The following is a 268793-nucleotide window of genomic DNA, read 5'->3' as shown; positions in this document are numbered from 1 at the left end:
TTTTAAGGGAATGGAATTTTTACATTGTAGGTTTTGCCTTAAAAGTAAAGGAATTAAATGTGCTAGCTTTTAAAAGTAATCCCTAAGTCACCTGTGTGATGACATCAGTTTAACTCAATATTAGATATTGAAGTCAGGAAAAATGCTTCATCAAAGGGTTAGGTGGTAGCAGTGCCACTTACCTCCTGCTTTTTCCCCACACCTGACCTCAGTCTGGGTGTTCTTGGTAGGGATAGGTATGCTTGGAATTGGCTCTATTGTTAATGACCCTTTCTGGGAGTCATTTAACTGACAGTATTTTCACTTAGCAGGGAAGTGGGGGGATTCACAGCACATCCACATCTCGGGCTTGGCTCCCTCTAGCATTCTCTCCACCTGAAGGGGACCATCTCCTCCAAGGATGTTAAAGGTTATAAATGGAGGTTTATGGTTGGCTGATTTTCTACTAAAATCCACTCAAGGTGTAGTGTTCAATTGCAATTTCATGTAGCAAAATTACTAATACTTAAAGTCATGCCCACAAAAATAGAAGAGGAGGGAATACTCCCAAACTCTGAAGCCAACATCACCCTAATACCAAAACCAAGAAAGAAAACGACAGACCAATATCCCTGATGAACATAGATGCAAAAATACTCAACAAAATATTAGCAAACCGAATTCAAAAATACATCAAAAGGATCATATACCATGACCAAGTGGGATTCATCCCATTGATGCAAGGATGGTACAACATTTGAAAATCCATCAACATCCACCACATCAACAAAAAGGACAAAAACCACATGATCATCTCCATAGATGCTGAAAAAGCATTTGACAAAATTCAACATCCATTCATGATAAAAACTGAACAAAATGGGCATAGAGGGCAAGTACCTCAACAAAATACAGGCCATATATGATAAACCCACAGCTAACATCATACTGAACAGCGAGAGGCTGAAAGCTTTTCATCTGAGTTGGGGAACAAGACAGGGATGCCCGCTCTCCACTGTTACTCAACATAGTACTGGAGGTCCTAGCCACAGCAATTAGATAAAGAAATACAAGGAATCCAGATTGGTAAAGAAGTCAAATTGTCCCTGTTTGCAGATGACATGATATTGTACATAAAAAACCCTAAAGAATCCACTCCAAAACTACTAGAACTGATACAGGAATACAGCAAAGTTGCAGGATACAAAATTAATACACACAAACCTGGCTTTCCTATACACTAACAATGAACCAATAGAGAAATCAGGAAAACAACTCCCATTTACAATTGCATCAAAAAGAATAAAATACCTAGGAATAAACCTAACCAAAGAAGTGAAAGACCTATACCCTGAAAACTACAAGACACTCTTAAGAGAAATTAAACAGGTCACTAACAAATGGAAATTCATCCCATGCTCTTGGGTAGGAATAATTAATACTGTCAAAATGGCCATCATGCCCAAAGCAATATACAGATTTGATGCAATCCCTATCAAATTACCAACAGCATTCTTCAATGAACTGGAACAAATAGTTCAAAAATTCATATGGAAACACCAAAGACCCCGAATAGCCAAAGCAATCCTGAAAAGGAAGAATAAAGTGGGGGGGATCTCGCTCCCCAACTTCAAGCTCTACTACAAAGCCACAGTAATCAAGACAATTTGGTACTGGCACAAGAAGAGAACCACAGACCAGTGGAACAGAATAGAGACTCCAGACATTAACCCAAACATATATGGCCAATTAATACATGATAAAGGAGCCGTGGACATACAATGGGGAAATGACAGTCTCTTCAACAGATGGTGTTGGCAAAACTGGACAGCTACATGTAAGAGAATGAAACTGGATCACTGTCTAACCCCATACACAAAAGTAAATTAGAAATGGATCAAAGACCTGAATGTAAGTCATGAATCCATAAAACTCTTAGAAAAAAACATAGGCAAAAATCTCATAGACATAAACATGAGTGACTTCTTCATGAACATATCTCCCCGGGCAAGGAAAACAAAAGCAAAAATGAACAAGTGGGACTATATCAAGCTAAAAAGCTTCTGTACAGCAAAGGACACCATCAATAGAACAAAAAAGATATCCTACAGTATGGGAGAATATATTCATAAATGACAGATCCAATAAAGGGTTGACATCCAAAATATATAAAGAGCTCACACACCTCAACAAACAGAAAGCAAATAATCCAATTAAAAAATGGGCAGAGGAGCTGAATAGACAGTTCTCTAAAGAAGAAATCCAGATGGCCAACAGACACATGAAAAGATTTCCACATCGCTTGTCATCAGAGAAATGCAAATTAAAACCACAATAAGATATCACCTCACACCAGTAAGGATCGCCATCAACGAAAACACAAACAACCACAAATGTTGGCGAGGTTATGGAGAAAGGGGAGCCCTCCTACACTGCTGGTGGGAATGTAAATTAGTTCAACCATTGTGGAAAGCAGTATGGAGGTTCCTCAAAATGCTCAAAATAGAAATACCATTTGACCCAGGAAGTCCACTTCTAGGAATTTACCCTAAGAATGCAGCAGCCCAGTTTGTAAAAGACAGATGCACCCCTCTGTTTATCGCTGCACCTTTTACAATAGCCAAGATATGGAAGCAACCTAAGTGTCCATCAGTAGATGAATGGATAAAGAAGATGTGGTGCATATACACAATGGAATATTACTCAGCCATAAGAAGAAAACAAATCCTACCATTTGTAACAACATGGATGGAGCTAGAGGGTATTATGCTCAGTGAAATAAGCCAGGCAGAGAAAGACAAGTACCAAATGATTTCACTCATATGTGGAGTGTAAGAACAAAGGAAAACGGAAGGAACAAAACAGCAGCAGAAGCACAGAACCCAAGAATGGACTAATAGTTACCAAAGGGAAAGGGATTGGGGAGGATGGGTGGGAAGGGAGGGGAAAAAGAAATGGGACATTACAATTAGCATGTATAGTGGGGGGGGAAAGGGGAGGGCTGTGCAACACAGAAGACAAGTAGTGATTTTACAGCATCTTACTATGCTGATGGACAGTGACTGTGAAGGGGTAACTGGGGGGGACTTAGTGAAGGGGGGAGCCTAGTAAACATAATGTCCTTCATGTAATTGTAGATTAATGATACAAAAAAAAAATCATGCCCAGTTCTTACTAACCAGTGAAAGGAATCTGACTCTTTCAAAACAAGATATTCTAAACCAGTGATTTGGGCATGACTATTTCTGGAGGTGTGAAAAACTCCCCATATACAGGTGAACACCCACTTTGTTGAGCATTGATCACGCTTAGAAGTTGAAGCCAGCTTCTGTCTGGGCCTACATTTTAGCAAGTTAGGAACAAAAGTGGATCCATGGAAGGCCATTTCTATAAAGTGGATCCATGCTGTGCATTTTTTATAAACAGTTGAAATCTTGGTTAGTGTAGCCCCTTTCATTCCTGGTATTCAAAACAAAGAAAAACAAAGACTGACTGGAAGCCATTTCAATTGACATTCTCTGCTATTACTCTGCATTTGATCATAAGTAATGATTAGATTATCAGTTTAATGGAACCTGAGTTTGGGCCCTCAGGTCCAATTTCCCTATTTTGTAGATTGGAGACACCTAGAGAAAACTGCCCCAGTTCACTTAGAAGCGGAGATGGCCTAACTCAGGTCTCCACTCAATTCCACGCTCTTTTCCACTCACCTGTAGTATTGAAGCTTATTTCATGGGAGGCTGCCCCAGTTGTAGTTTCCAAATAGAATTCTGTTCAATTACTAAATAAGCTGAGTTATTCAATGCAATATTTGTATCTGACTCCTTGGGGAAAGCTCTGAAGTGAGTTTTTGAAGTATTTTTAAGTCAGCCTAGGTGACAAGGAGTTAACAGCTAGAAATTGCTTTTGCTCTTCCTCCAAACTAAATGCTTCCTCAACTCGTTGCCTCTTGATAGTAAGCTTTGTGTTTGAAGCAGCAAATGTACTTTAGCCATGGTGTCTTTGGTTTCTGAGCTAATTTTATACCACAGGTGCAAGATTTACTTTAATTATCAAGACGAACAGCTGAGGGGGTCAGCCTATTACCCATCTGGTCCTAATCCAGCCAAGAAACCTCTGTTCCCCATGCCAATATTTCCAATTGTCAATGGCCCTGACTTTTCCTATTGCTCGAGTCTTAATCTCATCTGCCAATTATGGAGCTACTGAAGGATTCCCTGGCCCCCTGAACACCTCACTCTTTCCCTCTCTGATATTTACACAAACACACTCTTCATCAGGATCTCAAGATTTCAAAGCGTCATAGCAAAAGCACTGTTCAGCAGATCTCTAGGCTAGAGGCTGCAGCACCTTTCATAAGCATAAATGGCCATCCATGACCCTCGCTGGCAGTGCTCTGGTCTCGGGGGCTCTTAGCTGCCCTTCTGGGAGACTGAAGCTTGCCCTTGGTGACAGAAGGGAAAAGGTGACCAGATCACTATGCGTTTATTGTCCTGCAACCAGAGCAATTATCATGTCCTTTTCTGATGTGCAACAGATAAAGGGGTCTCTGTACAGCCATTAATTGAAATGATAAATGTTTTGAGACATCTGGAAAGGAAGATGATTGGTATGCAAAGTACTTAATGAGTAAGGAAACAAGTGGTGTTAATGTTGAATTTTAGATTATTTTGTTATAAATTGATATAGGTGACAAAGTTAAAACCAGGGAAGAATTGGGTTAATCAGCACTTCTCCTTTGCAGAAGTACAAATGTTATACATCCCATTTCATTTGCTTGTTTTCCAAAAGCTCTCAAAGCATTTGTCAAACTTTCATTCCTACCATTTGTGGATTTTATTAGGACTGGGAACAAGTCAGCCCTGTCTTCCACAAAAATGACAAAAGGTTTTAAATTAATGAAAGAATTGGGTCTAATGCTCTTAGAGGTGTTAGAGAAGCTAGTTTGTTCCATAATGTTCCAAAAGGCAGGTCTAAAAATTTACATGGGCTCCCAGATGAACATGTTAATCGTGTTGAATACTTCATTGAAGGGACTTAAGCAGATACTTGATTTGTTACATTTTTCTGGAATGACCTTACTGCCTCTGTGGTTTCTTCTAACTCTGTGACTGTGGGACACCAGAAAATTTAATGATGGATCTTAAACTTTCAACCCCTCTCACATTGCTATGGCTCAATAAATACCTGCTACACCACAACTTCTCTCACTGTTCTAATTTGTTAATATGAGGGGTGATCCTCTTCAGTACACAGTAGGGGCTTAGGTTTTGGCCTTGACACCACATTTTACATGTACATTTCAGTGACTTTGAATCTATCGTTTTCTTCTATCTGCATATTGGACATGGTGGATATTCAAGGTGGCTCTAAAAGGCATTTTAAGGGTAGCATGGACAAAATTGTAATAGGCTTGGGACTTCCTATGGAAAACTTCATAGCTCCAGTAAGTGACAGGATGGACCCCTGGTCTGCTGCTCCTCTGATTGGCCTGTGTCTGTTAGTAAACTGAAGGTTATGTTTAAAAAGGAAGGTTATGGAGTATAAGAACAAAGAAAAAAACTGAAGGAACAAAATGGCAACAGACTCACAGAACCCAAGAATGGACTAACAGTTACCAAAGGGAAAGGGACTTGGGAGGATGGGTGGGTAGGGAGGGAGAAGGGGAAAAAGAAAGTGGGGGGGCATTACAATTAGCAGACATAATGTGGCGGGGGGGACACAGGGAGGGCTGTTCAACACAGAGAAGACAAGTAGTGACTCTACAGCATCTTACTATGCTGATGGACAGTGACTGTAATGGGGTATGTGGGGGGTACTTGGTGATGGGGGGAGAGTCTAGTAAATGTTCCTCATGTAACTAGATTAATGATACCAAAATAAAAAAAAAAGGAAGGTTAAAAATGAATGACTCCATTTTACAGATGAGAACATTAAGGGGAAATGTTCATATATCACTAGAGAGGTGAAATAACTTGCCCAAGGTCACATTACTAATTAGTAGCAAAATGAAGACTGGTCTCAGGCCTCTTGCCACCTCCATGTTCTGATTTTCAAAATGGTTATAAGTTTCAAGTGACAGCATGTATTGGAAGTTCTTTGTAGGTTGGGAAGGAATAAAATAAGAGCTCATTCTTGTGGCGGTTATCAAAGAGATACCTTTGTTATACTACAGCCTAACTGCAACTCGTATCAGCAGCTGATCTGAGGTGGGCTCTAATAGAAAGCTAATATGTTAGTCCAGATGTCTGTATAGAGCAAAGCAGGCCATTCCTTCACTATGCAGACTGGAGGACAAGATACAAGAAGTGAGTAAGACGTGCTCTGCTCTGGTGCAATTAAGAGGTGAGTACAGAGCCTCAACAGGTCAGAGAGGAAGAAAGAGTAGGGCACAAATTAGAAAAAAAGACTTGGAAAAGGCTCTTGAAGGAAAAGTGAAAATCACATTGGTGGGGAGATAGTCCTGTGAAGGGCAGTATTGGCCACATGGAGTCAGTCCCAGTCCTATTCTTCTAAAAACTCCCAAGTTGTGGGCTTTTTGTTTTTTGTATTTTTAAGATATTTTATGCCTCTTTATTCCCTTTACCTATTTCATCCATGCACCCTTCCCTATGGTAACCACCAGTCACTTCTCAGTATCTGTGAGTCTATTGGTGTTTTGTTCATCTGTTCTGTTTTCCTTATAGATCCACATACAAGTGCAATCATATGGTACTTGTCTTTCTCTGCCTGGCTTATTTCACTTAGCATAATACCCTCAGGATACATCCATGTGTCACAAATAGCAGGATCCTTTTCTTTTTTTGTTTTTTTTTTCCTAATGCATATTTTTTATTAAATGCATTCTTTACTAAAAAAATGTAAACATCATAAAAATATCAAATATTGTACATATTCCAGACTCTTAACTCCTTTTTGGAGAAAGGCAAATAAAAACTTATAAAAATTCCATGTTACATTTTCTTTTGTAAGTTAAGCAAATTTTTATCACTTAAAAAAATAATTTTGGTATCATTAATCTACAATTACATGAAGAACATTATGTTTACTAGGCTCCCCCCTTCACCAAGTCCCCCCCCCCACATACCCCTTCACAGTCACTGTCCATCAGTGTAGTAAGATGCTGTAAAATCACTACTTGTCTTCTCTGTGTTGCACAGCCCTCCCCGTGCCCCCCATGCACTATACATGCTATACATTTCTTTATCCCCGCCCTTGTCCCTCCCTTCCCACCCATCCTCCCCAATCCCTTTCCCTTTGGTAACTGTTAGTCCATTCTTGGGGTCTGTGATTCTGCTGCTGTTCTGTTCCTTCCGTTTTCCTTTGTTCTTACACTCCACATATGAGTGAAATCATTTGGTACTTGTCTTTCTCCGCCTGGCTTATTTCACTGAGCATAATACCCTCTAGCTCCATCCATGTTGTTACAAATGGTAGGATTTGTTTTCTTCTTATGGCTGAATAATATTCCATTGTGTATATGCACCACATCTTCTTTATCCATTCATCTACTGATGGACATTTAGGTTGCTTCCATATCTTGGCTATTGTACATAGTGCAGCGATAAACATAGGGGTGCATCTGTCCCTTTCAAACTGGAGTGCTGCATTCTTAGGGTAAATTCCTAGAAGTGGAATTCCTGGGTCAAATGGTATGTCTATTTTGAGCATTCTGAGGAACCTCCATACTGCTTTCCACAATGGTTGAACTAATTTACATTCCCACCAGCAGTGTAGGAGGGCTCCCCTTTCTCCATAACCTCGCCAACATTTGTGGTTGTTTGTGTTTTCGTTGATGGCGATCCTTACTGGTGTGAGGTGATATCTTATTGTGGTTTTAATTTGCATTTCTCTGATGACAAGCGATGTGGAAATCTTTTCATATGTCTGTTGGCCATCTGGATTTCTTCTTTAGAGAACTGTCTATTCAGCTCCTCTGCCCATTTTAAAATTGGATTATTTGCTTTCTGTTTGTTGAGGTGCGTGAGCTCTTTATATATTTTGGATGTCAACCCTTTATCGGATCTGTCATTTATGAATATATTCTCCCATACTGTAGGATATCTTTTTGTTCTATTGATGGTGTCCTTTGCTGTACAGAAGCTTTTTAGCTTGATATAGTCCCACTTGTTCATTTTTGCTTTTGTTTCCCTTGCCCGGGGAGATATGTTCATGAAGAAGTCACTCATGTTTATGTCCATGAGATTTTTGCCTGTTTTTTTCTAAGAATTTTATGGTTTCATGACTTACATTCAGGTCTTTGAGGATCCGATCCCTTTCTTTTTTATGGCTGAATAATATTCCATTGTGTGGATGTACCATCTTTATCCATTCATGCATTTATTTTTTATTTTTATTTATTTTTTATTTTGGTATCATTAATGTACAATTACATGAGCAACATTATGGTTACTAGGACCCTCCGCATTATCAAGTTCCCATCACATACCCCATTACAGTCACTGTCCATCAGTGTAAGATGCTATAGAATCACTACTTACCTTCTCTGTGTTGTACTGCCTACCCTGTGCCCCTCCTGTACTTTATGTGTGCTAATCATAATGTCCCCTTTTCCCCCTTATCTCTCCCTTCCCACCCATCCTCTCCAGTCCCTTTCCCTTTGGTAACTGTTAGACCATTCTTGGATTCTGTGAGTCTGCTGCTGTTTTGTTCCTTCCATTTTTGCTTTGTTCTTACACTCCATAGATGAGTGAAATCATTTGACACTTGTTCCACCTGGCTTATTTCACTGAGCATAATACCCTCTAGCTCCATCCATGTTGTTGCAAATGGTAGGATTTGTTTTCTTCTTATGGCTGAATAATACTCCATTGTGTATATGAACTACATCTTCTTTATCCATTTATCTACTGATGGACACTTAGGTTGTTTCCATTTCTTGGCTATTGTAAATAGTGCTGTGGTAAACATAGGAGTGCATATGTCTTTTTCAAATTGGGCTGATACATTCTTAGGGTAAATTCCTAGGAGTGGAATTCCTGGGTCAAATGGTATTTTTATTTTGAGCTTTTTGAGGAACCTCCATACTGCTTTCCACAATGGTTGAACTAGTTTACATTCCCACCAGCAGTGTAGGAGGGTTCCCCTTTCTCCACATCCTTGCCAACATTTGTTGTTGTTTGTCTTTTCGATGATGACGATCCTTACTGGTGTGAGGTGATATCTCATTGTGGTTTTAATTTGCATTTTTCTGGTGATTAGCGATGTTGAGCATCTTTTCATACACCCATTGGCCATCTGAATTTTTACTTTGGAGAAGTATCTGTTCAGCTCCTCTGCCCATTTTTTAATTGGATTATTTGCTTTTTCTTTGTTGAGGTGCATGAGCTCTTTATATATTTAGATGTCAACCCTTTATCGGATCTGTCATTTATGAAAATATTCTCCCATACTGTAGGGTACCTTTTTCTATTGATGGTGTCCTTCCAGAAGCTTTTCAGCTTGATATAGTCCCACTTGCTCATTTTTACTTTTGTTTCCCTTGCCCTGGGAGACATTTTCATGAAGAAGTTGCTCATGTTTATGTCCAAGAGATTTTTGTCAATGTTTTTTTCTTAGAGTTTTATGGTTTCATGACTTACATTCAGGTCTTTGATCCCATTTGAAAGTAAATGAGGTTAGACAATGATCCAGTTTCATTCTCTTATATGTAGCTGTCTAGTTTTGCCAACAGCAGCTGTAGAAGAGGCTGTCACTTCCCTATTGTATATCCATGGCTCCTTTATCATATATTAATTGACCATATATGTTTGGGTTAATATCTGGACTCTCTATTTTGTTCCACTGGTCTGTGGGTCTGTTCTTGTGCCAGTACCAAATTGTCTTGATTACTGTGGCTTTGTAGTAAAGCTTGAAGTTGGGAAGTGAGATCCTCCCTGCTTTATTATTCCTTCTCAGGATTGCCTTGGCTATTTGGGGTCTTTTGTGGTTCCATATGAATTTTACAACTATTTGTTCCAGTTCATTGAAGAATGCTGTTCATATTTTGATAGGGGTTGCATTGAATCTGTAGATTGCTATAGGCAGGATGGCTATTTTGACAATATTAATTCTTCCTACCCAAGAGGATGGGATGAGATTCCATTTGTTAGTGTCCTCTTTAATTTCTCTTAAGAGTGTCTTGTAGTTTTCAGGGTAGAGATCTTTCACTTCCTTGGTTAGGTTTATTCCTAGGTATTTTATTTTTTTAGATGCAATTGTGAATGGAATTGTTTTCCTGATTTCTATTTCTGTTAGTTCATCATTAAAGTATAGGAAAGCAGCAATTTTCTGTGTATTAATTTTGTATTCTGCAGCTTTGCTGAATTCTGCTATTATAGTAGTTTTGGAGTGGAATCTTTTGGGTTTTTTATGTGCAATATCATGTCATCTGCAAATGGACAGTTTGACTTCTTCCTTACCAATCTGGATGCCTTTTATTTCTTTGTTTTGTCTGATTGCCATGGCTAGGACCTCCAATACTATGTTGAATAACAGTGGGGAGAGTGGGCATCCCTGTCTTGTTCGTGATCTTAAGTGAAAAGCTTTCAGCTTCTTGCTGTTAAAGTATGATGTTGGATGTGGGTTTGTCATATATGGCCTTTATTATGTTGAGGTACTTGCCCTCTGTACCCATTTTGTTGAGAGTTTTTATCATGAGTGGATGTTGAATTTTGTCGAATGCTTTTCAGTGTCTATGGAGATGATCATGTGGTTTTTGTCATTCTTCTTGTTGATGTGGTGGATGATGTTGATGGATTTTTGAATGTTGTAACATCCTTGCATCCCTGAGATGAATCCCACATGATCATGGTGTATGATGCTCTTGATGTAATTTTGAATTTGGTTTGCTAATATTTTGTTGAGTATTTTTGCATGTATGTTCATCAGGGATATTGGTCTGTAATTTTCTCTTTTGGTGGGGTCTTTGCCTGGTTTTGGTATTATAGTGATGCTGGCTTCTTAGAGTGAGTTTGGGAGTATTCCCTCTTCTATTTTTTGGAAAACTTTAAGGAGAAAGGGTATTATGTCTTCTCTAACTGTGTGATAAAATTCCACAGTGAATTCATCTGGGCCGGGAGTTTTGTTCTTGGGTAGTTTTTTTGATTACTAATTCAATTTCATTGCTGATAATTGGTCTGTTTAGATTTTCTGTTTCTTCCTTGGTCAGTCTTAGAAGATTGTATTTTTCTAGCAAGTTGTCCACTTCTTGGTTATCCAGTCTGTTAGCATATAGATTTTCATACTGTTCTCTAATACTTTGTATTTCTGTGTGGTCCATTGTGATTTTTCCTTTCTCATTTCTGATTCTGTTTATGTGTGTTGATTCTCTTTTTCTCTTAATAAGTCTGGCTAAGGGTTTATCTATTTTGTTTATTTTCTCAAAGGACCTGCTCTTGGTTTCATTGATTTTTTTCTATTGTTTTTTTCTTCTCAATTTTCTTTATTACCTCTCTGATCTTTATTATGTCCCTCCTTCTGCTGACTTTAGGCCTCATTTGTTCTTGTTCCAGTTTCAATAATTGTGACTTTAGACTATTCATTTGGGATTGTTCTTCCTTCTTTAAATAGGCCTTGATTGCTATATAGTTTCTTCTTAGAACTGTCTTTGCTGCGTCCCACAGAAGTTGGGGCATTGTGCTGTTATTGTCATTTGTCTCCATATATTGCTGGATAATTTGGTCATTGATCCATTGATTATTTAGGAGCATGTTGTTAAGCCTCCATGTGTTCATGGGCCTTTTTGTTTTCTTTGTTCAATTTATTTCTATTTTATACCTTTGTGGTCTGAGAAGTTGGTTGGTAGAATTTCAATCTTTTTGAATTTACTGAGGCTCTTTTTGTGGCCTAGTATGTGGTCTATTCTGGAAAATATTCCATGTGCACTTGAGAAGACCTTTTTCTTAAAATAAAAAATGTATTTATTGAACAACTAGATATTCTGAGTGTCATGTTTAACAATGGGTATGGTAATTCATTTGTAGGAATTTTTTCTTTTCAAATTCCTTTATAACCATCCATTTATTCATTTTTCAATCACTCCTGGGTACAGTGAGCTTCCCAGCATGAATCCTGCTAACAGACTGGGTTTCAGTCCTGGCCCTTCCACTTCCTATGTGACTTTGCACATGTTACTTAACCCTCTCCTAAATTTCAGCTTCCTTATTTGAAATATGAGAGTACTTACAGTGCTTATCGCTGGGTTGCTTGAAGAACCAGTATGACAATACAGAAGACCTTGTTTTTAAAAACGAAGGTTTTTAAAGGTCTTCACTCTCCACATGCAGCGTTGGATGATCTCATCTACTTTTGTGACTTCAGTTACCACCGAATGACCTGCACATCTCCAGCCCAATTCTCTTCCTACACGCTAGGCTTGGACTTCTCTAAACATGGCTAATTATGAAACATAATTACAGAGTGAATACATGTGCATTGTTTTAGTTTTAATTTACATAAGGTTTTATTAGTTAACTAAGCAAGAGGTAATTTCCAGTTCATAACAGTTGTGCACACACTTTAATACTCTTTTTTTTATAGGCCTCATTTCAAAGATCTCTAAAGGGGAGTGTCATTCTCAAATGACAACTTTTAAAAGATCATGATCAAATATTTCATTTTAGGGATAAGAATAACATAACAGCATTTTCATCTTAAAACAATGAACTAATTACCAAATACACATTTTATACTCAGGCATCAAATAAACAGCCATTCATACCAAAATAAGGGATGCCTGACAAACATCCCTCACTCCCCCAATGGACTAGAATTTTTCCAGGCCTGCCTTAAAGCTATTTTTTAAATTATCATAATATATCAAGCAGTATATGCTGACCATGTGCCATACAAAATGATTCGATTTCAGGTGACCTGACATTACCTCTATTTCAGTTCCACATTTAATTAATTCATTCAACAAACACTACATACTGCCTAATAGTATCTGGCATATTTTGGGTGCTGAGGATATAGCATTGAACAAGGCAAGTCCTCTGCTCTCCTTCTAAGTGGAGAAACAAATGCATAAATAAATGAGAAAAAAATCAGATCATTTAAGTACAAAGCAGAGAATTAAAATATCGTAGTAAGATAATATAATAACTGAATATGTAGTTACTTTCAAATAGGTGATAGGAAAAGAACTCTTTGAGGAGGAATGTTTTTAAAGTTTTTGTATGGAAACTTTCAAACACATTCAAAACAGAATATTATAATATGCTCTCCCAGCTCCCAGTGCATCCATTACCTAGTTTTGTCTATTAGTAACATTATGGAATTCTTGTTTTAGCGATTTTTTCTTACATATTCTAAATAAAATCCTAGAAATCCTATCATTACATCTATGAGTTCAGTATCTACTGATGGACAATTAAAAAAAAAACCACATAGCCACAAAATTATCATACCCAACTAAATTTCCATTGTGATATGCAGTCCATACTCATGTTTCCTCATTTGGTCGCAAAATTATCTATGTTTCTCTCACCCAGATTGGGATCAAATTGTTGCCAAGATCCATTATTTCCATAGGGGTTGCAAAAAGCCAATTATCTAATCCTGAAATTGTTTCTCCATTTATTAGCTATGACTCTTCCATATTAAAAAAAGAACTTTCTCCATACCTGCTATCTGGTTACTCTGAAATATAGTATGGTACAAGAAAGGCAGAATGGATGCTTGATTTTCTTTTTTTAAATAATTCTCAAGAGTAATGACTTGGAGCCTTACCAGTCTGAAGAGGTGACATTTAAGCTGAAATATGAATGTTAAAACTGTGCAAGAGTTAGGAGAAACAGAGTTTCAGGAACAGAGAACAGTTAGTGAAAAGGCCCAAAGGTAGGAAAGATTTTAGGATGCTTACAGACTAGAAAGGAAGTCATGTTGGCAGGAGAGTGTTAAGAGTACCAGTTAAACGAGGTGATACTGAGAGGCAGGTAGGACCACATTATGCCCTTTGAGTCAGGGTAAAGGGTTGATTTTTTTTAGTAGTGAAAGGGGAGAAATTAGTGGAGGGTTTGGACTTTTAAAAGATAACTCTGTTTGCTGTATGGGGGATTAGACTATAGGTGGACAAAGTGAAAGCTGGGAAAATAGTTTTTAAGAAGCCTATGGGAAAGATTAACAGCTCGAACTAGAGTGGTAGTAGAGATCGGAGTCAACACTCTGCCTTAACCATATTAAATTTCTGTCTCTAGGCCATCCATGTATAAATGTGGAGAGATCACATAAGCAATTGGATATATGTATCTAAATTTCCTGGAAGAGTTGGAACTGGAAATACAACTTGAGAGTTAGTGACATCTGAATTGTAGTCATCTTGAGGCTAGAAGAGTGTGTTGATAGAAAAGGAAAAGGGGCTTGTAACAGAGTCCTGGGGTACACCAGCATCTAGGAGCCAGCAGAATGTACAGTGCTTGTGGCAGAGAAAGAATACTGCACCCAATATCTGTCTTCCACTCCTTTGATAGTAATAGAACATACATATCTATTCACCAGATAAAAATTACCTGTGTGTCATTCTTGCAGCTAATTTTATGCCAATGGGATAAGCATGTAAGTAGTATAAGCAACTTCTGAGTCTTTCCAGTAAGGAAAAAGGGTGTGCTCCTGCCCCTTCACCCTCTCTCTACTGACTGGAATGCAAATATGCTGTGAGCCATTTGGACTGTGCAGACTAGGGCACCTAGAAATGGCAAAGCAACAAACTAAAAGGAGTCTGAGTCACGAGGATAGGATAGCCTAGTCTGAGTCACAAGAGCAGCCACACCACCTCTCCTTTATTCAAGCCATTGCTCTTTTGGGTCTATTACACATAACAGAACCTACATTCTAATTCAGAATCCAATCATTCTATGACTGGAAAGATCTCTGAGCCTACAAAGCTTGAGGACCACATGATGAATCTGATAACGTCAAAATACTCCAGTGCCCACAGCACCACATGGGGCTTTATTTTCTACCTGCCCCAATTAGACTATGACACAAACTCGAGGGAGTACTCAGGCAGTAGCAGCAATGTTTAAAGAAAAAGCAAGTACCAAGGAGGCATCAACAGTTCCTTGGAAATCAGATCGAAACTTAGTTACTTTATCCGAAAGAGTCTTGGACTTGATGAGTCCAGGTTGGCAGATGAGAAATAAAGCCACATTTCTGAGTGTTTAGATTGCTGGAAATTTCTGGAAGTCTACTAAAAGTGGTTTAGAAGCAGCTTAATGGTCAGAGAAGAATTAATGGGATTAATTTTTTTCATATAGCTCCACATTTGTAAAAGTTGTTAACATTTCCACAGAAACCCAATTCTTTTGTTAATAATTACATTCTTAAATATTTCATGCACACTATACAGAATGTTAGATAAGGCAATAAGTTATTTTCATGTTATTTGCATATTGTTTGGTTTTGGTTAGTTTGCATTTTTCATTATTTTTATTATGTGGCATTATATCCATATTTCACAAGAAATAAACCAATTACTCAAAGTAGTTTCACTGAAATGTGAAAGCATAAAGAGGCAAATACTGCAATTCATAATGCTGTAAATATCAAAAATACTGAACTGGGTTCCACTGAAAATCTAAAATGTGAAATCTGTATATTAGAGCAAGTTGTTAATAATGGTTTTGTATACATGGCTAAAAGGAAACAGAAATCAGAATCTATGACAACAATCACCTAAAACTGGACTTTTTTTTTTAGAACCATTGATCTATTCATTTGGTTTCCATTAATGCATGAAAGTAGTGGCATGGAAGCATTTAAGTTTTCATATAATTTAAAAATAAAATATATCAATCTCTTTGGTAAACTGATCAAGTTTTTCTAGAACAAAGTAAAAAATGTTACTTTCTAGTATGAAATTGAATCACCAAATACAGACTCTTGAAAGTGAGGATCTTTCATGGCAGAAGAGATGCAAATATGAAATGATCATAAACTGAGAAAGACTACTTAATGCCCCCCTTAACTTGAACCTGTGACTCTGACAGACCTATTTCCTAGCTCTGTCAACTGAGAACGTCTAGAAGTCATGACTTCACAACAGCTATCAGATTTTAGTTTCTAAATATCCTTTCTATTATTTAAGAAAGAAAAGAGAAAAAATGGCAAATGTCAGGTTTTCAGGGAACATACAAAATGGGCCTGAAACATCTTACAGGTGCAAGGAAGCAAGGACGTACTCAAAGACCAGTGGGGTCAGATCTCGGTACAATTTAAGCATCCAAAAAAAAAATTAACAGCAATGGATTATAATACAATGAAGAACAACAACAAATCTATGCATCCACAGTAATATTAGGAAAAAAAGGGGGCAAAGAGTACAGGAAGGAGAGAAAAGGGAAAGTAAAAAAAAAAAAAACCACCACCACCAAGAATGGCATCGAATGCATGGAGAACTACTAGAGCTGGAAAATAATTTTGTAACTCTCAGTGTAATCATTTCTACAGATAAGAATACTCAGTTGGTAGTAGAGAGAGAAATCAGGAAAACAATTCCATTCATTATTGCATCAAAAAGAATAAAATACCTAGGAATAAATCTAACCAAGGAAGTGAAAGACCTATACTCTGAAAACTACAAGACACTCATGAGAGAAATTAAAGAAGATACCAATAAATGGAAATACATCCCGTGCTCATGGATAGGAAGAATTAATATTGTCAAAGTGGCCACCTTGCCTAAAGCAATCTATAGATTCAATGCAATTCCTATCAAAATATGAACAGCATTCTTCAACGAACTGGAACAAATAGTTTTAAAATTCATATGGAACAACCAAAGACCCCAAATAGCCAAAGCAATTCTGAGAAGGAATAATAAAGCAGGGAGGATCTCACTTCCCAACTTCAAGCTTTACTACAAAGCCACAGTAATCAAGACAATTTGGTACTGGCACAGGAACAGACCCATAGACCAATGGAACAGGCTAGAGAGCCCTTATATAAACCCAACCATATATGGTCAATTAGTATGATAAAGGAACCATGGATATACAATGGGGAAATGACAGCCTCTTCAACAGCTGGTGTTGGCAAAACTGGACAGCTACATGAAAGAGAATGAAACTGGATTATTGTTTAGCCCCATACACAAAAGTAAACTCAAAATGGATTAAAGACCTGAATGTAAGTCATGAAACCATGATACTCTTAGAAGACAACATAGGCAAACATCTCCTGAATATAAACATGAGCAATTTCTTCCTGCACGCATCTCCTCGAGCAAGGGAAACAAAAGCAAAAATAAACTCATTGACTATATCAAACTAAAAAGTTTCTGTACGACAAAGGACACCATCAACAGAACAAAAAGGCATCCTACAGTATGGGAGAATATATTTGTAAATGACATATCCGACAAGGGGTTAACACCCAATATATATAAAGAACTTACATGCCTCAACACCCACAATGCAATAACCCAATTAACAAATGGGCAGAGGATATGAAGAGACAGTTCTCCAAAGAAGAAATGCAGATGACCAACAGACACATGAAAAGATGCTCCACATCACTAATCACCAGGGAAATGCAAATTCAAACCAGAATGAGGTATCACCTCACACCAGTAAGGATGGCCAGGATTGAAAAGACTAAGAACAACAAATGCTGGTGAGGATGTGGAGAAAGGGGACCCCTCCTACACTGCTGTTGGGAATGTAAGCTAGTTCAACCATTGTGGAAATCAAAATGGAGGTTCCTCAAAAAGCTAAAAATAGAAATATCATTTGACCCGGGAATCCCAATCCCTGGAATTTACCCAAAGAATACAACTTCTCAGAGTCAAAAAGATATATGCAACCCAATGTTTATTGCAGCACTTTTTACAGTAGCCAGGATATGGAAGCAACCTAAGTGTCCATCAGTAGATGAATGGATAAAGGAGATGTGGTACATATACACAATGGAATACTATTCAGCCATAAGAAAGAAACAAATCCTACCATTTGCAACAACATGGATGGAGCTGGAAGACATTATGCTCAGTGAAATAAGCCAGGCAGAGAAAGACAAATGCCAAATGATTTCCCTCATTTGTGTAGTATAACAATGGAGCAAAACTGAGGGAACAAAATAGCAGCAGACTCAGAGACTCCAAGAATGAACTAGTGGTTACCAAAGGGGAGGGATTTGGTAGGGTGGGTGGGGAGGGATGGTGAAGGGGATTGAGGGATATTATGTTTAGTACACATGGTGTGGGGGATTATGGGGAGAACAGTGTAGCACAGAGAAGGCACATAGTGGATCTGTGGCATCTTGCTGCACAGATGGACAGTGACTGCATTGGGATATGGGTGAGGACTTGAAAATATGGGTAAATGTAGTAACCACATTATTTTTTCACGTGAAACCTTCATAAGAGTGTATATCAATCATACCTTAATAAAAAAAAAAAGAATACTCAGTTGTGAAGATAAAACCATTGGGAGGATGTCGGGAAGAAGGTTCCCAGAAAAAAGTGCTGGGCAAGGAAGGGGTCATAGTTCTGGCTCTGCCACTTAACATTTAAATGATCTCAAGTACTATCTCAGATTGCCTATTAGTTACAAAGGTAAAAATACATTTTACAAAGAGAGATCTGGTGATCACAACATTAGCCAAGTGATCAGACTTAGGTAAATGACCATGGAGAAATTCGAGATTATGTGTCTCCTGATGTAATGCATAAGGAGCATGTAACCACAGATGTAGTATTCCTGGGTTTGTGGGGGAGGGCGGGGTTGATTTATTGATCTTCCTCTTACCTTGGGACAGGGAGAGGGGAGTTGACTATTGACTGGTCTAATTTAAAATCAACTTAAACAAAAGGTTTGTAGTGTAACAGAAAAGCACTGGGCAAGGAAGGGGTCATAGATCCGGCTCTGCCACTTAGCAGCTGTGTGAGCAGGGGCAACATACTCAGCCAAACCTCACAGGAGTAGTTTTGAGGAGTAAATGAAATCATATATGGGAGACTATTTAAACTATAAAATGTTACTATTGTACTTTTAAAAGGAGAAAAGTTTGTGAATATTCAGATAACATTTTTTATTCAAAAATATTTGCCTCGTAGTTACATGTTGTAAACTTTATTGAACTGTAGTTCCATCGTAGAATTTAGAATCTTTGCATTTAAATAAACTTTTAAGTGCCACTAGTCCTATCATCTGTACTTTTTAAAGTATGAATCCAGTTTATAGATTTCCTATTATGTGGTCATCCAGTTTTTGTGTTGAAGTTTTACTTCAAGTGAGTGAATTCTGTTTTTTCAACTATTTTAAAACACTTCGTCAAAAATCCTTAATTTTTTTCCTCTCACTTCGTTGGGTTCATCCATTCACAAGACACTCTGGATTGAACACAGGCATTGCTATAACAGTTTATGGCCTATTTCTATATTTCAAATCTCACTGCATTATAATTTTAATTATTAATTTTATAATGTAGCTTTAACATTTATGCATAATGAACAGTTCTAGTACTGAAATTTGATCATTTGCAAAAGTTGGATTAACCAAAGCTAATAAGAATAATAAATTCCAGAGCTATAAAAAAAAAAAAAAAAAAAAAAGGAGAAAAGTTTGGTGATACAAATGTCACAAGCAGACAAAGGTTTCAGGTCAGAGACCTGAATACAGGACGACAAGCCAAGTGAGTAAAATAGACTTGAGCAGACAGGGAAAAACAGGCAAGTTCTAAAAAATCAGTGAAAGTCAGAACACTTAAATTGCCCCAGAAAGTCTGCTGCCAAGGTGGTGATTTGATATATTGGGATTTCTAGCTTTCTGCTTACCTGTGTTAATGACTAGGAGATATACAATGCTGATTATTTGAAAGGAAGTTGGGTGTTTTACAAAATTACTCCACATAATTACATTACCTTGACAATAAGAAGCAGGTATTTAATTTACACAAATGCAACTGTGCCTACTTGGCATACACACGCATACACGAGAGAAATACATTTTTAAACTAATCTTGCCTCTTATCCTACCCTATTTCTTAATGAATTTGTCTTTCAGGGTGAGCGTGACAAGGGAGCTAAGTTTGCTTTTACTCAGCTGGTCTTGGTTTTGCATGCCTTTCATAGCATATATATCTCACTGTTGTGATTCTAGGATGTAAATCCTCCCATATATGATCTCATTTACTCCTCATTTACACACACAACTTTTTGGAGGATGGGACAGTATACAACATAGTCCCTAAATGCAAGCCCATCACTTTAACTTATATTCAACTTAAGAAATTGGCAATGTGTTACAATGCTGGAAAACAAACTGACTTCTTTGACACAGAGACAGTATTTCTGTCTCCCACAGGAAATAGGGCTATCACAAAATCAGCAATCAGTCAAAAAACTGGAATGTGAAGACTATCAAGCAAAAGATAAAAAGGCAACCAAATTGAAAAGGAAGAAGTAAAACTGTTGCTATTTGCAGATGATATGATTTTAGGTAAAGAAAATACTAAAGACTCAACCAAAAAACTGTTGGAATTATTCAATGAATTAATTAAAGTTGCAGGATATAAAATCAACACACAGAGAGAGAACCAAGATGGCGGCATGAGTAAAGCAGCAGAAATCTCCTCCCAAAACCATATATATTTTTGAAAATACAACAAATACAACTCTCCCTAAAAGAGAGACCAGAAAACACAGGACAACAGCCAGACCACATCCCCACCTGCAAGAACCCAGCACCTCGGGAAGGCGGTAAGATACAAGCTGCGGCCCGTTGGGACCCGAGCGCCCCTCCCCCCAGCTCCCGGCGGGAGGAGAGAAGTCGGAGTGAAGAGGGAGAGTGAGCCCAGGACTGCTGAACACCCAGCCCCAGCCATCCGGACCAGAGCGCAGACACACAGTGTGTGCATGGGATGCTGGAAACTAGGGAAACAGGATAGTAAGACCTGTGAGTGGATCCCCACAGCCGGCGCACCCGGGACAAAGAAAAGCGAGTGCTTTTTGAAAGTCTTAAAGGGACAGGGACCCCACAGCTGGACAGAAGTGCCTGGGGACACTTAGCCCAGCAGCTGGGAATCCCAGGGAACTCTGGGCCCCTGAACCCCCGAAGCACAACTCTGAGGCCCCTCACCACGATAAACAGCCTCCCGCCTGTTCCCCCTCTGACTCGGCTCTGCCATATTGGAGAAGCAGCCTAAGGCAGGCCACGCCCACAGCAACTGCAGTGCTAAATAAACTCCATAGCAGCTGGGCAAGATCAGAAGCCCCGTGTGCACGCAGCTGCCCAGCACAAGCCGCTGTTCTCCCAGGAGAGGAAGGCCACAAACTGGCAAGAAGGGACTTTCTCTTACCCAACACATGTGCAAGCTCCCCACAAATATATCTATATATCTATCGCCATGAAAAGGCAGAAGAAATTGATACAGACCAAGATCACAGAGGCAAACCCTGAGAAGGAGATAGACCTAACCAATCTTCCTGAAAAAGAATTAAAAATAAAGCTCGGGAAGGGGGTAAGATAAGCTGATGGAACTGCAGAGAAATATGCAAGAGCTAAGGGATAATGTCCAGAAGGACATTACAGAAATGAAACAATCTCTGGAAGGATTTATAAACAGAATGGATAAGATGCAAGAGGCCATTGATGGAATAGAAACCAGAGAACAGGAATGCATAGAAGCTGATGCAGAGAGAGATAAAAGGATCTCCAGGAATGAAACAATATTAAGAGAACTGTGTGACCAATCCAAAAGGAAAACCCATCAGGCTGTATGACCAATCCAAAAGGAAAACCATCAGGCTATCATCAACTTCTCAACAGAAACCTTACAGGCCAGAAGAGAATGGCATGATATATTTAATGCAATGAAAGAGAAGGGCCTTGAACCAAGAATACTGTATTCAGCATGACTGTCATTTAAATATGAAGGAGGGATTAAACAATTTCCAGACAAGGAAAAATTGAGGGAATTTGCCTCCACAAACCACCTCTACAGGGTATTTCCGAGCGACTGCTCTAGATGGAAGCACTCCTAAGGCTAAATAGATGTCACCAGAGAAAATAAAATCACAGCAAAGAAAGCAGACCAACCAAATACTAACTAAAGGCAAAAATAAAATCAACTACCCACAAAAGCAGTTAAAGGAAGCACAAAAGAGCACAGAATAAAACAACCAACATATAAAGAATGGAGGAGGAGGAATAAGAAGGGAGATAAATAAAGAATCACCAGACAGTGTTTAAAATTGCTCAATAAGTGAGTTAAGTTAGGCAGTAAGATACTAAAGAAGCTAACCTTGAACCTTTGGGAACCACGAATCTAAAGCCTGCAATGGCAATAAGTACATATCTTCCAATAATCACCCTAAATGTACATGGACTGAATGCACCAATCAAAAGACAGAGAATAATAGAATGGACAAAAAAGCAAGACCCATCTCTATGCTGCTTACAAGAGACTCACCTCAAACCCAAAGACTATAGGAACAAAGAAAGACTGAAGGAACAAAACCGCAGCAGAATCATAGAACCTAAGAATGGACTAAAAGTTACCAAAGGGAAAGGAACCAGGTAGGATGGGTGGGAAGTGATGGATAAGGGTGGGGAAAAAGAAAGGGGACATTACGATTAGCATGTATAATGTGGGGGGGGGGGCATGGGGAGGGCTGTGCAACACAGAGAAGACAAGTAGTGATTCTACAGCATCTTACTACACTGATGGACAGTGACTTTAGTGGGGTTTGTGGGGGGGGGACTTGGTGAAGGGACCCTAGTAAACATAATATTCTTCATGTAATTGTAGATTAATGACAACAAAATTAATGAATTAATTAATTTAAAAAAATCAACACACAGAAACACCAAAAACATCTGAAACAGTGAAATATTGCAGAAAATAAATAAAGAAAAATATCCCTTTCACAATAGCATCAAAAACAATAATACTTAGGAATAAATTTAACAAGGAAGTGAAAGAGTTGTACAATGAAAACCATAAGACTTTGATGAAAGAAATGGAAGAAGATGCAAATGGAAGCTAGCCTATGTTCATGGACTGCAAGAATTAATATTGTTAAAATGTCTATATTACCCAAAGCCATATATAGATTCAATGCAATCCACATAAAAATTCCAATAGCAGTTTTCAGAGAAATAGAAAAAAAATCCTATAATTTGTATAGAACCAAAAAAGACCCAAAGAAGCCAAAGCAATACTGAGAAAGAATAAAACTAGAGGCATTACACTCCTTAATCACACAAACCATACTACAAAACTATAGTAACTTACACAGATGGCACTCACATAAAAATAGACACATAGGCCAGTGGAACAGAATAGAGAGCCAGAAATATAGAACATTTATGGTCAACTAATAGTTGACAAGAGAGCCAAGAACATTTCAAAGAGGAAATGATACTTTCTCCAATGAATGGTGTTAGGAAAACTGGATAACCACATGCAGAAAAATGAAACTGGACCCCTATCTTACACCACTCACAAAAATTAACTCAAAATGGATTAAATAGTTAAACATAAGATTTGACATTGTAAAACTCCTAGAAGAAAATCTGGGGAAGAAGTTCCTTGGCATTGGTCTGGAAAATGATTTTTTTAGATATGATGCCATAAGCAAAAGCAACAAAAGCAAAAATCAGTAAGTGGGACTACAGAAAACTAAAAAGCTTCTGCACAGCAAAACATACAATTAGCAAAATGAAAAGGCAACCTACACAATGGAAGAAAATGTCTGCAAACCATATACTGGATAAGGGGTTAATATCCAAAATATATAGTCATATATCTCAATAACAAAAAATATCTAATTAAAAAATGGTCAGAAGAGCTAACTAGACATTTTTCCAAAGAAGCCATCCACATGGCTAAAAGGTACACGAAAAGATGCTCAACATCAGTAATCATCAAAAAAATACAAATAAAAACTACCATGTAATGTCACTTCACACTTGTTAGAATGGCTACTATCAAGAAGACAAGGGGTAAGTGTTGGCAAAGATATGGAGAAAAGAGAACATTTATGTACTGTTGGTGCAAATGTAAATTGGTTCAGCCCTGGAAAACAGTATGGAGGTTACTAAAAAACTGAAAATAGAGCTACCATATGATCCAGCAATTCTATTTCTGGGTCCCTAAACAATGAAAATGAAAACAGGATATTGAATATATATATATATATATATATATATACTCCCTTGTTTACTGCAGCATTACTCACAGTAGCTGATATGCAAACAACCTATGTGTCTGTCAGTGGATGAATGAATAAAGATGTGTGCAACCACACCCAAAGGAATATTACTTAGCTATGAGAAAGAAGGAAATCATGCTATTTGCAACAACACTGATGGACCTCAAGGGTATGCTAACTAAAATAAGCAGACAGAGACAAATAATGTGTATTACTTACATGTGGAATCTCAAAAACTGATCTCATAAAAACAGAGTAGAAAATGGGCAGAGGAGCTGAACAGACAGTTCTCCAAAGAAGAAATTCAGATGGCCAACAGACACATGAAAAGATGCTCCACATCGCTAGTCATCAGAGAAACGCAAATGAAAACCACAATGAGATATCACCTCACACCAGTAAGGATGGCCAACATCCAAAAGACAAACAACAACAAATGTTGGCGAGGTTGTGGAGAAAGGGGAACCCTCCTACACTGCTGGTGGGAATGTAAGTTAGTTCAACCACTGTGGAAAGCAGTGTGGGGGTTCCTCAAAATGCTCAAAATAGAAATACAATTTGACCCAGGAATCCCACTTCTAGGAATTTACCCTAAGAATGCAGCAGCCCAGTTTGAAAAAGACAGGTGCACCCTTATGTTTATCGCAGCACTATTTACAATAGCCAAGAAATGGAAGCAACCTAAGTGTCCATCAGTAGATGAATGGATAAAGAAACTGTGGTATGTATACACAATGGAATATTATTCAGCCATAAGAAGAAAACAAATCCTACCATTTGCAACAACATGGATGGAGCTAGAGGGTATTATGCTCAGTGAAATAAGCCAGGCAGAAAAAGACAAGTATCAAATGATTTCACTCATCTGTGGAGTATAAGAACAAAGAAAAACTGAAGGAACAAAACAGCAGCAGAATCACAGAACCCAAAAAAGGACTAACAGTGACCAAAGGGAAAGGGACTGGGGAGGATGGGTGGGAAGGGGGGGAAAGAAGAAAGAGGGCCTTACGATTAGCATGTATAATGTGGGGGGGCATGGGGAGGGCTGTGCAACACAGAGAAGACAAGTAGTGATTTAACAGCATGTTACTACGCTGATGGACAGTGACTAATGGGGTATTGGGGGGGACTTGGTGAAGGGGGGAGTCTAGTAACAATAATGTTCCTCATGTAACTGTAGATTAATGATACCAACCAACCAACCAACAAACAAACAAAAAACAGAGTAGAATGGTGGTTACCAGGGGCTGAGAGGTGGGGAGATCAGGGAGATGTTATTTAAGAGTACAAACTTGCAACCAGTAGATAAATAATTAATGGAAATCTAATGCACAGCATAGTGATATGTATGCAACAATACTGTATTATCAACTTCAAAGTTGTCAAGAGACTAGATCTTAATTGTTCTCACACAAAAAGAAATGATCATTATGTGACATGATAGAGGTATTCACTAATGCTACAGTGGTAATCATTGCAATATATAAGTGCATTAAATCAACACTGTACACATTAAACTTACACAATATTATATGTCGATAAAAATACATTTTAAGAAAGGAAAAACGTCAAGTCATGACATTAAATGTTTGTTACAAAACTTTATGAAGAGAAAATGTTAAACTTATGGTTTTAAGACAAACAGCAAATGTGCATCTATAGTTGGTGACACATTGTGAGAAAACAAGCTTTTCAAACTTCTGACATTCTCTTAAGAAGCCAAAGTTGGCTATACTTTTATAAGTTAAAGAATTTTCAAGGAAAATTATGATTATATGCCATTTTTTACTTAATTTTTAAATCGGTTTATAACTACAGTTATACGCAGATTCATATATTGTGAAATACTCCAAATGCTGCTGAATTAAGTGTTATTGCATATATTTTTTGGCACTGTTTCACAGAAGTGCCTTGAGAGTTTAGGTTTACATAAAAATATAGTACATTAGTCTAATTATTACTTTTATGACTTTAACTCTCTGGCTTTAGCATGAATAACATATCACTGATTATATTATTTTTCAAGCAGAAGACATATATTGGTGGATAATAAGGAAAGTCTCATCCATTTCCTGGACATTTCCTTACTATGTAAATAGCTTTGTGAAAAGTCCTTATGACTTTTAATAATTGGTATGTTGAAATCTACATTATTGTTATTTTTATTACTTCAGCGACAAGTCGGCTGCCTCCCTCAAGAGGACAATTTGTCCACAAAGGAAATGTTAAAATGTATTACAATTGTGAGAGTGACTGAATTTTAGATATTGATATCAAAGTGGTTTTTTACATTTTAATTTAAAAAAACCTACAGAGACATGTTTTATGACCAGACCAGAAGCATCAGTATTACCTGGAAACTTACTAAAAATGTAAATTATCAGGCCCAACTGCAGACCCACTGAATAAAAAACGGGGTGAGGACCATGTACAAATCCTTCAAGTGTTCTGACACCCAAGTTTGACAACCACTAGGCCACTAGAAATTTGGTATTTGCTCACTTTGTGGTAGTCTGGATGCAGACAGGCATTTAACAGAGGATGGGGCGAGTACAGGGCTGTGCACAGAGGAGAGGAGCAGGGAACTCAGTATGTATGTGAGAGTGACTATGATGAGTAGGGAATTTAAGCTGGAAAAGGAGAAAATGAGGAGGGCTATATTATTTGTTAATAATGTATTGAAGACTGAAGAAATCACCACCCAAACTGAGACCCAACATGTCACCAATAATTTCTACCAATGTACTCCACCATCATTCTCCTTTGCCTCCCCATCAGATAATCATTATCTAATTTTTGTCTAACATTTGCTTACTCAAAAAAGAAAATAAAAAAGGCCCATTTTATCACATTGGTTTGACTTAGTTTTTAAATTTCAAAAATTACATCAGCCTGTACAGTCTTCTCTGATACACATTCTGTTCTTTTGTTACCTGTAACTTCAGTTGATTTTCATTGTCCTATATTTCATGGTGTATACTTTTTCATTAAATAAAGGATTAAATTAATTTATTCTCCCTCACTGATGAGCATTTGGATTGCTTCTAGTTTTTGCTGTTACAAACAGTGCTGTATTTTTGTTCTTGACTCTTAGTGCTTATGTATTGAGTTTCTTTGGGGTACAGTAGTCAAGTGAAATTGCTAGGTACCAAAGTATGTAAATACCCAACTTCACAAGACATTACCACTTTGTTTTTCCAAACTGGCTGTATTTCTTTACACTCCCCATAGCAACAACTTATTTGAAATCTCATTGTGCCACTTGGGTCAGAACTTTAAATTTTTGCCTATTTAACCTCAGTATGGTCTTGATTTATAGCTTCAGTTTCTGGTTTATAGTTGAGATTGGGCACATTTATTGTCCATGTGAAATGTCTTTTCATATTTTCTTTTATCTTTCCATTTTTTTCTTTTTCTTATTGAGCTTCAGGAATTTTTATTTTTATTTTGCTATCATTAATATACAATCACATGAGCAACATTGTGGTTACTAATTCCCCCCACTATCAAGTCCCCACCACATATCCCATTAGTCACTGTCCATCAGCGTAGTAAGATGCTATAGAATCACTACTGGTCTTCTCTGTGCTATACTGCCTTCCCCGTGCCCCTCACCCACACCCCCTAGACTATGTGTGCTAATCGTAATGCCCCTAAGAGTTTCAGGAATTTTTAATATATGTTAGCTATTATTCTATTTCATGTGATGGAAACAAGTCTTCCAGTTTTACCTTTTTACTTTATTATGTCTTTTGCTAAATAGAAGTTCCTAATTTTATGATAGTTGAACTTATTAATTTTTCTTGCATTTTATTGTTTTTCCCTTATATACATATTTTCAATGTTTCATTTTGAATTCATTTGAAACTTTTATGTCTGGTATGACACAGAAATTCAATTTTTTTCTTTTCCATGTGTATAAACAATTTATGGAACATTTTCTTCTTTCTCCACTTATGTTGCTTCTTTCATTTATCAGTTTCAGATGTGTATGTGCCTGCTCCTTGGCTTCCTACTATTCCATTTGTATTACATACCCCTACTACAGTAATTGCTATGACCTTTATAATTCCTGTTATCTGGCAGGGCAAATTTCCTCTCTTCTTGGCTCTTTAGGAATTTCTCAGCTCTTCTTTGCCTTTTGTTCTTCTATATAAGTTTAGAATGAACTTGTAAATTGTTGGGAATCTGATTGGAGTTGCATTGAATCCATATAGCAGTTTGAGAACGGACATCACGTAAGATGGGGTACTTCTACATTTACTTAGACCTTCTTTAATGTCTCCCAGTAAATTTTTGACAGGTTTTGTACATCTTTTGTTCAATTTATTTCTAAATAACTTAAGTTTTTTGCTATTGTAAAAGTTTAAAAAATATTGCTTGATGATGCATAGACATGTCACTGACATTTCATCTTGTAATTAGCATTTTTGGCTAAACTATGATTGCTAAGAAATTGTAATTTCTGTGTTTTCTAGATAGACGTCCATATCACCTGTAAATAACCATTTTATTTCTGTTTAATCCTTATATTACCGAGAGTAGCAGTACAATGTTGAAAAGTAGTAATGACAAACATCCTAGTTTGATTCCCCAATTTTAAAGGGGATGCTTTCAACATTTCCTCATATGGAATGATGCTATTGACTTTTTAAAAATACAGATACCATTTATTAGTTAAAAGAAACACGCACCCCCTTTTTAAAAGCAGGAATGTGATCAGTTTTTCAAAATGCACTTTTTCTCCTTTAATCTGTTAATATGACAAATGACAATCATAGATTTTCTAAGCAATCCTTGCATTATTAGGATAAGCCCAATTTGCTAATGGAAGTGTCTTTTTCATGCATCATTAAATCTGATTTGGCGATATTTTCTTTAGCATTTTTGTTTAAATACTCATGAGTGAAATTTGCTAATAACATACTCTTGTATATTTCATTACCTAGATTATATTGACTCCATGGAATAAGTTAGGAAATGTAACTTCCCATTATTACAAAAACTTCTACATGGTTGAAATAATCTCTTCCTTGGAAGTTTAGAAAAACTCACTTGTAAAAAACACACCAGACCCATGTTTTCTTTGTGAAAAGACCTTCAATCTTTCATTTTTTTATTAGTTATTATTCAGTCTTTAAATTCTTTGTAGGCTATTATTATGTTTCTCAAAGATTATCTCCACTATTTTAGGTTTTCAAGTTTGTTTGCATAATCTTGATAGTATTTCCCTTTTACTTTATAAAATCTTTGGTATATCTCTATTTTCATTTATAATTGGTAGTATTTATGCCTTCTCTCATTTTTCATCTTTTCTGAGCTGTGTCTATTTTATTAGCATTTTCAATGAACAAGCTTTTGGCTTTTTTCTACTATGTTATTTTTACTGTCTGCTTTCAGTTTATTCTGTTTTCTAACTTAAGCTGAACAATTTGAATCATTTAAAAATGTCCTTTCTCTAATAAGCATTTAGTTTATGAAGTTACCTGAACCATTTTTGCCACATCCCCTTGTTTTGTATGTAATGTTTTTACTATTATTCAGTTATATTACTACTATTCTTTCTCCTTTTGATGCATTCTTTTCATATTTTCCATTTTCTTATGTTTTTGGGACTGATTTTTCAGATATATCTTCGTTTTCCAGTTCTCTTCAGGTGTCTAATCTGTTACTAACTCTTCCACTGAGTTTCAAATTTGATCAATTATATTTTTCATTTTTGGATTAAAAAATGTTAATTTCTTAAAAATTTCATTTTACATGTTTATCCTGGTGATTTTGGACATATATTTTATATATAGCTATTTTATTTCGTATCTGAGAATTCTAGTATTTGCAATCTTTTGGAGGGATGTCTAAACTTACTATTTTTTTTATTTTGGTATCATTAATCTACAATTACATGAGAAACATTGTTTACTAGACTCCCCCATCAAGTCCCCCCCACATACCCATTACAGTCACTGTCCCTCAGTGTAGTAAGATGCTATAGAATCACTTACTTGTCTTCTCTGTGTTGTAACTGCCTTCCTGCCCCCCGCCATTATGTCTGCTAATAGTAATGCCCCTTTTTTTCCCTTTATCCCTCCCTTCCCACCCATCCTCCCCAGTCCCTTTCCCTTTGGTAACTATTAGTCCATTCTTGGGTTCTGTGAGTCTGCTGCTGTTTTGTTCCTTCAGTTTTTGCTTTGTTCTTATACTCCACATATGAGTGAAATCATTTGATTCTTGTCTTTCATACTTATTTCACTGAGCATAAAAGCCTATAGCTCCATATATGATATTGCAAATGGTAGGATTTGTTTTCTTCTTATGGCTGAATAATATTCCATTGTGTATATGTACCACATCTTCTTTATCCATTCATCTACTGATGGACACTCAGGTTGCTTCCATTTCTTGGCTATTGTAAATAGTGCTGCAATGAACATAGGGGTGCGTATGTCTTTCTCAAACTGAGCTGCTGCATTCTTAGGGTAAATCTCTAGGAGTGGAATTTCTGGGTCAAATGGTATTTCTATTTTTAGTTTTTTGAGGAACCTCCATACTGCTTTCCATAATGGTTAAACTAATTTACATTCCCACCAGCAGTGTAGGAGGGTTCCCCTTTCTCCATATCCTCACCAACATTTGTTGTTGCTTGTCTTTTGGATGTTGGCCATCCTAACTGGTGTGAGGTGGTATCTCATGTGGTTTTAATTTGCATTTCACTGATGATTAGTGATGTGGAGCATCTTTTCATGTGTCTGTTGGCCATTAAACTTACTATTTTTGCCTGTTCTCATTCAAGGTAGCTTGTCATCTCTTATGTGTTTGGTGATCTTTGACAGTGTCTTACTTGATTTTAATCTGTGGAAGTCCTATGTTTCCATCTTGGAGCTTTCTTTCAGGAAGTACTTGATTCTACTGGTAGAAAGACAGTGACTTGCAAACTAGAACTTCAGTTGCTGTAGAGGGTTTTAGTGCATAACTTATGATCTACTCTACTGCAAGGTTTGTTATCCTCATAATGCTGTTGTTACAGGAATCCAACCTTGGCAACCCCACTTCTGAATACCCACATTTCCAAAGCCAGCTACGCTGCCAATCTGGCTCTTATGCTACCCAACTTCCTGCTTCTCTGCCTTCCTCTGTAGATGTAGCTTTCAGTTCCAACTTCTGAGTATTTTCACTCTTGTGCTTGGGTACTCCCTCTTAGGCTGCTGCAGCCTTACCTTTTCCAGGTTCATGTACAACTGTTTGCTTGTTTTGGGGTAAGTGGTTTTTGGGAGACCACTCATCTTTTATGAAAGCAGCAATGCCTCAAATTATTTGTCTTACTGGAGGTCTTAGAGCTTCACTTAGTCATGATAGCAGAAGTGGAAATTATTCAAGATTTCTGACACAGTAGTCACTCAAAAACCTCTATTTATGTGTGTGTATAGTTATATAAATATTTATAAATACATCTATTTATATCATATAAGGCTACTATCTGAGAGAAGCATTAGATCTCAAAAGATAACTAGAGGTAAATAAGGAATTCTAAATTAAGATTATGACCCATGGATTGGTATTTGCTCCTTTAGGTTTCTCATACTTATCCTCAGTTGCTTTGGGAAGATCAGCAGCACCTGTAAAAATTTTGTTAAATTTGCATTTATAATGCAGCTTTTACCTAGCTGCATATAATGGCAATCTTCATTCTGCCCTCAGTTTGTGTAACAGGAATCATGTGGATCATTTCATATTTCTAAAATATTCCATTTGCAATTTTTGAATAAGACTATAAAATGGCAAGTATTCTGTTTTCATTTACCTATTTTCTGAAAGGTCAGATCCTAAATTAAAATGAATTAACCTCGAAAGAAAATACATTAATACTGATGCCTGCATTTCAGCTTTAATGCATACTGTTCTTTTCATTTATGAAGACTTTGATGCTTTTTTTTTTCACCTTTCTATCCTCAGTGTCTAGTACATAAAAGCATCTCTTTAGCATCCAATGAATGAAAGATGCTACTGATCTTACAGGAGTAGAATACAAACTTTTCCCATTATTACCAGTGAAGTAGACAATCCACTCTAAATCTTCATGATTTTGCCCTTCCCCAGGACAAAGAGTACTTGTAATAAGACCAACACAAAGTTAGTCTTTGAGATCTTGAATATAGAAAAGCTAATACATATTTTGACCAATAAAAATTCCCCAAAAGGAAATAATACTTAAAACCAAAGTTACAAATTACAATCTATTTAAACTTTAATTTGTGCATTTGTGGTAATTTCTGACTGCAAAACACTTTTTTCTTAGAATGACATAGTTAAAAGGCACATTTCATTTGAATGCATAGTGTACCATTCTAAAATATCCTAATTTCCCTACAAAGTGCTGGAGCAGTCATTTACATATACAGTAATAGCAAAATATATTTACATTTTATAGTTAAAAAATTTTAAATCTAAAATATATATTTAAAGCTACAGAAAAATTAGTGCTTTCTTCAGCTTAATTGTGTGAATATACCCTGCCCTCTAATTTTTTAGTGATTGACTTTAATTAAAAAAAATTTCTGTACACTGTGTAGTTACAAAATGCTAATGTCAGTTTTTAATGCTAAAAGCCTATTTTAGACATTGCTTTCTATGTATATTTGAGAACCAGAAAAGGTGAGCAGACTGTACCTCAAAAGTACTTAGTGTTTTTTTAAATGTATTAACACTGTTTAATTTAAAGCCAGACAATTAAGCTAAGATCCTCCACTGTCCTTTACCAAGGAATTTAACTGGCATTTTAAAATAACTTTAAACAACATATTGCTCTCACTTTTTGTAAGATTTTCCCCCAAAGATCTTGGGTAATGATCAGTTTGTAAGGAAATGGGAATTATCTCTGAACAATTTTAATTGTTCTCAGAGTATGATAAAAACATGCCAATACATCCTGGCAACACTGAAATATTTATACATGTTTTTAGCTCAACTCTCTATAAATCAGTGTCCTTTTATGTTTCTTTCTCACAGGATTCAAACTTGAACAGTTTTTAAGACATGAGATCACTGTGATTAAACAGCTATTTCAGTATGGTTAGTTAACAACTTGCTATTCCTGAGGTATGATGACCCTAATATGCTAAGCACAGAATCAAAGATGTTATTATTGAAATAAGGAAAAACAATGAAATAGAGTAGGAGGAAAAAAACAAAGAAACAAACACAAGAGCCCAAAAAACTCCAGGCAGGTGGAAAAGTCATGGCTTGCAAAAGACTTTTCTGTAAGAGCATTAAAAAAGCCACAAATGGATCCTCTGAAGAGCTGTAAAAAGTATTTCATCAAATTGAGACTTTTGAGGTACAGCTTTAGTGTTATAATAATTTTTATAAAATATAGACTGTTTTATCAAAAATATTTATACATTCTGTTACAATATATTGCTTTTGCCCTCAGTAACTGCCAATATAAAATCTGGATCCAGTGGCCTAAAATGTACAAATGCACTTAACGTAAATGCTGGAGTCTGAGGTGTCTGCTTGGCCACTGTACAAAAGTGATGAAGTGGTGAAATTAAATAATAAACCTACGACATAGAATACATTACAGCTTGCACATATACATGTTCACAGCATGTATACAATGATAAATCCCCATGTTTTAACAAAGATACAGTTCCCTTCTACAGTAGACACAAGAACAAGATGAATGAAGTTGATGAATGTACAACGAATACTGAAAAAGGGGTCATCAGTTCATTGATTTTGGAAGAAAGTATGACTGAACATACTGAGTAGCTACAGACTTTGGGAATGCATACAGGTAACACAGTATCTTGGTTCAGGCTGATCAGAAGTCCTCATTAGTTTAAGTAAATGCTGATGTGTAGCTGTTCCTGTTTGTTTCAGCATGGAAAAAATTATTTGGCAAGTAGCTCTGTTGGAAAGCTATAAGGCTCTGTTACATGGTTGGTGAAGATAAGGCAATAAAAATTTTCTCCTAATAAATATAGAAAATTTAAATTTATAAAACAAGACATCAATTCATTTTGTTTAAAAAAAGCCCAAAAATGTGCACAAATTATCACTACCTTTTTTGACATTACAGTAATTTCTTCAAAAAATAAGAGCATTTGCCTTATTTAAACAGAATCATACTATGTATGAATAGCAATAGCATCCCAAGCCCTTCTTTTTTCTTTTCATAAAATACAGCTAAGTGAAGTTAACTGATTAATCTTCCCTCCACTTAAGGCAGCTAGAAGGCAAAGATAGGGACTGTAGAAGAATGTTTTGTTTTTGTTTTTTAAATAGACTCTTGATCCAAAAGTATTAATTTGTGGTAGACTTTCATGGCTGATGTTCATTCAGTTTCAACTCCATGGAACTGTTTCCAGTGCTCAGATTTATGTTGAAAATATACTGAGAAGCCACTTTTCAAGAAGGTATTAGAATAGTACTTTTAAACAAATCTTCATGTATTAAAAAAACAAAAAAACCCCCAGAAGCTTTTGGTGGCACAGGAAGCAAATGAAGGGTTGCTGTTTTTTAAGAGGTCTTCTTGTGAGTCAGTCTGCTTGGTTTCACAGTGTTTAGGAACTTAACACCAATCAGCAATGTAGTCAAAATATCTGAACATTTCTTGTTCCTCTTGTGAAAGTATCCTTGGTTCTCGAGGTGGAGTCAGAATAGGTGCTTCTGAGGTAAATTCATCATCAAAATTACTAACATCTTCCCGTCCTCTAATGGTAGGTACAAATGGTGGCTTTACTTTTTTGTCCATCAGAGCACTCCAATCGATTAGCTGAATTGCAAAATATAAAACGATCAGTTTAGTCTCCTAATCCTAATTGATGCAGTTTCATAAAAAATTTTAAACTTTCATACTTACCCGGAAAAATGGGTGCTTTTTCACATCCTCTGCATCTTTCTCACCAGCTCCAAGGCGCCGTTCAGGATTTCTTCTTAATAGCTAACACAACATAAAATAAAAAAGTTAAAACCAGTGATTTCGTTATAACGATTCTTCTAACTTGCAAAGATTTATATGTTTATTTGGTATGTGTTCACCTAGACCATGCAAAATCTACGAACTGAAAAACAACTTCTAAAGTTTCAACTGGGAAATGTCCTTTAATAAATAAAATTTAAGTAGTTTACAAATCATTAATGCTTACCCTTCTCATTATTGAAATGGCTTCTGTAGATAAGAACCGTGGATACCTTACTTCATCATTTACAATACTGTCAAAAACCTCCTCTTCATCATCACCAGGAAAGGGAGACTAGAAGAAATATTTTTGAGGAAGTAAAAATGAGTTTCAAATCAGTAAAATCTCACTTATCCAAAGTAACTAAGAACCAGGTAGGAGAAAAAATAAACCAATCCACTAAAACATCAAATAAGCAAGCACTACACGAATTCACAACAGATACACAATAGATATGTATCTATTACCCAGATTACACCAAATATTCTTACTAAAATCTCTAAATTTATTTCACAGACCATAATAACAAATTTGGTCATATCATGTAATACCACTTTCATTTAATTTCATTCCATTCCATTTTATTTTATTCATTTATTCATTTACCTGGCCAGATTTTGAGTGCCTACTAGATGGTGGGAAATATTCAGATAATAGACACAATCTTCAAGCAGCTCAATTTTGTGGAAAGACAGAAGGAAATGGGTAAAGTAATTATGGTAGTAAGTGTTACTATAGAGGGAAGCACAGAGTTCCTGGGAATACATCAGATATGGATGTGCTTTGAATTTCACAGTCAATAGCAAATTAATTAGCAAAAGACAATTAGAAGTTTGCAGGCATAATGACTGTACTAAGCAGTAGCTGCCAACATAATTAAACTGAAAGAAACTCAAAAAGCACACATTTCCAGGCATATTTAATACTTTATACACAATAGGTCTTGGGTCATTTCTGTAAGCAGTTTTAAAACTGTTGCTCATAATGACCCTGAGTCATAAACAGTAGTTAGATTAAATTCAGTCTAACAATTTGATGTACAAAGGGATAAACTCTCAACTGTGTTGAAAACGTGGCTATGACATATGACTTACTACCTCAGAATTTCAGATGGCTTAGGTTTGGCTGCTTGCTTTCTCTGAGGTATTAAAAAACAAGAGCCATGAAGCAGTATCAATGGGAAGGGAGGTATCTTTGACCTGAGGAATCTGAAAATAAGTTCAGAGCTCAGCTCCTGAAAGCTGAGCTGCCACCTTATTGCTCATATCTAAGAAAATTTCAAACTTTTCAGCTATCCAAATCTTAGTTTGTTCACAAATCAAATACCTACTGTGTGGGACAATGTCATTTCTTTCTGGGACTGAAAAAGCAAGTCAGGGGAAAATTCTACTTTACAAGGATTTTTAATTAGAATTTCAAGTGGTAATACTTGAAAAGCATTAAAAGACAAAAGCACTTTTGTCTCCAATTTGATTAATCAATTTTGTATTTGAAAACTGTCATTCTACAAATCTCTGAATGGTGAAAACATATCTATGTATTTGTTAAGATGTTAAAGCTCCTTGTTTCTACAGATTACAACAGAAGGTTAACAAACACGTTTTAAGCAACAAATGTGTTTAGAAAATAATCCCAACAGTTTATTCAGATGTCAAGCACCTAACTCTAATAATCTGCAGTTATTTTAAAATTCTGATACTTTTACTGTTTTTTGGCCAGGAAAAGGGAACCTGATCCATTAGTTTGTTCATTCCTAGAATCTGTCCAGTCTTCAAAACTCATACAAATATAAATTTCAAAAACAAATTTGGAAATGCGTATTTCTAGTGAGTTTTCAATTATTTTTAGTAAAAGAAATTAGACATAGACTAGCTAAACTTTACTTTCATTGCAGTTTAAAGTTATTGCTAAAATTTTACCAATTGTACAATTACAAAGTATACTAATGAAATTTAGTTTATTTTCCACACCAACCTGTTATAGAGAGGTTAAAGAGAAATGAACTTGAGAAAAGCAATTGTGAAGGAATAGCTGGATACAGTCTTTTATCTCCTACTAATTAAGAGTTAATCAATTAGAAGCTCTTAAAAAATGTGGAACAGGAGTTTCCTTACTTGTTCACTGCCAAATCCTCCAGTCACTTTAGAGTGCAAGGAAGTAGAATCAATTGGCTCTTAATTCTGTAATATTTTGCAATACACTCACATTTTTTGCATGTAATCTTTAATATGGAGAGTAAGTTTTAAACAAGCATGTAATTTTTGGTAATGCAATTAAACCTTACATGTAACAGTATTACATTTAAAAAGCAAAGCAACAAAAATGTTACTTTTTTTAAAAAAGAGAAAAAGAAAAAGATTGCAAGTATGCTAGAGCTACAGAAACAACTATTCTGAATACTTCTGATACTCTTTAGAAAATAAAGACCACTACGGATTAGGGATAAATCTTTTCATCCTAAAACACCATAGAGCAGCTTTTCTAAACACAGGTGAAAAATTCAAGATCTGGACCATTGGTCTTAAGAACAGTAATAAGGTTGGGTGGATTCAATACTCCATTCTGGAGGTATGAAAGCATAATGGTTCAGAGACAGACTCTGAAACCAGAAAGCCAGCACTAAAATCCTAGCTGACTACAGGAGAGCTATGCGACTTTAATCAAGGTATTAACCTTTTTGTGTCTCCACTTATGCATCTGAAAATGGGCATAAGACTAGAATTGAACTCATTAAAAGCTGCTTAAAAATTAAAGGAGCTAATATTTATAAAACACATGCAATAATGTCTAATATATGGTAACCATTTAATTAGTTACTTCTTTTCCTCCTTTTTCAGGTATCCACTCTGATTTGACATATCAAAAGGGGCTGTCCCTGGATGAACTAAAATCACTTATTTGTTTGAGATAAGTGCCATTAATTGACATCAGAGCAAAACTTAAGAAATTTCTGATATTTGATAAGTTGGTCATTTGTTCATTCAGCTACTAATTTATTCATGCCTAGAATACACTAGGAAGGTTGTTGGCACTAAGGAAACTGCAGAACAATGAAACAATCCCGTAAGATAACTGTTTTCTCTATCTCAAGATCATCAAGCCCCTTTGAGTAGTTTTCACTTAATACTCAATTAGCATTCAATCTAAATATTTACTCTTTTCCAATACCTTTATCATTTCCAACAATTTGTATCACAATAGGTTAGTTTCTTACTATAGCTTTATTTATTAGATATAATTCACTTTTTCCTAAGTGGTAATAATTTCTGGGTACAACTAAGTTATTTCCAGAAATCTTTTAAAAACAGTAGGGAAAAAAATGTTAATCTTTTCAACTCTGCTGTACAGTTTTGGAAAGTAACATTTATTTTTAACCAATGTATACTGAGTCTTATTTAAAAGAACAGTGTATATCCTTTTCATTAGTCTTCCTGATATTCTATTTCCTATAAAATGATCAGTTATAAACGATCTTGTCTCAAAATAAAAAAAAATAACCTTAGCAATACCAAAATACAGAGACTATTTTCAAAGAACTGGTAATGTATTACACAAATACAAAAATTTTAAAAACACAATGAATGTAATATAGAATCATAAGCAATTATTAGTATAATACAATTTATAATTTATTTTTAACTTTAGAAGACATCTTCGGTGGTATTATAAATGACATATTTTATTCTTTCAGTCACCTTTCCTCTTTTCTCTCACCTACTTTATACTGCTTACCTCACCAACAAGCATTTCATATATAAGTACACCAAGGCCCCACCAATCTACAGCTCTTGTATAGGATGTTTCTGTTAACACTTCGGGGGCAAGAAATTCAGGAGTGCCACAAAATGTGCTTGTTCTATCTCCATACCCCATTCCTGCAAAAGGTAAAATTTAAACATGTTAGAGAAAAAAATCTAACATAAATATTAGAAGATTAGGAAGGAAAATTTAAGTTGCACATCTCTGTATGGTGGCCAAACTCTACGTACCAGACTTAAATTGTTAAGGATTGGTATACAGAAAACTGTAACAGCACTTCTATTTCATAAACCAGTAAAACTAAATTTTCATACTTTATTATTTTCATTCTTGTCATTACTTCACAAGTGATACAAAGAAGTTAAAACAAAAGGAACTGATTCTGAGCTTCAATTTCTACCATCTTTTCAATTTAATCTTTTCAATAAGTTTGTTTCATTATAAAAATAACATTAAATATGGTTTTGAAAATATCAAAAAGCAAACCCTTGGGTAATCAAGAGTTGATCAAATGTGCACTATTAATATGCAGATATGGTATTTATATTTCAGTTATTTTTCAAATATATGTTCCTTATAACTTAGAATCAAATATATATTCTACATGTTGAAGATAATCTCTCAATGTATACTAAAGTGATGGAAGTTCACTGTAAGGTCATCTAATGAAAGAATTTGAAAGAAAAGCTCTCAATTCTGAATTTAAAAACATAGGTATTTAGTTATTTTTTTAAAAATTTTGATATCATTAATATACAATTACATGAGCAACATTATGGTTACTAGACTCTCCCCATTATCAAGTCCCCACCACATACGCCACTACAGTCACTGTCCCTCAGAGTAGTAAGATGCTATAGAGTCACTACTTACCTTCTCTGTGTTGTACTGCCTTCCCCCCTACATTCTGTGTGCTAATCGTAATGCCCCCTTTTCCCCCTTATCCCTCCCTTCCCACCCATCCTCCCCAGTCCCTTTCCCTTTGGTCACTGTTAGTCGATTCTTCGGTTCTGTGAGTCTGCTGCTGTTTTGTTCCTTCAGTTTTTGCTTTGTTCTTATACTCAAAAGATGAGTGAAATCATTTGATACTTGTCTTTTTCCACCTGGCTTATTTCACTGAGCATAAAAGCCTCTAGCTCCATCCATGTTGTTGCAAATGGTAGGATTTGTTTTCTTCTTATGGCTGAATAATATTCCATTGTGTACATGTACCACCTCTTCTTTATCCATTCATCTACTGATGGACACTTAAGTTGTTTCCATTTCTTGGCTACTGTAAATAGTGCTGTGATAAATATAGGGGTGTATATGTCTTTTTCAAACTGGGCTGCTGCATTCTTTGGGTAAATTCCTAGGAGTGGAATTCCTGGGTCAAATGGTATTTCTATTTTTAGTTTTTTGAGGAACCTCCATACTGCTTTCCACAATGGTTGAACTAATTTACATTCCCACCAGCAGTGTAGGAGGGTTCCCCTTTCTCCACATCCTTGCCAACATTTGTTGTTGTTTGTCTTTTGGATGTTAGCTATCCTAACTGGTGTGAGGTGATATCTAATTGTAGTTTTAATTTGCATTTCTCTGAAGATTAGTGATGTGGAGTACCTTTTCATGTGCCTGTTGGCTATCTGAATTTCTTCTTTGGAGAAGTATCTGTTCAGCTCCTCTGTCCATTTTTTAATACGATTATTTGCTTTTTGTTTGTTGAGGTGCGTGAGGTCTTTATATATTTTTGGATGTCAACCCCTTATCGGATCTGTCATTTATGAATATATCCTCCCATACTGTAGGATGTCTTTTTGTTCTACTGATGGTGTCCTTTGCTGAAAAGAAGCTTTTTAGTTTGACATAGTCCCACTTGTTCATTTTTGCTTTTGTTTCCCTTGCCCAGGGAGATACATTCATGAAGAACGTTTATGTCGAAGAGATTTTTGCCTATGTTTTTTTCTAAGAGTTTTATGGTTTCATGACTTACATTCAGGTCTTTGATCCATTTCGAGATTACTTTTGTATATGGGATTACACAACGATCCAGTTTCACTCTCTTACATGTAGCTGTCCAGTTTTGCCAACACCAGCTGTTGAAGAGGCTGTCATTTCCCCATTGTATATCCATGGTTCCTTTATCATATATTAATTGACCATATGTGTTTGGGTTAATATCTGGACTCTCTGTTCTGTTTCACTGGTCTGTGGGTCTGTTCCTGTGCCAGTACCAAATTGTCTTGATTACTGTGGCTGTGTACTAGAGCTTGAAGTTGGGAAGTGAGATCCCCCCTGCTTTATTATTCCTTCTCAGGATTGCTTTGGCTAATCGGGGTCTTAGGTGGTTCCATATGAATTTTAGAACTATTTGTTCTAGTTCGTTGAAGAATGCTGTTCGTATTTTGGTAGGGATTGCATTGAATCTGTAGACTGCTTTAGCCTGGATGGCCATTTTGACAATATTAATTCTTCCTACCCAAGAGCATGGATGAATTTCCATTTATTAGTGTCCTCTTTAATTTCTCTTAAGAGTGTCTTGTAGTTTTCAGGATATAGGTCTTTCACTTCCTTGGTTAGGTTTATTCCTAGGTATTTTATTCTTTTAGATGCAATTGTGAATGGAATTTTTTTCCTATTTTCTCTTTCTGCTTGTTCATCGTTAGAGTATAGGAATGCAACAGATTTCTGTGTATTAAGTTTGTATCCTGCAACTTTGCTGAACTGAGGTATTAGTTCTAGTAGTTTTGGAGTGGATTCTTTAGGGTTTTTTATGTGCAATATCATGTCATCTGCAAACAGTGACAGTTTGACTTCTTCCTCACCAATCTGGATGCCTTTTATTTCTTTGTGTTGTCTCATTGCCGTGGCTAGGACCTCCAGTACTATGTTGAATAAAAGCAGGGAGAGTGGGCATCCTTCTCTTGTTCCCCATCTTAGGGGAAAAGCTTTCAGCTTCTTGCTGTTAAGTATAATGTTGGCTGTGGGTTTGTCATATATGGCCTTTATTATGTAGAGGTACATGCCCTCTATACCCATTTTGTTGAGAGTTTTTATCATGAATGGATGTTGAATTTTGTCGAATGCTTTTCAGCATCTATGGATATGATCATGTGGTTTTTGTCCTTTTTGTTGATGTGGTGGATGATGTTGATGGATTTTCGAATGTTGTAACATCCTTGCATGTCTGAGATGAATCCCACTTGATCATGGTGTATGATGCTCTTGATGTATTTTTGAATTTGGTTTGTTAATATTTTAGTTATTTTTTTATTCAAGTATAGTTAATAGACAATCTTACATTGGTTTCAGGTTTAGAACACAGTGGCTCAACAGTTACCCTTATTATTAAATCGTCACCCCCATGCATGCAGTTATTATCTGTGATCATAGGAAGATGTTATAGATTCACTGGCTATATTCTCCAGGCTGTATTACCATCCATCTGAGCAACTTATATTATGATAGAGAATTCTGTGCCCTTTTATCCCCCTCACACTTCTCACTCACTGAACTCAACTCCTCCTCCATGGTTACCACCAGTCACTTCTCAGTGTTTATGAATTTACTGCTCTTTTGTTCATTTTGCTTTGTTTTTATATTCCACAAATAAGAGAAATGACGGTATTTTTTTTCTCCACCCAGCTTATTTCACTTAACATAATGTCCTCTAGATCCATTGTTACAAATGGCAGGATTTTGTTTTTTTAATGGCTGGATAATATTCCATTGTGTATGTGTACCACCACTTCTTTATCCTTTCATCTACTGATGGACACTTTGGTTGCTTCCATATCTTGGCTATTGTAAATAATGTGCCAATAAACATAGGGGTGAATATGCCGTTTTGAATCTGGGATTCTGTTTTCTTTGGGTAAATTAACAGAAGAGGAATTACTAGTTTGAATGGTATTTCTATTTTTAGCTTTTTGAGGAACCTTCATATTGCTTTCCTCAGTGGCTAAACCAATTGACATTCCTACCAGTGGTACAGGAGGGTTCCCATTTCTCCACATCCTCACCAGCACTTTTATTTCTCATCTTGGATGGTGGTGGCCATTCTAACTGGTGTTAGGTGATATCTCATTGTGGTTTTGATTTGCATTTTCCCTGATGATTAGTGATGTGCAGCATTTTTCATGTGCCTGTTGGTCATCTTTATTTCTTCTCTGGAGAAATGTCTCTGCAGGTCCTCTGCCCATTTTTTAACTGGGTGAATTTTTTTGGTGTTGAGTCATACAAGTTCTTTACATATTTTGGAGGTTAACCCCTTATAGGATAAATCATTTACAAATATATTCTCCCATACTGTAGGTGGCCTTTTTTGTTCTGTTTATGGCATCCTTTACTGTACAGAAGCTTTTTAGTTTAATATAGTCTATTTGTTTATTTTTTGTTTCTCTTGCCTGAGGAGATGTGTCCAGGAAAAAACTGCTCATGCTTATGTTTAAGAGATTTTTGTCTATGTTTTAAGAGTTGTATGATTTCATTTCTTACATTTAAGTCTTTAATCCATTTCCAGTTTACTTTTGTGTATGGAGTTAGACAGTAATCCAGTTTCATTCTCCTACATGTAGCTGTCCAGTTTTCCCAATACCAGTTATTGAAGAGACTGTCTTTTGCTTACTAATATATTCATGGCTCCTTTATTGCATATTAATTGACCATATATGGGTTTATTTCTGAGCTCTCTATTCTATTCCACTGATGTATAGGTCTGTTCTTGTCCCAGTACCATACTGTTTTGATTACTGTAGCTCTGTAGCATAACTTGAAGCCAGGGGGTATAATTCCCCCTGTTTTATTTAGCTATTTGGGGTCTTTTGTAGTTCCGTATGAATTTTAGGATTATTTGCTCTAGTTCACTGAAAAATGCCCTTGGCATTTTGATGGGGATTGCACTGAATCTGTAAATTTCTTTAGGCAGGATGGGAATTTTGACAATGTTGATTCTTCCAATCCATGAGCGTGGGATAGATTTCCATTTATTTGTGTCTTTAATTTCTCTCAACAGTGTCTTAGTTTTCAGAGTACAGGTCTTTCACCTCCTTGGTGAGGTTTATTCCTAGGTATTTTATTCTTTTTGATGCAACTGTAAATGGAATTGTTTTCCTATCTTTATGCTAGTTCACTGTTGGTAGATAGGAATGCAACAGACTTCTGTTTATTATTTTGTACCCTGCAACTTTGCTGAATCCAGTTCTAATAGTTTTTTGGTGGAGTCTTTAGAATTTTCTATGTATAGTATCCTGTCATCTGCAAATAATCAAGTTTTCTTCTTTCTTATCAATTTGGATGCCTTTTATCTCTGTATCTTATCTGATTGCTGTAGCTAGCTAGGACTTCCAGTACTATGTTGAATAGAATTGGTGAAAGTGGAAATCCTTGTCTTGTTCCTGATATTAGAGGGAAAGCTTTCAACTTTTCGCCATTGAGTATGATGTTAATTGTTGGTTTGTTGTATATGGCCTTTATTATGTTGCAGTTCATTCCCACTGTACCCATTTTGTTGAGAATTTTTATCATGAATTGATGAATTTTGTCAAATGCTTTTTCAGTATCTGTTGAGAGAGCACATAGTTTTTATTCTTCTTTTTGTTAATGCAGTATATCACACTGACTTATGAATACTATACCAACCTTGCATCCCTAAATCCCACTTGGTTGTGATGGATAATCTGATATACTTTTGAATTAGGTTAATAATATATTGTTGAGGATTTCTACATCTATGTTTATCAGGGATATTGGTCTATAATTTTCTTTTTTTGTAGTGTCTTTCTCTGGTTTTGGTATTAAGAGTGATGCAGGCCTCATAGAATGTGTTTGGAAGTATATCCTCCTCTTCTTTTTGGAATTGTTTAAGAAGGATGGGTGTTAGCTCTCTTTAAATGTGTGATAGAACTCAGCTGTGAAGCCATCGGGTCCTGGAATTTTGTTTGATGGAAGTTTTTGATAACCAATCCAATTCTGTTGCTGATAATTGGTGATTAAGATTTGCTGTTTTTTCCTGGGTCAGTCTCGGAAGGTTGTACTTTCTTAGGAATCTATCCATTTACTATAGGTTGTCCAATTTACTGGCATATAGTTTTTTATAGAATTCTCTAAATTCTTTGTATTTCTGTGGTGTGAGTTGTGACTATTCCTTATTCACTTATGATTTTGTGTGTACTCTCTTTTTTTTCTTTGTAAGTCTGTAAAGGGTTTGTCTATTTTGCTTATTTTCTCAAAGAATCAGCTTTTGGTTTTGATTTATTAGTACCACGCTCTAACCAACTGAGCTAACTGGCCACTTGGTTTTGATTCAAATTGCTTTAATCTTCTCTATTTCTGTTCTGATTTTTATTATGTCTCTCATTCTATTAAGTTTGGGTTCAATTTGTTCTTGTTTTTCTAGTATCTTTAGTTGTGAGTTTAGATTGTTTATTTGGGATTGTTCTTCTTTCTTGAGGTAGGCCTGTATTGCTATGTACTCCCCTCTTAGAACTGCTTTTGCAGTGTCCCAGATATTTTGAACTGTTTTATTTTTGTTTTAATTTGTATCCATGTATTGCTTTTCTTTGATTTGTTCGCAGATCCACTGATTATTTGGAGGTGTATTGTTTAGCTTCCTTATGTTTGTGGGATTTTTTGTTTTCTTTGTGCAATTTATTTGTAGTTTCATACTGCTGTGATCTGAAAAGATGCTTGACACCATCTGCACTTTTCCTGAATTTACTGAGGCCCTTTTTTGTGGTCTAGTATGTGATCTATTCTGGGGAATCTTCCATGTGCAAGTAAGAAAAGTATGTATCCTGCTGCTTTTGGGTAGAATGTTCTATATGTATCTATTAAGTCCATCTGGTCTAGTACGTTGTTCAGTGCCTCTGTTTCCTTATTTATTTTCTGTCTGGATGATCTGTCCATTGATATAAGTGTGGTGTTAAAGTCTCCTAATATGATTGAGTTGAAGTCTGTTTATTCCTTTAGTTCTGTTAGTATTTGTTTTACATATTTAGGTGTTCCTATGTTGGCTACATAGATATTTATAATTGTTATAACTTCTTGTTGCATGGATCCCTTTATCATTATGGAATGTCGTCCGTTGTCTCATTATTTTCTTTGTTTTTAAGTCTGTTTTGTCTGATATAAATACTCCTATTCCTGCTTTTTTCTTATTATGTTTTTCTTTTTCTATCCCTTCACTTTCAGTCTGTATACCCTGAAGTTCTGAAATACATCTCTTACAGGCAGCTTATAGATGGGTCTTAATTATGTATCCATTCCACCACCCTGTGTGTTTTGATTAGTCCATTCAGTCTGTTTACATTTAAGGTAGTTATTGATACATATGTACTTATTGCCATTTTATTAATTGTTTTCTGTTGTATTTTTACTTCCTCTCTTATACTTTTGCTATTTGATAGTTTTCTTTTAGTGCTGTGATTGGATTTCTTTAAAAAAATTTTTTTTCTGTATCTGTTATAGGCTTTAGATTTTTGGTTACCATAAGGTTCAAGGACAGCTTCCTAATATTAAATTGATTCACACTCTATTTCAAACACAATCTAAAAGTACTTCTTTCTTATTTTTCCTCAGCACATTTATGTTTTAGATGTCATAATATGCATATTTTGTGTATCCCTTGACTGATTTTGTGTATAGTTGGTTTTACTACTTTTATTTTGTTTTGTTGTAACTTCCTACTTGCTTGGCAAGTAAGTAGTCTACTTCCTTTACTATAAGTTTATTTTCACTGATGAAAAATATTTAAGCTTAAGAACATTTCCATCTATGAAAGTCCCTATAACATATCGTGTAAGGCCAGCTTAGTGGTGGTGAATTCCTTCAGTCTTTGTTTATCTGGTAATCTTTTTTTTTTTTTTTGAAGCAGAGCAAAAGTTTTAATTGAATAAAATTCCAAGGGAGAAGTGGGCCTTATCTGGTAATCTTTTAATCTCTCCTTCTATCTTGAATGATAACCTTTTTGGGAAGAGGATTCTTTTGTTTCAATACATTAAATATTGCATGTCTCTCCCTTCTGGCCTGAGTTTCTGCTGAGAAGTTGGCTGACAGCCTGATGGGGTTGCCCTTACAAGAAATTTTTTGACTCTCTAGCTGCTCTCAATACCCTCTCTCTTTATCCTCAATCTTTGTCAGTTTAGTTATTTATGTCTTGGTGTTGTCATCTTGGGTTTCCATTTGTCAGGAGCTCTCTGTGCTTCCAGAACCTGGGTGTCTATTTCCTTCCCCACATTGGAGAAGTTTTCAGCAATGAATTTCTTCAACAATACTTTTGACTCCTTTGTCTCTCTCTCTCTCCTCTCCTCTTTCTGGTACCCCAACTATGTGAATATATTTTTGTTTCAAGTTGTCACAGAGCTTTCTTAGCAACCTCTTATTTCTAGAGATTGTTTTTTCTTTGTTCCTCAGCTTTATTGTTTTTCTGTTCTCTAATTTCCATCTCACTGAATATCTCCTACTTGCAGCAATTTATTATTCATTCCCTCCACTGTATCTTTCATTTCAGTCACTGTATTCTTCAGCTCTGAGTGACTCCTCTTCAACTCTTCTTTGCTGAAGTCCTCCCTGAGATTATCAACACTCTCCTGCAGATCTGTGAGCACAGTTATTATTGTTACTTTGAAATCTCTATCAAGAAGACTGGTGCTCTTTGTTTCATTTAGGCCTCTTTCTGGTGCCTTATCCTGTAGTTTTGTTTGGACCATATTTCTCTGCCTCCTCATTTTGTTTGGGTTTCTGTTTTTCTTCCTGTTAGATCCTCTATGCCTCCTGGTCTAGAGAGTAATGGCTTTATGAAGGTGGCATCCTGTGGTGCCTAGAAGCTCAAGACTCTCTACTAACCAGCACCTGGTTTTCCTTTGCAGTGGAGCCCCAGTTGCTGTTGGTTGGTTATGCCAGGGCTGCTTTTCTGCCCGTGTGCCAGCAGTGGTTGATCTCGGTCAGCAGAGGGTGGTAGCCTGCCTCAGGTGGCTCTTTGTAAGCAGAGCAGTGGTGCTTGTGCTAGGATTGTTGTGAGTGGGGCCACCCTCTGCCTGCCCTTCAGTGATGACTTTGCTACTTGGGAGGGCAGTGCACAGGGGAGCATGTCATGGGGCTGGGCCACCAGTGACAAGGAAGGTGCGCTCAGAGCTGGCTCCCATGGGCATCTCCCAAGCTTGGCTGAAAAAGGGCCAAGAAAGCTGGGAAAACCTCCCTTTACCTGCCAGGCAGCAAAGCCTGAATGATGATGGGCAGAGTGGCCAGGTAGGTGCCTTGGTGCTGAGCCACCAGTGAGGGGGATGGAGCATTTGGGGCTGGCTCCCATGAGTGCCCAACCAGTTGGGCTGAAGGAAGGCTGCGGAAGTGTCCACTTACTCTTTTTCCTTGGAGAGAGCTCCATCCAACCCTCACCCCTCTTGCACCCTTCACACTGCTGGTAAATCTTTCAAACTGCTGCCTCTGTGGTGGGTCTCGGCAGGACCAATGGAATGTGTCTGTCCTCCACAAGCAGCAGGAGTCTCAGCCTCCCAGAGTGCTCCAGCTCTCCCTGATGTCCAGCCCTGTTAATCATCAAAGCCCAATGCAATGAGGACTCGTGTTCCCAGAGCAGATCTTCAGGGCCAGGTGTGTAGAGTTCCTAAGTGCTTATCCCTTCCCTGCTTTGTTTCTCTTCCTCCTGCTTGTGGGCTGGGGTGGGGGAAGGGCTTGGGTACAATCAATAAGGGCTCTGCCACTTTACCCTTCTCTTCTTCACCAGGTGTAGATGCTCTGTTCTGTAAAGTCAGTCAGGGTTAGCTGTATTTGCTGTAGTTGTTTCCTTGGTGTTTGTGTGCAAAGAGGTTTCTGCCTTGCCTTTGTCCTCTGCCATCTTTTTTCCCCCTCCTCCCATGGTATGCATTTATAGTAACTAAATATCTCAAACAAATCTGTAAGTCTATAAACCAAGACTTGAATGGCTTAATTAAATACACTAGCTCATTAGGGTGGAGAAATTTGTTTTTGCAGAATTTAACACTGACATATTCTTTTCTTCAATAAAAGATTATTTTTAAAAAAGGCTTGATATAATATTGATGTAAGTTTTACACAACCTTTTAAGTGACTTTGCCAAGACTGGGAAAAGTTAGTTAACAAAGAACTATTGTTTCTTGATTTTTATTATGTGCCTCTGATCACAATTAGATAGTATTACATATGCCATACTTTTAGGATAAAACTAATCTTTGTTTATAGTAATATAATAAATTCTGTGACATTTTAACATAACGCATATGTCAATTATAGTAATATAATTTTCCTATTTCATTCATTCTGATAAATCCTCCTGTCCTAATATTTTTAAAGGAAGTTGAAAGTAGGCCCAATTACCTAGGGCTTCAAATAGGTAAAAGTCCATGGAAATAGTTCAGCTCTGAAGTCATAAACGTATGGGTTTAAATTCCAGCTTTGCCACTTGTTAGCTTGAGAGCTTGGAAAAGTTGTCTAATCTCAAAGCCTGATTTCCAACTGCACTGAGCAAAATTCCCTGGCACACAGTAAGTGCTCAAAAATTGTTAGCTCTTATTTTTATAATTTACTATGTATACTTTCATGATAATAAAGAAAAACACATTTAACTAGAAAATCTGTAATCCAATACATATTTTCTGAGTACCTATTATGTTCTAGATATCCATGCCAAGTGGTAGAAACACAAAAATGGAAGTGGAGCACATGTCTTCTCTTTAAGGAGATTACAGAAAATTGGAGGAAAACAGATACATATTGATGATTTATGTAATTTTAGTAAGAGCAAGATATTTGGTAGATAATGAAGGACTTGCACAGCTGGGAGTTGGGAAAGGAGAAGAGGAGTGTCAGACAATTTACTGTGTAGGTGATACCTGAGATGATTTTGAAGCATGAGTAGACTTTCTACAGTAATCAGAATTAGGAAGGGTGATAGTGGTGGAGGAACATAGACTGTAAGAAGGTTCTTGCTGGAGAAGAAAGCACTATGCAGACAGCAGCAAGAGATCTGGCTGGAGAGGTAGGTAGGCAAACCAGGAAGAACATTGTTTCCCACTTATTAGTTACTGAAATTTTTAGCAGGGGTGTGCCACAGTCAGATCTGTACTCACATGGGCCACTTTACATTTTAGCAACTACATGGCAGAATGATTTGAGAAAGAAAAAGACTAGAGACTGTAAAGGTGAAGCAGCTTTTAAAGTAGCCTGGTCAAAACAAGATGGTGGTTGACAGTGGTAGAGGGGAATGAAATGAGAAAAATTTCAATATTAAAGAGGTAGACAGATGTCAGCACAGTTTGGTCATTGACTGGATGTGGAAGTAGAAGAGGACAGAGTCCAGGATAGTTCCACATTTTGAAACTGGGAGACAGAGGATCGTGGTACCATCAGTAGGAACTAGAGTACCTAAAGAAAAGAAACTATTTTTGTTTGTACAGCACTTGAAGTACCCACTGACTATCCAAGCTAGAGCTGCCTAGTAGACAGTTGAAAGGGAAGGTATGTTGGGAAAGCAAATAATAAGAGTTGGGAATAATTAGCATATAGTTGCTAGTTAAAAACTAGTAGTGAAGAGTAATGGGCTAAAGACAGACTCTGAGGAACAAAAGCATTTAAACCAACAGTGTCCAATATAGAGAAGTCCACAAAGAGAGAAAACTTTTACTGGATCCACTAATTAGGATGTCAGTGGGTAACTAAAGGTTATTTACTAATAAAATCCATTCATTCATTCACCCATCTACTTATTAATTGAACAGTCATTGAATGCTTTAGATGTGCCAACCACTATACTATATGCTATGGAAACAAAGCTGAATACAAAACAAGAAACTACCAGACTAGAGGTGGAGACACACAATGTTCGTTATTCTACAACCTACTAAATGTACAGATAAGAATACCTACGTACTACATGTTAGGCATTGTGCTACATTCTTATCTCCAATACTTGTAATTCTCCTGAACAAGAAGAATTATATTCATTTCATAGCCGAAGAAATAGAATCAGTGAGGTTAAAACTCATCAAAAGACACACAGCAAGTGACGGCAGAGCCAGAATTCAAACCTATGACTGTATGGTTCCTAAGCCTATGCTCTTTATACTTTCCTATGACTCAAATTTCCCAGTTTACTTATTTACTTTTGTATATACAGAAAGGATTCTTAAGTTGTATAAGTATATTTTTTCCTATTTAAAAGATTAAAAGTTTTAAGAAGCTGGAGACAAGTTATTGTGCCTATGTATTCACTCTATACAGTCCCAGTAGAGTGTAAAATTGGTACTTAATCTGTGCTTTCTTAGAGTAGTGAAAAAATTATTAATCATACAAAGAGAATCTTAGTGTTGTATTATGATTTCTGAAAACCTATCCTTACTCATATCCATAGAATAAATTTTTAATAATGTAATAATTAGGTTATGTGAATAATCTGTGATGTCTTAATAAAGAATAAATTAAAGATAAAAATACATTTTGCTTTCCATAGATAAACTTGAAAACTACTTAAGTACAGAGGAATAGTAATCTTTTAGAAAAGGAACTTTAAAATAGCTAATTACCTTCTTTGCAAAGACCAAAATCAGCGATTTTCACAAAGCCCTCTGTATCTAGCAATAAATTATCCAATTTCAAATCTCTGTTCAGGATAAAAAAAAAAAAAATCAATAAAATCAGTAGATAATGTAGTAAAAAAATCATTTCAATAGTTTCGCTTCACTAAAATTGAGTTTTTCCAGTTACAATTTGAGATTCAAAAACTATATTGCAAGTGTTCGTTTTTGTTCCTTTTGGCAAGTTTTTTTAAAGTACATAATAGAGTTTCTGAATGATTTTTCCTCTGTTATATAGAAAGGGAAGAATGTATTTAAAAAAGGAATAGTTTATATATTTATGCAGTTTAAAGCATGTAAGGAATTCAAGTATATTTAACACAGGTTTTATTAATTTGTTATTGAAGATAATCTGATTTGGACTAAGTTTCTGAAGTTTGCCTACACACCATCCATAGGGAAGATGTGTTAAATTAATGATAAAATAAGGCATCAGGTGGTAGGTTTAACCTTCTAAGAGAAAAATTCAAAGTAATAAGAAAGCTATTTATCCATACTAATTGGTTACAAATAAAGTTAAATTTTTTTTATCCTTGTAAACTTTACCTTGGAAATATTGTTAGAAGTTTGAATAAGCTGGTATTTATAGTCTCTTAATTCTGACTGACTCCCCCGTTTGTCTGGGCTAGAGCAGTGCTATTCGAAGTACCACTCAGACTAGCTACTGGGCTGTAACTATTTGTTACTGATCTGCAATTTGATAAGGAGCTCATGCCAGTACATAAATCAGCTATGTCACCAAGTACACTGTTTACCTGACTGTAAGTCTTAAATGAAGGAAGCAGGCTGATGATGTTTTATACTCTGACACAAATTAATAACCATGCATAAATTTTGAGTAGTACTGGTCTACAGGAGTTTTCTGTAGTGAGTCAGATGAATATAAAATATTCACCAAGATAAATATTGTTCATAAATTATCACATGCCAACTTATAATTTGACTGCTCTAATTAGGTAATGAGCAAAGGATCAGGAACAAAGAGGTTTATCATTTGATTATTGTGTTAACCATGTCTTTCAGAATAGGAGTTTAAACTTCTTTAGAAATCACTGATCATATGAAAATATGGTTAAACAAAAAATATCCCTTTTAATTATCTTTGATTCTAATACACACTAACGTAAGCCATTAGGAAGTATCAAAAGCTTACTTACCTATAAACAATTTTGTGTTCGTGTAAATACTGCAAACCAAGAACTACACATGCAGCGTAAAATCTAAAGAAATAAATAAAAATAAGTTTAATAAATTTCACCACTCTTGTATCCCAGTTTACAGTTTTCTTCTTCAAAAGCAGAATCCTATAGTTAACTAATTTCACAAATATTAAGACATGCTAAATATTGGGGTAACATTTAAAAAATAAGAGAAATACAGTGGAAGCCATTAACTTAGCCTGTTGGAGCCAATGAAGTCTTTAGAGCAGACATTTCATCTGGTTCTGTAGGTGTATTACAATATGCCATAAGGGCAAAAGGACAGCATGAAAGGTAAAACTTCTGTGGGGGTAATATAGGGCATTCCCCTTAGAGGGAAAGAATAGAAGTGTAAAAGGTGTAACATGTGTTTGTTGTGGCTGAAGTAAAGGATAGGGAGGAAGTAGTAGGAGATGAGGCTAAAAAGACAGCCTCATTCTTCACAATGGTCAAGTTGTAAAGAACCCTGAATATCATATTATGGATACTGAAATTTCCTCTCTTAGGGATAGAGAATCAAACCACTTAAATCAGGGCAGAATGATCAGATTCATGTTAGATTTTTCTGGTAGTAGTGTGAAAGCTGGAGTAGAAGTAGCTAAATATCCAGAGGAAAACGGACAGATAAAGATATTATGACAGTACAGACAGTACATATGAAAGATCATGGGAACCTCCAAAGCAGACAGAGGCAACAAAGAGAGTAAGAGATGGATTCAAGAGAAACTTCCAAACGATCATGACAGGATTTGGGGTCTCGTCAGCTGTAGAGGGTGGAGAGGGAAAAACTAAAGATGACTCTCAAGATCTCCTTCCGTAATGAATAGGTAAAGAAGTAGAGAAAGCCAGAGTTTTGTGGGGAAAACAAGGTTGGCTTTAGACATGCTGACTTTGAATTGCTTTGGGTAAGGTGATGAGGCCTATACATTGGATAGATGTGTTTGGATGTTAGGAAAACCTAAGCCCAGCTAGAATATTAACTTTTGAGGACAGAACCATGTTTGTTTTTTTCAGTGTTATTTTAAGTGCTTAGCATAATGCCTGATACAAGGTAGGCAATAAATGAATGAATTTAAAAATGCAGATCTGTCTTCAGCATGGAACAGCCTAAAAGGAGACACTCAGAAGAACCAGTTCTTAATTATTTAAGTAACACATAGATATTTTCTATATAAAGTACATATAATATCCCTGCCTCAAAGCATAGTCTTTCATTCATTCATCTATTCATCTCACCCTATGTCACTGTCATCCAGAGACAACTACTCTTGTCAGTTTGGTGATTGTTCTTCAAAATTTTAGAATGTGCTTATATACTTTAATTATGTAATTACATATAATTATATAATAGTATCTTATGCATGTAGATAATATAGCTATGTTTTGTATTTATTTATTTTTATGAAAACAGGACCATAGTTTGGGATAATTTTTAAATGCAACTACCTAGAAGTATTTGATTTGTATTTATTTGATTATATAGTAGATAATAGATAATTACTTATCAGAAGTTTAAAAGATTTAGCTGAAGTCCATTAAGACAAATGTAATTCAAAATTGCTTATGGTGTTTGTATTTATACTTAAGTTTTTAGCAAACTTATTTTGGTGGCAAAACAACTCTAATAATTATAAAAATATCTTATTTCTCTTTTGTTACATTCTTCATACAAGACTGCCCTAATGATACTCAACAAATAATGGGTAGGTATACTGTTTAAAATATTTCACTGAATGTTTACTATGTGTCAGGTACTGTGTTAGATATTTTTATCTGTTAGTTTATTTAATCTTCAACCTTTTAAGATAAATATTTTATAGAAGTAGAAAATGAAGTTCTCAGAAAGAGGAGCTAGTCTATCTAAAGTCACATAGCTAGAACACAGCAAAGACAGAAATCAAGTTAATTTTGATTCCATAGTCTTAGTCAATAAAAATTCACTGCCTGCCCAGTATGTGCCAGCCACCTTTCCAGGTGTTCCACTAGTACACAAAATAGACATGGTCCTCCTTCCTCTCTTTTAGTGAGGGAGACAGACAACAGAAATGTAAAAAATAAGTAAATAAGATGATTCCAGGTAGAAATAAAGTGCTATGGAGAAAATAAAATAGAAAATAGAATAGAGTGACCTAATTCAGACATTAGTGATGTAGTGGTATTAGATAAGGTTTCCAGGGAAGGACCAGCCAAGAAATGACAGTTGAGGTGAGACCTGAGTGAGTAGAATGAGGTACTACAGATCTTAAGTATTGCAAGGTAGCATTTTATTCTTGAATATCACTGGGCTTAGTTGTTTGTATGTGATTTGTATTCTCAGCAAAAATACAAGATCCTTAAGGCACACCTGGATTATATATTTCTTTAAAAAAAAAAGAGGGGGGTGGGGACAATAACAAAACAAAAAGAAATTCCCATGGTAGCACAGGGCTAGGTACAGTCTATATGCTTCGGTTTTTTTTTTCTTTTGGTATCACTAATATACAATTACATGAGCAACATAGTGGTTACTACATTCCCCCCATTATCAAGTACCCCCCACATACCCCATTACAGTCACTGCCCATCAGCATCGTAAGATGCTATAGAATCACTACTGGTCTTCTCTGTATATACTGGCTTCCCCATGCCCCCTCCCCTATATTATATGTGCTAATTGTAATGCCTCTCCCCCACCCCCCTTATCCCTCCCTTCCCACCCATCCTCCCCAGTCCCTTTCCCTTTGGTAACTGTTAGGCCATTCTTGGGTTCTGTGATTCTGCTGCTGCTGTGTTCCTTCAGTTTTTTCTTTGTTCTTATCCTCCACAGATGGGTGAAATCGTTTGATACTTGTCTTTTTCCATCTGGCTTATTTCACTAAGCATAAGACCCTCTAGCTTCATCCATGTTGTTGTAAATGGTAGGATTTGTTTTTTTCTTATGTATATGCCCTGTTTTTAATTTTTAAATACTAATTTTTTAAAATTTTGGGAATTAATTATTAGCAGCTTTCAACTACTTTTTGGCTTCTGTCTCCTTTTCTCCTTTCTGAAATCTTCATTATCCATAAAAACTAAACTTCTATTTCTTCATATGAAACTTGAAGGTATGACAGTACTGCAACATCTGTTCTGCATATCTCTAATGGTTATGAGGAAAAAAAAAATTAAGGAGTGAAAATGAAAATGCTACACGAGTATCAGTTGTTAGAACACAGACAAGTGATGAAAATTCAAGAATAAACTCAATAAAGGTTTATTATTGGTTTATGACTTTTATGATTTGGGATATGTTTTGGAAGTAGAATTGATCAGGTTGCTAATAATTTGGATGTTATATGTGAGGGAAAAGGAGGATGAAGAATGACTCTCTGTGTTTTAGCTTGAACAATCAGTAGATGGTGCTGCCATTTAATAAGATGGAGAAGACTGCCAGGCCTGCGGAGTGGTGAGTGATGCTGAGGGAAAAACTAGACAAATCAGAAGTTCATTTTGAAAAGTTACTAGTCATACAAAGGCAAAAGTCAAGTTGGTGGCTGACTGATTAGAGTTAGAAGTTCAGGGAAGTGGTCAGGGCTAGAGATAAAAATTTAGTGCATACTAGCATGTATAGTAGTATAGCTGTTAGGAGCACTTTCCTAGGTTTAAATCCTGGTTTTACCACCTAACTGCTATAAAACTGGGACAGCAATAGGGGGAAAAAAACAAACAAAAAATATATATATACATATACACATGTATATTTGATTTCAACTGTTTTCTATTATTTATTTTTAGGCATCTGAATAAGCAAAATGTTCATATAATACTGAATTTGAAAACTACAAAAAAGTTTCTAGTGAAAAGTTGGCTCTCTACTCCTTTCACTGCAAGCAATATGTATACCAGTTTCTTCTATATTATTTCAGAGATAGTAAAAGTACAGGCAAGAAAATACCTAATATTCTTCTAAATTATCCTTTAAAATGTAAATATATCATGCAAACATATTAGACTTTTCTACACTTTCTTTTTTCATTTAATAATGTAGTTTGAGCATCAGTATTCAAGGCCACAGTCCCAGATAGCATTCCCTAGGAAGAAAATATAATAGATAAAAAGAAGATATTTTACTAAAATGAATATGTGTATCTACACTATCAAGTATGATTTAGAACAATTCATGAAATTTTCAATATGGATGACAGAGTAAACTAGATATATTTATATATGACAAAAGGTGAGAACAGAGTTCTAATACTCTTTGCAGAGATCTATTTTTCCATTTAGAAAATAAAAATCTAAAATTCAAGAGTTTTTTCCCTTTCCAAAAAGAAATCAGTCATGGAAAAAACTTGGAGAAATGTCAAACCACTCACACGGCTCTTGGTTCAGAAAAGACATCAGTATGAATGTGCATCATCAGGTCTCCACCAGCAGCATATTCCATTACAAAGCAAACATGCTCTCTGGTCTGGAAACATGCAAAGAGGTTCACCAAAAAAGGATGTCTGACACTATTCACAGTTTCAAAAATTCTTTTTTCACACATCAGGCTGTAAGAGAAAACAAACAGAAATAGGCTTTTTTTTTAAAAAAAGGTCTAATTGGAAATAACATTCTTTAAAAATTTATAAACTCTAAAATAAGCATTCTTAAATATTTTAATTTTTAAACCATAAAATGTGTTTTAGATTTGCTAAAATTCTTTGAAAAATTTGGTCTACTAGATATGTATAACTTTAATTACAACATATTAGTGAAAACTAAAATATAATTAGCATGATATAAAGATTATGGAGGTCACTTTGACAGTATCATAGTAGCAAACACATATAACTAGTTAATAAAAAAGGTTTGGTTAGGAGTGAACCATGAAAATTTATCAGCAATTGGTTAGAGAATTTAGCAACCTAAAGCATAATTTAAAAAATATAAAGTTTATGATGTAAGTAATTTCAAGGGCAGTATTAATAATTCATAAGCTATAGTATTCAAATAATTTTTCATAAAACATACTAAGTTATGCTGTATAAAATTTTAATTTAGAGGCTGACTGGATAATGAGGGTATTTGGAGAATTCTGTAACATGCTTCAAGGAAGCTCCTTGAGAATGATAAAATTTCTCTGTAAAATCTAGAACAATCACAGGTTTTCTCTGTAGGAACTCTTAAAAGCTGCTAAAAAGAACACTCAAACTTTCTGACTCTAGAGCATTAATTTTTCCTAAATAGCAAAAAAATACTTAATAATTCAACCTGACTTAAAAGTCATAGTAGAAGAAAGCCAGGTCAAGTATTATTCAAATACAATTTGGAATTAACTTATTTTAAGCACCTGATCAAAATAAAGATACCAATAGACATATTAATAATTAGATATTTATGTTTCTAATACAAAATAGACACATGTTGTTTTTGTAACTGAACCAAAAATTGATGTTATTTAAATGCATTTATAATGATGTGTTTATTTTTAAATTAAAAAAATTGCTTAGATTTTTATTGTTATTGTTGTTGATTTCAAAATGCCAAACTAAAATCCTGATGTTAGATGGAGGAAGACTCATTCTCCTTTCTTTGGAATCTCTTAAGAAAGAGTTAATTTTAAAAGGATAATTTTAAAGCTAAAGTATTTATTTGGGTATCCAGATTACATTGCTATAATTTGAAAAAAAAAATTGAATTTTGAAAGCATCTAAATATACCTGTTGTGCAGAAGGAGCATAGAATTTTTAATGCTATGTTAATAGAACTGTTTTCTGGATTATAAACTAAAACACCTGTTCACAACACTAAACTATGTTTTCTACCTTTATCTTGTATCTACCTACCACTTCAGCATTTTATTAAAAATAATAATAATAAAGAGAGAAATGTGGTATCCACATATAAATCAAGTATAAAAACCAAATGAGTATTCATATTTGAACTGACTGTTTATAGTTCATAATGCATGAGCAAAACCGAAAGTTTCTGTGATGACTGCCCTTGTACTGTTCACTATGTAACTTATTCATTATGTAAGAATTTGTTCTACATGTAAAAACTTGTTTGTTATGCCTCAGAAGATTGGAGACTGACAAAAATTAGGCTTGGGGTGGAATAATGATTGTGCATTGAGCATTGACTCCCCTATACAGAATTTTATTGTCGTTAACAACCATTTGATCAATAAATATGAGAGATGCCCTCACAAAAAAAAAAAAAAAGGACAGACTTCCAATGGTAAAATAAATTAGTAACCGGGATGTAAGGTATAGCATAAGGAATATAGTCAGGATATTGTAACAGCCTGGTAGGGTGATAGCTGGAACCTAGAATTATGTATATAAATGTTCTACCACTGTGTTGTACACTTGAAACTCATGTAATGTAATACTGTGTGTCAACTACCCTTCAATAAAAAATAATTATTAAAAAAAAAAACAAAAAAACAAAAAAAACACCTGTTCAGTTTTAAATACTGACATTAAATCCAACTATTATGAAATAGTGTATAAACTCCATTTAGTATGTTCACATTCTAGATGAATTCTTTCCCTCTGATTTCACAATGTGTATAATTTTATTCATATTAAGAAACAGAAACTCCTACTGTAATTGATTGTAAAGCTTTAGGCTTATGTTTACATACATTTGGCAAATTTCTAAATGTTACTACAAATTAAGTCATTATTAGAAATAAATTAACAGAAGATTAAAAAGAAAGTTAATAGCTTTGATTTTCATCACCATTTAAATTTATTGGAAAATAAGGCCCAATTGGGCAAGATCTGTAAAATGGATTCTAAAACAACTCATTTATAGGTCAATCTAAATTTTGGGTAATGTAGAGAAAACATTCAGATGAAATTTAAGAAAATGATAAAATGTTTTGGGCTTAAATAGATGACAAATACAGTCTCTTCATTGTCTATGGTTTATATTTATGGGTTAATTCCTAATTTACTATCGGGGAACTCTCAAATGGGTATGAGGTTAGGCCAGTGTTGCACACATAAGTGGTGTACAAGATTGAGAATTACTAGTCAGAAAGCCTCTTAACATTTTCCTCTAAATTGTCATTCCCCATATTCCCAAGTATCTTCCATGTGCTAAAGAATAGCACAAATCCAATCTCCTTTACAAGGCCTGACCTGAATCCATCAGTACACCATGATGTTCTTCCTATGAGCTGCTTTGGTCTGTATTGTTTATTTTAAACTCAAACATATCTAAACTTTTTCATTTACATAACTAATGTATATATGTCTTACCTCCCTAACTGACTAGTTTTATCCTTTTTTTTTTTGCATTTCCTTCAGAATCGGTACATTATTAGAAATGCCAGAGACTTAAAAAACTTGTATAAGTAGTTATTTTGGTCAGTGGAAAACAACATCATTAATAAGGCTAAGATCTTAGGATTGGTTAGCTGTGCTTCTGTTATGCAACTGCAAAAATATACTTCCAACCATATTCTGTTGTCTCAAACTATGAATTGGCAAGAAAAGGATGCTGAATAAGGAGGCATTACAGTAGCATAAGTTTAACATTCTTACTTGGGAGTGGGGGTAGGATGGGACTTAGAATGTTCTAATGGTAGGTGGAGAATGTGGTCCTTGTACATGAATGATATTACTTTGGGGTTAGTCCATTATTTGTGCTCGTTTAAAAAAGAGGTTGATTTGATATACAAATATGAAACACCAAAGAAACCTGGTCCAGAGTAAAATTATTAATACTCCCGAGAAAGATTTAAATGATATGGACCTCGTGACTCTTCCTGAAAAAGAGGTTGATTTGAAATTTTCTATGATCTATTAAAGGGGAAGTTCTCTAAGTAAAATAATAAAATCCAGACTAGAGAAAGAAAATTTGGAGGGGAAAACTCATTAAGAACTACCAAGTATTTTAGAAACATCTATTTTAAAAAATCACTAATATGCACTAATGCCAAATTCTAAGGGTCTATTAAAAGGAAGAGGTACGCAGTGAATATAAAGGATCTGCCTGGTTATAATTAGTTTAACCTGAGTTTCTACTATTCAGACTTGCAAGCAATAAACATATGTAATATTTTTAAATGTTGATTTTTTTATTTTTCAAATTAACTTTTTCTTGCCTTCCTCTAATTGTTCTTTTTTTGCTGCCTTCCTTGAATTTCTCTAAGAATGAGTTTTATACCTCACTCTGAATTTTTCATTCCTTTGTTGTTTTTGTGCCAGTTCTACCAGAGATTATTTTATTTCCATGTTACTGATTATTGATTTATAACTGATGTCAAATAAGGATCACTCATCAATTTTTCACCTAGATTAACTTTCAGCAGGGGTGATGGTCTAGGTTCTGCCTAAAGCTTCATTCTTAGATCTGGACATTCTTCTTTACTAGTAATATTAATATTATTCTGCCTAGATTTGATTAAAAAGTGCCTTTCCACAGAGTCTTGGCTCAAAGTAGTACAATGTAGCAGAAATCTATTTAAACTATCAAGATTAACAGAGGTAGTACCAATTTCCTATTATTTTAGGAAACAAATGTATTTACCATTCATGAATCTGGAATAAGCAAACACTATTCCAGGAGAGAAAAACATCTGACCTTATTATTATTGCAATTATAAACAGACTGACAGTGCAACTAAAGCCAACTACTTCTGTAATATAAAAATTTAATTCAAAGCAGATGATATCATTTCAGAATATTCCGTAAGTTTTCAGCAATACCCTCTCTGAGTAGGTATAGGTAACAAGAAGTTTATTTTGATGTAATTGAGGACTATAAGAAATAGGTAAAAAAATAAATAGCAAATCCAAAAGGAAAAGGATTTATTTTTCCTTTTCTTACACAAAAGAAATCTTCATCTTTTGAGATCTATCTTAATTCCAAAAATTTCTCATAAGATGGAAAAAATATTAAAAGTAGCAATTTGGTATAGCTATATGGCACTTAACACAATTTAGTAGGCAAGTATTATCAAAAAATATATTTTTAAATATGTGGGTTAACGAAGCTCAAAGATGTTCAGTGAATTTGCCTTGGGGTCAAGTCATTACTTAAGACAGAATAATCAGGACTAGAGAAGTCAGTCTTCTCACTTATAGTCCCAGGCTCTTTTCATTATACAGAGCTGTATTTCACAAATATCAATTGATGCTTCCTAGTAGTTTAAGAGAAACACTACTTCTGGATTATTGTATGAAAGTCTCTTTCTGTAATAAATATGCCATTTGTTATGCAATAATTTCTGTATATATTCACTCAAGTTAAAACAGCATATTTAAAGCACATTCTCTAACCCAATCACAGTATTATCCCCAAAGTCCTTACATTTTAATAATTGTATATAAAGGTGTCTTACCTTTTACATTTATTAAAGTGTATTTACATTTATTAAACCCAGAAAGGTAAGACGCAATGGTTAAAAAATTACATTTAAGAAAAACGGAGGAAAAAAAACAGAGGTGCGTTTTTTTTAAAAAGCAGAATATATTAACCATTCAGTTAATTGCAGATGATCTGTAAATGATGATGATTTACTTCCTAAGATGAATGGGAAACAGCCTCCCCAACTAGTAATAGCTCTTACTCCATATAAACAATTTTAACATCTCTAAGTACAAAAAGCCTAGTAGAATTAGTTTAAACATTTCATCATCTTTCCTTGGTATCCACTAACCAGTAAATTATCATAAGAGGAAGGAGTTGGCTAGGAAAAAACCCAATATTTAATTAATGCTTACCTTATGTCAAGTATAGATATATTTAGTTTCTTCACATATTATGAAAATAGGAAGTTTTGCTGTTGCAAAATATACATCAATTTTTATGACATTAAGTTCAACTACAGAAAAATAAACAATTTCATTTTTAAAAAACTAACCTGTCTACTTCATCTCGGGCCACAATGTCTCCTTTCTTTAATGCTTTTATAGCAAACATCTCATTTGTGTGTTTATATTCAGCCAAAAGCACCTGAAATAAGATTAAAATGATTATTTCCCATTTGTTATTACTTTTGTAGATATTCCAAAAAAAATTTTAAAGATTACCTTTCCAAAATGACCTCTGCCCAAGACAGCACAGCACCTGAAGTCTTGTAGATTAAACTGAAACATTTGTTGAGATCTGAAAACAGTGATGCCAATTAAAAATTACACAAAACTATGGGAACAAATACGTAGTAACAAATACATATGTGTTCTTTACCTGCTATCCTCAAGTTCTCGAATACCACTATATTCTAGGCTTGACTGAGGAATATCAGGTTCATACTCAGATTGAGATTTTGGAAGTATACTATTTCTGTCATTCTCAATATCAAAAACAATTTCTGAATCCTATAAAATATTAAATAATCATTAAATCATAAAAACAGTCAGAAAACTATTTGGTAAGGATAAAGTCAAAGAAAGGATAAAGTTAAAAGTCAATATATATTAGTGAGAAAAGTAAAATTCAGATGCTGAATATTCATTCTCATGGTTATTAATTTTGTATAACACATCTAAAAAATGTGAAGAACTTAACATATTATTGTCATCTTCAATGCATACTCAGAAATCATACTAAACACATTAGAAGATAAGAGTGTTTCAAGCAATATGTCATCTAGTTATTAAGTGTGCTCCTATGCTTCTTCTAACTTAAGCATCCTAGTCTGTAATGGCCTGTGTGCCCAGAGACTTTTGTTTTACTCATTAGAAACATAAAAACAGTTCACACAGGCAGTTTTTAATTAACTGAAATGTACACCTCATTCATTATGATTCTTTTTATTGGTGATTCATTTGGTGAAAAGGAATCATACAAGGTTTAAAATTCCTTGCCTGCCCTGGTGTATCCAAATCTCTGAATTCAGCAGATTCATCTATTTCTCCAAGGGAAGAATCACGTGGTGGGGCTGGAGGAGGTTCAGGTTCAAGATCGAAGTCCAATTTGGTTACTGTAGAATCACTTATAGAGAAGATATAGTAATTCACCAAAAACACTAATCAAAAGTATGTATTTTAAATGGCTTTAAAAATAAAAGCAAACAATTTCACTTTTTTAAAAGTAAGCAGAACACCAATTTCAAAATAGTATTTGGAGAAAATGAGACTTTTAATAATAGAACCACTGTGATCAGTATGCACAAATGTCACAATAATTATTTTATAAAGGTGATGCTTACAAATCTTAAGACACATACCTAGCTGGAGATGCTAGTTCAGGGATGCGTACATCAACCACTGGCACTGTAGCAGGCACAGGAGCTTGAGGGCTGAAGGTACCAGAATGATTTACTGTAGGAATAGCTCTTCTCACCAGCCTTCCCCAAGTGGCAATGTTAATATTCATTTGAGGAGCTCTGAGAAATGTTTTGCCTGTGGATATTGTGAATAAAGAAAATAGATCAAGTAATTTTTTAATACATTACCAAAAGCTGTAATTTAAAAATTCATATTCATCAGTTTATAATTTATGAAAACAAATAAAATTTGTCACTTAAAAAAATAGTTCTTAACTATTTGTTATTAAAGGCTAGTGCAAAATAGCAAAAATAGTTTAAAAATAAATAGGTAGAAATTGTTCTTTAAGTCTAATAGTGTTATGTGGTTAAGGTTTAAAAATGAATTATTATCTTGTAGAGATGCTAACTACACTATATGGATCAATCAATACAATATCTTGGTTTGCTTCAAACAATCTGAGGCAGTAGTGAGAGTATGGCATTAGATGAAACAAAACTGGCTATGAGTTGACTATTGTTGAAGCTGAGTGATGGTGCACTGCACTAGTCCCCCTACTTATGGATATGTTTCAAATGTTCTTTAATAAAAAGTTAAGAATAAATGAACAAGTAAGGAAAACAAAAAATAAAGATAGGTATCAGTTTTTAAATGGTATGTAGGTTTTCTGTGTTTAAGAAAATAACAGTTTGACTTCTTAATAAGTACCTTGTTGTTTTGAAAAAATTTTCTTTTGTCTTTGGAGTTTTGGTCTTCTTTCTATAACTGGATTAAAAAAGGTAACCTGCAGTTAAGAAAATTAAAATAAACATGAATATAGCATAGGATTTATGGTCATGAAATTCACTGAACTTCTCAGTTTTGAAAACTTGAGAATCTTAAATATAATTTAGTTCAATCCACTCATTTTCTAGATGAGAAAACAGACCTAGAGAAGATAAATAAGTTTTCTAAAGGTAATATATCTGTTTGGTGGCAGAGTTGAACCAAGATTAAGTTGTCCGTCATTCAGTCTAGTACTGTTTCCACTTCTACATCACGATGCCTGCATATATAGTTTCAACTGTAGTTATGCACATTTAATGAAATACATTTATTACCTCTGCAAACAAAGTACCCTGTGGTTCCAAATAGAGACACATGCCATGCCGTTGGTTGTCTAAAAAATCTTCTAACCTCAGAAATTTTACAGCACACAGAGATCGCCAATCACGCCAATAAACTGAAATTTCCAGTTCACGTGACTAGGATAATTAAAAAAAAAAAGAAAAAGAAAACAGAGAAGACATTATTGGACACACACTTGAATAAAATATCACAAAAAATATAAAATACGAATAAACAAAAATCACATATACAATGGTGGTGCTATTTTAAAGAACTCTATGTAATGTTTATTATATTATTACTTTAACAAACAAAGGAGTAAATTTATATTCTGATATCCTCCAGCCAAGATTTTCCTTTCATATAAAGAACACAAATGGCAACAATCAACACTGATAAATGACACAAACTGTCTAATCTCACAGCTTCAATTTTTTGGATTTTCCTCCTACACTTAGTATCACTTGCTGTGCTACTGCTGACAGACCTCAGTGCCTGCCTCACAACCGATTTCAAACCTAATTTCCTTGCCCCAGCAAAGGTCTGCAAATAGCATTTACCTCACACACAGTGTGGCACACACTGTGCTAATAATAAGCACTTTAAGAATATAAGGTTATTTAATCTTTCAAAAGAATACCACTGGGTAATATGACCACTGATGACAGGGGCCTGCATAGGTTGGGAGCAACAGAGAAATGAAGACCTAGTTTTACAGAGAGAAGTTTATTTATTGTAACACCCTGACACCCCAAAAAAGGCATATGAGCAAGAACTTGAATGTACAAAACCCAGCGACAAGTATGTCATATTCATGAGGGAATACAATGTAGTCATTAAAAATAATGCTCATGTGGAAAACATATTTAAGGTTTTAACAATCAATTATTAAATGTATTTATAGTTTATTAAATGTATTTTATAGTTTGTAGGTTGGGGGTCAAGCCATAAACTGATTTGTACATAAATGTTATAATCTACAAATACATTTTAATTATAAAGCATAAGATTTCTCCACTATTTTGTTTTTCAGGATTTTGCAGACCATCTACAAAAATAGATAAATGTTCCCCCCCTTACGCTCAACAAGGTAATAAGTCACTTCTTTTATATAACAACGTTCAATTTATTAATTCATGTATTTATTTATTAGGCAAGCTCCTAATACACATAAAAGAAAATCTTGACTTTTTAATAAAACTAGTTGATGCAAATGAATACAGAAAACACTTTTAAGAGACAGAACATGAAAAAAAATGAGTCAAGATACAACATGCCGCAAGGCCTCACAGCCAATCAAGAAAAGGACTAGAAAAACGGATCTATGGCAGTGAGTCTATGAGCCTAAGGCCCCTTACCTTTCTTCTCTCTGATACATAATTACTTGGGAGAGAATACTTGTCATGAAAGGGAAATAGGAGTAGAACTATTTTAGGATCACATAGAAGGCATAGGTATTAATGCTGTAATATTCTATTACAGTTAAAAGTTTAAGTATTTTGAAAACAGTTATTTTGGGAAATAAACAATGAACGAATGAACCAGGGACTGGTAATTTAGACTACACTGTTTCAGACTATAGGAGGAGAAGTCTACTTTCTCTTATCTTATCCTACTATATCAGGAAGGAAGACTTCTTTTGGACAGGAAGACGGAAAAGGCATAGAATATGGAGATGGAATTGGTCCTAGTTAAAAGTTCTTATACTCCACACTGCTAAAAAAGTAAGATAATATTTCTCTGGATGAGAAGACGTCCAATCACCTCATTTGAATTTATTCTAGGCACTGTGGTAAATGTCACATGTTGACTAATTTCTCTTCCCTCTGTCTCTGTATTCCATGCTTCAAACCGAAATATGTTAGAAAGATCTGAGATATGGAATGGAAAGTCATCTCAAAGCTAGCTTTCCTGGAGTTCTACACATTGAGGTTTTAAGCATAAGGCTTTTCACTTTTTGTTACTTTGTGTTTTCCCTGTCAATCTCTCCATAATTTAAGGGAGAGGGTAGCTATGATCTATAGCAGATTAAGATATTTTATGTCAGTACTCATACCACTATTTCATGGAACCCCATTAATCCCTTATGTCCAGTGTGATTTGGATAGGAAGAGCAGTGATATAGCATCTGAAAAGCAAAGTACCTTCTATACAATGGGATGTCACTAATGTTTATTGAATTTAGACTGCAAGTGCTAGTAATTTTCCAGATGAAGCAGGTCTGCTCTATAAAACAAGGACATGCTTGTAGGTAATATCAAACTCTAAGAGCAACAAAATTCTAGGTAGAGTAAAATCATCACTAAAATAGCAAAAGCAGTATAATATGAACTAGGTACTGACTGGCAGTACTGGCAAACTGTTCCAACTTCTGCCTCATTTTTGTCTTATTATGAATTTGCACATAAGATCAAAGAGAAAACAAAATTCTGTTTTATATAGACCTAAGGAATTCTGTATGGTTTGCCTGAAGTCTCTGTGAGGCCTGCAAGTAAAGAGAAAAAGATGAGACATTGAATCAGTACTACATATAGGAAAGGAAGGAGAGCAAGGACTTAAAATACGTGTTGCAATTTAAAAAAAACACAGTACACATCTATCATAAAAAGAACTGAAGCACAAGGAAGACTGAGGTTCCCAAACTGTTCAGGAAGAACTCTGAGGCAATGGAAGATTTTTTAATTTTTCAAAGGAAACGCAGTAACAGCCATACCACAAGAAATACTAGCTCATGATAAATTCATAGTTTCAACATTAGAATGTACCACATTCCTTTTGACAACATCATATCTTTGCTAACCTGGTTTTCAACTGTTGATTCTTCCACATGAAAAAAACGTGGAAAAGGAGTTAAGGGTACAGTATCCAATCTGATTCCAAGCTTTGAGAAATTATAGAGTATTCAATAGGTAGACATATCCCATTATTAAGTAACTGGTTCCATAAGAATCAAATAAAAATATTCCCTTTTCTTTCAATGGCTTTTTTTCTCAAAAAGTACCGATTTATTAGGATGTAAGTACTAAATTATTAACTACACTTTTTAAAGTGAGGTGTAACAGACAATTTAAAATATTTGAAGTACACACAGTGATGATTTGATGTACATAGTGAAGGGACTCCTCCCATCTAATACACATGCCCATCATCTCATATTTTATATAGAATATGTTTGGTGAAAATACATTAAGTTTTATTTTCAGCAAATTTTACTTATATAAATTATCAACTATAGTTACCATGTCATACATGTGATGCTCAGATCTTATTTATCTTATACCTGAAAGTTTGTACCTTTTCATCAATCTTTCCCTATTTCCCTCACTCCCCCACAGCTAGCAACCACTTTTCTACTCCTGTTTCTATGTGTTTGACTTTCTTCCTTTTTTTTTTAAAGATTCTTTATATAAGTGATAGCATTCAGTATTTGTCTTTTTCTGCCTGGCTAATTTCACTTGACACAATGTCCTCAAGGTCCATCTATGTTGTTGCAAATGGCAGGATTTCCTTTCCTTCTTTCTCATGGTTGGATAATTTTCCATTGTGTGTGTTTGTGTATGTGTGTGTATGGTATATGTATACACATTACTCATCCATTCACCCATTCATCAACAGACACAATGGCCGTATGTTGCAATGAGCAGCAGAGTACAGATATTCCTTCAATATTGTTTTCAAACAACTTCTTTTGAATATATACTCAGGAGTGGGCTTGCCATGTCATATGATAGTTCCATTTTTAATTTTTTAAGAAACCTCCATACTGTTTTCTATAATGGCTGTAAACACTTTACATTCCTACCAATAGTGAACAAATGTTCCTCTTAGTCACATCTTCTTCAATACTTGTTATCTCTTGTCTTCTTGATGACAGACATTCTAACAGGTGTGAAGTTGTGTCTCACTATGGTTTTGATTTACATTTCTCTGATGATTAGTGATACAGAGCTCCTTCATGTACCTGTTGGCCATTTGGATGTCTTCTTGAGAAAAATGTCTATTCAGTTTCTCTGCCCATTTTTAAATCAAATTGTTTTGTCTCTTTGAGTGGTGTGAGATCCTTATTTTTTTGATATTAACCCCTTATCAGATATATGATTGTTAATGTTTTCTCCCATCTTTAAATTGCCTTTTCATTTTGTTGATGTTTAGTTAGTAATTAGTTCTTAATAAATGGCACAATTGTGTATTTCTTTTGGCCTAGAGACACAATATAAAAAAACATTAATGGGACAATAAAGATGCTGTGAACTGAGTTTGGGAATCTTGGAGAGACAAAAATGAGAACTAGGCTCCAATGCTGGAAAGAAAGGGCAAGAAGCAAACTTGCTGCAGCCACTAACAGAGAAAAAATTAAAACATGGAAAATTCAAAAGCCAATTAAAGGTGATATTTTGTAAAGGTCCACATGGCAGATGTCACATTAATTGGTCTTCTATTTATTAATTGATATTTTATGGACTTCTGAGGACAATGTAGGCTTGGGAAACATCAATTAGGATCCCAGCAGCAAACATACTACGCCCTCAAAGAGCCTGAGTTCTAAAAATTGGCTATTTATGGAGGCATGATTAAAGTTAAGGAATCAACAAGGATGGGAGCACCTGAGGATGACCCAACAGTAGAAATCCATTACCTTCCCGAGCCCGAACCAGCAAGAGGCAATAGTTTCCAGAATCCAATGAGAACTGGATATTGGAAAATGGACTTTCCAATTGGAGCTGTGGCAATAGATGAACACTGCTGTGAAAACAGCAAAGGAGAGGAGAGAGGGAAGCAAACACACTGGCTTCCCTCTTCTCCTGCCCTTGTGTCTCCTAACAATGTCCTCCAATGTAAGTCAGAGGCCAGTGACTCAAGTCTACAGCTATCAGCCTGCAGGGGAAAAGAGCAGAACAGGGAAGGAAGGCCACTGGGTCCACAGGGAGCAAACAGAAAGCAAGCGCTTCAGGAAACAAATTTCTGTTTTCAGTTCAGTTCAGTGAAGATAATTCTCCAGCTGAACAAATGTGACAAGAAAGAGGGGCAACTCAGGATCTTTTGGGAAGATGAGAAATACAGAGAGAAGAGTAGGAGACTGAGACTGGAGAATATAGGCTGTGATCTCTGCTTGAAGTCAGCCTCCTATAGATGTGGGTGGCTCTGCTCCCTTCACAGGGAAAGAGGGAAGTAAAAAATTATGATAGAAACTATTTAAGTGCTGTGACAGTTACGTATACTGCTTCCTGTATCAATCATATATTCTATAAAAAGTTTCAAAGATTCCCTCTTATTCCAAACCTATTATAAACTTTTGTGCTTCTATGTCTTTACATATACAGTTCCTACTTCTAATCTGAGATTAGATTTCTCATCTACTCATAAGCCTCAGAGAAGAATATGATGTGTCATTTGACAGAATTTGGAAGCAGCAGAAGAGAGATAAAAAGGTTAAATAGTATTATACCTCAATTACAGGTTAAAAACAGCATCCGGGATTAAACAATATGTCAATGTCAGCTCATACAAAGAAGAAATTAAAGAGTCTTTGGTATTCTTATTCTATGACTTGTTTTATTATTAAGATGCTTCCCATTAAAAAGATGTTGTATGCATTTCTATCCTTTTATAGAAAAGAAAGCATCTTTTTTTACTGCCATAGTTTCTGTGAGGGATAATTTCCACCTTTCCCCTAAATATCTGGGTTTCTACTTAGACCCTCTTACTCATCCTCCAGAGTGAGTCAGTTGATAGAAGACTGGGAGAGAAACTAGACATCAATAATTCAGCCCATTCTTCCTCTTTTTCTTGAGAATCAGGTTTTTAAATAGAAGCATAGTTTGTCCTTCTCACACATGCCTTAAATTTTACACGGCTGAGGCCCACAATGATCTAAGGCACTAGGGTATAACCCCACTGTTATTGCATACCCAACCAATCTCAAATAGCTTATAGGTGACATTTTACTTTCCACTAGTCACACCTTTGTCTCTTAACCAGTTTAGAACTTGGGCAGAGAAAAGAAGCCCCCACATATAGATATTTCAATCACCTTTTTTTAGTGCCTCATGCTAAGACAGCCAAGGATGGCCATTTGACCAAATCTTATGTAATATGATAAACAGAGATCATAAAATGGATCTCAGATGAAATAAAGACAATTCAGAGAGAAGAAATCTTAAAACTGATGTCCTCAATAATGTAAGAAAGGATATGGTCCCCATGAGAGAAAAACAGCATATTAAAATAAAAAAAGAATGAGCTTTTACAAATTAAGAATGTTATCAAATATAAATTTCTCAATAAAAGACTTATAGGTGTCTGAGTATCCCAGAAAGTAGAACAAGAAGACAGACTGACAGAAGACAATATGCAAAAGAAAATTAGATGATCAGTCTAAGAGGATAAAATAGCAAGAAATACTGAAAATGAAAATAAGAGGAAATTATCATTTCTCAAATAAATAAGTCATTTCTCAGATCTGAAGCACTTTCAAAAGTGAAGGTGCCATAGATACTAACCATAAGAAGTGAAAACCACCTACACTAGGGTGTACCATTTTGAAATCTCAGAATCCCAGGGAAAAAAGATAAAAACCTTAAAAGCTTCAGAGAGAAAAAGTAGAGCACAAAGATTAAAAATCAGAAACAGATAACAATTTTCAATTGTAATACTGGAGCTAGAAAATAATTACATAATCTCTCAAAATTCTTAAGGAAAATAATGTCGAACCTAGAATTTTAGACTCCAAGTGGAACAGTAGCATAAATATTTTCAGAAATGCAAGATCTCTAAAGCTTTCATTCACCCTTTTCTGAGTCTGTAAATGGGGAATATGATCCACCAAAAATGAGAAGTAGAATAAGAAAGATGAAGGAGTAATCCAAGGCTCAAGTGATCCAACACAGAAGGATGGAATTCTCAGGATGATGGTGAAGGAGAGACTCAAGATGAAAGCTATAGCAGCCACTTATTTGGGAACAGAAAGATAAAAGGCTCCAGAAAGAATGGGGAGAGCGGGACACAAATGACTGTTGGTTTACGAGATATATTTACCTATGGAGTTGAGGATGAGTCCCTACAGAGAGTTTGGTTATAAACAATAGGCACTTAGAAAACTAAACAAAGCAAACAAAATAAATAAATAAATAATGAGGTATTTATTAGCCCAAAGGAATAAACAGTTACTAAAAAGAAAACAATCATAGTACAGAACACAGTTCATGTGTCAACAACATTTATATAGTCATAGTAGTATCAATGCTAAATGACAGACTTAACCTAATCATTTGGAAGAATAAGGATACAAATGTGAATGGTTTAAGAGAGTTAAATTCCAATCTTCTTTAATGTAGTGTAAATACACAATTAAAAAAATTTTCAAACCAATAAATAGTTAAGAATCCCGAGTTCTCTAACGATCTTGTTCTCTATCCTACAACTCAGCTTCTTGCTCCCACTGTCATACTAATAACTTCAAGTCTTTCCACAGTCTCAGCCGTTTGCATCCTTCCCTCAGGCCATCACCTCCTAACATTCGAGCTGCCTCTCAGTAGCACAACATCCAGCAATCCTTCAACCCCACAGTTACCTGCGACCCATTAATCCTACTTTGTTTTTACTGCCTCTTAAAACTCTCTTGATGTCCTCTTCCATTTCTATTACAAGGTGAACATTATTACTCTGCTCTTAACAGCACTGATTCCAGCTAAAACTTTTATGAATTTTAGTTCTAAAACAGGGCCCCTCCCTGCTTCTAATATTGGTAAGGACTGTTCTCTATTATATTAGTGAGGTTAGTAAAAAATAAATGTGAAAGGGAAAAGGTTAATTGTAAGGGTTTGGGTACCCTCTTGCTTTTAATTTCAATGTCTCATAGGGAAGATAAACTTTACGACAGAAGGGCTGAGGGAACTCAGGCAAAATGAGAAATTACACAACTATTGTGTTTATAGTAAACATTAAGACAAAATTTTATAAGAAAACATAAAGAGTAACCTGATAAAAAATAGAAATAACATGGAACTGATAGTTGGTAGACTTCATTAAGAATCCTAGATTACACTTTAGGCTAGTTTTTTAACTCCTAGGCCATAATTTCCTTATTAATGTGTAGAACATCAGCAATTTTTAAACCTCTTTTTTTAAAAGTAACTAGCCAATTCCAAATGATATCTTACCCAGAATCCCAAAGCAATAAAAAGTGTCTGTTTTGCCACCTGAGACAAATGTGAAGAGCCTTGAGATCCCAGGAACGTAATTAGAGTTTTTTTCTACATCGTTCTAGATCTAGATCATTTCTTAGCTTACAACTCTAAAAGGACCTATGAATTTTTGTATCTTGAAAAGGATACAGTACAACTTAGGTACAGAATGCCATAGAAAACAAACAACATCTGCGGCAAAATACTGGGCAAGTACATGTTAGACAATTTAAAATAACATTTTCTGTAAATGTTTCTATAAACATTTTCTATAAATAAATATTTTATAAATATAAGGGATAAAATAAGAGTTAAAAGCACATGGAAAAATAAAATGTACTATGTAAACAGAAGGAGTTATGATAAGGAATGTGGTCTCTGCCAAAGAGAATTTTATAATCAAATTAGGGACAAGTAACATATGTATTAGGACACAGAAGGTTTAGTTGGCTTGAAGAATGAATAGCTTTACTTAGCCATGCAGTGTCTTTGAAATTTTCAAGGGAGGATTACTCCAAAGTGGGAAAATAGGTCTGATGCCATGAAGAAAAACAATTTTAGGTGAAGATTTACAATTGGAAGTAGTGAACAACTAATCAACAGTTATCAGTCTTTCTAGTTTTCTAAGCCTGCAGTTTGGGTAATTTTAAACAATATTTTCTCTGTTGCAGGTCTTCATCATGTTCTGCTATTTCCTCCTTTGCGCCACTATTATCTATGTCATTCAAATTACTGTTGGGGAAAGAGCATCATTTAGAGGGACACTGATGGTCTGTATGACCAGTTCTTTGTTTATATGTAACTACTCTGGTTCTTAGTTTCCTGAATTATAAAATAATGGCAACACACTTAATTACTTTTAAGTTCTGTTTTAAATATAAACCTCTTTAAAACAATAATCTTGCTGTAAGAGAAATCTCACCAGCCATTTTCCCTCTAACAAGAATTCTCTTTTCTAAGTTTCATTTTGACCATATCACTCATCAAAAATCCTGTAATTACTCTAAATAAGCTCTGAAATGAAAGAAAATGACATTCAACCAATTAATTCCCCATTATCTAACATGTTCTTCTACTATATTCCAATTCATAGTCATACATCAAAACCTAGGGCTAAAGAAAGAAATAATATCAGAGTGGCTAAAACGTGTCAGGCAATGCAAGGTACTTTATATACACTAACTGTACTTCACTATTTTTTCTTAACAGTCCTGTGAAGATTAAATTTTATCACCATTTTAGAGATGGTGAAACAAATGCCTAGTAATAAGGTTATATAATTTGTCTACTCTCTAATATTTAATAAGTGGCAGATGGACAATGAACCCAGCTTATCTGGCTTCAAATCCAATGTTATAGCAAACCTATTACATTAAAAATGAATGGAAACTGAAACATGTTATGCTCATAAATATTTATATGGATTCACATTTTAGTATGACACAAACATAATAGGACATGAAAACTGTACCTATGTCTATATTTATTTCCTTCCTTTCTCCCTGCCTCCTGCCCTCCCATCCGTCCATCCATCCATCCATCCGTCCGTCCGTCCGTCCATCCATCCATGCATCCAAATAACCTCAACTGTATTTGCCTCTCCGGTGGGCTTGACTGGGTTATATTGGCAACTATTCACTTAAACAGCTTATTTTTTTAAAATTTTTATTAAGGTATGATTGATATACACTCTTATGAAGGTTTCACATGAAAAAACAATGTAGTTACTACATTTACCCATATTATCAAGTCCCCACCCATACCCCAATGCAGTCACTGTCCATCAGTGTAGTAAGATGCCACAGACTATTTGCCTTCTCTGTGCTACACTGTTAAACAGCTTATTTATAGCATGTAACAATACAAGTTTTCCTGCCTTGAAAGAGAAAATATCAGTTGAGAAAAATCTTAGCAGTGTAACCTTTTTTTGATATAAGAATTCCCTTAAAATTTCTCTTATAAGTTGCTCATTTAACATTGAGAGAGAACTTACTTCCTGTAGCAGCTCACTTCATTTTTGAACAGCAATATTCTTTGCACTGAAATGAAATCTGCTCTCTATTGATTTTTGCTTTATCCTCTGCAGACACAAAGTACAGTCAATACAAGCGTGTAACATGCATTACAATTTACCACTTGCCTCTTCTCCAAAGGCAAACCTTTCTGCTTAATCAGTACAATCTTTGAAAATATGGATACATCCAGTAAACCTTAACAGTGAGCTCTAGAAAGTCACTACCAACAGGCTAGAGTTGACACACAGAAACTGAAATCTCATTGCTATCCCTTGTCTAATTCTTTTTTACACGTTTCTCCCTTCAACTTTAAGGACAATTTTCAGATCTTTGTTAAATCTCTTCTATAATATACGTAAAACTCATTTTCCTTCAATTTTTCTATATGAAACACGATTTTCATCATTTCTCAGTCTGGCAATTTTTCACTAGATAAGCATTTATGATGCTTATTTGACCTAAGGTATGATCTGATCCAACTCGAAGTTTTCTATTTCTCTTTGACAAATTCTTTCTCTTACTACTTTTGGGATACTGCTTAAGATTTGATTGTTAGATCTCTTTTCTTTTTATAGGCTCTTTCCTATTCTGGGTTAGTGACTCTTTTGTTAGCTTCAGTACATGGTACTTATTTCTATCAGATCACAAATCACATAATGTCAACCCCTTATTTAAATCCCTTCAATTGTCTTCCAATTCATAGTCTATTAAGACCTAGTAATCTGGCACCTATCTACACCTATTTTACTTCACACTCATCTGTCTCACGATTTTTATATAGAGTATATATTACCTCTCTTGATAGGAGAGAACATATTAAGTTCTCTTCTACTTCAAGGGGTTGTTATGTTTCATCTCCACTGCTGGGAATACTCTCCCTGGATCTTTGCAAATCTGGTAACTTTTCAACCATCAGGTCTCAAGTCAATATAGCTTCCTCAAAGAGACTCCCTAATTACTCTAATCTTAGGTAGCCCCTACTCCCTCATTATTCCACCTTATTTACTTCCTTCATTGCAGTTGTAGATTTTGTAATTTGTTTACTATTTGTCTTCCCTAATTAGAATATAAGGTTCCTAAGTATAAAGACTCTGACTATTTAGCTCAATCATTACCAGTATCTAGAATGGTGCTTGGTACAGAACAGAAAAGAAGTAATTATTAAACTTGAGCATTTCATTATAACAATGAGTATATATTACCTCTAAATACAGAACCTGGTAAAAGGGCTGGTACATATAAGATGTTTATTATTTTTCTGAAATGAATAGACTAATCTCATCCACTTGGAAGGTATTCACTGTGACCTCTAATTAGATGACCTCCAAATCTGCTTAATCCAGCCCTGACCTCTAGTTCTGTATCTTTATTTAATTGCTAAAAAACTAGGTATATAGAACCCATCCCCCTCTAATACAGATCTTTTCTAACTTCTATGGCATCATTTTCTTTGCAAATTATATATAACTCCTTTCCATGTATTCATATCCAATTAGTTATTAAGTCATACTAATTGTTCCTCATTTCCTACATGTATTTCTTTCTAGTCCTACTGCCAAATTTACTTTAAGTGCTTACCATCATTTTTCAGTTGTAGCACCAGACAGCTTCCTGACAATTTATATGCCTTTAGTCTCTCCTCCCTCAAATGCATTCTTCATATATATCCCAAGAACAATTTTTGCATTATATCTTCCCAATTTTCATCAAGTATAAATAGCTTAGCCTAGCATTCAAAATCCTCAATATCATTTTAACTCAAATAATAAAAATAAAGGGGTATTTGGTAAATGAGGTGGTAGACTCTTATACACAGTTTCAGATGTAATGGTAAAAAGTCTACACTGAATCATATATGTATTGAAAAGCCACTGAAGTATAAGTTCTTTGAGGGAACCTCTTGAGAGACTTTGTTTATGCTGTTCATTGCTAATCTCCACCTGGAAGTGCCTGGAATATGGCTAAGAATCAATGAACACTTGTTGATTAAATGAATTAATAATTTAATAATTCTTTATGAGTATATAAGTGATCATAAAGCAAAGAATGATTGTCTAGATCAAAGCACTGTTCTTTGAAGATCAGTCCAGTACTGAGACACATGGAATTAGTAATTTACTTGAGTAAACCCAAATTAATAGAGTTCTTACCACTAGTCTAAGATTTTTACATAAACTTGATCCTTACACATCTTAGTAAGACAGACAGTATTAAAGATAAGGAAACTGGTATACATAGTAAAGGCTAGGCATTTTGCTCAAATACATACACAATAGTATTTGAACCCAGAAGAGCAGTAATTAGGGCCTGATTAGGATGCTGGTTGTGAGGATAGAAAAAAAATTAACTGGAAGATATTTTTAAAGTAGAAGCTAGAGCAGTAATAACCACTTCATACCATCATTAACCACTGTAAATCTGCTTTCACAAGTACATATAATTTTTAAAATGACATATGTGCTGCCAATCTGAATACTAAATGATAAAACAGTTTAACATCTTTCTTAGTTTTTAGATAAAATGCTGGTTAAGGTTTAATATTTTCTTCCCATATACCAATGGACTGAATTAAGAGCTAAATAATAAAGCTATCATTATGGATTTGCATCTACTGTGGACCAAGTTAACTTTTGCTGCATTCTACAGCTACAGATTGCATTCTAGCCATTTACATCATTCATGAAAGCCACTGAGACACATGGAGGGCTGGGTAAGCACATTAATGCATTTCACATTCAGCTTTCATAACGTAACCTACAAATAGTCAGAAGATCACCCTAGTGATCAGAGTACATTAAAATAAACAAATAAATTTCAATATTAGATCTCATCCAGTTATTGATCTTTCAGGTTAACACAAAATACAAATTTTCAATCATTGCACAAATGAAAGCTACTGTAGCAAACTGATATTCACTTCTATCTTAAGGTAGATTTATGTAACTCATCAGATGAGAAATGTCAAAATTATTTTGACATAAAAATTCTTTTTATGTTATGAATAACACTTCTTAAAGTCTTTTAAGACATAAAATTTACACTCAAAATGAATTATAAGTCTAATAAAAATTCAAGTAAAATGTTTCTCATCTTACCCTGTCTAGTTCCAGTGTAAACTTCTGATCCCATGACTGATTGGAAATGGGTTTCCAGCTAGTTTGACCAACCACAGTATTATCTAGCTTCAGAACTGCACAGACATCATCTGTAATTAAAATTTATAAACTTGTTTAAGTATTTAAAGACCTTTAAAATAAAAGTACCACTGTAAAATAGTAACAAAAGTTTTACGATCCTTTGAAAATAAGGTTTTTCTTAATATTGAAGCTTTTGAATCTAAAATGGCTAATTTTACACACACACACACACACACACCCTCCCAAATTAGCCTTTGTTTTTGACAAACACATATAGTAACTGCTATCTATTTTGTTTATATTAGAACGTAACTGAGAGGTCTAACAGGCGACCAGTAGTTGTTTGCTACAATGTGTTATGTGTGTGTTTGTGTATCAATAGCATCATCTAGTTTTTCTCCTTCTACATTTGCTATTTATAGAGCTTGTTACCAGAAACAATTTTTATTTTCACATTTTCCTCCAAGTCTTTCTATATAGGAAAGCACAGACATACTCACCTTTGTATTGCACACTAGGTTGAACTGTCATGTGCCAACCCCCTCAGTTACACCTTTATACCACAGTTAATAATTACACTTCAGAACATTTCCAAAGTGTTTTGTAAACCTGTTGCATTTAATTCTCACCACCTCCATGTGCTTCTCCATTTCAGTTTACTACTGAAATACTTGGGCTACTATACTGGTAAATATGTTTGGTCCATGGTTACCAAAATGTCAGTGTTAATTTAGAAGTGTCACTACATCATTAAAAGAATCATGAAGTGACAGGTCTCACAGCCTCTGTATAAAGAGTGATGCTCCAACATTTCATTCTTCCAAAAGAATTAGTGCTATATGTTATTCAGTTTTCTAACGTATTTTCAATAAAATACATTTTGTTGTCTTATTTTCTATTATTATAGCTTTTAGCATTTTAAAATTAAATCATGGAAATTATAATTTTATAGTTTTTTTGTCCAATTGACTTTTTCCGTTTTTGTCTGTCCCCAGTGCTAAGTCTTTTCTGTACGACCTTTAGTTTGTTACATAATTTTTAAAAAGTATGGTTACTGAACTGGACAAGTCATCAGTTTTTAGGAGATTTCGGCTACTTCCACTTTTACTTTTACTTGTTCTGCTCATGAAAGATGATCTGGTTTCACTTGGACTCCAACCAGGTAGTGCAACTGATGTTGCTTTTGACCGTCCAGGGACATTCTCCAGAATATCCTGACAGCCCATAAGACGAACTTCCAAAGTACCTGTTAGCGTAAACAAATAACAAATAAAAACATCAATTCTTGATATATGGAACTATGTTTCTGTTACCTATTCAGAAACAATTATCTCCTCTCAGTGGGTCTCTGAGGTAACTATCATCTTTTCTTTTTAACTAGAGAAAACTATTAAGATTCTGAATTGAGACAACTATAAGCAATTTTATAGAAAGAATGGCACCTCTCAAAAGCTGACTATAGGACATAAAACAGAAGTTACATAAACTTGCACATCTGAATACTCATTTCTATAATTACATCGAAGAATTACAGAGTTATGTGCATAGAACATGTGAGAGGGAAAATATAAAGCTAAATAGCATGCCTATTAAAACATACAGAAATTAGAAACAAGGATATCTGTGTGAATAACAGCTGTATTTAAGAGTTCTGTAATTAACATAGAAAAGGGCTTTTTTCCCATAAATAAATGGGTTTCTGTTTTTTTTTTTTCTGAGATGTGAAGTAACATCTTTCCATTCTAATAGCTCAGTCAAATAATTAAGGGTTGTGATTATCTAAGCATAAAATAATTGCAACTTTAGTCAAATAAATACTAAAGGTGTTGAAATGAAAATGAGAAACTGTGAGTCAAGCCATCTGGAGATGTGGTTTTGTCATCACTTAGGCTCAACTTAGTGTATCAGAATTTCAAAATGGTGCTTCAGTATTAAAATTTTAGTGCACACAGCATAACATAACTTTAGGGACAGTATTTCTTGGTAAAGCTGTCCTATTAAACTTAATTAAAACTTAATTTTACTTAAAATCTTTGATATTTAAAAGTAACCAAAGGGCTTTTAACAAAATAAAAAGGCTTGGATTTACCCTGAACTCAAAAAACTAAAATATTCAGACAAAATATATGGAAGAAACAGTGTTAAAGACACTGACCATCAGGCATGAAGAACAGTGATACCTGAGAGATGGAAAACAAATGAGATGAGCCCTAAGACTGCTCCAGCTTACTGCCTTGAGACTATCCAGGACATAGTACAGGGAAAAGGAACTCAGGTGGAGCCAAGCAGACTGAGTTAAGGAGAAAGAAATGATCAAGGTACCTAGAGTTCAGAGTAAACAAAAGAAGACAGCTGTCCATACACAGAACTCCTGAGATGTGCCAAGGGTGCCCCTGACCAAATATGCAGTCTCGCCCCAGTAGCAGAGGATAATCACCCTTAGACTAAATGACCACATAACATAGCAATACCCAAAAGGTCTAACTGTTTTCAGGTAACTGTGACACAGAACAAAGCTCAGGAATATTTAGAGGAATATAAAAAGATCCAGCACCCAACAAGCTAACATTCAAAATGTCTGGCATCTAATCAAAGATGACCATGTGTATTTGTTTTCTATTACAGCATTGCCAATTACCACAAACTCAGTGGCTTAGAAGAACATCTATTTATTATCTCACAGTTCTGTAGATCAGAGTCTGGGTAGGCTGGTCTGCACTCTCTGCTAAACACCTCAGAAGGCTGAAATCATTGTTATCTGCAAGTCTGGGTTCTTATCTGGAAGCTGTGAAGAAGAATCTGCTTCCAAGTTCATTCAAGTTGTTGGCAGAATTCAGTTTTTTACAGCCACAGAATTGGGGACTCTATTTCCTTGCTGGTTGACAGCCAATAGCTGTTTTCAAGTTCTGGAGGCTCCTGTATTCCTCATTACATGACCTCCTCCATCTTCAAGCCAGCAATGGCATTTCTCATGATTCAGATCTGACTTTGCCTTTTGCCATCAGAAAAAATCAGAAAATCCTCTGCTCTTGAGGTGCTCATGTGATTACATTAAGTCTACCCAAATATTTGCTCTTTACAATAATTCAAAGTCAACTGATTAGTAACTTTAACCAGACAGGCAAAATCCCCTTTGCCAAACAACACAACATTATGACAGAAGTGATGTCCCATCATATTCACAGAGAAGAAGTTCTGGAAGTCATTCTTAAAATTCTGCCTCTCACACCAAGCAAAAAAATTAGAGGAAAACAGAATCCATAATAATTACAAGAAATTGAATGAAAGGCAATCTAAAACTGACATAAATGTTAGGATTAGCAAATAAAGACATCACACAGTTACCATAACTATATTCCATCTGTTCAAAAGGTTGAACAGATATGGAAGAAAACCTGAACAAATTTCTAGAGATGGCAACAATGTCTGAGATTTAAAGAAAAATACACTTGACTGGTGGAAGATTATACATTGCAAAAGAAAGGCTGGTGAACTTGAAGCTATAGCAATAAAAATGATCAAAAATAGAAGGCAGAAAGGAAAGATTTGGGGGAATAAAAGAACAGGAGATACGTGAACTGAGTTTAACTTCAAGTGCAGTATATTTGTAACTGAAGTCCCTGATGAAGAGCAGAGAGAATAGGGGACAGACAATACATATGAAAAAATAATGGTTGAAAATCCCCCAAATTTGATGAAAATTATAAACCCAAGAAGTATCCAAGAAGTTTTATGAACATCAAGCGAGAAAAATAAGTAAATCACACCAAAGTATACCAAAATCAAACTTTTCAAAACAAGTGATAAAAATAAAATATTAAAAGCATCCAGAGAAAAATGTTACATAAAAAGATCAGAATAGCAGTGAATTTCTCACCGGAAACAATGAAACAAGAAGAAGCAACATTTTTAAAGTACTGAGGAAACAAACAAATAAACCATAAACTCAGAATTCTAAACCCACTGAAAACATCTTTCACAAATGAGGACATTTTAGAAATAAAAACAGGTAAAGAATCTCTTATCAGCAGACTACTGTATGATACAACTATATCATTCCTAGGTATCTACCCAAGTGAACTGAAATCTATGTCTACACAAAAACTGTACAAGGATGTTATTAGCAACTATATTTGAAAAAGTACAAATGGAAACAATCCAAACACTGACTTCAAATGAATGGGGAAATTATAGAATAACCATACAATTGAATACTACTACAAACTATTGATATACGCAACACAGATGATTATCAAAATAATTATTCAGAGTGAAAAGCTCAGTATCTCCCTACCCATATATACTGTATGATTCCATTTACATAAAATTCTGCGAAATGCAAACTACTATTTAGTGCCAGAAACAGGTCAGTGATTGCCTAGGGACGGTTATGGGGAGAGAGCATGAGAAGAGCAGAAAAGAGAGCATGAGAAGAGCAGAAAAGAGCAGAAAACATAGAGATAAAAGAGGACACTTTCAGGGAGGATGGATATATCACCTTGATATGGTGAGAGTTTCAGGACTTTGTACTATAAAATTTCTCAAATCACATTTTAAACGTGTAGTTTACTGTGTATCAATTATACCTCAATAAAGCTGTTCTAAAAACTGGATGATAATGATAGTGGACCAACTAAATATCATAAATCTGTGTATTAAAATTGGGACATCTATGGTGATGTAAATTATGTCTCAAACTTGCTAAAGGTAAGGGAAGTTTCAATCTTATGTTTGCTTAGGCTATGGAAATCTTATCTAATTGTCAAGTATTAAGGTAGATAAAATATAATGAGTATCATTTTAATTTTAGTTCAAAAAACAATTTGCTGTGTTTGTGTGTTTTATTTGTTTTTTGTTGTTGTTAAACTGGCAAACTTAGCTCATTTCCACTGTAAATGCTCAGCTGTAAAAGTCATCCTGGGGAAACTGAAAACATCTGGCTACTACTTCAAACCATGATAGCTTATTAAATATTTTAGTAATTTCAATATATTAGATGACAATGCTCAACACCTGCTTTCATTTAGAAAAAAATCTGGAGGGATTTAAGATCTTTATTAAGCATCTAAAAGTTTCTTTCTTTTATGAGGTGACACAACTGTAATTGCGTATAACTGTTTTAGAAATAGCTTAAAGTTACATTTTTTACTTTTATAACCCACAATATGAAAACATTAAAGTAAGCAAATCCAAGAAGTAAATATCATTTGTATTCATAAGCAGTAGCTATAAATTCCATTAGAACAAGTAAGTGTTTTTTTATTTCTTTTAACTTTCTGGAAAAATTATTTTATATACATTTTAATAATTCAGTATTTCATCTTGGTACAACTAACATTTCTCAGTTCTGAGGAAATCTTTTATAAAAACTAGTAAATGACTCAAAATGCAGACCAAAAAAATTTAATTATACCTTATATCAAAGTGGCAACAGATTTGCAAATTTCAATATTATAATCACACAACCACAAAAGAAACCAGAGTATAAAAGAGCCAACCCACAAATAACAGCATGCAGTAAAAAACCCAGGACAGTAATGCTCCCAGTACTTACCTATGTTAATCCTTTATTATGTTTAATCCTTTATTAACACCAATACTACTACTCTTCCTTGTTACTCCTTATTTAGTTTAAGGTCCAGTAGGAACTTAAGAAGGAATTTTTAAAAGAACCAAAATGTCTTAAAAACATTAATATATTTCCTTTTAGACTAGTGATTAACATCACTTTGAGTGAAGTTCAGTAAGGGAATGAAACACAGGGAAAGAGAGAAATGAAAAGAGGTTCAAGAGCTGGGGAGAGGAGCTGACCAGAATGAAGAGGAAAAATATTTCCAGTGGTATCAGTTAATTTTGTAAAATGTGGTTTTATTACTTTTCTGGAAATATTAATTTCCAAATATTTGACAACCATAGTTTAATCAGTGAATTATTCAGAAATTCTTGAATATTAATGTGGTCAGCACTGAGCCAAAAGATGGGGAAACTTAGTAAGTACAGTCCCTACCCTATCAAATAATATTTACAAGTACCTGCTGAATGTATGAAGGGCCCTGTGCTAGAGGCTAGGATTACATGTAGGTAGATGACATGGTCTTTGTTCTTCATAGGTCCAGTTTTGATTTAAAAAAGATACAAGAAGAAGATGACTGATAGGGCAAAGATATTAAACAGGTACTGTGCACATACCAGTTTAATTGTGGTATAAGATTCATGCTAAGAGTTATAAAAAGATGTACCTGGAAAGGAATACTTTAAATAATAAATATTATAACATTTAAAATAAAATGGAGGGCTTAGACTAGAGGTTCCCAGTCTGTCTCATTTCAACATACGCTAGTGTCTCAATTTTTTCATTATGCTCCTAGTCTGAAAGATAAACTTAATAGTTGTTTCATAGGACATTATATCAAGTACTTGATATAATCCTGAAAAAGTTATACTTGAAAAAAATCACACACAGAACTTGAAAAAGTAATCTTATTTCATTCTTAAATAATCATGACTACTTCCTAGTGGAATGTGTATACTTACTGGGCACTGTACAACTTATCAAACTTCAGAATTAGACTGGAAACTGCTGCCCTTATTTTCTATCCCACATTGATTTTCGTGTGGTATTTTATTATCACAGCAGAGAAGGAAAACCAGCTTCTTCAACACATGACATCACTGAAAAGAAAGTAGCTCCACCTATTGCTGAAACTGTAACTACCATAAGTCTGAATGGTTAACTGTAGGCTCAAAAAATTAAAATAACCTTTTGTCCTCCTGTGAATTAATTTTGGCATCACAGGGTACCTCAGATTTAGGAACTCAATTTGGTAACCACAGGTTTAGGCTGACCCTAATAGTTACAACAGCATAGTTAAACTGTACATTTATCCTTCAAAAGTTTAAATGTAGAAGTTTGCCATAGTATAAAACTGATTAATGATACCCAAAGTTCCTAAAATGTGATAGTATACTATGCAATTCTGAAGAACACTTTCATATCTTCAAAATATTGAATGACATTATTTTTAAGGAAAAGCCCATATGACATTAATATGGATAACTTAATTATTTCTGGGGGTGAGAGAAGTCTATGTAACAAAACATGTCATAGTTACATGGGCCATAAAAATTTCTGTAGGTGATGGTCAGAGAAAATGGTGGAGTACCAAAGTCCAAAGGCAATTTCTCCAAAAAACAGGAAAACAAAACAAAAACGAGCAAAAATTGTTAGAATGAGTTTTATCATTCATTTGGAAAACTGTTGAAAGTTTACATCAACCAAGTAAATGCTTAATAAAAAAGAAAGCAACATATTCTCAGTAGAGGAGCTCTATGGTGTTTTAACTTTTGCCTAATCCCCTGCCTCCCAATGGCTTGGTGATGGTCTTGAAGATAGCAGCCTGCGTTCCTCGTGCCCTAGGAAGCAGAGATCTCATTCTCAAAGAATTGTGGCTGCCTTCTTTGACCTGTCTGAGGGTCCCATGAAGGCCTAACACAAACAGCTTGCCTTTTTTTCACCTAATCAGGAAATTTCCCAGGGCAGAGAAATAGCTAGATGGGGAGCATTTAAAGGCAAATGAACCAGGCACTGCAGCCTCAGGCAAAAGGTATCATTTGGGACAAATAAGACATTCCAAAGAGTTTTGGAGAAGCTAGGGAATGAGATGTTTTGGTTAAAAAGAGCTTTGCAATGCTCCCAGATATTACTGGGAAACTAAAAGGCTAGGTGCAAACAGGAGACATCCTCAGAAGAAACCTGAAAAGGCCTTAAGCTCTCACATCTGACTGATCTTTAAGCTCTAGGCAAGTGAAGGTGAGGGTTGTAAAATGTTGAAGGTACGCCGCCCCCAGTACACAAATACAGAGCCCAGCTGCAAAGATGGGATTGGGGGCGGTGGGGATGGAGCCTTTTTTTGCCTTCAGGCATTAAAAAAAATGTCTGAAAAAACTCTAGTTGACCCCTAACTTAATGGAGACTTCAGATGATACATAACAAATAAAGCCTTTACAAATTAGTTTATAAAAGCCACTATATACTATATCCCATATGGAAAAATTAAAAATTCTAGGAAAGGGGAGTTATCGTCCAGAGTTATACATTATAATATTCCCAATATCCAGCTTTAAATTTAAAATTTTAAGACAAGCAATATAATAAGAGAGTATAGCTGATTCACATAAGTAGAAATTAACAGAAACTGTGCCTGAGGAAGCTAAGACATTGCATTCACCAAAGACTTTATATCAACTATCTTATATATGGTCAAAGACCTAAAGGAGACCAAAAGGAAAAAAGGAGAATGGTGTTTCACCAAATAGAGAATATTAATAAAGATATGGAATTTATAAATAAGAACCAAATAGCAATCCTGAAGTCAAAAACTAAAATACCAGAAATTCAAAAAATTTGCTAGAGAGTTCAACAGCAGATCTGAGCAGACAGAAGAATTAGCAAATCTGAAACTAGGCTGATTTAAAAAACTCAATCTTAGGAGAAGAAAAAAATGATTAAGAAAAGTGAACATAATTCTATGTTATTGAAGATGCTGGGGAATCAGGGACATTCCATGATGAGAAACACTGTTAAGAATTACAGATGACTTCTCATAATAGAAAAGATAGAAAAGTAGGCAATAAAATCACATTTATAAAGCTGAAAGAAAAAATACACATAAATTTCTACATCTACTGATACTATTCTTAAATAAATGTGAAATCAAGGGAAAAAGTAAAAGAATTAGACTTAGCACTTCCACACTATAATGTCAAAAGAAACTTGGCTAAAGGGAAATTATAACATAGAAAGTACAAGAAAGAATGAAGAACAGAATAAATAAATCATTAAATATAAAGGACAGCATTTTGTTTTCTAAAAAAAATAACCTATAAAAAAGTAAACTGTACCCTTAAAGTTCTTAGCTCTTTAAAGCAAAACAATACTTAAGAATATAGATTTTCATAGCTTATATAGAAATAGAATATGTTACAAGGTCACAAAACAGTGGAGTGGAAGGAGTGGCAAATATTCCTCATAAAATTCTTAAACTGATTTGGAAGTGAGATAGTATGTTGAGATTATAGACTATAATAAATTCAATATGCACACTTGAACCTCTAAAGCAAGCAACACACACAAAGACACACACACACAGAAGCTGTCATGGGAGATGAAAAGGAATATCAGAAGTATTTGTTTCAACAACTACAAAGGGCAGGAAAGGATAAACAGAAAAAAGAGCAAATGCTATCCAAACACCAAGATTATAGAGTTAAATACAACAAAAATAATATTAAATGGAAGGTTTATAAAGGGTACACAGTTTTGGGGGTTGTCATGTCAAAGTTAAACTGTACACATCAAATATGCACAGTTGTATATAAATAAAGTTGTTGAAAAGGGTCACCTACATTTTTAAAAATTTCATTTTAAATAAAAAATCAAACAGGTTGAAAGTGCAAGGATGGAAAATATTCACTAGGTTACACTAGGCATGGGAAGGATAGTATGTCTATTAATATCAAGTAGAAGAGTCACAGAGTATTTTCAGAGATAAAAGGGAATACTTACAATAGAAGAGTAAATTCATCAATAAGCTATAACAACACTAAATGCTAAAGTTAAGGGAGTTTGTCACTTTGTACTGGAGCAGAAGAAATGCTAAAATAATTAACTCAGATTGAAATGAAAAGACACTATTCAGTAATTTGAAATCACAGAAAAAACATCAGTAAAACTACAAAGATAAATATGAAAGACAGCATTACTATATTTTTTAGTTTGTAACTGTCCTTTATGACTTAAAAGACAAATGTATAAAACAATTATTATCAATGCTAATGGACACACAGTGCATAAAGATATAACCTGTGACAACAATATAAAGACAGGAAGGTACAGCTGATAGGAACAAGATAAATTGCTATCAATTCAAACAAAACTTATAAATTTAGGATGTTAATTGTAATTAGCAGGGTAACCACTAAGAAAATAACTTAAAAATAGGAAATTAAGGACGGAATCAAGAAGGTAAACTAGAAAAATTCAAACACAAAAGAAAGCAGTATCAGAAAAATTCAGGGATAAAAAAGATCAAGACTTGTAGAAAACATTGCAAAATGGCACAAGTAAACCCTTTCTTTGTGTAATAAGAATTTGGCTGTTAATGGTGCCTGATACCTGGGAAGGAGCCTCTAAACACTTGTAATCTCTCCAATGACAGTAGTGTCATTTTTATTCATGAGGAGCCCCCCAGACCACATGAGAGTTTACACTTACAAAGTGACTCATGCTGGGCCCCTAGACAGTTTCACGGTAGGGGCTGGTCATGCTAGAAAGACAAATCATATGATTAGAGGCCTGGTGTGTTGAGCCACAAAACATTAGCCCGACCTCCTGATCTTGAGAGGGGGTGGGGGGAGAGAAGGGTGATAGGATGGAGACTGATTTCAATCAACTGACCAGTGATTTAATCTATCACTCCTATGTTAATGAAATAAAAACTGGATACTCACAGCTAACGTGAGATTCTTGATTAGTGACAGAAACTGATGTACTGAGAGGATGATGCATATTAAGGACAAGGGAGCTTCACATTTGGGACCCTCCCAGACCATTTCCTATGTGTCTTTTCTTTTGACTGGTTCTAACTTGTATCCTTTATAATAAAACTGTAATTGTAAATACAAAGCTTTCCTGAGTTGAGTTGTTCTAAAGAATTAATGAGCCTGAGGTGGTAGTGGAAAGCTCTCAATTTGCAGCTAGTTGGTCAGAAATGTGGGTCATTGCAGAAACTCTTGAGCTTTCAGCTTATGTCTGAAATGAGGGCAGTATTGTGGGAGACTGTGCCATTAACTTATAAAATTTGATCTAAGTTTGGATAGTTAGATCAGAATTGGACTGTACTTTATCAGTAATTATTTTAAACTTACACAGATTAAACTCATTATGATTCAATTATACATTAAAAGAGACTCATTTTGGATGTAAAGACACAAACAGATTGAAAGTGAAATGAGAGAAAAAGATATTTAATGTAAATAGTAACTGAAAGAGCTGGGGGTGGCTATACTAAATAAGAGCAAAACAGACTTTAAACTCAAAGTTGTCACAGGAGATAAAAAAGGTACAAAAATTATAAACATATGTGCAATACATATTAAGAGCCCCAAAATACATGAAGCAAAAATTTACATACTTGAAAGGAGAAATAGGTATATTTACAAAAATAGTTGGAGCCTTTAATACTCTATTTTTAATAATGGACTTATAAAGATAGAAATAATCAAAATAGAAAATAACTAGTGTTGCTGAGGATGTGGAGAAACTGGAACTCTTATACACTGCTGTTGAGAATATAAAATGATGCAAATACCATGGAAAACAGTCTGACCATTCCTCAAAATTATAAATATAAAATTACCATATGACCTAGTAAATAAGTGAAAACAGGTATTCAAACAAAAACTTGCACACAAATATTCACAACAACAATATTTACAACAGTCAAAAGGCAGAAACCACCCAAATGTCCATAAATGAATGAATATACAAAATCTGGAACATACCCATTTAGTGGAATGTATTTAGCTATAAAAAGAAATGAAGTATTGATACATGGTATCTTGAAAGTTCATGAATGAAAGAACTTTGAAGACAGTACACTAAGTGGAAAACACAGACATCAGACACAGAAGGCCACAAGTAATTTAACTTATAGGAAATATCGATAATTAAAAAGTTATAGAGGCAGAAAGTCAGTAGTTGCCAAGGGCTGAAGGAAAGAGAGAATGAGGAGTGACTGCTTAATGGGTATAGGATTTCCTTTTGGGGTGATGAAAATGCTTTGGAACTAGACAGTGGTGATAGTCACACAACACTGTGAATATACTAAAGTCTGAACTGCATATTTTTAAATGGCTAAAATAATACATTTTATGTTATGGGTATATTACCACAATTAAAAAAAACTGTACATATTCTTTTTTCATTTATTAAATCAGAACCAGATGTAGACAAAAAAATGCACCAAGAATAATCAGGAAATATCTGCTACATACCCGTTAGTGCTGCTGGCTTGGATAGCGTACTGTATTGGTTTTGTGTAGATATCATACTTTGACGTGGACTTAGTGTTGGTGATGTAACAAGTGAAAGTTCCTCAATAATAATACTGCTTTTGGGATGATTCTTGGGAAGTTCATTTAATCTTTGCTCTAATGAATACTTCAAAAGATCCAACTTCTGACTTGATTCATTAAATCTTGCTTGAGCCTTGAACAGAGGAAAGATAATTGTCATTTAAGTAATCACGTTATTTGAATAATGTATGTATTAAGGTAAAAATTTTAGTTAAAATTACTTCTGAAAGTGCTTTTCTGTCTGTTACTTTTCCTGAGCCAAGTAATTTCATTACATTCTTTGCACCTTCTGCTACTGCAAACTCTATCCTAAAATGATGCCTTAATTCTTCCATCCGAAGTTCAAGAGGACTTATGACAGGTTTTGCTAGAGGGGGGGAAAAAGAAACTTATTTGAACCATTTATTTGATTTCATAATATGTAGTAATTAACATTCATGAAAAAGAAATGAATTTTTATAACATTAGAGAAAGTTAGTCCCTAAGTCAGTAAACACTGAATATTTAATAGATAACAAGCTAAAATACATAGCTTTCCATTTTAGCCATCAAAACTCAAAATCTCAAGATAAAAAAAATGCTTCCTCCTTAATTTTGAACCACTGCTTGTTTCCTACATAAAATTTATTTCACACCATCAGCCCATAATAAGAAGACAATTTATCTCCATTCCATCACCGTTATCAAAAGCCAATTCATTGGTCTGGACTGCCTGAAGAATCTGCATTCGTATTACTTCTATTTTTGTCTTGCTGTCCTGGAGCAGTTGCTGAGCTGTGCCATGGAGTTTCCGATCCTATTAAAAATTTAAGTTTGAAAAGGTAAGCTGATGAAGAGACAAAACATTTTCACTGTTTTTAGATCAAATGATATCAGCAAGTGAACAAGAATTAAAAGAACACTGTGAACACTATATACCAATATATACTTTAGATACATTTATTTTAAAAGGCCATCAAACTGATAGGATGATAATGAGAAACACAACCCCACTGAAGAAAATTTGAGACAAAGCAAGTGAATCTTACTACTGTTTTAAAAAAATCCAAATTCACATTTGTAATTTTTTCTTTCTTTGCTTTACACAAAATATAAAGAATTTTCCTATACCATGGTCACTAACTCATATTCAGAAAAATACTCTATGGGAATGGATGCTTAATTGACTACACCTAAAAATTAGAAAATCTCTTTCTTCCCATTAAAGTTTTCATGGAGCTGCATATATTTTAGGCAAATTTTAAAAATAGCTAATCATAGATAGTATTAATATTCCTTTAAACCCTGATAAAGGAAACAGAAAACAGCATTTGTCAACACTGATAATAATGAGAAAGGTCCCTAGAAACTCTTCAATAAAAAATGAGACCTCAACAAAAGCTAGGAAGGAAGTTACAGTGAATAAATTTCTGTCTTCTCTTAAGATGAAGAAAGGTCCTGAATTCAATGAAATGATGTTATTGTTGTATCTCAGTTTAGATCCACTAACACTGAATGTTACAGAGAGTCATCAAACACTTACTATTTTGGGAATTGTGTAGGCAAAATAACCCATCCAAAGATGTCCATGTCCAAATTCTTGGAACTCTGTGAATATGTTACCTTACATAGCAAAGGGGAATTAAGAGAGCAGATGGAATTAAGGTTGTCAATCACCAAACCTTAAAAAAAAAAAAGAGATCATCCTAGAATTTCCAGGTAGGCCCAATGTAATCACAAGGGTACTTAAATGTGCACGAGGAAGACAAAAAGAGCTCAGAGTGATGTGAGAATAACAGACCTGTTACTGGCTTGCAAGACAGAAGAGAGCCATGAGCCACGGAATGTGGCTATCTTCCAGAAGCTGGAAAGAACACAAATAAATTCTCCCCTACATCCTCCAAAAGGGAAGGCAGCTCTGCCAATACCTTGAGTTTAGCTCACTGAGATCCACTGCAGAACTCTCAATTACAAAATGGTAACATAAATACAAAACTGTTACTTTAAAAGACTCTAAATTTGTGATAATTTACTAACAGCCGCCATGGAAAAATAATACATGGATTTTTTTTCCCAAAAGTTTTGCAGAACTTAATGCCATCTCCTGCTTACTTATATTAGTCGTCAAAGTCTAGTAGGCTTCAATCTACAAAATCAGAAATGATAAATAAAACTAAGCATCAACTCAGGAAGCACTTATTCACAAGAAATGTCAATATTTGCATATTATTTAAGCATCTCTACTTTTATCACTAAAGCAGTCAGTATTAATTTGGAAATAAAACAGCACACAATCAACCTGTAGTCTCCTGGAGACTAAAGACTGGAAGCTAAGAGATAATCACCAGACACACAGAATCATTCAATAACTCAAACACAGATGGTATACCATGACACTGAATAAAGAGGAGGGTGGTGACAGGTGTGGTGGGAGAGACAATAGTGCTGTTATATAAAGAAAAAAAAAGTGAGCTGAAATATATTATGTTAAACACCAAATTAGCCTATACAGAGTGGACGCAAAAGAAATTAGCAAATTTATGAATTTTCCTATTTCTTCTCTGCTCCCAAGGTGAGCCATTTAAAAAAGAGTTTCTAGTCAGAATTAGTTCTTTATTAAATATTTAGATTCCACACCATGGAGTAAGGCTCAAATATTATTAAGTTCTTTACATATCAATTTATACTGTGAAGTACATATGTCTGTGCACACACACACACACACACACAAATTTATGCTTTACCATTAAGGAGACTACCTTGAATCTGGCATTTGTCCATGACTTAATATATATGCTTTTAAATACACCTATATACCTTCAAATTTAAGATGAAAACACTTTTCTCTTACCTTAATACCTTTTTTATCCAGTATTAGGAACATGAGACAAAGTAAAGATTTGAAATAGTTTTTCCATTTCTTTGTGACCAGATCAGAGGAAGAGAAAAAACTTATATCCCATAGCTTCAAATTAATGGGATAAATATATTTTGCAAGACAGTTGCCTCAAATCTTACTACATTTGCAAATTTTAGTTACCTATCTCCTGCAAGCTTAAGGTTTCTTGTAGAAATTATGTAAATGGAGATACCACTCTCTAAAATAGAGTTCTTGTAAACATTAGATAAAACTAAGATGATATTGTGTTGCACATGATTAGGATTAAAATGTTCTCTATTAGAGTAATAAAAATAATGATTTTATTTTAATGAAGTCCTAATATAAAAGTATAAAAATTAACTATAAAATATTATGCTTTGCAGTTAGGCTACTCTTTTATTATTTTATCACTATGTGAAAAGACAGTAGTTCTGTCAATCCTTCACAATACTCCTTTCTTAACTATTTTAATACACCATGCAGAGAAGAACATTCATATTTCATTTTTTTTATTTTGGCATCTTTAATGTACAATTACATGAGCAATATTATGGTTACTAGACAGTCCCCACTATCAAGTTCCTACCACATACCCCATTACAGTCACTGTCCATCAGCATAGTAAGATGCTACAGAATCACTACTTGTCTTCTCTGTGTTATACTCAACAGCAGTTTTGTTGAGTATAATATTCCATAACCGCTATATTATGTGTGCTGATCATAATGCCCCTTTTCTCCCCTTATCCTTCCCTTCCCGCCCATCCTCCCCAGTCCCTTTCCCTTTGGTAACTGTTAGTCCATTCTTGGGTTCTGTGAATCTGCTGCTGTTATGTTCATTCAGTTTTTTCTTTGTTCTTATACTCCACACAGAAGAGTGAAATCATTTGGTACTTGTCTTTCTCTGCCTGGCTTATTTCACTGAGCATAATACCTTCTAGCTCCATCCACACTGTTGCAAATGGACGGATTTGTTTTCTTCTTACGGCTGAACAATATTCCACTGTGTTTATGTACCAATCTTCTTTATCCATTCATCTACTGATGGACACTTAGGTTGCTTCCATTTCTTGGCTATTGTAAACAGTGCTGCGATAAACATAGGGGGTGCATATGTTTTTTTCAAACTGGGCTCCTGCATTCTTTGGGTAAATTCCTAGGAGTGGAATTCCTGGGTCAAATGGTATTTCTAGTTTGAGCTTTTTGAGGAACTCCATACTGCTTTCCACAATGGTTGAACTAATTTACATTCCCACCAGCAGTGTAAGAGGGTTCCCCTTTCTCCACAACCTCGCCAACATTTGTTGTTGTTTGTCTTTTGGATGGTAGCGATCCTTACTGGTGTGAGGTGATATCTCATTGTGGTTTTAATTTGCATTTCTCTGATAACTAGCAATGTGGAGCATCTTTTCATGTGTCTGTTGGCCATCTGAACTTCTTCTTTGGAGAACTGTCTGTTCAGCTCCTCTGCCCATTTTTTAATTGGATTATTTGCTGTTTGTTGAGATGCGTAAGGTCTTTATATATTTTGGATGTCAACCCCTTATCGGATATGTCATTTATGAATATATTCTCCCATACTGTAGGATGTCTTTTTGTTCTGTTGATGCTGTCTTTTGCTGTACAGCAGCTTTTTAGTTTGACATAGTCCCACTTGTTCATTTTTGCTTTTGTTTCCCTTGTCCGGGGAGATATGTTCATGAAGAAGTTGCTCGTGTTTATGTTCAAGAGGTTTTTGCTTACTGTTTTTCTAAGAGTTTTATGGTTTCATGACTTACATTCAGGTCTTTGATCCATTTTGAATTTACTTTTGTATACGGGATTACACAATGATCCAGTTTCATTCTCTTACATGTAGCTGTACAGTTTTGCCAACATCAGCTGTTGAAGAGGCTGTCATTTCCCCATTGTATATCCAAAGCTCCTTTATCATATATTAATTGACCATAAATACTTGGGTTAATATCTGGACTCTGTATCTATTCTGTTCCACTGGTCTGTGGGTCTGTTCTTGTGCCAGTATCAAATTTGTCTTGATTAAAGTGGCTTTGTAGTAGAGCTTGAAGTTGGGAAGTGAGATTCCCCCTGCTTTTTTCTTCCTTCTCAGGATTGCTTTTGCTATTCGAGGTTTTTTGTGGTTCCATATGAATTTTAAAACTATTTGTTTCAGTTCGTTGAAGAATGCTGTTGGTATTTTGATATGGATTGCATTGAATCTGACAGATTGCATTAGGCAGGATGGCCATTTTGACAATATTAATTCTTCCTACCAAAGATCAAGGGATGAATTTCCATTTGTTAGTGTCCTCTTTAATTTCTCTTAAGACTGTCTTGTAGTTTTCAGGGTATAGGTCTTCACTTCTTTGGTTAGGTTTATTCCTAGGCATTTTATCCTTTTAGATGCAATTGTTAATGGAACTGTTTTCCTGATTTCTCTTTCTGCTAGTTCATCGTTAGTGTATACGAATGCAACAGATTTCTGTGTATTAAGTTTGTATCCTGCAACTTTGCTGAATTCAGGTATTTGTTCTAGTAGTTTTGGAGTGGATTCTTTAGGGTTTGTTATGTACAATATCATGCCATCTGCAAACAGTGACAGTTTGACTTCTTCCTTAGCAATCTGGATGCCTTTTATTTCTTTGTGTTGTCTCATTGCTGTGGCTAGGACCTCCAGTACTATGTTGAATGAAAGAGGAAAGAGTTAGCATCCTTGTCTTGTTTCTGACCTTAGGGGAAAAGCTTTCAACTTCTCGCTGTTAAGTATGATGTTGGCTGTGGGTCTGTCACATACGGCGTTTATTATGTTGAGGTGGTTGCCCTCTATATCCACTTTGTTGAGAGTTTTTGCCATGAATGGATGTTGAATTTTGTCAAATGCTTTTTCAGCATTTATGGATATGATCATGTGGTTTTTGTCCTTCTTTTTGCTGATGTGGTGGATGATGTTGATGGATTTTCGAATGTTGTACCATCCTTGCATATCTGAGATGAATCCCACTTGATCATGGTGTATAATCCTCTTGATGTATTTTTGAATTTGGTTTGCTAATGTTCTGTTGAGTATTTTTGAATCTATGTTCATCAGGGATATTGGTCTGTAGTTTTCTTTTTTTGTGGTGTCTTTGCCTGATTTTCTTATTAGAGTGATGCTGGCTTCATCACTCCTCTTCTATGTTTTTTAACATTTAAAGGACAATGGTTATTATGTCTTTTCTAAATGTCTGATAAAATCCAGCAGTGAATCCATCTGGCCAGCAGGTTTTGTTCTTGGGTAGTTTTTTTATTACCAATTCAATTTCGTTGCTGGTAATTGATCTGTTTAGATTTTCTGTTTCTGCTTTGGTCAGTCTTGGAAGGTTGTATTTTTGTAGAAAGTTGTCCATTTCTTCTAGGTTATCCAGCTGGTCAGCATATAGATTTTCATAGTATTCTCTAATAATTCTTTATATTTCTGGGATGTCCATCATGATTTTTCCTTTCTCTTTTCTGATTCTGTTTATGTGTATAGATTCTCTTTTTCTCTTAAGTCTGGCTAGGGGTTTATCTATTTTGTTTATTTTTTCAAAGAACCAGCTCTTGGTTTCATTGATTTTTTTCTATTGTTTTACTCTCAATTTTATTTATTTATTCTCTGATCTTTATTATGTCCTTCCTTCTGCTAACTTTGGGCCTCATTTTTTCTTCTTTTCCAGGTTTAATAACTGTGAATTTAGACTATTCATTTGGGATTGTTCTTCCTTCTTTAAATAGGCCTCTACTGCTGTATACTTTCCTCTTAGAACTGCCTTCACTGCGTCCCACAGAAGTTGGGGCATTGTGCTGTTGTCATTTGTCTCCATATATTGCTTGATCTCTGTTTTAATTTGGTCATTGATCCATTGATTATTTAGAAGCATGTTGTTAAGCCTCTATGTGTTTGTGAGCCTTTTTGTTTTCTTTGTACAATTTATTTCTAGTTTTATATCTTTGTGTTCTGAGAAGTTGGTTGGTAGAACTTCAATCTTTTTGAATTTACTGAGGTTCTTTTTGTGGCCTAGTATGTGGAAAATGTTCAATGTGCACTTGAGAAGAAACTGTACCCTACTGCTCTTGGGTGTAGAGTTCTGTAGATGTCTGTTAGGTCCATTTGTTCTCATGTGTTGTTCAGTGCCTCTGTGTCCTTACTTATTTTCTGTCTGGTTCATCTGTCCCCTGGAGTGAGTGCTGTGTTGAAGTCTCCTAAAATGAATGCATTGCCTTCCATTTCCTTCTTTAATTCTGTTAGCATTTGTTCCACATATGTAGGTGCTCCTGTGCTGGGTGCATAGATATTTATAATGCTTATATCCTCTTGTTGGACTGAGCCCTTTATCATTATGTAATGTCCTTCTTTATCTCTTGTTACTTTCTTTGTTTTGAAGTCTACTTTGTCTGATACAAGTACTGCAACTCCTGCTTTTTTCTCTCTATTGTTTGCATGAAATATCTTTTTCCATCCCTTCACTTTTAGTCTGTGTGTGTCTTTGGGTCTGAGGTGAGTCTCTTGTAAGCAGCATATACATGGGTCTTGCTTTTTTATCCATTCTATTATTCTGTGTCTTTTGATTGGTGAATTCAGTCCATTTACATTTAGGGTGATTATTGACAGGTATGTACTTACTGCCATTGCAGGCTTTGGGTTTGTGGTTAATAAAGGTTCAAGGGTAGTTTCTTTACTATCTAACCATCTAACTTAACTCACTTATTAAGCTATTATAAACACAGTGTGGTGATTCTTTATTTCTCTCCCTTCTTTTTCTTCCTCCTACACTGTTTATATGTTGGGTGTTTTATTTTGTAGTATTTTGTGTTTCCCTTGACTGATTTTGTGGATAACTGATTTTATTTTGCATTTAGTTAGTATTTGGCTGGTCTACTTTCTTTGCTGTGGTTTTACTGTCTCTGGTGACATCTGTTTAGCCTTAGGAGCACTTTCATCTAGAGCAGTCCCTTTAAAATACACTGTAGAGATGGTTTGTGGGAGGTAAATTCCTTCAACTTTTACCTATCTGGGAATTGTTTAATCTCTCCTTCAAATTTAAATGATAAATCTTGCTGGATACAGTATTTTTGGTTCAAGGCCCTCCTGTTTCATTGCACTGAATATATCATGCCATTCTCTTCTGGCCTGTAAGGTTTCTGCTGAGAAGTCTGATCATAGCCTGATGGGTTTTCCTTTGCAGGTGATCGTTTTTCTCTCTCTGGCTGCTTTTAATCTGTCCTTGTCTTTGATCCTTTGCCTTTTCAATCATTCTAAGTCTTGGTGTTGTCCTCCTTGGGTCTCTTGTGTTGGGAGATCTGTGGGCTTCCATGGTCTGAGAGACTATTTCCTCCCCCAGTTTGGGGAAGTTTTCAGCAATTATTTCTTCAAAGACACTTTCTATCCCTTTTTCTCTCTCTTCTTCTTCTGGTATCCCTATAACACTAATACTGTTTCATTTTGACTGGTCACTCCTAGAGATCCTTTTCTCTCTCTGTGCCTCAGCTTCTCTATATTCCTGTTCTCTGATTTCTATATTCCATTAACAGTATCTTCCATCTCATCCAGTCTGCTCTTAAATCCTTCCATTGTTTGTTTCATTTCTGTCATCTCCCTCTGGAATTCATCCCTTAGCTCTTGCATATTTCTCTGTAGCTCCATCAGCATGCTTATGACTTTTATTTTGAATTCTTTTCAGGAAGTTCGTGACTTTGGTCTCACCAGACCCTCTCTCTGGTGTTTGAGAGATTTTCGACTGAACAAGTTTCTTCTGCCTTTTCATAGTGATGGAAGTGATCACCGGTGAGTGGCACGTGTGTCAGCTGGGAGACCCAAGTCCCTTCCTGCTTGCTGGTCGCTTTGCCCATCTCTGCTGCCTGTACTGGTCAACCACACACAGGGAGCAGCCCCTAAGTTAATCCCCTGAGCTGTGGGCAGGGTAGCCCTTGGCATGGCCTATGGTGCTGGTGGGGATTGTAGGCGAGCGGCATGTGTTCTACCACAACAACGGTTCCCCTTCATTCTTTTGGGACTTCACGCCAGTCTCTGCTGCCTGTGCCAGGCAACTGCACACAGGGAGCAACGTCTGGGTTGATTCCATGGGGTGCCTTGTACTGGGCGGCCCTCAAGATAGTGTAGGGCACTGGCGGGGGTCGTAGGCGATCCGCGTGTGTTCTCCAGTGAGAACAGCGCCCCCCTTCATGCTTTTGGGTCTCTGTGTCAGTCTCCGCTGCCTGTGCTGGGCAACCACACACAGTGTGCAGCCTCTGGGTTGATCCCCTGAGCTGCCGTCAGCAGGGCAGCCCTCAGGATGGCCTAGAGCACTGGTGGTGGTTGCAGGCGATCACCGTGTTTGCCACAAAAATAGGGCCCCTACTTGCTTCACAGACTCCACGCCGGCTCCCTCTGCCTCTGCCGGTCAGCTGCACACAGGCAGCAGCCTCTGGGTTGAGGGCTGGGTGGCCCTCAGGGTGGCATACAGGACTGGTGGTGGTTGTAGCCGATTAGCACATTGTCGCCACGAGAACAGAGCTCCTACATGCTTTCCAGATTCCACGCCAGCTTTGGCTGCCTGTGCCAGTCAGCTGCATGCAGGGGACAGCCTCTGGGTTAATTGCCTGAGCTGCCATCGGCGGGGCTGCCCTCTGGATGGCCTAGGGCACTGCCAGGGGTTGCAGGCGAGCAGCGCATGTTCCCTGCAAGAATAAAGCACCTTTGTGCCTTCTGGACTCTGCACCAATGTCTGCTGTGTCGGTCAACTGCGGACAGAGGGCAGTCTCTGGGTCTAGCCTGGTTAGCTGCAAGCTGGGAGAAGTCTCTGGGTGGTTGCTGTGGGTGGCGCTGCTCCCCGGTTGCTCCGCATCAATGGCAGATCAGCCGGTTTGCTTGCAGTGCTGGTGGGTGAGAATGAACAGCAGGCTGCTTATTGCTGTGAGAGGCTTCGGTGCTGTGTTGCCACCCCGGGAGTTAGGGTACCTGAAGCTCCTTAACGTTCCCAGTCTTCTGGGCTGAGTGTGCCAGGACGATTTTGTCCCCATTAAACCCTTGTCCCTTAAAGGCTTTTAAAGCACCCACTTTTCTTTTGTCCCAGGAAGCCAGCTGTGGGGACCTGTTTGCAGTCTTAAGTCTCGGATTTTGCTTTTCCATTCCTCTAATAGCCAGTACACCACGCAGTGTGTGTCTGTGCTCCTAGTGCAGATTACTAGGGCTGATTACTTAGCAGTCCTTTGCTTCCACTCCCTCCCTGCTCTGAATTTTTGCCTCCTGCCAGTGAGCTGGGGTGGAGGGAGTCCTTGGGTCCCACTAGGTCATAGCTTTGTACCTTACCCTTTTTGTGAGATGTTGAGTTCTAACAGATGTAGATGCAGCCTGGCTGGTGTACTATATCTTCTGGTCACTCTTTTAGGAATAGTTGTATTCGCTGTATTTTCAAAGTATATATGATTTTGGGAGGAGATTTCCGCTGCCCTACTCATGCCACCATCTTAAGAATCCCCCCTATTTCATTTTAAAAAGGATTTTCTCACAAAGATGTCTGGAAGATATGCACAGATGTCAAAGTATGAAGAAGGTTTTTAAAACTGACAGTGAATATTATTCATCACAGGCAATCCATACTTACTACTTTCTAACAAACAAATCCTACTTTCTAGCATTCCATGGTTCTTTACTGAGCACCTTATATGTTTAAGGCAAGAGTTAGGAAAGGTCCAAGGTATATGACCTGGTGAATAGAGAAATACTGGCTTTCATACTAAGACTTTGGGAAGATTTTCACATGTATGAGGTTGAACCACAGGAATATGCCAATATCTGACCGATTATAGACCAAAAAAAAAAAAGAGAGCAATTTTATATGGTTTACCCAGACTAATAGAAGTAATTAACTATTAGTAATCAGAACTGTATAATGCCTGATGGCTATATTTTGAATGTATAATACTTTACAATAAAGGTAACATAAATTTTTTATTTCTAAACTGTGTATTTTTTACTTTATAAAAAATACTATTTTTGTTTTGCAAGTCATAGTGGGATATTATTACAAATAAATTGTATCACACACACACAGCTTTCAGAAATATGTAAATTATTCCATCATGTATTTGTGGCTTATTTTGCATGTGTTAAATACTGTCCCATTCAGTGAAAATACAAAGATCAATCAGCTAGGATGCTACCCTATAAAACTTAAGAATTTGATTAAAGAGATACAAATAACCATTATATCAGAATGTTAGAAATAGCCAAAGAAAAATTCAAAGGAAGATGGGATCAATTTTAGCTGAAGGATATAAATCCAGAAAGGTTTGTGGGCTGTTAATACAGGTAAGATTAGAATATGTCAATACAGGTAAGACTGGAATATGTCAAGACTCCTAGGAATTTACCCAAAGAAAACAAGTTCTCAGATTCAAAAAGATATATGCACTCCTATGGTTATCGCAGCACTATTAACAATAGCCAAGATATGGAAGCAACCTAAATATCCATCAGTAGATGAATGGATATAGAAGATGTGGTACATATACACAATGGAATACTCTTCATCCATAAGAAACAAACAAATCCTACCATTTGCAACAACATGGATGGAGCTAGAGGGTATTATTGTCATTGAAATAAATCAGGCAGAGAAATATAAACACCAAATGATTTCCCGTATTTGTGGAGTATAACAATGAAGCAAAACTGAAAGAACAAAATAGCGGCAGAATCACAGACTCCAAAAGGGACTGACTAGTGGTTACCAAAGGGGAGGGGTGGGGGAGGGCATGTGGGGAGGAAGGGAAAAGGGGATTGTGGGGTATCATGATTGGTGCACATGGTGTGTGTGGGGTCATGGGGAAGACAAGTGTAGCTCAGAGAAGACAAATAGGGCTCTGTGGCATCTTACTACACTGATGGACAGTGACTGCAATGGGGTATGGGGGGGGTGACTCCATAATAAGGGTGAATGTAATAACCACATTGTTTTTCCTGTGAAACCTTCGTAAGAGTGTATATCAACGATACCTTCATAAAAAAAAAAGATTGAAAGACTGGGGAGAAGGAGGTCTGCATAGATTGTCAGGTATTTTCAAATGAGTAAAAAGTATGAAAAGACTTGGGAAGTATTTAAAAAAAAAAAGAAGTGCTAAAGGCTAGAAAAGAACTCCAAATTTTGATAGCTTGGTTTGTCATCTGAATATATGAATGGGAACTATCTCTTCAACATGTCTTATCAAGCCCTCTGAGGTTATTCTAGTGGTGCTAGAGTCATGAAATTCATATTGCTAATGTTTCAAATAGATGATAAAGAAATTGGCCATGTAAATTTTAATTTCAGGTGGTGGTAATGCAGTGAAAGAGAAGGAGAGACAGGGGTTGGTATTTTATATAAGGTAGTAAAGAGCTTGCTTAAGTGGTATCATCTGAGCAAAGACTATAATGAAGTGAGAGAGGAAGCCATGAAAGTATTTGGGAGAAGAGATATCTAGACAGACACAGTAAATGCAAAGGACCCTGAAAGTGTATTTGGTATGTTCAAAGGATAGAAAAGTTTTAGAAGGTGAGATAAGAAGGTAGCTAGGGGTATATCATGTTTGAACTTGCAAAATCACAGGGGGGGGGGTGTCTCTGGATTTTGTTCTAAGCATGATAGAAAGCCATTGAAGGGTTTTGAACATGAGTATGGAAAAACCTGGCTTACCTTTTAAAAGGACAGCTTTTGTTATAACTTGCACTTGGGTAATAATTTTATCATTCAGAATCCAATAACTAGAGTTCTGAAGATGACTGTTTACTGTCAAGCTGAATTAATCATCTCTGCCCCTGAATTTGCTCCCCATGATACATTACCTGTAATTGTGAAGAGCACCACCATTCCCCAGTCTGTCCACATAATCAATCTAAGAATCATCTTCAACTCTGCCTTTTTCTCATATCCAGACATCACATATTTATTCTACCTAAATAGTTGACTGTCTTCTCTATTTTCATTGATGTTACAAGAGGAATGAAGCATATTTAACAATCTGGACTACTACAAAAGCCTACATACACTTGCTGCTGTAGACTTGACACTCTGTAACTCTTCCAGTCTGAGGAAGATGGATGTGAACTTTGTAAACTTTTAAATCTGATCATGTATTTTCTCTGCTAAAAGTCTTTCAGCAGCTCCATATATCTTATAAGATAGAATCTCAACTGCTTAACTTTGTCTGAAGTACTTTATAATCTGCTTTGTCTTTCGATTATGCTGTACTTCTCACTATACCTGACTCTCTCAAAGGTCTACAGGTAGAGAATGGAAAAAAAGTTCTGTTGAAATCACTCTGACTTTTCCTAAATAAAATGTGCTTTTCTGGAGAATCAGATTTGTTCTCCCATGAGGGCATGGATTTTCATTGAAAATGACTGCTAGGGTTGATGGCTGTTACTATTAGAAGTGCATTTTACCTACTCTCAGATAAGAAGTAAGTTGAGACTCTCCACTACAGCCATATGAAAGCACTTCCATTTCTTAAAATGAGCCACACTACTCCATATAGTTCCTTACCCTTTATATACTGGGTTTACCCACGCCACCAACTGTAGAAAGTAATTCTTTTTTAAACTCCAAATCATTATTCAAATCTTATACTAAGATTTTAATGATTTCTTCTGGCAGTTAAGTGATTTTTCTCCACTGCTTCTAAAGTAACTTGAACATACCACTATTGCATATTGTAATTATTTACAGGTGATATCTCCTTTTTAGATACTGGGTCTGTTGAAAGCAGGTTGAATACCTATAGTGCAGAAGGCAATATTTCTGTTACGTTCATACTCCAGTGCCTAGCATAATAGCTACCAAACTGTTAAGTCCTTAATAAACAAATCAAATTAATAACCCATATAACTTCAATTTGCAATTTCCCCTAATATCATAAAAATATATTTTGACCCTTTGAGAGGTTTAAAGATGAGAAACAAGAACAATTAAGACAAAATCTAGACAGAAATAACAGTAGGCCTACTCCAGAGACTATAGCAGCTGTTAACAGGCTCTGGATGACCACTTGACCATTTGTCAAGCTAATTAATATCTAATTACAAATAAAAACTATTGGAGAATTATCTATTTCTTTTAGCAGGCTGCACATAGCACTGTTCATTTTGGATCCCTGGGTATCCTAAGTTATCTGTTTTAATATGTCCGTAACCCCATTTAATTTTGGGAAGTGGTTATAGACCACTTTAAGAATAGAGTGAAACCTATGGTCCTTTCATTCATCCATTTATCAACATATGCATTTACTTTCCTATAACTTCAAATAGTTCATTAACCTCTCTATTTAGTCCATCAACCCTAGATTAAAACAGCTTACACCAGAGAGTAGTAGCTGGGTTAATTTAATTTTAAAATGCTCAGCATAATATGATGCATTCACAGTTCCAAGAACCCAGTATTTGCTGGAAGGAAGGAAGGAAGGGAGGGAGGGAAGGAGAGGGGAAGGAGGGAAAGAAAGAGTTCAAAATAACATTTGATAAAAATGAAAAGTTCCCAAAACTAAAGATCAATACTGAAAATAACAAAGGAAAACCAGCTGTACCACCCAATAGTAAATGTTCAAAGTTAGTGAAATATGCTATTAAGCATCGTATCAAGTAGAAACAAATATATTTCTCTAAAAATAATTTAAAAATTCTTTTGAAATAAGGCATATAATCTAATTTTCATAATTAAGCTAAAAATTCTTATTTATAACATATTTACGCATTTCTCTCTTTTCAGCACCTTCCCAAATTTCATTTGGGTGGTAGATAGGGTACGTGGTTTCAAGAAAAGATTTCCCCTCTCCCCAGATTTCAAATTCTTCCTAAACTTAAAAAAATAAGTAAATAAAGAATTTTTAGTTGTAAATTACTTAAGATCTATTAAAATATTCATAGACAAGAATCTTCAAAATGAGTTGAAATAAATGAATCTTTAAAATAAATGAGTTATTTTATTTTAAAATAAAATAAGTCTTTAAAATAAAAACATGGATTTTATAAAAAGCTGAACTTTCTAAGATTTCTTAGAAATTATAAAACTACAGAACCTTTAATTGGAAAGAACCTTCACAATAATCTGATTCATTGATCCCCAACATTTTCTCTTCCACTTTTTACCTCAGAACAAGAACAGATTCTCATTTAGGAACAACTGTTCCCCTATACTACTGATTTTCAGTTAGGAGTTAAATGCTATAGCAGATTCTTCAAGAACTCATAGGTCTAGCCCAAACAATCACAAATGCCAGGATGGCTTGTCATTTCATCTGTCCTTTCCTAAACCTGTATGTAGTGACAGAAAACTCATTAGGACCTAAAATTTTTTAAAATACCCTTTTTGTTTTGGAGCTATTTTAGATTTATGGAAAGTAAATAGGGAGAGTTCCTCTGTACCCTTTAGAGCATATGGCCAAATTTCTTCTTAATTGGTTTTGTAGGAAAAAGCAATTTAAGAAATGTTACTTTAAAAACAGTTTGTTTCCAACTTGTTTTATTGTCCAGACCGTAAAATCTAAAAAGCTAAAATGGCCTTAGAAATGATAATATAGTGTTTAATAACCAACACACACAAAAATGCAAAAATATGGTACTAAGTAGACCCTGGAAAGGGTACTTTACAGTGTATGAGCTTAAACAAGAAGGCAGAGTGCCACCCTGTTCAACCTCAGCTGTGAACAAGTATGTCATATGACTCTTTTTGCCCCTCTGCACTGTGAAGGTGTCACAAGTACTGATGTTGGGGTCACAAACAAATTTTACCGGGTAGGTGAATTCAACACATACAGAATCTGTGAATAATGAAGACCGACTATATAACTTACATTTTATTTAATGTACTCACCTTTGAAGATCCATTTGAATACATCTGTATCATGTTCTCTGCACCCTGTTTTACTTTAAGTTCTATATCCAATTGTTTTTGTAAGGCCGTCAATCTATTATTGCTAGTGGAACAACGAGGGTCACTACTGGGAGTATCTGGAGTCCTTGGGCAATCTGTAAATTCAATAGTATGTTAAAATAACTTAATAGGTAGGAACAACTGCTGCTTAAAACTGTAAGTTAATATTTTGAAGGAATAAAGAATTATAGGGTTTGAGATCAACTTCAAGTCATCTAAATGCAATGCTTATGGATAATGTAGGAGTTCAAGCCAAAAAAAAAAAAAATTCAAGTATAGCTGCAGGACCATCTGCCAGAGATACTGTAAAAGTGATTACATTGAGTGTGAAGCTGAATTAGATCACCACCCAAGGTTTTCCACTATTATTTTTAACTCAAGCAATTTGACTGGTCAATTCAACCATTAACTAAATTCCCAACTCATTGACTGATTGGTTACAGAACAAAGCTTATTCAAATATTATACAAATTCCAGTTAAGTAATTCTTTGTAAATAGAATTAAGGGTACTTCACATATAATGCCAGCATTAATTAGTAATAACCTAAACATATGCATAAAAGCCTTCACATTCTGTTTTCTACTAAGAGGACGTTCAGAACACAATGGAAAATGTTTTAAGGATATCAACTGATTGATATCAGATTGAGGGTGGGATGGGTGTAGGATGAACAAAAATTCAAGTCCATGGCTTCTCATGAAGCATAATGTGGTGTTTCTATTTTAAAACAAAACAAAAACCTCAATTATTCCAGGTAACCCATTATTGTTGAAACACTTGTAATCATTTTACCACGTAACTAAAATTCTTCCTGTTGAAGTTCATTATTTTGTGTTTTATCCATACTAGGTCCCTTCCTTATTTAAAAAAAAAAAAAAGCTAGAAACTAAGGTACTAGATCTGGTTCAGTTATAAGTAATTTGGTAATCATTGGAAAATTGCCTAAACTGCAAATAACCTTTGTGTTTCAGGGTTCCCTCACTCCTTAGCAATAAAAAATGGTGTGACTAACCAAGTTTAATGAATAGGTTTCATATGTGGTTTTATACTCCTCTAAAAAATTTAAAAAGGTTTAATACTAGTTCAAAAACATTTAAACATAATTTGTTAACTTACAAAAATGCAGATGCTATGCTAGATATTGATGTAAAATAATACCACTTTATTATTTATGTGCTACTTTACAAGGTGTAAGTCCTGATCTAAGTGCTTTATGAACTCATTAATCTTATTAACAGCCCTATAACAAGCATTACACCTACATTACAGAAAACAAAAACCAGGGCACATGGAGGTTAAGAAACACGCTCAAGGTCATACATCCTGTAAGTCAAAGTCTACCTTAATAATTGTTGTTCTATGCTGCCTCTTTGACACTTAAAAGCCTTGTGAACAACTATACTAGACTGCATGTGTATGTATGCATATTTAAGCATATTAATCCTTAAAATAACTTTTGAGACAAATATTATTCACATTTTACATATCAGGTAAGAGGCAAAATCACAGTTATTAATTGTGATTCAAATTCAAGAAAGGTTTCTACTGTAATTGCATTTCCCAAATTACAAATGACCTGCTCCAAAAACTGATTTTGTAAGTGGCATATTCTTATAGCAAGCTGATATAGAAGGTAAGTTTTCAGATCAGGCTCACAAAAGACCTACTTAACATACTGCTTATTGACAGAATGTTTTACCCCCTCAAATTAGTATGTTGAAGCCCTTAATGTGATGATATTTAGAGATGAGACTTTTGGGAGTTAATAAGGTCATTAAGAATGGTGAGGATACAAAGATGTCATGTGCAAAACAGGAAGAGGGGTGTCACCAGAACACCAACTGTGATAGAACCTTGATTTCCTGTCTTCCAAAACTGTGAGAAATAAATTTCTGTTGTTTAAATCACCCAGTCTATGGGATTTCATTAAAGCAGCCAAACTAACACACACATATGCACACGTGCGTGCACACTCTACAGTGGTTAATAGTACCTAGTTTGGAATCTCAATTTTGATACTGAGATTAAGTAAAATCATGTAACAGGGTTAAGTTACCAGCAGTTCTGTGCCTCAGTTTCCTCATCTGTTAGATGGTTATAATGGCATCATTAATAATGCCAACAGGATTACGGTGACTGAATAAATTATGTGTAAAGAGCTTAGAAGGGTATGGTACATAGAAAATATGCAATAAACATTAACTAGTAGTCATCATTGTAGGAAGCATAGCTGCAGAGTCCCTAAATGAACTGTACATTATAGCAAAGACTAAATAGTTAAGAATATTCAGAATTGTGAACAATTAAGTTTTCTTTTTTCCCTCCTCTTTTATTTTTAAATAATTATATGGCCTCTTGTAAGAAATTAAACTCACAAAATTTGGTATAAAATTTAATAAGCATATTTTTAAAAAAGAACTGGAATGCATTTAGAGTGGAAGGTCCTCAGTTGAGAAAACTATGGAAATGTGTTGTTTGTAAAATAGATGATAGTATTTAGCTTAGGGTAAGAAACAGAAATGATTCTTGCCTGAACATTTAAACATTTGTCTATGAAGAAGCTATCCACTTACTATTTTACCATAGGGCAGAGAATTAGAACCAATGGGTAAAGGTAGCAAGGTAAAAAGTTTTATCACAGAACAGAGAAACTCCTTTCATTCTGAGTTATCAAACAATGAAATGGTTTACCTTAAAATGTAATAAAATCCCTTGTCACTGGAAGCACTTATGTATAAACTAGATTATAATCTGTTGAAGATGCTACAGTAAGAAATTCATGAACATTAAAGCAGGGTATACTAAGACACTGAAATATACATTGATTCCAATAGCCTGAGAATTTGTAATAATATTATAATATCAAACAATTTTTAGAAAAAGTATGTCTCTATTTTAATAAGGATTACAAGAACATAAGAAAAACATAGTAAGTTAAATGTATGGGCTTTTGAAGTCAGAAAGCTTGGGTTAAAATCCTGTGTCTGCTATTTAGTACAGTGTTCTTAGTCATATACTTAAGGTTCTGAGCTGCAGTTTCCTCAGCCACAAATTGGGAGTTACTGTGAAAATAAAGCTTGTATAGTGTGTAGGCCAATGTTTAGGGTTCAATAAAATCACATGTCAGGGCTTAGTAAAGTAGCTGGTATTTATGCTCATTCAATCTTTAAAGGAACTCACAAAGGTTTGTAAATAACCTCATTTTACAAATAACCTCCCCCACCCCCGAAACACAGTGAGGTAATTTTCAAAAGTCACAAAAGTGTGTGCCAAGGCAGAAAAATTTAGCCTTTTTATAAAGGCCACTTTTTACTCACTTAAAATTACAGAAACACTTTGCTGTCTTCCTCAAAGTTCACTTATTTTCCCTTTTAACTTGCTACTTTTCTTCTCTACAGTTTTCTTTCCTATAGGTTATAGTAAGTGGTAAGTAACACATTATAAAACATATGGTTGCCTTATATTTGTTAAAACACTTGTCTAACAGTGAAACACATTTCAAAATAGGGGTAACCAGAACTTCCATTAACACTCTCTTCATTTAAAAAAATCGATTTTAAAAAACTCTACAAGATGAAATTATTTTTCCACTCTAAGAGCTGTCTTCAAATTGTAACACCAAATGTTGACTCCACCTACTTTGCTACTTAAAAAACTATACCTCATGATTAAGACTAATGACAACTATCTATTTGCTGCATCTATTGCTATAATTACCAAACCAGCTTTGGTAGGGGAGGTTTATTACAATAATTATTCATACTTCTAACCTTCTAAACATTATCATACAATTAAAAATGTATGTTACAAATTAAATAAGAAGACTTTAATATAATATGTAAGTATTTATTAAACATAGTACTGGAGGTCCTAGTCACGACAATCAGACAACACAAAAAAATAAAAGGCATCCAGATTGGTAAGGAACAAGTTAAACTGTCACTGTTTGCAGATGACATGATATTGTACATAAAAAACCCTGAAGAATCCACTCCAAAACGACTAGATCTAATATCTGAATTCAGCAAAGTTGCAGGATACAAAATTAATACACAGAAATCTGTTGCTTTCCGATACACTAACGATGAACTAGCAGAAAGAGAAATAGGGAAGACAATTTGATTTACAATTGCATCTAAAACAATAAAATACCTAGGAATAAACCCAACCAAGGAGGTGAAAGACCTATACCCTAAAAACTACAACACACTCTTTAGAGAAATTAAAGAAGACACCAATAAATGGAAATACATCCCATGCTCATGGATATGAAGAATACTGTCAAAATGGCCATCCTGCTTAAAGCAATCTGTCAGATTCAATGCAATCTATATCAAAATACCAACAGCATTCTTTAATGAACTAGAGCAAATTAGTTCTAAAATTCATATGGAACCACAAAAGACCCCGAATAGCCAAAGCAATCCTGAGAAGGAAGAATAAAGCAGGGGGGATTATGCTTCCCAACTTCAAGCTCTACTACAAAGCCACAGGACCAAGACAGCTTGGTAGTGACATGAGAACAGACCCATGTATCAATGGAATAGAATACAGAGTACAGATATAAACCCACACATATATGGCCAATTAATATACAATAAAGGAGCCATGGATATACAATGGGGAAATGACAGCCTTTTCAACAACTGGTGTTGGCAAAACTGGACAGCTACAGGTAAGAGAATGAAACTGGATTACTGTCTAACTCCATACACAAAAGTAAACTCAAAATGGATCAAAGACCTGAATGTAAGTCTTGAAATCATAAAACTCTTACAAGAAAACATAGGCAAAAATCTCTTGAATAATACACATGAGCAACTTTTTCCTGAACACATCTCAGGCAAAGGAAACAAAAGTTAAAATGAACAAATGGGACTCTATCAAACTAAAAAACGTCTGCACAGCAAAGGATAACATCAGCTGAACAAAAAGGCACCCTTCATTATGGGAGAATATATTTATAACTGGCATAGCTGATAAGAGGTTGACGTTCAAAATATATAAAGAGCTCATGCACCTCAACAAACAAAAAGCAAATAACCCAATTAAAAAATGAGCAGAGGAGCTGAACAGACACTTCTCCAAAGAAGAAATTGAGATGGCCAACAGGCACATGGAAAGATGCTCCACACTGCTAATCATCAGGGAAATGCAAATTAAAACCACAATGAGGTATCATCTCACACCAGTTAGGATGGCTAACATCCAAAAGACTAGGAACAACAAATGCTGGGAGGATGCGGAGAAAGGGGAACCCACCCACACTGTTGGTGAGAATGTAAATTAGTTCAACCACTGTGGAAAGCCGTATCGAGATTCCTCAAAAAAACTAAAAATAGAAACACCATTTGACTTGTTTTTTACAGACATCATTTAGAGCATTATACTTAAAGTAGAAGGAATTCTACTTCTAGGTATTTACCCAAAGAAAACAAGATCCCAGATTCAAAAAGACATACACACCCCTATGTTTATCGCAGCACTATTTACATTAGCCATAGTGAAGATATGGAAGCAACCTAAGTGTCCATCTGTAGATGAGTGGATAAAGAAGATGTGGCACATATACACAATGGAATATTATTCAGCCATAAGAAGAAAAAAAAAATCCTTCCATTTGCAACAACATGGATAGAGCTAGCGGGCATTATGCTCAGTGAAATAAGCCAGGTAGAGAAAGACAAGTACCAAATGATTTCACTCATCTGTGGAGTATAACAACAAAGCAAAAACTGAAGGAACAAAACAGCAGCAGACTCCCAAAACCCAAGAATGGACTAACAGTTACTAAAGGGAAGAGACTGGGGAGGGTGGGTGGGAAGGGAGGGATAAGGGTATTAAGGGGCATTATGATTAGCACACATAACACAGGAGGGGCATGGGGAAGGAAGTATATAGGACAGAGAAGACAAGTAGTGATTCTATAGCATCTTACTATGCTGATGGACAGTGACGGTAATGGGGTATGTGGTGGGGACTTGATAATAGAGGAAATGTAGTAACCACAATGTTGCTCATGTGAAACCTGAGCATAAGATCGTGTATCAATGATATCTTCTAAAACAAACAAGAAAAACAAATTTGTTTGTAAAAAAAAAAAAAGACAAATGCACCCCTATGTTTATCACAGCACTAATTACAATAGCCAAGATATGGAAGCAACCTAAGTGTCCATCAGTAGATGAATGAATAAAGAAGATGTGGTAAATATACAAAACGGAATATTATTCAACCATAAGAAAACAAATCCTACCATTTGCAACAACATGGATGGAATAGAGGGTATTATGTTCAGTGAAATAAGCCAGGCGGAGAAAGACAAGTACCAAACTATTTCACTCATTTGTGGTGTATAACAACAAAGCAAAAACTGAAGGAAAAAAACAGCAGCAGACTCACAGATCCCAAGAAGGGACTAGCGGCTACCAAAGGCAAAGCGGGTGGGGAAAGTGGGTGGGAAGGGAGGGAGAAGGGGATTAAGGGATATTATGATTGGCACACATAATGAGGGTGAGTCATGGGGAAGGCACCATAGCACAAAGACAAGTAGTGACTCTATAGAATCTTACTATGCTGATGGACAGTGACTGTAATGGGGTATACTGGGGGACTTGATAATAGGGGGAATGTAGTAACCACAATTTTGCTCATGTGAAACCTTCATAAAATTGTATATCAGTAATATCTTAATTTAAAAAAATCTTGTTTCAGAAGAAGAGAAAAATGGCAATTCAAACACAGTCTCTGAAGTGATAATGACTACAAAATTTTCAGAACCGAAGAAAAGATACCAATCCATAGATTCAAGCCACCAAGTCCAAGCAGAAGGACACAGGGGATAAAAAAAAAATCCACATCTGGGTATACATGGTACAAATTAAAAAAAAAAAATCAAAGACAAGGAGAAAATTTTAATAACACCCAAAGAAAGGCTACCTTCAAAGATGCTAATATTATACTGACAGTAGACTTTCCAAAAACATCGAAAGCTAGAAGGTAGAATGATAGAACACAGAAAATGGTTTATACGTATCTTTAAATGACCATTATATAAATCAATAAAAGTCACTTAAGGTTTTTATAAAAGATAAAAATCAAGGGAACAACAATATACAAATCAGGATGAGGGTAAATGGAGGCATTCTAAGGCCTCTGAATTCTATGGAGATGGGCAGAAAACAGTGATTACGTCTATACATATTCAATTAGAAGGCTTTAATGTGTATGTATTAAATAAAAAAGTATCCAAATAAAGTCCAAAAGTAAAACATACTTCAAAACAGGCATAAACACAACTCCCTATTATACTGATAAGTATGCATGTTTACTGTTTAAATTAACCATATGTTCCAAATAATTGACTGCTGTTTAAAAATACTATAAAAATGGCAGGAAGGGAAAGAAGCACTGAAAGCACAAAATTAGATATTAAATAAAACCCCAAATATATCAGTAATTATTTAAGTAGAATGCTCTAAATGATGTCTGTAAAAAACAAAGATCATTAGACTTGGTTCAAACAAATGAATAAAATAAAATCCAACTACATGATATTTACAAGAGATGTATCTAAAAAAATGATATAGAAAAGCAAAAAAAGAGTGGGAAAAAAGATATTCCTTATAATCAATAACCTCAACCCCTAAAATACATTAATAACAGAGAAAAGATACTTTGAGGTACAAAGATTATTCAAGGTAAAAAAGGATTTGATAATGATAAAAGGTTTATTCACTAGACATATACATCAATTCTAAGTTTGTATGTGCCCAATAACATGGCCTCAAAATAAAGCAGAAATTGACAGAATTATTCCAATTAAAAAGGACTTGATCATATATGGCCATAAAGTAAGTCTCAGCAAATTTCAAGGAAACACAATGTAATTAATCAAGAAATAAATAAATAATGGGTAACTAGAAAAATCTTCATATATTAGAATATCCTCATCAGCAAGTCATTTATCTGACAATGGGTTAGTACCCAAAATATATAAAGAACTCATACAATTCAAGAACAAAAAGACAGTCTGATTAATAAATGGGCAGAGAAACTGAACATTTTTCTAAAGACATCCAAGTGGTCAACAGGTGCACAAGAAGATACACAGTATCACTAATCATCAAGGAAATGCAATTAAAACCACAATGAGTTATCACCTTACCCCTGTTAGAATGGCTATCACCAAGAAGAGATAACAAGTGTTGATGAGGATGTAGAGAAAAAGAAACCTTGTGCACAACTGGTAGGAATGTAAGGTGGTCCAACCATTAGGGAAAACAGTATGGAGGTTTCTCAAAAAGTTAAAAATACCACTATCTTAAGATCTAGCAATCCCCCTCCTGAGTATACACTCGAAAGAAATGAAAACAGTATTGGACAGATATCTGCATTATCATTGCAGCATTATTTACAATGGCGAAGATATGGGAACAACTTACATGTCTATCAATAGGTATACAGATAAAGATGCAATGCAATGCAGGCATACCTTGGAGATCTTGTAGGTTTGGTTCCAGACCACAGCAATAAAGCAAACATCATAATAGAGCAAGTCAAATGAATTTTTCTGGTTTCCCAGTGCATATAAAAGTTACATTTAACCTATACTGTAGTCTTTTAAGTGTACAATAGCATCATGTCTCATAAAAACAATATGCATATAGTAATCTAAAAGTTTTATTGCTAAAAAATGTTAACCACCATCTTAGCTTTCAATGAGTGATAGATCATCATAACAAACTTAATAATGAAAAAGTTTGAAATACTGCAAAAATTACAAAAATGTGACAGAGACATGAAGTGAGCAAATGCTGTTGGAAAAATGGTACCAATAGATTTGCTTGTTTCAGGTTTGCCACAAAACTTCTATTTGTAAAAAAGTAATCTCTGTGAAGCACAATAAAATGAAGTATGCTTGTACTTTTTAGGCATTAGAAAGAAGGAAATTCTGCCATTTGTAACAGCATAAATGGATCTTGAGGGCATGATGTTAAGTGATAACATACTAACTTACGTCAGACAGGAAAAGGCAAGCACTATGTAATATCAGTTATATGTGGAATCTCACAAAGCTGAACTTCATAAAAACCAAGTAGAATGGTGGTTATCAGAGGATGCAGGATGTGGGAATTGAGGAGATGATGTTTAAGGGTACTAGTAGGTAAGTTAGTCCTGGAGATCTAATGCACAGCACAGTAATTACAGACAATGACATTGTATTATAAACTTCAGAGTTGCTAAGAGACTAGATGTTAATTGTGTCCACCACAAAAAAAAAATGATAATGATGTGACATGATTGAGATGTCAGCTAATGCTACAGTGGTAATCATATTGCAATATATATCAACCCAACATGTGTTATGCCTTAAACGTACACAATGTTGTAAATTATCTCTCAATAAAAATAAATTTAAAAGAATTTAAATATCAAAACTTTCATGATGCACTTAGGCAATACTTAGAGAATATTCATAATCCTTAAATGCATATATTAGGAAAGAATAAATTTCAAGTGCTGTCTTAGTTAAAGGGAATGGGAGAAAGGGCAGAGATTAATAAAATCAAATGTACAAAAGCTCAACAGCAAACTGGACACAAGTAAAGAGAATATTAGAGAAATGGAAAGAGACTTGAAGAAACTACCACACATCCAACTGGAGTTCCAAAATGAAAGCAGAGGAAATACAGGAGGGTGCAATACTAAAAAAGACACAGATTTCCCCTAATTGATGAAATACTCAAATCTCAGTTTCAGTAAACCAAACAAACAGAAGCAAATCAAATGAAAGGAAATCTACACCACTATTCTGAAAGGGCACAGAAAACTGTAAAGAGTGTCTTTAAAAAAGCTAGGTGGAAAAGGCAGATTACCTACATGCTTCAGCCATCAGATTGACAGCCGCTTCTTTAACAGTGGAATCCAGAAGACCATGAAATAGAGTTTCTAAGTGCTGAAAGAAAATAAGTTATCAACCTAGAACTGGGTATTAGAAGAAATACCTTTCTAAAGTATATACCTTCAGGAAGAAAAAGAAAATAATTCTAGAAGGAAGGTCTGAAAATCACAAAGAACTGGTGGACAAAGAGAATGATAAACACGTAGGTAATTACAAATCAACAATGACTACATAAAACAATAATAATTAGATCTAATTTGTGGTACTGAAGATAAAATGATAAACTAAAATATGGACAAACAATGGCATATAAATCAAGTAGAGTTAAGTAGATTGGAGTTAAAAGTATTCTAAGTGGTCTAGCTTTCTTAGTATTTTACAAAAATAGCATGGATAAGACAATACTTTTTGTGGATTGTAACATTTTTTTTAAGGTACAATAAGCAACCTAGGCATTAAATTTCACAATTGCCTGTATCTGTTATACTACAAGTTGTTTGAAAACTGCATGTTGCACCTCCTGGTAGAGAAAACTTCTTCATTCTGTACATAACCTCTGTACCTACGGCATGCACAGTTCTCTCCTAAATTCTCTGTAAGATGGTGCTACCTTATTTTAATTCTTTCCTACCTCTGATTATAACAATATATATCAACCACCATACGCCTTTTAGACTGGTTAAAAAATATATTACAACATCAACTGCTGGAAAGAATGTGAACAACCAGAACTCTCATATGTTGCTAGTAAGAATGAAAAATGATATAGCTACTCTGGAAAACATTCTGGCAGTTTATTATAATGTTAAACATACTTTAACATATGAATTAGCAATCACACTCCTAAGTATTTACCAAAGTGAACTGAAAACATGTTTACACAACAACCTGTTTGTGGGGAGTTACAGCAGCTTTACTGATAACTGCCAAAAACTGGAAAACAACGATACTGGGTGAATGGATAAACAAACTGGTACAATGGACTACTACTCAGCAATAAAAAAGAATGAATTACTGATAAACGTAAAAACCTGGACAAATCTCAAAAAGCAATATGCTGTGTGAAAGAAGTCAGTCTCAAATGGCTATACATTTTATGATTCTATTTGTATAATATTCTTGAAAAGCAAACTACAGTGACAGGTAACAGACCAGAGGTTGCCAGGGTAAATGGAGTGGGGAGAGGGTGTATCTACAGCGGGAAGTCACTGTTCTTTTTCCTGAGTGGTGACAGTTAGACAAAACTATCTTAAAATTCATGGAATAGAATACCAAAAAAGAACTTTACTCTGTTTTACCTTTTTTAAAAAAGTTAAAGAATACCATCAAAGAATTCAAGTGTTAGGGATCTATGAATCATTTAATCTCATAATTTTAAAGATGAGCAAACAAATCTAGGGGTGTTAAAAGCAACTTGCTAATTAGTGATCACAGTTAAAGGCAATACTTTCTTAAGAATTCACAAGTTAATACAAAGTAAGTCTACCTCAAAATAAGAAACTCAATCAGACATAAAGAATATATAGAAATTACAAAACAAAAACAGGCCACAGATTCCACAACTGTGTTTGAATACATATAAAATTAAACTATCATTTCTATGCCACGTTTAGCTGGACAAGCCAACAATAAAAAGAAAATTAAGTTCTCACCTCTCTTCATCCAAGAAACACTTAAACCTTACTTTGGTGATTAAGAAAAACTTCCTCAACATAGCTGAATTCCAGAATTTAGAATTATTTCCAAAGTTAACCAAAAAATCTAATGCTATTAGTACTATGCTAAATCAGTATTTCCCTTCTAGATATTAAGGAAAAAATTCACTCTCTCAATAGGTAAAAATCAATCTAAGTTTGGTGGGTCTGAGAAGACAGAAATGGAAACAAGCGTCAGAGATGATACCCAAGAGTCCAAGATTCAGGAAACAGGTTCTTTCCCAATATTACCTTCAGGAGTCCCAGGTGCCAACTAGGACTTAGATTAACCTCTCCACTTTACAGAGACCCAATAATCTTTTTCATAAGGTGTATTCAAATAATATCCTTGTAATTTCCACTGGGATAATAATAATAATACCCCATGAGACTACTCTTGAAATATACAGAAGATGAATAGGAAGTTTAGAGTATCATGAACATGAAGACAACATCAAAAAATTCATGTCTTACTACTCTGAAGAATAAATGAACACTTGTATTTTGCAAATAACAGTCCCAAACCAACAGATCTTGACTTTGCAGCACTGACATATGGAACACTTTAAAGAGTTTTAGTTAAAAGTCTTTAAGTCCATCTGTAAAAATCCTTATTTTACAAATAAGAAACTGAAGATTAATAATTATTGCAGAGGTGAATCAGGAGCAGGACTCCTACCTATTTACACAGTAATCATTTAAACAATGCAGACCTAAATTCTGCCCCCTTTCCTTGAGTCATTTATTCTGCTTGCATACTCCCAAGATGAGGAGAATGCCCAGCACTTCTGCTATTAATCCACGTATTTGGAGAACTGAAAGCAAAGTACTATGTCCTTGAATTTTCTTATCAGATCTCATCTAAAATAAATGATTCTGTTGACCTTAGTATACAATGTAAGATACATAAAATTTTATGACAATCTGACCTAAAATTAATGAACTACGTTTAATTCTCTGCTGTTGTTGCTTTTAATGCTGTCAAGTCAGTAATGAGGGGAGGGCAAAAAAACCTTATTACCTAGTTGTGTGAATATGCCATTTGCAAAAGGAACTATTTTTTTAAATAAATTCAAATTCTAACCAACTAATCAAGTTTATTCCAAACAAAGTAATAAGAAGTCACAGTGGAAAGTTATATTTCATTTAACATTTGCCCTGAAATTATCTGAATGTCTCTATCCTAAACTTTTATTTAAGGCATTGTTCCCCAAGTTACTAAATTTTTTAAGTAACCTGATAAATTATGCATTGGCATTAAATTACAGAGACTAATAAAAGGTTTTTATTTGCTGGGCTTTTTTTTTCAGGTATAATATTCACAACTAAACACCTACTATACTCCATCCAGTCTCTATGGTAAGTAAGCCTTGAAAATAGATGAATAAAACTACAGCCCTGCCCTCAAGGAACATACAGTTTAGTGAGTGATATAAATGTACAGGAATAAATTACAACACACCTTAATACAACAATTAATGGACAAAGTAAACAGGATTATCAAAGAAAGTCAGGAAAGGCTGCGGTGATATCCAAATTGGCTTTTGAGGAAGGAAAGGAATTTGACAGAAGGACCTAAAGGTCATCTCTTTACATGAAATTCTAAGAAAGACTAATCTAATCTAGAAGGTAGACCTGTGCTTGCCAAAAGGTAGGGATAGGGACTGGAGACTGACTGGAAAGTATGTATGCAAGAGAGCCACTGAAGTGATGGAAATGTTCAGGATCACTGGTTGTAGTGATGGTTACTTAGGTATACAAATTTGTTAAAACTCATCAAATCACATACTTAAAATATGTGCATTTTATCATATGTAATTTATACTTCAGTGAAGTTATAATTTTTTTAAAAAAGAGACTGGGAGAAATCAAACTCTGTGGCAAAAACTTCTATGTACCAATTACAAGGTAGTTACTGTCATTCTGTGAGAAGGAAAATGTTTTCTCTAAGAAGGGTTTAAAGCTCCAGCACTGTTTCTTATTTTAGACCTCTCCTAAAGAAGTAATGGGAAAAAAATGTAAAGCTTGGCAACAGAACAGGTTATTTCTAAGTTTATATGATACTGCTAAAAAAAGCATCTTTGTAGCACAAATTTCCATTTATAATGTAATTATTGAATGTGTGAGTAAGAGAATACTAGATCAGGAGTTGAAGAGTTTTTTAGCTAGCTTTGTGATTCTGGGTAAATTAATTCACAACTCTGGGATTATTTCAGCTCTAAAATAAGAGATCTGGTTTCTCTATTCCCTTCATTTTGAAGAGTCAATTATTCTTACAAGGTTGAAATGTCTCCATAGAGAATCTCCAAATGAAATCCATAAGGTGAGTCCCAGATGTTGAATTTGATGCATTTGAAACAAATTCTATCAAATACATTGAATATCAGAAGCTTTTATGTACCTTTTGAGGGTAATTTGATGCTCTTAGTCAAATTTACGTATTTTTTAAATCAAATTTAATTTTACTTATATGTGTTATTTCTTATTGGCTAATCGTACAGGATCTTCTAAAATTTCTACAGTGCTACATACATTACATATATCACTCCTTTTCTTTGCAAATTAAGATATTGAGGCCTTTAGAGATTAAAAACGTTGCTCAATACACCATCTTTGCAAAGATAAAACTATTAGACCATATGTGTTTTATATGATTTTTTATATAAAAAGGTTTAGGAAAATATATGGATGGATAGATAATGGTACCAATACAGAAAAGTTTTTTTTTATTTTAAAAGGTCTACAACAAAAAGTTAGTAATGCTTCCTTAAAGGAAAAAGCATAGGGTTGCACAGAGTAGTCTTTCCATATTTACTTTCTGTACCACTGAAAAATTTCCAACATTAACATTTGTTAATTCTATTGTTTAAAAATTTTGCTTTTTATATTTTCCTTTTATTTCTGTATTAAAAAAAAAAAGTAATGTTTAGCTTTTTAAATTTTCTTTTTTTAAAACAGTATGCCTGGTGGTTTAGTTAATTCAGTTCCTTAGAGCACAAAGAACAAAGGTCATAGGTTTGATTCATTACATTTACAAAGAATAAAAATATCCCTTGGTCACAGAATCCATTTGTAACTTTAAAAAGTCATCTGGCAAACTCATGCTGCTGCTCACAAGGGTAAATGAAGTAAGAACATGTGGCTGACTCAAAACAAAACATTAATACTGGAAAATAACTCTAAGAAATACTTACTGACAGAGGATAAGAAAGTAGCAGGATTACTCATCTTTAAGTAAATGCTTCAAATTTCATACCCATCAACTCACTGTATTTCTGAACAGAATATAAATTAAAGACCTTAATTGTAAGAGAAAATACAGTTCCTGTACTTTCAGAAAAGCTAAAAATTATATGTAGGTTATAAAGCTTACTATTTTAAAAATGATACATTTTCTTATTAGAATATCATATAAACATCAAATATGTTTATACCTGTAACATCTTCTGGATCTGATACAACAATATGTGCATTTAGTTCCTGTAGCTTGTGATGTAGTTCTTCTAATTTTTTATTTGATTTTTTCAAAATGTTGTCCACATAAGCCAGACTTTTTTTATCTGTTGTCACTTTCCTCAGATTTTCAGCTCCTTCTTTGATTTTCAGTTCTTTCCTTATTTCTCTCTTGATTCGATCCTTGACATCATCCAATTTCTGTTGGACCACTGTATCTGAAAAGTCTAATTTTTGAACAGCACTCACATTCTCAGGAAATGGAAGACTTCGAGAATCTCCCTACAAAAAAAACCCAAAACAAAAACAAACAAGTGTGGGAGTTTAGGAAAGTTAGATGCTTAATAAAATGTACAGCCTCAATAACAGAACTATGCATGAAGTGATTCTCTATTAAGTATATTACATATAATTCTTTCTTCAATAAGCAAATTACTTGTTTACCTTCATTACCATACAAAATCATTATTTCAAAAGAACTGCCCACTAAGTAGCATTATCCTATAAAATTATATAAAATAAAGTAAGCACAACATACCTATACACAAAGGCATCTTAGAGCTATACAAAGATAGTGGATTTTTGATATACTATGAACCCAAGTTAGATCCCAACGCCAACACTATGAATCTTGATCAAGCTATCTGCCTTTCAAATATTCAGTTTAGTCATCTATAAAATCTAATAACATCACCCACCTTTCAGAGATATTGTGGTAATTAAAAATATTGTACATGAAGCTCTGAGTGTAATTCTTAGTCACTCAGTGAGTGAAGATTATTATTAAATTTCACAGATAGGAAATTCTATCCTCTGTAAGAAATGTCTTAATAAACAAATATTGGCAAAAGGAAATGTAGAATAATTAATTCTGAAACCTAACTTGACTCCAGTTAGATCACATGGTATCCAATACATGGTCATTGTACTTCCCTGAAAAATTTAAAACTTACTACAGCATCCTAACAGTTTGCTAAGACATTCCGGAAAGCCTTGTTGTACAGTTTCAGAATTGTAGCACTAAGATTTCAAGGCTGTTAAAAAAAAATTGTTACATGAAAATGGTTTATGTATTTGATATATATCATTGAAGGCCCTTGTCTACTTCAATTTCCATTTCTCTTCAATTTGCTCCCTAAATTCCAATCACATTATCCAATTACAGAATTTACTGCCAGAGACAATCTCTCTTGGTTTAGCTACTGTGCATCCTGTGCCTTTGTAATGTACCACGTTTCCCTCTTTCTTCAACTATCTCCTCCTATTCCCTTCTTTGCTTGGTTGACTTATACTTGTTTCAAAGTTTTACCACAGTTCTTCCAGGGAAAGAATTTTGGGCCTATGCCATCTCTTAGAATTTAAATAACCTCTCCTGACCACCCACCAAACACTATGAGCAATTTGAGGACAATGCTCATGCCTGGCAGAGGAGTTCTGTTTTGTTTTCTTAATGATTGTCAATTATGTTATTTAATATCCTTTTAGAGTTCAGAAAAACCTGTCACTGCTGAGGAACTCACACTTTTATCTTTCTGATAAAGGGAACTCATATTCTAGGAAGCTCAAAAGTAAAACTGATATTCAGTCATAGTGACTGTATTAACTAGAATTAGATATGAATCCTATGTGGTAAGCAGGTTTGCTTCCTCTTCCTTTTCACAAGTTGGGACTTTGAGTAACTGTATCTTTACTCCCATCTTTTGTTATCACATGATTCAAATACCTTTTGGAAAGGGGCAGGAGATACATGAAATATAATCAATAATTTAACATAACCAAATGACCTCTGAGAGCAGATAGGAAAGGTTACAATACTTTCTACTACTCCTTTCTTAAAAATTTTACTTGCAATAAACTGTGAAAGTTATTGGAAAATATAATTTTCTTGCATTTAGAACTGAAATGAGATATTCCATCTATTAAATTATGCCTCTACCCTTAAAAAAAAAAGCAATTATATCAGAGATGCTAGAATCAGTCCTAGGCAATGGAACAATATTCTCAACTTAGGTAAAAACAAATTAGCCTCAGAAAATAAACAGCCATTTAACCAGTGGAGATCATCAGTGTTAATCTTAGTAGGTTAGTCTTAGTAGGTTCTATTATAGGCAGTAGTAACTGTCTACACAATCTACATTATATCAATTTATGTTTATAAGCTTAATACTTTCATCTACCATTCACAACTCTTCTTTGTAAAATTTCATGCCTCCCTCAAAAGTGAACAGTAGATACCTTTTCTTATCTTTTCAAAACAAAGTTATATCCAACCTTTAATCATGAATTCCCTTTAGAATCCATTAATATACTCAGAAAATATGAAGATACAAAATAAAGGAAGAAAAACAGAACTAATCCTAAGCATGAAACTAAATCTCCTAACAGTATTCATGATCCTGCACCAATCATCTACATAAAAAACCTGATTCTTACTTTCAATCACTAGCAAAACAAGTTTAGCTTATTCTAGTTGAATTGATCTAACATGTTCCTTTTTACATTATTTTACTGTTTTTCATTCTTACTCCCTATTCCTTTCACTATCAATCTAAACTCACCATCACAATATATCTGTTCAAAAAAATTCAAATCTTCCATGACTAATCCTATTTTTAATGTACTTTAACATTTACATCATCCATATCCATAATGAAGTCATTCAGTCAGATGGGCCAAATCCAAACACAAAGAAACCATTAGTGAAATTAATATCCATAGAATTTATGGTAAAAATATTGAAATAATTTTTAGTTAAGTAGGTTTCAAGTGGCTAAATAAAAAACCAGAGACCATAATAATTAAGAAACAAAAAGTAAACATTAGGTGGATTTCAAAGGAACCAAAATAAATTAAAAACTCAGTGGAGAGGTTAGCAGATTAGACCAAGATAATGAATTAGTATGTTGGCAGATAACTGAGGAAATTACTGTGAATTCATTGCACAGAGGTATGAGAAATTAAAAGGCATGGAAGATAAAATGAGAAGACCCAAGATCCATCTAATAATAGCTCCAGAGTAAGAGAATAAAGAAAATGGGGGAGCACCACATGAAGAGATAAATGGATGAGAATTTCTGTAACTGAAGAAAGATCTGAACCACTATCCTTAGATTGGATTGGAAGGTCACACCAAGTTGCAAATAAGATAAATGAAAATAACAACAAAAAAACTGAGAAAAAAGACATTTTCCTGATGAATGACAATTAGATCAACGGAAGACTTTTCTTCAGTAACAACAGAGGCTTCAAACTATCAAACTTTCCCATAGGATTTCCAGCTTTTATTTTAAGGTCTTTCTTGCTAAGACTTCATCTAAAATTATAGCAACCACAAAAAACTGGGCCCAGAATATTAATTTTCTGGGGAAGATGGAACACGACCTGACTCAGAACCCATTCTCTGGTCACTAATATCATATGTGTTAACTTAAGGAAAAACTGAGCTGTGGCAGTATACAGACTGTACATTCTTACCTCTTAAATTGACAAAGATTATTCTCATCATGATATTGGCAAAAATCTAGCTATAAGCTGTGAGTCTTTATAAAAGTTATAAATACATAACAAGTTTAAAAATAGTGGTTCCCTCTGGCCCAGTAATTCTAATTCTAGTAATGTAACCTAAGAAAATAATTAGAAACTATTAATATATAGAACAATCAATTCAATAATTTAAAAAATTTTAATATGTATAAAGCACTGTGCTGGGCACTGATAAGACTCTTTCATAAAATTTACAAATTGCAGGGCTTTAACCAACTTATAGGAAAGAGGAAGTTTAGGACGCTAAGTGTCATAACAAAAAAATTTCAAACAGTCTAGGAGGATAAGAAAAGGTTTCTCTTTACTTACACCCTTCATTATTCCACAGCAGCATGTCCAGCCCAATATATTACTGCTATGTACACATAGTTTTAGTTCAAATTATGCTTAAAATAAGAAGGAAGGGGGAGAAAGACTGGAAAGAGAAGAAAATATTAACAATAATTATCTCAGTAAAAAAATTAAGAGGGATTTTCATATTCAAAGCTTTCCATATTTTCTCAAATTTTTTTAGCAACGAACATTTAGTGCCTGTCCTTAATAATGAGGGAAAGGCATTATTTAAAAGAAACCAAAAGTAACTTCCACTTTATTTCAATTTTGACAGATGTAAAAGCTTATAATTATACTTTATACTCTATAGTATACTGCTTTTAATTAGGTTATTTTGAGTCACTACAATTCTACTGCAAGGGATGAGACTACACATTCCGCTCTCATCAGACCATCATGTACCAGCCAAGTATTTGAAATACACAGAAGTATTAATATGTATTTGATAAATACAATTATTTTTATTTTATGAAATAATGAAATTGTGATCTAGAAGAAAGCATAAATTAACATTTTCAATTTACCACATTTCAAGAAACTCACAGTGAAATTAAAAAAACACTATAGTAAGAACAGGATCAGGTTCAAAGAACAAAATGAAGAAAAAATTGTCACTTATGACCAAGTACTTCATTTAGGGAAAGAAAGGAAAGGATGTTTACTCTTCACTGGCCAAGTTCCCAGAGAAGTGAAAAAGCTATTACTTTCTCTACATTATAGAAATATAAAACAGTCGGACCTGATAGATTCCAAGAAACGTTACACCACCCATAAAAACTCACTGGGTACAATGATTCATAGACTGTTTTAGCTAGAAGGAATTTCAAAGATCATGTAGCCTAACTCCCTTGATTTTAACTTTCAGGAAAAGCAGGTTGAAAGCAGCTAAGCAACTTGTCTAAGGACATGTGGAAAAGTCAATGACCTGGCTGGGTTTACATGCTAGGCTCCTAACTCCTCATTTGTTACTCTTTTACTCCATACTGCCTTTTTTGAGGAAACCCTTGAAGAATCCATTTCCCTGTGTTTGAACTACACCTTGATGTAACTGATCTATGTGTATTAATTAATGAATAATATGTGCCTTAAATCAGGGATATTGGCAGGACATATTTCCTCTTATTCTCTAAATTTGTCCTAATTCCACCTTCTTTGTCTCAGGGGAGAATGCTCCATCAGAAAGCAAGAAACTAGTTCTAATACTAGCTCTCTGTCACTAGCTATGCAACCCAAGCACCTTATCCCATATCTCTGTACCTGTTTGCTCATCTGCAAAATGATGTTCAGCTTTCTTTTAGTTTTTTTTGAAATTTCACTTTTTCAAAATATTTACTGAATACTCAGAAATGAAAATGGTGCAATCCTTTGTTTCAGATATTCAATTTATTAAAGAAGAGTAACATAAAAATCCAACATCATCTGAAGAAAGCAGCAAAGCTTTACACAAATGTAGGCCATACAGTGTGTGTGTGTGTATGTGTGTGTGTGTGTGTGTGTGTGTATTTGGACAGAAGGCTCAGTTATAATGTGGTATGATGGAAAGCACTATGCACTTGGAGTCAAGCCACATAAATTCTGATACTGCAAACATGCTATACTTGCAACTTCCTTACCTGCAAAATGGAATTATTTCAACTACCTTGACTGTATTATTTTTAAGTCTCATAATTGCTATGCCTAGGACTAAGAAGTATGCTTTCATAGCAAAAGTACAATCCTGGCACACAACACTGAAATCAGATACTGCTGGGTGCCTATATAATATCCATCCTCCCTTTATCTTTACAAAAAAACTACCATTTTGTTAGATCCAGCAAAGTACACAGATAAAAGTCTCACCTTATTAGATTCTCTTGCATCTAGAAGTAGCTATATGACTACTCTTGTCAAAGAGAAGCAAGCCCAGGATTTTAGGGAAAGCTTCTACTTTTCTTCCTTTTTTGTCTAGAATTCAGACCCAAGGCCTCAAGGTGCAGCAGCCATCCTATGATAGTAAGGGACAAATAGGACAAAACCAACACACAAAGGATGGCAAAGCAAAGAGAAAGAATCTGGAACCCAGAGGGCTCTACTGAACTGCTATACAAGTCCTAGACTGCCTGCTTTAAAATTCTTGTTTTAGATGAAATGTAAATTCCTATTTGATTAAGGATCACATAGGAGGGCCTTGCAGGCCAATATAAAGACTTCGGTTTTCACTCTAAGTGAAATGGGGTAGGGCTTAGGCAAAGAAGTGATATGTTATGACTTACTGTGCTGAGTAAATGTGAATGGTACAAGAAAAGCAGGGAAACCCATTATGAAGCCATGGTACAAAATGGCCTCAAATGAATTCTGTCTCCCTACATTCACATTGTCATGTAGCCCCCTTCCACACTAACTCAAGATTACCCCTCCGACTTACTCTGACTGATAGTGTGATCGAAGTGACATTCTGATAATGAGCAGCAAGTCTAAGAGCAGGCCTCAAGAGGACTCACAGCTTCTATTTTCACTCTTGAAAACCTAAATACTATTAAAAGAAGTCTGGACTATTTTGCTAGATAAAAAGACTCTGGACAATGAGATTAACCTTGTGGAGTAAGGCCTTTGGGAGAGAACCAAAGCACTCCAGCTCCAGCTGTTTCAGCCATTCTAGCTGAGGCACCAGACATGTGAGTGAGGCCATACATAGTGGACATTCCAGTACAGTTTACCCACCAGCTGAATGCAGCTGCATAAACCAAGTGCAGGTAAGACCAGCAGAAGAAACGTCTAGTATAGCCACAGAATCTTGAGATGAGTTTAAACTGTAATAGATTTGTGATACTGAGGCTACTACAGTAATCCAGGCAAGAGATGATTATAGCTGTAAGCAGTCTCTTTGGTTATAGTGATTATTAATTGCTTTCTGTTGACTACCAACAGATAAAAAAAAAAAATGTAACAATCGACTTTGAGGGGTGGAAATATTAATAATATCATTATGTAGAAAAAGGAAAAGCAATTTTCCTTTCTTTCACACTTTATGCCACCCTCCCCATGTACACATACTTTGAGAAGGATATAGGTACAGATAATCCTCTTCTTCTTTAAACAAAACAAAACAGAGTTGTTATTTTTTAAAACAGACTTGCCTAATAAAAAATTGCCTTGCTTCTTTACCACTGCAGTCACAAAACTGAGCATAAGAGGCATGTGGGCAAGCGTATTCAATCCTCAGATCAGTGAATGATTTAGGAGTAGTCATGTGACTGAAGTAGGCCCATTCTGATGCCCTTTTCAGGGATTGAAAGGGAAATCCTTCCCCTGAGAACACCATTTGCAAACACAATAAAAATCTGAAGCTACTGATAAAGAGATGTGCTCTTCTTACCATAATGAGAAAACAAGGCTGACCCAGAAAAAGGCTAAGATGTGAATTAAAGAGAAAAAGATCACCAGCTAAGCATCTAAATCCAATTACACTTAAAGCAAACATACCTCCATACTCCTAAACTTTTTAGTCACAGTACCAACCAATTCCTTTTTTGCTTGGTTTCATTTTAAGATTTATCACAAATCAGAGTCTAAAATAATGTATGTATAGCTCAATGCTTTGAAACATAATCTAATTTAATAATGATAACTACAATTCCAGATCTCCATATATGATCTTTTTCTAATATTAATATCAATGTTCCTTATGTTTGTGTACTCTACCACTTTAAATAACCTCATTTTATACCACAAAACTGAATCTAATGGGTCAGATTTCCATCTCTGCTCCAAAGGATGGTTCTAATAATTTTTTGTTTCATTTTCCATACTCTTCTCCCTTGAGCTTCTGGAAAATGTTTTTTTTGTTTTGTTTTGTTTTTTTGATCTCATTCAAACTATGTGATAACAGTGAGGCTTTCAATGCTCTTACATGATTCTATATGCCTGCCACAGTTGAATCATCTAAGGATTGGACACCTTACTAAGCTAAACCACAGTATCTCACATTCTGGCCAAACATGACTGATACAGTCATTCCACGAATATTTATTGGATACCCACTATGTGTGCTAGATGCTGTGCTGGACACTGGATATACAGTGATGGAAAAAAAACAAAAAAAGACATCTGTAGCTATATTAAGCTAAACGAGTTCATGATGATGTTTCCAACTCTCATCCATAATCAATATGCATCATTTTAGCCTCTTTCCCTTTTTTATCTGTAAATTTTCTTCCCATAGTAAGAAACCTGGTTCCTATTAGTTGCCATTCATTTACTTAATTACCCAGATTCCATTATACATGTATAGTAGGATCAGAATTGTTTACCCATACCCCAGGGAAACAACTTTATTAACTAAAGTACAGTGGTTACAAGCAGTTCTTTTTGGCTTTAGAATTACAGAATCCATTCATTTTCGAAGTTAGCACCTTTTCTAACCACCCTCTTCAGTGAGGTTGTTTCATACACAGATATTAGACACTTTCATTCTCCCTTAACGGTCTACATTCCCTTCTTAGATCTCTGACGTTCAAAACGATACTTTTTAATGACTAACTTATGTACTCTTAATACATTAAGGTTTATTCTTTGGGAAGTTCTATGGGTTTTGACAAATTCATGTCATGTATTCATAATTAAATTATCATACAGAACAGTTTCACAATCTCAAAAATCCCCTGTACCTCACCTATTCAATGGTCCTCTTTCCCCAGAATTCCTGGCAACCACTAATCTTTTTATAATTTCAATAGTTCTGCAAAGCCAAGCTATCCCCACCAACCACCCCTGCTCCCCTGACCAAAAGCCAGGAAGAATCTGCTGTCTCTAGCTGAAGAACTGTGAAAGGGACAACCCAGCAGGACAGAAAACTTTTTGACAACATCCACTCTATTCCAGCCAAGCACCATGGATGCTCCCCATCCTGCCATGGCAGAGGATACTGAATGGAGTATCTGGATTTCTCACCAGGCAGCGCAGGTGGTTCATGGTAGCAAGGCAGAAGCAGGTACCTTAGGGCAGTGTTCTCTTTCCCTGCCAGTGCAGTGCCAGTGTAGAATGAAGTGGGCATCCTGAACTTCTGCTTTTTGACAGTAGTAGGACCCTGAAGGAGATTCATCTTCCCCACCAATGAAGAGGCATCAACAGAGACCAAGTAGGGAGTGTGGTCTCCTTTTCTCTACCCTGAGGTAGAGAGGGTCTGTATGGGCTTTCCTTCCCTGCCAGGGCAGCATAAGTAGACACCAAGCAGGGAATGTATACTCCCACTTGACAAGAACAGGTAAATGAGGGTGAGGATTCCTTCCCTCAGGAATGTGGTGCCAACAGAGACTAGCCCCCATATTCAATGGTAGATGACTCACAGTGACACTTTCACCCCCCAGCTGCATGATGCCATCAGACAATGAATGGGATTTTGGGCTTCTGTCTCCCATCCAGCAGTGACAGGTGGTAGGAGGTGGAAATCCCCTCCTCTAATGGTGTGTTGTCAATGAAAACCAGCTGGAGACCAGGACAAGGATTCCACTACTATCCAGCAGGGGCAGGCAGTGTGTCCCCTCACTACCCCAAGAAACACATAAAATAGGAGGAAGATCTTGGAGAAGAGAGGAGAGAGATGGGGAAAAGAATTCTTTAAACCTGCATAAGAAGTCCTGGGCAGAATTAGGACTTGGCAGAACCAACCCACATTGAGCTGACCAGAGCTCATATGCAATATGGTTTCAGAAATGAACTACACCATCAAACTCAGCCTTTCAGAGCAACCTTCAGATAGTACACAAAGCATACTGGAATAACACTGCAAAGGCCCTGAGAAGTAAATTATCATGGGAACCACAGCCCACAAAAGTAGACCAGGGTCTGTGTGCTAAATCTAAACAGAGTGAGTTCTTGATAAAACAGTAGACTTAAATAGGGTCCAGGGTTTCATAACATAATGGGCAAAATGTCCAGGCTATGATAAAAAAAAAAAAATCACACCCAAACCAGCAAAATGACAAACTGGAATAAAAAAGTCGATATATGCCAACACCAACATAAATCAGATGTTGAAATTAACCGAGCAGGATTTTAAAGCAACCATCATAAAAATGCTTCAACAATTATGAACACTCTTAAAACCAGTGACTGGAAAGCCTCAGCAAATACTTGAAGATTTAAAAAAGAATCAAGGAAGTTATGGAACTGAAAAATATAATAAATAAAAACCTCAATGAATGGACTCAACAGTTGATTGGAGGTAACAGAAAAAGAATCACTATACTTGAAGACAGATGAACATAACTTAACCAATCTGAACAACAGAAAGGAAATAGACTGGAGATAAATTAGTAAGGGGCAGAAATCTACTGGACGATAATAAAAGTTGACATTTGTGTCACAGGAGTCCCAAAAGAAGAAAAAGATTGTGTCTGAAAAAAAAATTGAAATGATGGTTAATTTCCAAAATTTGGTAAAAGGCATAAACAGACACATTCAAGAAGCAAAGTAAATCCCAAAATAGGAGAAATCCAAACACATCTAAAAAAGCCAACATGCATCAAATCAAACTTCGGGAAACTACAAAGAAAACATTTTTGAAAGCAGCTGGACAGAAATGATGCATTTCTCTATGAAAACCATGGAAACCAGATGAAAGTGGTATAACATTTTAAATGCTCAAAGGAAAGAATGTCAACTTCAATTTCTATACCCAGTGAAAATACCCATCAGGAATTAAAGGGAAACAAAAACATTCTTAAAGAAAAGCTAAGAGAAATTGTAAAAGTCCTATTCTTAAAGAATGGCTCAAAGTTCCTCAAAACTAGAAAGAAATGACAACTGCAAGAGGTTTGTAACTTCAGAAAGAAAGATGAATGAAGAAAAATGGGCTAAATGTAAAGAAACAAGACCCATCTATATGCTGCCTATAAGAGATTTGTTTCAGACCTAAAGACATTACAGACTGAAAGTGAAGGGATGATTAAAAAATGGGCAGAGGATCTGAAGAGATACTTCTCCAAAGAAGAAATTCAGATGGCCAACAGGCACATGAAAAGATACTCCACATTGCTAATCATTAGAGAAATGCAAATTAAAACCACAATGAGATATCACCTCACACCAGTCAGGATGGCCAACACCCAAAAGACACAACAAATGTTGCCAAGGATGTGGAGAAAGGGGAACCCTCCTACACTGCTGGTGGGAATGTAAAGTAGTTCAACCATTGTGGAAAGCAGTATGGAGGTTCCTCAAAAAACTAAAAATAAAAATACCATTTGACCCAGAAATTCTACTCCTAGGAATTTACCCAAAGAATGCAGGAGACCAGTTTAAAAAAGACATAAGCACTCCTATGTTTATCGCTGCACTATTTACAATAGCCAAGAAATGGAAGCAACCTAAGTGTCCATCAGTAGATGAATGGATAAAGAAGCTGTGGTACATATACACAATGGAATATTATTCAGCCATAAGAAGAAAACAAATCCTACCATTTGCAACAACACGGATGGAGCTAGAGGGTATTATGCTCAGTGAAATAAGCCAGGTGGAAAAAGACAGGCACCAAATGATTTCACTCATCTGTGGAATACAAGAACAAAGAAAAACTGAAGGAACAAAACAGCAGCAGACTCACAGAACCCAATGGACTAACAGTTACCAAAAGGAAAGAGACTGGGGAGGATGGGTGGGAAGGGAGGGATAAGGGGGAAAAAGGGGCATTATGATTAGCACACATAATGTAGGGAGGGGGGCACAGGGAAGGCAGTAGAACACAGAGAAGACAAGTAGTGATTCTATAGCATTATACTACGCTGATGGACAGTGACTGTAATGGGGTATGTGGTGGGGACTTGATAATAGGGAGAGTCTTGTAACAATAATATTGCTCATGTATTTGTATATTAATGATAACAACAACAAAAAAAGGTACTTGTTGGTTGTAGAATTTTTAAGTATCAAAAAAAAAGTGAAGTGATGTACACATTCTCTCAAGTGTACATGGAATGTTCTCCAGAATAGATCACATATTAGGACACAAAAAAAGCCTCAATAAATTCGACTTAAAATTGTATCAAGCACCTTTGAAGCCTGCAAGGGATGAAACTAGATATTACATGAAGAAAACAAAAAAATCCCACATACACATGGGAACTAAACAGCATGCTTCTAAATATTCAATGGATCAATGAACAAATCAAAGAGGAAATCAAACAATACATGATGGAAACAAAAGAACACAGAAACACAACAGTTCAAAAATGAGGGATGCAGCAAAAGAGGAAAGCGCATAAGCAATAAGAGGCCTATCTCAAGAAACAAGAACAATTGCAAATAAACAATCTAACCTCAAAACTAAAGGAATTAGAAAAAGAACAAAGTCCAAAGGTTGTTGAAGAAAGGACATAATAAAGGTCAGAACACAAATAAGAGACTAAGAAAACAATAGAAAAAAAAATCAATGAATCGAAGAGCTGGTTCTTTGAGAAGATAAACAAAATGGACAAACCCCTAGCCAGACTTACGAAAAAAAAGAAGAGGACACAAACAAAATCAGAAATGAAAAAGAAGTTACAACTGACACCACAGAAATTCAAAGAATCGTAAGATAATTCTATGAAAAATTATATTCCAATTAATTGGACAAGAAGAAGAAATAGACAAATTCCTAGAAATGTCTAATCTTCCAAGACTGACCCAAGGAGAAACGAAATATCTAAACAGACCAATTACCAGTAACAATATTGAAGTGGTAATAAAAAAACTCCCAACAAACAATGGTCCAGGACCAGATGGCTTCATAGGTGAATTAAACATTTAAAGAAGAGCTAATACCCATCCTTCTTAAAGTACTCCAAAATTAGAAGAGGAAGGACAATTTCCAAACTCTTTCTGTGAGGCCAGCATCAACTTAATACCAAAACCAGAAAAAAACAATACGAAAAAAGAAAATTACAGACCAATATCCCTCATGAACACAGGTGCAAAAATCCTCAAGAAAACATTAGCAAACTGAATTCAAAAATACATCAAAAGGATCACCCTTCATGAGAGGGGGATTTACTCCAGGGATGCAAAGATGGTACGATATCCATAAATCAACCTATGTAATACAACACATTAACAAAAGGAAGGGTAACCATATGATCCTATCAATGGATTCTGAAAAAGCATTTGACAAAATTCAACATCCATTCATGATAAAAACTCTGAACAAAGTGGATATAGAGGGACATACCTCAATACAATAAAGGCCATATATGACAAACCCACAGCCAATATCATACTCAATGGCAAAAAGCTAACAAGGATGACCACTCTCACCACTTTTATTCAATGTACTACTGGAAGTCCTAGCCATGGAAATCAAGCAAAAGCAAGAGATAAAAGGCATCCAAATTGGTAAGGAAGAATTAACACTGTCACTATTTGCAGATGACATGATACCATGTATAAAAAATCCTAGACTCCAACCAAAGAACCATCAGAACTAATAAATGGATTCAGCAAAGTCACAAGATACAAAAACAATACACAGAAATGTGTTGCATTCCTATATATTCACAATGAACTAGCAGAAAGAGAAATCAAGAAAACAATTCCGTGTACAATTACATCTATAAGAAAAAAATGCTTAGGAGTAAATCTGACCAAGGAGGTTAAAGATCTGAACTCTGAAAACTGTAAGAAATTGATGAAACTGCAGAAGATACAAATGGAAATCTATTCTATGTTCATGGATAGGAAGAATACTGTCAAAATGGCCATCCTGCCTAAAGCAATTTACAGATTGCAATCCCTATTAAAATACCAATGGAATTTCTCAATGAACTAGAGCAAATAATCCTAAAATTCATATGGAACTACAAATACCCCAAACAGCCAAAGCAATCTGGAGAAGAAAGAACAAAGCTGGGAGTATCACACTCCATGACATCAAGTTATACTATAAAGTTATAGTGATTAAAACAGCATGCTACTGGCACAACAGACACATAGATCAATGGGACAGAATAGAGAGCTCAGAAACAAAACCATGCATATATGACCAATTAATATATGACAAAGGAGGCAAGAATATACAATGGGAAAAGACAGTCTCTTCAATAAATGGTGCGGGGAAAATTGGACAATTACATGCAAGAGAATGAAATTGGATTACTGTTTAACACTATACACAAAAGTAAACTCCAAATGGATTACAGACCTAAAATATAATTCCTAAAACCATAAAACTCCTAGAAGGAAACATAGGCAGTAAACTCTTGATCACCAGCATTAACAATTTTTTTTCTGGATACATCCCCCCAGGCAATGGAAACAAAAGCAAAAATAAACAAGTGGGACTACATCAAACTAAAAAGCTGCTACACAGCAAAGGAAACAATCAACAAAACAAAAAAGCAACCTACAATATGGGAGAATATATTAAATGATATATCCAATAAGGGGTTGACATCTAAAATATATAAAGAATTCATATAACTTACCACCAAAAAAACCCCAAACAACCCATTTAAAAATGGGCAGAGGACCTGAAGAAACATTTTTCCAAAGACATACAGCTGGCCAACAGGCACACGAAAAGACCTTCACATCACTCATCTGTAGGGAAATGCAAATCAAAACCACAATGAGATATTGCCTCACATCAGTTAGAATGGCCACTATCCAAAAGAGAAGAAATAACCAGTGTTGGTGAGGATGTGGAGAAAGGGAACCCTCCTACACTGTTGGTGGGAATGTCAATTGATGCAGCCACCATGGAAAACAGTATGGAGGTTCCTCAAAAAACTAAAAATAGAAATACCACCAATCCAGTAATTCCACTCTTATCAATTTACTGGAAGAAAAGAAAATGTCTGATTTGAAAAGATACATGTACCCCTATGTTTACTGCTGCATTTATAATAGTGAAGATATGGAAGCCACCAAAGTGTTCAACAATACATGACTGTATAAAGAAGATATGGTACATATACACAATGGAATATTACTCATCCATAAGAAAAAAACAAATCCTACCATTTGCAACAACATGGGTAGACCTAGAGGGTATTATGAGAGGTGAAATAAGCCAGGCAGAGAAAGATAACTACTGCTTATCACTTACGTGTCATCTTAAAAAATAATAAAACAAAATGAACAAAACAGCGATAGACTCACAGACACTCAGAAGTGACCGGTGGTTACCATGGGGGGAGGGGTGGGTAGGGTAGGTAAAACAGGTAAAGGGAATAAAGAGGCACAAAACCTCAATCATAATATACTTTTCATGAGGATAAAAGTACAGCATAGAAAATACAGTCAGTAATTCTGTAACATCTTTCTATGGTGACAGTAACTACACTACTTGGCGTAAGCATTTAATAATGTAGATAACTGTTCAACCACTTGTGTTGTATACTTGAAATCAATATACTATTGTGTATCAACTATACTTCAATAAACAAAAATAACACTAAATGTTAAAGACTCATTCTTTTCATGAGTTTCTATATGATGTTCTGATGTGCTCGATGTAAAGGAAATACGACAATTTCAATTTTAAAATGGGGAGCATTAAGGGACTTAAAAAAAGTGACAAAATGTTAATACCAACAGTATACACATATGTATTGGAATAACCAAAGGAACTACCTTAGAATAAAAACTGGTGATATACTCAAAAAGACTATAAATTAAAAAAATGGAATTCTAAAAAAGGGTTCACATAGCCTATGAACAGGGAAACAGGTGGAAGAAACAGAACAAACAGAAAACAAATAATGATCTAGCAGACTTAAGCTCTTACATATCAATAATTACTTTAAATGTAAAGGTCTAAATCCAAAAAATCAAAACAGATTGCACAGTGGAGTAAAAGTATGACCTAGCTTTATGCTATCTATGAAACTAACTTTGAATACCATGGCGTAAGCAGAGTGAATGGAAAAGGGTATGCCATACAAACATTAATTAAAAATAAAAGCAGAAGTGACTATATTAGTATTAGGAAAAGCAAACTTCAAAGCAAAGAGAGTTATCAGTCCAAAAGAGGGTCATTACAAAATGATAAAAGGATCCATTCACCAAGAGGCCACAGCAATCCTAAATGTGGAAACAAGAGAACTTCAAAATACAAGAAACAAAAACTGACAGAACAAAAGGTGAAACAGAAAAGTAGAAAATTATAGTTGGGGACTTCAACATTGCTATTTTAGCAAGATAGAACTACCAGAGAGAAAATGAGCAAGAGGACAGAAGAACTAAAAAAGAGGGTTTAATGAACATAGAACACTCCATCTAATTTAAAAGAATTTAAACAAAGTTGAAGTTCATTGATCATTAAGAAATCAAACTAGTCAGTAACAGAAAGTCAATAGAAAATTTTCAAATGCTTAGAAACTAAAAACACTTCTAAATAATCCACGGTTCAAAGGGAAAGTCTCCAAGGAAATTTTTAAAAATACATAGAACTGAATAAAAGTGAAAATACAATGTATCAAAATTTGTGGGATACAGCTAAACTCCCAACTCAAGAAACTAAAAAAAGAATAACAAAATACCCAAAACAGGTAAAGGAAGGAATAAAAACAAGAGCAGAAATCAGTGAGGCTGAAAAAAAGAGAGGGAAAAAAAAATCAATAAAACAAAAGTTGACTGTGTGAAAGATGAGTAAAATTGATAAACCTGTAGGAATATTGTCAAAGAAAAGACACAAAGTACACTATCAGGAATAAAACAGGGAATATGACTATAAATATTCCAGCCATTAAACAGTAAGGGAACACTAAAAACAAATCTACACATATGAATCAACAACTTAGATGAAACAAAGCAATCGCTAGAAAGGACAATACCAACAAAACTAACCAGTAAGAAATATATAATCTGAATAGTCACATACCTATCCATAAAATAAGAGGGAATACCTCCCAACTCCTTTTATGGGATTAATATTTTTACTCTGATACAAGAAAAGAACACTCTCTAATAGAATAAATGAACACAAGGATCAATTTCTCCCATGAATTTAGATGTAAAAATGCTCAACAAAATATAAGCAAATTCAATATAGTAATGAAGAAAATTATACATTATGACCCAGTAGGGTTTATTCCAAGTATGCAAGACCAGTTCAATATTCAAAATTCATCAATATAATCTAGTACGTCAACTATTAAACATTTAAAAAATCACATGATCATACCAACTGATACAGAAAAAGCTTTTGGCAAAATTTTAACAGGCATTCATGAATTAAAACTCTCAATAAACTAGGCGTAGAGGACAACTTCCTCAACTTGATAAAGAACATCTACAAAAAATTTACAGCTAATACCATATACCCAGTAATGAAAAACTAAATGCTTTTCCCTAAGATCAGGACGAAGATGTCTATTCTCAACATTTACTAAACAGTTTTGGGCATTCTAGCCCCTTTAATTAGACAATAATGGGCATATGGATTGGAAAAGAAGAAATAAAATTGGCCCTATTAGCAGACAATATCGTCATCTACATAGAAAATCCTAAGAAATTTTTACCAAAAACTTCTAGAATAAAACATCAGCAATATTACAGGATAGAAGAACAGTAAAAAATCAATTGTACTTCTGTGTACTCACAATGACCAAGTAGACACCAAAATTAGAAGCACAGTACCATTTACAATTATTGCTTATGTGCTCCTGTGAGGTGATCCATAGTACCCATGCCCTTTCCCTATCAAATTCCTCATTCACACCTTACTTCACATCTGCTTGACAGTAAGATAAGCTCTCTAAGAATAGAGGCAATAGCTGTCTTGTTCAATACTGGGTCCCCAGCAGTGTCTGGGACATCATAGCTAATCAATAAATATTTCTAAGGAAAAAAAAAAAAAAAAAGCAGGCTTCAAGTTTCACATGCAGAATAGTAACCTCCCATATCCAAACTGCAAACTCTACTCTTCCCCCAAAAAACTCCAGTTATAGAAAAAGTTTCAGGCAAAAAGAAAAAGAAGGTATTGGAAGAAAAAATCAACTAGTCAGATACCAAGACAATCCCCCACATTTATAATACAGAAAGGGCTTTCAGTCACTGATCATTTTTCTTATCAATTAAGTCACATGTATATTCAAGCGCAAAAGAAAATTATACAATTAGTAAAATAGAAATACATAACTGCCATTTTAATGACTACTAAAATTAATTTTCCTTTATCTTCACATTCGAAATTCTTAGAATCTTACATGTTTAAAATAATTTTACCTTGTCAGTATTCTAAACCAGAGAGCTTGTTATCAAATGAAAGGTACTAGAGCTACTAGTAACTCTAGGACCATTTAATCACCATTCCATGATCAATTTTACTAATTTTCTCCCAGCAGTGGTTCTTAAACATTTTTTGTGTATGTGCAGTTGGAGTGAAGGGAGAAGGTACAGATTACAGATCCACTCTGGGATCCTGATGAAAGCAATGGACTCTGCTTTGGAATGGAATATTCTGTATGTGTAACACACACACAGTAAGAAGTTTCAGGGGTTTCCCACAGCCCAAAGTCCATCCAAAAACCCCAAGTTCAGAATCCACGCAGGCCTAGACTTTTGTCAACCAGTTATCTTTTAGCTATCAGCTATTTCTTAAGAGTCTAATATGCAAAAAATATTTTGTAAGAAAATATACCATATTCACAAAAAAGGTATACACCAAGCAAGATCTTGATTAGAATACTTCCTGCATATAAAATCAACCATGCTAGAAATTTAAGTAATGAAAAAGTTTATTAAACAGAGCTTTGGAAGATCAGAAAAACACACCTTCTTCAGTGCCTATATTCTATTTGTTCTTACAGCTTTGAAGGTAAAGCAAGGAATCTTCTTGATTCTGAATCTCCCCCATTCCTGAATTTCTCAGAAGATAAAACACATCAGCCCTATTTTGTTTCCATAGTCCTAACAATGTGAGATTAATATAACAATACCTATTTCTATTAGAATTAACTGAAACACTTAAAAATAAAAGGTAAAAAAGGTTTTTTAAAGGCTGCTTATACATTGTATTTTTCTTCCATCTATAAAAATGTGAAATAGAAGTCATTTTCTCTAGTCAGAGGTTTTATCCCTTTTTAGGGACATTTTGGAAACACATGAAATTTTGGTTATAATGATGACAATAAGACAGAAACAGACAGGTAGGGAAGTGACTCAGAAAGCCAAAAGACTCTAGTAAAATAATGAAAACTACAAGTATGTCAGAATAATTACAAAGCTTTTGTCTCAAAGGACTATAAAAATTTTTTAATTAGTAAAATATTGTCACAAAACATAAAAATATTTAAAATTAGTAAAGTATTTGTCAGTACCTCTCATTTATTACTTAATTACCAAGAGAGCAAACATTATTACTAAATACGGGCAAAAAGTGGGCAGAGGATAGTAAGCTATCAAAACAAAGAAAAGACATCACTGAGATTAATATTTATGTGTCATGCTTAATTTAGGGCAGATCCAACACGGCACAAAAACCTCCAATATGCTAAAGTATTAAATATTTTTTAAATGACTAGGTATAAATAAAATGACAGTAGCATATGTACTTCAATCATGATGGTAAGAAATTTGGGGGCTTAAAGAGATGTTAAGAGATTACAAAATTAATTACAAAACTAAAATGATAAAGTGTTATACTGGAAATATGATAGAAATGTGGTAAATAAAAACACGTGCAACTTTCCTACTATCCTTCATATTCATCTTCATGTCTCCTGATGACAGAGGAAAAAATATTTTAATTAACATCAGGGTTTCAGAGCTAGAGATTTCATCAATAAATAATTTCTGGTGTGGAAATAATACCAGACTTAGTATAGTACTTGGGGTGGAGGGATGGAGAGGGGAAGAAATGCCAGAGAGGTATCCAGAAGGCTTCATTCAATTGTATTGGTAATGTTTATTTCTTTAGTTGGATGGTAAATACACAGTGCTTTGTTTTATTACTATCTATGCATTTTTTGGTATTCCTATAGTATTTTATAACAAAATGAGGACAATAATAGAAAAAATAAAGAAAAGTAGAGAACTATTTAGTATTAAAAATCTTGGATTTCACTACTGAGAAAGTAGTTGCAGAAGGGTGCAGAGGTCCCAGAAAGTCATCTAATGTAGGATAGCTTTCCACCTGGAATTTCGTATGACCTCAATCTTTTAAAATTTTTCTATTACTGAGAGTACATTTTCTTGAAAACATGTTGAAATGCTATAATAAAAAAATGAAATATAATACAGGTATATTTCAATATATAAGAAATATTAAGTATACAGTTGACTCTTGAACAACATAGGTTTAAACTGTGTGGATCCATTTTATGTGCAGATTTTTTTCAATAAATATATTTGAAAATTTTTTGGAGATTTGCAACAATCCAAAAACCCATTTTTCTCTAGGTTACATTATTGTAAGAATATAGTATATAATACATATACAAAATATGTGTAGTTTATGTTATCAGTAAAGTTTCTGATCAACAAGCTACTAACTGCTAAATTTGGGGGGAGTCAAAAGTTGTACACAGATTTTTGTCTGCACAGGTGGTCAGCACCCATAACTTTTATGTTATTCAAGGGGCAACTGCATAATAATTTTATAAACTAAATCATACATAATATGTTTACATTGGAACTACAGACAGCAATGAAAAAAATTACATAAAATACAGTTCTTTCCTCAAATTTTGATTAACATTCTTCAAACGTCAATTTTACTCCTATAGGTCTGAAACTTGTGGTGTTCTCCCTACTTAGCAACACAAATGATCACATTTCTATCTACAATTGTCTTATAAGCATTCTGAAAACATTCAAATGTATATACATTTTATTAAAATGCATTGTATATATACAATACTTATGATTTATCATTTCACTAATATGGAAATAATTTTTTAAGCCCAATTACACCTCACATTTAATAGTCCTAAAATTACTATTGGTAAAAATGACATCTCAATCAAAAATATAATTAAAAACATCTCTATTTTAATAGATAGCATGTACAAAATCTCAGGCTCTCACATACAACACAGAAACACTTTCACAAGCAAAAATATCTAGAATGATTAAGCAAAGGTGGGATATTAAAGGTGAGAGAGAATAAATTATGAAAAAGACTATGAAAAAGAAAACTTAAATTCTAGTAATGATTCTCTCACTGGTCTGCTATAAGATCCACAGTAAATTCTTTTAACTATGTTTTAATCTTTCTTAAAATAGTGATTCAATCTAATTTTAACTCAGGGTTTACATTATGTCCATTCTGAATTCTATGAACAACTTTTGCTTTAATGATGATTTGGGATTGTTTGCTTCTTTTTGACCATCATTATACTAGTTCAGCAGTTCTCAAAATGTGGTGCATGGGCTCCTGGGGTTCCTAATATCCTTGTATAATTACTTAATGTCTATCTTCCCACCATATTTTAAGTCCCAAGAGAGAAGAACTATTGGCAACTATTAAATAATTTGATCATTACTATACTACCAGGCCCAAGAATAATGCTTTGTATAGAAAGTGGAGAAATGGGTGCTCACATTTGACATGCTGAGTGAGAACTAATACCTAAAGGAAAAGGAAAAGCAAAAAGAATTATACTAACCACTAAGACCACTTGGTACAGGAATAAGCAGTACTATCTAAGTATACTATGTAAATGAGGCAGCAAAATGTGACACACACTGCATAAGTGTACTTTCTAAAAGCAACTGTTAAAAATCAAGGTGTATATTTTTTAAAAATCAAGGTTTAATGTGTTTAAAGGATTAAGACTAATTTGTTTGGAAAATACACTTTGTTCTCCATTGATGAGGCATTATAATATGACAATGTTTCATAAAACAAAACTGTATTTTAATCATAATTCAGAATTGGTAAGTATTTAAGTATGACTTGTTACTGTATCATAATACATCAGGTCACATACTCCAAAATAAAGAACCAACTTTTCCACTGTTATAAGCAGAACCCAAAGGAAGATAAACAGTTATGTAAGACTCTGAGCTATTGTTCTCTTTACTACCAAATGGAACAAAGTTTGTAAAATGACATATTCCATTATGGGTTGGGTTAGATAACAAAAACCTATAGAGAACCAGTTACTACCCATAACTAGTTTCCTTATTTCTATTTACATTAATACAAGAACTACAAGTTAAATGGGTTGAACCACAAAAACCATAGTTAGAGGATAACCAGTAGGCTACCACTGCAGAGCTATCTATAAGGTATCATAAGGCATTATCTATCAAGGAAAAAATTAATAATTTGCCCCCAGTTGGCAATCAGCACTAGTTAGTCATGCCACTGAATGTAACCAAATAGCCATCAGTTTTGTTCTCATATATTACTTAATACTGTCCAATAAGCTGGCTTTCCTTCAAATACACAAAGTAAGTCAAAATACTGCAAAAGAGAAACAAGAACAATTATGAACCCAAGTACCCAAGTAATTCAAATATGAATTATACATGGATTACTTTTACTATTATGTCGAGCTCTCTGGGATAAAAAAGAAAAAAGTTAAATATTAGAGTTGCTTTTCCTCAGTATTGGTTAGAAGAATATGAACAGGTAACTAACAGAAAAAGAATTCATAATGAACAATAAGCAAATGAAAAAATACTAATAAACATCTGTTATAATCAGGGAGATGCAACTAAAATAACAGGATACTTTTCATACTATAATGAACTATTTCTCTCCTAGGCCTTTACCTAAAAATAATGAAAGCATTAATCCACTAAAAAATGTTCACACCAATGTTCATAGCAGCTGTATTTGTCGATAGCCAAAATCTGGCAACAACCCAAATATCTATGAATGGGTAGATGGATAAATTGTGGTATATCCATACAATGGAATATGAGTCAGCAACAAAAAGGAATGAAATACTGACACATGCAACAGTATGAGGGAATCTCAAAATCATTATATGGAGTGAAAGAAGCTATACAAAAAAAAGAAAAAAAAAAAGTACATCTGTATGATTATTTTTATGTGAAACTCTAAAAAATGCAAATGAATCTATAGTACCAGAAAACAAAGTGGTTACCTAGGAATCGGGGGAAAATGGGTAATGGCAAGAGGGTGAAATTACAAAGGGACACAAAGAAACTTTTAAGGTGATAGATGTACTCATTGTATTGACTGAAGTGATGGTTTCATGGGTGCACAGGTATGTCAAAACTTATCAAATTGCATATTTTAAATACATGGAATTTATTGTGTGTCAATTGTATCTCAATAAAGGTATTTTTTAAAAAAGGAAATTTCTTTTTAAATCTCTTATTTCCTTAATGTAGAAATGATTATACTTTCCTTTTATTAAATCAAGGTTGTTCTTTAAAAAACCATACGCTACACTAGAGCTAGAATATTTTGGTTCTAAGTCCCAGTTCCTCACTTAGTGATAGTAGACAGATCACTTAATTTTACTGGGTCTTATTTTTCTCATCTGTAAAAGGAGATTAGGGTAAACTGAAACGTGCCCATCTCAATATTTTACGGATCTGAAGACTATCAGCTTTGGCTTTTCACACACAAGGTTGTTCCCAGAACTCTATAGTAATCAAAGCATATTCTATGATGTAGGAAAATGTTTATTACAAAATTAAACAATAACCCCTTATAATTATTTAAAATATTAAAGCATAAAATATAGTGAAAAGAGCATTGGCTTGGATTGAGAGAGAGCCCATTTCAAATTCCAGTTGGGATAACTTGCTATGCACCAGGAGCAAGTAATTTTATTTCTCTATGCTTCAGTTTTTAAAATATGTAAATAAAGAAAATAAGCCAATACTTTTTAGGATTGTTGTAGGATAAATAAAATAAAAAGGGTGAGATGTACAGCAGATGCCTGTTATAAAATAGAAGCTCCATAAATGGTAATTAATCCTAAAATTTGTATGGAAACACACACACACACACAAAAACAAATAGCCAAAGCAATCTTGAGAAAGAACAAAGCTGGGGATATTTTGATTTCAAACTATAGCACAAAGCTACAGTAATCAAAACAGTATGGTACCGGCACAAGAAAACAGCATATAGAGCTGAGAAACCCACATGGAAATGACTAATTAACATGACAAACGAGGCAAGAATATACAATGTGGAAAAGACAGTTCTTCAATAAATGGTGCTGGGAAAACTGGACAACTACATGCAGAAGAATGAAACTGGGTCACTATCTTACACTTTACACAAAAACTAGCAAAATGGATTAAAGACCTAAATACAAGACCTGAAACCATAAAACTCTAAAAAAAACCCACAGGCTGTAAACTCTTGAACATCAGCATTTTCTGGACACATCTCCCTAAGTAAGGGAAACAAAAGAAAAATAAATAAGCAGGACTACATCAAACTAAAAAGTTGCTACATAGCAAAGGAAACCATTAACAAACAAAAAGGCAACCAACTGTATAGGATAATACATTCACAAATAATGTATCTGATAATGGGCTGTCAGTATCCAAAATACAAAGAACTCACACGACTCAACACCAAAAAAACCAAATTATCCAATTTAAAAATGGGCAGAGGACCTGAACTGACACTTCCAAAGAAGGCATACAGATGGCCAACAGGTACACATGAAAGACGTTTACATCACTAATCATTAGGGAAATGAAAATCAAAACCACAATGAGATGATCACCTCACACCAGTCAGAATGGCTACTATTCAAAAAACAAGAAATAGTTAAGTGCTGGCGAGGATGTGGAAAAAAAGGAACCCTCCTACACTGCTGGTGGGATTGTAAACTGGTGCAGCCACTATGGAAAGCAGTGTGAAGGTTTCTTAAAAAAAACCTAAAAATAGAAATGCCATATGACCCAGCAATTCCACTTCTGGGAATTAATCCAAAGAAAACAAAATTTCTGATTTGAAAAGATATATGTACTCCTATGTTTATCGCAGCACTTTTTTTTACAATAGCCAAAAGATGGAAACAACCTAAATGTTCACTGATAGACAATAGCAAAGATGTGGTCCATATATACAATGAAAAATTACTCAGTCATAAAAAATGAATGAAATCTTACCACTTACAACATGGATGGACCTAGAGGATATTCAGCTAAGTAAATTAAGCCAAAGACAAATAACATATTATTTTACTTATATTTGGAATTTAAAAAGCAAATGAACAAAAAACTAAAATTGAAATACAGCCATAAACACAGAGAACAGACTGAAGGTTACCACAGGGGAGGTTAGCAGGGAACAAGTGAAATAGGTGAAGGGGAACAAATTTGGTGAAAATGTTTGATATCTTGGTCTGGGTGATGGTTAAATGAGTGTATAATATCAAAATTCATCAAGCTGTATACTAATATTTATGCATTTTATTACATGTACCTCAATACAAAAATCTTTAAAGTATAAAAATAAATGGGGTCTCTCTTGTCCCCTCCTGGCCCGAGCCAGGAGGTCTGTCCTTTCGCTTTCTCTCTAAATAAAAGCTGAGCCTGCCTTTTTCTTTCACTCTCCTTATAGAAAGCTGTCTTCGTCACTCAAAATTGGGTGCTCGTCAGCCACTTAAATGGTACTAGCCTGGCTGCCGATCTCAAAGTCTTGAGCAACAGGTTCCCCTGCGTTTCCCTCCGTGGATCCCCGGTCTCTCTTGGGAGCTGGGAAAGTCAACTGAGTGGAGGCCAGGATTCTGTTTCAGAGGCATCTCCTTGGATGTGAGGGACTTAGGAAAGCCGTGGACAAATGCGAAGAGTCTAAGCTGAGGCTATACTTCAGCAGGTTCTCAAAGGTCCGCGTGTCTGGAATCAGACTCCGACAGCCCGACTGGGTATCCATGGAGAGTGTCTCTCTTTCTCTTTTTCTGTGACTTTCAGACTGCTTTTTCAGGCCACCCTGGCCTCTGTGTGAGGCAGGGACTCCCTTTACTTTCTTTACATGCTCTATGTGTGCCTCTAACTTCATCAATTTCACGGAACCCAATGCTCACCACCGCAAGATAGGAGATCTACACTTCCCTCTTATTCCTCTCGCTTTCTCTCTAAATAAAAGCCTCTGCCTTGCTCTCCTAAAAAAAAAAAAAAATGGTAATTAAAATAACTTATAAAACTATTTGCATACCTTTAGGCTTCACTGTAATACATGAAAATAATTACTGTATTATTTACCTAAATTAAAACAAGCACTACTTGAAAAAGTATCTCTCACTATAAAATCTAAGAGACCATACTTTGGATGCTCACAATGAGTAAGGAAGATTTAGGCAAGAATATTTGCTGAGTGCCCATTAAAAACCAGGCACATGAAGTAAATGCTTTATGTCATTTAATCTACATTAAAAAAACCAAGAGGCAGAGGGGGGAAAGGGAGTGCTGGAAGGTAGGGTGGAAGGTAGTTCTATTTTTTATAACATAATCAAGGAAATGTCTCTCTCATAAAGAAACATTTTAAGAGGGACTTTAGTGTATTTTAATTCACAATACTTTTTTACACAAAATATCACTGTATAATTAGTCAAAGATTTCCCCAGCTACACTAATAGTCAACCCTTTAATTTGGCATATAAATGAACAGAATACAAAATATTTCTGTTGGGATTTAACATATATGCTCCTAGAGAATGGTGGATATAAAATACAACTTCAAACTATTTTTCTATAAATCTCTGACATACACAAATACTTATGACTGTGTACATATTTTTAATCTGCTAAACTATTAAGACAATATCATTTATTTCACTTGAAAAACCAGTTTATTTAAAATTCATCCAGTACAAGGTATTTTAACACTTTCCAGGCACAGTGTGAACAAAAACCTCTGGATTCACTGCAAAAATGTCTTTAAACAAAAATTTTCTAAAGTAAAATTTTATTCAGATAAACATAAAAATATTTCTGTACTCCACAATACTTTTCTATCTTCTCTAAATTCAAGGTATTAAAAAAAAGACCTTCACATTCATTATCCAGTGCAGCTCAACAGCACTTTCTGTGATGACTGAAATATTCTATATATCAATGTTGTCCAATACGGCAGCCACCAGCCACATGGTATTGGCAAAATGTGGCTATTCTGACTAAAGAACTAAATTTTAATTAAATTTTAGTTGCTACATGTGACTACTGCACTGAACATAATTACAGATTCAAATAATCATAACTAGGTACAATAACCTCCAAGAGTGCCATACTTAAAAGAAAAGTGTAACAGGAAGCAACCTGTGTCCAATGATGGATGAGTTAATAAACAAAATGTGATATATATACATACAATGGAATATTGTTCAGGCTTAAAAAAGAAGGAAATTCTGACACCATAGTACATGATGAACCTTGAAGACATTACAATATGTGAAGTAAGCCACACACAAAAGGGAATAAACTGTATGATTTCACTTCTACTGTCAAATTCATATGTCAAATTCAGAAAGTAGAACAGTATTTGCCAGGTGCTGGGGAAAAGGCTTAATGGGAAGTTAGTGTTTAATGTGTACAGAGTTTCAGCTTTCTAAGATGAAGAATTCTGGAGATGGATGGTATTAAGTTATACTATGGAGAATTAATGTCATGAATTGTACACTTAAAAATGGTTAAGATGGTAAATGTTATGTGTATTTAACCACAATTAAAAAAAATTTTGAAGTGTCACAATTTGCCCAAGTACTACTGATGTAATAGCTAACTGGAAATCTAAAGTCACCAATAAAGGAAATGAAGTGCTTCTCAGAGAGGGAAACATCAAATTTGCAGAGAAAAAGTTAGTTTCCTCATAATGAATCAGTTATATTATATTACCTTATAGCCAAGAGATGAGCATTTTACTTCTACAGGATCTAGCTGGACAGATATTGAAGCTCTTAAAGAAGTCACAAGGCTAGGCAAAGTAAAGTCAAGTTGAGCAGAGTACTTAGCATTTAGTTATTTGGTTCTGATTTGGTTTTAGGCACTAGCAATAGAGCTGGCCTTCAGTAAGTCACAGATTGAGCAACAAGAAAAACTAAACCCCAAAATGTGTAAGTTATTTGTTAACTGTATAGTTACTTTTAACTTATTTAAAAGAGAAGACTCTGTTTTAGTAGAAGGGCTTAACAGGAAGTATATCTCCAAGGTTGTAAAGAGCATAGCAAGGAAAAAGTAGGATATGTTCAAATGGAAAAGGGTTCACAAAATGAAGTTTATTGTTAGGCTTTAAAAAAACGTTTTTTTATTTAAAGCAGTTTGTCACTGTAATCATTACCCCCACAGTGATAAATCAGAAGTAAGTGCAGGCTGAATTTTACATCAGAGAAAAATATATTATTCCTTTAAGAGATATAAAAACATGAGTATTTTTTCAGTTCACTAAAATACTTCATGCATATAAAACACTCACTCTGCAAGTCTATTGGGGGCAACATGGCCTCTTTTATATATAACTTATAAATAGAGAAAACATTCAACTTCATTAGTAATGGGTATTTTAAATAATTTTTAAATTTTACATAAACTTTAAACCATGACAAACTCTCCAAAAGTTACACTCCACAGATGCTAGAGTGTAAAATATCTCTACAATATTTTTATGTTATAAAAGTAATACAAAAACTTTGATACTACCATGAATACTCACAACTAGGTGGCAAATTACAAATTCCCTTTTATTGTTACTCTGTTCTCTTGAAGAAGAAAGACATTTCTCACATTCACTTTTAAAATAACTTTGAAAATGCTAACCATTTTTTTAGGTATATTAAAGGAAAAAAAAATACAAACCTAAAAGTTAATGAAACTAGAATTATGTGTAGTACTTAAAATGAGGCATAGTAATCAGAAAGTGGATTCAGGTTAAAGCACATATTAGGTGAGTTAACATGAACACCTGTAATTGAGTATAATAACCCCTCCCCATTCTGAACTCAAACACTCATTTTAAGAATCAAGTGAAATACATGTGAAGGTGCTTTAATAACTCAAAAATGCTTTACAAAGTGATATTAGCAGTGCTCCTATTTTTTTCAACATGGTTCTATTTTGTATGAGATACTCTTATAATCAATACCAAATTCCTTCTCTACAATTACCATTATACTATACAAAAGAATTATCCACTCTTATAAAATCAATACAAAATCCTCTGTATTACCACTATACTATACTAAAGAATTATCCACCAAGAAAACAAAAGATCCATTTTTTTTAAAAAAGAGATTCAGTGAAGTATTTGCTACTGATTTGGTAAAGGTCTATTTTTTTTTTTAAGTGATTCAGTAAGGTATTTGCTACTAATTTGGTAAAGCAAGAATTTTGCCTTAGAAATGATATTTAAGGTTTTCATTTGTTATAAAACAATCCTTACAACGAGAAAATCAAAACTAAGTGTAGAATTTTGTGCAGACTTTTATGAAGTTTTAGCACAATAAAAACATGCACTAAAACACAAATTTATAGTAAAATGAACAATCTCCTGATGCTGGAGTGCAAAAAGGTTTCCAGAGTGATAAGATGGAAAGTCAATTACACTAACAAATAATCAAACTCAGACAGTTACTATATTTTACACATCCAAGTTTAAGCATATTCTATTAGAGTTGACATTATTAATATATAGAAGTATATTACCACAAATGTTTCTGTAGTGCTGAAAAGTGCATTTTAGATTCTGCAGATATATAATCTTAGTTCAAGTTTATAAAATTCCAAAAGCCTCTGAGAAAGGACAAAGGATCTGAATTTATTCAAACTGCTTCATGAAATCACTTAATTGTTCTACCTCACTATTTACCATACTTATTTTTGCATGACAAACAGCACACGAAAGGTTCTTATATGAAAGCTCAATCCTAGAAGTACATCATATAACCTAAGATTTCTTTACTTATTCTTACACACATATCAGCATACTGTTAAAATTAAAACAACCATGCTAATATACACACCTTTTGGGTAGCTATCCTTATTACACCTTCTATGAGCCAAAGAGTAAAGAAAAGAAGGAAGATAATTTATGACCTATGATCAGTTCTCTAGGTCTCTTATGTTCAACTTCAGCAGCCTGTCAACTAAAAAACGTTAGTATTTAAAGAAAAATTAATTAATCCTCTGAAACGTAAACCTGACAGGGTTACTAAGTTTTCTGTCTACTATATACCAGGTGCTTTATGTACATCATTAAAAAAAACATATTTACAACAGTCCTCTGACTCAGGAATTATCCCCTTTTATAAGAACAATTGCCTCATGGAGCTAAATAACCCAAAGTCAACAGCTAAAACGTGCCAAATAAAGGATTTAAACCTAGGTCTGTATGATTTCAAAACCTGAATTATCTACTAGACCAATGACTTCAACAAGGCCTTGAAATTACTGGTCAGTAAATATCCAGAAAGAAATTTGACATATATATATATACATATATGGTCACTGATTTATTATTTTGCCAGTTAGAATATTACTATTAATTATTTTCTCATCATTTCTTAAAAGAGAGTACATTTTGATATCAAGAGAGGGAGGAAGCACAGAAATGGCAAAAATCTCAAAATAGAGGACAGTTCACCCCTTATAAATTGGCAACTTTACATCAACACACACAGAATACATACTCATACAACAGTGATCTTACGTGAAAAATCATCATGAAGAGTATGACCCAGTGGTTGAAACATTCTTAAGTATCTTTAAAAAATGGTTTTTTTTTAACTCAATGAGGCTTCTTTTTCTTTAGGAACCAAACTGATAATGCTTCAAGGAGAGAAAAGGTCAAGTATTTTCACTGTAACAGTTACTTCTATATAGGCTCATTAGTGAATAGAAGACTCTCTCCCACTCTTCAAGGCCCCCAAGGGAAAAGGTGGTTAGATAACTTTTACCGATATTGCAAGAAATAAATTTTACTCTTTACAAGTATATCTGCTTTTTAAGGACTGATCCTATAATTTAGTTCCATTTTTATGATATTTGAGGAATCTGACTATGCCATTTGAGAGAACAAATCTGAACTGTTCTTTCCTAGGGAAAGATGATCTTGGAGTTTTGATGGCAAATAAGGAAGAAAGGATTGAAGAATAGACATGAATATGAGGAGAGAGGAGTCAGCCATAGGATATGAAACTGGTTTTAGGAAGGACTAAATGAAATATGGGTATCTTTGTTGAAACCAGTTAGATGACTATATGTCTATAAATGTGTAGAAACAGAAACTCAGAAAGCAGGAGGTGTTAGGGTTTTACATCTTGGTTTAGACTAATTATGTGAAATCAGAGAAGCTATTTAACTTCCCTGAACTTTAGCTCTTTTGCGTACAAGTGAAAAGATAACACTAGTTCAGCAGAACTGTCTTAAGGGCTAAGTGAAATAACATCAATATGAATTAGTTGTAACTAGTTTTTAATAATAACAAAAATTGTTATTTTTGTTACTATAACTTGCTTCAGTTGTATCTAGACAGAGCTCCTTCTACCAGAAGAAAATTCTCAGTATGAAATGGGGAACTCAATTATGACGGAAGGTAATAAACTTACAATTACGTACTTGTCAAGTGACCTTCTCTAGGGAAAAATGATGTAATGCAGTCTGCTCCCTCATAAACACCAAAACAAAAGCAGAAAAGTATTTAAAGTAGTAAATGTAAAATGTGGGGATTTTCAGACATAAGACTGTTATTCAACAAACATTAATAAGTAGCTACTTATACAAGTTGTTCGGCTCTGGACTAAGGGATAAAAGATTAATATATAGAGTCCTCTACTCAAAGACTTTAAGCATTCAACCAAAGAAAGAAAATGAAGTAGAACATAAACAACTACAGTGCAATACAACAAAGGATAAAAGTCAACAGATAGCAAATATCCTCAGTTTTGAGGAGATACATACAAGACTAGGAAAATAAAGGAAAAAATGAAAAAGCAGAATCTGAATCTGAACTGGGCCTTAAAGAAGGATTCCACTTGATAGAACATAGCAAGAATATATAGGTGAGGAAAAATAACTCATTATGGCATGCATGCCTGAATAGGCTGCCTGCACGAAAAGAGTTAAAAATTAAGGTTATTTTAGCATTACAACAATGACAGCCTTTAGTGCTAAGGAATTAGGACTATATCTCACAGGCAGTAAGCAGTCACTGAATGCTGGAGATAATTTCTGAATCTAGCAGTTGTACATAATTTAAATTAAACAACGAGATAGTAGAGGTTAAAACATTAAGACGCTGAAATAATCCAAATGATAATGAGCCACAAACTTGGACAGTCGCAAAGTAATGAATGAAACCCAGAAAGCAGGAGGTGTTATGGATTTGCATCTTGGTTTTTAAAGTTACTACTAAATTAGTAGTAGTAATTAAAGTTACTACTATAATTAGAAGAATAAAATGAAGTGTCTGAGACAGTAGTCAAATAAAAGTAACCAGATTTTTTAGCATGGGCATCTAGGGAAAGAATGACAACCTTCAGAAATATAGAAAAGTCAGATGTAGTATATCAGTCACAGAAATCAGTCATTTGTTCACTGAAGCATTTATCAAGTATAAGCTGCATGCCAGGTGTTAGGGACATAAAGATGAGTAAGACCTAGCTTTTGTCCTGAAAGTGGGAAAGACATACACTTCTACAATTAATTGCCATATTGGGTGATATATTCAGTAACAGGAGCTGCAAAATGGGAAGTAGGCTAATTTGCCAATGGACCTAGATGCTACATGGCCAATCACTAAATTGATTTATCAAAAATGTATCTTAAGTACAATTTTTCTTGATTATATATGAATATACTCATATATTCAATGATGTTTCAGTAGAATTTTAAGGAGGGTTCCATTTGTCAAAAGCTTTTCAGACAATCAATTATTAGTATTCTTTAAGTTAGAAACTGCATATGCAAAAATAGAGGTATAAAGAGGTGCAATTTCAAGAACTGCAAGTAATTTTAATATGACAGAGTATAACATATATAGGGAGAAAAATTTGAAAAGACTGATATAGACCAGATAATGGAAGGTCTAATTATATTTTATTCTATAATTAATGGAAAGTTATTAAAAGGGTTTAAGTAGAGAAGTGCTCTTTCAACCTATACGCTCTCCTCAGAGAACAGCCCCTATCCCTAATTCACAGGAGGGTCCCTGCAGCCATATTGGTATCTACTGTACTCAGAACTCCATCCCTCCATTGATATAGCTGACTGGATCAAGGGGACATGGTCTGTATGGGGTCTATCAGACTTCCTCACCCAAATATTTAAGATTGTGGCAAAGAATATGGGAGTTGGTCAGTTTCAGCTGTGGGCATTGGACTTGAAGAGTTACCGTAAATTCAGAAGTTAGGAGTGTCATTTGGGGACCACATAAAAGGAGAACCAGTATCAGATTAAATATAAAGTAATACACATACTTAATGATGAGAACATGTAGCCCTAGGAAGAAAGCAAGCCTCCAGTTTCCTGTTTAGTACTCATGAGACCTGGCTACATATCCTACCCTTGGGTTAAGATGTCTCTAAAGCTTTCCAATAAATCCAATTTTTGTTTAAGCTAATTTAAACAGGCTTCTATTATCTGCAACCCTGACAAAACAAGGTGATTAATTCTGGTGGTTAATCTGAAGAATAAATTAGAGGTGAAATAGGCTAGGAGCAGGCAGAACCCTTAAACTAGGGAAGAAGCTATCAAAAGAAAACAATAATAGCAAATATAGGGAGCTATGATGAAAGAAAAGGAACCAATATTGTACAGTGCCCAGAAACTTTAATTTAAACAACAGTTTCAGAAACTGAAGCAGTATCAGTTGCCTCTAAACAAGGATCAGGAGGTTACTGAGGCTTTTAAGAGAAAATGTAAACTGAGTAATTGGGATAGAAGTCATATTTGAGTAAAGTAAAAAAAAAGGTAGAATAAAACACAACTAAGAATATTACTTAAAGGAGATTAATTATTAAAAGATAAAAGTTGAGGGGGTAACAGTATTAAAGAGCATTTTTTTTTAAAAAGGAGATAAGTGAATTTATCGTTATGCAGAGTTAGGGGAGAATTGAAAGCCCAATCCTGCAAAACAGAGAAACAATATTCCAAAGAAAGTAGAGGTTCAGGAAAGTATAGCTTTAGCAAGGGCAAACAATTTTTCCTTAAAATTGGATCAGAAAAAAAAAAATGGCTGAAATTCCAAGAAATTTTTAAGAAAAGAAAAGTTGAGGACACTCACATTGTTGAATACTATGTATTACTTAGTAAAGTCAGTGACTACGTGAGGGATATGATGAGAACAAAGGAGCAGGAATAAATTGGATGACTTAAGAAAATACAGAAAGTTGAGCCACAACTGGAGAATGTGATGGAGAATTAACAAGAGGTAGGTCAAGGATCTTATTGACCCAAGGCTCCAGGGGATGCAACAAAAAATAGAAGACCACAAACTGGCACTATAAGGGAAAGTGAGCTACTAATGATATAGGTAAGGATAACTTCAGGTATAGTTCATTACATAACCTGGTATAATATAACCTTAACTTCTAACTTGCAAATTTTAAATAAGGCTATTCAGAAATGCTTCTATCCTAAAAAAGTATTCTACTTTATGTTTTGAGAAAGATTGATATACATTTCAAAATATTTTAAAAATTAAGAAGAAACTTGGCCCTTTACTCAGTATTCAAAGCCAGTTGAAGTTATACTGGCTTAATGTTAAAAATAAAGCTTTGAAGCTCTTAGTAAAATATATAGGTGACTACCGTTTAGACATGGAGTAAGGAACAATTTCTTTAACAAAAAGCGATTACATTAAAAGATTGACAAACTTGAAAGCAAAAAAAAATTTCTCATTTAGAAGATACCACCAGCAATGACAAAAAAACTGCATTTAGGATTCTAGGTTTGTAAGTATCAGTAAATTTTGCAAAAGAACAGTATTTTCTATTTTTATCCATTATTAAATCTGATCAAACTTTAGCATTTAACATTAACAAGCTATGCATATAATTGAATAACCACTTCACATAATTCAGTAAATATGTTGCCCCTCAAATGAAAGAATATTAATAATTATTAGTAAAAATATTAATAACTAATAAAAATACATAGTTTGCACTGAAGGGATACGGAATGAGAAAAACAAGCAGTTGATAAACTATTTACATATATAATTTTCACTACTGCTTTCCACCTAAATTCACTCTATAATTCAGTCAACTAACATTTGAGTGGCTAGCGTGCATAAGGTGATATATTTTATTCACCTTTCTGTGGTTGTTCATTTGGATAGTTGGTGACTTCATGTGCCATATGCTACATAAACTTAATACTTTCTATATCAAATCTAGAACAGATATTAAGTGTAAGCTTGCTGATCACAATGATGTGAATGATTTTGAGTATTTGCTAAAAAAGGTAAAATACTAAAAACAGTTCCTCCCACAAACTCCCTAAAAGAAAGGGAAAAAACAAGTTACAAACTGAGAGAAGTCACTCGTCACATACAAAAAGAATTAGCATGAAGAATATTAAAAACTTATATCAGTAAGAAAAAAACAGAAAAATAAGCAAGAGATGTGAACAGGGGTTTGACTGAAAAGGAAACATAAAAAGCCCAGTAAACAAAAAAGTAAATGTTCTACAATAGTGATGATGAGGAAAATGCAAACTAAGACCACAATGAGATAGCATTTTATTCTAATTTGTAAAATTAAAAGACTGTCAAATGTTGGAGAGGATGGATAACCAAAGATATTTTCTCTTATATATTGCTGATATGAATATAAACTGGCACAACGACATTGGGATTTGAACATCATCTCCCAGAATTGGGCATTCATTTATAATTACCCCATGAGGCAACAGGAATATAATTAATAGAAACTTAAATATATATGTTTATATATACACAATGGGGAATATATATACATTTTGTGTATGCCCTATATACAGACAATGGGGAAAATACACAGAATGTCCATAGTAGCACTGTTTACAATTACAAAAACCAGAAAATAGCTAAATGCCTAACAAAGGAGAGTGGATAAATATCCAAATATTCAACATGGGAGAGTTGCTGAATAGTTTACTCAAGGAAATATTATACAGCAATTAAAATGATGGACAATAGCAACATGCAATATGGATAAATCATCACAGGTAAAAAAATCCAAGTTTGGAAGATTATATTCAACACAATTACATAAAAGCAACTGAAATATAAAACACATTTTAAAAAATTACATACCCAACAAAATTAATATACAAAGAAAGCAAGAGAATGAACACAGAATTCAAGATGATGGTAACCTAGACTGACAAGAAAATGGAGGTGGGGAGATGGAATGGAGAAAAACCATGTATAGGTTAAATTCCTAGCTTTTTGGGGGAAGGGAGGAGGAATGAGTGTTCCATGGGTGCTTATTATAACAACAGACATACAGATGGATAATGATTAATTCAATGCATACCCAAGGTTTAACAAAAGAAAAAAATCCAAAATTTTAATGAAATTTGCTCTATGAAAATTCCAAAATAGGTAAAACAAGCATCTTCTTAGAATCACTAAGGTGGCAACTATAGGAAAGGGAACTACTATTAAAGTATAAAATACATGATATTCAGCACATGTTTGGGTGGTATGTCTCCTATAATCTAAAATAAATTCCAAATTCTGTCACAGCAACTTTCCAATAAATTAAGGTGTTTCTGAGCCAGGGCAGAAAAACTTTAACCAATTAGAAAAAGCAACCACTGCCAAGTTTCTAAAATAGATAAATCCTAATAAAAGTATATATTATATAATGCTTATGCATCATTTCATCATCACAATGTGACACTGACACTTACCTTCAAATATAAGTTATTTATTATCAAATACACTCTTTCTAGGCTTTCCTGTTCTTCATTTTTCACAGATGATATTTATGAACATGTTGTAAAAAAGCTGAATATGGCAATAGAACTAGCTTCAAATAAGATTTCATGAGATAAAATTAAGAGAAATTAAGCATGATATCAAGAAAAATGTTCTATTTCTGCTTTCCTAAGATACTAGAAGTTATTTTTTTATTAGTATATTTTTCCCATTAAAAGAAATTTTAAAGATCTTTTTAAAGCTTCTAACTATTCTTTAACTTTCTAACTTTCCTGCCAAGTTTGAACTCTGCTGTATATCAAAAGTTAATCATATTAAATGTCATAATTTTCATACTCTAGTCAGAGTAAAACTGGTTTTTGAAATAAAGTGGACATTTGGCAACTGTTCAATACAGTACATTTTCACACAGTTCAACACAGAAAATGACGCAGAATTAACTGTTCTATTCAAATATGTATGCTTCTGGAAGTAACATTATTTTAAGTGCCATTCATCTCTACTAACTACTACTCCCTTCTTCTCATTTGTTTAAAAGTAGACACATGGATGAATAAGTTGATAAAAGACATGAAAATCTACCACTGTCAAATCTGAAAAGCAGAAAGAGGAGGGCCCAAGGAATCAGATGCAAAATCCTGGAGTAAATAGGCAATGCTTATAGGGTATCCTACCTCTCCCGGTTTCAACATTGATCATACATGTATAAGAGGAGTTGTAGGGAAACTAGAACTAATCCCTGTTACACCAATTACAGATGACTGAAAAACACCAACCATTTTAGAGCCATCATTTTATACCATTAGTTTGAGCACAGAGACTTTTACTTAGTCAATAAGTGTTTGGCATATTACTGAATAAGGCATCCTTAAATAAAGTACATACCATTCTATAAGAGTAGCAATAATCAAATTTAAGCTGAAAATCGACTTGCATCTATTGTTCAAAGAGTAGATATGTATCATTGTCTATTACTAAGTCCACACTGTACTCTCCACCTACTTTTCATTGAGCTGTATCTCAAAGTACTGACTCCAAATCAAAATATTCTGAGATAAAAAAATAAAGCTAGTTAGAGCCACTTAACTAGAACTAGTGGTTAAAAAAACTTTATTTAACCTATAGCTATTTCTATCCTGAAATTCTATGAACCACATTTGTCTTTAAAATTATAGTAAGTAAAATGGGGTAAAGGGAAAAAATATGCAAAGTTACACAATGTTGTATGCCAAATATATCTCAATTTGAAAACAGAGGAAAAAGAGTTAATGAATTCAAATGCCATAGACTTAGAAGTTGAAAAAGTTTGTGAAGTTATCTAATAAACTATGAGTGCCTTTCATTTTCTTTTGTGCTTTTCTGCATTTTCCAGATTTTCTACACTGAATGTGTATTACATATATAATTTGAAGTAACTATAAAATCCGTGTTGCCCATCCTGCCTACTTTCCAGTACGACTGCAATATTAGATGCTACCTTCTGATTTCCTTTAATGGGTAAAAATAAGTGTGATGTTTGTAGATATAGCATAACTAGTATAGAATCCTTTTTGAACTTTTCAAGGGAATATTTTTGGGATTAACTAGGCTTAGAAATGCAAACTAAAGAAAACTAAGCAATTTCTTTGGCCAATGATTATAATCAACTTCTTTTAGAACCATCAAGACATTTCTCGTCCTGGTAACAAATGAAGCCCCCTCCTCATCAATGTGGTTATGTGTGAGCTTAAAACTATAAAGGGAAGTTTACCTTATGGATAGTCTATAGAGAAGTGTAAAAACCTTTCGGAAGGGTTAGAGTAAACATCTGACAACTTTCATTAGGAAACTAATTGTTAAATGGAGAAAACCTGCAAAAAGGTTAGTCGTATTGTTGGTCTCTGTAGAATATTATACCTTATTCCCAACAATAAAGTACTGCTAAATTACAGACCAGCAAGCAAAATGTGGAAGTCATTTTTCCTTATTACAGAGGAACCTAACAAGTAATATAATGTTTATACTAAGGTTAACTATGGTTAATTACATTTTTGACTAATTTTTAGAAAGTTCACAAATCTGTAACATTGGAATACAGAACATTTGTGGTCCACAGTACTGTGGCAGCTTGAAGAATGGTGCAGTGGGAAACAAAGAGAGCTGAATTCAACTCACCCTTACAGTGTGACAACGAACAATTCACTTAACATTCCTGCACTTAGTTTTCTGACTTATAAAATGGAAACAAAACAACACCCACCTTATTGGATTGTTGTAAAGATGAAATAAAGTACCAAGTACAATGTCTGACATATAGCAAAAAACAACAACAAAAAAAGAACCCAATGTGTTATTGGTACTCTCTTCTAGACAGTGAAAGCTATACCTCATCATATTTATATCCTCCAATATATCTTTGGTATATACTCAACAAATGTTCTTGAAATGAATCCCTGTAACTTAAGGCTAATTATCTCAACCTTCCACTTGAGCAAGTCACCTCTACCTAACTGCTACTGAGAATGGAATTTAAGATTATCAACTTAACACTTTATTAGGCACTTTGATGAAGATGAATCTCCAATAATCAACAAGATAACTTTATAAGCATGTTACTCAATATTTGGGTCTGCATTCTACAAAATTACTATGATAGCCAACAATGTCATTTTGAGATTCTTTATACGGTTTCCATTAATCCAGTTTTCTTGAAATAAACTTTGTTTTTGGTCTCACAAAAGTATCTCAGTAAATTTTCCACTATACTTAAATACAAAAGAGAGTAAGACACAAATTAGTTATGAGATTAAAAATTAGCAATGCCAACTGCTTGTACTTTTAAACAGCCTATTTTTATTTTTACTACAGCAAATACTCTTCTTACACATTGAAGCCTCTAGCCATCAAAGTTTGTGTGTGCTTTATTAATGATTCCTTGCTAAATAATAAGCCTCCTAAATTACTAGCAAGAGTTAGAAACATTATTCCATAGAAACAGTACAGTAACTAAGAACCAAACTGCTATGGTTTCAGACTGTCTTTGTCATTCTACAACTAAAAATTACTAATTAGCCAATTCCGACTCAAGTCATAAAGTATCTCAAATTTTGCAATGTCATTTGAAAAATAATTTTTAAATGTTGCATATACATTGCTAAAGAAGGATCAGTTTCATTAAAAGTCACTTGTAACAGGTATATTTCAGAGTGAGACAAATATTCCTAAGACAAGATACAGCAAAGTAAGTTTTTGACTATTAAATGCAAGTTATAAAACTTGCTACATAAATCACTATTTAAATACTTGAAATCTGTATGCCAGGGAAGCTTTAAGAACTTCAAATTAAACAACTTTTCAGTTTAAATAAATTCAAACAACTGAGAAGCTTTTTAAAATTTGGCTCTCCAAAGAGGTTTGGTAAGTATTTGTTTACTGTATACTAGTTTCATGACCCAATGAAATAAAATGTTTGAATACATGGATGTATAAATTTTATCACCATTTATCTTGAGTTCTGATGTAAATAATATTCTCAATTATTTTAATAAACATGATAAAGTTCAAATGCAGTAACTTTTACTAGAACTAGGAATCAAATACACAAGAAAAAATGCCCTGTATATACATGACAACCTGTAAGATAGCATAAACACTATTCTTTTTCTGGAGGGATTACATATTAGTTTTTTCTAAAAGTTGAACTTCAGATGTTCCCCTATTTTGGTCCCTTTTTAAAAACAGGACCATATTTCTTCGACTTGCTCCCATATTATTTTCCACACCGATGTTATTAAAAGTACCTAAATGTTACATTCTAATACTCATGAAAATATATTCTCAGGTCGAGGCCAACTTTCTATAAAATACAAATAAGGATGCCAAATTCTTTGTAACTGTGAAGCCACTTCATTTAAAGAAAAATGCTCCTGTCATTTTCATGGCTTTTTCCCATTCAGAACCAAAGTGTACTTTTTATATTTCAAGACTAGGCAATGTAAAGTATTTCCAACGTGCCTCAAATTTTGTTTGAAAATCTAACGCAAATTAACAAAACGATAAATTCCACTCATTTAGCAAATATGGTATGCTGAAAGACCTCCTTATGAGAGGCTAGGAGTAAATGCTATATAGCAACATGTTCAACGATATGCAGCCTGCACTGCTAAAGGATTCCAAATTTGCAACAGTGCACTATTTTACCTTGTTGAAATCTCTTATTTTTGAGCAGGAAATGTCAAGTATTACAACAATGCCTTCAAGCTTACATCTAAGTATAAAGTAAACTATGCTTATACAGAAATTTACTGAAAAATACATTTGAACAGCAAAACATTTAGAAGCAGTTGCAATATTTAATTTCGACATCATCAAGAATCAACCCTTCAGAGTGCCTAAATTCAGTGGGCTTTTTTTAAATGTTAAGTATGCTATTTTTTTCTTAATTCCCATCTCCGGGGTCTTCTTAATTCCCAAGACGACTATATTAAAACAAACAAAAATAAGTTTCAAGCACGAAATTTTAACCCAAATGTAAACATCTCGGGAACACTCTAAAGTAACGAAAAAGAAACCCATCAAGGTAGAATAGGTACCTCTGTACATCATAAAGACCTAAAAAAAAAATCGAGCCCACATCATCAAATATATTTAGCCGGAAATGGAAAACAATTAATACATGTTACTCAGCAAGGACTTAACTAATTAAGGAACATATTTTGTTCTCATCTTCTGCAGGCATGTGGTGCCCAACGATTTCCCTTAGTCGACTGCTTTCTCATTTGTAAACAACTTCTGTAGCTCTTTCTCTGGTTTTCAAACCGGAGGGAAAATGAAAGTCTGAAAAGCATCAGCATCTGAGTTTCCGGATCTGAGCAGGGAGTAGCTGAGAAGGGGACTATGTAACTATCACTTGGTAAAACAGGAAAGAAAAGGCAACCCTCAAATTAAAGAAATTCAGTCACCTGAAGACGGCTGGTGAAGTGAGGCAAGCACTTGGTGAGGCACGTTTAAAAACAAAACAAAACAGAACTTGTCTGGGGGCTGGAAGTTATGGGGGCGCTCTTTGTGCGGAGTCTGAGGGGAAGGGGAGGGACCAGAAAACAGCTTGGGAATCATTCAAAGGAGTTTAAGGAGCGGAGTTCGAGGGAAGACGGGGCGGGGCCCGGCCGGGCGCAGGGAGGGGGCGACGGGGCGTCAGCGGGCGGCTCGGACACCGACTGGGGAGGGGGCGGTGAGCTGGCCGCAGCCAGGACCGAGGGAGAGTACACTGCCGCAGCGGGCAGCCCGCCGAGCAAGGGTCCTTCGGGCAGGCGGAGTCCACTGGGAGCGGGGACAGGCCAAGGGTCGACTGTGAGAGAGGTCCGGCCCCCGAGTGATATCCCCGTCTCCGCACTTAGCGGGGTAGGGGTGCGGGGGCCGCACGGCTTCCCGGGGCCCCGGACACACGCAGACTTTCTCCCGCTCCCCCGCCAGTGCCCGCCGCCCGAGCCGCGGCCCTTACCTGCAGCTCTGTGAGCAGAATCTCCCCCCGCTCGGGGTTGGACGCCATTGCGCTCTGCCTGGACTCCGCACCTGGACGTTGCCGCCGCCGGCGGAGGGAGAAGGCGGGAGGGACCGGGGTGGGGGGTGAGCAGCAGGGAGAGAAAGAAATAAACTAGGGATTCATGGAGGCGCAGCCCCTGCTGGCGGCGCGGCTTATTTCGCCCGGTTCATGGAGAGCGGCGGGGAGCGAAGGCACTCGTAGCGGGCTCCCACTCGGCGCCCGCCAGCGCCGGACGCTCACTCTGTCGCTCCCGCTGGGCGAAACCAAGAGCCGCCTCAAGCTCCTCGGTGCGGGGCGCTGCGGCCGCGGCTGCAGCTCCTCCTGTCGCACCATTTGGCTGTCACTGCGTCGCAAAAGCGGCCTCACTTGGCGGCTGCCAGGACACGTGATGGCCGCGGCCGCTACCTCCCGCCGGCAGGGGTAGGTGGGGCGGAGGGGACCTGGAGGGCGGGAGCGGCGCGGGGGGCGGGGCGGCTTCCCGTCTGCGGCGCGGGCAACTAGTGGACCTGGCCGGGGTGAAAATGAGGGGAAAGGCCCGAGCCCGCGTCTCGTGGGAGGCGGGAAGAGGAAGCAAGACAACACACGCCCGCTTTCCAGTTGCGTTTAACGGGCCCCACCGTGAATGCTAAAATTGAACTCGGGAGCCTGCTCTCTTGTTTTTTGGGTTGTTTTCTCCCAGTGCCGCTTGCGAAGTTAAGGCCTAACTTAAAGGGGCACCTCTATGACCTCCACAATCCAAAGAGTTTTAGGACTCAAATTTAATAGATTTTCCCCGTCCCTCGCCTCCACTGTGGACCTAAGCTATTAATCTTGACTTATGTTCCCTCTATCCCCGTTGCGCCTTTCCGACCCGTGAGGTGCACCAGCTGGCTAAACTGGGGTGTGGTCTGTATTTTTCAAGAAATGTTAGTGGCTCGTGGTCCCTTGCAACTTTTAATGCACAGCCTTTAAGATTCCTTTTCTCAAGCGCTGAACTACTGTGGTTTGGGCTGTACAACTCCACTGAATTTGGAATTTATCTGGCTTCTTGAATGGTTTTAATTGAATCAATTGAAGGAGGCAGGGCGGGATCAGCCCCACGAATGGTAAAATGCCAACTTTATTTGGTGTAGTAAACATACAAGCTAACCTGTTCATTAGTAACATACAGCTAAGTAGTGTTAAGTTTAGGTTTAAAAACTGACACTACAGTATTAAAGAAATCAAAGTCTCCAACTTTTGTCTGAGCAGTAAATGGATATTCTAGGCAGTTGCCTTACTTTTGATTATTTGAGGCTGAAATGCAAAGAATCAGTTAAAAGCTACTTGGAGAAAGTGGTAGGGGTGGGGTTATTTAGTTAGCTAGCTACTTAAAGGGCTTAGTTGGCATTCTTAAGTACCCTATTATGTACTCCTCTTATATTCCCTGTAAGAACTGTTGGGCTGACTCTAGGTGGTATGTTTATCTTTTTGTCTTCTCAGGTCTCATGCATTAATTTGACAGACATTTATTGAAGGTTTCTAGTTCTGTGACCATGCTTTCAGAACTTCAACTCATGATAGATGATAAAGAAATTTTATGGTGTGTATTTTAAATTTTTATAACTTTATAGGTTTAATGCATTGCTTTGGTTGAAAATTATATTTACAATATATGAAATAACACTTGGAAAAGCCAGGATATAATTGACCTCCCTGGTAGCTAAGAAACAGACAGTTCTAGGCCCTGGAGTTATATCTAGGCTTAAGTAACTCATTGTCCCTGGAGTGATTGAGTCCTTTGGAGAAACAGACTTGTGTCTAAACAAATATAATACAATTTTAAATGGCAGGCACAAAATGTTAGTGATGCACTGCATTCAGATACATACACATATATATTTTGTATGTGTGATAAAATGAACATAAATTTACCATTTCAACAATTTTAAGTGCACAATTCAGTGGCATTAAGTCCATGCAGGTACATTTTGCTTATTTTTACCTTTCCTTACTCCATAATGGATTTGAGATGTCTGACATGAACACTGTCATTTAGTGGGTGCTTAATAATAATGGAATTAAAAATTACCTATGTAAGGACTTAAAAATACAGTCATGAGTATTCTTTTTAGAAATAAGTTGAGATATAACAGAGAAAATGTTTACATTTTAGCATCATGAAATTTTAGAACAGACAAAATGTCTAGCTTAAGTCTTAGATAGAAGAAAATAAGCCATAATTTACTCTTTAGGAGCATGGCAACATTACTACTTAATGGCAGAAATTGAGACAAGAAACTACATCTCCTAATTGTGAATCCCACGCATGTTTTAATATACACTAGGCTACTGTACATACTTTAAAATATAATCCTCATTTAAACTGAATCAGCATTATAGTCCCAAACTTTTTAGCATAGAAAAAGACTCTCCAACTTTACATATTTCTACTGCTAAAACTAGTATTAGTAATTTTAATTTTACATATCACATGTAAGTGTAAGCAACAAACAAAATGTTTTTAAAGTTACAGGAATTATTTCTGAGATTAGTTATGATGAGGTAAGTAGTACAATTAAAAAAAGGGAGGCCAAGACAATATAAAAACTGCTTGATAATCTGGAAGATGTGATAGTTTAAACAGTAAATTGGTTTCATTTGAGCTAAAAACTACTACCCAGCTCACAGTTTCTGTTGGGAGGTGGGTGGGGAAGTAATAGGACTTGGAAAAGGTTTAATGGAAACCCCTATCGTGTTGATTCAGAAGAACTGTATTCAGTTCCTATTTGCAAGAGTTTTTAGGGCATCCTAAGTATAGTTCTTCTCAATTCATTTTCTAGTTTATATTAATAAAAAAGAGAAAACTTTTTTTCTTTTCTACAAGTGTCTATGTAAAAGATACAGACCTCAAAAATACCTGAATTTTATTACTAGTTATATAGGTACCTTTGAAATTTTCTCATAGATAATTTAAGTCTTTAAGAAGTAGAAATGACCACGGACATATAGAAATAGTTACAATAATAAGAAGATGGAAAGTGTTATCTTCTTTCTTTTTTTTTCATTAAGGTATTATTGATACACACTTTTATGAAGGTTTCACATGAAAAAACAATATAGTTACTATATTTACCCGTATTATCAAGTCCACACCCATACCCCATTGCAGTCACTGTCCATCAGTGTAGTAAATGCCACAGAGTCACTATTTGCCTTCTCTGTGCTACCTTGTCTTCCCCATGATCCCCCCCACACCATGTGTGCCAATCATAATACCCCTCAATCCCCATGTCCCTCTCACCCAACGCAGCCTCCCCTACCCCTCCCTTTTGGTAAACCCTAGTCTCTTCTTGGAAACTGAGTCTGCTGCTGTTTTGTTCCTTCAGTTTTGCTTCATTGTTATACGCCACAAAAGAGGGAAATCATTTGGTACTTGTCCGTCTCTGCCTTGTTATTTCACTGAGCATAATATCCTCCAGCTGCATCCATGTTGTTGCAAATGGTAGGATTTCTTTCTTTCTTATGGCTGAATAGTATTCCATTGTGTATATATACAACTTCCTCTTTATCCATTCATCTACTGATGGACACTTAGGTTGCTTCCATATCTTGGCTATTGTAAATAGTGCTGCAATAAACATAGGGGTGCATATGCCTTTTTGAATCTGAGAACTTGTATTTGGATAAATTCCTAGGAGTGGAATTCCTGGGTCAAATGGTATTTCTATTTTTATTTTTTTGAGGAAACTACATATTGCTTTCCACAATGGTTGAACTAGCTTGCTTTCCCACCAGCAGTGTAGGAGCGTTCCCCTTTTGCCACATCCTCACCAGCATTTGTTGTTCTTTGTCTTTTTGATGCTGGCCATCCTACCTAGTATGAGATGATATCTCATTGTGGTTTTAATTTGCATTTCCCTGATAATTAGTGATGTGGAGCTTCTTTTCATGGACCTGTTGGCCATCTGAATTTCTTCTTTGGAGAATTGTCTCTTCATATCCTCCACCCATTTTTTTTTTTTTTTTTTAGATAATTATTTTTTATTGAAGGGTAGTTGACACACAGTATTACATTACATTAGTTTCAGGTGTACAACACAGTGATTCAACACTTATATACATGATAATTCTAAGTACCAGCTATCACCATACCAAGTTGTTACAATATTTTGACTATATTCCTTATGCTATACATTACATCCCGGTTACTTATTTATTTTACAATTGGAAGTGTGTACTTTTTCTTGGTTGTTGTTGTTAGGGCATCTCTCATATTTATTGATCAAATGGTTGTTAACAACAATAAAATTCTGTATAGGGGAGTCAATGCTCAATGCACAATCATTAATCCACCCCAAGCCTAATTTTCGTCAGTCTCCAATCTTCTGAAGCATAACGAACAAGTTCTTACATGGAGAACAAATTCTTACATAGTGAATAAGTTACATGGTGAACAGTACAAGGGCAGTCATCACAGAAACTTTTGGTTTTGTTCATGCATTGTGAACTATAAACAGTCAGTTCAAATATGAATACACATTTGATTTTTATACTTGGTTTATATGTGGATACCACATTTCTCTCTTTATTATTTTTAATAAGATGCTGAAGTGATAGGTAGATACAACATAAAGGTAGAAAACATAGTTTAGTGTTGTAAGAGAGCAAATGTAGATGATCAGGTGTGTGCCTGTAGACTATGTGTTAATCCAAGCTAGACAAGGGCAATAAAACATCCACGTATGCAGAAGATTTCTCTCAGAACAGGGAGGGTGAGGTTCTAAGCCTCACCTCTGTTGATCCCCAATTTCTCACCTGATGACCCCCCTGCGACTGTGCCTGTCTTAGGTTGTTCCTCCCTTGAGGAATCTTACCCGTCTCTGGCTAACCAGTCATCTTCCGGGGCCATACAGGGAAATGTAAAGTTGGTAAGTGAGAGAGAAGCCTTATTGTTTGAAATGGTTAGCTTTTTATTTCTTTGCATATTTATGCCCTGTGGCTTCTATGCCCAGCATTTGTCTTGAGGTATCTTTACCACTTGGAGGAGTTATGATACTTGGTAAATTTGATATGAGGCACGAATTCTATTTAAGAATTCGTTGTAATTAGGAAGGAAGAAGAAAAGCTATAGAAGTAGCAGGCGGGAGAAAACATGGGAAGATTGATTATTTCTTTGACATATCTTCTTGTAGAGTAACTTCAGCATGTATAGATTTTAAGCTACTACTTAAATTGCGCACACACATTAACATAATAGGAGTATAGTTACATAACCAAAGCATATCTGTAATTACCAGCCATCTCCAGTGAAACCAAGAAAACCAGTTAGGCACCCTAGGCATTTGTGAAAACTTATCAATGATATGATGGTTATTATCTAACTGAATTTGAATAGTTTGAGAAAAATCAGACAAATTAAAACAACCCATTCCTGGGCACTGTTCACATCCCATATGTTCTTTTAACAGTAAATAGTCTGTAGTTGTAAGATTTTGGAGCGCTACAATTTGCACTTCTCCTAATTCTTGGTTGAGTTCCAACAGTATAGATCCAGTCAAATTTGTTGTTTTACTGTATGCACAGGCCAGCTTAGATATCTCCTTCATTCCCATGGCAAGTCCAGGAGCTGGTGGGATGAGTGCATCTACAGCTGTAGCAGTGCGTGGATCTTTGTTGGGGTTTTTTGATGATCATCTTCTGGCATGAGTCTTCCCGAGAGTGCTGATGTTGGAAGTTCTCTTTCATATCGTTTCTTAGTTCATTTTCGGGGTAGCCAAATTAGGCTTTGATCCTCTGTATAAACACAAACAGACCCTTTGCCTACACTTTTATATGTCCTTTATATCATTGTGTAGAACTCATTAGAGGTCACCACATAGGAACTGCATTTTTTTTTTAATCATTAATCTACACTTACATGACGAATACTTTGTTTACTAGGCTCTCCCCTATACCAGGTCCCCCCTATATACTCCTTTACAGTCACTGTCCATCAGCGTAGCAACCTGTTGTAGAATCACTACTTGTCTTCTCTGTGTTGTACAGCCCTCCCCTTTCTCCCACCCCCCCATGCCTGCTGATCTTAATACCCCCCTACTTCTCCCCCGCTTATCCCTCCCTACCCACCCATCCTCCCCAGTCCCTTTCCCTTTGGTACCTGTTAGTCCATTCTTGAGTTCTGTGATTCTGCTGCTGTTTTGTTCCTTCAGTTTTTCCTTTGTTCTTATATTCCACATATGAGTGAAATCATTTGGTATTTCTCTTTCTCTGCTTGGCTTGTTTCACTGAGCAAAATACCCTCCAGCTCCATCCATGTTGCTGCAAATGGTTGGATTTGCCCTTTTCTTATGGCTGAGTAGTATTCCATTGTGTATATGTACCACATCTTCTTTATCCATTCATCTATCGATGGACATTTAGGTTGCTTCCAATTCTTGGCTATTGTAGATAGTGCTGCGATAAACAAAGGGGTGCACTGATCTTTCTCATACTTGATTGCTGCATTCTTAGGGTAAATTCCTAGGAGTGCAATTCCTGGGTCAAATGGTAAGTCTCTTTTGAGCATTTTGATGTACCTCCATACTGCTTTCCACAATGGTTGAACAAGTTTACATTCCCACCAGCAGTGTAGGAGGGTTCCCCTTTCTCCACAGCCTCGCCAACATTTGTTGTTGTTTGTCTTTTGGATGGCAGCCATCCTTACTGGTGTGAGGTGATACCTCATTGTAGTTTTAATTTGCATTTCTCTGATAATTAGCGATGTGGAGCATCTTTTCATGTGTCTGTTGGCCATCTGTATTTCTTTTTTGGAGAACCGTCTGTTCAGTTCCTTTGCCCATTTTTTAATTGGGTTATTTGTTTTTTGTTTGTTGAGGCGTGTGAGCTCTTTATATATTCTGGACGTCAAGCCTTTATCGGATGTGTCATTTTCAAAGATATTCTCCCATACTGTAGGGTTTCTTTTTGTTCTATTGATGGTGTCTTTTGCTGTACAGAAGCTTTTCAGCTTAATATAGTCCCACTTGTTCATTTTTGCTGTTGTTTTCCTTGCCCGGGGAGATATGTTCAAGAAGAGGTCACTCATGTTTATGTCTAAGAGGTTTGTGCCTATGTTTTCTTCCAAGAGTTTAATGGTTTCATGACTTACATTCAGGTCTTTGATCCATTTTGAGTTTACTTTTGTATATGGGGTTAGACGATGGTCCAGTTTCATTCTCCTACATGTAGCTGTCCAGTTTTGCCAGCACCATCTGTTGAAGAGACTGTCATTTCGCCATTGTATATCCATGGCTCCTTTATCAAATATTAATTGACCATATACGTCTGGGTTAATGTCTGGATTGTCTAGTCTGTTCCATTGGTCTGTGGCTCTGTTCTTGTGCCAGTACCAAATTGTCTTGATTACTATGGCTTTATAATAGAGCTTGAAGTTGGGGAGTGAGATCCCCCCTACTTTATTCTTCTTTCTCAGGATTGCTTTGTCTATTCGGGGTCTTTGGTGGTTCCATATGAATTTTTGAATTATTTGTTCCAGTTCATTGAAGAATGTTGCTGGTAGTTTCATAGGGATTGCATCAAATCTGTATATTGCTTTGGGCAGGATGGCCATTTTGACGATATTAATTCTTCCTAGCCATGAGCATGGGATGCGTTTCCATCTGTTAGTGTCCCCTTTAATTTCTTTTAAGAGTGACTTGTAGTTTTCAGAATATAAGTCTTTCACTTCTTTGGTTAGGTTTATTCCTAGGTATTTTATTTTTTTTGATGCAATTGTGAATGGAGTTGTTTTCCTGATTTCTCTTTCTGTTGGTTCATTGTTGGTATATAGGAAAGCCACAGATTTCTGTGTGTTGATTTTGTATCCTGCAACTTTGCTGTATTCCGATATCAGTTCTAGTAGTTCTGGGGTGGAGTCTTTAGGGTTTTTTATGTACAGTATCATGTCATCTGCAAATAGTGACAGTTTGACTTCTTCTTTGCCAATCTGGATTCCTTGTATTTTTTTGTTTTGTCTGATTGCCGTGGCTAGGACCTCTAGTACAATGTTAAATAACAGTGGGGAGAGTGGGCATCCCTGTCTAGTTCCCGATCTCAGCGGAAATGCTTTCAGCTTCTCGCTATTCAATATAATGTTGGCTGTGGGTTTTTCATAGATGGCCTTTATTATGTTGAGGTACTTGCCCTCTATTCCCATTTTGCTGAGAGTTTTTATCATGAATGGATGTTGAACTTTGTCAAATGCTTTTTCAGCACCTATGGAGATGATCATGTGGTTTTTGTCTTTCTTTTTGTTGATGTGGTGGATGATATTGATGGACTTTCGAATGTTGTGCCATCCTTGCATCCCTGGGATGAATCCCACTTGGTCATGGTGTACGATGGTTTTGATGTATTTTTGAATTCGGTTTGCTAAAATTTTGTTGAGTATTTTTGCGTCTACGTTCATCAGGGATATTGGTCTGTAGTTTTCTTTTTTGGTGGTGTCTTTGCCTGGTTTTGGTATTAGGGTGATGTTAGCTTCATAGAATGAGTTTGGGAGTGTCCCCTCCTCTTCTATTTCTTGGAAAACTTTAAGGAGAATGGGTATTATGTCTTCCCTGTATGTCTGATAAAATTCCGAGGTAAATCCATCTGGCCCAGGGGTTTTGTTCTTTGGTAGTTTTTTGATTACCGCTTCAATTTCGTTGCTGGTAATTGGTCTGTTTAGATTTTCTGTTTCTTTTTGGGTCAGTCTTGGAAGGTTGTATTTTTCTAGGAAGTTGTCCATTTCTCCTAGGTTTCCCAGCTTGTTAGCATATAGGTTTTCATAGTAGTCTCTAATAATTCTTTGTAATTCTGCGGGATCTGTTGTGATTTTTCCTTTCTCATTTCTGATACTGTTGATTTGTGTTGACTCTCTTTTCCTCTTAATAAGTCTGGCTAGAGGCTTATCTATTTTGTTTATTTTCTCGAAGAACCAGCTCTTGGTTTCATTGATTTTTGCTATTGTTTTATTCTTCTCAATTTTATTTATTTCTTCTCTGATCTTTATTATGTCCCTCCTTCTGCTGACCTTAGGCCTCATTTGTTCTTCTTTTTCCAATTTTGATAGTTGTGACATTAGACCGTTCATTTGGGATTGCTCTTTCTTTTTTAAATATGCTTGGAGTGCTATATACTTTCCTCTTAAGACTGCTTTTGCTGCGTCCCACAGAAGTTGGGGCTTAGTGTTGTTGTTGTCATTTGTTTCCATATATTGCTGGATCTCCATTTTGATTTGGTCATTGATCCATTGATTATTTAGGAGCGTGTTGTTTAGCCTCCATGTGTTTGTGAGCCTTTTTGCTTTCTTTGAACAGTTTATTTCTAGTTTAATGCCTTTGTGGTCTGAAAAGTTGGTTGGTAGGATTTCAATCTTTTGGAATTTACTGAGGCTCTTTTTGTGTCCTAGTATGTGGTCTATTCTGGAGAATGTTCCATGTGCACTTGAGAAGAACGTGTATCCTGTTGCTTTTGGATGTAGAGTTCTATAGATGTCTATTAGTTCCATCTGTTCTAGTGTGTTGTTCAGTGCCTCTGTGTCCTTACTTATTTTCTGTCTGGTGGATCTGTCCTTTGGAGTGAGTGGTGTGTTGAAGTCTCCTAGAATGAATGCATTGCATTCTATTTCCTCCTTTAGTTCTGTTAATATTTGTTTCAGGTATGTTGGTGCTCCTGTATTGGGTGCATATATATTTATAATGGTTATATCCTCTTGATGGACTGAGCCCTTTATCATTAATGTCCCAAACTGGATAACATAGAAGAAATGTACAACCTTCTAGAAAAATACATCCTTCCAAGGCTGATCCAGAAATAAATGGAAAGTCTGAACAGATCAATTACCAGCAACAAAATTGAATCAGTAATCAAAAACCTACCTAAGAACAAAATACCTGGACCAGCTGGCTTCACTGCTTAATTTTATCAAACATTTACTGAAGACCCAATACTGATCTTCCTTAAAGTTGTCAAAAAAGTAGAAGAAGAGGAAATACTCCCAAACTCATTCTATGAGGCCAGCATCACTAATACTAAAACCAGGCAAAGACACTACAAGAAAGGAAAACTACAGACCAATATCCTTGATGCACTGATGTAAAAATACTCAGCAAAATATTAGCAAGCCATATTAAAAAATACATCAAAAAGATCATCCATCATGATCAAGTGGTATTTATTCCAGCGATGCAAGGATGGTACAGCATTTGAAAAACCATCAACATAATCCACCACATGAACAAAAGGACAAAAACCACATGAGCATATCCATAGATGCTGAAAAAGCATTTGACAAAATTCAACATCCATTCATGATATAAACTCTTAACAAAACAGGTATAGAGGGCAAGTACCTCAACATAATAAAGGCCATATACGACAAACCCACAGCCAACATTATCCTTAACAGCAAGAAGCTGAGAGCTTTTCCTTTTAGTTTGGGGAAAAGACAAGGATGCCCACTCTCCCCACTTTTATTCAACATAGTTCTGGAGATCTAGCCATGGCAATCAGGCAACACAAAGAAATAAAATGCACCCAGATTGGCAAGGAAGAAGTTAAACTGTCCCTGTTTGCAGATAACATGATATTGTACATAGAAAACCCTGAAGAATCCACTCCAAAACTACTAGATCTAATATCTGAATTCAACAAAGTTGTGGGATACAAAGTTAACACACAGAAATCTGTTGCATTCCTATACACTAATAATGAACTAGCAGAAAGAGAATACAGGAGAACAATTCCATTCATGATTGCATCAAAATGAATGTAATACCTAGGAATAAGCCTAACCAAGGAAACGAAAGACCTATAGTGTGAAAACTACAAGACACTCCTGAAAGAACTTAAAGAAGATACCAATAAATGGAAACACATCCTGTGCTCATGGATAGGAAGAATTAATATTGTCAAAATGGCCATCCTGCCTAAAGCAATCTATAGATTCAATGCAATTCCTATCAAAATACCAACAGCATTCTTCAATGAACTACAGAAAATCATTCTGCAATTCATATGGAACCACAAAAGACCATGAATAGCCAAAGCAATCCTGAGAAGGAAGAATAAAGTTGGGGGTATTATGCTCCCCAACTTCAAGCTCTACTACAAAGCCACAGTAATCAGACAATTTGGTACTGGCACAAGAACAGAACAATAGAACCATGGAACAGACTAGAGAGCCCAGATATAAATCCGATCATATATAGTCAATTAATATAAAATAAATGAACCATGGACATAGAATGGGGACATGACAGCCTCTTCAACAACTAATATTGGCAAAACTGGACAGCTATATGCAAGTGAATAAAACTGGATTATTGTTAAAAGTAAACTCGAAATGGCTCAAAGACCTGAATGTAAGTCATGAAACCATAAAACTCGTAGAAGACAACATAGGCAAACATCTCCTGAGTATAAACATAAGCATCTTCTTCCTGAATGTATCTCCTCGAGCAAGGGAAACAAAAGCAAACATGAACACATGGGACTACATCAAACTAAATAGCTTCTGTATGGCAAAGGACACCATTGACAGAACAAAAAGGCATCCTATAGTATGGGAGAATATATTTGTAAATGACATATCTGACAAGGGGTTAACATCCAAAATATATAAACAACTCACATGCCTCAACACCCAAAAAGCAAATAACCCATGTAAAAAATGGGCGGAGTATATGCAGAGACAATTCTCCAAAGAAGAAATTCAGATGGCCAACAGACACTTGAAAAGATGCTCCACATTACTAATTATCAGGGAAATGCAAATTAAAACCACAATGAGATATCACCTCACACCAGTAAGGATGGCCAGCTTCAAAAAGACTAAGAACAACAAATGCTGGCAAGGATGCAGAGATAGGGGAACCCTCCTATACTACTGGTGGTAATGTAAGCTAGTTCAACCATTGTGGAAAGCAATATGGAGGTTTCTCAAAAAACTAAAAATAGAAATACCATTTGACCTGGGAATCCCACTCCTTGGAATTTATCCAAAGAATACAAGTTCTGAGATTCAAGACATATTTTGTTTATCGCAGCACTTTTTACAGTAGCCAAGATCTGGAAGCAACCTAAGTGTCCATCAGTAGATGAATGGATAAAGAAGATGTGGTACATATACACAATGGAATACTATTCAGCCATAAGAAAAAAACAAATCCTACCATTTGCAACAACATGTTTGGAGCTGGAGGATGTTATGCTCAGTGAAATAAGCCACATGGAGAAAGACAAGTGTCAAATGATTTCTCTCATTTGTAGAGTATAACAATGAGTTAAAAATGAAGGAACAAATCAGCAGCAGACTCACAGACTCCAAGAAGGGCCTAGTGGTTACCAAAAGGGAGGGGTGCCAGAGCGCAGTTCGGGAGGGAGGGACATGGGGATTCAGGGGTATTATGTTTAGTACACATGGTGTGAGGGGTCACAGGGACAACAGTGTAGCACAGAGAAGGCAAATAGTAAATCTATGGCATCTTACTACACTGATGGACAGTGACTGCAATGGGGTATGGGTGTGGACTTGATAATATGAGTAAATGTAGTAACTATATTGTTTTTTTCATTTGAAACCTTCATAAGAGTGTATATCAATAATACCTTAATTTAAAAAAAAAAAAGAAAAATAAATAAATAAATAAATCCCTCCATTGTATTCCATAATCACTGGATCTCTATCCTGAATTTGTTCCTGAGTTCCTGAATATTTTTCTGTGTCTCTGTGAGCTTGTTTATGATTTTTATATTGAAATCTCTTTCAGGAAGTTTGATGAGTTCAGTTTCACTTGACCCTTTTTTCATTGTTTGTGGCATTTTGGTTTGAACTAGGTTCCTTTGATGTTTCATATTTGTATGTGACACCCTCTAGTGCCTAGAAGCTCTACTCTCTGGAGCTGCTCAGGCCCTGGAGCAATGTCAGGGGTTGCAGGGGAGTGATGCTGGTTCCTGGGGGGGAGGAAAGAGCTGTTTCCTGCTTCTCCCCTGCTATGTCTGTCTCCACTACCTGAACCAGTGGGCTGAGCACACAGGTGTATGACTGTATGCCTTTAGTTTTTAGCTGCCGTAGGTAGAGCTTTCCTCTGGCTGGCCTGACACCATGGCTGGGGCTGCTGGTTTGTGAGTCAGGTGTTGGGTGGCCAGGAGGAAGGTGCAGCGGCCTGTGTATCACCATGTGGGGCCTCTGAGCTCTGTAGCCTGCCAGTGGGATGGATCACCTGAAGCTCCAGAAAGTTCCCAACCTGCTGGGCAGAGTGAGCCTGGACAGTTTTGTCTGCCTGTCCTTTCTCCTGAAAAGTAAGCTCTGTGCATTCCTTGCCCCTTTAGCAGCCCTCTCGCTGAAGGAAGTCTCTCAGACTGCCTGCTTTTCTTTTGTCTCAGAGCATCTGTATATGGATCCCTGTTTTCCACAAGTGGCTGGCTGGAATTTCAGTCTCTCTGGGTATTCCACCTTTCTTAGCTTTCCAACCCCACTAATCACCAGAGCACCAAGCAATGTAGGTTTTCGCTCACAGAGCAGACCACCAGGGCTAGGTGTTCAGCAGTCCCAGGCCCCTACTCCCTCCCCACTCTCTTTCTCTTCCCCTGCCAGTGAGTTTTGGTGGGGGAAGGGCCTGGGTCCCACCAGATCATGGCTTTAGTATGTTACCCTATTCCATGAGGTCTGTTCTTTTCTCCACGTATATGCAGTCTGGTGCAACCTTCTTTCCTGTTGCTCTTTCAGGATTAGTTGTATTAGTTATATTTTCATATAATATGTGGTTTTGGGAGGAGGCCTCTGTCTCACCTCTCATACCACCATCTTTAATCTCATCTTCTACTTTCTTTTGTAAGGTGGAAGAAATGTTACAGGGAAAACCCTAGTAGAGATGAACTAATTTTTTGGTCTTCTGTGCTATTGGTGACCGACAGACATTCAGATATTCAGATGACAAGGGTCCTCCTTTCACTTAGATCCCAAGTGAAATGAGACAAGAACTGTATAACCAGGGAGAGTCAGAATCTTTGCTTTGTTAAACACAGTTTTTATTGCCTTGCATTTTTTATTTCCTGTTTGCTCTTGATGTTTATAAAGTGTTTTAGAAAATTCTAGCTTATCCCAACAGCATTATAGAGAATTGTGGGAAAGGTGTTTTTGTTTTGTTGTTGTTGTTGTTTTTACGGTACTGTTAAGAGTAATCCTCTATTCCCAAGGGAGTAAAGTGAAGTAGTAGTGGTAGTCAAAGTAAGAGACTCCCTGAAGAAAGGCAAAACTCAGGGAGACAGAGTCAAAATTACTTGGTCAGTACACTTTTCTTCCTTGAGAAACCCCTCATAGGGGTTGTATCCATAACTCCCTTGTATGTTCTATGAGGATAATTTTGAGAACAAGATTGTTAAAGTCAGGAACACAGTAGAGTCAGCTATAGTGACTGTAGCAATACTCTTTGGGGTGTTTGCTCAGCCTCCATCCCCTTCTGAGTATTGCCCCTATCTGTTACAGCAGAAGTCTCTGTAGACATGTTGATTCTGCCTGACTGACCTAGATCTTTTGGCGAACTGTGGGTGGACTATTACAGAACGTCTCCCAGTTTACCCAACCAGATTCTCTATTCAAGAATTTAGAATTAATACTGGAATGCTGATCAACTGGTGGCCCTAGAGTGGGAACTGTTGTGGTTCTAGAGCTAGAATGACCATTTTCTGCCATGTGTATAAAGAAGCAGACAGAGCTGACCTTTGGAAAGAGAAAAGAAATCCTTCTTTCCACTCACTGGGAGTATAATTTCCAAAGCACTACCTGGTCTTTGTCTTCATGGAACTTACAGTTTAGTTAAAGGGACATAATGACAAAGAAGGTGAATTCAGGGTACTTTAAACATAGGTCAGACATCCTTTCCTCAGTACTTCACACTTAAGCTGAGATCTCAGTGGTGAGTAAATATTAACTGGGGGGAAAAGTATAAAGAACTTTACAAGAGAAAAATAACATAGCTAAATGTTCTAAGGCAGGAGGGAGCAGCTTGTGTAAGCACTGAAAGGCCAGTGGGGCTGTAGCAAAGAGATGGAGCAATAGGAACAGCTCATAGATTGTGTGTATCAGTTAGAATAAGCTAGGTTATGCTGAGGAACAATTGATTCCAAAAATCTCAAGGGCCTATGATAAGGTTTGTTTATCTCTTGTACTACTTGCCCACCATGGCTCTGCTCCATGTCATCTTCACTCTGGACTAAGGCTGACAGGGTAGCCTCTATCTGGAACATTGCCATTGTAATGGCAGAAGGAAAAGAAAAGTGGTATATCACCCACTGGTTTTTAAAGTGTTGCTCACATTTCACTTTGACTATTTATCTGCCAAATCTTTGCCAAGCCTGAGAGCAGCAAGGAGACAGAAAGGGGCACCATATCGAAGGGTATTAAATGTGGGTGAATAGTAATCCAGTTCTACACCATATTGAAGATTTTGACATTTATCTTAGGAGCAATGGAAAAACCATTAAATAAATTTCCATTTACAAAATTCTGTCTGTGGTGAGGAAAACAACAGAAATGAGCAAGAGTGGATGTGGGGAGCAAAATTTAGAGGTCATTTCAGTCTTCCAGGCAAAAACGGATACTAGAGTCATTGCACTGGAAATGGAGAAAAGCTAATAGATTTAAAAGATAGGAGGATCCAGTAATGTGCAAATAGAAGCAGAAACAAGAGACTTTGTGGCCCCGGGATGGTGGAATTGCTAAATTTGTTACTGATGTGTTGCCATTTTCTGGCTCCAGTCTTCTGGGAAATCTAGTATCTGTTTGTTCTTGGATTCCCTGTGTTCTTCTAATTAGTCTCCCTTTTTGCTTAAGTTAATCTGTGAGTGTGGTGTGTGTGTGTGTGTGTGTGTGTGTGTGTGTGTGTGTGTGTGTGTGTGTGTGTGTGGTGTGTGCGCTCAAGCATATACTCCTAACTGAGCCATTCAGTCAAGGTGAGAACCATCAGAGAAAGTGACACCACCATTCTGGCTATAGAGTAGAAGTAAGTAGGACCAGCTTAAATACTGTTGTCTCCTCTTCCAATGACTCCTTCCTTATCTAGTCTACTTACTATTCCCAAAAGATCCTGACACAGGTAAATGTACAAATTATAAACACTAAGTATATATTAAACCTGGAATAAACCTTCCCGTAACACTTTTTGACAAAGCTATTTGGGCACTTACATTTCTTTGTAGAGTCTTGTATAAAATACTGTTCCACTGCTAAACTAAAGTGTGTCTATGTGTCTTATATGGCCTATTCTTATATCACTTACGAGTAGATATGTGTGTGTATTTCTGTTTGTATTACAGAAATATTTTAGGTTAACTATCAGCTTGGCATTTCCTGTCCCTAAGAAACAGGTAAGCTTGCCTTGAATGCCCAGTTTCACAGCCTCTAAAATCAAGAGCTTCTGCTTCTCATCCAATTTTTGAGACTCTGGCAGGTTATTTACAGAAGGCTGCCTGCTTTTCTCTCCCTCCACAAACACACAACACTTCCTCACTGCCTTTGTTCCTTGGTTCCACCGATATTGATATGGACCTGAAGCTCAACTTCACAGTTACCCCTAATACCAAGTTCTCAAGCATTTATGAATTCATTAACTTGGTACCAAAGATTTAAGAGGGGTCACGCTATAGGATGTGATACCTTTTACCCTGAATCTGGGTCCACCTCTCTTTTTCTACCCTCAATAGATTAACAAGAAAATTTTACTCATTTCTCAGACTGTTACAGTTTGATCATACTCAAGTTCTTCTGATTTTCAACTGTTGTTTCAAGTAAGATTATTTGGGAATTTCTTCTAAAAATATCAATGTTGTCATGAAAGGGATACCAGAAAATACCATTTTCTTAGCTTGGTATGTAGCCATCAAATGAATTGTAACATTTTGAATTTTATGTATTTGTAGTCAAGAAAAAGATAGTATGTTTTAACCACCATTGAGACACTAAACTTTTTATTCTAACACTCAGTATCCCTTTATATCCTTAAAATTATAGAAGACACCAAAGAGCTTTTGTTTATGTGGGTTATATCTTCTGATATGTACTGTATTAGAGCTAAAACTGAAGAATTTTTTAGAACAAAAGAATATACAAGCTCACATTTCATTAGCCTTCAGAGTGAGAACTTCATGCCATGTCACACCTCTGAAAATCTCTACACCTGTGGGAAAATAAGAGTGGAAAAGGCAAGCAGCATCTTAATATTATTATGAAAATAGATTTGACCTTGCAGACCCCCTGAACCATACTTTGAGTACTGCTGTTCTAACCTATAAGACTACCTCTGATGATTCTGAATTAGTAAAGTTTCTCTACATGTGAATATGGGAATGTGATCTCTGTACTTCCAGAGTTTAAGATCTCCTACCATGTCAAAAGAATTATAAGCTTCTGAGCTTTTCAAGTGAATTATTGGTGTGGAACATGAGAAATTTTGGTTGTCCTTGTCAAAATGAAAAAAGGAATGTATGCATAAAAATGTTTATATAAAGCATGAACCTTTTACTACTAGTGCTTCCTTTATCAGAAAACTATTGGAACTGTAAAATGCAATAAAAATCAGTAGGCACAAAAAACTTAAAATCCATTATACCAAACATTTTAAAAGGTTTGTGTATGGTGGACAGCAGCTGCTATTTCTAAAGCACCCAGCTATTATTCAACAAAGTGTATTTAATGTCCTAATTAGGGAAAAGCTAAACTTTTATAACAAAGAGGCCCCAAATACTATGGTGTACAGAACACTGGAATTTTTTATTCTCTAACATACAAAGATTGCATAAGATAAGAAATCCAAGTTATCAGGCTGGCTTTCCTCCATGAGGCCATCCAAGGACCCAGCTTCCTTCTGTCTTACTGCTTTACCATCCACTATGGCATTATTCTCAACTGCATGATTGAAGCTGTGTCAAGGAACTCCATGATCTACCTTGTGGAAGGAAAAGACTGCATTGGAGGATCATATGTCGTATGTCTAAAGGCCCAGACTCCAAATGAGCACACATAATTTCTGTTCCCATTCCACTATGAGAAGGTTGTCATTTAAACACATCTAGCTTCAAGTAAGGCTGAGAAATGTACTTTCTAACTAGCTGTGGGTCTAGCCACAACTTTTACTGACTAAGAGGGTCAGGGTGGATTTTAATGAATAATTCACAGTGTCTATTATATAGACTAATTTGTAATCAATGATTTTTTCCATTAGCAAAGTATTCTACTCAGGCTTTAAAATCCAAGCTCAAAATCTGTAACTGTGAGATCCTCTAGGGCCTAGAGTAAATACATTCAATGTGTCAGTTAAAAAAAAAAAGACCATACATATTTTGACATTTATAGCATACTGCTGTGCTAGAATAATTTCCCCTCTACACTTCCCTGGAACCCAGCCATCATTCTGTGAGAAGCCAGAGCCTCATAGGGAGGCCATATGAAGGTGTTTGGTCAACAGTCCTACCTGAGTCCAGACTTCAAATCATCCCAGCCCAGGTACCAGCCAGGTGAGGGAAGAAGCCATCTTGGAACAGATCTCCCAGTCTCAGCTATTTCAGCCCCCATCCATCCAAGTTGCCAGCTGATGAAATAATCCTATTTGATGCCACAAATACATGGAAAGAGACAATCCATGCTATGCCCTGTGCAAATTCCTGAACCATAGAATTTGCAAGCATAATAAAATTGTTTGTGTGCTTTAGGGATGGGGGCACAATAGATACAAGTGGCAATAGAAAACTGGAACATATATTCCAAACTGGACATTTAGGTAATCCCTCTTTTCAAACTTGCCATTGATAGAATTTTTCTGAAACATTTAAATTATCTAAGCCAATTAAAAACAAAGTTTAGCTTTTACAGTAAATTCACTCATTTGACAGTATTTATAGAGTACCTACAATTTAATAGGGTACATCTGTAAACCACATATCTTTGACCCAGTTATATTTACTCTTATGTTTCCTAAGTAGATTTTAAGCTTGAGTGAAAAATAATAAAAATCAGACTACTGTAATCTCCATAGCATTTAGTATATAGAAAGCTTATTATGAGTAGAAAAGAACCGATAAGAACTTGTTTGATCATAATTTTTAAATTTATAATAGAAGTATATATGTACCCATTTTTCATGTTCATACATAGTTTATTCTAATTAAAAATAAGAACTGCTAGTTACAAGTACTTATAAAAACAACTTTAAACTGTCACTATAAAGATTCTTATGAAGGGTTTCCTATTAAAGATGCTATTTTGGAAGAGTATTACAATCATTTGCATATGTATTTTTGTATGCTGGTAACTCACCTAATCTGTGTTTTGCTTTTACGGTTGAACTGTAAGCCTCTCACCAAATGAAATTTTAAAGTATCTTATCAACACACACACACAAGCAGTTTGAATGGTGTAAAATATGAGATCCACATTTCAATTGCTTTACTTTGTTACCCATCAACTTGAGCTTCCTAAAGTTCCATTTATCAGAGCAAAATGTGGATGATTCCAATACCATGCTTCAGGTGCCTTCATCATTTGAATGAGATAAAGTCTCAGCAAGATGTATTCAAGAAACTATGGTTCAAACTGTGTTATCCTGCTATAAAGCAATCTGCTAAACATTTCTGAAGCAATTTAGACAGCTGTTACTTAGTTGCAAACAATGTGGATACTTAATCTATTGAGTTGAAATTGGGGTTGCAGAGAAAATATTCAGTTTCTCCTGAGTTCATTTGCTACATAGAAAAATGTTTCCTGTTTTTTACATGGTAAGGATGGAAAGCTAAGAACTATCTATATAAAAGAAAGAATGAAAATGACCAACTTTATAAATTGGGTTTTTATTAAAGTCTGTAGTATTGCAGATATAATCATGCTATATACTCATTGTATAAACATATTTTAAGGGTTTTTACTCAAAAGACTATGACATGAATTTAATTTTTTCCCAGCTTATATCTTAGTATAAATTCTTCACAGATATTGGTAAATGATTTACCTATATTATCATCCTTTTTTCACTGTTTTCTTACACTGATAAAAATCTGTATTTGGAGTAAATAATTACTCACCTAAGAAATACATACATGCCTTCCTGACTTGAGACACATTTCAGAAATAATTCTTTGTATTGAGACAGTTAATAAAATATGTTACCTTAGTCAACTATACAATAATCTTTTATATTGATCAAACCATATTAAAAATTGAAATTCACTATTTATAACATGCATCAATATGTGAATAAAGACAAAGAGATATAGATACAGATGTTCATCAAAATAAAGGAAAATAAATGCTCGTTTTTTATTTATTTTTTAGCCAGCTATTAAAGATATCATTAAGGGTTTGACAAAAACTTCACCATGTAGACATATAGGTATAACTATAGTGTTAAAATTCAGGTGTAATTGTTTAAAATAATCGGTAGATAAGCTGGATTTCCTCATTTTCAATTTCTTGGTTTGACCTTATGAATTTGGCCTTATAGTTAACAATAATAAAGCAAATAATTTCTACAGCCTGTTGATTATTTAACAGATTTTACATTATCCCAAATTTTCACTTTTGAATTGTCTTTCTAAACTCATGAGCCTTCTAACACATTTTTCTCCTCCCACTGGTTTATGATATAGACTAACAATTCCAGTAATGGCAACTCTGAATGAATCATTTTTCATTAGCACCTGTTTCAGTGCCCTAAGTACCCAGTGACAGTTGATCTCAATTTGGGCCTTCTCCTATTATATAAATGATGAAAGAGTTTAAATTCTTTAACTATAAGGATATACTCAACTCAGTTGTTTTTTTTGAAAGGTAAATGAGGCCTGAAGCTATAATGACTTTATAAAAAAAACAAAGCTAACTCAAGGTGTTAAAGTTTGATTTGTCATCTGTATGTAGTTCATACAGGACATTCTTTGCCTAAGGCAGTGTTAACAGATGAAGAGAAGGACATTCCTGGGAACTGTAATAGTAAGGATTTTCTGCATATTCATTCCCTCTACACTTGCTGTGATATTGATGTGGTCTCTTTGATAGAGATAGCTTGTAGATAAATAGTAGTTAAACCTATAAGGGGCAAAATATGTTTTTCAATGTACCACCATCTCTTCCCTGACCTAGGCCACCTGCTTTCCCTCCTTACCTCCTTATTTACCCTACTTGATTAGAAATTACTTGAAATGGACTGGTGAAGTAAGACATATAGAGTAAGTATAATATCCCACAGCTACAGCCTCAATTCATTTCAGGGTTTGGTGGATTCTATGAAAAATCTATAATTCTGAGGTGATTTATACCTAACCTGTCCCAAGAGAACAATCCTAACTTTAAATTTTTCAAAAGAAAAACAATGCATATTTTATCCATAAATCAGTCTTAAAAATCTTCCTTTTCTTAAATCTATACATTTTTCAAATTTAAGTCAAGTCCCCACTCTCAGTGTTAAAAATAGAACAGCTATGATTTTTACATTTAGCAATTGAAAAAAAAATAATTTTCAGATTATGTATATATTAGATATATATGATTGGATGATTTATTTAACTCTCATTGTTAAGCAATTGTCAATGTGTTACATGTAATCCAAATTCAGTTTTCTTAAATATCAAGGGAGTGTGTTAGGGCCTCATTCCCATCTTAAAATTTGGGGGGATCTGATTAACATGATCAACCAAGGTACAGAAAAGAAAGTTCTTCATTTCCACTTCAGACCATCAGAGTTTAAGACTTGAGTTCTAGCTTTAAGTCAAATTGCCCCTACAATTCTACTTTTACTGTTTTTACCTAACTGTGTTGTACTATTTTATATTTCTCTGTGTGACTATATTGGCACCTATTTAATTGAGTCACAAAGAATAAAATAGTAAAGAACAAAAAGGGAAAGAGGATGAAACAACAGTAAAATTTAGAGTTAAATAAAATATACATTCAATTTACCTCTCTCCAGAGACCCTATATCAGCTCTTAAGTTCAACTCCCTGAGACTGAAATGATTCTTCTCTCCACCTGTGCCTGGACCAATATACTCATTGGAATCAACCATCACTTTTGATGAAACATAACTTGTGTTACATGTGTGTATATTGACATGGGTTAAATACATTTCTTATGTCTGTAATAATATTATAATAATAAACATTTATGCCAAGCACTATTCTAAAAGGTTTATATTTTGTCCTCCTAACAACCCTATAAAATACTACTGGTACTTATTTTTTATAAGGAGAGGAAGCTAGGACTCAGAAGGGTTAAGTGAACTGTGTAAGGATGCAAAGCTGCAAGAGGCAGACCCAAGATTCAAAGTTGGCTGGCTCCAAAGCCTATGCTCTCTTAATGTTAACATTGATACAGTGATGAACACCAACATCCATTTACTAAAGGGTTGAGGCACAACACATGTACAGAAACTAAGAAACAGCAGTTCCTCAGAAAATAGGATTTGGGACACCGTTATATTAATTCTAGGTTTTCTGTTATGTCCTCAACTAGCATGGTTACTATGCTGAATATTTCCTCTAGGTTATTCTCTTCTCTCTGTTACACCTACTCATAGTAGTCATTCAAGACTTTTTTCTTTTTTGGATTCATTGCCTAAGGAGGCCTGGGACTTTTTGAAGCTAGAAGACAGCAAATAATGAATAGGCCAGGAACTTTACTTTGTGAACCCTGACCCAGTGGTCCAGTCTCAGGACTAAGTTTCAGATACATGAGGCCACAGTTTCAAAACTCACATGTATTTTTTTATTACATATTCCTTTATAATAATAAAATCTTCCTCTTTGATAATATATAACAAAACTACTTTTTATATATGACTTTGGGGGATAAGATTACAATCTGCTTTACAAAAGGTAATGCTTCCTCTGGGGATATGTTTTATTTGATCGCTAGTCTATTCAAATCTGTGTAATAGAATTAATATTCTATATTAAAATTACTCAAAGGAGTTAGGAGGCCATGGTGATCCTTCTATCCCTACTTTTTCATTTGAAATCATTTTCATAGGCAGGAACACCATATGTACTGGTGTTCTACTGGTATGTAAAGGACATATAAGGGGCTTATTTTCATATCCCCAGTGTCCTACTTTCAAAATATACTCCTTATTACTGTGGTATTTTTCCTAATTACTAATTTCTAATTACATTCACAGCTCACTATTAATAATGACATCTTACTTCCTTATTCAGTTACACCTTTGCATAATGTTCTTTATACAATTGAACATTACCACTGGTATTTTGGATTACAGTTTACTAAACTCTTTAACACTATATTTGAAAAGGCATGTCATATGCCTAACTCAAAAATATAAAATTAAGACAATTTAGAAATGACCTTGAAACTTTTAAAAACATACTGCAGATATATTTAAGGAAGAATGTTATGTGAACACCATCTATTCATTCAATATTGGCTGGCAGATAGAGGGAAAAAGACGGTGTCATGAGAAGTGTGGTGGAAATCTCCCAAAACCACATATACTTTGAAAATACAGGAAATACAACTATTCCTAAAAGAGCGACTAGAAGAGTGCACCAGCCAGTCTACATCTGGGAGAAGTGAACATCTCATGGAAAAGAGTAAAGTAAAAAACTGTGACCCGGTGGGAATCGAGCACTCCTCCCACCCCAGCTCTCAGGCGGGAGGAAGAGAATCAGAGCAGGAAGGGAGTGGAAGCACAGGACTGCTAAACACTCAGCCCTAAAAATCTACCCCCAGAGCATGACCCACACTGTGTGGTACTCTGGAGAGGAGAGGGGCTGAAAACCAAAGTCAGAGACTAAGATTATGAACAGGTTACCACAACTGGCTGCCCTGGGACAAAAGAAAAGCAGGCGCTTTGAAAGACTTCTCAACAGTCAGAAGGCTGCTAAAGGGGCAAGGTTTAACAGAAGGAACAGATAGGCAAAATTGGCCCAGCAGACTCAGCCCAGCAGGTTGGTAACTTTCAAGAGCTTCAGGTGCTCTATTCCCCTGTTTGGCAATGCAGCCCCAATGTCCCCCACCGCATGAGCAGCCTGCCGCTCCTTCCTCCCTGCTGGTACCTGCGCAAAAACCTGCCATCTGTGCGCGATTGCTGCAGACCAGCCAGAAGGCAGCCCCGCCAACAGCAACTACACAGCTTAACACAGAAGCTTCTCCCTGCGCACGGCTAACCGGCCCAGACACTAGAGACAGGCATGGCAACCAGGAAGCATGAAAGGGCATTTCCCATCCTGCAAACAACTGCACCGCTTGCCTGTGACCCCCTCCATCACCCTAGGCCATTCCAAGGGCCACCCAGCCCATGGCAGCTTAGGGGATTAACCCAGAGGCTGCTCCCTGTGTGCGGTTTACTGGCACAGACAGTGGAGACAGACACTGTGACCAGGAAGCAGGAAGGTACATTGTTCTCCCAGCTGACACCTGTGCCACTCACTTGCGACTGCTCCAATCACTCCAGGACTATAAAAAGGCAGAAAAAGAACCTTGTTCCAAATCTGTTCCAAATCCCTCAAACACCAGAAAGAGGGCTCAGTGAGACTGAAATCACCTGTGCCCCTCACTTGCGACTGCTCCAATCACTCCAGGACTATAAAAAGGCAGAAAAAGAACCTTGTTCCAAATCTGTTCCAAAATCCCTCAAACACCAGAAAGAGGGCTCAGTGAGACTGAAATCACCAATCTTCCTAAAAAGAATTCAAAATAAAAGTCATAAGCATGCTAATGGAGCTACAGAAAAATATTCAAGAGCTAAGGGATGAATTCAGGAGGGAGAAGACTGAAATGAAACAAACAATGGAGGGATTTAAAAGCAAATTAGATGAGGTAGAGGAGAGAGTAAATGGAATAGAAATTAGAGAACAGGAATAGAGAGAAGCTGAGGCAGAGAGAGAAAAAAGAATCTCTAGGAATGAAAGAATATTAAGAGAACTGTGTGACCAATCCAAACAGAATAATATTCACATTATAGGGGTACCAGAAGAAGAAGGGAGAGAAAAGGGATAGAAAGTGTCTTTCAAGAAATAATTGCTGAAAACTTCCCCAATCTGGGAAAGGAAATAGTCTTTCAGGCCATGGGGATGCACAGATCTCCCAACACAAGGGACCCAAGGAGGACAACACCAAGACATATAATAATTAAAATGGCAAAGATCAAGGACAAGGACACAGTATGAAAAGCAGCCAGAGAGAGGAAAAAGATCCCATACAAAGGAAAACCCATCAGGCTAACATTAGACTTCTCAGCAGAAACCTTACAGGCCAGAAGGGAGTGGCATGATATATTCAATGCAATGAAACAGAAGGGCCTCAAACCAAGAATACTCTTCTGGGCAACACTATCATTTAAATTTGAAGGAGGGATTAAACAATTCCCAGATAAGCAAAAGTTGAGGGAATTTACTTCCGACAAACCATCTCTACAAGGAGGAGGAAGAAAAGGAGGGAAAAAAAAGAATCTTCAGATTGTGTTTACAATAGTGTAGTAAGTGAGTTAAGCTAGACTGCTAGATAGTAAAGAAGCTGCCCTTGAACCTTTGGTAACCACGAATCCAAAGCCTGCAATGACAATAAGTACATATCTATCGATAATCACCTTAAATGTAAAAGGACTGAATGCACCAATCAAAAGACATAGAGTTACAGAATGGATAAAAAAAACAAGACCCATCTATATGCTGCCTATAAGAGACTTCAAGCCCAAAAACATACACAGACTAAAAGTGAAGGGATGGAAAAAGATATTTCATGCAAACAATAGGAGAAAAAAATCAGGAGTTGCAATATTTGTATCAGATAAAGTAGACTTCAAAACAAAGAAAGTAAAAGACAAAGAAGGGCATTATATAATGATAAAGAGGTCGGTTCAACAAGAAGATATAACCATTATAAATCTCTATGCACCCAACATAGGAGCACCCAAATATGTACAACAAATACTAACAGAATTAAAGGGGGAAATAGAATGCAATGCATTCATTTTAGGAGACTTCAACACACCACTCACTCTAAAGGACAGATCAACCAGACAGAAAATAAGTAAGGAAACAGAGGCACTGATCAGTATTGGCTGGCAATCTCACATTTTAATATACCTGACACTAGATTTAGTTTATAACCAGTTAGGAACAACTTTCTGTTATTCAAATATTCTTACCTGTGTATTTCAATTTCTTGATTGAACTAATCTAAGTTTGAAATTCAAATTCAAACCAAATGTCCCTGGTGTTTTGTGTCTCAGACTATAGGCAATAAATGTTCTCCAGGCAATAATAGAGTATCTTCAGTCTGCATATTTAAGATTAATATGTAGGAACAAGAGAGGAGACCCCCTCACACATCGATATTTGGCCCTCAGCACCTCCATCAATGATCTTACTATTTTTCCAGCTCCTGCTGACAGCACTGAGAGATAATTCCCAGTCTAGAATTCTACCATTGACCTCTCTCTTGAATTTCAGCCTCACATCTTCTATTCTGTGCTGAATATTCTGAGTATTTCTCTTGAATATTTTCATTCACCTCAAACAAAAATGATCTAGAGCTAAACACATTACCTTTCCCCTTAGATTAGTCTCTCCTTCAGATTTCCTTATTTCTGTGATGATTATCTTGATTCTAATTATCCAAGACTGAAATAACAAGGTCATTTTTGACTCCTATCTCTCTACTTTCTTCCTACCTCACCCACTGTCAATAGACAAATCTTGTCTATTACTTCATCGATGTCTTACATCCACTTCTTGTTTTTTCTACTGCCACTTCCGTAGTTAAGGTTCCCAGTATATTTGATAGGCTCATAATATCTCATACTAAATATTCTCCTAAACCACTGGATGTTTGGATGAGCCATCCCTATAAAATCAGCTGCACAACTTTTGCTGCTGGGGTCTGCTTACTGTTCACAACATTAACATCAAATTATTCTCTGGGTTCTCTCCAGAACTTTTTCTTAGCTGCTTTTCTTTTTATCCATTAGTTAGGGCTAGCAGCTACTGAATATCCAGATTCTTTCTGTTTTTTCCATTCACACAAATCTTGTAGCAGAGCTCAAATCTCTGACAACACCATCTCTGATTTGGAGTTCTCACTTCGCCTTAGATCTCCTGTATTTGCGCTGCGCTCCTTTTGAATTATTACAGGAGTGAGTCATTTCTCAGAGGTAAAACATTCCCTCTCTGTCTCCCCACCCACAACCCCTTAATCTCCAAACCTAACTTCAATCTCCTCTTCCTAATCATAGGTGCACTTTCCTTCCCAAGAGACTACTGGCATATGCTGAAGTTCACACAGGGCCTCAGTCAGCCAACAAATTCATCTCATTTTCTACTTCACATGAATAATGAAATCTCTCATGGGGATCATGATGACAGTTGGTCTCTACTCCCTATTCAGCTAAAAAGTTTACCATAATGTGTTGGGTTTGGGGTTACACTTAAACTGCTGGGGCTACACATAAAGGATGAGGTTCGAATATGTGACACGACCATAAATATGTTTAAATAGGCTTCAAATTATGTGAGTTAACCAGTAATTCTGACCACTTCATATAGCATACAAGAATGCAAGGGAGAAAAATGTTATCATAGAAATGACCTTAAATCTTCTCTAAAAGAGAAACAGTATTGTCAGCAAACTTCAAAAACACATCTGTAAGTAGTCAGGAGTTACCTGGGATATACTTCATATCCTACTAAGTAGGTCGATACACCGTTGTCCCATGACTCTGAAGTTGAGAACATTGCCATTGGTCGGTCAACTGTTTTTTGTTTCTTCAAAAGCTTTACGAGAAAGGAGTAATTAGACTTCTTGTTTGAGCTCCATAGGGCTGTAGTTAAGCAGAGATACCTCTCTGCCTACAGGGCCTAGTGGGGTTGCACATATGAGGGAAGTAGGCAGAGCATAAGGAAAACGCTGGGAGCTTGAGCGTAAATGACAACTGGCATAGAACACAGAGCCTGGGAGATATTAAAAAATGATGGGGACTGCAGAAAATGGTAGTCTTTCCACCATAAAAAAGACTTTACAAAAATAAAAACTGCCGCTGCTACATGAAGATAGAAGCACTGTTAAGGATTGCACAGCAAAAAGAAGGAAACTGGACCCCTGATGATCATGAAGCCACCATATGAACCCAGGGTTGCCTACCTCCACAGATGACTGCTAAGTCCAGGGAAGTGAGAGCTTGGGGCATACCAGATCAAGGATCAGCAAGGCTTTCTCCATCTCTTAGGTATGGCTTTCCCTGGCTTTTCCTGGCATGTTAGCTTTGGTCTCTCCTGATTAGTTCTCTCCACAGAGTGGAAAAAGTGCTACCAGCAGCTTCTCACTTGCCACTTTATATAAATAGTGAAACACCTGCATGCTTTCGGCTCCACACTTGGACCTCGTGATCCAAAAGCTACATAGGGATGCTCCTCCCCTTCTAATTCCAGCAGAAAAGTTCCAAGGACTTTGATTGGTCTGGGATAGTTACATGCCCATTCCTGAACCAATATGATTGACCCTTTCAGACCAGTGGAATTGGGGAGCAATTGCCTGAGGAATTAGGAAGAGGCAGATGCAAACTGCAGTTCCCAGAGTCCCCTGTATCTCCTCTACTGTAATTGTCTTTTTAGTTCCTGTGCTACTGCTTTGTAAAGCCTTGAGGGCAAAGAATGTGACTTATTAATTTTGTATCCACCCAGCCAAAAATAGCACCTGGCATATAGTAGATCTTCAGTAAATATTTGCTGAAGAAAGAAATGAATAAGAAAAGTCAGGCTAAGTGTTTCAAGAAGAGTGAGTTAGGAGTCTATGACAAAACTGAGCAATAGGAGGGGCGGAAGATGGCGGCGTGAGGAGAGCAGCAGAAATCTCCTCCCAAAACAACATATATCTATGAAAATATAACAAAGACAACCCTTCCTAGAATAAAGACCAGAGGACACAGGACAATATCCAGACCACATCCGCACCTGAGAGAACCCAGCGCCTCGCGAAGGGGGTAAGATACAAGCCCCGACCCCACGGGAGCCGAGCGCCCCTCCCCCCAGCTCCCGGCGGGACAAGAGCAGGAAGAGCGGGAGGGAGACGGAGCCCAGGACTGCCGAACACCCAGCCCCAGCCATCCGGGCCAGAGTGCAGGGCCCTGGATACTAGGAAAACAGGGCAGCAAGAACAGTGAGCGGGCACTGGAGGCTGGGCGCCAGAGGACATAAGAAAAGCGAGAGACCATTTTTTTTTTTTTGCTTTTTTGCTGTTTTGTTTTGGCGAGCGCTTTTTGGAAGTCTTAAAGGGATAGGGACCCCAATACTAGGGAAACAGGGCAGCAAGACCGGTGAGCAGAGGCCTGAGGCTGGCACCGGAGAATAAAGAAAAACGAACGACCACCTTTATTTTTTTTTAATTAAAAACTTTTTTTTTTTAATTTAAAATTTTTTTTCTCTCTTTTTTTTTTTTTTTTTTGGTGGTCGTTGTTTTGTTTTGGCAGATGCTTTTTGGAAGTCTTAAAGGGGCAGGGCGGGCCACTTAATCCAGAGGTAGGGAATCCGGGATCTCTGGGCACCCTAACCCCTGGGCTGCAGGGAGCAGGGAGGACCCTTACAGAGATAAATAGCCTCCCAGCAGCTCCTGCTCCAACGCGACTCCACCATTTTGGAGTAGCTGCCCGAGCCAGGCCACGCCCACAGCAACAGCGGAGATTAACTCCATAGCATCCAGGCAGGAAGCAGAAACCCTGTCTGCGCGCAGCTGCGCAGCACAAGCCACTAGAGGTCGCTGTTCTCCCAGGAGAGGAGGGCCACAAACCAACAAGAAAGGAAGTCCTTCCAGCCATCACTCGTCCCAGTTCTGCAGACTATTCCTATCACCATGAAAAGGCAAAGCTACAGGCAGACAAAGATCACAGAGACAACACCAGAGAAGGAGACAGACCTAACCAGTCTTCCTGAAAAAGAATTCAAAATAAGAATCATAAACATGCTGACAGAGATGCAGAGAAATACGCAAGAGAAATGGGATGAAGTCCGGAGGGAGATCACAGATGCCAGAAAGGAGATCGCAGAAATGAAACAAACTCTGGAAGGGTTTATAAGCAGAATGGATAGAATGCAAGAGGCCATTGATGGAATTGAAATCAGAGAACAGGAAAGCATAGAAGCTGACATAGAGAGACAAAAGGATCTCCAGGAATGAAACAATATTAAGAGAACTGTGTGACCAATCCAAACGGAACAATATCCGTATTATAGGGGTCCCAGAAGAAGAAGAGAGAGGAAAAGAGATGGAAAGTATCTTAGAAGAAATAATTGCTGAAAACTTCCCCACACTGGGGGAGGAAGTAATCGAACAGACCACGGAAATACACAGAACCCCCAACAGAAAGGATCCAAGAAGGGCAACACCAAGACACATAATAATTAAAATGGCAAAGATCAAGGACAAGGAAAGAGTGTTAAAGGCAGCTAGAGAGAAAAAGGTCACTTATAAAGGGAAACCCATCAGGCTAACGTCAGATTTCTCAACAGAAACCCTACAGGCCAGAAGAGAATGGCATGATATATTTAATACAATGAAACAGAAGGGCCTTGAACCAAGGATACTGTATCCAGCACGACTATCATTCAAATATGACGGTGGGATGAAACAATTCCCAGACAAACAAAAGCTGAGGGAATTTGCTTTCCACAAACCACCTCTACAGAACATCTTACAGGGACTGCTCTAGATGGGAGCACTCCTAGAAAGAGCACAGCACAAAACACCCAACATATGAAGAATCGAGGAGGAGGAACAAGGATGGAGAGAAGAAAAGAATCTCCAGACAGTGTATATAACAGCTCAATAAGTGAGCTAAGTTAGGCAGTAAGATACTAAAGAGGCTAACCTTGAACCTTTGGTAACCACGAATTTAAAGCCTGCAATGGCAATAAGTACATATCTTTCAATAGTCACCCTAAATGTTAATGGGTTGAATGCACCAATCAAAAGACACAGAGTAACAGAATGGATAAAAAAGCAAGACCCATCTATATGCTGCTTACAAGAAACTCACCTCAAACCCAAAGACATGTACAGACTAAAAGTCAAGAGATGGAAAAACATATTTCAAGCAAACAACAGTGAGAAGAAAGCAGAGGTTGCAGTACTAATATCAGACAAAATAGACTTCAAAACAAAGAAAGTAACAAGAGATAAAGAAGGACACTACATAATGATAAAGGGCTCAGTCAAACAAGAGGATATAACCATTCTAAATATATATGCACCCAACACAGGAGCACCAGCATATGTGAAACAAATACTAACAGAACTAAAGGGGGATATAGACTGCAATGCATTCATTCTAGGAGACTTCAACACACCACTCACCCCAAAGGATAGATCCACTGGGCAGAAAATAAGTAAAGACACGGAAGCACTGAACAACACAGTAGAGCAGATGGACCTAATAGACATCTATAGAACTCTACATCCAAAAGCAGCGGGATATACATTCTTCTCAAGTGCACATGGAACATTCTCCAGAATAGACCACATACTAGGCCACAAAAAGAGCCTCAGAAAATTCCAAAAGATTGAAATCCTACCAACCAACTTTTCAGACCACAAAGGCATAAAACTAGAAATAAACTGTACAAAGAAAGCAAAGAGGCTCACAAACACATGGAGGCTTAACAACACGCTCCTAAATAATCAATGGATCAATGACCAAATCAAAATGGAGATCCAGCAATATATGGAAACAAATGACAACAACAACACTAAGCCCCAACTTCTGTGGGACACAGCAAAAGCAGTCTTAAGAGGAAAGTATATAGCAATCCAAGCATATTTAAAAAAGGAAGAGCAATCCCAAATGAATGGTCTAATGTCACAATTATCGAAATTGGAAAAAGAAGAACAGATGAGGCCTAAGGTCAGCAGAAGGAGGGACATAATAAAGATCAGAGAAGAAATAAATAAAATCGAGAAGAATAAAACAATAGCAAAAATCAATGAAACCAAGAGCTGGTTCTTCGAGAAAATAAACAAAATAGATAAGCCTCTAGCCAGACTTATTAAGAAGAAAAGAGAGTCAACACAAATCAACAGTATCAGAAACGAGAAAGGAAAAATCACGACGGACCCCACGGAAATGCAAAGAATTATTGGAGAGTACTATGAAAACCTATATGCTAACAAGCTGGGAAACCTAGGAGAAATGGACAACTTCCTAGAAAAATATAACCTTCCAAGATTGACCCAGGAAGAAACAGAAAATCTAAACAGACCAATTACCAGCAACAAAATTGAAGCGGTAATCAAAAAACTACCAAAGAACAAAACCCCCGGGTCAGATGGATTTACCTCGGAATTTTATCAGACATACACGGAAGACATAATACCCATTCTCCTTAAAGTTTCCCAAAAAATAGAGGAGGAGGGGATACTCCCAAACTCATTCTATGAAGCTAACATCACCCTAATACCAAAACCAGGCAAAGACCCCACCAAAAAAGAAAACTACAGACCAATATCCCTGATGAACAAAGATGCAAAAATACTTAACAAAATATTAGCAAACCGAATTCAAAAATACATCAAAAGGATCATACACCATGACCAAGTGGGATTCATCCCAGGGATGCAAGGATGGTACAACATTCGAAAGTCCATCAACATCATCCACCACATCAACAAAAAGAAAGACAAAAACCACATGATCATCTCCATAGATGCTGAAAAAGCATTTGACAAAGTTCAACATCCATTCATGTTAAAAACTCTCAGCAAAATGGGAATAGAGGGCAAGTACCTCAACATAATAAAGGCCATCTATGATAAACCCACAGCCAACATTATATTGAACAGCGAGAAGCTGAAAGCATTTCCTCTGAGATCGGGAACTAGACAGGGATACCCACTCTCTCCACTGTTATTTAACATAGTACTGGAGGTCCTAGCCACGGCAATCAGACAAAATAAAGAAATACAAGGAATCCAGATTGGTAAAGAAGAAGTTAAACTGTCACTATTTGCAGATGACATGATACTGTACATAAAAAACCCTAAAGACTCCACCCCAAAACTACTAGAACTGATATCGGAATACAGCAAAGTTGCAGGATACAAAATCAACACACAGAAATCTGTGGCTTTCCTATATACTAACAATGAACCAACAGAAAGAGAAATCAGGAAAACAACTCCATTCACAATTGCATCAAAAAAAATAAAATACCTAGGAATAAACCTAACCAAAGAAGTGAAAGACTTATACTCTGAAAACTACAAGTCACTCTTAAGAGAAATTAAAGGGGACACTAACAGATGGAAACTCATCCCATGCTCGTGGCTAGGAAGAATTAATATCGTCAAAATGGCCATCCTGCCCAAAGCAATATACAGATTTGATGCAATCCCTATGAAACTACCAGCAACATTCTTCAATGAACTGGAACAAATAATTCAAAAATTCATATGGAAGCACCAAAGACCCCGAATAGACAAAGCAATCCTGAGAAAGAAGAATAAAGTAGGGGGGATCTCACTCCCCAACTTCAAGCTCTACTATAAAGCCATAGTAATCAAGACAATTTGGTACTGGCACAAGAGCAGAGCCACAGACCAATGAAACAGACTAGACAATCCAGACATTAACCCAGACATATATGGTCAATTAATATTTGATAAAGGAGCCATGGACATACAATGGCGAAATGACAGTCTCTTCAACAGATGGTGCTGGCAAAACTGGACAGCTACATGTAGGAGAATGAAACTGGACCATTGTCTAACTCCATATACAAAAGTAAACTCAAAATGGATCAAAGACCTGAATGTAAGCCATGAAACCATTAAACTCTTGGAAGAAAACATAGGCAAAAACCTCTTAGACATAAACATGAGTGACCTCTTCTTGAACATATCTCCCCGGGCAAGGAAAACAACAGCAAAAATGAGTAAGTGGGACTATATTAAGCTGAAAAGCTTCTGTACAGCAAAAGACACCATCAATAGAACAAGAAGGATCCCTACAGTATGGGAGAATATATTTGAAAATGACACATCCGATAAAGGCTTGACGTCCAGAATATATAAGGAGCTGACACGCCTCAACAAACAAAAAACAAATAACCCAATTAAAAAATGGGCAGAGGAACTGAACAGACAGTTCTCCAAAAAAGAAATACAGATGGCCAACAGACACATGAAAAGATGCTCCACATTGCTAATTATCAGAGAAATGCAAATTAAAACTACAATGAGGTATCACCTCACACCAGTAAGGATGGCTGCCATCCAAAAGACAAACAACAACAAATGTTGGCGAGGCTGTGGAGAAAGGGGAACCCTCCTACACTGCTGGTGGGAATGTAAGTTAGTTCAACCATTGTGGAAAGCAGTATGGAGGTACATCAAAATGCTCAAAAGAGACTTACCATTTGACCCAGGAATTGCACTCCTAGGAATTTACCCTAAGAACGCAGCAATCAAGTTTGAGAAAGACAGATGCACCCCTATGTTTATTGCAGCACTATTTACAATAGCCAAGAATTGGAAGCAACCTAAATGTCAATCAATAGATGAATGGATAAAGAAGATGTGGTACATATACACAATGGAATACTACTCAGCCATAAGAAAAGGGCAAATCCAATCATTTGCAGCAACATGTATGGAGCTGGAGGGTATTATGCTCAGTGAAACAAGCCAAGCGGAGAAAGAGAAATACCAAATGATTTCACTTATCTGTGGAATATAAAACAAAGGAAAAACTGAAAGAACAAAACAGCAGCAGAATCACAGAACTCAAGAATGGACTAACAGGTACCAAAGGGAAAGGGACTGGGGAGGATGGATTTGTAGGGAGGGATAAGGGTGGGAGAAGTAGGGGGGTATTAAGATTAACATGCATGGGGGGGTAGGAGAAAAGGGAGGGCTGTACAACACAGAGAAGGCAAGTAGTGATTCTACAACATTTTGCTATGCTGATGGACAGTGACTGTAAAGGGGTTTATAGGGGAGACCTGGTATAGGGGAGAGCCTAGTAAACATAATATTCGTCATGTAAGTGTAGATTAGTGAAACCAAAAATAAAGAAAAAAAAAAAAAAGGGTAGTTCCTGTGTGTGAACCTCCAACGAGTTCTACACAAGGGTATAAAGGGCATATCAAAGTGTAGGCAAAGGGTCTGTTTGTGTTTATACAGAGGATCAAAGCCTAATTGGGCTGCCCCAAAAATGAACTAAGATATGATATGAAAGAGAACTTCCAACATCAGCACTCTCTGGAAGACTCATGCCAGAAGATGATCATCAAAAAACCCCAACAAAGATCCACGCACTGCTACAGCAGTAGATGCACTCATCCCACCAGTTCCTGGACTTACCATGGGAATGAGGAAGGAGATATCTAAGCTGGCCTGTGCATACTGTAAAACAACAAATTTGACTGGATCTATACTGTTGGAACTCAACCAAGAATTTGGAGAAGTGCAAATTGTAGCTCTCCAAAGTCTTACAACTACAGACTATTTACTGTTAAAAGAACATATGGCATGTGAACAGTCCCCAGGAATGGGTTGTTTTAATTTGTCTGATTTCTCTCAGACTGTTCAAGTTCAGTTGGACAAAATCCACCATATCATAGATAAGTTTTCACAAATGCCTAAGGTGCCTAACTGGTTTTCTTGGTTTCACTGGAGATGGCTGGTAATTACAGATATGCTTTGGTTATGTAACTATTCTCCTATTATGTTAATGTGTGTGTGTAATTTAAGTAGTAGCTTAAAACCTATACATGCTGAAGTTACTCTACAAGAAGATATGTCAAAGAAATAATCAATCTTCCCATGTTTTCTTCTGCCTGCTACTTCTATAGCTTTTCTTCTTCCTTCCGAATTACAACCCTTAAATAGAATTCGTGCCTCATATCAAATTTACCGAGTATCATAATTCTTCCAAGTGGTAAAGATACCTCAAGACAAATGCTGGGCATAGAAGCCACAGGGCATAAATATGCAAAGAAGTAAAAAGCTAACCTTTTCAAACAATAAGGCTTCCCTCTCACTTACCAACTTCACATTTCCCTGTATGGCCCCGGAAGATGACTGGTTAGCCAGAGACGGGTAAGATTCCTCAAGGGAGGAACAACCTAAGACAGGCACAGTCGCAGGGGGGCCATCAGGTGAGAAATTGGGGATCAACAGAGGTGAGGCTTAGAACCTCACCCTCCCTGTTCTGAGAGAAATCTTCTGCATACGTGGATGTTTTATTGCCCTGGTCTAGCTTGGATTAACACATAGTCTACAGGCACACACCTGATCATCTACATTTGCTCTCTTACAACACTAAACTATGTTTTCTACCTTTATCTTGTATCTACCTACCACTTCAGCATTTTATTAAAAATAATAATAATAAAGAGAGAAATGTGGTATCCACATATAAATCAAGTATAAAAACCAAATGAGTATTCATATTTGAACTGACTGTTTATAGTTCATAATGCATGAGCAAAACCGAAAGTTTCTGTGATGACTGCCCTTGTACTGTTCACTATGTAACTTATTCATTATGTAAGAATTTGTTCTACATGTAAGAACTTGTTTGTTATGCCTCAGAAGATTGGAGACTGACGAAAATTAGGCTTGGGGTGGATTAATGATTGTGCATTGAGCATTGACTCCCCTATACAGAATTTTATTGTCGTTAACAACCATTTGATCAATAAATATGAGAGATGCCCTCACAAAAAAAAAAAAAAAAAAAAAAAAAAAAAAGGACAGACTTCCAATGGTAAAATAAATAAGTAACCGGGATGTAATGTATAGCATAAGGAATATAGTCAAGATATTGTAACAGCTTGGTAGGGTGAAAGCTGGAACCTAGAATTATGTATATAAATGTTCTACCACTGTGTTGTACACTTGAAACTAATGTAATGTGATACTGTGCATCAACTACCCTTCAATAAAAAATAATAATTAAAAAAAAAAAACAAAAAAACAAAAACTGAGCAATAGGTATAAAGTATCAGCAATAAGTAGTGCATTAAGACCACTAAACCTGTCTTAGGTTTGGCAATTTTTTACAGTTGTGGTGGAGGCAGGAACTTACTGCAATGTGGCCAGCTTATTCTGAATAAACATATGACCAGCATACAAACTTGTGTACATAGCAAGCAAATAGTTTTTTTTAGCAGGAAATTCCTGAAAAGTCTCTTGTAATTTGTTGTTCAATTTTGTTAAAATTTTTTAAAAGTCATATATCAAAATGTGTTTTAGGATGACAGGAATGTAAATCACTTTGAGAAATCAGTTTGACTGCCCTTGGTGATGATGGGTAATTTTAAATTCAGAATGGCTGGAGAACTGTAAGATAATTTTATAGACAAGTTTTGTCAACCTGTTCCCAGGGCATGAACCTGGGTGGGAAAACACAATTTAATATGGGAATTATGTCAAGAAAAGATAAAAATAAAAACTAACATGAGTCAAGTTCAAAATGGACTTTTCCTGGAAATAGTTTGTAGATAGTGTGTGAGGGAGACTCTGTAATCAGAGTTGCTGTATTCTGGTTTAAGTATGTACAGAGGCAGGAAACAATAGAGGGCCAGATGCTGGGAAAGTTTTCAGAAAAGCCAGTGTGGAGGCAACCAATGTTAATGTTGAGGAAGAAATAATTTGTTGAAGAGGGGAGCAGAACCAAATATAGTGTTGTGAAAAGATAGAAGTAAAGGCATGGGAAAAGTTTGCTTTAAAGAAATTTATTTTACACTCAAATTTTGAGTAAAAGCTCTATTCAATACTATAGACTATCCCTGCTTTGTTAAACTACTATATATCTCTGATTGATTCATCAAGCATTCAGTCTACTTTGAATATTTAAAAAGTAAAGATGCACTGAGCTTATTTACATACTGAATGTTATCCTGATCCTAGGTGATGTTATAGAGGGCAAAAATATCATACTGTTTTCATCTTATGTTCCCAGTACCTTATAAAGTTCACAGCCCACCCTGGCAGTAGATGTTTATTGAATGAAAGATTCCTTAGCCTCTATGGTGCTTTACAATTTTTGAAGAAGTTTCACACATGTGATTTCATATAATTCCATAACTCTTCAAAGCATATATAATACATTTTTCATGTGAGAAAATAGATTCAAAAGGAGAAAATAATGTTCCAAGTCACAAAGATTTTGAATTCAATTCTTCTTTCTGGTTTAGTTTAGTCAGAATGTCTCCTTTCAATGAATCAAGTTTACTTTAAATCATGACACATCCACAGACATACAGATATGTAGGGGATTTCTAATGTTTTTCTATTCAGCTCCACACCTCTTTTGGGGGTCTAACAGCTGCTATTCACACTATTCTACCCTTCTCGTCATGCAGTAGAAAAGTGATCCATTCCTAGCCAACTATTGTACTCTGACCACAGCATTTGACTGCGGTGAGGGTATGACCTAAGGTATGTCAATCTGAGTCCTTCTCCAGGACTTTTCAGTTTAGAGGTAAAAAGGATTATTGCTCTTTGAAATCATGGAGCGTGAAGGATGTAAATGTGAGTTTGCTTGTAGCCACGGAGAGAGGCTAGTGGTAGTTGGAGAAAAATAAGTGAGCTGACTGAGGTGGATATTAAGCCCCTGACTGGTTGTGCCTAATGGGTCAGCTCTATCTTAGATAAATGGAACCATATGAAATTGCCTTTTATTTGGTAGGTCAAAATGCTTTAATATCATCATTTTCATTGGGTTCAAATGAATATACAAGTTAAAAAACACACAATGTCAATTTTATCCAGAATCTCATGAGATTTTTCCCAACTCGTGCTTGTGATAAATGAGAAAATGAAGGTAGAAACTTCAAAGCACTTGCTCAACATTAGTACTAATGCCAAGTAGGCAGGTTTTCTGAATTTCAGTTCAGGACCCTTCCCACTAAGCAAAACAAGTCCCAAATTTTAAATTAGTCATTTCCAAATTTTGTAAACCAGTTGCTATTCACTGCTTGTTTTGTCTTGAACTTTAGATTCTTTTTCCTTGGTAAGCCTTGGGAAATATGCTGTTATGACTCAAAATAGGCAAAGCTTTTTGTTGTAAACTTTTCCAGGAAAAATAATCTCTAAGTTTTGACTAAAACCATGAACTTCAAATACCAAAAGAAATAATCTGATTTAAGTTAAATACATGGTCATTTTTAAGGCAAAATTTTTTATGCAAAATTCTGATTCATTTTTTTCTTCTTCCCTTTTATTAGATCTTCCGATGGAACTTCGCAAACTTCAGTGGGGACAAGAAATACCAGGAATTTCTTTTAAATATGCAGATCCCTGAGACCCACACCACTGTATCAAAGTTTCTGGCTATGGGCTAGGCATCTTTGTTTTACAATCTTACTGGGTGTTCCTATACTCAAATTTAAGCAAGTACTCCCTTAAAAAGTGCCATTCCTAAGGATTCAGTCATTAAAGTCTCTTTCTTAACACTCAAAGGGGAGCACCAAGAGCACATCCCTATACAATCCCCATATTGTCACAGTTACCAGTGGGGCTGTGCTGTATCATGTAGTGTGTTGTGCTGGGAAATGGTTAGGAAATAGTATTCCACATGTGAGCCAACTCATCAGCACCCATTAAATCAGGCAATCACCTACACATATATGTGTGTATCCTGCTCAAATCTATGTCTTAATCTACAAGATATTTGTAATGAACAGCAAAGTATTTCTACCTCAAACCACACGTATCTTCAACCAATCTCATTTTGATTACTTCCCCTACATCTGCTAATTAACTACTTCAGTTAATGGTACCACAGGCCACCTAATTGAGCAAACTAGAAAACTCAGAATTGTCCTCACTTCCATGTTTAACCTCTCATCTAATTAGTTACCCACTTGAGTCAGATTTACTTTTCAAACTTCTCTCAGGTTAGTTTTCCTCTCATAATCCTCGTTGCCATTGTCAGAGGGTCCCCCCTTAGAAGTTCGTTATCTCTTATGGACTTTTGAAATAGGCTCCTAAAAGGCTTTCCTGTCTCTAGCCTCACTTTTTCTGTAACCTATCTTTCACATTGCCATTGGAGATACATGGCTAAAATGCAAATCAGATTTGGCCACTCTTTCTAAGGTGGTTCCCCATTCCATCCCAGATAAAGTCCAATCCATTTGTATGACATACAAAGCCCTTTAGCGATCTGGTTTAACTTAATCTCTTGCTATTTCTGCCAAAGCTCATGATTCAAATCCAATAGTTTTAGATTTCATTAACTGTCAAATATCACATTATTTTCATCATTTAAAAGTGCCCTAAAATTAAAATCTTGTTAGTTTTACTCACTGTAAAATTTGGGGCTTTCATAAAATGTTTTGAAAACTATCAGAGCTTCACAGATCAAATCAAGGACTCCTTGTGAATGTAAGCGAAAGTGTGCCACTGTTATCTAGGCAGACAAGATACGTTGGCTTATCCTGTAATTTATTCATGTGTAAAGATCCCTTCTCAGCAGGAAGCATAAACTAACTGGAAATGTCTCTATACTATCTCAGTCCGGCATTAGCATGATATTCTAACCACTCTCCTGAACAGTTTGAAAAAGAAAGTCAAAGGAAAAGGTATTACTTCTTCCTATTCAAGATAGTAGCATGAATTCTGTTCCAATCCATTGTAACTCAAGCTCTGATACCATAGGTATTCTAGATATAATTTCCTTCTGTAAGTAGACTGACTCTTCCACGTGTATTTACAACTTCTCATCCAGCTTTACCTAGTGTCATTACTCTGCGCTGCCGGTGTGGTGATCTTATAAGTCAGGAAATGATATAAGTAGACTGGGACAAGAAGAAGACAGCCTATTTAGAAGAGTCCATTTGCATTACAGATCTGTCTGCACATTTTCATGAGATTAACTTCACTTTAAGACAATAGGAAGCAGCTATTAACATAAATGTAGTGAATTGTCAAATAAGTCTTAAGTAAGAAAAGAGAGCAAGAGAACATATAAAAGAAAGAGCATGTGGGATTACGGGAAAAGAAAAATATGCTGGAAAGTATAAAAATTTGGCTAATGGTCATTATGGGGGTCTAGAAAGAGGAGAATGGTAATGTCAGTACTGACCTAGAGCAGTTCAAGAAGCCATGTCTCAACTAATTCTGAATATACCATCAAAGAAATAGTATACTCTTTTATTTTTAAATGGTGCATGGAATAGTTCTTTAGGCTCTACTATAATTAGCACTGCTGTTGTCTTTCCCTACCATTTCTTATTGTTTTTTCTAAGAGATTATAGTAGCCTTAAATTCATGTACTTTGATCCCAAAACTCTTTCAGTGAATTTGTCTCTGTCTTCTAGCATTAGTTTGAAAAATCTGATGGCTTGTTTCTCAGATTCTGGGAGCTTCTTCCTGGCTTGTTCTCTCAGCTGGCTAAAATAGAGGTTTATATTTGATCCAGCAAGATCCTACTTACTTGCAAGTTGCTTCTCCTTGTCTTTCCTTATGAAACACAGCAGACACCCCAGACTAACCTGGATGGTTGCTGTGTATAATAAACACCCCGTGTCCCTCTTCCACTAAGTACTGTAAGATAAACATTCAACTCTCTCCCAGCCACTCACTAGCTGGACTATAAAGTCCTTTGTTTGTATTCAAGAGTGAGGTGAATTATTTACTTTCTTAGCTATGGATAGCTTAGCCATAACATCATCAAAAATAGCCTGAGATCACTGGAGTTGTCAGTATTCTTAGAATTGAGTAGCAGAGTAGAAAAACTTAATAAATTACACTTCAGAACTGGAAATTTGACAACGTCATGTTAATTCATTTTAATGATTAATAAATCTGCTGTCCAAAAACATTGCCATTTATAGCATGACTTCAAGTTACAGGTTAAGCCTTTTTTATCTTGTTTGTCATCATCAGTGGTCACTGCTGGTCACTGCCCTGTTATTATAGGGTCTTTCCTTTATCTTTTCTGTACTTCCATCTTATAATCTTCAAAAAAAAACTTTGTATGCCTATTTATGGTTTCCAAATCACCTTGGGTTCTACAATCTCTACTTTGTTCTTAAACTGGCAGCTGTTAGAATTAGCACTGCCATGATAGATGTTTCCCTGGCCATGATCACGGAAGGAAGCTGGTCTAATGTCCTTATACCAGATTCCAGTTCACAGGTCAGAAAAAAGTGCAGTGCTTCATTGCTCACTCTTGGTCAGCTTACTGTTCATTTTGACCCTACATATGTTGCTGATATAGTTTTGTATAATAGCTACAGCCCCTTTCTGACTTTTTTTTTTGATAATTTGGTTTGTCATTGTTGCTTTGTACCTGCCCTCACTCAATACTCTATTTTTTGTTTCTAACACCTCTCTAATTGTCCGAGGTCATTTTGAATTCAGATGCTGTCTTTTGGTTAATGGTTAAACATTACCAGAGACATCTGGGAGCATCTTCTACCTTCTAATCCAGGCCCACACTAAATTCACAACAATTTATTTAAACACCAGCAAATATCAATGAGAAAATCTTAAGTGGGGAATTGCATCCACAATAACAACAAACTACTTAAAATACCTAGCAACAGTCTTAAGAAGAAAAGTGTAAGTCTTTTATGAAGAAAAATACAAAACTACTGAGTCATAAAAGAATTGCTTTCCCATAGGTTTTGTAGCTGAGAAGGGCTTAGCATACACCTAGAAGGCATTATGATAAAGATGTTAAGCAAATGAATGCTGGAGTTCCTAGTGAAGAGAGGCTGCTGGGAAGCCATAACCACTTGGTGACTTTTTACTATCCAAATACACAAAGTCCACTGTCCCTGGAGGGTATCATGCTGCCTGCAACCCACATTACAGTAGAAACACTAATTACAATGAGCCTTTGGTCAGGTTGCAGTGTTCCTTGTAGGGAATAGTTTCTAGTTTCATTTTATGAGAAAATTTAGGCATTTTTGTTCAGAAATCAAAAATCATTATGAACTCTCACTGGTAGATTTATTAATTATTTATTTAAGGTCAGTAAACATTAAACTTCAAAAAAAATCACATTTTAGTTATGTAACAAGTTGGACATTTGAGTTCCAATGTAGTTGTTTTTTTAGAACCTTCACATGGCTTTTTCACGTAGAGTAAAACTGAACCCTCTGGTATCCTGAACACCTAAGAAATGAGTTTTTGAGATAGCTTAGTTTTCTTTATTAGTTCAAAAAATTTAAAATATTAACAGGTTAGATGGAAATTTTTCTTATGACTATTATATGTTTTCCTGCCTCTGTAAACAGAATATTCGGAGTAAAATTAACTTTTGCTTGAAATCAAAGGTTCAAAATAACATGGGAGAGCTTTTTCTATGCAAACACTGGCTCTGCCACTTAATAGCTGTGCACTTTGGGCAAGTCAGTCAATCTCTCTGAGTCTTGGATTACACACAACCTGAGCTATTTACTTTTCCAGGTTGTTGTGAATGCATGAGAGAGAAAATCAGAACATGGACTGTACACTATTAAAAGTAGCAGTATTGTTTTAAGTTTAATTTGGGTTCAGAAGACAAATAGAACTAATTTTTTTTTGTGTGTGATGGTCATGTGCCAGGTACTTCACGTTTTGTCGCCTTCAATATTTGTAACAACCTTATAAGGTGGTTATTGTTGTTCCCATTTTATAGATAAGATATTAAAGTTCCGAGAAGTTAATAACTTGCTCTTTGTTATAATGATGAGAGAATAAGTGTTAAGGGGGTCAGGCATTTTCTTCATTTTATGAAGGGTGAATCAAAGTCCAGAATTTGCCATGGTCACATCCTAAGCAAAACTAAAATTTAAAAATAATAGTTTCCATTGTCAGTTTATTGGTTGTTTTTTTTTAACTTTTTTAGTTTTTGGTTTTCTTCTTCAATAGAGTCAATCTATGACTAGACATTTATTGATATTACAAAACTGCTATTGACTTCAAAAGTATGATAGTGATATTATGGTTATTATTATTTTTTAATGAGTCCTGTTGTGGGCTCAATGTGTGCCCCCAAGATTCATATGATGAAACTCCACCCCCTCCCCATGTGATCATATGATATGTTAAGAGAAGGGGCCTTTGGGGGATAACTGGGTCAGATGAGGTCAGGAGTGTGGAGCCTTCATGAATGCGATTGATGCTCTCATAAGAGTCCGGAGAGAGCTTGCTTCCTTTCTCCACTCTCCACCATGGGAGGATAGGAAGTCAGCAATCTACAACCTGAAAGGAGTCCTTGCTAGAATCTGACTATGTTGGCGCCTCCAACTTCCAGCCTCCAAAACTGTGAGAAGTAAGTTTTTGTTGCTTATAAGCTACCCAGTTTATGGTATTTTGGTATAGCAGCCCAAGCTGATAAAGATAAGTCCTTTGTTTTAGAGATATGTTCTAAAATAATTACCAATGAGCAGTTATGATTTCTGAATTTGTTTTAAAAATTACTTGGAGTGAAGGGGATTGGTTGTGGGTGGGGGGTATAGATGAAACAAGGTTAGCATGATTTAATGAATTTTGAAACTGGGTGATGAGATCTGATTCTAAGTCCCCTTGATTTCAAAGCCCATACATTGTTTTATCAGGTGGAACCTCCAAACACCATCAAGTGTAATAATAAATTCTCTGGGTCTCCTCTAAATGAGGTAAAGTATGATTTTTGAAAACCACCTACTATCATATACTCTTCCTGTCTTTTGCATTTTTATTAACCCCTCTGAAGGAGTCAGGCCTTGGGAAAGGAATTAGAAAATGTGTTTCCCTTTGAGCAATACTCTATAGTATCTCATATAGCACTCTTACTGTGGAATGACATGGTCCAAATTCATGCAATGCTTTTTTGGTTTGCTTGCAGAGATTCACCCTTTTGCTGAAGCTTCTGAGTTGCTGCTGATGCTGTGTGGCTCAGTGTTGAGACTGGCAGTGATTCCCAAAGTCTTCAATGGCCACTTGTGGGAGTGTCCTACTATAGGTAGCCAGCTGCCATTGCCACCATGAAGTATCTTCTACTGAGCTTTGTACTGGTTCTCAAACCTGAATTGGAAATTATCTATTCATCCAAAAGTGGATTTATTGTGAAGTTATTGCAGCATAAGCTTATAAACACCTGTCTGGGCTGCTTCCAAGACCCCAGCAATATGGCTAATGAGTGCTGTGAATTCAAAGAGTACCTTTGTGTAATCCCTGGCAGGAAAATTTGAATGGTCCTGAAATTTTATGGTTGATTTATGATAAAAACTCAATGTTTTCCAAATTTGACAACAGTCCTAAAAGTGACTTTTGGAATAGTGAGCTGTGAATCTCAACGAAACTTTTCAAATCTGCCAGAAATGAAAAACTTGTATCAACCATTCTAGAGGAAAGACACATTATCTTTCAATTCCTTCTATAAATAATGTATAACAAAATCATTGCCATTTTACAGTGCTATCAGAGAATATATACCCAAAGAATGTAGTAAAACATTTTTATAGATTATGTCATAAAATTAATTAGTAATATATGTTATTTTTCTGGATTGGGGGATGTTTGTAGTATTTGTCAGCTTTTCAAAATTTGTGACTTGTAATTTCTTTACTTATTCTACATGAACATTCATTTTTGGACCTAAGTGTTTTATATTCATAATTTTGTGATCCTTTTCTTAAAAGGCTCTCCAAAATTGTATTAACATGAAGTATCATAAAACCTAGACCCACCCTTGTTTCCACCCCACTCTCAGCACCATTTGTATACTGCCCTTTTTTTCATTAATACTGTTTTTGTCTTCCTCTGGAAAGTTGACAGACCTTCCCAAAGGCCTCCTAGTTTCTCCTTTCTTGGAAGAAGGGTAGACTTGCCCTACAGTTAGCTCAGGATGCTAATTCTGGTGGAGCCAGGCAGTGGTGCACCAGTGTTTTCTTGTGTCATCTTGTCTTACAGATGGTTGGGGGTCTGATAGCTTTATTCCTCTTCACCTGACATGTATGGTGTTGGCTAAGCCACAGGACTGATGTGAGAACCAGCTTTTTAGTATGCAGACCCACACCGCCAGTAACTCTAGTTCTTCTTGTGGGGTGGGGCACATGCCCTGCCATGTTAATGAGACTTGTGGTAGCTCCTCCAACCCTCCCCTTTAGCACAGGCCATCTGCGTGTGCTTTTCAGACTCCAGTTCCCCATTCATAGAAATCCTGGCCTTGTACCATGGTCCCCAGTACCTGGAGCACAAATGATTCTCAGGACTATCTGGATCTATGACATTTCCTCCCAGGACACAGATGCATTCAGGCCTTGACTCTCATGGTCTCTCAACTACATTATAATCATTGTTAGACTGTACTGAATGCTAAGTAAGCTTTGGGTATAAAAATTATTTCCTGAATTGAAAATTAGGGAAAATAGTGAGGAAATTTTGAGTGTCCTTATGGGGTTATGGAAATAAATACTTAAAATCTGAAATGTACTGAAAATATTCCAGAATGTATGTAATTAAAGAGCAGTTTTCTGGTGTTTTAAATGATCCTAGATTGTCGTGCATTTTAAATTCATTCGGCTGCCCTTCACACATCCTCTCTTCCCTTGTCATATTGGCAAAGGTCATTTTTTACTTCTTCTGTGGGCTTATCAGTTAATAGCTCTTTGCACTAGAGTTAGTGGCCTTGAGAGTGAATTTGGGGCCAAGCTGCTTGGGTGGAAATCTCAGTTCTATCACGGAAGAGCATGCAACCATGGGCAAGTTATGTAATCTTTCTGTTCTGCAATTTCCTCATGTATGAAATGGTGATAGCAGCACCCACCTCTGAGGCCTCATGAAGATTAAATGAAATCAAACTGTTTAGAACAATGCCTGGAAAATAATGGGTGGTCAGTAAATGATACTGTCATTCTCTTTCTCATTTGTTATTTCAAATCTGCTAACTAAGAAACCAGATACTCAGGTTTATACAGACTAAATAAAATAAAACTAAATGGGCTTTGAGTGAGTGGCTAACCAGCTAGTCCACAAGGAAGGTATTTGAGCATTAGTGCAGCTGTCCCATTCAGGCAAGACAAAGCTCTAATGTGGCATGTTTCTTTTAAGAGGGGCTACAAACCTGACCTGCTTCTTCTGATCAACAGAATATTGACTCCTATTATTGATCTAGACAGAGAATTTTAATGTTATACAAAAGCATTGTTTAATTCAAGGCTTTGTAATGACAAAAATATTAGGTGAAAATGGCTTAGCTTGAAAAATGAGCATGTAATTTATGAGCAGCTGTATTAAGCATAATGATGTTCAGAACAAAATTTAATGTTCTAAGTGGTTCTGATGTTGATCACTGTCATCCTTTGTCTATGAACTAGTGACACCCTTAGCAGTGGGTAAAGGAAATGTCTGCCTTCAGTGAGATCTTCATCTCTCATCCTGCTCTTCACAAGCTTCAGCGGTTCTGTTTCATTCCCTCTAGCTATCCTTCCTTCTTGTTTTTCCAGAACAGACACATGTGAAGCTGAAATCAGACTCAACCTCATTCTGAGACAAGGTTCTGTCTACGATGAAAATGAGTGCACATTATGATGTCCAGCACATAGCAGCATCTTAAGAAATGTTTTTTAAATTAATGCATGATTTGCTCTGCTTTTCACTGGAAGAGAATAATGCACATGGTCTAGACAAACTGCCCCAAATGTACAGAATATATTGACCCTAAACTGCTTGTTTCCTGTGCCACACTATCAATCATCACCCTGGCTCCTCTAGTCAGGACTTGTATTGTCTAATGCATGAAACCAGCTGTACACAAGGCCATCTATACACAAACTGTGTGATCCTTATTTTGGTGGGTCAGAGGTATTTTTTGCTTTGTTTGACTGGGTGGGTCACATTGTTCAGTGGCAGATTATAGATAGGAGAGCAGCTAACGTAGTTGTTAAGCATATTAAAATCTGTTAAGTTGAATTTATTATTTATTTTGCTTGAAGTTCTGAACTTTCATTTGTGGTCAATCTGACAAAGCTTTAAGTTTACGAATATCAAATGCACTAGTAGTGATGCTATTTTTATTACTTTTTCTCTGCTAGAAATTATAATAAACATCCAAACATTTCTTAAAGAAAAAGAAAAGGGAACAGTCAAGAAACAAGTGACCTAAAGTCAGGACTAAATTCAAAACACGCTTAAAGATTTGCTGTGAGTGAAAAAAATGTAAAATTTAGTTGCTCCATCTAGTGGTGAACCGTTATATGACTTTAGCGAAGAGATTTTAGTTTTTCATGTGGAAGACTATTCAAATTTTGTTCTGTAAGTAGAAAAAAATTATTAATAGACTCACTATCTTATTAACAGAAAGCTACAACACATAAAAAGAAAATATCACTTCTTAATGACTCCAAATAGACTTAAAGACATATTTTGCTAACCAACTCAAATTTCAAATAATTCTTTCTCAGTCTAGGAACTTGCATCAACACTGATATCCATCTATCTATATCTATATCTATATCTATATCTATATCTATATCTATATCTATATCTATATCTATATCTATATCTATATCTATATCATCTATATCTATCTACATCTACATGTATATGCATATGTATATCTATGTCTATATCTAGATTTATATATCTACATCTACATCTACGTCTACATCTGCATCTACATCTTATCTATATCTATATCTATATCTATATCTATATCTATATCTATATCTATATAATCTACCTGTATCTATAAACTACATTTAAAATTTATCCTGAAACTATGAGGAAATTTAAGCCTTACCCGGATTGGTAGGAGAGAAACGCTAATAGATAAGCCCTTTTGTAGTTAAGAGCATGAGTTTTTGACTCAGGCCTTAATAAAGTGCTCTGAGTTGTGTGAAAAATAACAGCCTAGCCAAAAGACATGGAAAAATCAAGATTACATGTGTATCTGAATGTAATAAGTTGTTGTGGGTACCATAGTCTTAAGATCAGGCTGCTTGGGTCCAGTTCTTCCACCAGCCCTTGTTAAATATGTGGTCTTTTTTTTGTTATCATTAATCTACAATTACATGAAGAACATTATGTTTACTAGGCTTTCCCCTACCCCAAGTCCCCCCCACAAACCCCATTACGGTCACTGTCCATCAGCATAGTAAGATGTTGTAGAATCACTACTTGTCTTCTCTGTGTTGCACAGCCCTCCCCTATCTCCCACCCCCCAAATTTTACATGCTAATCATAATACCCCCTTTCTTCTTCCCCACCCTTATCCCTCCCTACCCTCCCATTCTCCCCAGTCTCTTTCCCTTTGGTAACTGTTAGTCCATTCTTGAGCTCTGTGATTCTGCTGCTGTTTTGTTCCTTCAGTTTTTCCTTTGTTCTTATACTCCACAGATGAGTGAAATCATTTGGTATTTCTCTTTCTCCGCTTGGCTTATTTCACTGAGCATAATACCCTCTAGCTCCATCCATGTTGTTGCAAATGGTAGGATCTGTTTTCTTCTTATGGCTGAATAATATTCCATTGTGTATATGTACCACATCTTCCTTATCCATTCATCTACTGATGAACACTTAGGCTGCTTCCATTTCTTGGCTATTGTAAATAGTGCTGCGATAAACATAGGGGTGCATCTGTCTTTTTTCAAACTGGAGTGCTGCATTCTTAGGGTAAATTCCTAGAAGTGGAATTCCTGGGTCAAATGGTAAGTCTATTTTAAGCATTTTGAGGAACCTCCATACTGCTTTCCACAAATGTTGAACTAATTTACATTCCCACCAGCAGTGTAGGAGGGTTCCTCTTTCTTCACAACCTCATCAACATTTGTTGTTGTTTCTCTTTTGGATGGTGGTGATCCTTACTGGTGTGAGGTGATATCTCATTGTGGTTTTAATTTGCATTTCTCTGATGACTAGCGACATGGAGCATCTTTTCATGTGTCTGTTGGCCATCTGAATTTCTTCTTTGGAGAACTGTCTATTCAGCTCCTCTGCCCATTTTTTAATTGGATTATTTGCTTTTTGTTTGTTGAGGTGTGTGAACTCTTTATATATTTTGGATGTCAAGCCTTTATTGGATCTGTCATTTATGAATATATTCTCCCATACTGTAGGGTGCCTTTTTGTTCTATTGATGGTGTCCTTTGCTGTACAGAAGCTTTTCAGCTTGATATAGTCCCACTTGTTCATTTTTGCTTTTGTTTTCCTTGCCTGGGGAGATATGTTCATGAAGAAGTCGCTAATGTTTGTGTTCAAGAGATTTTTGCCTATGTTTTTTTCTAAGAGTTTTATGGTTTCATGACTTACATTCAGGTCTTTGATCAATTTTGAATTTACTTTTGTGTATGGGGTTAGACAGTGATCCAGTTTCATTCTCTTCCATGTAGCTGTCCAGTTTTGCCAGCACCATCTGTTGAAGAGACTGTCATTTCCCCATTGTATGTTCATGGCTCCTTTATCGAATATTAATTGACCATATATGTTTGGGTTTGTGTCTGGAGTCTCTAATCTGTTCCACTGGTCTGTGGCTCTGTTCTTGTGCCAGTACCAAATTGTCTTGATTACTATGGCTTTGTAGTAGAGCTTGAAGTTGGGGAGTGAGATTTCCCCCCACTTTATTCTTCTTTCTCAGGATTGCTTTGGCTATTCAGGGTCTTTGGTGTTTCCATATGAATTTTTGAACTATTTGTTCCAGTTCATTGAAGAATGTTGTTGGTAATTTGATAAGGATTGTATCAAATCTGTATATTGCTTTGGGCAGGATGGCCATTTTGACTATATTAATTCTTCCTAGCCAAGAGCATGGGATGAGTTTCCATTTGTTAGTGTCCTCTTTAATTTCTCTTATGAGTGTCTTATAGTTTTCAGGGTATAAGTCTTTCACTTCTTTGGTTAGGTAAATATGTGGTCTTTATGTGTTAGTTTCTTCATCTATAAAATGAAAATAATACTGCCCCTTTTATAGAGTTAAGTTAAATTAGATACTGCAAAAAAAAAGGATCTGGAATTGTATGTGACCTGGAGTTAGTACTCAATGAAATTTTCCTGGTGCCATTATTGACTTTGCTTTGTATAGTCATGAATTTCTTGGTGTTGATTATGTGTGCAATTGAATTGTGCCAAGTAGTCAGGTATCCATTAGGTAAGCCATTGGGAATCTCTTGCTTCCTCGACTCAGTGAAGTGGTTTCCACCCTGAGAAGGGACTCTTCATTGCTATACCTTAAGTGGAACAGCAACCCAAATCCCATTCTATAACCCTATTTTTATGGTCAGTCATTCACTTTCCAAATTCAGCTTTCCCTCCCCAAATATCAGCACTCAACTGGAAAGCAGAGATGATGTGCTTACTCCTGGGTGTGTCTGTTAATTTTTTTCCTCAGAACTTCAAAAACCATGGTTTTACTTTGTTTTTAACTGATAGCAAAATTTGATTAGAAAAAAATGGTAGGATAGATTCCATGAAGACTTGTATACATGTTCTAGGAAAACAGCACATTGGTTTGACCATGTTAGATGACATTTTCTTTACCATTAGAAGGGTGTCTGCTGAAAAATACTTCCCTTCGCCCAGGATCTAAATGTAGATTCCCTAAAGGGCATGGACTATGGAGCCTGAAGTGCCTTGTTTTAAATCTGAGCTCTACCATTTAAAGGCAGAATAACCTTGGACAAATTATTGACCTCTGTGGGCCCTTGTTTAGTCATTTGTAAAAGGGAAGTCATAGAACCTATCTCAAAAGTTGTTCTGGGAAATTAAATGAATATGTATAATGTACTTAGAATAGTGGCTGGTGTGTGGTAAGTAATATATAATGGTTAGTTGTTACAGAGTTATTATTTGTGGTTAACCATTACTCTGTGGAGTATGAAATGAGGTATCTTCCTAGAAACTCCAGATTCAACATAATCCAGCACTTATTTTTCTGCTTTCAGCTTTTGTGACATTTTTCCCATACACTCTCTTCTTGACTCCGGTCTTGAATTTTGTTTGCCTCTTTCAGTGTTTTATTCCCAATTTTTCATGTTAAGTGGTATTTTTCACTTCAGAACCATTTTTCTCCTGTTAATACATTTTTCTCCAACCCTCTTAGTTTTTACCAGAGTATTCCTCAAGGACATGAACTATGTTTATTCTTTATATATTTCTGATGCCTTACACAGAACTTGAGCCACAGTAAAGTACCCAAAAAACATGCATGGATAAAACATGCAGAAGATCCAGTTTACATTTGCACATGAACTTTGTGATATCTCAGAAAGGAATACCCACAATTATAATGATTCCAGTTACTTACTAGCTGTTAAATGCTAGACACTGTACTAAGGATTTTATGAAGCATGATCTCATTAAATGGCATCAACAATTTTGGGGGTAAATCCTATTGGCTTCATTTTATAAATTAGGAAGCTGAGTTTCCAAAAATGTAAATTACTCGGTCAAGTTGTTGTTGTTAATGGCAAAGCCCTTTGCTCCTGAAAAAGCCCTTTATTGGCTTTTAGATAGTTCCTTCATTTTGTATTCCTCCTGTATGTTGGTTGAGGATGGGGCCACAGTTCTTTGGTCTACTATGTCTTACAGGCAAGTGCCCTTGGAGAACTTCTACAGAGAACTACACATTTGAGAAGCTGCAAATCCAAATACTACAGGAGCCATATAGAGAACAATATTTGTTGTGTGAAGGTATGGGCTGAGTCCAAAAGAGCAGTTAAGTGTGTGACTTAACTTAACTCTGGCCCAATATTGTCAGTTAGAAAAGCTGACCCAGTGGTGACAGATATTCTGATTTATTCAAGAGTATCTGGAAATCTTAAGTTTTTATGTAACCTCTAAATTCAAAACCTGAACTTTAAATGTTGGCCCAAAGTTGAAAAGAACACTATGCAGGCCAAATAAAATAGATCTGTGGGCCATATCCAGCCCTCAGGCACTAGTTTGCAACCTCTGACCTATATGCTAAAAACAGCCATTCCCTGCTCTGCTCTGTAACTAAGCCCCAGGCCCAGTGAAATGCATAGGTATCGGCTGCAAATAGTTGTCACCAGCCTGGGGGCCAATATCAGAAGCCATACCTCACCTATGAGCAAATAGATTGCTGTGCAGAATTTTACCAAACTGTCTCTTTTGCCTGTTTTTTTTTTTCCTTCTCTTCTTGTTGTTGCCGGCTGTGACTGGGAGCATGTTAATTTTTATCTGTAGCAAATTCTTGATTTGAAATACCTCCCTGCCTCTTTGGGGTTCCTAAGTAAGATTAAAAATTTTTTAATTCTCTGTGAAGAAAAACAGCTATTTATAGTAATTCATTTGATGGTGAGAGATTAAATAGAAATAACTGCATCTCTTAGAAGGTTAAATTTAAAAAAAAGAGGGAGCCAGAGAGAGAGAGAGAAGAGCGAGAGAGAGAGAGAAAGAGAGAGAGAGAATATAGACCAGCATTCTGGTCCTCATCAACCTCAAATTAGTTGGCTTCTAATCTCTATCTCGACCTTTCTTTAACTCTGCCTAATTCTCTAACTGTCCAGGATGGTCACCAAGCTCCATGGTGTAAGAGATCTTGTCTATCTTGTCACAGCAGTATCCCCCAGCTCTAGCACATTGCCTTAACACAAAGTAGGGGTCCATTAACTATTTGCTAATTGACTCGTGGATGTTTCACTTCGATGTCTCCCTGTCACCCCAAATCTAGTATGTCCAAATCTAATGTGTCAACTCCCTTCTAAACATCCATATGCTGTTTTGCCTTAGAGTATAGTGGTCCAATATAGAGACTCTGGAGTCAGGCAACTGACTTCAAATTCTGGTGCTACCACTATCCTGCTGACCTCAGTTAAGTTACTAAGCCTCTCTGTGATTAATTGCTTCTACTCAACAATGAGGATAAAAATAATGCCTATTTGACAATATTGCTGAGAGTATTAAATGAATCATTGCATGTAAAATAATGCCTCAGTCAAGGTAAGCATTAAATAAATAGTAATAGTAATAATAATAATAATAGTAATAATGATGTTATTTGTTCTTTTATGTATGTGGGACTTTCCCATAACTGATGTACAAACTTTTTCAATCAGAGATTTCCATATATCCTTTTGTCCTCTACAGAGATTCACAGGAAGATGCAAGTGTTCATAGTCGTCAGGAGACCAGGCACAGCAGATTAGTCAGGTCTCTTAACTCTGAGACCCCTGTTTGCTTATGTGTAAAACGGAATTAATTTTTCCTTACATTTATGTAGAGTATTAAAGTTAGCGTTTCATGTACAATAACTCATTATCTGCTACCTACCTCATATATGAAATAATTTATATGAAGCACATTGGCAATGGAAGCATGCAGATGTAAACTGTATCACCAAGGTGCTCCACAGGTGCTTTTTGAAGAATGAGATCAAATGATTGTCTTTCTTGCTCCCTCCTCTCCCCCTGATGTAAACACCATATAAAAAGAAGGAAAAGAACTTCTTTTTGATGTTTTTGTGAATAGTGTCCCAATCTTCTCCTGGAGCACCCTCCTGTTCCTGCTCTGCAGCCCCCCTTTCCAGAAAAGCATTATTTCTTTCAGAAGGGCAAATGGTGAATGTGAATATAGGCACCTGGTTCTATCGCATACTGGTGCCTGGAGAAATAGGAATACAAGAATCTCTTAAATAATGTCCTAATTCTTATTCCACAGTTTAGTTTTTTTGCCTACTGTTGATCAGGGTGATTAAGAGAAGTTGGCCTTTGAGAAAGGGAAGGAAAGTAAATGAGGCATAGAAAACCAAATAATCATCATGTGAGAAAAGGAAATCTGAACTCACAAAAGGCTAACAAAGGTATTAGATTAAAAATGAATACAGGGTGGAGCCATACAAAATGAATATGATTTTTTAAGGCAAGAAACTGTGATTTGTTTAGTCTTTGTGGCAGAATATTATCAACAACATTGTAAAAATAATGAGTACAGAAAGGTATATGATATGGCCAGCTGTGGAAATTTCTAGGCCAGCTTCTGTGCAAATTATTACATATCCCAGCTCTCATACCACATTTTAACTTTTAGCATCCATAAGCTTCTTTCTCTAGCAGTATGAGACATAGGAAAATACTCAAACACCACAAGTCACTATGGAAATAGGAGGAACAAAGAAGAGTTCTTGAAAGTTTCTGGGTTAAGATAAAAGGAAAACAGAATAAAGATCTCACAGCAGGGGCTTGTGACAGATCTCCAAATCAGGAAAATCAGGCAAGAGGAAGTGGAGCAAAGACAAATCTCCACATCCAGAGAGATGGTCCACAGATTTCAGCTACCCAGTTAACTTTCAGATAACTCACTCAGGAGAACAGAACTGGAAACGGATAAAATATAAGTTCAATTCCCTCAGTAAATGATGCAAAAAGAGTAGCAAGAATTTTGAAAATGGTTTTTAACATTCTGAGGGAGATTTTATAGACTGCCTGAATGTCTTAAGTAGCCTAACGAAGAACGATCTTGCGTTAGCCAAATTCCAAGTATGAATGTTATTGCAAAATGTTAGGAAGACAAGCTTAACTTGCATATAAATTTGAAGGGTTAAATAAAGATATCTCAAAAATTTTTTGAAGGAAGATCACAGATTTGTGCCATGCCACATAGAAAGCAAGAGGTACTTTTTATCATGTATTTAATGTAAATGCTTTATGGACCCCTATTCTCTTATAGTCTGAAATCATTGTGTGCTTTGGTGAAGTGTAGGTTATCTATTTCTATGCCACAAATATCCCTACATTTAGAAGTTTCTGCATGGTTTCTTATCCTCTTATTTAGTGTGTGCATGAGGTCTCTTGAGGCCTAGGCTTGGAATTCACACAATATTACTTCGTCCTCATTCAGTCAAACCAAATCTCAAAGCCAGTCCCTATTCAAGGAGACCCAATTCAAATTGACTCTTCTTGGCTGGAGGAGCTAGAAAGAATTTGGGGCTTTTAAAATCTATTACAGGTGTTTAAGTCAATTACAAAATGGGATAAGAGAGAGAAAATAATCTGACTCAAACTGGAAACTGCTAAATCATTGCAAAGTGTTATTACTATGTAGCTGACCCATTGTTCCTTCCCTCCTCCTTCTGGGTCTTTTTGGCAGGTAACCTTATGAGGAATTCAGGACAGGATGCTGCAGGCATACTGAGCCAATCGGAAGGGGGATTGGGGCCTTGTCACTACCTATTTGTCCTGCTATTCAGTACCTCAGACATGAGTCTGCTTGCTACCAATTCAATGACCTATAAAGTGCACTGAATTTCAGAAAGAAAGATTTTTCTGTGTGCCTTAAATCTTGTGATAATATTTGTCATTAGCTCAAGCACTGATTCTTAGTTTAAAGGAAATTTATACCTCAACTTGGCAAGACAGGCTTTTATTCTTAAATCTTGGTTCCAGAAGGCCTAGAGGAAAGTAGTCAAGCAAAATCATGTAAGGCTGAATTACCTTGTTCACTCAGCACTGTGACGTCCTCACAAGAACTCCAGTCACTGAGGGATCAGTGACCATAATGGGCACCCCTTGTGATGGCTCCACAGGGCAGGGTTCTTCTTCTCAGAGGAGCTGCCAACCTGTGCAGACATGTCCTCTCCGTGCCCCAACCCTGGCAGCCATCTTAATATTAGGCAAGAGTCCTCTGGACCATGGCTTGTTGGTTCTGGTCTGTTATCTGACCTAAGGTGGGCCGATCAGTTTGTCTCTGACATGAACTGGAAATGCTGCCTGAAGAGGAACAGTGTTATTGAAAGGTGTTGGCAGCTTAGAGACAGTGCAATGCTCTGGAAGGAAGGTCCACAACCCCCTGCAGACGAAACACGTGGAATTTCCCTAGTTCTTACACTTTTCTGAGCCTTGGTTTAATTTTTCCTTAGATTCTGTTAGTTATTCCAGTATTCTTGCAATAAATTCCCTGTTTTTGCCCAGACTGCTAGAGTTGGTTTCTATTACTTGTTGTCAAAGGAAATGTAACAGAAGACAGCCACAGTCGTGGCTGAATTACTAGAATAAAATGGTTTATCTGGATGCCATTTCATTGATTTATTTAATAGTAATTTATTGAGGACCTATTATATATCAGCCACAAAAATAGGCACACAAATAAGATGAGGAGATATGTGTAGACAGTCACCCAGACATATAATTACACTAAATTGTGATAATGTTCTAATAGAGATACTTCCAAAGGGATTCAGTAGTGCAGATGAAAGTATGAAGGATCTTTCTGGGTATGCTGGGGACCTTGGGTTAATCAGCTTGGAGAAGGATATAAACGAAAGACTAAATCAAAGCTATACAGAAAATTCAGTCTCATTATATTACAGTAGCAGTAAATGAAGAATTTCTATATGGAGATTGAAGACCAGCTGTTTTCAGTATCAATTCAGCTCTACCAACTGGAAACTGATTTGAACAGTAGCATGAGAGACTTAGATTATATATGGAAGAATTTCCTGACAGTGAGAGTTCTTAACGTTGGGAGATGTAGAATCTTTTTCTCTGGAGGTTTAGAAATAATATAGCTTTTCATCTGCCTGAGATAGCATTATTGTAATGCTGTCTAAAAGTAGGGAAATGGAAGACAATCATTCAAGGTCTTTACTAGCTTAGAGTTTTTATAATTCTGTTGCCTTTCAAAAAAACTTCATTGAATCAATGAAAAAAATAGAATTACAGGCAGAAAAGTAATGTAAAAAAATGGGAAAATAATTAAATTATTAATTCCCAAAGATGTACATACTCACCAATATTTTGATTTTGGTCTATGGTCTTATTTTATTTTTAAAATGTGGATCCACTTGCTAATGCTCTAAGTTATTTTTGTTTGCTTTAACCATAACTATAATGCATTGTTTATGATTTCCAGTTTGGTTTGTTCAAAGCTGAACAAAAGTTAAAAAATACATGCTAAGCAGTTTTTGTGTAGTATCCCTTGAAATTTAATTTTTTGCCCAATCATTTATGCTGGACTCATTTACATATACTTCGACAGCAATTTTTTTTAGCAACTGCCTTTATCTAGTCTTTACACAAAGTATTCAGCTTACATAGTCCATTTAGTTTACACAATTGTTAACTCAATAAGGCAATCAGAATAATGAAAACATACCACAGATTAATTCTTGATAAGCATACGACATGGCCAATGGGAACAGCAGTAAATGTGTGGTAGCATGTATAGTCTACTAACAGGAGTGTTCAGTGTGCTTGGACATAAGCCTTGTAGTTTAGAATGGGATAGAGAACATTGGTTAATCTGGCATAAAAGGTAAGAGAGTTTAGGGAAAGAAAAAAACAAACCTGGAGTTTAGTTTTGAGCCCTTCCCCAGAAAATAAAAGTTCACTTTTTGGTGCCCCTATATGAGTGTAACATACCACTTTTTATACATCAAACTTCCACCCATATTCTATGTTTTCCCCTCAGTTTTGGGAATTTGAAATTCTGGAGAATAAAGGGGAGAACTGGGTGAAAATATTTCAGTGCCCTAAATAGTACCTTCTTCTGGCATGAGGACATTGTTGGGAGACAGAGGTCTTATTGCTACTCAGATTGTAGAGGATGAAAAGGGATTGTTTTGTGTCTCGGTCTAGAATCTTTTCAGGAGATTTTGTCTTAAAATCCTTTTTCCCAGGTCTCACTTTCCACTGGAAGTATGATGGCTGGGGTGCAATGCAGAGTTTTTTGCCTTTCTTATAGAGCTTCTGGGATTGCCAGGTTGCTATCTTTATCTGGTGAAAGAGAAAAGGAAAAGAAATCTCCTCCCTAATCCTCTCTACGGCACACAACAAATCAACGTGTCCCATGACCTACCTTCTCTTTGAGGGGATTTGCAAAATCACCCTGGAAATCCTCAGAAAGTGAGACTCTCCCAGCTCTGCACTGTGCTTGGTACTGATTCACATGGAACTTTGTATCCGGGGTATCAGAGCTTCCACTTCCTTGATAGCTGATCCTGTGGAAATACTATAAGATTGTATCTTGAAAAAAACCCCAAAAAACTATAAATGATTTTTGCTCTAAGAGTAATATCAGGTTTAACTAAAAATCTGGAAGGAATACAATGCATCCTGTGGTGTAGCATAAAATTCTTCAACCAATTACAATTGCAAAGGACAATGAGGGTGTCTTGTTTTCTGAGAAAGATCAGAAGTCCAGTATTGTCCAAAAAACTCAAGAGTTCCTATTCCTTTCAAGTGGAATGGAGGGTTTCTTAGCAATTACTGTGATGGATTATACAAAATGAAGGACAGTTGGAGATAAAAGTCTGTTCATACGATCTACATGGGTATGGTAGCCCTAGGCTCTGTCGCGGAAGCAGTGATTCTTGGTATGGACTATCCCATGTGCTGTACTTAATATTAGACAAAATATGAACTTTAGAAGAAAAAATGCTGTCTGGTAGTGTTAGTGGTGCTTTCTTCTGACACTATGTATTGGGGGTATATGTTTATGTAAGTTCACTACCTAGGTTGGTCATCAGTGCCATGAGAAAATGAAGCTTGGCCACTTGGACCCTCATGTGCACTGGCCTTTCAAAGTGCTCACATGGTCATACCTTTTGTGAAATTTGAAAAGTATATATACTTTAACTGCAATTTGTAAGATTACTAGATCATTCTACTTTGATTTCCTGTGATAGTTAATTTTATGTGTAAACCTGACTGGGCCATGGAGTGAGTGCCCACCACATATTTTTTTCAAATATAATTCTGGGTGTGTCTGTGAGAGTGTTTTTGGACAAGATTAACATTTAACTTGGTGGACTGAGTAAAACAGATTGCCCTCCCTAATGTAAGTGGTCCTCATCCAATTGGTTGAAGGCTTGAATAGAACAAAGGCTCACACTTAAACGAGTAAGAAGGAACTCCCTACCTGAGTGTGTGATCTGGGATATCAGTGCTTTAGTGCCTTTAGATTTGAATTGAAACACCAGCTATTTCTGGGTCTTGAGCTTGCTGAATTTCAGTCTACAACTATGCCATCAGGTCTCCTGGATCTCCAGTTTGCTGACTGCAGATCGTGAGATCACCTCCATAATTGTGCAAGCCAATTCCTTAAAATAGATCTCTTTCTATACAGATATACATCCTGTTGGCTCTACTTCTCTGGAGAATCCCAATACCCTTCCTTCATACTTACCTTTGATTTCAGTGATATTGGAAGTGTTTTTTGGATCAGTTGAATAGGAATCGAACTGGGGAATCATTTAGTTGTACATATTTATGTAGTTTGCAGTTACTTCTGTGTATAGGAGGCTATCCTGTTATGGGAATGGCTTCCAGTGTTATTCCCCTGCCTACTGTACCAGTTCATCTGACAATGTGACTGAAATATTTCTATCACTATGAAAGTGTCCTTTGGCACCAGACACTGAAAGCATGTGGATGGTGGAGGAAAAATTATGTCAAAGATTAACCCCATGAAGTGTTAACTCCCTTTCACTTATGGGGTATGCATATATGGGTACTTTAGCAGCTGTGCCTTGATATCAATACACAAGCCCCAGGGCCACACATGAGAAGTGTGCAGTATGGGCATGAAATAAGGTAATTAGGTTGTGCCTGCGTGAAGTCAATTGTTGCAGCAGTAGCTCAAACAAAAGACAGGTGTGACCAAGATGTTAAGGCTTAGTTACGTACTAAAATGGTATACAAGATGTGTTTGATACCTGGATGTTTCTTCAATTGTAGACCATTTCCTGTCGTTATATCTTCAAATATTACATCTTTCCAATTCTTGATGTTTTGAATTTTCTATTAAATGCCCATTGGAATTTCTTATTCTATCCATGATTTCTCTTAATTCTGCTTTCATGTATTCCATCTCTTTCTCTAAACTGCATTTTGAATGATTTTTCTAGTTTCTATCTTTTAATTCATCAGTTCTCTCTTCAGCTGTGTCTACTTCACGATTTAACCCATCTGTTAGGAGTTTAATTTTAGTGATTCTATTTGAATTTTCAGAATTTTTATTATTTTTAAAATAATTAAAAATTATTTTTAAAGTAATTATTATTTATTATTTAAAATATTTATTATTTTTATTTAAAAGTTATTTAAAAATCTGTTGTTTTATAGAAGCACAGCCTTTTTCTTTACTTATTATATTCTTTTATCATTTTGAACACTTTGAATATGTTTGCTTTGAAGTTTCTTTCAGATTTTCTTTTCTCTCTAGTTTTTGAGGATAAGCATTCTGTTTTTTGTTTTTTTCCCAATAGCTTCAAGTTTGCTTCTGCCAAAGCTTTAAGAGTTCCATTTGTTCTGGACCAGGTTTTTTATGTCAATTTTCTAGCTTAGGGTGTCTTATCATACAGGTGGTTTGAATTCAGACACATGCTCTTGTGCAGCTCAGACCTGGGGTTTAATATTTTAGAAGCTTCTATCTACTGGTCTAGATGGTGAATGGTTTCCCTAGCAGAGACAAACCTAATTTTAGGCTCATATCATCACAGAGGGAGCAGCCTTCCTAACCTCTAGGCTCATGCAGGTAGCTTAGGACCAGGTACCTGAGGCCAGGGTCTGAGGCCTGGACTTCACTGTCCCTCAGGTAGGTATTAAAGATCTAGCTCCTGGACCTCCAGTCTATTCCAAATACCTTGTAAACTTTTGATTTTGGTTTCTGCTCACTGCTCTAACTTTGAATTGTCTTTATTTCGAATACCGAGATAGTTTTTCTCTCTTGTTTATAGTTTCGCTATACATTTAAAGCTTGTTGCTGTTAAATTGTGTCTAGAATCTCTATGTGTTTAGAACCAGGGCAGAGACAGCAAGAGTGGGGAAGAAGCAGGGAGTGCAGAGGCTTCCACATCAATGATCTGTTTCTAGGTATGGCTTTTTTTTTTTTACATCTTTGGTGAGATTACCCAGTTTGGGTTACTCATATCTGTATCTTGTTCATCATGGTACCCCCAGTAGACAGCACAGCTTTAGGCTCCATAAATAGTAATACCTGGTGTAATCTAAGTGCTATGTTAAGTGTTTTCCTATCATGTCATTTCATACAGAAACCCTAAGTATTAGAAACAATTATTATCATCTCCATTTCATAGATGAGGAAACTAAGACTTAAAAAGCTTAAATAATTTTGGCAGGTACAGCCAGTAGATGACAAAATAAGATTGGCACGCAGGTCTTGTGAAAGCTCTAAAAGCCTATGTCATGGCACAGTGCCAGCCTCTCTATTTTTTTTCCTCAAGGGGATCTCCCCAGGGAATTGCAGTGTGCCATCCCTTATTCCTTGATGACATTACCTGGATTGTTATTTTTCTGATACCATTTTATTATAATAGCTTATTCCACATTATATTTCTGTCTTTGCCTCAAAGGACCACAGAGTTTTGAGTTACATATGATTTCTAAAGGCAGGGGAGGGCTAGATCAAGGTTAGTGGACAATAGTGTAGATTTTCTCTTGCTGCCCAGCTCAAATAGGATCAAGGAGGTGATAAGTAAATATATTCCAGGACTGAGAGAATTTAAGAGAGTTTATGTGGAGAACTTAAAATCTTTTTTCACTTTTTCTGGGAAATTATTTGCATCTCCACCTGTTTTTTCTTAGTACTTGACCCTCTCTGTCCATAAAATCCTTCCTCTCCTGTACCTTCAACCTCTTTTCTACTGATTCCATTCCAATGACATTTAAATGTGTTAAGTTTTCCCCACTAATTTGAACACAGACCTTGGGCACCTTCTTAGACTCTCCTGATTACTTTCTTTACAAAGTAAAGTACCCTGGACTGGACTGTCACCATCACTAGCACCTTCTCTGAGTTCTCAAAAGTGCTACACTCTGAGATAGAGCCTTTGGGACCACATGACATTCCTGCCCCACACCGAGCCCTCTGTTCTAGAGTACCCTTAGTGTTTCACTTAGATTGAAAGGCATGGAATTTGACTCCCTGGTGACTGGCAAGACACCAGATGGTATGGCCTGGAAGTGTGGAGGAGTAGATTCTCTATGAGCTCTGATCAATGAGATTCAAGAATAGGAAAGAATAAACTTATACCCCCTTTTTCCTCTGCAGACTAGTCCAAGGTGTGATTTCTCCTTATAGCCCTTCATAAAGATCTGAGAGATACTTGCTGAGCATCCACTGTGCTTCTTCATGGATCATTATGAAGGGCAATCAGTGCTTCAATGCACCTCACTATACTGCTTTATACCTCTTCTTGCCTAATTTCCCCCTTTCCTTCCATGGTCTTTCATTTTGCAGATAAAGAACAGTGTTTTAATCCTTACTTCAGGTTCTGTGTCCTAGAAGATGTGGGTTGAGATACGCATTATAAAAAAGTTTTCCTCAACCTCACATCTCCCTCTATCTAATCCACTTATATCTCTCTTCCTTTGAAACTTTTCCAAAGAGATTTAAAAAAATTTATTCTGTTTTCTTATCTGCCATTCATTCCTCAGTCTAGCTCCTCTCTACCATGTCTCTAAAACTGCTTTCACCAAGATCAGTAATGCCCTGGCTGCTAAATCCAAAGGGTAATTTTCAGCCTTTCTCTCACTTGATCTGCATGCTGCACTTGACACTGACCTTGCCTCTTTTCAATATTGTTTTGCCCTGAATTCTAGACAATGCTCTCTTAGTTTTTTTCTTGCCATTATAGCTGCTCCATCTCAGTCACCTTTATATATCTTGTAAATATTGATGTTTTCCAGGGTTCTGCCCTCAGCCCCCTCTCTTTCCATCCCTTCCCTTCCCTTTCCCTTTCTCCCTTTTCTCTTCTCTCTTCTCTTCCCTTCTCTTCTCTGGTATAATCTATCCCCAGGCAGTCGTACTCTTTCACATAGCTTTAAGTGCCATCTATATGCCAGAACTTCCAAAAGTATATTTTAAATCTAACTTTGTCCCTTGAGTACCGGATTCTTAAAAGGATCTAATTGTCTACTGGATATTTCCTCTTTGATGTCCTATAGGCCCCTGAAACTTGACACGTCCAAAAATGAGACTCAGCATTTTCTTCCAGTCTGAATCAATTTCTTTTCCTACCTTCCCTGTCTCAGTGACTGGTACTTCCATTCCTAAGCCAGAAGTTAGGTGTCACTCTCATTCACCCACAATTTCAACCCTCATTAGGGTGACCATTTCATCCAAGTTTCCCCAGGACTTTCTTGGTTTTAGCAAAAAAGTTTCCATATCCATAGAAACTCCACAGTCCCATGAAAATGTGAATGGCTTTTCTGGAGCTGATCAGTTTTAAAACTGGAGTCTCATGTCTTGGAAATCCCCTCAATCCTGGGCAAAAGGGAGGTTGGTCACCCTTTCCCCCACAGCCAATCAATCATCAGGAGCCATTAATTTTAACTTTTTAATATGTCTGAATTGTCCAGATCTCTCCATCTCCACTGCTACCATACCCAGCACAGACCATTAACATTTCTTGCTTAGATTGCTAGAAAGCTTTGTAACATTCCTTTGCCTCTCTCATTGCTTCCTCCAACCCAATTTTCTGAACTGTTGCCAGCATACTTTTTCTAAACTACAAATCTGATGATATGATTCTTCTTAAAATCTTTAAACTGCTTGTTATTTGCCCTAAGATGAGGGGCACACTTCTTAAGATGGCTCACATGACCTCTCCTAAAACTGTCCTGTTTATTCTTCCAGACTCACCCCTTCTCAATTCCTCCCACACTGTAGATAAGCCCAGATGTCAGCTGTCCCCTCTATAAAATCAGCCTTTGTTTTTATTTTACACCCAAGGGGACATAGAACTCTTGTATGTCTTCACATCCTCTTTCCCAAATCCTCTTTTACAAAAGTCTTGGCAAGAAACACAGAATTCACAGGGGAGATGAAGGAGATACTCTATCACATGTGGTATAGTAACAACCCCTAATTCACCACTGACATTTTTTCTCCAAAGTTCCTTCTCAGCTGCTTTACTCTTAGGATTTTTCTCTTTGTCTTTACTTTTTCCCAAGGTATACAGCCTTCCTGGATCTACTTGCCTACTCCCCACTCTCCCCCCAAGCTCTTCACACTCATCTCTTCATTATACTGGGCACGTTGGCTTTGTCCCAGCTCCTGTTCATGAATGTTCTTTCCTAACTCCATCCAAGGGCTCAACAAAACAATGTGTCCTTCTATTTCTAGATTCCATTCTTGCTTGGTGGCATCATTTTAAACCTGAATATGTCCCTTGGGATCTCACCTCTTATCCTAGGTAACTTATTAAATTATTTCTTTAAAAATATGGCATTACATTCCTAGATAATTAGTATACCAGATGCTAAGAGAGTGAAATTTCCTTCATTTTGTTTCATGTGTTTCAGCCACCCTGGCTTACCTGCAGTCCTCATGTATTCCTTGTTCTCTCCTGCAATGTCTTTGCATAAGCTGCTTATTTGCCTGGTATACCATTTAACTAAAAAAGCAAGCAAAAATCTATACTAAGTATACCTCAAATTATGATATTTTTATGTCTCCTTGATAAAATTTGTCTAAGGGACTGGTTTTATAAACTGAACCAGTGTTAGATGTAGTTCATGGGGCTTGATTTGGACAAATGAATTTATAAGTATACATAACTCATGTTAGCATTTTTAATCATCTTGGCATTGATGAAATTCACTGCATTGGTCTCTAGGGGATTAGGAAGAAAACTAATTTCAGTTTTTGAAAGTCATTTTCAAGACCTCCAAAGAAGGTTTATAAAGGACTTGAAAGGGGCCTAAGAATCACGTAATTCTCAGTTTGATTCTACAAACTGAATTAGTATGATTAATCAAAACTAAAACCACAGTCCCTTAGAACACAACAATATGCAATGCACATAGCCACTGTGTGCAGTCCAAGCAATCACATATATTTACAGATTGGTCATATTCAATTAGCCTAATTAATTTTCTTGTTAACATCATTGAGTATGTCTTTATTTTTACTAATGCAAATTTTAAGATGGCAGTTGAAAAACTTGCTGTTCATGAAGACTCATACTAGCTGGGGTTCTCAGTGGCCTTCAGTAGTGCTAGAGCTTTTGAGCTTCAAACCCTGAGAAGAGTGTGGGTTAGCAAAACAAATAGAGTAGGGAGTTCAGAAATCCAGATTTTCCTACATGTAGCTGTATTTTTTTAAGGCATTAAAAACCCTCTGCACATTCTTATCTTTTAAATAATCTTTACACTCATTTTAAAAGAGAGATCTTCCCTTGTTCTCATTCTTACTCAGAAAGGTAATATAAATAGATGTGAAAATACTTGGAAAACTAAAAATGCTTTGCAATTTTAGTTGGGCCCGTCATCTTTCAGATTTGCAAAGGGCAAGCATGAGGAGTTTCATTGTACTGATCTACTCATCGTTCCTACTATTCTAATATCCATCTATCTGTTTTTCCCTTCCTTCTCTCAACAAGTACTTATTGAGCTTTTAATATTCACATATAACAGGTATGATTCCTTTCCTCATGGAACCTACACTCTTGTGTAAATAGTAAATAGACAAATTCAATACAGACTGATAAAGGGTATAATTGAGAAGGGAACTATGGGATGGTTGGGTTAGGTCATGTGGTGGTTAGGGAAGGTTTTCTACAAAAAGTGATGTCTAGGGTGAGAGCTGATCCTTTAGCTCTCATGGGAAAATATGGAAACTATTTTAGGTCTCATGGGAAATATGAGTGATAGCAGGACAAAGAGAGGTGATAAAATGTTCAAGTAGAGAGAACACTATGTGCAAAGGCCCTGAGGCAAAAGCTAGCACAATTTGACAAAAATTTCAAGGTAGCTTCTCTGCCAGGTGAGAAATCTTCACTCAAATTGTTCATGAACAATATAGTAGGTAGTTCCATTGACTATCTGATGTGTGAAAGGTGCGAGCTGTATCATTTGGAGCTATTCTTCGGCCTCAAGTCTTAGATTAATTGTATCACCTTTGCTGCTCTCTTTATCTTTTTTTTTTTTTAATAAACCTTTAGACATTAGATGGCTAAGGCTCTAAAACTTTTGATTTCTAAGACATGGCACTTTGGGTTGAAATACTGCAATTATTAGAGTACTCAATAAAAATATTTCTGTCTCTTCTCATTGTAAAGAAGAGAAAACTGAGTCACAGAAAGGTTAAAAACCTTTCCCTAGGTTATGAAGATTATACAGGTATATATATAGTTTATACATCTATTAAGTCACAGGTATTAAATTGAGTATCAGCTAGACCTGGGGCAGGAGTGGTCTCTAAATATTAGAATAAGGAGCAATATGACCACTGTAGTGAAGATCAAGAACAACCAGATAGGCTGACGACGGTCTTAAACAATACAGGATAACAAGGCAACTAACTCTTATCATGGATCTGAGCATATTAGTTATCTGATTTGAGTGATCAAGACTTTCAGTCTGAAAACTTTGCCAATGTCACTTGCCGTGGCTGTGATCTAACGTTCTATTATTACAGTAGTTGAGTCTTGAAAGCATGAACTGTTTCCTAAGTTCCCTTGAAGTTGATAGCTAGTTGAGCAAAAAATAGGCTCCTAGGCAATGGTTGGGAAAGACAGGAGCCTGGAACTGAGGAATAAGAAAAAGGCAAATGAAGTGGAAGATTAAGAACCCCAAATACAAACTTCTATTTACCCAAGGCTGACAGTTTATGATTGCTGGAGAAATTGAGCAACTGAACATCATCAAAATGATTGCTGAACATCTGCCTGACTGACAATTAATTGCAAGCATGACAACACAAAGGGAAATAGATTCCCTCCTCAGTCTGATTACTTGAATACCTGGCTAAGTTAGGTATGGCGAAGAGAAACAGGTATGTCATGTGTGAAGGTAGAGGTGCTATTTCTAACGTCTAAGGGATGTCACACCAAGAGACATTCATGATTCAAATCTCTTCATGCCCACTTCCCCTAGTACATATACATCAGGCAATGGTGAAACTTCTGTTGTAATTGTTTTCCTGTAACAGGAAACTTTGCAGATGATGTCCTAACCCTTGAAGGAAATGAAAAGGCCCTAAAAGTATATCTTCTCTTGTCAGAACTTTTTCTACCATAAAACTTTTGCTATCTCTTAAGAATCTTTCAGTTGTGAGTATCAGAATACCTAACTCAAATTTGTGTAAGTAAAACATGTATTGGCACAAAACACGTAAGGGCCAGAGGTACAGCTTGTAGATGCAGTTTGAGAGGAGGGATCACTTCTCAACTCTTCTTGTATGTGCTAGCTTCATCTTTGCATTGCTTCTTTAATGAGACAAGATGGTGGCAACATCTCTCAGCTTCCTTTCTTCATCTACAAAATCCAGTGGAACAGTAAAAGCTCTTCTTTCTCAGAGTCAGTCACCATGGCCAGTGAGTTGGAGTTGTGAGGTTTTGCTTAAGTCAATCAAGGTCCTCCATGGAGATGGGGAGTAGGATCCTTCCTACTCAACTGAGTTGGCAGAGAATCAGGTTGGGAGTATTTCCCCAAAGAAAATTCTGTTGCTTGATGAATAAGGAAATGGATGCTAAATAGAAAAGAGTTTTGCCACCTTTTATTTTTTCTTTGCTTTCTTCTTTGGCATTCCACATGGAAGGACTCTCAGTCACATTTAGCTTTTGTATTGGTTAAAATATAGTTTCAGGTGCGTGAAAAAGAGACTCAAAATAATGGTATATTAAGCAAGATAGGAGTTTATTTCACTCCATTTAAAGTCTGTGATGGTGTGATGTCTCTGCACTGTGGACTTGCAGAAGGCCAGGCTCCCATCTTGCTCTGTTATCTCCAGAGTGTAGGTTCCATCTCTATGGCTCAGCATGGATCACTTCTATGTCTTAATGCCAACCTGATGGACGGGCTGAAGAAGGGAAGGATATGTCTTTTTCCTTCAATGTTTCTAAGCGTTGGCACTATTGACATTCTGGGCCAGATTATCCTTCATTGAGGGAGGATGTCTTGTGCATTTTAAGAAGTTTAACGCCATCCCTGGCCTCTACGCACTACTAGCATTCCCTTTCCCCCAAGTTATGACAATGAAAATGACTCCAGACTTGCCAAATATTGCCTAGGGAGGCATATTTTATTTTTACTCACATTCTCTGTCTGGAACTGAGTCATATGGTCCTTCATAGTTACAAGAGAGACTGTACAGGGAGTTACAAGGGAGACTGTATGCCATCAAGAATGGTACTGCTAACATTCCCCATCAAAGTATTTGAGTGTAAGTATGTCATTCTCTGTTAACATTGACCTAGGGGCTCAATGATGATAGGATAATAATTATTGAGCTTTTGCCTTCACTGGCCTCCAGGATTCCTCAAAGTATCCCTCAAATATTTCTGAAACTCTTTAGGGTGCATTTCATATTTGCAAACATCCTTTTAGACATCAACTATGGGAAACTTGGAAATTCATGAGTGTCTTACAAATGACATTTTCATTGGTTTCCATTTTGAGGGCACTGAAGTCTGTGTCAAGTGTGATTTCTAGTTACTCTCAAAGCTTTTCCCCAAAGCTGTTAGTGCAACCTTACGCCTGCCATTACCAGTAATGCCATTGGTGCCAGCTAAAGCCAGCAGCCATCCTGCATCATTATAAATCTCTTCTCACCCCAAATCTTTGGTCCTAATGAAGTACTGAAGAAGATGTCCAACCTGTGATAGACATTTTAGTGAATCTAGCTTTTCCATGTAACTTCTTTTCTTTTAAGAACTCTAAGCAAGATTGTGGGTTTGGGGATGGAAGACAAATCTGAATAGCACAAATGTTGATGTCCTCAAAAATCACTTTTCCATTCTCTGATGATTGGAACATTATTATTGAGTCAAGCTTACATGCTTGAAACTTACCAGAATTATCTCTGCAAATTATTTATTTGCTCCACATGTAAATAGAATTCAGGTATAATATCCTCATGTTTCCCTAACCAACCCAAACATGTAGGGATCCAGTTAGGCTCAAACTGGAATCCTTTGTTGTTTATTCATTCAGTCATCCATTTCAGTCATTCATTATCATCACTTATTTATTCAATCAATACATTACTGTATGTTTACTTCAAAGAAGTATGTTCTGGGTCTTAGAGTTGCAACTGTGAGTTCCACTGGCATGATCTAATTTATTTAGTCTAACAGTTACCAAGGTGATAGCTCCCTCCTCCATATTATCAGTTTTTGGATTGTATTCTTTGTCCATTCTTTCATTAGAAATTCTTAAGTTACGCCAGTTTATCTCTGCTACTCAGTCGCTGTCAATAGTATGCATTCAGGCAATTGAATATTTGTGTAGGCCAGTCCTACTGATGAAGATTTTTCTGAGACAAAAGGCAAAAACTACCCAGTCACACATTTTCAAGTTAAGCAGAATGTCTGAGTTATAAGGAATCTTGGATTGTCTACTATTTGCTGAATCTGAGCTTTTTTCTTCATGAATGTTGTTCAGGCTGAGGGTTAACTACATTATAATATGTGACTTGCTCTGTAAGAGCTCATCATCTGAAATACTTTAAATTTTTTTAGAATTACTAAACATTTTTATTGTAGTAGAAGACACATAATTAAGATTTATCATTTGAACCAGTTTTAAGTGTGTAGTTCTGTGGCATTAAGTACATTCACATTGTCGCACAATCATCATCTCGTCCATCTCCAGAGCTTTTCATCTTCCCCGACTGAAACTCTGTACCCATTAAGCAATAGCCCCACTACCCCTTCTTTCCAGCTCCTGCAACCACCATCCTTTATGAATTTGACTACTCTAGGAACCTCGTATAAGTGGAATCATATGGTACTTGCCCTCTTGTGACTGCCTTATTGCACTTAGTATAATGTCTTCAAGGTTCATGTATGGCATAAATTTCCTTCCTTTTTAAGGATAAAAATATTCTACTGTATGTATATACAACATTTTGTTTATCTCTTTATTCACGGATGGACTGAAATGCTTTTTTCTGCCTTTTAGGTGGAGTCTTCTTGAATGCTAAGGTTCCCTAAAGTCTTGCAGTAGTAATTGTAAACACTTGAAGACATTTAATTCTGGCATTAATGCACATGCTATGAAGTTTGCAATTACCACTCAAGAAGAAAATATAATTTTACATAAATCAAATTACTTCTACTTTGTATTAGCAGTAGAAGCCCTAAGATGGGATTATGAACTTAATATTTTATGAAAAGTCAGTTTAAGAATTTTAGCAGTCTTAATGCCATAAGTATTCAAAAGTAATGGAAAATCTTTGTTTTATGTGTCCATGCTGGCCAATATGGCAGCCACCAGACAAATGTGGGTTTTGAAATTTAAATGAAATGAAATTTAAATGAAATTAAAATTCGTTCCTCAGTTACATTAACCGCATTTCAAATGCTCTATCACCATGGTTAGCGGCTACCGTATTGAATAGTACAGGCATATATATTTTTATCACCCCAGAACATTCTATTCTACAGTGCTGATTGTGTTAGCTTGAATTTTCTCCCCCAAAGTCATTAGGGATCATTTAAACTTCATAAAATTCACTGTTGCCTAGCAGAGTGTGACATTCTGAGTGCTCCTTGTCTTTGCCAGCCTGCAGTGTGCAGCTGAAGGACAGGACTTAATCTTCTGTGGAGCATAAGAAGAGTATCAATGTAGTCTTGGTGCTTGCTAGCCGCTCACCCACAGAGGCATGCAGGCCCAGTGAGCGTAGAGGAAAGAGGAAAGGTGAAACTTCAGAAAGGGTGAAGGAGGCAGGAAATGAAAGAGTAAGTTCACTGTAAGTTAATAGCATTTTAAGTTTTAATGGCTTTTGAAATTTAGTTTGTAGCCTCTCAAACCCCCAAGTAGTAAAAATGCACATACAGGGAAACCCTCAAACAATAAAGAACATGTTTGAACCTAATGCCTTTTAATTCTTATGATAGGATAGTCAAAAATCTGTTGTAAAGCAAACTCTCTTGGCGATAGTAATTAGGACCTGATTAAGACAGAGGTGGACCACGTTAGACTCTGCCTCCTTTTTGGAGCGGTGATTTTCAGCCTGTCTTTGCAATCTGGTAATAATGGTTTGTTAATAGTTATTTTGTGATTCTATTTGAATGACATCGTGTGCTTTTAAAGTGGAACAAATAAATTTCATTTTCAGGGTTTTGATATGCCTTTGACTCAGGACAGAGGCCTTTCTTAGTAGTTTGCTCTACCCCCACAGTAGCACAGTCCTTGCACATAATTGGTGATCAACAAATGTAGAATGAATGAATGAATGTGAATGCCCTAGAAATTTTGGAAGGCTAGGGTTGGGAATGATTTTAGGAAAATTGATTTTCCCTGAAATTGACTATGTTGAACATGTTCATCCATAGGCTTGGCAGGGTCCTTCTTCAACTGACAAGGAATCTGCTGGACATAAATATGAGATGACTTGGGTTCCATTTCCAACTCAGCCTCTGATTAACCATATGAACTGGACCATATTAACTTCTTGAAGCTTTTTTTTACATTTGGAACATGATAATAGCTACATCCTAGGTTTTTGTGAGAATCAAAGAAGTTAAGATACATAAACTGTTTAGTAAAGTGCTTGACACATATTTAACTTAAAGAAAGAGGACACTTTAAGCATCTGTGGGGAGAATCTAGGCTTAGGCTAAAAGTACGGGAGGAAGAGAGAGGAGTTTTATGGGAATCTAAAGAAGGAGAGAGTTTATAGATCCACAGATTCCAGAACAAATGAGTGGAAGAGGTGGTATAACTTTGTTGCTATGTGGGCAGCTGGAAACAACACTGGGCCAAAGTAATCATTGTGTCGGGGATACCTGCTGGGTAGTTCACAGGCCAAACACACTCCAGCATCGAGGCCTTTGCCTTTTTTATCTCTTCTTTTGAAATTGTCTTCCTCCAGATATCTGCAAGGTCGCTCTCTCAGTTCATTCAGGACTCTGCTGAAATGATGCCCTCTCTGTTGAGCCTATTGGAAAAGTTACCTCTTACCCTCTAATGCCCTATCTTCAATTATAATGATAATTACATACCCTACTTTGATTTTCTTATTAGCATCTTCACTATTGATAGCATTAATTATGTCTTATTCAACCACTATGTTATGATTATAGGTGAGCAGGGAGTGTCTTTTTTGGTTCACTATGTTTTGACTAGCGCTTATTCATGATGGACTTGCAATGAATTGTTTTCATTGAATTCACATTTTTATCATTTGATCCTCGCAAGAACTCTTCATGCAAGTGGCTTTAACCTCAGGCTGTGGGGGTGGGGAAACATGGTGTTCAGAGAGGTTAAATGATTTGCTAAAGCTCACATAGCTAATGAGTCTTGGAACCAATATTTGTGATTCAGAAACAAATGGTCTTTCTACTATATCATGTAAATTAATTTGTGCTCTTTTTTCAAAACGAATTGGGAACTTAAGAGTTTAAGGTGAGGGGGGAGTATTCATTATGCAAAATAAGGCAAATAGGGATAAAAGAACAGAGATCCTACATATAAAGTTAAAAAAATGGGTACTCTCTGACATCTGAGATAAGCAAAATGTTGCCACGATTTTTTATTTCCTGGCCCCAGGGCAGCTGGTGGAAATGAACAGGCTCCCATTGACCTTGGCACTCAATCTCTTATCCCAAGTATTTGAGTCCTAACCCCAGAATGCTGTACCATCAAGTGAATCTGTTTTCTTTATTATGTTATAAACTATTTCAGAAGAGAATAGCTATATCCTAATACCTGAATCTCCTACAACCTTTAGCATGCTGCCCTGCCAGATGGTCAGTGCCTTAGGATGACAGACACCTGTGCTTCCGTGCATTGCAAGGGAACTTGGGCTAAGTTACTGCCATTCTGCCTACCTCCAAGAGTCTATGAATCTTTTGAAAAGTATTTCAAGTGTTGACATGTGCTTACTAAAGCAGAGTAGTATATGTCAAACCCCCACATGAGGGAAACTGAAAGGAAGTGACAATGAAAGTTTACATGGTGCACATGTTCTCATTTCCACAGGTGGCTGACCCATCTGAGCACGAAGAGGAGGAGAAGGAAATACCTGGAGGTGGAGCCTCCTTTGTGCTCTGGTAAAAAGCTTTGCCTTGATGGCTGGTTGAAGCCCTAATGTTCTTTGCTATGTACTATGGAAGCGATAGCTGTAAGCAGGTACAATATTAAAGGTACTTTGATTACACTTTCATAACATAGGGATTAAATTTGGCTGTGTGTAATAGAAAACCCAAATAATAGAGTCAGACGAGGTTTTTTAAAATTCTTTTCTGAAATGAAAAGTCTGGAGGAAGGCAGGGATGGTACAGAGGCTCAAGGATGTCAGGTCTCTAAGATCTTTGCCGCTCCTGCTAGGCTTCCGTCTGGTCAAATGAGGTGGTTGCTGCAGCACCTCCACTACGCCTGTACCTGAGGATGCATGAAGGAGAAAGAACAGAGGTCACAGAGGGTGGGAAGGGCACGCCAGCCGCGTCTGTCCCTCTTCCTTTGTGGCATTTTTCTTTTTCTTGCCTACAAATACCTGCTTCTATCTCCTTGTCCAGAACTCTGAAGCATAGATACCTCTGTCCATGCATACATGTCTACCTAAACAGAGGCTGGGAATTTTGTTTTTATTAGCTGGCCACTTAGCCCTCATGTCCCACCAAAAGGAAGGGTCTGTCAGAGAGGAACACTGGGAGCATGAGTGGTTTTTAAAGATTAGGTCTATCAGTTTATCTCTTGATGGGGATATTTAAGAGTAGTTATCCTCTGAAATGCTGTATTACATGGAAGGAAGCCTGGAATGGGTTCAAACTTTGTTTTCCCCATAATTCACTGTCAGCCACTCTGAAGTTCAATTCAATTACATGTAAAGGGAGATATGGCAAACAGATTTTAAAATTGATATGTAAGAGCAAATGATTAAGGTAAACAAGGCATTCCTAAAGAAGCAGAACCAGGTGGAAGGTCTTCCTTATCAGAAATTAAGAATTTGTTATAGAGCTGTTTCTTAAGGTGCTCCGAGATTGGTGTAAGGCTGTACAAATGACCAATGAAATTGAAAAGAGAGCCCAGAAACAGACCAATACAAAAATTGAAAGTTTATTTATGACTGAGATGACACTGCAAATTGGTTTGGAAAACATGAACTTTTCAATAATCGGTACTGGAAGAGTTGGTTATCTGAATGTAAAATGATGAAATTAGAATCCTATCTCACACCACATATAAAAAATTCAAATCCACATGGATTAAGACTTACATGTATGAGGCAAAACTGTAATGTTGAGTGGAAATAAGTTTCCAGTATGTTTCTGCTTGAACCAAGCACAAAACTATACAAAAGTACATAATATATTGCTTGATAATACAAACATGGTTAAGTATAAATAAAAATAAGGGAACAATAAAAAGAGAAAGTTCAGGATTGTATTTCCTCCTTGGGGAAATGAAAGGGGACGTAGAGGATCTAAATGTTTTTGTTTTTAAATTGGGTAGTGTGCACACAGAGGCATGTTACATCATTATAATTTATACCTTACACATTTTTATAAGGGTTTCTTTTGTCTCTACTACTTATAACTTTTAAGAGATTTAAAATGTAGATATGGAAGGTATTAGTCTCATTGAATTATCATGAATATCCAACATGAAAGTATTTGAAGAAGCATTACATAAATGCAAGTGATTTTTATTCACTACACTGTGCACTTGAAGGCAGAATTATTTCTTCATTTTTTTCTTCAGAACAGTGTCTAAAACACAGTATGTACTTAATAAACATTTTTTAAATGAATGAATAAGTGAGAAAGCCATTTTAATGTTAGCATCATATTCATCAGGTTTTTAATTTGGGCATTAATAGAACTAAGTTACTTATTCTAGGATTTACTAACAAACTCTATTCACTCATTTATTCATTTGTTAATTTATTCACTCTTCAGATCTTTGATAAAGCCTACATGTTCCAGACACCATAATGATTGGAGGAAGTGAGATGAACTATACACATCTCCTATTCCCAACAAGCTCATGGTCTAGTGGAAGACACAAACAAGTGCCTAGGCAATAATAACTGCTTCCGTAAACTAGTTCTTAGTAGTGATACTATCACTAGCATGTATAATAAAAAAATGCTTATGTTCCTGGTTGGCTTTTTCTTTTCTTTAGATAATGAGTATATTTTCAAAGTTTGCCTTGATGAGTGCAATTCAGCTTACCTAGTTCTGTTTAATAGGCATTCCAAGGAAATGAGATTCTGTTGTCTCACGTGAACTCAAGGCTGGGGAGTAGGCATATGTTTGCCTTTGAATTGCACTTAGTTCAGACTGGAATCAGGTGTGAATAGGAAAGGGATCTATTTAATCAACAGCTGTGATGAGACTAGTGACACTCAGAGAGACGGGCTTTCAGCATTGAGAGTCAGTGCCTGGCTGATGATGTAATAGCAAGTACCAATATGGACTTTGATAGCTGTGGGCAATATGAGCTCAGCCAAGATGAAGTCCACATCAAGGAGAGGAAGATTGAAAATGCAGCTGGGTTGACACTAGGGTGATTACATTAAGTAAGACGGACAAGTGTTGAGGACAGGATTTCCCAAATTGTATGCCTTGGACTCTCATTCTTTCAAAGATGCTTTATAAAAAAAGCAATTGAAATACATTTGAGAAATGCTGATCCTTTCCATTTTTTGTAGATTTAAAATGCAGAGTATCATACTAATGGCCCCCAAGAAACCAGTTCAACTTTGTCTAGAAAGATGAAAAAATGATGTAGAGAACCTTCAATTTTTGATGCATTTGTGATTTCTATTTTTAATTATGTCTTACTTGCTCAACAATAATTTTTTGAGTACCTCCTGTAAGGCAATGGTGAAATTGATTAAGTTAACAGTGATTTGGGGGAAGGTAAAATAATTGTTAAGTGAAAGAAAACATTATGAGACTAGATTACTGGCTCTGGGGACACAGCGCTAAATGTACATAGCAAACATTAAAAGGTCTTGAATATCTGCTGGAGAAACAGTGTGCCGCCTAGTGGCAGTTCCTGAAAGTGCAGGCACATCCCACAAATGGTTTTCCATCCCTTCCCTGAAAGGAGATAGTGACTATCCTCACATAAACCCAGATCCCTGGCAAGTACATGAAGTTTGGAGGGCTACGAACTAAAAAATTTTACTGCAAAAGTAAATCTTTAATGCAAGAGATCTCATGGACATTTTAGAAAATATAGAAGATACAAATATGAAATAAAAAGGAAAAAAAATAAACCAGGTATATATTTTTTTTTCTCACATTTTTCAGATATTCATTCACACTACAAATGTTTATACTATAAATTACATTATAATTGATGATTACCATAAATTATTTTTTATAACAATATTTCACATTTATTTATGTCAATGAATATAAATCTAGATCGTATTTTAAAATTATTACATAATATTCCATGATACAGGTACTTATATATGACCATTTCTCTACTGATGAACATTTGAGTTGCTTAAAAATTTTCATGATCTTAAATAACACTGCAAAGAGCCCCTTTTGTATTCTTGACATTTATTTCTTCAAAATAAATTCTTAGAAAATGGAAATGCTGGTCCTAAAGATAGACACATTTAAATTTTAAAAACTTCTCTCAAAGATGTTTGTGCCAGTTTACACTTCCACCTGTGGTGGTCATGGATGTTTTTCTCCCTTATCTTTATACATTGAACAATATATATAGAACACTGAATTTTATACATAAAACCAACTTACCAGTATAAAGACAAAAAGATCTCATTGTTTTGAATTGCTTTGCTTTGATTAACTACTGAGTTAGGAAAGTCTTTCTCTGTATTTGTTACTGGACATTTGTTTCCTTGACTTTTACGACTTGCTTTATTCTTATTCCTGGCTTTTTCTTTCCTGGTGGAGCTTGGCTGCCTTCTTACTGGTTTGCAGTCAGATTGCTTTGCAGGTGTCTTCTGTGTATGTTTGTTGTTTTAAACTATTTATTTTGAACTTACACATTTATATAATAATTCATAGTAGTACATAGTACAAAATTCATGTAAATTTTGGACTTAACACATTTATAAAAATAGTACATAGAGTTCCTGTATACCCTTTACCTAGCTTCCTCTAATGTGTTTATTTTCTATAACCGTAGGACAATCAATACAACTAGGAAATTAATACTAACTAGAGACTTTATCTGAATTTTACCAGATTTTTCACTAGTTTCCTTTTTCTGTTCCAGCATGCAATCTAGGATCCCACATTGCATTTAGTTGTCATTTCTCCTTAATCTTCCCTATTCTGTAGCTGTTCCTCAATCTTTATATCTCTCATGACCATGGCACTTTTAAAGAGATCTGATCAGTTATTTTGTAGAATATCCTTCAGTTTGCATTTACCCCTGTTTTCTCATGATTGAAACGAGGTTTTGCATTTTGGGCAAAAATGCCACAGTAGTGATGTCTGGCATTCTCAGTGCATCATGTCATGTGATTCATGGTGTTGATACATCTTACTGTTGGTGATGTTATCACTTGATTAAGGTGGTACCACCGTGTTTCTCCACTGTAAAGTTTCTAACTTTCCCTTTCTAGTTAGTATCTTTCTTGGGTGGAGGGGGGGTACTTTGAGGCTAGGCAAACCCAGTTTCTCCTCAACTAATTAAGTTCTTGCTTTAAAGTGAATAAATTAAAGCTGAAAACTGCACATGAGAAATGAAGATAGGGTTGTTGGAAGACAGATATATGGGCTGACAATCACTGGGCCTATTCTCAAACAAAAGTCTTTAATGCTACATTAAAAAAAACAGTGAATAAATACGTTTTATAGAAAGCGTTGGCATTTTTAAATAAAAATTTTAAAGAATTTAAAAATCTTTTAATGGTTTCATACTTTCACTGATTTCTTCAGTTGACAGTCTAATACTGGCCCTGATTGCATTTGATAAGAAGTTTCCTATGGCATAAGAAATTCTATGCAGTATTACTTGATTGAAATGTTAAATCTGTGGAAGATAATTTGAAGAAATACTAAATGCTGCAAGAATTGTGGCCATCTGTTTCTTTATAATAAATCAAATAAAATCTTTTAAGTTGTTGACATTGCAATATTCTCTTTTTGCATATCTCCTATCCCTGAACAGATGCCATAACTTCAGAGAGATAGTTCAGTCGTCCTGGAAAAGATCTAGACTGGGTTTGAATTTTAAGTTTGTCTTGTCTCTTATTAGCCACATGACCTTCGGCAAATCAGGTCACCTCTCTAAATCTCAGATGCCTTACCTGTCTCACAGGGCTCTGGTAAAGATCAACTAATGGAACACTAGCAAAAGAGGTTTGTAAACTATAAAGCAATAAACACAGGCAAGGGATTATTAATACTATTATTATCATTTATTTTCTCTTAAGACCATTCTCAGAGGTATAAGTGTTGTTTACTATGATGCCAGTTTTGTTTCTAGGGGATAAAGGATTATTACGAAGTATATAGCATATACTATATTTTGTTTTTGTAATATACAGTATTGCATTTGATTCATTTCTGTATTATTTTCTTGGTACAACTTCCTACCACCCTTTGACAAACAAGGAATGAGCTGCTTATCTATAAAGATTTATAGCACAGGGGTTCTATAGTCTTGGGAAGATGTCATTGGTGGTGCAAATAGCAAGGTTAACATGGTTGTTTACAAAATAAATACAAACTTCAGTTAATATTTCATCTTGAAAACCAGCTTAAGCACTTTTTAGATAACCTCTTATAATTGAAGTCCTTTTATAAGCTTGGCCTTTATATTGAGTTTTGTCAAATTCAAGGTCAGGCAGAAATTCTAACATTAATCGGTTCAAAATTGTGGCTCTTGTCCTCTCACGAAACATCCTAGCTGTTGCTGGCTTCTTTATCATCTTCCCTTTTCTTCTTATATCTCATATGTATAGTTTAAAAAAAAATAATTTCATTAAGTTGAGTTAGTCACAGTGAAACAGAAGTTCTTACCTTTTGGTTTAGTGAATGCCTTATGACTTATTACATCCACAGTCAAAAACAGTTCATTCTGATTTGATAAATGCATTGAAAGTATCTGAAATTATTTCATCCTTTTTCTTTCTTGCTTTTTCATCTTTTGGGGCAATCAACTGATATATCCTCTAGGTTTCCTAATCGAAGTTGTCTGCTCTGCCCTGGTATTAAAAATGTGTGTTTCAATAAGTGTTCCTGTATACTAGTAAGTTCCCCAGTCTTAAAAGTGTATTACATTGAAGTTTTAAAACAGAACACCCTAAATCAATTCCTAGTATGTTTTCAAGTTGTGGATTCATTATTACATCAGTATGCATGTATTACATACATATGTGTACAATACATTACACATGTTACTATGTGTGTGTATTTGTGTGTAAGAGAGAGAAATACTTTTTATTAGTTGTTTTGTTAAATAGGGCACAGATCATCCATGTTTCTATTCTTGCATTTTTCTGTCCATGATTTAATGCTAGTACACAGTCATGGAATTATGATCAGTAATATCATTGAACTTTTAAGATGTTTTACAGTCTATATTAATAGCAGAGGAGCAATAACTGAACATTGCTTGCTTACTAGGTCATTTGTTGATAATTAATTTGAAGGACTTGCACATTTAGGGTTAATATTTGACAAAAGGTTTTTACTTTGTGGAACTGTACTGCCTGAAGTAATCTTCCATATAGAATGCTCTCATGTCGTAATTACTTTTTGTTTTGTTCTCAAGGAAGTTTGCATTCACTTTTGCCGTCATTTTTCTCCTTTCCCTTAAAATGAAAACCCCTTTTATCATACTGTCACAGTGATCTCCTCTGTGATACCTTTTTATATTGTGCCGTCCCTAAAAAGGAGAATCAGACTTCGTTGATATATATATGGTACTACAAAATGCCACTTGGGCCCCCAAGTAACTTGCTGAGAATGTGACGGCAAGGCAATGATTGAAATCATGGGGCAGTTGTTTCCATACTTTAATAAAAATGGGAAAGCGTTGGTATAAATGTGTGGTGGCACTTTGAGAGGACATGCTCCTGTCGTTTGATGGTACTGTGATGGACAGGCTAGTAAGGAACTGAAATACTGCCCATGTATGCTAGGCCTCCACTAGCATAATGTGATGCTGAAATTATAATGGTTCCTGAATGTTAGTTCTTTTCTGAAACTCGGCTACAGAATCAACAGAATGGATTACACTAGCTGGAATTCATTTTAAGAGATTAAAGAGAAAGCATTGGATAGTTCCTATTTCTATTACAATTTGTACACAAAGGCAAAGGCAATACTTATCCAAAAATGACTGCATAGGAGCTTTTTATTTAAAAAAAATTGTCAGTTAAGTTTAGCTATTTAAAAGATGCCTTAAAGATTTTTAAAATTTTGGAGTTCATAAAATTCTGTCCTGCCATGCTCAATTGCTGTTATTTGAACGTATGATTCAATGCAAATGAATATTATTAAAGCTTTGATTTAATTGATTCACTAAATGTAGCATCTACTATGTGTCAGGTACTGCGCTAAGTGCTGGGGTTACAGAGATGGGTAAGACCTGGTTCTTTTGTGATCCTTATCCTTAAGAAATATAGTGTGTTTAGTGGGCAGGATGGAATTCTCTCCTTAGGCAGAGAAGAAAATGTGATATGGAACATCTCTACAGCTGTATACTGTAAATTCTTTGCTCTTGGCATTAAACTACTAGAATACAGACAGCAGAATTTTCTATTAAGCAATTAAAACCTGTGGTTACAGAAATGTAACATTGTCAAAGTGGTCTGTGGCAGCAATATTATAAAATGTAAATCAGTAGAAGGAGGGACATAATAAAGATCAGAGAAGAAATAAATAAAATTGAGAAGAATAATACAATAGAAAAAAAATCAATGAAACCAAGAGCTGGTTTTTTGAGAAAATAAACAAAACAGATAAACCCCTAGCCAGACTTACTAAGAAAAAAAGAGAATCTACAAACATAAACAGAATCAGAAATTAGAAAGGAAGTATCATGATGGACCCCACAGAATAGAAAGAATTATTAGAGAATACTATGAAAATCTATATGCTAACAAACTGGATAAACTAGAAGAGATGGAAAACTTTCTAGAAAAATACAACTTTCCAAGACTGACCCAGGAAGAAACAGAAAATCTAAACAGACCAATTATGAGCAATGAAATTGAAGCGGTAATCAAAAAACTACCCAAGAACAAAAAGATGGATACACCGCTGAATCTTATCAGACATACAGAGAAGACATAATACCCATTCTCCTTAAAGTTTTCCAAAAAATAGAAGAGGAGGGAATACTTCCAAACTCATTCTATGAAGCCAGCATCACTCTAATACCAAAACCAGGTAAAGACCCCACAAAAAAAGAAAACTAAAGACCAAAATCCCTGATGAACATAGATGCAAAAATACTCAACAAAATATTAGCAAACTGAATTCAAAAATACAAGAGGATCATACACTATGATCAAGTGGGATTCATCAGGGATTCAAGGACGGTACAACATTCGAAAATCCATCAACATCATCCACCACATCAACAAAAAGAAGGATAAAAAACACATGATCATCTCCATAGATGCTGAAAAAGCATTCAACAAAATTCAAAATTCAACATTCATTCACAATAAAAACTCTTAACAAAATGGGTATAGAGGGCAAGTACCTCAACAAAATAAAGGTGGGTTTATATTACAAACCCACAGCCAATATCATACTTAACAGCGAGGAGCTGAGAGCTTTTCCCCTAAGATTGGAAACAAGACAAGGATGCCCACTCTCCCTGCTTTTATTCAACATAGTACTGGAGGTCCTAGCCACTGCTATCAGACAACACAAAGAAATAAAAGGCATTCAGATTGGTAAGAAAGAAGCCAAACTGTCCTTGTTTGCAGATGACATGATATTGTACATAAAAATCCCTAAAAAATCCACTCCAAAACTACTAGAACTAATATCTGGATTTAGCAAAATTGCAGGATACAAAATTAATACACAGAAACCTGTTGCATTCCTATACACTAACAATGAAAGAGAAAATAGGAAAACAATTCCATTCACAATTGCATCAAAAAGAATTAAATACCTAGGAATAAGCTTAACCAAGGAAGTGAAACACCTATACCTTGAAAACTACAAGACATTCTTAAGAGAAATTAAAGAGGACACTAACAAATGGAAATTCATCCCATGTTCTTGGGTAGTAAGAATTAATACTGTCAAAATGGCCATACTGCCTAAAGCAATCTACAGAGTCAATGCAATCCCTATCAAAATACTGACAGCATTCTTCAATGAACAAGAACAAATAGTTCTAAAATTCATATGGAACCACAAAAGACCCCGAATAGCCAAAGCAATCCTGAGAAGGAAGAATAAAGCAGGGGGATCTTGCTTCCCAACTTCAAGTTCTACTACAAAGCCACAGTAATCAAGACAATTTAGTACTGCCACAAGAACAGACCCATAGACTGGTGGAACAGAATAGACAGTCCAGACATTAATTCAAGCATATATGGTCAGTTAATATACAATAAAGGAGCCATGGACATACAATGGGGAAATGACAGTCTCTTCAACAGATGGTGTTGGCAAAACTGGACAGCTACATGTAAGGGAATGAAACTGGATCACTGTCTAACCCCATACACAAAAGTAAATTCAAAACTGATCAAAGATCTGAATGTAAGTCATTAAACAATGAAACTCATAGAAAAAAACATAGGCAAAAATCTCTTGGACATAAACATGAGCAACTTCTTCATGAACATATCTTCCCAGGCAAGGGAAACAAAAGCAAAAATAAACAAGTGGGACTATATCAAGCTGAAAAGCTTCTGTACAACAAAGGACACCATCAGTAGAACAAAAAGACATCTTACAGTATGGGAGAATATATTCATAAATGACATATCTGATAAAGGGTTGACATCCAAAATATATAAAGAGTTCACACACCTCAACAAACAAAAAGCAAATAATTCAATTAAAAAATGGGCAGAGGAGCTGAATTGACACTTCTCCGAAGAAGAAATTCAGATGGCCAATAGGCACATGAAAAGATGCTCCACATTGCTAATCATCAGAAAAATGCAAATTAAAACCACAATGAGATATCACTTCACACCAGTTAGGATGGCCAGTATCCAACAGACAAACAACAACAAATGCTGGCAAGGATGTGGAGAAAGGGGAACCCTCCTACACTGCTGGTGGGAATGTAAATTAGTTCAACCATTGTGGAAAGCAGTATGGAGGCTCCCCCAAAAGCTCAAAATAGACATACTATTTGACCCAGGAATTCCACTTCTAGGAATTTACCCTAAGAATGCAGCACTCCAGTTTGAAAAAGACAGATGCACCCCTATGTTTATCGCTGCACTATTTACAATAGCCAAGAAATGGAAGCAACCTAAGTGTCCATCAGTAGATGAATGGATAAAGAAGATGTGGTACCTATACACAATGGAATATTATTCAGCCATAAGAAGAAAACAGATCCTACCATTTGCAACAACATGGATGGAGCTAGAGGGTATTATGCTCAGTGAAATAAGCCAGGCAGAAAAAGACAAGTATCAAATGATTTCACTAATCTGTGGAGGATAAGAACAAAGAAAAAACCGAAGGAACTTAACAGCCGCAGACTCACAGAACCCAAGAATGGACTAACAGTTACCAAAGGGAAAGGGACTGGGGAGGATGGGTGGGAAGGGAGGGACAAGGGGGGAAAAGAGGCATTACAATTAGCACACATAATGTAGGGGAGGGGGCACGGGGAAGGCAGTATATACAGAGAAGACCAGTAGTGATTCTACAGCACCTTACTACGCTGGTGGACAGTGATTGGGTATGTGGTGGGGACTTGATAATGGGGAAAATCAAGTAACCACAATGTTGCTCATGTGATTGTATATTAATGATACCAAAAGAAAAAAAAAGAAAGAAAAATTCTCTAATAGTTAAAAAAAACCCAAAGAAACATAACAAGATGGGGACATTGCCTGTGTTTCAAAGGAAATAGTGACTTACACATTTTGCACATGGTGCCGAAGACCAAAGAGTACCCTCTCAATAGTTTTATGAGGCCCCTTAAATCCTAGGACTCAGTATTCTGAAACATATGTGAAGAGCTAAGAAAGAAGCACCAATGGGAATACCCTTCTCCTTCATGCATTTTGGAATTCTATTGTGTCTTATTCTCTTGTCTGTGCTGTGCATCTCTTTTCCCCTCTTCCATTTTGCTAATCCCATCCATTCTTTGCCATAGACTCAAGAAACCCCAGACTATGTTTGGGCCTTCTGCTCTTTGTGCATACAACACCTTGGCTTCAGATCCCTTATCACAATTGTTATTCAGATGATCATTTATGTCATTATTTGTTAAATGTCTGCTTTTACCATTAGGCTCTAGTACATAGGTAATATCTGCAAGTGGAGTTTCAGGAATTTGTAATTATTTCTCAATAGAAAGAGTTAAAGTCTGAATGATATAGAAGACAATGATTTTATGTTTTTATGAAAGAAGAAAGGCATAAAAATATAACAATAATTTTGATTTCATAGAATGGAAAATATGTTTACAAAGTGATGAAACAGCTGTTTAAATAAAGAGCTGCTAAATATAAAGTACAGGTGTTTATATGTTCTTTAACTTTAATTTTAGTTTTTAATATAAATTTAATTTTAACTTTAGTGTTTCAAAGACGATGGAAAGGTTAAATACTTGAATTGTAGATTGACCATTAGGGGCAATTATGTGAGTTTTGTTTTTCAAAACTCTCTTCAAATCCCATGTTATAAAAAGCTTTTCTTGTTAAAGGGAGTATATTATGGAAAGATTGCCCACTATGAGTTGTCGCAGGTCAGATTCCCTGGAAAGAAAATTCTGGGAAGAAGATCAGCATGCAGAAAGGTTACTGGGGAGCATTCTAGGGCCAACACCAGTAGTGGAGCGCAGAATATAGGATGGGGCCGAGGGAGAATGTAAGCTCTGGTGTCATTACAACAGGGATCCCAGCTGACCCATCAGAACCTCAGGAGTAAACTGGCTCAGAGCCAAGGGAATTGGGCCTTTAGGCCCCTGTATCGACTGGTCATTGTGATGTAGGATGAAAGAGTTAGCGTGGACCTGTGAATGTACACTCTTCAGAGAACTGTTTCTGAAAGGGATAGAAAGGGATGCATGAGCCAGATCAGCGGCTGCACATAATGTACCTGAGGCGGTGCTAATCAGCTCTAGCAGGTGCGTGCTGGACAGTAGCTGCAATTCGGGCTACTGCTTGGCTGAGCTTGTGGTAGTCAACTGTTAATCCTTCAGGAGCGGTCTGATTTTTCAGGGACAAGACTGGCAATTAAATGACTAAGTGACTACTGCATACCTATGGCCAATTATGCCCTTAACCACTATGATTGGTGAAAAGCTGAAATTAGATTAAAAAAATCATCTGAATGGAGTTACTTGATTTTTGACTCTTCCCTGGATAGAATGAAAAGATGGAAAGTGAACTGAAATTAGACTCAGTTGGCCAGGATTAGGCTTTGACTCTGTTATCTGCAAGCTGGAGAGCTGGGGCAAATTACTTAACCTCCATGAATTTATTAGTTTATGTATTTGGTATAATTTATAGTTTAGTCATAATTAATTATAATATTTGTTCCTTTTATCTATACAGTTGGTATAATACCTGTCTGGTCTTGCTCACATGTTCTTACGAGAATTAAGCTGAAATATTAGCAGCTAAAACATTGACACCTGTAAAACATGCAGACATGGGAATATTTAGTTTTATTATTTTTACTAATATTAGTGGTTCCCTTGCCAGTGATCATAAAAAGGAATGTGTCAGGGAACACTAATATGGCTAAAACTGGGAGAAGAGGAAGAATAGGGAGATGGCACAAGGAACTACAAACTATGAATTGTAAAAAAATCAGCATGCCCATGTATATTCTTGGTGGGTGGTTTTGGGACCGTTTGTTAAGTGATAGGTTCTGTACTAGAATAAAATAGAAGAGTGGCTAAATTCCTGATTATTTGGTTAAACATATAGTGGTAATATTTATCTCTGTATTAAACTGAAATCTTTGCAGCATTTTTTTCTTCTGTATTTTCTGTATCATTCACAAGTTGTCAAGCATCATATAATGAGGCACACTCTCAAAAGGGTGTTTATCTGGTGTTGATTTTTATCCATCTCAGTTAATTGTTCAGGGATGAGTGTCCCATGCGTATGTTATGGTACATTATTTCTTTAAACCACACTATTAAGGTTATGGATTTTGATATCACTGAAAATGAAATACCTTCATTGGGGAGGAACTGTTTTATGTCCTCACACAAAGACCTTATGCCATGCAATAGCAAGTAACAATAAAAATCATTGTTCCAAAAATACTTTTTTGACCCTGAAGCATAGATGATTGTTGAATGGTCAATATTCCAAATGTTTTCTTGTTATCTTGTGAACATTCAAATTCAACTCATTTAAAGCATAGGTTGTGTGATGGAGCTGTGAAGAAAACCACACACACACACACACACACAATCATTCATTGCTGTGTGTCTGGATTGCTAAAAGAAAATTTCTGAGTCACCTCTTCTGTCCTTGCTCATGTTTTCCCCTCCTGAGACACAGAAATCAGAAAGGACAAAGCCATTCAGTTCAGTTTACAAGTTAGCAAGCTCACTTCAGCCACGGAAATACATCAGCAACACGTCTATTTTCTCAATTTGAATTTCTTCAACCTGAAACCTTCCCTGGAAAAGGAGTGTTCAGCGCAACTGAAGCTCGTCACCACCATGAACATAAGCACCGTGAGAGTCACAAATGGGAAATAAAGGTTGCAGTACTTAGGACCTCAAAAACCTAGTAAATGACTAATAAATAACTATAAGGGGTGGAAGGGTGATGAGGGCCTGAGAGGAAGTTCCACTGGTTGATGGGTTCAAGGCAGAGGAAGATCTTAATTTAAATTGTGTGGGGTGGGGGTGGGGTGACCTGGGTAAGCTTCTTAGAGGAGAATAGTTTGAGAGGAACCCACAGGGGTGTCCTTAACCTTTTGGTGACCACTGACTAATTCTCAGAATGGTGTTTTCAATGTATAAAATAAAATGCAAAAGATGATAATGAGAGCAGACTTTATTGAAACACTGTTGAAATACTAAAAAATTGTGAAATCATAATTCATACAATTTATTAAGGCATTAAATTAAAAATTCCAGTTGCAGGTCTAATAACTATTGTAATTCCAAAGCAGTGATGAATGTAGTGATAGTTCAAGGTTTCTGCAGTGACTCTCTTGTGATAGGGATACATCTGCTTTCTACTTGTGACAAAGTCACAGGCACTTCTAGTAATTCGAGAGTTTGTTGCCTATTTCATAATAGAAGGAAATGCTGCATTTCAGTTAGAGGTTAGTGTAAATCAAGATGTGATTTTTCCTCGACACAAATTCACAAATCCCCCTCATTTGATCCCTGGGCACTATGGGGATCTGCAGAGCACAGGCTGAGAAATGCTGGCCTACAAAGATGAGTAAGACATTGATGAGGGACACAGAGAGACAAGGGAGAAGTGGGGGGAACTTGCCAGGAATAATTTTGGGGTTAGGGCATAGGGGAGTGTGTGAGTGGGAGATAGGTATGACTATGCATGTGCATGTATGTGGAGTGGGCACTGAGAGGGTTGGATGAGAAAAAATGATGGGCAGATAGAAAGAGCGGCAACTGTGAAGGGCTCAGTGTGCCAGAGGGAGGAACTCTATCAGTGGAGTCATCAGTGATGATTTTGAGCAAGGAATGGACACAAATATATCTTTGTTTAGGAAAGTAATTTGCAGCATGATGGGAGTTGGATTAAAAAGGCTGGAAGCATGAAGGCTTTCAGTAGTTTACTGCATTGGTCAGGAAAAATATATTGAGAGCTTGAAGTAAATTCAGTAGAAGTTAAAAAGAGAAGACCTAAGCAGAGACAGTGGACAGGCAGACTGAAAGGACTTAGGGACTGAATGAATAGGGTAGATAGTGGAATAGAGGGAGAAAAGCTGATTCTAAGTGTTTAACTTGTTGTACAGGGAAAATAACCCAGAGAACACACCAAGATGGGTAAATTTGTGGCAAAGGAACTATAACTTCTTCTGTATATTGAACTTTTGAGGTATTCACAGGCTGTTCATGTGGAAATATTCAGCAAGCAGTTGCAGATCTGTTTAGAACTTGGAGAGCATGTCAGGGTTAGAGCTGTAGATTTGGTAATCTTAAGAAAAACAGCTGCAATCAGGGGAGTAAAAGAAACTGCCAAAAGAGAGTCAGGGTGCTGAAGATGGAATCTTGTGTGAATTCTCAGGCTGTGACAATGTTCCAAGAACTGCCGAGCAATTTTGCACGTTTACTCCTTGTTTCTTTGGTTCCACAAAGTGACAAATGTGCCTGTTATGTTTCAGATATTTTACTTCCTCAAAGATCAATAAGGCATTGGCCTGCTTTCAAGGAATTAATATTTCTAGTAGAGAAGTTGACATGTGGACAAACACAGTGTAGTATAAGAAGTGCAATAACGAGCCATGTACACAGTAGATGGATATACAGAGAAGGGAGTGATTGCCATAAAGTGGGGTGAGGTATAAGGACAGCTTTTAGAAGAAGGTGACATCTAATCTGGGTTTTGAAGGGTGCATAATAGCTTGCTAAGTGGGAAAGGCATTTGAAGTAGTGGGAATAAAAGGTGCAGAAGTCTGGTGTGCTTATTTCTTTTCTTCCATTGTTTCCTTTGATCAATCTTCTACTCGTGTTGTACAAGATTTGAGTATTTATAAACCTTGAAGTCCTGTCTCTCTGTGAGTAGAACCTCTCTTCATCTTAAACGTTTAAGAAGTACCCTTAAGTTTAGTCATGAAACTCTGCTTTATGCTTAACCCAAATCTTTTCAATTAAAGTTTAGCTCTACTTTCTTTTGTTCTTTTAAATATGGAGATGATTCAACAACCATCGTTTGTTTAAAAAAAAACTGGTCTACAAAGTATCCAGTGAGAGCAAGACTAAAAGTCATGCTATGTTTCATGGAACATAATTTATCCAAAGTTTTCTGTGTCCCAGCCTTTTTTTGTTCTTTTGTAAAAATTAAGGGCATATCAGAGCTCATGTTATCAACTGAAGCATGCCAGCACTGCTCATGATGTGTCCCAGCTAGTTAAGCTTAGTTTCAAAGTAGAGCCATGGAACGCTATTTGTTAGATAGATGTGTAATTTTTAAATATGAAAAATCTCATCATGAAATTATAAAACAATTTTTTTTCTACTTTATGTCTTTATACTATTGCATCAAGATAGAATTTTTTCCACTACCTCTTTCTTGTTCTGGGGGTCTAATCACACTCTTTTGAGCTTTGGCACATACCTACTAAGGACAGAAGCTATTCCTAGGAAAAATAGACAAATGAGAAAGACTCTATCATAACAAGAATTCTGCTTTAATATGCAACCACACAAAAAAGAGGTTTGTCTTTTACATATCTAATTCTGATCTTGGACTAGGAATGATTACTTTCCTTCATCTTCTTAATTATCCTGGAACTGCAAGAACCATATACAGTTCCAGTGGTGAGAAAACTGGATGGAACCATTTGACTGAAAGCCCACGTTCAAGGTCAAGAGAAAAGAGCTAGAGCCCTGTGTGGAAGGATCAGGAATAAATGAAAGGTGATGATAGAGAGACACCAGAGACGGGGGACTTAATTATAGACTCCAAGGAGACTCGAGGAGGAAAATGAGTTTTACAACAACGTCCAGACTTCATGTATAGGTCTGTTTATCTAAAAACTGTATACATTATATATATTGCCACATGTCAGGCCTCTACCTGTTTAGGAGAGACCAATTCACACAAATACCAATACTTCATGCTCAGAAATATGTACAAATGGAATAAATATCTATTTGGAAACAAAGATTCTGTTGCATTTTGTACTGTCTTATGTGTATTATGGGGCTTGGGGAGGAGGAAATAGCCACCTAGGAACTCTCTTTTTAGAGATGCGGGGATTGCCTATATATGGGCTTTGGTTCCTTACTGAGTCCCCTTGTCTAAAATGGTTAAATAACAGCTACAGAAGTGGTTCCCACATAACTAGAACCAGCCAAAGTCTGGTTTAATCTATTATTGTCTTCTGTCTTGAATTGACCGATTAAGTAATTAGACATTTGTTGAGCTATGCAGCATTCTGCCTGTCTTGTGACTGGTGTGAGAGCTGGGGCCACAAAGATGAGAATAAACAGAACATTTCTTTGAGGAGCTGAGGGGCATCCAACATGTAAACAATACTCAATACCCTTCCATCCACTGCAAAAAAGAAAAAAAAAAACAGCTACAAAATCTTTAGGAGGTGATGCTTTGCTGGTGACCTGGCTTTTTACTAGTGGGATGCAAAGCTAAAAAAATTAAAAAGTCCCAGATAAGTTAAGGAGCCCCAGTACAACTCTTCCCGAGGACTAGACTTGGCTCATATCTGCTTTCTGGTTCCTGAATGCTATTGAACAACCTTTTCACTGCATGTTGGATTTCACACAAGAGAATCTTTTAAAACCAAAGTTTAGGCTGTTAGGAGTCTGACCTTTCTGGAAGACAGTGACAGACACAAATTTAGTTTGAATCATTTATTTCTCCCTCTACAGACCAAGACCACTGGAAAGAACTGTATTTGCTCCAACTTGTTTACAGGAATAGCAGTGAATATGTATGTTTTATGTTTTGATCCTCATGGATATAGAATGGGGCTTCCTATATCCATTTAGTTCTTTCTCTAATCTGTCTTATCCACTGGCGTGGTCTTCTTAAAATTTAAGTCCAAATAGGCAATCCAAAGATTCCCATGCAAGGAAATGATCTAAAGTCCTTAGCGTGGCATCTGTGTTCACTACAGTCTATTTTTCCAGGTTCATCTCCTTGTCCAGTGACCATCCTGGTGTCCACTTGTGGTTTTCTGAACATATTGAGGGCTTTTATGATCTTTACCCTGACTGTTCCCTCCACCAGGAATAGGTTTCTCCTCTTAGTCTGTTAAACATGTCAGGCTATTAAAGTCCTCCTCATTTTTCAAGAGGTAATTTAAATATAGCAAGTATTTTGAAAGAGCCTTCATGATTTCCTTCCTTATTATTAAGAACTTCTTTCTCTGGATTTCCATAGCACTTTACTTATACCTCCCATTGCATTGAGGTTGTAGGGACTAAACCAAATAGAATTGTAAGTCTGGGGAGAGGAAATCCTGGGGCAAAATACCTCTAAAAACCGATATCAGTTAAAGGGAGAAATAAAGTTTAAAACCCATTTATTGCTTACAAACTGCAGTCCAGCGCAGACTCTCTCCCCTGCTCTGGAAGGAAGGAAGGAAGGAAGGAAGGAAGGAAGGAAGGAAGAGAGAGAGGGAGGGAGGGAGGAAGGAAGGAAGGAAGGAAGGAAGCCCCCTCCCTTTAACCTCTCAGGTTCAGACATGCCCTTGGCTGCCCAGGTAATTACCCACTGACATGAAGATGAACTTCTCTCTAGCCCTGAGGATATGCAAATGCACTAAAGCCAGGTGAGATACTTTGGAAATGTTACAAATTTTACCCGTAGGTATAAAGTACAGTGCTTGGCATGATGAAAATGCTCAATAAGTATTAGCTATTAATTTGACTTATCACATAATATTGAAGACAAATATTTCTACATGTATGTAAAAAATATATAAATAACTCCTCCACTGGCTTATAAGCTCTTTAAGAACAAAAGACAATAACTTACCCATTTAATGCTTAGAGTCTTAGATTTGTGCCTTGTTACCTAGGAGAAGTGAAAAGCATTGGTGAAAATACTGAATAATTGTTGCTAGAATCTAGAAGAGAAAATATAAAGTGGAACAGCTTTTGACTCTGTTATGTGCTAAAGCATTCTGTTGAGCTTTATGTATTTTTCTTTACCCAATCTTCAAAACCACCCTGTGAAATATATATTGATCTCACTTTACACAGGAGGAAATTGAGACTCAGAGAATTTAAATAATGTACCTTAAGTCAACAATGAGTAAGAAGAGGAGCTAGAATTTGAAGGTGTTGTTAATGTTTTGGACTCCAGGTCTCAGGCTTTTGCTCCCATGCAACCCTGACACTCAGTGACATCACATTGTCTCCAAGGAGGCTAACATGTGCACCAAAATAGCTCTTAACAAAGATTACTAATACAGTTCTCATTACAGGCAATTAAAAAAGAAAACCATCATTTCAACCCAAAGTTAGATTTCTAGATTTTTTTCAAAGATGTCTACACCTGCTTTGGAACCTGCCATTGGAATGGACCATAAAATAGCATTTTAATTGTCAGTTCTCACAGGACCTAATCAAACTTTTAGATAGTAACCTGAATGAGTGTGTTGTCAGAGGACTCTGGATGTGTATATATCCTTTAATTACTATTTCTGGTGGTCATGTAGATACTTTAATTAGAGGTATGTAGTTGGCTTCTTTGTTAAAAAAAACCAACAACCTGGAACCATATGGATGTTGCTTCAGTTTCATCTGAGCCCTTCCAGGGACTGTAAACCTTAAAGTGATGTTGGAACCCAGCACTTTCCCATCTGCCAAGAGAGGTGAGAACAGTAAGTCTTTGTGCAAAGGCTGAATATACACAAGAGAAGTGCAGCCCTGCACTACTCTTTGCTTCCGCATGCCTTTGCCCCACTTTGCTTTGGCTAATTATATAATTTGCAAAGGAAGAAAGCCGAGTGATTTTTACCTATGTTGCTGATTACATGGTTTAGACTATGGATGCCTTTGGTGTGAGGCAGCTTCTAATTTGCCTTAAATTTGGAAGTATAAGTAATGGGAGTTTCCGGAGAGAGAAAACCATTGAGAACACCAGAGACAGAGGGAAAGCAAGGAAGGGATTCGGTTGTGGTAAGGTGGGAGCAGCTCAGGCCCTGGATTTGAATTTTGGTTTTGCCGCTTCACAGCTCTGTGATTGACCCTCACAAAGTTTGAACCTCTCTGAAGCTCAGTTTTCTCATCTATAAAATGGGATCCTAAGTCTGTCCTTGCCAGGTGATTGTGTGATTTAGAGATAACGTAGGTAAATTGCTTGCTATTTAGGAGGCTTGTGAGAAGTTTTTTGTTCATTTGTTTTTGCTTTGTTTGTATTTAAATGGAAGAGCTTGTCTTCCAGCAGTGTGAGAGGTTCTGAAAAGAATCAGGATCCAGCACAAATGTGATTCATGCTGTTGATGCTCTCTGGGTGCATTTTCCTTGTTTCCTTGTCCTTCTCGTGTCCCTGGCTTTCCTCAGGTTAAATTAATGTTCCAAACTCATCCTTATCAGCCCCTCTCTTTTATTTTTCCCCTTTCATTTTTTTAGACCAAAGAAATTGGCAGAGTTAGTCAGACCAAGTAGTTACAGGCAGGCTCTGTTTAGAAGTCAAAAATTGCTTCTCGTTCCTTTGCGCTGCCCAACTTCCCTCTGCTGGTCTTTTTTCCTGTCTACATGTCAGTAATAAAATGTATGGTGAGACAGATCAACAAATGCATCACCTTGACACTTCGGTGAGTGAAGGCATAGATTTGAATAGCAGACTTAGCTGAAATGCCTTCCTGGGGGGTGTCCAGTTCTGTTATTTACAAAACAATTGCTATACCAGAAAACAACTGGTAGCCACCTCCCCCAAAATGAGCATAATTCTTATAGATGTGGACTAAGGAAGCTATTTTCCTGAGGGATTCATTAGATTTTGATTAGCCTCCAATACATTTGTTCTGGGCAACATAGAGGATCCCCCCTGGGCCAGGCTGGGGCTGCCAGCTGTGACAGAGGCAGACATTTAATTTGTTTGTGATCGGGTTCCCAGGGCTGGACATTTGTCATGTGAGATTTCTTCTCTTACTCCTTTCCCCCAAATCTACTCTTAACAAGGGAAATCTTAAAACTAAGGTAGATTAAAAATTGGTGATGTGGGGTGTGTACTGGGTTTTATCAATTTTATTTTACTTAGCGAAAATCATAATTTTGGGGCCAGTGATTAAAATTCCTGAGTGTGCTACATGGCAGAGCTCACATTGCTCACAAAACACCCCAGCAATCTCATCCCATTTTTTTAAGGGAAGATTTAATAGCAGGCCTGTTCAGTGAGCCACACGCAAGTTCATTACCTTTATAAAACACTCTGCAGGAATTTTACTAGTGTCCAAGGCAGTGCTGTCAGTGGATTCCAGCGATACATGTCTACAAGAGAACAAAAGACACACCGTCCTGTGTTAGCCTTGTTTTTGACCCTCTTTGCTTTTGGGATAATTTTCTAAACTCAGTTATTTATGCTGAATTTTTTTTTATCATTTGCATTTTAGTGCGCAACCTGCTCCTATTGTGGTATTTCATGGCTTTTGTGTTGAGAGTTGCTTAAAAAATGTGTCCTCCAAGCTGCTCCCTCTGTTTAGTCCATGCAAACTTTCAGCTGAGATACAGGCCTGGGGCCTGATTTTGCTGCTGCTGGTACAAAAGGTCAACGGAGGTTTGTGTCACTCCAACGTAAGTTCTCAGAGGCAAGGTGGGCAGGAGCAATGCTGGGTGTCTGCCTTAATGGTATCTCTGGTCCTCAGCTTGAGTCTTTGGTAACCGCACGTCATATTTGGTGAAGCATTATAGTTTTGATATTCATATTCTTCTCAGAGATCAGACTGTGCCTTCAAGACTTTTAAACCTGTGATCACTTTGGAGCTCTTTTTTGGTGGACATGGATGGTTGGGAGTTCGCACAAGGTGCACTGGGGTTGGAAACTTGAAATGTTCCCTCCTTTACACTCCTTGCTCTTGTCTCATCTGTCTGCCTGGGTTCTGAGTTCTGTGCTGAGACATTCTGAGTTGTAATCCTCCTCAATTTCAGCTTGCAGATTAGGTTTGTCTGTTTACAATGGAGGTAAAAATTTAGTAAGTATAATTTTGATCTTGCTTGTTTGGAGAAGTGGGCTCTGTGTGACTATCCATTTAGAATATAAATGGCTTATATTTGGCTCCTCCACCAAGCATCTGAGTGCTCACAGGGCCCATAGATTTGTATTATGTACTCAAAGGTCTAGAGAATCTGGTTTGGTTCCACATTCAGTCTGAAAGAGGAGAAGAGATTGACCAAGTTAGCAAAAGTGTGATACATTGTAAGCCTGCATCACGAAGAAATCCATGAATACACTGAACTGAGCATATGAGGATGCTATGGGTAAGTCCATACTTACTTTGCTTCCCAAGCAGTTGCTGCAATGCCACAGTGCAAGGAGCATTGTGCATGGAGAAGGAAGGTTCTGGTCATGGCTTTCCCACTAATTAGGTGCTACCTTATGTAAGTCATTTGATCTTTCTTAAACTTGGGTTAGATGTCTGTCAAGGAGTAAGTTTTCTGGACGATTTCAAAGGTTCCTTCTAGCTCTAAAAAAACCCCTATGATTCTCATAAAGGGATGTTTTATTTGATTGTGACATTTCATTTGACACCTAATTCTGTACAGATGTCTTAACTCAGAGTATTTTGGTTCTTGTAGATTGAATACCTGGAATTTATCATTCTCTTAATGTACCTTGGAGTAAAATGCATGTCTATGTATCTACCTGCTCTCACATTTATAATATATATTACATCTTTTTAATGTACATGGTGAGAAATGCCAGTAGATCTAAATGAAATATTACTATTGTTGCATTCATTCTTAGCACTCTGTCAGGCTAGATGAATTAAATAAGGAATGGCATGTGCTACTGAAACAACATTTACCATATACTCAAGTGTCTGCAGACTGCATAAACACAGATACCAAATATGCTTTGGGTTTTCTTTACCAAGAGCCAGAAAAGTTCCCAACTTGAAAAAATAAATTGAAAATCAAATGGATGATTTGATTTTTAAATAGGAGGCTGAGCTATTGTCACAGCACCCATTGTTTCAGGCAGACAGCACAGCTGGGGACTCCTCAGCTCCCTTTGTCTTATACCTGGTGATTGAGCATGAGAGGGGGAGAGGCAGATGGGAGAGACACAGGTGATAAGATTCTGAAGAGTGGTGGGAATGAAGAACTGAGCCTCTGGAAGCCTGTGGGACTCTGTGGGACTCCTGAGGAAAGAAAGGCAGGGATCTTTGATCTCCAGCTCTGTATATCCTTCAGAACATTTTACTTTTCCCCTTTTCTTTGTCCTTTTTTTTTTTTTTACTGCCAGCTGTCCCGACTCTGCATCTTACTTCTCTATAAAGACACTGCAGTCTTTTTTGGAAGTCTCACTTTAGCATAAATGTTTCCGGATTTGGAGAGTAAATTCACACCAGGAAGAATTCTGTCTTGACATTTTTACACATGAAGAATATGAAAGGACTTGGGAGGCAAGGGCTGGAGAGCTGGACATGGATTTCCAATTTGGGAAGTGACACTTGAAGTTCACATTAGTGCTCTCATCCTAGGGTGTCACTTGAAACACGACTTAGTGATGTCAGAATACTTGTTTTGCTTTGCTCTTTTAACTTTTTCAAAATTGTGAAGTAATTTATATAGAATAAAGTGCACAAATCTTAAGTGTATACAGCTCTATGATTAAAGATGTGCACACATGTGCTGACACTCCTTGTAATGACCATTAGATAAAGACTTAGAATAGCCTCAGCACCCCAGAAGGCTACTTTGTGATCCCTCCTAGCATATAAGTTCACCAATTTATATTTCCTAATCCCTTGCAACATGTTTAGAAGAAGTCTTATTGTTGCTTAATTCACAGACATTGCTAAGAAAAATATACCTCAATAGCTTCACTTTAAGAAGCAAAACCCAAGTCCCTGGAAAACTTATTTGGATAGCATTGTTAAGTGTGAGGTTCTGGCTGCTCACTATTTCTAGATAGTTCCAAGGGAAACTGTTGCCATGATCTACAGATATCTTTTCATTGAGGATCCTTGCAAGTCGCAGTGGAATTCCAACAGTCTCATTTACAATCACACTCATCCTCAATAGCCTTATTTGTAGCTTCCTGTGTAATGAGGTGATTTATCATGGTATGTCAGCCACAAAGAGTTCAATATAAATGAATCTGGTTTCTTAAAAAAAAGGTATTTATATCTAAACACTTTGAAATAATCTAACATTGCCCTTTAAAGGTAAGAACATATTATGTGATTTGCATATGAAGAAACCATGCATTACTTTTACTTGACTGACTGTCAGCTTCAGCAGCCGCACCTGGTAGTCCCCAGGTCTGTCATTGTTTCCATGATAGAGCTCATTTTTCAAGGGTTAATAACATAGACCTTAACATTCACTTTGGGTTGAAACTTGGCCGCCACTATTAGTATCCAGCTTAAGGAGCTGATTTTAAACAAAAATGGCTTAAATTGATTTACCCTTTTCAAATTAGAGGATGTGAAAGTAATGGCATTTTGCATCAGTTTTAATGCTTTACATTTAATGTAAAAATTTGTAAGTTATTATTCCCAGGTAGTGATCTGGGGAAGGGCAGCTATAAGGCAAGATAAATAGAGGTGAGTTTCCACTGAGAATTCCATAAGTAATTTGCAAATTTTGAATATTTTTCTTTTGCAATATCATTGCTGTTTTAAAGGAGGAAGTGTTATTGCCTTTACCTTTAATACAAAAGAGAAGTTGTGAAAGTAGAAACAATTTGAAAAGAAAGGTGTAAATAAAATGTTGGAAATCATGTTTAGTTGTACAGCATCCTGATCCCAGGAGGGGTTCCTCTCACCTCAGCTCCTCTGAGTGCTGCTTGATCTGGGCTAACCTGGGACACATGCAGTTGTCCATGGACTTTAGCTTTCCAGTTTTAAAAATTCGGCATAGACAAAAAAAGAGAATATTTGTATTCTCACTGTTGTACACATTTTGGCTATGGCAGTCAAATGTGTATTTCTATTTTATGTACATTTATTAAACTAGGAACTCCTCCATCCTCTTTACTGAGCCAACAGAAATTAAGCTGTACATTCATTCCTTTCTTTTTAAAATTACTTAGCTGTCAGTCAGTGTATTTGTATATTTAACATACAGCCCCATTCTAAATAAAAAATACTCCTGGGCTATTTCTATACTGAAGCCACCTTCTCAGTGAGAGAAGAACTGGGCTAATGAGGATGTAGTACAGTCAGTTTTAAACTTCGGTCAACTTTTTGCTGAGCAAAAGCTGCAAAGCAGAACCACTGCAAAAGCTGGGCTACAGAAATGGCTGGACAACTGGGCCATGAGCAGCAGACACATCTGGGGGAAACTCTATGAGCAGCGGTGGGGTGCTCCCTACTCCTGGTCCTACTAGTCACTGTCCTATCTAGAATCACACTCCTGTTCTCCCACATGCCTAGCTCGGTGTTGCCTTTATATGATTCCCTGTCTCTCACTTTCCTAGTTATGTTACAGTAAAGCACCTTTAACTGAGATAAGTTGAACATGTCATCCAAAAAAGCCCAACATATACCCGGTTTGATCTGTCGATCAAAGTCAACCTAGAGAAAAGGCCCAAGGTATTGTCCCTGGACTCTGAGTAAAGTCATGGATGTGTGAAGTGGTGTGGTATTTGGAGAAATTGTGAAGGATTGAGTGTTTGTAGGCCATAAAATATGAGTCTGGGAGAAGAGAGAGATGAGGCTGGAAAGGTCAGCAGGGGCAAGCTTTTTAAAAAGAAGTGTAAAATGTGAAGGAGCTCGGGAAATATAGCTGAGGGAACCACTGATGGTTTTCTAAGAAGGGGAATGATCTGACTAGATCTTTTTTTTTAAGGCAGACCACTCTGGTGGATTGTGGAAGATCATCTAAGGGTGATAAGGCTAACTAAAGAGAGACAGATGTGGAAACTGTTCAGTAGACTAGCTTCTTATTACCAGAGCTTTAAATAAGGGAGCAGCAGCAAGAATGGAGAGGAGAGTCTGGTACTCAATAACATTTTGATTAAGTTGGAAACAATGTAGAGAATGAAGTGGGCAGACAAGGATGATTCCTAGATTTCTAGGTTGGGTGTCTCAGGCAGTTGTGGGGATACCAACATAGAAAGAGAATACAGAAGGAAGAGATGATTTGAGGAGAAGATGACGAATGCCATTTTGGACATGCCTTTTATGATGTCTACGGAACATCTAGGAGGCAGTTATATGTATGCATCTGAGGTTCAGGTGAGAAGTCAGTACTTGGGGTGGAAAACACATTCACTTTAAGGTGGTAGCTGGAGTCACAAGGATAGAAGAGGTTATATAAGGGCAGAGGAGCAACAGCATTCAGAAGATGGCCACGGAAAGGGTAGGCAGAAGAAGAGGAGACCATGTTAAAACAAGAGAAGGAATAGTTAGAGTGGAATGAAGAAAATCAGGAGAGGTTGGTGGAACTGCTGCCAAGGGAGGGTAGAGTTTCATTAAGGAGGAAGTTATTATCAACATAACTCAGGGCCACAGTGAAATACAGAAAATGACTACTGAAACAAGGAGAGTTTCTGTAGAAGGAGGGTTTGGAAGGCATTACAATGGAGCTGTGAGTGGGAATTGAGTGGATGCTGCTCTTTTGAGAAGTTTAGTTGGAGATGTGGTGGGGAAAGGAGAGAGGCTCCTAGTTGAATTTGGCCATAGTTGAGGGAGATCTGGGGACAAGGGACATATGGAATCAAGGCACACTTGACACACTCAGAATGCTTGCAGGTCATGGTGGCTGTAGTGGTGTGGGAGGCCAGAGGGAGGGGGTCGTGTCTGTGCCCTCAGTGTGCCCTGTGAGGAAGAGGTAATGTCAACTACTGTGAGAGGGGCAGGGTGGAGCCCCTAAGGAGACTGGAGAAGGCCTGGAATTAACGTTACTTTCAGGAGTGGGAGAGGGAACAACAAGTAGATACGATGCTTCTCAGAGCCAGAGGGCAGAGAAATGCAGAGACCATGGTGGGTAGTGATGCCCTTTGTGAGGTTATATGAGTTTTTCTTGGGCAGGACTCAGCAGCCTATAGTTAAACGTATATCTTAAAACAATAATCAAGCTTTTCCTGTGTGGTCGTTCAAAGATGCATTTTCCTCTTTGAGTTCATTTCAGAAAAATGCAGTTTTTTTAAATTAGTAAAAGTTTCTTTTTTTATGCCTCTTTATCCTCTTCACCTATTTCACCCACCCTTCTTCCCCATGGTAACCAACCATCACTTCTCATGTCTACAAGTCTATTGCTCTTTTGTTTGTTTTATTTTTGTTTTGTTTTAAAATTCCACATAAAAGTAAAATCATGCTGTATTTGCCTTTCTCTGCCTGGCTTATTTCACTGTGCATAATACCCTCTAAGTCCATCCATGTTGTTGTAAATGGCAGGATTTCTTTCTTTTTTTATGGTTGGATAATATTCCATTGTATATATGTATCACATCTTTACCCATTCATCTGCTTACAAATACTTTAGTTGCTTCCATATGTTGGCTATTGCAAATAATTCAGCAATGTATCTTTTTGAATCAGAGATTTTGTTTTCTTCGGGTAAATTCCTAGGAGTGCAGTTACTGGGTTGTATGGTGTTTTTATTTTGAGTTTTTGAGGAGCCTCCATATTGCTTTCCACAGTGGCTGCACCAATTGACATGCCTACCAACAGTGTAGGACCCTTTTCTCTACATCCTTGTCAACACTTTTCTTTTTATCTTGTCTAGTGGATGGTGGCTATTCTAACTGATGTGAGGTGACATCTCATTGTGGTTTTGATTTGCCTTTCTCTGATGATTAGTGATGTTGACCTCTTTTCATGTGCCTTTTGGACAGCTGTCTTGTTTGGAAAAATGCCTCTTCAGGTCCTCTGTCCATTTTTTAATTGGGTTGTTTTTTTGGTGTTGAGTCATATGAGTTCTTTATATATTTTAGATGTTAGCCCCCTATTAGATATGTACGCAATTTCAAAAATGAACATTGGGCAGGGCTTCCCACTGAGTTGGTTGAATTTGGGCTGGGCACTGTGGAGCGACTCTTAATCCTATCTCATATTTTGTTTGATTTTCCAATTCATGCCTTATTCTCTCTTTGTGCATGCATATTTGGTTTTAAAATAAAGGTGGGATGTTTTAAAGAATTTGTTATTACTTCTGGGGCACCTTGGAGTATCCAAGAACCAAAACCACTGCTATAGCTGTTGCCACTTGCTTCTTGACAGAAAATATATCGAAGTATTAGCTCAAGCACAAATGCCTAAAACAAGTGGATTTACAGTATTCAACACTTGCGCCCAATTGATTTGCTGGCTGTGTCATCCTCATTATCTGTGTTAACTCCTAAAGACAGAGAAGTAGTTTTATATAATATGAGGGCTTATCTGAAGATTTGCTCTCAGCTCCAACTGAATGCCAAATTTCTTTTGAGTATGAAAATGCTAGTGGAAATCTTTCCTTGTAAAAATGTATCACTTCTGTTCTCTTTTTGTTCCTCTGACTTCTGGCTGGACCTGTGAGGAAATGTCAAAACAGCTGTAGAGGAGTTGTGTCGGAGGCTGTAATGGCTCTTTTAACAGCAGAGAATAGAATGATCTCAAAAGGGAAGCCTATTGTCAGGAGACTTGCAACCGCCCTGGCTGACTTCCAAGTGTGAGTTAGTTTGGATTAGACTTGAGTTAGGTAACATTTCATTTCTGAAGTGGAGAGTTGAATCGAATCGTTAACTTCTCAAAGTTTAATCACCCAGGGGTGATGATGGCATTAAAAAAAATTAAATAAACATGTCCAATTCTTGGTAATAAAATATAATAATACATTTATTTTTCTCAAATTTCCTATCTTTAAGAGTTTGCCTTAAAACACTACTCAAAATTTTCACACGTGGCTGTTTCAAAATAGAATTCTTTTTTGGCATTATTATGTAATGAAATAATTGCATACATTACTTTTAGATATTTGGTTAGTTTGATTTCAAAAAATTTACCAAATAACTGAACTCTAAATTTCAATTAGCAAAAACTTATCTACATTAGCCTAGCGAATGGAGTGGCCAAACTGTATTGATTATCAGACTTTAAGGAATTATCTACGGCACAAAGGCCAAACCGAAATAGGTAAGTGGTTTGTCATATAAACATTTATGAGCCAATGGAATGACAGTCCTCATTTGAAAGCAGACAGTATAAATTTGGCCCATACTACAGTGGGTGTGAAAATTGTAAGGTAAAATAAAACAGATGAGACCATTTAAGTTTGAAATGGAAGAACAGATCACTGGCAACAGCTATTTACTTTCACAGTCACTAAAATAGGGTGTTTTGTTGTGAAAACTATCAATACAGGGTGATGGATACCCTGCTTAAAGTGCCAATATGATGCCATTCTGAACTGCAAAACGATTTCATTACAAGTGTATGGGGAACCTTTAAACATGACATTACGATGAGACTATAATCTAAGATAACAATGGAAAAACAATTTCTGAGTAAGTGTAAGGAGACTATAACCATGCAGTTAGAAGGCCACTGGAATGTGAGATTATAATAGCTCAGCATTAAAATGGTGAAAAGGATATGGCCAATTGCTTTTTTTTTTAAACTGGGAATAACCTAGACAGCATTTATACTCATGAATAGTACAGTCATGAGTACTGTAGAAGGGATGCAAGGAAAGCCACACCAGTATAGCCAGTTCTTATCCCCATTCTGAAGTATATCCCCAACTTTTTTCCCTTTTATGAGGTTAAGCTGGGGACAATTTTTGTCTGACCTATCACTCTCCTTCAGCCACTCCTTCATAACCACTTTGAGGCTCTATTGCAAGTTCGTAAACATTTTCTTTCTTCACTTGCTTCTAGGCTTATGACTTGGCTGCATTAGCCCCCTATCAGGGTTATTTGAGTTCATCTAGGATGGTTTTCTAGTGCCCATCTTACTGCTCTGGCCTCTAGTTATCACTGGACCTCAGCTGAACTCTCACCAGTAGAAAGGTATTTATTCCCTTGAGGCTAAAAGGAAATTTCATTTTCAAAAGCATCTGATAAATTGAAGAAACACTTATGAATTTATAAAATGTAAGTACCTATTTGAGGGATAACATATTAAATTTGAACAGTTTTAGAAACACAGAATTTGTCAGACAGACCTGAGTTCATACTTGGCTCTTCACTGAGTTGTGTGTGAATCTGAAGACTTTTTCTGAAGCCTTGATTTCATCATCTGTAAAATGGGACTAATAACAGCTCTTAATTCCTAGAATAATTATAAGATGAAATAGATGTTGCATGTGAGATGCCTTGCATAGCATCTGGCCAATTATGAGGGATTCTAAGAGTATTTTCTCTGTACAAACATAAAAGAGGATAAAGGAATTGGCCCATACTACAGTGGGTGTGAAAATTGTAAGGTAAAATAAAACAGATGAGACCATTTAAGTTTGAAATGGAAGAACAGATCACTGGCAACAGCTTTTTACTGTTGATGACGAAATCAAGGCTTCAAAAAAGTCTTCAGATTCACACACAACTCAGTGAAGAGCCAAGTATAAACTCAGGTCTGTCTGACAAATTCTGTGTTTCTAAAACTGTTCAAATTTAATACATTATCCTTCAAAGGAGAGAGAATGGATGGGGCTTAGTACAATGTGGGAGAAGGTTTCTCCCTGATTTTCCTTCCTTAAAATTTATTTTTGAGTCACTCCAATTCAATTGAGTCTCTCAGTCTTGATTATCTAAGGCATATGTGAGTTTTCACATCTCTTCCCGCTATTGTGCATCTTTGGGTTGTTGTGTTTGTCCATAATTACCACCTCACATAATTACTGCTCTTTCTAGGTTGTTGGGAAATTCTGTCCTTGAGGGTTGACTATGGCCCCTGCCTGAGCTGTCTGTCACTGGGCCTCTTTTCCCTGAATGTCTAGTTTGAGTGTTGCTACCTTAAATAATGTTACCTCATCATGTATCACAACCTGGGGCTGTCCCTTCCCAGCTGCTGAGATTATACAAAAGCTTGTAAACAGGAATTTTGTTATGCCCTTGAACTAGCTTTATCTATTCATCCATTTCATATTTAAAGGACTAATTCACTAATAAGATCAAACATGCTTTTGTGAGCATAGAGTAAAACTTTTTTCCCCAGATTTTTCTTCTGTTAAGAATCTTGATTTTAACTGTCATATTAGTTTTTGTCTAAACCTCTCATAACATTTAAACAAAGCATTGTCATGAAGGAGTTACCTGAGTCTAAAACTACATTCTTGAATTACTCGGTTTAATGACTTTATATACCCTACCATTGGCTTATTTCCTTAAAAGTCCTTTCATGGGGCTGAGTCATGTAACTGTGGGGAAAATCCCAGGGCAAAATACCTTTGAAACCAAAATCAGTCCAAGGAAGAAATAAAGTGGGAGAAACCCATTTATTTCTTAACAAGCAGGCATCCCGCATCTCTCTTGACCTGCTGCAGAAGAAGAGGCCCCATCCAACCTCTCTGGTCCAGATAAGCCCTTGCCCACCCTTGTAATTACCTATTAATATGGAGATGAGCTACTTCTCTCCATCCCTTGGAAACACCTATTGATATGAGATACACTAAGGCTAGGAGAGAGATTCTGGAAATATTGCAATTTTACCCACAGTCATCATAGGAATAACTCACTAAACTTGAACTCCTTGAGACCAGGGCTCATGACG

The 268793-nt window shown here is 36.0% G+C and overlaps 1 protein-coding gene and 1 long non-coding RNA gene across 4 annotated transcripts; one reads left to right on the top strand and one right to left on the bottom strand.

Moving 5' to 3' along the window:
• Window positions 1-32350: 32350 nt before the first annotated feature.
• On the bottom strand, window positions 32351-163695 carry PKN2 (protein kinase N2). 2 transcript variants are annotated; one of them, XM_057500396.1, is made up of 23 exons: window positions 163336-163695; window positions 135532-135646; window positions 121198-121498; window positions 106104-106258; window positions 91063-91180; window positions 90606-90751; window positions 90304-90517; window positions 79310-79495; window positions 78208-78317; window positions 64908-65051; window positions 64516-64591; window positions 63768-63942; window positions 63406-63532; window positions 62786-62916; window positions 62629-62704; window positions 62460-62551; window positions 56971-57147; window positions 52595-52657; window positions 51387-51463; window positions 38827-38969; window positions 35281-35388; window positions 34995-35075; window positions 32351-34907 (listed from the first exon to the last, which is right to left on the bottom strand). In XM_057500396.1, exons 2-23 carry the CDS (start codon window positions 135586-135588, stop codon window positions 34704-34706), a joined length of 2961 nt encoding a protein of 986 aa, XP_057356379.1. In that variant the 5' UTR covers window positions 135589-135646; window positions 163336-163695; the 3' UTR covers window positions 32351-34703. The 2 variants fall into 2 exon arrangements, with proteins under 2 accessions (XP_057356379.1, XP_036746050.1); XM_036890155.2 differs by lacking the exon at window positions 135532-135646 and having other exon boundaries at window positions 163336-163694.
• Window positions 163668-202816, top strand: LOC118914876 (uncharacterized). Of its 2 annotated transcripts, XR_008997055.1 has the most exons (4): window positions 163668-163797; window positions 164839-164938; window positions 179677-179727; window positions 202576-202816. It is a non-coding gene; the product is annotated as an uncharacterized LOC118914876 (long non-coding RNA). The 2 variants fall into 2 exon arrangements; XR_005025788.2 differs by lacking the exon at window positions 202576-202816 and having other exon boundaries at window positions 179677-180992.
• The last annotated feature ends 65977 nt before the right edge of the window (window positions 202817-268793 follow it).

Source organism: Manis pentadactyla, chromosome 4 (assembly GCF_030020395.1).
Source record: "Manis pentadactyla isolate mManPen7 chromosome 4, mManPen7.hap1, whole genome shotgun sequence".
Lineage (NCBI taxonomy): Eukaryota > Metazoa > Chordata > Mammalia > Pholidota > Manidae > Manis > Manis pentadactyla.
This window is presented reverse-complemented; position numbering and strand designations above follow the sequence as displayed.

Excerpts from the sequence above, each read along its gene's own strand:
- PKN2 (XM_057500396.1), bottom strand. The coding sequence starts at position 135,588 with ATGTTTCTTCAGGTCCTCTGCCCATTTTTAAATGGGTTGTTTGGGGTT. Across the intron at positions 90,518-90,605 it reads ACAGAAAAGCACTTTCAGAA|GCTCAAGCAAGATTTAATGA; the intron begins GTAATTTTAACT and ends CCTCTGTTCAAG. Across the intron at positions 78,318-79,309 it reads AAAAACTGATGACTTGTCCA|ATGATGTCTGTGCAGTTCTG; the intron begins GTTCAGTAACCA and ends TTTTAATTACAG.